The following is a 288,358-nucleotide window of genomic DNA, read 5'->3' as shown; positions in this document are numbered from 1 at the left end:
ATGCAAATTCAGCTGTACAAATTAAAATAAAATTCGATTTGAGTCCGTTTGGGAAGGATCGTATGACCATTTTATTTAAATTCCAAATTTAGACTCAAGACTACTTACCATATTTCTTACAAAGTAACCTATCTTGTAAACATTATCCTATCTTTATCTTTATCATGTGTCGCGCACATGTCCATATTGTATTTTACAATGCGCATACGAAATAGGGTACAAGCAATATAAATAACATTATGCTTGTACCATTTTTATTATCAGGCCCGTTCACACATGTTACAAAACAAGATGCGTTCTTCGAACAAGGTCCTGTTATTATCTTAAGATAAGAATATGTCAGTGGAGAACTACAACTATGGTACAGGCAATATAAAATACATTATGCCTGCACCCAATAATATTTATTCTATATGTATGTCCTAAATATTCATATTGTGCTATTACTTACACTACCGTTATTTTTTGCCGCATTAATGTGTGCGATGCCCTGGCCTCTCGTTGTTGTCGATGACGTGTTCGCCATGTTCAATGTCGCCGCATATTCCTGGATGTCGGTCAGCATCTCCTCGTTGGAACACATGTGTGTGGTGCATCCACTATCCAAACACCATCTCGTCGTGGATGTCAAGTTCCTGGTTTCCTCTGATCGTGCTACCTCAATGTAGTGGCTTTCGTTCGTCTCTACCGCTGAATTGACCTTCTTCGCTGTGTTTCGATTACGATTTTGAGATTTTGACATTGCGTTGCCCAATGATTTGTCCCATCGCAAATGTGATGTGATGGGAACTACCTGATTTCTTGATCAGGTAGTTGTTGGGGAGGGCACGGGATATATTGTCTTTGATATTTTTAAAGGTAACCGAGTTTTCGACTACTACAAGTGGAGTAATTTTTGGACTTACCTCCTTTTTTCCTGGGGCAGCAGCGGCTGGCCTCGGTTGTTGTTGATGTTGTAGCTTAGGTGACGGCTGTTTCATTGCGACGGCGGGCTGCCGCTTTTTCGCCTCGCCGAGGGTCGGGAAAGCTTCCGGGTGTGATCCGGATGGTAGGGCGAGTGGTGTTGGTGATGTTTCCTCGGTGTGGACGGTGGTGCCCATCACCTCGGTAGGCGCTGTTGGTGCAGTAGGCGCCGGAGGGGGGCTGGGTGTCCCGAAGGTTCGGACGATGGTCGTTTCGAGCGACTTGATGACGGTCGCAAGATGCCGGTTTTCTTCAAAAGCTTTCCGGAGTTGCCTCAGCAACAGCTCGTTCTGCTTGCGCAGAGCTACAGGGTCGCGGATCGCGCCGACGGATACGGAGCTCTTGACGGTCCCGTCCGAACTCGTCTGCGAGTCGGACTCGCAGTCGCTGGAGAGCGTTACCTCTGACGCGGTCTCCATTCCGTCGTCAGAGTTTGCGTTTTTAGGTTCGCCAGTCGGGCTGTCCGTCGCCTTCCTGCGCTTCTTCCGGGTCACCTTCGTGAACTCGGTTGCGTCCGTCTCACTCATGTCTTTCACTTATCTTACTTTTCACTGTTTTAAATGTTCTTCACTGCTTTAGTTGTTTTTAACACTCAATTTTTAGTTTTGCTGTGGACCGATGCCACACACTCGCACAAACACTACTGTCGCGGCGCACAGTGCTTCGAATGTATGATGACAGTGGACAAAAATCCGAAACTTTGTAATCTTATAGGAAATTTTGAGCTGAACAAAAAAGTTCTTATAAACATGGGGTCGCAAATGCTTTCTTAGAGAGTTATAGTGTAATTTGTCTGAAAAACGCTTGTTTTTCCTGTAGGAAACGTCAATTGTTCATTTAACCTTTCTATCGTATCAATCTCCTCCAAGAAAAAAAGGTATTTATTGGCCACAAATGAATTTTTAATTGATTCAGTACTGGTATTGCTGAAAATTAAAAAAAAAATGTTCAAGCATGAAGTTTTGGTAAATAAAAGTACCTAATTATTGACAACAATATATTTTAAATTTTCAACTACATAATATAATTAAAAAAACAAAACAAAGAATAAAAATTATCGAAAAAATCATTATTAAAAAAACAATATACCAAAGAAACAAAATCGGATAAATATATATATATATACATATCGGAATTCGATATAGAATCGGACGGAGAGTCAGGTTTTTCAGACACAGATTAGTAACTAATATGAGTCTGAAAAATTTTTGTCCGAGAAATCTGATTCTCCGTCCGATTCTAAATCAAATTCTGCAAGAGATCGATTTACTTCTGATTCTGTCAAATTCGGATTAACGGAAATAGGTACTAAATATTCCTCGATACATGAGTCAATTTCAGTGACTTTTTTTTTCTGTTTATGTCTTTCAGACGCGATATAAGGATCGGACATCAGCAATAAATTATTGATTAAATCAGTGCACATATTGATCCTTGAGGATTTTCGGGTGTGATGTAATCGATTGTGACGGACTATTTTGTGTAACGCTTCTAAAGCATCTTCCGACAAATGCCCTATTGGCATAACAAATGACTCTATTATGTCGGATCCATGTATAAGAAGTTTGTGAAGGCTGCTGGGCATGTAGTACCATCCATATAGCGATAAATATAATTCATGGGTAGACCTCAGCAATAGTCGGAACTTATCAATATTAATGAATCTACCTAGAGCAAGTACTCTTAATATTATGGATAAGTTCCTTACGAGTTCGACGTCAATTCCGGTGATTTGAGAAGTTAAGACTGGATTTGAAAAAAATCTCCTCGCAGTATTCCCATCATTTGATGAGCCATAACCTTGTTTAGGTGTATCCACTGTAAGTCCCATTTTATCTTTGAACTCTTTCCTAATTCTTACCTTCTCAGCTTCTAAAAGCTTTTTTTTCTCCTCCCCTTTGGCTTGCCACGATTTAAATGACAACCTGTACGCTATGTGAAGAAGGCATTCCATCGATCTTATATATGCATGGAGGGATGACAACCCGAAACGAAAATACTCTCTGTTAGGGGGTTTCTCATCTATGTTATATATCTTTTGGTTTGGCCCCACAAATAAAACATCTCGCTGATGCATTAGTATCCGTTAAAACATTACAAACACTTCCGTCAACCATCGTCATTTGAAGAACAAAACTCACGTCCAGGGTATGGGTTTTAACAAACAATTTATGGTTGACGAGATTTTCTATTTGTGTCCTTATATGATTTTCTTCACTTATTATTACAGATGAACATTCTTTCGTGAAAATAAATTTAATTGGCCTGCAATAAAATGTTGATCCCGGATGATCGTTTTGCCACAAAACTTCACTAGATTCAAAGTCAACTAGCTTCAAAGGGACGAGTGCTATTAAAAAGAGGTATTCATCGGTGCTCTCATTGTCGAGAAACCTTTGTTTGTACAAACTGTGCCCGCCACTGCCATCGAACCCCCATTTACATATTAAATTAGCACGTATATTTCTACCAAGGTCAAGTAATCTCGAAATAGAATCTACGGTGTTATTTAACAATTCTTGTAATGGTACACTTGCTGATACGTCTGTAATATTAATGATCTTAGGCAAAAAATTGTTTTTCTCTTTTCGGAGTGAGTAGAGACTAGGGAAAAAGTTTTCGTTGACATTATTCACAACACTTCTAAGGACATTATACTTCTTGTCAGAAAGGTCAAGGTCTAACTTTAATATTAGCGCTGCAGTCCCCGATAAAACTTCAGGGTTGCTCTACTGTTCCCTTGTGTTCTGTGCAGTTGAAGCGAACTGAAGTTCCTCCGCCGAATAATTTTCTACCAAATGTTGCACTCGTCTCCTCTTCGTTCTGGCACAACACTTTTCAAATGACTTTTTCGGCCGACCACGCACTAAAGTGCTTGAACTTGCTTGCACACCGTATGTCGGCATACATTTGGTGACATACTCAGGAAAAGTGAGGGGAGTATCCAAAAACCCCTGATTCTTGGCTAAAAACAAGGTCTTCTTTTGAAGCTCAAGGGAAGTTAATCGGGCCCATTTTGAGAAGTCATCGCAAGGTTCCAAATTCCACTTATCTCGAACCAAAGGCAAAATTGCCATAGCTTTATCCTGTTTGGGAACGGAGATCCATTTTTCAAAAATGTCCCTCATCAGGATTCTTGAGTTTTTTTCTGAAAATGGGGAAAAAAAATTTTAAGGAAAGTCTTGGAAAAATTTGATGTTACACAACGTTTCAGCATGAATCAAAGAAACTTTTTATGCTAAAATCCCAGAACCGTTTTTACCGTTTTTGAGAAAATGCGTTCTGAAGTTTAAAAAACTTTGTTGTTTTAATGCTATTTTATTATTACTTTGATTCGATCAAAAATGTATATACATACCTTCTGCTAGCTCGCACATAGTTTCCTGGCGCTTTTGTACCGAAAGAGAAGGAATAAAACTCACCACTGTTGTTAAACTGCTTTTCATTAATCCGTTTCACCTTTGTTTACAAATATTAACATATATAGGCGAATATTTTCGGTTCAACCAATGTTGTTTTTCTCGCCTTTGAACCTCACAGTAATACCCCAAACAAAGAATCCGCAAAATAAAAAGTCGATTTTTTGATTTTTGTCCATTACTCGAAGCACTGTGCGGCGGTAGATACAACTCTGACTGACATAATCGACCGTCTCGGCCGAGAGCTAGTTGCAGACGCAATTTTCAACGCTCCGTTTGAATTCATTTTTATAGCTTAGCTTTGCTACGCGCTCACAAAGTAACTTATCTCGCGACTCTTTCTTTTATAATAATTAATATTCCATTCCATTCACTCCATATTCCATTCAGTAAAGCTGAGACAAAATATGAACTCTATATCTCTTACTTATTTCATATTCGAAATGTGCAATGAGAGTTAAAGTGTCTCCGACTCAAAAGCTAAAAGCTTTTCAAATATTCGATTTCATCACTTCACAACAAACCTTGACTGTCAAAACGCGCTGTGACACTTGAGGATAACTTCACGCGTTTGTTTAAAATGACGCTTCACCCTATTAAAACTTGTTATGAACATTGTAGTTTTTTAGGAACCTTGAACTCTAAAAGTTTTTGGTTTTTTATATTCTCCACCACCAATTAATAAATATTTAAGTAAATATTAATTAAATATTCAGCAACATTACTTACCAATAATAATCGTTGGCGCAACAATCCAGGGATTGTTTGTTGGATCAGGGCCTTGAAGTGGTTAGAGCACTTTATTCAAGACCGCAACGGTACACACCAGTACACTGTAAGAGGCAATGTGGTCAGCATTGCGCTGCTTACCAATGCCACAGTATTTGCTGGGTCCTTATCGTGTTGGAAAGTGAAGTCATTTTCCACAACAATGGAAGGGAACATATTTTCTTCCAGAATCGCTTTATAACTATTCTGAATTATTTTACAGTCTACAAAAGCAAGGCTTCCCGCAGTCCACCTGCTGAAACAATCTCTAAACAAGAATCCCCCACCATTCCTCCAGTTTGTTTGGGGACTGTTGGCATGAAATTGCCATACATTCTCCGACTCTGTATCTTACATAAGGTCGTCCGTCTGATCTTTTTTTATTTTTGTACATTGTGAAGGGAACAGTGGCCGCATTTGGGTTTTATTGAACTGTGTAGAAGGTGTCGGAGCATCTTGTTTTCAGTTTAATGAGTTCCTTCGTTGCAAGCAAAAGGTTTCTCGCCTGGGGAGGGGGTTTACCACGGGGGGAGGGGGTTTACCACGGGGGTAGGGGACCGCGCGGAAAGGGGTTGTTCTTGTGAGGGCTAGACATGTTTTAGGCTGAGTAGCCGCTAAGAATTTCAGCTTGGATTCGATGTATTTAGGGGGGAGCAGGGTGGATGTAGTTACATAATCAATAATGAGTCTAATGACGCTTTTATAGTCCCTTAAGCTTTGCCTAGGTCAGAGACATCCTGATCCCCAAGGTTACCTTAAATGTTCCAGTACTTTTTTTTAATTTTACAAGAAACCTCATTCGTGGGCAAGTGAACTGCAATACTTAGTTCTACCCAGGAGTTTGGTTGATCTCACATGTTCATTTAGAAACGTGTTTGTCATTGGATATTCTAGAGCGAAGAGAGTTTACGTATTTAACAGGTTACAACTGACGGCGCAACCTTGAGGAGTGCCATTATACACTTCAGTGGCTTCTTTTCTTAGACCGATCGTCGGTGGGTAATTGGATCGATTCAAAGTTCCTCTCCAAGGTGATCAGATCTATTCTTTTATAAGCGTTTTTCACGTTAAAGGAAACGACGTGCACATATCGATCCTTGGCAATCATTGATGTAAGAAGTCATGGGTAGGCTCCTATAAGCATAGCTATCAGCCTGTCCTTCACTGTCCTTAACTATTTTTACAATGCAATTTTTGCTAAAACACAGATCAAGGAAATTGTTCTGAAATTACCAAAGTTATTGAGGTCTTTACCCTTTTTCGAAGTAGTGATGATGTAAGCTCGCTCATTTGGCGACCTGAGGTGTAGCCAGAAGCAGTTTAAGAGATTCGAGCAATGCCGGTTTGGCTTCGATACGGGGCCAGATGACATATGTGGTGCGATCCACTCCCAGAGCCGAACAGCCCTTATGTTTGTTGAGTGCTGCATGAAGTTCATTTAAAGTAAGAGTTTGTTGGATCAATAGGGGTTGGGGGGTATTAGTACTGGTTGAATAATATGCTTAAGTATCGAAAGTTGTCTTGATTGTCCCAGACAGCAACTCCTCTATTTTCGTCTTCCTCCGGCTTCAAGGTGTTAATTTTGGTCTAGCCCTTGTTCTTGATGTTGAAATTCGAGGTAAGATGTTAAAAGGTAACCTTCCAGGGCTTCTTTTCCTTGATGTTTGTTAGTTTCAATTTATTTAGATTGGACATCCTTAAGTCAACCATTGGTGATCCATTCGAAGCAGGCTCTGAACGCTTCCATAGCAGCTCTTCTCGTAAAAAAGGTTGTTGAAATGTGGCTGCCACCGAGCTTTTGGGATCGTTGTTCTCTTTGACCGAAAATGATGTCTTGGGTATGCAGCTGACCAATCTTGGATCTCGGATTACGTGAATGATGCCATATAAATTGGTGTTTGCCAAAAATTAAAGGGTGGCTTTGTTTTTCGATGCACTTTGGATGTTATGTAGTAGAACTTTAATAACTTAGTTAACGGGCGTTTAAGGGGTAGACACATGTGGGAGGGTGTTATCATTTTGAAATATTTCATCGAGGGCTTTTGCATGATCAGTAAGCACTTGGTTTAGGGTAATGAATTGAATGAGAAGTCGGTTGAAATGGCTCACTTTAGCAAAGGACGGGTGTTCAAAAACGGGGCACATTGGGTCTCGAGGCTGCTCATGTTCCACTTGGGAATACCAGGAGAAGACGCAGACATATTATTTTTCTTTATGGTTGAGCTATATGACCTTTTGGCGGTTATCAAGCCGTTGAACTCCTCCTGGGGGTTTTGGATCCCTGGGGTTTGCCGGTAGATAGTGTCGGAAAGTTCTCGTCGAAGGATTCTTCAGAATTTCGGGTTATAAAAAGAATCGAAGACTTTTTAGCAGCTTCATCAGCACCTCAACTCGGAGAAGTTTCTAATGCTCCTACAATTCAACGCCCGAGCGATCTGTTGCATTATTCACTAGAGTACTTTGACATAAAACGCAGGTTTGAGTGTATTTGTCATCATAATTTGCTTTAGATCCACATTTTATACATCGGAAACGAGAAAACCTATAGCCTGGCACATTTAGTGCATTGATGAGGCCGAGCAACTTAGTAATCAACCTTTACGAAGGGGGGATTTGGGATTTCGTCTACACAAGCAAGTGGCATGGGCGATTTTGATTGTGAAGGAAATTTTTATTTGTATGATGTCCTGTTCAGAAGTAGAGCGGGATATTGAAACGGTATAGTATGGTTTGCGGAATGTAAGGTTTTAGGCCTTGTGACGAAATTTCGGATGTTCTTCTTTAGATTGTTGGCGTCCTGGGCTGGCTTGAAGATGACTTTGATACGTCCGTAACCGTTACGCTCACTTTACTGAAATTGGTAAACTTAAGATCTTCAATTGTGACCATAAACAATACCGATGGTAGGGAAACGATCTTGCCATCTTCTTTCCCATTCGACTAAGATAGGGTAAGATGCCCTTGAAAAAGACGGATCACACAGAGTCAAACCCTTTTGGGGTGGCAGTTTGTTGATGACGTGATGGAGACGGGGTGCAGTTGAATTCACTTCCATGGTTTCAGAGCAAGGGGCTTGAATTTGACCCGGCTGGGGTAGAGCACGGATTTGAAGCGAAGAGGACATATCCACCTGCTCGTAGGACTAATGAGTTTACGCATCGCTAGGGTGATCAGTTGAGGCCATAGAAAGATTTATCGACCTAACTTTTTTTCTTTAGTTTCATTGAGATCCTAGAGGATCTGGAATTTGAGCTTTTAGCTTTCAGTGCATCTGAAGCTAGCTGGCACGGGGTTTCCTTGGAATCCTTGTCCGGGGTACTTACTCCTATTGGGATTATGGCACGTGTCGTAGCATGCCATAAAAAAAAGAAAGAAATCGGCGAACAACCACCTTAGGTAGGGTGCCCACATATTAACAACAACTCAAGCGAATAAATTAGAAAGAAAAAAAATATGAAATGATGTGAGTAGGAAAACTTTACTGACCATGGACCGGGGAGATTTCATATAGGAAGGAGATAAGAGCTAGTCTATTTTCCATGGGAGATGAGAGTGAATGGTAATTTGGGAAGAACGCATTTATTTTATTTGCGAGGCTGGCGGTGGAGGTATTGAAATGAGTGAACAATCTATTGTAGTTGAGGTGTGATATAGTACGATCTTAATCTCTAGGTATTTTTAACCATTTGATATTATATTTTATTTGTTATCATATTGATAACTATCAAGAGTTGGGGAAATTTTCTTCTAATTTGTTAAATGTAAAATAACTTTCATGATTGTCAGCCTCATCACGCAGGTCATCTTGTCATATGTCTGCATTCAGTACATCCAGATGTTCTTTGATATCCTGTTTCCTAATCCTATTGTAGATCAGATTTACGTTTGCTTCTTCAGTTTTCTCTTGGTTACATTTCGCAATCAATTGCCCTATTTTTTTCAATTTCTTTCGCAGATGTATTATCGATATTAACTTACTATTTCTTGCTAATCATGTACAATACTTATTCTTATTTTCTGTGATATATCTTTTGGAGATCATTTCGGGGAGATTGTCCAAGTATTTTACCTCTGTAACCATATTCAATTCATCCGTGTATAGCTTGTTCTTCTCTGCCATTGCCTTTATTAAGTTTAGGTGTTTGCTTGGGATTTCGTTTCGTATATATCATTTTTAAGCATTGGTTGTCCTTTCCCTCTTGTATTATCGCCTTTATGGTTTCTATGTTCTTCTTGTCGCGTTGTCTTCTTCTCTTGTTTATTAGTTCAGCCTTTTTCTTATTTGGTCTCTTCCTTTTTCTCCTGTCTCCTTACATTTCCATGGTGTTTTTACTGTACTTTGGACGTCTTATGAGAATATAGTTGATTTGCGTTTTACTGTTCCCATTATAAAACGTAGGAAGATGAGACAATCGTTTGTTAAACCATGTATTCAGAAGTACAAGGTCATGGCAGTCCACAAAATCGACTATACGCTCGCCACCCTCATTGCGCCCTCCGAATCCCTTTCCCCCATGGCACCTGTTACCGTCTGTCTTTTCTGCCACACGACCATTAACGTCGCCGGCAATGATAATATTGTCATCAGTAGGCACGTGACAAGTCTTTTCATCGAGAACTTGCCAGAAGGCATCTTTATCGGCATCGGGTCGACCTGTCTGTGGTGCGTACGCGGTGAAGACGGGAACTATTTATAATTCATTTATTGCACTAATTCATCTTGTCCATTATGAATTTACACTATATCACAATTCTGCTTTTTGCTATTTACTTTATTGGATAGGTCGGCTTTTTCTTTAAGGTCCTTAGTCGGCCGGCGGACGAGATTAGAGTGTCTATAAATTCGTCGACAATTCTGTCTTCCTTCAGTTGATGCTAGGCCACCTGTTGGATTTACTGTGGCCACTAATACTGCAGCGGAGGCGAATCCACAATGGCGCTTAGGTTTACGCCCCCGATGCACCACCACACTATTATCCATGTGAGTCTGCACGGTGGGCATCTGATCGTAGCTATTCAGTTTCATACCTGCACTTTGGGTATCGTACCTTTAGGGCAGACGAAGAATTTGGTTCTTTTTACATCAGGGACATAGGAACTTACTCTCATGCTATTGTTTCTCTTCTTAATTATCTTCTTTATCGTGTTGCTTTTTAGTTAAAATATTTTATTATTATTCATAGTTTGAATTTACGAACACATGAAACAAAGGGAAGTGGCTGATTTTTCATATTCCCTGCATGAAGTCGAAATTAGATTATTTCTTGTTAAATTGAAAATTAACAATCGAGATATTTCGGCGATCAAAGGCAACTTAATAATCACATTCAATTATTTTTGTACAATCTAAATTAGTTGTCAAGGCCTACTACGCCACGGAGAATACCGGTGGTGGCATCTGTCAGTCGAATTAACGACATTCGAAATAAATTTCAAATGTTGTTAATCCTGCTGCACCACATCACTCCGCCCCTATTTCCGCCATACATGCCACAAGAGTGGCGATTTCGCGCTTCAGCTCACCTATTTCTTCTGAAGGCTGCTGAACGGCCGCTATCGTGGGATGCGCGCGCACGTCATGCACCTTATCAGCCGCAGCGGCCAGCGTCTTCAAAAATCGGAGACGCACGCGAGGACTGCCTGGGTGCTCTCCGGAAGTCGTCGAAGCCAAAGCGACTTCAACAAGTCGTCGATCTTGCTCCCACCCAATTGCTTCATGTCGCGAAGCAATTGACTCACTTACCGGCAGGCGCTTAATTAGCTCTGTTTTGAGTACATTGTAGGAGGCCGTTTTGACAATATCTGCCACAAGGAGGATGGTTCCTCATCCAGGCCTACAATGGCGTGGTTAAACTTGGTCGTATCCGCTGTGATTCCGGACATCTGGAATCGCGCCTCCAGATGAACGAACCACAGCTCCGAGTTCCTTCGCCAAAAAGGAGGGACGCACACATCGAGGGCGGTCACTTGAGGGCCCGATGGGTCTACCGCGTCTTTGTTGTCCAGAGACATGACAATAGCTAAGTTAAACGATGCGAGATGAGTCGAGGACGCGGCTGTACCGAATTCGAACAGACCCTAATTTGACGACGGCAGACCGCATCCCCAAATGCCCGTACGGTTTTATGGTCCTTACCCAGTTCCTGGCCAATCGAGCGAATGCTCACATGCCGGTCTACTTGGATGATTTCGACGATTTTATCGGTTTCTACGACGATTGGCGTACCAGTACGGGGTGTATCTTCGACATCCACTACCCTAGAAGGAAATCGATCGAACCAACGCTGTGCTGTGCGAATCGTTACAGTATCGGATCCATAAACTTCACAATTTTTTTTTGGCCGTCTTCGTTTTTCTTTTAGAATATTCTGTCTTTTTATCTCCTCTGGGTTATTTTCATTAATGGTGCTCCATATCCGTCTTTTTTCTTTCGTCGGTATTCTGTCTTCTATCTTACTAACGACTTCTCTTACCATATTGTTATATTCTTCTTGTTTATCTTCTCTCACGATGTCTTGGATCGCCTTCTCCATTAGTCTTTGAATGTGCTTCTTCGGGTAGTTGTTGTTTCTCAAGATTCTATTGAGTTTCATTAATGTACTTCTATGGCAGATGGGGCTAGTCGGTTTCATTTTTCCTTTAATATATTCTTTTATCACTTCATTCTTCATTTTCTCTGGGTGATCCGAATTATAATGGAGCCTGTCCGATGCGATATCTTTTTTATACCAATTTCTGATGATTGTTTGCTCCGGCGTTCTTGTGAGCGTGACCTCTAGGTAGTCAATGGATCTGTATTCATCCTCAAACTCTATGGTGAATTTTATCTGCCCCAGGTCATTGTACTAATCTGTCTGGGCTTGCTTTTCTAGAATCTCTTTTGCCTGTGTAATAGCTTCTCTTTTCCCAACGATGAGGATGTCATTTACATATTTGTATACCGCAATGACTCTTCTCTTCTTGATCTCTTCCAGGCTTTTCTTGGTGAGTTGGTCCATGTAGATGTCTGCAATAATGGGTGCCAATGGGCCTCCCATAGCTAAACCTCGTATCTGTCTGTATTTGACTCCTAGCATTTTAAACTGATAGATGTGAATTTACCTTACAGCCGCGTAGCAGCGTATCACACAATAAAACTGAAATAGTAAATAAATGAACACAGAGTTGTAATGAACTTATCGGAATAGGAGGATCAGACGACCATCCTGAGTGGCCGAAAACGACCTAGAGGGAAGAGCAATCCCAGAAACCTAAAGAGTTGGCGAAATTGAAAATAATAATATATAAAAAATTCATTCAAACCAAATCAAAAAATAAAAAAAAATAGAAGAAAAAGAAACGAACTTCAAACAAAGGTAAAATTAAAATTTACACATGGGATCACTCGGAGCTCGGCGCAGTGTGGTGCTGATTCTGTTCTGCTTCTATGCTGCACACTGGGATTCCGCGAGATGTTCCCGGGAAATATCTTCCGCACGTTACTTGTCGTCCTCACCGCCGTCTTCCTCGCGAAAAAATCCAAAATTTTTGTCTCTAGATGTTCCCGTGTGAATTTTTTTCTAATCCCACCGCCAGAAGAAAAACGATCTTTAAACCTCCTCCCTTACTAAAAATCAGCACCGATCTTTTCGCAAAGGCCAGAACGAACCACTTGTCACCCGCCAGTCCAGCTGTTCTCCCCGAGTACCGCTCCCCATGCCGCTACGTTCGCCTTGAACTCTGTTGATGTCAAGATTAATTCGCCCGAGTGCATTCAATTATGTGCAATCTGCGGCGAACATTAGGGTGATTGCACATTATAAAATGCATTATTTGAGCAAATTAATTCAGAAAGAGACGAATGAGATTCCGCTCCCGTCGCGAAGCCGCGGTCACTACAGAGTGTTATGCTGAATTTATGAATTTATTGATGTTGTCCGAATGAAGTTCAATCAAGACTAACTGAATTGTAATGAAAAATTGAGGGAATGAAATGCAAAGTAAATAAAAGATTGAATGTGCTGAAGTGAAGTGTCATTCGAATTTCGAAAGGAATTTAACCGTCACATTATGTTGCGCTTTGATTATTGAACTTATGAGTCGTTTACACGATTGTATTTCAACATAAACAGGTTCAATTCTGTCATAATGAATGTCAACATATTCTCCAGTTCATCTACCTCTAGGTATCAATTATTCTTTATGTCTTGTCCGAATTCTATGGCTATGTACTGTACGTAACATCTAGTGAGATCGGGATGTTTTCATTCCTTTTTCACTTTGATTAGTTCCCTTAATTCTTCTATATTGGATTGTCGGCTTCTTTGTGTCTTTGTATTTTCTTTTATTCATTTTATTTTTGCATTTAGCCTTTTTTCAATGAATTTTTCTTCTATAACTTCAAAAATCTTTTTTTCTACTCATTTATTGTCGAATTTCTTGATCTTTTCCTCATATTCTCCTTTATGGATCGCTACTGTGACCTTACCTTTATTCGCTTCCATTATGTGTATATCCGAATTGTTTGTGACAAATTCTGGCGTGGTTCTCATCGCCTTATACTATCTCTCAGTTGTTTTGTTTTTCTTTATTGTCCTGATCCTACTGGGATCTGTCTGCTTCAAGTACTCTTGAAGTTCTCTGATGTTGTCCTTGATTTTCATTATTTCTACTACTGTTATTAAGGAGATATGTACTTGGGATTCTGCATGCCATATTGTTTTTACCCACGCTTTTGTAAAGTAAGCAAAGGTCATCTTTATTGCTGAGCGCTATTTCAATGGTATGCGCTCTGCTAAAAGTATTTTGTATTTCAGTGATTGAGTAATTATCATAGTTGTGTGTTGTGCTGTCTGGGGCACAATATTGTTGAGATTTATATTTCCCAATAATCACACATCCGTCCTCTCTTAGTTAATATTTATTATTTCTATTCAGTATTACTCGTCACATTGTCTTTATCACGATTTATCATTTATTAAGAAGCTCTTCCCGGGTCGATGGACGTGGACAGAGAGCTATTAGTTTTCGACCAAATTTTATCTTACTGACAAATGTCAGTCATGAACTTAAAAGATCGGTTTTCGATTTTCGTTTCGAAGGAAAAGACTTGGTTCTTTCTCGAGTACAATTTTACTACTAGGCCAGATACAAATTTCTTCTTAGGTTTACACTTAGTTTCTAATACATATTCTTGTCTTGTGTGGGATTTTCCACATCCTATCTTTATCTTTACCTTATCCTTCTAAAATAACATCCCTCGTATTTGTTATTTCAACGACCTTCGTACATTTCATTATTTTATACCGTAATTATGCTTGGACGTTTTGGTACAGTTGTTGCACTTCGTCTGGTATATCCGCTATTTCTTTGGTGTTATTTTTGGTCCTTCTCTGTAGTTAATCGGCACTTGAGTGTATATTCCTTGCTGGAACCAATTACCTTCTCGCTTTTCTCACTAAAAAAGCGGCTTGAGATGTTTTGATATTTTAAGTTGCGAAAGTGGATACTTTTCCAGAATATTACGCCCCCGTACCCTTAATCCCTGTCCTTTGCAATCAGTGTGAAACCAGGTACAACTACAAATCTTGGAATATGTTTTATTTTATAGCTCTTGCAAGGCTACGATGTCATATAAATTGACGTTTGCCAAAAATTGAAGGGAGGCTTTGTTTATCGATAAACTTTGGATGTTATGTTGTAAAATTTTCATCATTTAACTAACGGGTGTTTGAGGGGTAGACTCATATGGGAGGTTGTTTTCATTTTGAATTATTTCATCGAGGGCTTTTTATAGTTTTGTGTTGTTAGATTGGGCAGTAAGCATTTCAAGTAGGGTAATGAGTTGTTTGGGAAGTTATTGGAAAAGGCTCACCTTAGCAAAGTTTGTTCATGTTCCACTTGGGGATACCGGGGAGAAGGGACAAACATACTATGTTTCTTTAGGGCTGCACTCCTCGTGGGAGTTTTTGGTCTTTTGGTGTTCGCGGGTAGATAGCGGGGGAAAGTTTTCGTCGAAGCATTCCTCAAAATTTAGATTTATAAAAAAATTAGAAGACTTTTTTAGCAGCTTCATCAAGTTGTAAGTGGCCACAACTTGCAGAAGTTTTTATTGTTCTTGCCATTTAAAGCACGGGCGATCGGTCGCATCATAAAGAGAACTTTCGCATAAAACGCAAAAGGTTTGAGTTGGTTTGAGTCGTCTGTCGTCTGTCGTCTGTCGTCTGTCATCTGTCCCCTATCCCCCCACATCACAATTTGCTGCAGATCCACATTTTAGACATCTGGAGCGAGACGATCTACAGAATTTTTCCCTTTTTGCCCGGCGGATCATATAGAGTGGATCCTAGTTGGGAAGATGGGTTGTTGATGACATGAGAGAAGGGGTGTAGTTAGTTTACTGCATTTCCATAGTTTCAGAGCAAGGGGCTTGAACTTGACGCGGCTGCGGAAGAGCACAAATTTGAACTGAGTGTAATTATGCGGTGTTTCCAACGATTAATTTTCTGAAATAATAAAAAAAACTTGTTTTTTTCGTTGGTGTGGATATTTATTCTTGCAAATGCCGATATTTCGGGAACCACTTGTTCCCTTCATCAGTGCTAACAAGATTTCAAGTACGTCTGAGTGTATTTATGCGGTGTTTTCAACGATTAATTATTTGAAATAATAAAAATTCGTTTGTTTTTTTCGTTGGTGTAGATATTTATTCTTGCAAATACCGATATTTCAGGAACCACTTGTTTTCTTCAACAAGAAGAGTTGTTAGCACTGATGAAGGGAATAAGTGGTTCCCGAAATATCGGTATTTGCAAGAATAAATATCCACATCAACGAAAAAGAAACAAGTTTCTTTTTTTTTTTATTATTTCAGACAAATTTGAAGCGAAGAGGGCAGCGTACGCATCGCAAGCGTGATCAGCTGAAATTTGGACAGAATCGGCTGAAATGTGGCCTTAGAAAAGTTTTAAGCGGACTTTTTTTTCTTTAATTCCGGCTTTATTGAGACCCTAGAGTATCTCGAATTGAAGCTTTCAGCCTACAGTGCATCTGAATCTGGCTGGTGCGAAGGGTTTTGTTCCTTGGAAACCCCTGTCCGGGAATTATTTGCTGACTCCAACCATGCTATGACACCGGCACTTGCTCCTATTGGGGGTAGTCCACTATGGCTTTACGCGTGTCTTCGCCTAAATGTTAAGAAAAGGCGCGAGTGCGTTTTTTGGAAATCACAATTTTTATTATATGCGGGCTTGACGGTGGCTGACACTGGAGAGAAGAAGAGAAAGATGATCGAGTCAGAAATCGGCACGCGGCAATAACATTTGTTTGTGCGTGGTTCTTGGGGCTTGTATGGCCGTTGTCGAATGAGTCCGACTGGGCAGAGGTGCCACACAACTTATGAAACTGCGCAGTGGTAAAACTCAACGGTCGACGGGTTGGCAAACACGCGTCGAGGTAAAAAGGAAGTCGTCCGAACTTCTTAAGCACTGCTACTTCGGGTCTGCCGGATAACTTAAATTTACACTTATTGGACAAAATGACTCAAGCTCAATGCTCCTCACTCTACTCGATATGCTCTTGGGCCCATTGTCGGAGAGCTTGCTTAACCAGACTCGAAAATTGTAATTTGTTAACAGACCTACTACTATGAAGTCCATACTCGTAATCGACACCGTGCAGAATCCACAGATTTCGTATATTTTCAAACGAAGCAAACTCTTTTTCAACTCGATTGTTGTTTTAAAATAATCGCGTTCCGACCCGTTTTCCGTTCTTTATTTCCCATTCGCCGGCACTTGCAACAATCTTACAATTGGCGAGTGAGAACAAGGTGTCCCATGTACAATATCCGGGTGACTTACATTTTTGCGTGCCGACAGCGCTTTAGGCCGCCCAGGAGCTTTGGTCTTTTTGTAGTTTTCTTTATTGTTTGCATAGTTGCGTGTTACGCATAAAGATCTATTGATTCCCTCAGAAATTTGCCGAATCCTAAGAGGGTTTAGCCTTTTGTTCTTGATTTTACAAATGATCACTTTATTTGACTTAATGTACAATAGTTACGTCAACTATATAAACGCACTTTTTTAAAGGCTAACTTAAGTTAAATGTTAATCTTATATATAAAAATCAATTGCTGTTCGTTAGTCTCGCTAAAACTCGAGAACGGCTGAACGGATTTATCTTATCGACAAATGTCCGTGGAGGTCTAGGGAAGGTTTAAAAGGTGAGAAAAATTCAAATAATTGCCGGTAAAACCCTAAAAATAGCACTTTTCTTCTTCCCATATAAACGTTTTTTTCTAAATAAAATTTAGAGTCAACTTGAACTTTATTGATATTCAATAAAGTTCAATCACTCACTGTGTTCATCGGACCTCATATTACAGCTGTGAATTTCTGTTTTTAGTATTTCTCACTGTTTAATCCTTCTCTGAATTTCCATAAATATTTCAAGACCACACTAGACTACCTAGACCTAGACTAGATATTAAGTTTTGTTACAAATTAAATTTCTGAACGCAACGATAGTATTTGACATTAGATTTGACAACCAACTAATATGTCAATCCATCCTGAAGTATTACAATATTGCGTTACGATATCTATGAGTGCGCGAGAACTTTCTTTACTTTGGCGTTTCTCGTTTTCTCACCTCAGCCTCCTGTCAGGCCTCAGCTGTGCCCGCGGCCGCTCAATGCGTCGGCAGCGGCGAATTCACCAGGCGATGCGCTCGTGTTTCATGCCTCTGATGTGGCGGCATCAATCTTTGCTCTCTCAACTTCATTTAGCATTTAGCGTGTAATGAAGTCATGCTTTCTTCAACGTAATAAGAGGATCGTCACATATATTTAACCTTTACTTCAAATAGAACACTTAATTGATCAATGCTAGTTGCATTTTTTATTAGTTTGCTCGAAGAAGACAGAACTTAAGGATTAGAGCCATAGTTGACTGCGTTTTTCCAATATAAAACAATAATGGGATTAACGTCTCTGCTGAGAAGTTGTCGCTCTTTTCAGATTTAGTGTTGGATTTAGTTTTCGGCCACAGCTTGCATATTTATGGTTTGAGTTAGGAGGTGGTTAGTTAGCTAAGGTTTAAATAATGTCAAACGGAAGAAGATCACTTCTTTTATTGGCAGATAGTATGTATTGTATTTGCTTCCTATTCCAGTCCTGAACTTTGTAATATCCAGCAAACTATGTTGTGCACTTGTAAAATCTTCTTTAACTCTTCACATTTCATGAAGTGGAGACTGGAAAGCTCTATCTTTACAAGGCGTTGATCTGGATAAGTCTTCTTATTAGTAAGGCTAGATACCTTTTCGTAATCAACTTAATTTTTCAAAAGTAGTCTCCTCTATCAACTTTATGTTGAAATCATTAATTCTTAACTCGTTCATTATGGCCAGGATAGCCTCTCGCGGCTTAGGATTTAGGATCTTCCCTCACGACAGATGCGAGGATTTGTCCAGGTATTGCTTCTCGATTCTTGCCGCTAAGGGCTGGAAGTTGTTTGATCTCAATACCGTACACTTTTGATATTATCACAAATTAATTTCACATTCGCTGGACATACATCCACGCAGGATCTCTTCCTACTATCAGTAGTATATAGTTATATCCTCTTTATATTGTTGCCATTCACCTCTTGGTGGAGTATAGCGTGTCAACCACATTTATGCGTCATTGTTCACGGTTCACTGAAATGCGCTTCAGCTCCCCCAGGACTTTTTAAGTCCAACTCAACTTGCCTCTCTTTTCAAATCCAGAGCCATTTGGCTAAGGTGCATGGTCCGGTAGGAGAACAAACATATGTCATGGGCCATTGAAGTCCTGACGTCCTCCGGACAAGGCAGCACGAAGAACGCTACCGATAACAAGAAGAAATAATATTGGTGACAATTTGGACAATTTTCTTTAAATAATGAATAACCTTCAACAATGTCTTTATTCCATTCACGATGTGACGCAGAGGCGAATTCTCGATGTGCCGCCACAACAAGATGCAATTGCGGACTCCGTTTTGAACTTCAGATTCCTCTGAGATTTTACTTTGGTACAGCACGTGGGGATGACCGTCGACCCTGGCGTTTTGGTGCATTGATGGTTGAGATGACAAGTTTCAAAGGAATCCTCCGTAACTGAGTTTGGGTTTATAGACAAACACAAACATCCGAACACTTTAAAGTTTGGGTTCACACTTAGATGCAGCTATTATTAGATGCATGTCGGACGGGCGACATCAGTAATTTGGAAAATCCATTTGTATGGCCGACGGAGGCCGAGATTTAAACATATCAGTTTTTCTCCGAAAGTCGAAGTGGTGGAACCGTTGGCAGCGAAGAGATGTAGGCTTTTCGGTTGTAAAGTTTCGCGAATCAGCCTTCGGGGAAAAACAGAAATTTCGGCACCTGAATCTATGAGATACCGTATGTTGATTGTTTTGTCGGCAATAAATAGGCGATTTTTTAGGCAGTCGTTGCTGGTCGCCTCATTCAACAACGACTTTGCTAGTTTTCCGGGTTTGTATATGTGCATGGCTTGACGCACTTTATCGCTGCTGCGCCGAAGTTTCGATGATAGCGACATATTTGTGGAAAATTGCGTGTTGCTGACCTCGATTTTTGTCTGTTTTACGACGAACTGCGATTACGATTTCGAGATTCGTGAACGTTTGAGGTTTTGTATTTCTGCACGCAGCGATCGGATTTCCTCTTTCAATGAGTTTAGATCATTAAAAGTATTCGTGGAAAGCTGCTGAACGGATTCGATTTGGGGTTCACGAGCATCTAAAATCTTGTCAGCGATCTCAGCGAGTTTGTCGTTATCGGTGCTGTCCATCGAGGCAAGAATAGCGCGGATATTTTCGGGAAGCCGTTGCATCCATATCGATTGTAACAGTTCGGATCCAACTTTATCTCCTGCGAGCAGTTTCATTTTGCGCAGCAAACCGGATGGTCTTTGATCACCCAGTTCGACATCGTTTAGCAATTTTCGGAGTCGTTTGCCTTCGGATTCAGTAAACTGTTTGATGAGACGTGTTTAAATCATATTGTAGCGATCTTTTTCGGGTGAGGACTCGATGATATCGGCGACTTGTTCGAGAATGGAATAGTCTAGTTCACAAACGAGTTTATTGAATTTGGTCTGATCGGATCGAATGTTGTGAACGAGGAATTGGGCCTCGATTTGGGCGAACCAGAGCGCCGGTCGAGATTTCCAAAATTCGGGAAATTTGACTTTACGAATTTCGGCGATTTCCTCGTTGATTGGCAACGCATCCGACGCCTCGCTGAGTTTGTCGGCATCCGACTCAGGCATAGCGATTTTGGGAAATTTTTTTTAGAAAATAGTTTCCGGGGTCACCACTGTAGCTATTGGGTGTAAACGTTTGTAAATTAAACGCGATTTGTAGCTAACAATTAAACTTTTTATTTTACTCAAATTACAAACACGCGGAATTGACATTTCTATAGACGTTTTTTGAAAAATTCCGCAACTACCCAAGCACCACTCAACGAATTTTTGAAGGGCAGCAAGAAGAACGACACACGAACAATTGACTGGTCAACGGAAACCATCAACGCGTGGGAATCATGCAAAACTGACCTCGCGAACGCCACTCTTTTAGTGCATTTTAAACCAAACGCCCCGCTTTCAATTACCATTGATGCCTCTGATGTAGCCATCGGCGCGTCTTTAGAGCAGTATCAAGACGGAGAGTGGAAACCATTGGTGTTTTTCAAACGAAAACTCAGCCCAGGAGAAAAGAAATATAGCACCTACGATCGAGAGCTGCTAGCTATCTTCGCCACTATCAAACACTTCCAATATATACTGGAAGGATCAAATTTTTGCATAAAACCGATCACAAGCCTCTCGTTTATGCTTTTTCTCAAAAACCGAATCATGCTTCGCCTCGTCAAGTACGCCAGCTAAATTACATATCGCAATTTTCAACGCATATCAGCCACGTACCAGGAACAGCAGGACAACTTCCAGTTTATTGTGATGTAACCGACAGTAAAGTCCGACCATACATCCCTACTCAACTTCGACGAAAAGTATTCGACACTATTCACCAGCTCGCTCATCCAAGCGGACGTTCCACATCGCGACACATTTGCAACAAATTCGTCTGGCCGAATATGCGTAAAGACATCCTGTTATGGTGCCGAACATGCATACCGTGTCAACGTTCGAAGGTAAGCAGACACACGAAGAACGTTCCTCAGCATATCACCATTCCCGATGGTCGATTCGATCAGGTACACATCGACATAGTTGGCCCGTTGCCACTCTCGAAAGGTTTCAAATATTGTTTGACGATGATAGATCGATTCTCTCGTTGGCCGGAGGCAATACCGATAAGCGATCAGACAGCGAATACAGTCGCCGAAACTTTTTACAACAATTGGATAGCCAGATTCGGAGTGCCACGAATAATTATAACGGATCAAGGATCCCAGTTTGAATCGGCACTATTCCAATCACTCGCGAAACTAATCGGTTGCGAACGAACAAGAACCTCGGCATACCATCCAGCTTCCAACGGCATTCTTGAGAGATGGCATCGTTACCTGAAAGCAGCAATAATGTGTTACGGAAACAAAAGCTGGGTCGATTCTTTACCAACCATTCTACTTGGACTACGATCGTGTTACAAGGATGATTTAAACGCATCATGTGCCGAGCTCATGTATGGATCCACTGTACGACTGCCAGGTGAATTTTTCGATGATCAAACTGTTGACGATAATCCAGCTCAATTCGTGAATCAACTACGAGAACAAATGCGTAATATTCGTCCAACACAATCAGCACATCACAACAAACCTGTCGAATTCGTACACCGAAACTTAAGTTCTGCCACACACGTATTTCTACGAGATGATCGAGTTCGTACATCATTATCGCCACCTTACTCAGGTCCGCATCCTGTTATCGAACGAATCACCAATCGTCTATTTCGAATCGAAGTTAATGGAAAGAACTTCAACGTCTCAACAGAACGACTAAAGCCAGCCTTCTTCCTAAATGACGAAAATAAAACTCACCAGGATCTTAAACGAACATATTTGTATTCCAGACCGCCACCGAAACACACTTATCCTCCAGCGAAAAGTCATCGTGACGGCAATGTCACTCGGGGGAGAGTGATATAGGGGTGTGACAATGCTGTCATAAGTTGTCATACACATATCCGTCAACTGTCAGATCCTGGCTGTCAATCTACAGTCATAATTTCAATTCCGCGTGTTTGTAATTTGAGTTAAATAAAAAGTTTAATTGTTAGCTACAAATCGCGTTTAATTTACAAACGTTTGCACCCAATAGCTACATTTTAACGTATTAACGCAGGGAGTTGCTTCACTTATGGCTACAGATGAGTGAATATTCGTAGAGGCAAATTTTGTATGTTTGACTTGTTTGATTGGAGTGGGACAGGGCTCCTTTGGGGCTCCCAGAAAATAACATGCAATTACTTTTATCCCCATTGATAGTAAGTTTTCAATAAGTGATCGCTTGTCAAGACTGCTAAAGTTTAATTTGGGCAAGTGAGATAACTGACTTTGGACTGTTTCCATCTGAGATGATAATGAAATCGTTTGCAAATTGGAGACGTCTCGGAATTGGGATCAATTTGTTTCTTCTCCATCTATAAATAATTATATTTTGTAAGAAACAGCATATCATATTGGATTCGATCCAGATCTGATGCGAAGAGACCTGAGTTAATATAAAAGGAAAGACCGTGTCAACTTGATTCTGAAGGGCAGTGCAAATCTGTAGCTAGAAATTGCAGATATTATGTGTTTTTAGTGGAGTCCTAATTGTCGTAGTCGCAGGTCTTGTCCTTCCGTATAGTCACCCGCGAGGAGTTTGTTGCTAACCCTCCTGACCTGCTGCACGGGGGGAACCTACGACTCCTCGGGCTTAGAGAAACCGGATTGTTGCGCCTTTGCTTCGCTGGTGGATCCGTTTCACCATTGTAATTACCACGTCTCGTGCTGTATTTGATTGCACTATGCATCTTACCAGATTTTTCACTATTAAACGGGTATTTAGTTTTGTTCCAAGGTTTCCCCTTTTTTTTTTAAATCTTGGGCAGGTAAAGAAAACGTTTCTGCACATTCACACGTAGGACAATCGGGCGATCTATTCAAACCGAACCTATAGAGGTACTTCCATGTATCCACCATGTCCGGTTAAGAATTGAGTTAAATTGTAACTGGTCTTATTGTGTTTTCGTGTAGAACACATACTTATGTTAGGGAAAACCGATACTTGCGCGTCCAGTGGTCATAATTTGCTTGCTCCCATGCTGCTAATGAGCCCATTCGCTCACTTTGCTTGCTAGGTTCGCTTCCTGCCTCTCGTACAAGCGGTTTGCCTCATCGGCTAAAATATCCACTGGGATCATCCCCCCAATTACGCATGCTGCCTGACAAGATATTGTCCGGTAGGCGCAACATGTTCGGAAACCACTTGGTCGATATGCACCGGAAGTTGTTTCCGGTTTTCTACTGTTTTTTTTTTAGAATAAAGCCGCGATAAAAGTAATCGTTGGCTTTCAGCGATGGCTGAGAGAGAGAGAGAGAGGGAAGTGGTGACTGGAGGGATGTCTTCGGTATTCATTGGCATCTTTTGGAAGAGAGTTTCCGAGTTTTGTGTGAAACAATATCGAAATTATCTCACACAGTAATCTAGGGCACGTGATAATAATTTACCTTTTATTGCCGACATAATCGACTTATACGCACCTCCCCATGGGTCGGAATCTGTCTCATCACTGAGTTGCTTGAAATAATACTTTTTTGTGAAGGCCTACTGCAACTTTTCGCACGTGTCTTTATACTTAAGATATCGTTATTCAGTTGTTTGGTGCTGTAATGTTCTTGTTCTCTGTATAATAAAGTATACACATTCCTGCTTACCAACATATATAGACAATGCGCATGATTTGAGTATTTACACGATTCCATATAAATGACGTATGGCGTCTTAATACTCCGGCGTGTGTTTTCTTTGCGTTGACTTCGCCTTCTGGCTTTTAGGCATTTCGCATTTCATGGTTCCACCAATAGTTAAGATTGCGTTTCTGAGAGTGTGGGCGTCTTGGCATGGAAGCGTCACATGCTCGATATATCTGGTGTAGTATAATATTCCACAGCAGTAGCTCTAGAAATGTACCCCCATTTAGTGATCTGACCAATCTGTTTCTGATGACGTCTGATGAGGTTTAATTGTTCTGGATCGCCTGCCAAGGGTGATATATGCCATATGGCTGACATGCAGGTTTAGATGCTAAACTTACCGGAAATTAAATGCACGACAGCCTAGTTCTCCACGCCTCCACAGCATTTCAATTCAATATGGATGCGAATTTTTTATTTTGTTTTTAAGTTTTTTTCTATACTGAATAAAGCGCTTTACGGACCGACGGTCGATGCAGAAGAGAACGGTTCGTCTCCATGCGGTTCCTTCTGCTCTCCGCCAACGGCACATTCTTCTCCACTCCCGTGGCGAGCTCTAAAGGCGTGGAGAGTTCCGAGCGCTATCTATCCGCTCGTATCCGCAACATTCGAAATAAATTTCGAATGCCGCGAATCCTGCTGCGCCACAATGTTTAGGTAGGAGAACACCTCGAGTAGAATTCTTCCCCTTTCATTTGTTTCTCGACTTCCCCATTCCACTGCCCAATCGTTGAAGTCGCCAGCAATAATTTGGTGTTATCCTCTTTGTCGTCTCTTGCTAGTCTGTCTAGCATATTGCATATGCTTATATCTGAAGCGGCGTCACAGCTGTAAATGTAGACGTCATCGATTTTAAGAAAATCGTGCTTCGTTGTTTGCTCCAAAACTCGATTACTGCAAGCCCACATCGTAGCTTTTCCACTTACGTCCATTTCCCAAATGTCTTGATGGAGACTCTTGTATTGTTCAGAGACAATAGCAACATCGATTTCCTTTTCATACACTTTCTGTGCTTGCAAGTCCTGAGCAGCTTGGCAGTTTAAATTTGTGAAAGGTAAAAAATGAAAATTTTGTTTGGGATGAGCTTGTCCCGAGCCCACCATCTACTTGATGGCGGGCTGCACATATTTGAGAAGCAACTTACTTCTGCTATTCAGTCCGCGGACTACTCTTTCGTGGGCAAGCGCCCTGTCCTTTTCTGGTCGCGCAATCGGCACACGACCCACCCGATGCAGACTTTATCCGCAGATAGGTTAGGGTCGCTGTCTACTATTCGCAGTAAGCTCTTCTTGATATCTTTTTTCTACAGGTTCTCCAGGTTCAAATAGTCTTTGAGCACTGTTCAAATCTTCTCCTTAGTAGTGACCCCGTCGAGGTCTTTGCACTATATCATAACCATTGGCCAACTTACGCGGATAGTCATTTGCTTCCTAAGTGAAGCCTTGATATTCTTTTGTAGGTCGCCGTGATGTTTTTTTTTTCTTTGATAGTTCAAGGCATCCCCTCAGCTTTGTCTCACTTCTTTCTTGTTTTAACCAGAGTCCAACTTGGGCTTGTACCGTTTGGCTCTTTTTAGCCCAATGTTGATCAATGTTTTGGTGGAGGGATCCTTCCTTTTGTGTTGCTTGTCTTGATTGTGAAGCGACCCTCTAGCAGTTGCCAATCTTAGGCAACTCTTGCCAAGTTCCTCGCGGGCTTTTTTAAAAGAGGATTTGATGGCCCGCATCAGGTTTTTGATGGCTGGTGCACATTGTCTCTTGGGGTGACATACGAGTATTCCATCAGCTGTATAAATAGCGAGCTCAGTCTTATAAACTCGATTTTGTTCAAATTTGTTCTAGTATTGGCAGGTGCGCCGTCGCGTGTAGTCCGGTTTTGTGTCTGTCTGTATGTCACAGCCGATTTACTCGGAAACTGCTGAACCTATTGTTACGAAATTTGGAGAAAATGTATGGTCTGTGAAACCCTTTACATATTGAAAGTTAGTTCTGTTGAGTTAGGGGGGGGGCGGCTCTCTCTTCCTTTTCAATAATCATGATGAGTGTTTCAAATTTTCACTACAGACAGCTTAAAAGGACGTTTAAACCTGTATGTTTCAACACTAAGCCAGTGATTCACGCTGATGTCTGAAATGGTCTTTTAACGAACGTCGCGTGTAGTCCGGTTTTGCTTGTCTGTAGGTCACACCCGATTTACTTGGAAATCGCTGAACCTATTGTCACGATATTTGAAGAAAACTTATGGTCTGTGAAACCTTTTACATATTGCAAGTTACGCCATTTTCTATTGAGTTCCCATTCATGGGAAAGAAGGATGTATAGTTTATTCATAGAATATTATCATGTGGGGTATCAAAATAAGGGGCTCAATCAACACTTTTCGAAATTGGTCCTAGCTTCCGGCGTTTCGGCTCTGTTTGTTTTAATTTCAATTTCCAGCTTTAGCTCGTGTGCTATACCGCCATTAGGTGATTTTCGTGATCCGGTGCGGATCTACGCATCGGTACAGAGACGAGACGTGAAGTTTTGGCTGAAGTGTTTAAAGGACACCTTCTTCAATAATCATGATGAGTGTTTCAAATTTTCAATATAAAGAGCTTGAAGGGACGTTTAAACCTTTACGTTTCAACACGAGCACCGAAAACCAAGTGATTCATGCTAAAGAGAAATCCTGGATGCTCTCTCGAGCAACAAAAAGGCGGAACCTATCTGAAATGGTCTTTTAACGATGCAGATAACAGTAACCTTTAAGGACCCAGAATTTATTGTGGAAATGCTTTGAATCGACTTTTGATCGAATTTTTCCTACAAATACCTTTTCTGACTTGATTTTCGTTGTGACCTTTTCCATTGAATCGTTTTCGTTTTTTACCATGTATTCCGGACCAACGGCCTTTGTATCTGGCTCTGACGTTTCGCGTACCTATCTTCACTATGTCGAACACTATAAATTTCTCACGAATCCAGACTCTTGCACATGACAAATTGCGCGCGTTCTTCCATATTACTATTCGGTGAAGATCCTAGTAAAGTTCGTCCAGATCAGCGAATGGCTCTCTTTTCGTCTCTGATGAAGTCTAAAAACAACGCGTTGACGAAAGTTTTTATCGGGCTATTAAGGGCGATTCATTGGTTTCTGTTTGAATTCACTCGCAGTTAAACTTATTTTTCAATAATCAAAGATTGGAAAAATTTGCGGAGAGAGGGAGATTCCTGAAAGTCTCCAGCTGCTCGAAACTGCTATCCGAGGTAGGTAAACAAAGACTGAAAAATTACCGCGAAAATAATATTCAATATTCAACAATCGATATAAATGTGAATCTTAAAAGTAAGGCCACATTTACGATGCATTAAATGAAAATAATTCGAAAAAAATTCGAGATAGATCTTAAGCTGTTTGAATGAAGATTTGCCTGTTTCGAAGAGTTGAGTGTACTTTCGAATAGTGTCTTCAGTGCTTTATCTAAATTTTGCGGGATTAATCCCGTCGCTGAAATTACAACTGGGACTACTTAGATCCTTGGTACTCTTCAAGTTTGCTTCATATCGTCCGTCAAAGGGCCGTAGTTCTGGATTTTTTCTTGCTGTTTTTCAACGGTATTCCAGTCCAACAGTGCGGCTACATCGATAATGAAACACGCTCGTTCTTCCTTGAGAAGCAGAACTAGATCCGGCTGTACTGTGATTAATAACACCGTGGTCGGTTGGGAAGTATGCTTATAATGAGGATGGTAATTTGCCACAAAGTTATATTTAAACGCAAGGTTTTGTTGAAGAATCTTGCAGATAAAGTTATGACGGGTGGCGTACTCAGTACTGCTCAACATCCTGCACGCGGATGTTATGTGCTGGATGGACTTCTCTTAACAATTACATAAACTACAAATCAAATGAGTGAGTGAGTAATAAAACTATTTGTTGTAAGCTTCGACGTCAGTGCCTGGCAAATTTTTTATATGGCCTCCATGAAGAGCTTTCATTTTGTTCATGTCGATTTTATGTTGGACTGAAGTTATATTCTACATCGGGTTCCATTCTCTCCTTTTCCAAGTTCAAAGGAGACAATTTCTTATTTTTAATGATAGTAGCCATAATCAATTGAACTATTCCACGTCGCCCAGACAGCAGGATGTAGAACGTCACCGATAACAACAAGAAATAACATCGGTGATAAGATTCAACCCTGACTTAATGCCCCTCCTGCGTAGAGCGTGCCGGATACACTCCCTGTTCACGATTTAAACCACGCACACTATTCCAAAATGATCTGTAATGTGTTCATGAGGCCAATGTAGGAGGGTCCGTAGCTTGCTTTCAGTCGAGCTCTTCGAGGTCTTCCGTGATGCGCTCCAGGATTGCTTTTTACGCTTCGTAAAGAAAAACTCACAAAGAAAATGCTCTTGATTGTTGTGAAACGTTTTTAAATCAAACATCCCCTTCCTCCTTGATGATGTGGGATGCTGGTCCTCGATTTTTCGGTACTTCTATTTAGTATTGCCTGTTCCGCCCAGCGTGTTTGCATTGACAGAATTCATATCCGAACAAATAAACAGATTCTAATTTCCTTTTTGGCAATGATTTTTTTTTTATTTTCCGAATACGTATTTCGGCAGGCATTTGCTGCCTTCTTCAGCGGAATTCACGCACATTTCCGCAGTATGCCATGTTTAACTTGAAACCCGTGCTTGCAAAAGATAGGATCGCGGATGCAAAGCCAAATAAAACCGGGAATATTCCCGATTTTTGTAAAATCTGTTTTGGTTTGGAAAGATAAAAGTGATGTCTATCCTTCGCAGTACCTCGAGGATTTCAGTGATTGGCATATCATTGGAGAGGTAGTAGCTTCCAACGATATGCTGATTTCGTCTCTCTTCGCAGATAAAGCTGTGAACCTATGTTTCAGTGATCTCGCTAGTCAACCGATTAGCCAGCATTTTAACAATGGCAGCAATGAGGTTGAGTTGTCGAAGTAAACTTTAGTTTTGGGATGTTTGGCCTAGCGTCTGGGAGAATCTGAGGAACCTGGAACGCGGTCGAAGCTTCATTAAAAATTGGCTTGGCATTCCCAGTTACTAAGCTTCTCTGACTACTGTGTTCATATCATGTCTTTCGGTTACGATATTCGAGTTCAGTGCAGTTTGTTAAAGACTCCACACCTAGTTGAAATGACAATTCGATTGTTTTCACTATCAACCGGTATTGATTGACGACGTTCTGTTCTGGAGCATGACTTAGTTCCGGAAATCGGGTTATGAACACGTCATGGAGTCGATATCTGTACCCTGCTAGATTCGTTGAATTGTGGTAGGGGTCGTACCGGGTTTTGCGCCAAGATTCCAAATAGAAATAGTATTTAGATATTTTCCCTACCTTAGTCCTTGGAGTATGTCCTTTTTTACATATTTCGAAATTATGTTGAAAATGTAATATCAAAATCTCAGATTGAAATTCAAAATATTTCTAAGAAGAAAGAATCAAGCGCGCCGCAGTCGGTATATAAACGACAAATTAGCACGCTGCAGCTACTCCAATGGTCCCTTCTATATAATACCCTCGATCTTCTATTGTTATAGTCAGGTGAGGCAGGTCTCTGCCTGCCTCGCCCCTGCCTTGGGAGCAACGCGACCGACGCAAGTTGTCTGTTTTTAAAAATCGGGTGTAAGCTCAAAGCAATTGGAATGTCCGTGGATCAAAAATAATGGGGAAAAGTTTCTCCCCAAATGGCCCGGTTCGGGGCTCAAGATTCCTCCTTGAATTCGAAAACAAAAATGTAGTTCTGTTTTGGCTTAGGCTTGAACTTCCAAGTCCGTTTTTTGGGTGAATATTATTCGCGCGTTATGTTTGCGAATCTACATCAGGCGAGCGAATAACACCTAGTAGCCACTTCGGTCACGTTGCGGAGATGAAACTGCGTTTGATGCGTTGTCTCTTCTCGTCGGCCACATTTTTTAAATTACGGGGAAACACATGAAACTATTCATCCGATTTAGTTGAAATTTATATTCAAACTCATACCAAGATTTGTAACCTTAGGCTACATCATTCCCCATTGAATGATTTAGTCCTTCGGATATTGCAAACTAATCCTGGCTGGCGGGTATGTCTTTCGAATGTCTGCAGGAGGTGTTATAATGGGCTTCCATGAAACCCGCCGCACTGGTATAGGTGAGCCGCTGCAGCTGCTGCCTTTCAGAAATTTGCTGGAACTCGTTGGTGGTGACGAGACCCGTATTTGCTTTTTCACCACTTTCGTCGAAGGTGTTGATGGAAACAATGACTCGCTTTTCGAAAAGACATGCTTCGTTGATGACAATGGTTGGTTTCGCTCGTTTAAGGACGTAGTTGCTTCGTTGGTTTTTTCCTCGTAATAATCGGTTCATAGAAACGCCGGGTTTAATCTTTCCGTCGATACGTTTATTCGCTTTCCGTTTACCTCGATAGTGAATATAACTGGAGAGATTCTGCCGCTTACGCGATGAGGACCTGAATATGGTTGACAAAGTGCTTTTTTCACAGTGTCTATGCGCAGAAATACATGCGAGCACGATTTGAGCACACTGAAAATGAACGGAGCCCGTTTGTTTCGACGCAGAATCCGATTCGACTGTAGCTCGCGCATTTATTCGCGTATCACATTAGCAAATGATTGTGGATCGCCATGCGCTTTGTAGTCGACAAAAATTTCAAAGTTAACGTCAATTCTGCACAGCTTGTTCCCATGTCTTCTTTGTATTCGCAACGTAATCCTAATAAAACGGTCGGCAACAGATGAGCGCAATACGGGTTATTCTCGTGGCACATGATCGAAGCCTTCAACGCCCGGTGCCAATGCTCGACCAACCCGTTTGCTGCTGCCGGATAACAGGGAGTAGTCCTTTATCGTTTATAACCGAGGAGTTCGCTGAAAAGTATCGATTCAAATTGAGTACCTTGATCGGTCGTTATTACCTTCGGGGTACCGAGACCCAGTGCGTGTAAAAGGCTTGAGCTACGGTAGCCGCTGTCTGATCAGGAATAGGAACTTTTGGTCATCGCGAGAAACGGTCGATCATGGTTAAAATATAAGGGCAACCATGGGTTGTCATCAGAGGACCGACTAAATCCAGGTGAAGTTTTGAAAACCCTGGTCAGGCACCGCAAATTGCTGAAACGAGTTTTTAGTGTGCCTGTTGATCTTGCATCTCTGGCATTGTAATCAGTATCGAGTTCACTGTGCGACGTCTTTCCCCATTCCTGGCCAAACGAATTTGCGTAACATGGCTTGTACGGAGTTAAGCCACCACTTCAGAATCTTTCAGTCGTTTGAACAAGGTACGGAGATGTATTTCGCGCTTTGATTCATTTTGGTTTGGGGGCGACTTTTCCCAATCTATACTGGGCTTCGTCTCATGGCCGCACTCGCTGGTCAATGAAAAGGCTGAAGTTTCAATTTGTATTTTGATGAGAGGTTGCTGTGTCAGCAAAGGGTAGTAGATATGGGAGGCTAGGAGCTTTTATGAGCAAAGTGCCATCTTAGGGCTATGTATTTGGGTATTGTCTATCCTATATCTATATTGTTGGGCGTATGGACAAGTTTGAGATTAGGTGAAAATAATATGTGTTTTCAAGTCATGAGCGTCGACGGCTGGAGTAGGATAGGGTGATCATGACTTATGTATGGTTGCTCTGGTGTTTGTGGTAATTGAGAGGCAAATGATAATTTGCAATTTGGCCGTGTAGGCTGTTGTTGGGGTAGGCTGGATAAGGCTTTAGACCTTAATTTCCCAGTACAGCGTTCCTTTCCTAACGGAATTCTGTATACGCTTTAACTAGTCCTTCAAGGACCTCATCAAGCGTTCCTAAAGGGGTGTGTATCGCAATTTGCTGAAAAATATAGATCGAGCAATGATGGGAGAAAAGGCGAGGCATCGGGTATGTGCCTGATTTTGTTTATTAGGGTAGTTTGCTATATTATCAGTATTTATGTAAAAGAAGAGATTTATTCAAAAATGAATAAGGAATAATCAGATGACTCGAGCAAAAATCTAGGCCTTGAATTACATTTGAATGATGCGCCGCGTTTCGTAGGCCAAAGATCATCACCGTAAATTCATGTAAACCGAAGGGTGTTATTACGGCTGTTTTCGGAATGTCTCTTCTTCAGACCGGAATATGATGATAGACGTGGAGTAAGTCTATCTTCGAGAACACTCGCTTCCCGTTCAAGCTCCCTACAATACCCTCAATTTGTTTTGTGACCGCGTTGAGCTTGGAATAATCACCACGCCAAGACTTGTCGCGGTTAGGCACCAGAGGAAACGGGCTGGTCCATGGGCTGTTTGACGGTCGACAGTAGCCCTTGTCCATCAAATATTAGAACTCCGCCTTGGTCACGGAGAGAGTTTCCTTGGCCGCTCTGGTACCGGTTGGCCAGTGGTGACAATGTGGTGACGATCCACATTTCTTGCGTTTGAATGACCTAGTTAGGGGTTTCTTAAGGACGGAAACTCTTTAAAGATGCTTTGACACATAGAACTTCTGTAAACGGTGGGAACGGATCCGTATTCGCTAATAATGATACATCCTGCAGTCGACAATCTCGTAGTTATGTCGATTATACGGCGATTCTTGATATCCGCTAAAAGAGAATAGAATTTTAACAAATCGGCACCAATGATGGGGCATAAGACGTCCACGTTACAGAAACGCTAAGTAAAATCTCGCCTTAACACGAGTGTTAAGTTCAACACCTTGTCACCGTATGCCCTTATTGCAGATCTATTTGCCGCATGAAGTTGAAATGAGGTCGGTGTGGATATTCTGTATCAATTAGGAAATTGAAGTCTGTGATTTGGTCTTTAATGTATAAACGGCTCCCGGCAGTCGCACGGTTGCCCGTCTGAATCAATAGCGCGACGACTCGTTTTTCTGCTGGGATTCGTATGAATACGGTGGACAGTTTTCCTGCTTCGTTGCCAAAACGATCACATTCTAGGAACAGATCTACTTTTTGTCCGGTGCTGAGTCAATCAGCGCCACGTGAGCATTTCGAACTAAACCTGTCGAAACTTGAGTGGCCGCAATCTCGTGCGTATTTGCCACTGTCATGCTTGCTATGTCGGCTTCGTGCACTTCAACAATGTTGTCAGCCATCTCAGCTAGACGTTTCAGCGCCGACGTATCGGAGATTGATAAAATGGTCTGAACTCGCGCAGGCAATCTCTGTATTCATAATATTTTTATGATATTATCGTTGACGTTCTTGCCAATCTAGGATCTTTGAAGAAATACAGCGGGGGGAATAGCAACGCCTTTTGCAATTAAAGCATTAAAAAATTAGCCTATCTAGACTTCTGTAGACAGGTCAATATTATAAACTAATAGAACAGAAATAGTTATAGACGGTTTGTTTCAAGGGGCTTATTAGAGCTGACCATGTTGGACCTTAGACGCCTTGAGGTTATGTTGTTTTGAGATACTATATTGTGTTGTCATCCAGTGTTCTTTGTTGAGAAAAATTGTAAGAGCTAGAGATCAGATAGAGTTATGTCAAAAACCCAAGGAAATGGCGAAGTTGATCGTGAGGGTCCGCTCGCAAATACTGCAGTTCTATTGAAGTATACCGTCGACAAGAGCTTGTACACCTCTGTGCTAACTAGGCTCAGGAATATGGGAGTAGAGCGTCCCTTTGGAAACTTCAGTCCCTCTTATCCCATTGACAAAATTGCACGTGTTCTTCAGTCGTAAAAAAAGTTGGGAAACCGGGAGTTGGACGCTTCAGGTATGAAAGGTTTTGTGTATTTCTTATGTAAGAATATTTGAGTGCACATTTGTCCCATTTGTTTGTAGCTTGTAATAAGTATGCATTTAGTATTCCAGACTATTCCCTTTAGGGGTTTAGAGTGCAGTAAATTTTCACAAAGCGACAATATTATTTTCTTATAACTTTGTTAGGAATTGTGTGATTTCCACCAAATTTCGTAGTATCGCGCTCAATATTACTGCAATCTTGATGATTCTGAGATAAACTTAAGAGGGGTTTCCAGTCAATTTCTGAAAAATATAACATACAGTGGCCTAAGTTATCATAATTTTTCTCAGAGTTTTTGGTTGAGTAGTATCTGCTTCCAGTAATTGACCCTATTGGAACCTCACACTCCTTCCCTTTGCAAGCACTGTCAAAACTAATATGACTATATTCGGTGAAAAAAATGAGGTTTCTAATACAATCTAAATATTATAAAATAAAATACAATTGATTTTTTTCCTGAAACGGGATAGATTATTTGTACCTTCCTTCAGTACCTGATCAACTAAGATATAAATTCCTATTAAATATTAAATTTAACATTCGCATCTTATAATTACGAAGGCTTGAAGCTTTTGAGTAACAGTGGAATTCATTTTCCATATGCTACTTCCATATAGCAACACGGAAAGGACACTAGCACAGAGCAGTTTCATCTTGCTCTTGTTGAGATTGTTGCATTTCCAAATTTTAGGCAAGCCAGCGAAAGCGGATTTAGCGCGGTTAATGCGTCGGGGAACATCCACTTGGGTGACACCGTCGGCAGGAATCACGCTTTCTAGATATACAAATTGTTTGACGCCTTCGATGCTCTGTCCATTAATGCAGATAGGGGGAGTGCGATGACCCGTCAGACAGAACCTTGGTTTTGTTGGTGATCTTGAGTCCAACTCTACTTGCCTCTCTTTTCAAATCCACATCCATTTGGCCAAGGTCCATGACCCGGTGAGGAAGAAAACCGGTACCATCGGTGCAGTAGTGGTTTTTTTAGGAAAGATGTTATGGTCCATTGAATTCCTCCACGTCCTCTGAATCAGGCAGCATGAAGGACGTCATTGATAAATAGAAGAAATAATATTGGTGACAGGGTGCAACCCTGGCGAACTCAGCTTTGGAACTCAAAATCCTCCGAGATTTTATCTCGATACAGCACATGGCATTTAGCGCTATCATATGTCGCTTTGATAATAGCTATTAGTTTCTTTGCCCCTCCTGCCTAGAGAACTCCTAATTCACTCCTTATTCGAGCTATCGAAATCTTTCTCGAAATGGATGAAGAGCAGGTGGAGCGAAGATCTAAACTCCACGCACTGTTTCAATGATCCGTAAGGTGTTGACGTGGTGAATGCAGGAGGATCCGAAGCGGAAACCAGCCTGCTCTCCTTTGATTAAGCTTTTGAGATGTTCTTTGATACGTTCCAGGATTATTTTAGTTATTATCTTTGCGACGGCAGGGAATGTGCAGACACTTCTCATTTGTCGTACTCAAGACAAGTGTCCTAATTTGAAATTTTAACGATCATCCCTCTTTTGCAATCTCTGAGAAAGGTTTCGTAAACCCAGAATTTCCGTACGAGCCGGAATAGCAGATCTGCAGAAACTGCAGTTGCAGTGACGAATAACTCTGCTGGGAGATCGCCAAGCTTTACTCTGTTTGAGTGCATTGATGGTCGGAATTATTTCTCTTCTGCATGCCAAGGTGACTAGCCATTTCATTCACAGGAGGAAGAACCTAACCGGATGTGATATGGTGAAGAATCGTGGTGAATTGTTGTTTTCACCTTTTCATTTGGTCATCTTGGATAAGGAGTTGACCGTTGTCATCCTTCACCGGACCATCGAAAGATTTGTTTCGTGATGCGGTATACACATCTGACTCCATTGTATTTTGTTGTGTTTTATGGCATCTTCTGCTTCCCTGACTAGTGAGATAGCAGATTCTTTCTTCTCTGCTATAACATATCTTCGGCTCATTATGGTTATTTCCTTTTCTTGTTTTCTTTGCAATTCTTCCTGTCTAAGCTTTTGATAAATAAAAAATTATAATATTGGCTTTGCGGTTTTGATCGCAGGGGCAGAGGTGGGCTCATGCAACTCATCCCAAACAAAAATTTTTATTTTTGATAAATAATTCTCAGCACTTTTATAGCTTGGTTCCAAGCCTCCGTTGGCTCTAGCATTAACTTTACAATATTTTCCGGTGCTAAGTGCGCCTGTCTGCGACTGCCTGCAATCTTGTTCGGTGCGTGGTAAACCTGGGGCAATCGAATACAAAATCTCCCACATTCTCGGTCACTTTGTCGATCCAGATAAGCATAATAACCTTCACATGTGCACCTAAGAACTACGTTAGCTCATAATTTAATTCCTCGTGGGTTCGTTCAATTCATCTTCGAAATTCTGAAATGATGCGGTATGTCCAACGATCAGTTTGTGGCTCGTTTCGTCTATTTTGCTATTCTGCCATTGATTCCTACTGTGCTAGCTACCATCGAAATTCAATAGACTTCGATTGCACACGTTTTGTCTTAGATATACCGGCCTTCATTCGCCAAGGTGTCTACGGGCAGCATCCCTGCTAGTATATATGCTCCTCCCCCCGATATTGTCTCATAAGCACTACCCTTGGAGTGCACTTAGCCGATTCGCCATTCCTAATTCTCTCCAGTTTAATTTGTTTTCGAGACAAGCTGAGTAGATTACTACAAAACTAACTACCCTTGAAATAAGATGTCGACTTTGTCTTGGCCCATCAACGTTCGGTGGTATCCTCGAGATCATTATAGCGATGGAAAACACTTTAGTTGCTACACATTCAATGTATTACTTTCTCTGCCTCTCTTACTTAGAGAACTCCAGATTCACTACTTGCTCACGATATCGAAATCTTTCTCGAAATGGATGAGGAGCAGATGCAGCGAGGGGTCTCAACTCCACGCTCTGTTCCAAAGTGATCCGTAAGGTGTTGATGTGGTGAATGCAGGGGGATCCTAAGCGGAAACCAGCCTGCTCTCCGTGGATTGCGCTTTTGAGATGTTCTTTGATACGTTCCAGGATTATTTAAGCTGCTATCTTTGCGACAGCAGTGAATATGCAGAAACTTCTCAATTGTCGTACTCAAGACACTCCTTATTCATCCTACTTTGAAATTTTAACGATCATCCCCCTCTTGCAATCTCTGAGAAAGATTTCGTAATCCTAGGATTTCCGTACGAGCGGGAATAGCAGATCTGCAGAATTTGCAGTTGCAGTAACCCCCACCAACCCTTACTCTGTTTGAGTGCATTGATGGTCTAAATTATTTCTCTTCTGTTTGAGGAACAGTGCGTATCCGCATGCTAAGGTGACTAGCCATTTCATCTGCAGGAGAAGGAATCTAAGCGGATGTGATATGGTGAAGAATCGTGGTGAATTGTTGTTTTCCCTTTTTCAGTTGCTCATCTTGGATAAAAAGTTGACCGTTGACGTCCTTCACCGGATCATCGAAAGATTTGTTACCACATGCAAGCTGTTTCGTGATGCGGTATACACATCTGACTCCATTGTATTTTGTTGTGTTTTATGGCATCTTCTGCTTCCCTGACTAGTGCAATAGCAGATTCCTTCTTCTCTGCTATAACATTATCTTCGGCTCATTTTGGTTATTTCCTTTTCTTGTTTTCTTTGCAATTCTTCCTGTCTAAGCTTTTGATAAATAAAAAATTATAATATTGGCTTTGCGGTTTTGATCGCAGGGGCAGAGGCGGGCTCAGGACAACTTATCCCAAAGAAAAATTTTTATTTTTGATAAATAATCTTCAGCCCGTTTATAGCTTGGTTCCAACCCTCCTTTGGCTCTAGCATTAACTTCACAATATTTTCTGGTGCTAAGCGCCTGTCGGTGACCGCCTGCAATCTTGTTCGGTGCGTGGTAAACCTGGGGCAATCGAATACAATATCTTCCACATTCTCGGCCACATTGTCGATCCAGATAAGCATAATAACCTTCACATGTGCACCTAAGAACTGCGTTGGCTCATAATTTAATTCCTCGTGGGTTCGTTCAATTCATCTTCGAAATTCTGAAATGATGCGATATGTCCAACGATCAGTTTGTGGGTCGTTTCGTCTATTTTGCTATTCTGACATTGATTCCTACTGTGCTAGCTACCATCGAAATTCACTAGACTTCGATTGCACACGTTTTGTCGTAGATATACCGGCCTTCATTCGCCAAGGTGTCTACGGGCAGCATCCCTGCTAGTTTATATGCTCCTCCTCCCGATACTGTTTAATATGCCTCGATGATTGGCGCAACAATACATATTGAATCAGGGTCTTGAAGTGTCTTAGAGTACTTTTGTAGATTATTCGTTCCAATAGTTTGCCAATGGTATTGACTAGAGGTATCGGGCTATATGAGGAGGGTTCACGTAATGGTTTACATGACTTCGGAATGAGTATCAGCTTTCATAGTTTCCATTGCTCGGGAAAATCTCCTTTTCTAAGGCATGCCGTGAAAACTTGGACAAACATTCCTGACGCTCTTTTGTTTGTCACTTTCAGGGCAATATTAGGGATTCCATCCGACCTTGGGGTATTATTTTCAACGAACCTTTTTGGTGCATTTAGAACTTTCTCATCTACCATTAAAGCAACTTCGTTGGGGTTTACATGTATTGCAGGAAGACTCGTATAGTTTCTGAAAACAGAGTGTTCACTACATTTTGCAACAACTTAGGACAAGCAATCGGTGAAGAGCGTCTGCCATTTTGTATTGCATGTGTGGTTCCTCGAATTCAGGTCAGTTTCTCCTGATCTGGGAGCCTCTCCTAGCTTTGAGGTGAGTTTTTTTGACATTGGAATAAGGATTTCTGAATTCGAACAGAAATTGGGATTTTGTCTTTGGACACTGCTACGCCGAGGCACAGAGGTATACTGTACTTTAGCTAGCACTTGAACAATTCGCAGGAACAATAAATGCCACACTTAAATAATGAACGATACACAATGTATGTCGGTATATTCTGGTTTGTATATTTTTACAATTTGTCAAAAGTACAGTACTTACTGTCCGCGGTCAAGGTTGGAGGCAGAAGAGACCGGTTGTTTTCCATGCGGTCCCTCTGCCTCTAACCAACGGCACTTTTTCATCGCTGGCTCTTCACTCCTGTGGCGAGTTCTAAAACGCGTGGAGAGCGCCGGTGGCGTCCTCTAACCGCTCGCATTCGCGGGGCTGGATCAATATGGTGATCCTCTCTCTCGTCGTTATCATGCTTTCAATTTAATCTACGAGTAGCACTCGACATTCGGTATCAACCGATGTGTCCACTGACCTCTCCTCCTCTCGACGCATAATTTCTGCCAATTTACAAGTGATAAATTCCTTGCCGACAGTCGTTGGGCGGCGTTAGGTTTAACAGGTTCCTAGCTCTGTTCATAAACCTATAGGGTTTGTGCCGTCAAGATATCAAAGATTATACATGATGCGTTGTCGAATGTCGTTCGGTAAACATAACATGTTCAAAGGACCGAGTTCGATTGCCTACACAAGTGCTGCTTACATAAAAAATGGAGTAACCACTCTTGAAATTAGTTCTCGCTGGCTTTGTTTTGGGGCTCCAATATTGGGTAGCACTCTAGCAATCAAGGAGCTGATGTTAGATGCGTTTGTAGCTGAATATTCCAGATGTTGCTTGAAGCTCAACTTCAGATCGAAAATCACCCCGAGATATTTTATAGCACGCTGGGACTTCGACGTCGTCAAATCCTTGTGAGAGGCATGTATGAGCCCCTCACTGGATCCGGTTAAATAAAAAGACTTAGTTTTGGAATAAGCATAAAAAGGAATGTCATTTAATATTCGTAACTCCGTTACAACTCCAAATACAATAAAGTATGCAATAACGACGCCAGCCGGATGGTTGCTCCAATTCGACTGTTATACTGCTAACCGAATAAGCGCCTCTGGTGGTGAGAGTTTTTGGCACCTGAAGTGAGGTGCGCTTCACTAACTCACTATCGTCTTCACTTTTGGAAATAAAAAACGACGGTCACTTATCAAACAAATTTATTAGAACAGAATTATATTTACAAAAAAAGATACAAGTGTTTTGTTTATCGCTATGTATAATCGACTCGCTCCACGATTGTGAAGTAGCTTAAATGTGTGAATTCATGTCGAGGGCAGCGCTACAAGGATGCGTTGTTGTCCCACACAGCTATGTAGCGTACGGGGCCGCCAATCTGTAGCGGCTTGAGCAATGCCGTTTGTATATTACTGCTACGTTACTTTGCTAGAGGAGTTCTGCTGCGAAATATGCCCAAAGCCAAATACAGAATAATACCCTAACAACTGTATTTATTATATTTGGAAGAGTTGCTCCGACTACTACGACGTGTTACACTGGAATGAATTACATTTCATCATAATAGAGAGAATGTGTTTACATGCTTGTTACATGCTGATGGCAAAGCTCATGGTGGTCAATCGCTGAAGGGCGGATCGTTACAGTACTCCCCCTGAGTATTTTGATTCGGTTTAACTTTCCTCGAATACACCCTTGTGATGTGGGCCGGTCGTGGGTTGATTGGCTTCCAAGTGCCACTAATGGATGCTGGAACGATTCGTCGGGAACTATTTTTCGGCTTTGATTGATGATGCCACCGGTTGCCGAATTCGATAGGGGCTGCACTAGTTTTCCAATGTTTTGGCGACGGATGCCCACGAACACGGCTTCTGACACTTGCGTGCCTTCTCCCGGAACTTCCAATGGAAGTAACACAAAACTCCTGTCTTTGCATCATGATGCTTCCGTGGTGATAAACGTCGATTGCAGCTGCCTCAATCAGAGTCGTTTCGATACTTCGAATTTCGACTATTTCATTAGATAACTGCTCCGGCACTGCAGACGATGACGAAGAATTCACGGTGAAGACGTGAAATGGTTTTCGCTCTTTTAATATTCTATCTGTTATTTCGGAGAAGCGCGATAGATCGGTTGTCTCCGAAATACTCAGTATGGCCTGGAAACTGGCCGGCAGACGCTGTAGCCAAAGTGACTTGATCTCATTGCGCGGATAAGTTGCGGAGGCTTCTAGTCTCTTAGCTCCAATTTCGTTAGCAGCTCTCTAATTTCTACCTCTTCCGAGACTGGGTAGACGTTAATGATTCGTCGTTTGATGGTAAGATATTTGTCGGATTCCGGTGGTGATTCGATAATATCCGCGACCTGACTCAAGATATCCGAATCGACTTCACCAATCACTTTGTCGAACATAATGTCGTCTTTGACGACGCGGTACGAACGAAATGGCGTTTCGCCGCGCACAAACCACAAAGCGGGGCGTGCTTTCCAAAAAGGTGGTAAAGGGAATGCTGAAAGGCTGTCAACCTCACTGAATTAAGAGTCGGTAGGTGAACTTTGTGCATCGGAAAACTTGTCGTTTTCCGTCATGGTCATTAGGCTTTGCAAAATATGCAGCTGTGAAGTTGCGGGGCACAAAAGAAGGTGGTGCATCCGTCTGTGTCCTTCACGATAAATGGAATTTTGGTGGGACCTACGTCCGGGAACCTGCGTCCGGGGTCACCAATTTGTAGCGTACGGGGCCGCTAATCTGTAGCGGCTTGAGCAATGACGTTTTTATACAGGGTGCGGCAGCATAACTTCCTGTTTTAAAATGCGCGCCACTCAGTTGATGTCATAGCGGAGCGCTAGTGGCCTCGTTCAAGAGGGGATACTGTAAAGTTTTGTCCCGACACGGTTCAGTCGCCATCATGCGTTGGAATAGTGAGGAGCGTGCCTTTGCCGTTGAGGTTTACTTTTCAAGCGGATGTTCGGTTATTGCAACACAGCGTGCATTTCGGAATCGCTTTAATTTAGCCCCGTTGGCTCCCGTCCCAGACCGCAACTCAATTGTTACATGGGTCACTACATTCAGACAAACTGCAAGTGCGACAAAAGGAAGAACTGGAGTCCCTCGGCCCGTTAGATCACCTGAGAACATTGAAGCAGTGAGAGCGTCAATGTTGCGATCGCCACGGCGTTCTGCGCGCAAACACGCATCTGCCCTTGGACTATCCGATCGTTCTGTGAGAAGAATTCTTCGTGATGATCTTCATTTTCATCCCTATAAAATGGCGATAGTGCAGGAACTCAGAACGTGACTTCAATTCTCGGATGAACGCGTGTGAGCTTCTTCTTGATGTCGTTCCCGAGGGTGCTATTGTTTTTTTAGCGATGAAGCCCATTTTCATTTGTGTGGGTCGGTTAACAAACAAAACATGCGCTACTGGGCTGACACCAACCCTCGAGAATTGCATCAAAAGCCTTTGCATTCACCCAAAGTCACAGTGTGGTGTGCCATTTCCTCAGCTGGAATTATTGGTCCCTGGTTTTTTGAGGCAAATGAGGTTACAGTGACAGTGAATTCGGACCGGTATGTAAACATGCTACAGAATTTTTTTTCCCACGATTAGAAAATTTGGATTTGGGGGACACTTGGTTCCAACAAGACGGTGCAACAGCACACACTTCAAGAGCATCGATGTATTATCGCTACGTTACTTTTCTGCTGCGGATCGTTACAGCTATGTTCGGTATGCCATCTAACAGTTGGGTTGAAAAGTTCTTAGATTAACACAGAGATTGCGCTAGTAGTATCAAATCCACATGAGTTTTAGTTAACCCTAACCTTCAAAAGACATGTGTATAAATTTGACATGCGCATGATACCATCTTGAGAAGGGAAAAGCCATCAACTGCGACTATTATATACCGTTATTGCAGCGTTTGAAAGATGAGTTTCGATTTTCCTGTTCTCAGATTTCAAAAAGATTCTCGCTTGAAAGAAATTTAGCGTCGATGAAGAGGTAATCGCCGAAACTGAGGCACATTTTGAGGCTAAAAATAAATCGTTCTATAAAAATGGTATCGAAAAATTGTATGACTGCTACAATCGTTTTAACGCCCTCGAAACCAATTATATTTAATAATAAAATCAAAGTTGATCAAAGAATTCTGCTTTAGCCTACGAACTTTTCAGCCCAACTGGTAACCCGTTAGAGTTGCTGACATTGATGTTCTTGGTTGCTTTCAATTCTTCTTACTGAAGTCGTTCAGCGTGGGTGGTGGGATCGGTGGGGAACCTTTTCCCTTGATCAATGCTATAACTTTTTGTATGCGCTTCCATAAGGATCAGAGTCAGCTTCCTTACAGAGCTGTTTGAAGTGCATGATTTTGCTGAACCTGTTGAGAACCTAAAGCAGGACTGAGATCCGATTCACTTGATGGCAGATAGAAACAATTGAGATACTGTCCTCCAGCCGCTATCAACCAAATTATTTCTGTACGCCTGAACCGGGATGTTTTCACTCGTTACAATTGGTACTCAATCCCTGTTTACGAACGAATAACAGGGAACAACCTGGGTGAATCTGATGAAACACGACACATATCAGAGAAACAGGATCATAGGAATGAAAATTATGTAATGAAAGTTTCAGTTACTAGAGCTCTTAACTGTATTAGATGTCTGATAAATATGTTGCATTCTATTCTAAACAAACTCACGACTTTTTTTAGAAAGAATTGAGAGATACACGCTCCTGCAGTGCATTTTGCACTCTGTACTGAAAAAGGGTGCAACTCCCTCGCGAAATATCGCCGTATGAACATTCTTAATTAGAATTTGAGTTTTCAGATCGTGGAAGTTGACATGATGGAATAATAATGGAATTGGGTGTTATTTTTTCATTGACCAAATTGGGGAGTTTTCCTGGAATCGTTACAATATTCACCAAACACTGCATGCTCCTCATTCGTTTTCATTTTAATTTTAAGGTGAATAAGTGGTGAGTACTTCAACTCATGCAATTTCCTTTAAATACCAATTTTCAGAATTGTTCAAATCTTATGCATATTTTTGTCATTTAAGCAGATGACTCTGATTACTTTTAATTCATAAGGAATCTCAACAATGCGCCCACAATCACAGGAAGTATAAAATAATTTAAGGTTTTTTTTTCAACTCCATAAATTGCTGTAATATTTATTTTACTTAATATTCTGACAGCCTTTTTTTAATCAATGATAATCAAATAAGTTAAGTAATTAGTATAGGCCCCTCAAAAGAGTGTATGTACAGTTTAAGAAGTTAGCTCTAGTGGAGTACAGCATTTTGTTTTATTTAGAAGATATATTTAATCTATATTATTCGTAGCTTATGTAAGACTAAAAAACATTGTATTTGTTAGAATAGATTTTTTGAAAAGAAAAATAAAGCATTTAAAAGATATTTCAGAAATTTGTTTCATGTAGTTTACAATTCCAGTAAAAATCCCAAAGAGAAGAATATCTCCATTTCAGCCATTGATTTAAAATTAGTTTGACTAGGCAAAAACACAGTTTATATGTTTGTATTCTTATAATTTACGGTTTTGATTTTTCTTCCACAGGATTGTTTCTGAAAACGATAATCGGTAAGCTCCCCCCAAAGTTACTTTTTCGGAAAGATAATATTTGATCGATTATTCTTCTGAATAATTGCATTTAAATCGCGAATGCCTCGGCAGTATAACACACTACTGACAGCCCAGTTTTGTACTACACTATGTTTAGTGGTAACGTCACCTCTTCGTAGACATTACATGAACAACAGGCTCTACTCCTGGAGAATATCTCTGCCATCCTATACAGTAACAACGACAATGCAATACAAGGGGTGGCTCTGCAGATCCATCGAGTGAAATCTGGTTCAAACTACCAGATAATTGATCCCAGAATTGGATTTATAATTGTATGTGACCGCCAGAAACGACTGCATTTAAAATTTGTTTAAATTCAAAAAAAAATTTGTTTCCGACCAAAGTCGGAATAGTATGTCGTCGATGATAGATGATGATAATAACTAACACCCAATTTTGATTCTGATGGTAGAAATCATCAGTCTATGTTCGGTTGTGATTGCAAGCGAAACCACAGCTGGTAGTCCTGAGCACATTGCGACCTTGAGAAACAGAAAAAGTAATTGAGAGATATAGATCTGGTGTAATCCGTATGTGAGGCATAGCGAGCCAACCACACCCCATCGTTGACACTTCCCGGTAATGTGATCCCTCCATGATTTTCCAAGAAACTTTCACTACTTCTCCAATTGGTTCATCCGTCGGCCATCACCCGCAATGAAGCCTGACCTATGCACTGGCATTTCCGCTTTTTCGCATCTTTACTTTCTTTTTCGCTTTTGTGTCGAATGTGTGTGTTTTGTGTCGAACAAAATCTTAGTAGAATCGATTTGATGTCTGTCTGTTTGTTACACCCTATTTACTCGGAAACGGCTGAACCAATTGTCACGAAATTTGGTGAGAACGTGTGGTCTGTGAATCCCTTTACATGCAAGTGGCATCATTTTGCACTGAATTTAAGGGGGCTCCTTATATATGCTAAAAGGGGGGTGTATTTTTTTCACAGAATCATATGGGATATCCGATGAAAGGGCTCGATTAGTACTTTTCGGATCTGATATTTTTGATAGCGGGTGAAACATAGGGCTCAACTCGACATAAACCCAACCAAAACGCCACCAAGGCAAGGGTACCTGAATTCCACCTGCCACGACTGAATGAACAAAGATTGGTTCTTTCCTCCAATCTAAAGAAGCTGGGTGTAATTCTGGATCCAAAACTAATTGGAGATTGAACATAGAACTGAGGGTTAAGGCCTGTATAGCCTTCTATGTTTGCAAGAGAACCTTTGCAAAGATATGGTGCCTTCTGCCGAGGATAGTTCTCTAAATGTTTATCTCTGTGGTGCGCCCAATTCTAACGTACGGCTCTATTGTATGGTGTTAGGTTTTGAGCAAAAAATACAATGGAATGAAGCTTAATAGGGTTCAAGGAATCGCGTGTGCAGGTGTTACAGGGCTGTGCAGTCCAGCCCGGCAGATGCTCTCAGTGTACTCCTGCATTTTCTCCCCCTATACCTCCACATTAAATAAGTTGTAGTGTGCAGTGCCGTCAGGTTACGTGAGTCTGGATGCTGGACAGCGAAGTCTTACGGTCACACTAATATCCTAGACGAAGTACCGCGGGAAATCTGGGCATTCCCTACGGACTATGCCACAGAGTGGAAGACCGGCGGCGTGTTACAAGGTTATGACCAAGTATTCTTCACTGATGGATCAAAGATGGTTTGTGGAGTCGGCACGTGGGTTTTCTCGAATACACAGGGTATTCCGAGCGGAAGCACTGGCGATATTGGAAGTCTGTCCATTGTTGGAGCATGATCCGACCCCCAAGGTTAACATAGCCATTCTGACGGATAGCTAAGCGGCTACTAAGGCCTTGTACTCAGCGACGACATCCTCCTGGTTGGCTGGCCAATGCAGAAATGCACTGAACAGCCTGGGCGGCATGCTCAAGGTCACCCTCCTCTGGGAACATTAGGGGAATGAGTGGGCTGACGGACTGGCCTTCTTTCGGCGGGTAAAGCTGGTGTCTCGCTGGCGGCTGTTAAGGGCCGAAGCCTTAGACAGCGAACGCTTATCACCTGTGCCAAGTCATGGACGATTTGGGCCGCTTATAACATAGCCCGATCATGAGCACTTCTGTACCAGACTCGTGCAAATGCATTCAAGATTACGGCGTTCTGCACGCGACACTGGCCCATACGGGGCCATACCATCAGACTTGGCATATCCTACAATTGGTATTGCCGAAGCTGCGGAGAAGAGCGAGGACCCTCAGTCACTTCCTCTGCGATTGCCCAGCTCTAGCTAGAGTCAAGCCACGGACACTGGGTAAACTATTCTTTTGGGGACCTCAGAGAGATCTAGCTGCAGGGTGGGAGAGCTGCTTTCCTTCGTGAATGCTACGGGCTGGCTCTAAGGACTCTGCTTCCCTGCTCGCATAACAGCAGTCACGGTTTTAGGAGTTTGTGGAATCAAAGTGGCGCACCGCAGCGCTAATTAGGCTGATACCCTCCGGAGTGAAGGCTCAAAATGTGGCGTTCTCAAAACCTATCCAGCCATTTCATAAAATTCAATAATTACTAACAAAGTTATAGAAGGTCAAAATTGTGTATTTAACGTGAATTTATCGCACTATGACGGGTATGATGTCATCATGTTTGGAAGAACTTATGCGTTTGTCAAATGGTTGGAGTTTGTAAATGTCATATATCAAACAATATTTTGAACTGGGGGTATATGAGAATGGGAAAACGTGAATAGAAAATTTCTCACAAAATATATACCCGAACCGTCCAGCTTCCGGTATTCCAATTTGTTTGTTAACGACGTCAGTTCATCCACCATTTTCGGTACCCTTAGATTTCGTCGATTCGACTGCTGGGGCACAGGCTCTCTTCCTTGCGTTCTTTTAGATCCGTCAGGCTGATGAAACTATGGTTAGGGATCACTGGATGAAACTATGGTTAGGAGATTAAACGATTGTGGCACCTGGCTGTCGTGGATGCGAAAAGGCGTGAGATTTGGACCAACCCGACTGTGATGTAAGGTCTTTCTGGAAATCTGGAAATTGTTTCGAATGTTTTAGCAAATTTTTGGAGGCTTGGGTTAGGGACCAGGCTTCGCACCCATAACATAGCACTGGTCGTATGATGGTCTTGTATACGCGGAGCTTCGTGTTTCTGTGCAGATACTTCGATTTCATTATGGGAAGGACCGAGAAGAAAGTCTTATTCGCTAGCTGTATCTGTCGCTTGACCTCGTCAGTCTCATTGGCGTCCTTTGACAGGCTATCCAGATAGATAAAACTGTCTACAAATTTGATGTTAAGGTGTCTTCTACGTTAATGCTCGAATGAGCTGGCGTCCTTCTTCTTGATTGCATCATTATTTTCGTTTTGACCTTATTGATGCGTTGTCCAATTTCTTTCGCAGCAGTGTCAAGAGTATGCACAAGTTCCTCTGCGTCGGTCAGCTTTCGAGACATGATGTTGATGTCATCTGCGTACGTTAACAATTATGTCGACTTAATAAGATTCGTCCCGCTGGTTATTGTATCCATTGCTCGGAAAGCGTGTTCGAGTGCTAGGTTGAAGAGCGTTAGCGCCAGCTCATCGCCCTGTTTCAAACCAGTGCGTGTTTCAAAAGGATCAATCAACCTGGAGTTGGTTATAGTCATCTTCGTCAGACATACTAGCTTAGCTGGTATTCCCAATTGCTGCATTTTGTTGTACAGTATTCCACGATCTATCCTGTCGTATGCCTGCTTGAAGTCGACGAAGATTTGGTACACGTCAACATTATATTCCCAGAACTTTTGCAGGATTCTTTTAACGGTAAAACGCTGGTCGGTTATGGAGCAACCCGGCCTAAAACCGTCTTGGTACTTACCAATGAGTCGTTCGGCGTATGGTCTCATTTTATTCTACAAAATTTTCGTCGTAGTTCGTCATACTTGGCCTGTGTCCACCAGTGGTTCCCCGATGCCAGCTTTCATTTCCAATTTTTGCATTAAAATCCTTCAACACTATTTTGACATCGTTTGTTGGGAGTGAATCAAACAGTATCTCCAGTTGTGCATAAAATTCGTTTTTCACTGGATCTTTCTTGACTTTAGTCGGGGTGCGCACGTTGATGGGCCAGAGGTTGAAAAAACGAGTCTTTATGCGAATCGCACACAACCTTTCGTTGATAGGTTTGTCGTCGATGACGTGTGGTTTGAACTGTTTGCTCACTATAAATGCAACTCCAAACTCCTTGTGACCCGATAGTTTGCCACTTTTGAAAGTTATATGCAAATTCATATCGGTTATTTCCCTATCAATCCAATTCGTTTCCTGGACTGCAATCTTGTTCAATTTGTAAATCTTGACCTGTTGAAGGAGGGCCTTGATGGCCTCTGGTTTGTTCCGGAAACGAACAGTCCAGGATCCGAAAGAATAATTCGTTAGACGTTTGTTTGGACGTCGTCGTCGTCAATCGGAGGCAAATGTTCTTGACATGTAGTAGTTTTTACTTGGATGGGTTGTCGACTCATCCCAAAACCCTATTCAGAGGTTGCGTTGGTGATAGTTGCTTCAGGTGGTTTCAAACGTGACAGAGTTTACACGACTATATTACAGGTCTGGCTACGTAATTCGTGACGCCCTACTCACCTGCGATGCTTAGATTCCTCCCTCCTCTTTTCTAAACTATAGCTTGGGATTGGCTACGACAGAGTTAGTAAATTGCGGATCGCGTTCATTAATTTTTCCATCGCCTTACAAGCTGTTCTGGAGGCTAGCATATGGTCCATGATATTTTCCGATGCCAGCAGCGTCCCGACAAGAACTTTTATCTTCGCCCTGTCTGTGGGGAATCTCAGGCAGTTAAAAACAACATGCTCCACATCTAGCATGTCGGGCGATATTGGGAGTAGTCATGCCGTAAGCGATGTTGGGTCATAGAGTCCTCGATTCTTGGCCGCCAAGGTGTCGATGGGAACTATGTTTGTTACCTCACCTTGTAAAGTAATTACACAACGTTTGCAATGCACCCAATCGGTATGGGGCTGCGATTTTTTTCTTATCTGCTTCTTGCTTCAATGCCCATGCCTAGACAGGAGTTGCATAAAGCAAGATGGGGCTGACAACGAGATAAGGAACCGATGTCTTTGCCTTAGTGGGTCACCTATATTCGGTAACATTTTCGCCAACAATGTAGCAAGCCCGAAAATCTTTGTTGTTAAGCTCTCAAGATGCGGCTTAAAGTTTACTTTTCGTAAATCTTGTTTATGGTATGGTGTGTCCGTTGATTCTAATCTTTATCGATGTTTGCTTAAGCCCTGCGAGCGCTGGACCAGGATCTTCTAGTCAAGATCTGATTTCGAATATTGCCTTCTTTCTGAGGATTTCAATTTCCATAATATCTTCTTTCGTGGTGAACGCCATTTCGCTGTCATCTGCGAAGCCAATTACCTCAAAATTCCGTAGTTTATTATTATCCACAGGAAAGAAACGACGACCAATCCTTGTGAAACCCCACAGGTTGTTCGATACGTCTTGGTCCATCGTAGGAATCGTAGCACAATTGTCTCTCCCGGAGGAATCTTATGACTGCGCACTGGTTATTTGTAGCACTTAATTTGGCTTCCGTGTGAGTTGGAGCTTCAGAATATGCTCAAAGTCTTCCCTGCTTATCGTAGAAGAGTAGAAGTATGGGCTACCAACTTGCCACTTGAAAGATTCTGGTCCAAGTGAAAAAGTATCACAATTTTACAGTGCTGTGCACTAGTGAAGGCTTCCGATACAGTGAAGAAGGATGTTGTCTACGAGCAATAGCGTGCAGCTCAGGAGAGGCTTCCTAAAAATGACATTCTGATCGTGATGTGTGATCTAAATGTCAAAGTGGACATCGATAACAACTTTCCTCAGGCAGGATGGGGAAACATGGTCTTAGCGACCGTAACGAAAATGGTGAGAGGTTTGCTTCTGATTTCTGAAGCTTCCATCGTCTCATCATTGGTGGCACACTGTTTGAGTATAGAGCCTGCCATAGGATCAATTAGGTTTCAACTGACCGATATTGTACAAACAATCAGATTTACCCTGCCCGATCAGCAGTAAATTTAGGAGTTACCTCCTGGTTGTGCGTAATAGGAGAGGCTCTGTTATCGATCTCGAAAGGGACCATCATCTGATGGTTGTTTACATTCGCTTCCGTGTTGCGTCCTTCACTTCCCACAGGGATGGAGTGTGCGACACTCAACCTTAACATCGACTACTTGTATAATCCAGCTGTCGTTCGACAGTGCTGTCTTGCTGATCGGACGGGAAATAAACTGAGTAACCCGCCTGAGAAAATCGATGAGCATCGAGCCCAGGTCGTTGACCACGAATCGAAAGACTGTATACCACATCACTAAAGAGGTTGCATGTGGTCGCAAACCTTTCGATGATCCTGTCAAGGACGCTAACGGTCGACATCTCATCCACGATGATGAGCAAGTAGAGGAATGAATAGTTCACCACGCTTCTTAAACGTATCATATTTAGTGAAGTTCCGCCTCTTGTGGATGAAATGGCTACTCACCGTAATATGCAGATACGTGAATAAGGAGTATATCTGGAGTGCCCTACGCAGAAGCGGCATTCCGCATCATGTCGCAAAATGTCATATGCTGCACCGAGGTAAAATTTCGGAGGAGCTCGAGGTCGAAAGCAGAGTCCGCCAGGGTTTGCATTTTGTCACCGATATTATCCTTCATGCTGCCTTGTCCGGAGGACGCGGAGAAATTTACCATGACGTCTTTCCTCAAACACCTCGACTAGGCTGATGACATCTGTTTGCTCTCTCACTGGGTCAGGGACAATGGCTAAATGGCTTTGAATTTAGAAGAAGAGGCATGCACTCGTAGAAGATAAACACCGACTAAAGGTTCTCAGTCTGAGGGGTTATTACACTCTCTCTATCTGCTTTAATGGGCGGAGCATCTATATCTAGGAAGGTTTTTGGCCGACGGTGGCACCAAACTGAACCTACTTTCGCTGCTTAGTTCAAAACATGCTTGAGTACGCTAGTCTGATACGAACGTGGTCGGCACACAGGTCTCTCACCCATAGGCGATGCGATCGGAAGTTGCAGTGGATAGGTCACACATTAAGAAGGAGCGATAATTGCATTGTCGACTACGACATGCAATGGAATCCACTCTCCCAAGATGGCCGACGAGTGGTTCGCTCCAAGGTCACAATGCCACTTAGCGCAGGATGGTAAAGGGCGTTTCTGGAAATTCTGTGGAGAGCTGAAGCGCATTTTAGCGAACTGCGAACGATGGTAGAATTCACCAACCATGAAGCAACCACATAAGTTCTAACGTAGGTAGGAAAGTTACTTGGAGGGTGGAGGAGTTCTGGGTGTACCAGTTGAAGCGAGAAGTTGCATTTGAATTGTTGTACCAAAGCTGATATTTGGTATTGAATTCCACCAAGGATAAGCAGTGGTTGCTTGTTTAGCATGATGGGATGCTTTTTAAAGTATTTTATTGTTCGGGAAAGATCGAGTGGCTCTAAAGATTGGTCGGGGCAGTATAAAGAGTAGATAAATAGAACCAAAGCGTTGGTTGTAAAAGTTATTATCGTTCAGAAAGGGTGGAGTTATATTTGGTAGAGGGAATATCTCTTCAGAGGATTGTAGTTCCAGTTTTTCGTGTGTCCGGGCGATCAGTTCTGAAAATTTTATAGTTCAGGATTATATTCTTTTCCCATATGGAATAGAGTTTTAACCTATGAGGCTGAAACTGGTATTGAGCTGATTGCTTCTTGAGGTAGGTTGTTGGCTGGCTCTGGCCCTAATGAAGACAGGGCCATTTATTTTTTTTGGTTGTGTGGGGATCTGTTTTCAGTATTATGAGAGGAAGTTTCTCACGACTTACTTTATTGAGATCTTAGGTCCAGCTGTAGCTTTTGGTGTTGCTGTTATTGTAGCCTTTGGTATCAATGTACCTTATGATGTTGATGTTATTGCAGATTTTGATGCTGGAGTAGTGGACTTATCTTTAGACAAAGGTACGCTAGCAGTTAGTGAATCCAATGGATTCCTCCTCGCAGTATATATATAAAGGACCTTGCCCGTAATTCGTACCATGTCCACCTTATCTGAGAGCAGGATTATTTCCACCTGTGCTTCTCCCTTGTCTGTGTCCGTTGAGCCTTCTTTCCCTGGTAAGCACTGCATTTCGATCCATCATTTTTGTTTCTTTTGGTACTCGACCAGACCAGGCTGATATTTCTGGCTATATCTTATATGCTTGGCAACTGTTTTGAGGCTTTCTGGCTCTCTGGTCCCTTAACAGAAGATATGGAATAGTTCACCTATTATAACATCTTTACTGCAACTGGTAGAACTAATATCGTTTAGTAGATTGAAAGCTATTTGATAATCTTTCCTATTTTCCAGAACATTTGTACATAAGTAGACATATTCTCTTTAATGAACCCTTTTGCATGAGCGAAGCGAAACCAGTCGATAAGTACTTAATCGCCATTTGGGACTCATCTGATGGGAACTTGGAGCTAGTTACTTCGGGCAAGATTGTAATGTTCATTTCATTATATTTTATAGACTGTGATGTGGTATGTGGGTGAAAGCACTTAATGCAGAAGAACTTAATCTTTGACTGCCTAGTATTCCACATTTGGTGCTTAAACGCTGTGTTTTATGGGAACGCCCTCGATTAATGTGCGATTCGAATGTAGTTCTGCAACAAAATGAGGAAACATAAAGTCAGGTAATTAGTGATACCTTTCCTACTCCTCACAAAGGTGAGTTGCAGATTTACAAACACAACGTCTAACGTCTTTGTTACTGCAAAATGTAATAATTATTCGAATCAATGCCTCATTCTGCTCGTAAATAATTGTCTTTAACATGCACGCGTCATAACAGAGCGTATCCGTGAATGCAGTGGATTCATTTGGAGGTAATAAAGATGTGCACCAGTTAATGGCGTATTAAAAATAATATGGAGCATGAGCGCATGGTTTAATGTGACTTGCAAGAGGTTACTTATAGGCTGCATCTGTTCCTTGTTCATACAATGGTTTATTACGGTTCGTGTTGAGGGTAACTCTCCCGTGCAGAGACGAGCTAGAAGTCTTAAATGAGTACGTATCGCGTTCAGTGATTCTCGACGGCAAAGAGGTCAAGCTTGACCGTTTTGGGTTGGAGAATTTGCAACATGGAAATGGGCTGCTGCCTATGCTGCAGTGCAACATGCAATTGCAATTAATGTAGACAACAATGTATACATTTTTGAAAGGGATACGCTCATTTGCGGAAAATATGCATTTGCAATGTTATCTGTTAAGTTGCATAATATTTGAATAATTTCGTATGAATGATACCTCTTCCACCTGGGTTGAGTGGTTACCTTATCTTTGGCAGAAGTAAAATATTTTCCACCTATGGGGTAAATGGCTGATAATAATAATAAATACTGTCGGGGGCAATCGTACTGCGTCATAAATATTGTGCCCCTTTACTAGTTAAAGTATTCCTATTAACTATAGTATGTCGTTCGAGCCTATCATCGGCAGGAACTTCATTATGCCTCCTATTTTTAAGTGTTTCAACTTCGCATCTTGTATTAAGTGTCGTCACCGTCCTCACAGACTTTGCATATCTGTGTACGTAGATATCCCTAACATTTTCCGGTGGTACTTTAGCTTGCAGTGACCGGTGAGTATACCTACTACCATCCGGAGACTTTTCATGACGAAGTTTAAACAATCTTTTGAGCGCTTGGGTTCGTATCCCCCGTGAGCACTCCGGACTGTTCCATTCCTTAAAGATTCGTCCAGTACAGTTCTCTATGCAGTTTCTCTTAATTATTAAGCGTCGTACCCATGAACCCATTTCCGATTCTACAAAAAGTGCAGCGGCATCCCAGCTGCTTTGCATGCCGGAACGTCCGGTGCTTCAGTAGGATACATATATATATATGTGGAGTATCCAGACCTTATTGAACTAGCCGAGCATGGTTAACCCCATATCAGTTTGAAACTCGTTTGGTAGCCCCTTGGCTGTCGCTTAGAATAGTAGTATTTTGCCTCCTAACCTCGAAGGGAACTTCGAGGTTGAAGAAAGCATATTTATTTATGGTGTTTATTTCCGTCTGGGATATATTAGTGTGCTTACCAATTGGTCCGAAGTACATTCTTCTAGGACCGATGACCCCGACGCCCATTTCCTCTGCTAGAACGGATACGTTGGCGTACTAGCTAATAAGGCTGTTTTAAACTGTAGTTCACTGCCACGCTTTCCCAAATATTTCATCTCTGTTATTGGTTTCACCCTCGTACCTTGCGATCTAACGGCTCCCAGGTGATCAAATTTGCGTTTCCTAGTGAATAATACTATAGTGGTTTTGGCTAGATTGATGCGCATCCCCCTTCTTGTATCGGATACTAGTGATTCCTTCCTACTTCGGATTCTATCACATAGGTTATTCTCATATTTGCCCCATACAGATTAAAACAATGTCATTAGCGTAACCCTAGAATTCCTAGGAGCTCGTCATCTACTATAATCCACACTGACGGTGATAGTACCTCACACTGTGGAAAACCTTGAATAGTGCTCACAACAATAAAATCTGTACCTCACGGCACTCCTATTTGCTTACCCTCTAACATCCTGCCCATTCCGAAGGCCCGGGTGTTTTTCACTTTCTTTCGGATCAGGGCGGTTGCCAGTCTTGATTCTTGTCTTGGTGAAGAGCAGCACCTACTGCGACGTCAGAGGCATCAACGAATATGGCTAGGGGTACATCTTATTGAGGGAATGACATGAGTGTAGCATCAAGTAGCTGTTGTTGGGATTTTTCAAACGTTTCGACAGCCTCTTCAAACCAGACAATCACTCGTGTGTCCTTGGTTTTGGGGCGAGACAAGTACGCGTCGAAAACAGACTGGTGGTGGGCGGCCTTGGGCGTCGTTTCCTGCCTGTCCTGTCGATAGAAGTTTAGCATGCCCAAGAACCTCCGCAGCTCTTTCACTGCCTTAGGACACGGGAAGCTTGAAATTGCTTGCCCCTTGCCTGGTTGGATTCCGTCAGGGGTAATAGAATGGCCGAGGAATCGCACCTGATTTTGGAGAAACTTACATTTGCTCATGTTTAGGACTAGTCCGGCCTCAAGGACACGTTGGAAAATGCACTCTAGATGCACTAAATGCTCAGACTCTGAGGAAGAAGCGACCAGAACATCATCCAGGTATACGAAACAGAAATCAAGGTTTCGCAGGACCGAGTGAATAAACCGCTGAAAGGCTTACGCCGCGGGTATCGGTCTGGAATGGTCTGGACGTTTAGCCTTCGGTAGTCCCCGCAGGGACGTCATTCGCCCTTTGGCTTAGAGATTAAATAGAGTGGTCATGACCAACAGCTGTCTGAAGGTCGGTAGATATCCTGTTGAATTAGTTGCTCGAATTTCTTCCGTGCTATAGCCAACTTCTGGGGTGGTAGGGCCCCTTCGAGTAGATAGGGGAACCAGTAGTGTTGATGTGCAGATCATCGTGCTTCACTGGTTTCGAGAGACAACATTCCGTAGTAATCTGGCTGAACTTTTGAACGCGTGCTCGAACACTAGCGTCGGTAATGTCTTCCAGGAGTACGGAAAGGCTGTTACTTGGGTTTGTCGAGATTCTTCCTGACGAAATGAGGTTGGTTGTAGGATCTATAAGTGACCTGTTCTGCAGGTCCACTAGCAATCCATAGTGACACAAGAAGTCTGCGCCTAAAATAGGAAGCCGATATCAGCTAGGATGAACCGCCACGAAAACGTTCTACGCAGGCCAAGACTCACGTCCACTTGCCTGTACTCGTAGGTATTTATTTGTGAAGAGGTCGCTGCTGCGAGTTTCAAATTTTGTGTGTGGTATTAATCGGTGGTGCTGGGCTACGGGAAGAACCGAAACCTCCGCGCCGGTATCCACAAGGTAGCTGCGCCTGCTGAGAGGGTGGTCGTCGCCAGGACCTCCCACGTACCTAGTTTTTGTAGAGGTCGCGAAGTTACACCATAGTGGACATCTTATAGTTTTATCTCCGAATCTACGATGGTACCAACATATGCCTGGGTCCGTAAATTGTCCAGACGACTGGCTACTCGATCGCCCTTTTCGGGTGGTGGACCCACCACTGCGTAGTTAAATCGGGTCGCTTCTGCCGTAATTCCCGACATTTGAAATTGTGCCTCCAATCCACGTTCCGTCGCGAGAATGGGGAACACGCATGGTCAATGCTGTTATCTGTGGGTCTGATGGGCCTGCCTTGCCTTTCGGGTTTGTAGGCATTTTTCGAAAACTACTACTTCAACACGCAATCAGTCGCGGACGCGGGTTGCAAAGATTTCAAGCAAGAATGCTTCATATGCCCTCCAAAAACAATAGCGGCAGTACCAAATTCGCACGAGCTGAATCTCAAACACTAAAAACGCGAAAAGTGGAGAAAATCGAAAACGAACACTTCCACCAGAACCCCACAGAGCCGACGCCCACTTGCGCAGACCTTTTATGTAATTTTTTTTAACACTTGCCAAAGCGGACGTGACCATGTCACGGGAACCGAGTGGAGGATTATTTTTCTTTTTGTAAAAATTTTAGCGTCGACTCTTGTGGCGGATATTAATTATGTTATTTTACTTTACAAAAATTACACCGAAATCTACATAGAATATGTTATCTCACACAAAAAAATTCGAATAAGAAATCGTCATTTTCGCGACAGAAAATTAACTGCTGTCTATCGTGGACGTTTTACAGGCTGCAGCACTCGTGATGGTCTTCCGGCTTGTCCAGAATCTCCTGGACGTACTCGTTGATTTCTTTGTTGTAGCGTTCCTTGTCAGCTTCAGCCGCCTGCAGGGAGGGTTTCTGGTGTGCGCCCGTGTCTTGTCAGGAAACTCCAACTTGCTCTGCGTGCGTCCATTCGGGGTTACCAGGTCTTTAAGTCCGCTCACGTTTTTTGTTATTCTTTCCGAGCTATCACAATCTCGGCAGATGCCGGATTTTACCTAATACTAGCACTAAGTGCCAAACATTTAGGGTGAGACGATCCTACCTATTTAAAAAGTAAGGGGCGCTGATGATAGTGGTCGGTGGTAGGTAGATGGGAGAATCCGTCGAGAACTCCCCGCAACATCGAGCACGTATGCAGAATGGTGTACTTCTGCATGGTTTGAACCAGACTGTGCGAAAGTCCCAGGACATCAAAGGAAGCCGTGAGGGATTTAGGTACAATACCTGTAGCTGACAATATTATGGGAACTACAATTATGGGAACTACAAACACGTCAGGGTTGTTATGTGGAGTATGGCGGTAAACCAGACATGTTCCCGTGATCAGGCCATGGTTGTATGCAAGGCTTTGATGGATAACCTTACATAATGCATTATGCCACTCCGACTCGGCAAAGAGTTCCCCAGCACACAGGTATCTGTTCCACAAATGCAAATGGCTGCCAAAGGCAATTTACGTGTTTACCGTGCGGATTGAAAGATCGATCCTTCAAGTTAAGTGGAGTCAGTCCACAGTCGGCCTTACAGACAGCCGCATGCAAGGACTCGCCTGCTCTTTGCGGTAAAAATAAGCGCGCAGTCAGTCGACTTGGCGATGATGTTGTGCCGCCACGTCAATCATGCCCCTACCTCGGATGTCACGAGGCAGGTTCATCCTCTCCACTGCAGAGTTTGGATGATATATTCGGAATTTGGACATAGTTGTCCGTATCTGCCGCTGATCGGTCTTCGTCCATGGCAATATTCCGCATGCATAAGCCAGTGAAGGGATAGCGAATACATTGCGCTTATGTTAATCTTTCCCCGAGAGGGATTCAGACAGCAGAGCATCCTTCAGATCACCAACTCGAGCATGGGTTCCTTGCATAATTCTTAGGTACTTGTAGAAGTCGGTCATAGCTTGGACGCTATGTCCGGCATGTGGCTCGTGATGACCTTTGCGGATGGCTTGGATTCGATACTTGTCTAATCCAAACTCCATCTGAATATCACGGTTGAACATGTCTATTATTCGCAACAGCTTCTAAGATGGTCGTCAGTACCAGCATACAGCTTGATGTCATCAAGTGTGTCAGTTCGCACTTAGCACGTAGGCCGTACTTTATTGCAAAACCATGCTATCTAGCATCATTCATGAAAGGGGTTTATAAAAGTAAAGGGGTCTTAACAAATCGCCCTGGAAGATGCTCCTCCGTATACAGAGAGGCTCTGAGGTATTAGCACCCTGAGAAGTACGCACTGATAAGGTGGTTTGAGGTCAAAAACTTTATTAGTTTCGGATCAATGGAATACAGATGTAGGATATCGATTAGCCGCTATCAAAAGCCTTGGCATCATCGATATAGCAACTAAAGAGGTTTCTTTGGCCTCTTTGGAGCGTGATTCGAGGCCCAAGCGTAACATAGCGATTCTGACCGACAGCCAAGCGGCCATCAAGGCCTTGTACTCAACAGCGACATCTTCCCGGCTGGTGGGGCAGTGCAAAGACGCGCTTAACCGTCTGGGCGGCACGCTCAAGGTCACTCTCCTCTGGGTTCCCGGGCATAGGAACATAGAGAGGAATGAGCAGGCTGACGGATTGGCCAGGCAAGGCTCTGCTCTTGGCATTCCCTCGGTGAATACAGTGGCCGAATCTACTCGCACTATCTAGCAACCGCATTGCCGAAGTTGCGGAGAAGGAAGGGAAACCCTCATGCACTTTCTCTGCGATTGCCCAGCTCTGGCTAGAGTCAGGCTGCGGACACTGGGTAAACCATTCTTTGGGGACCTCAGAGAGATTTCTAGCTGCAGGGTGGGAGAGCTGCTTTCCTTCGTGAATGCTACGGGCTGGCTCTGAAGATCCGACCCGGCTGGACTCTGCCTCCCTGCTCCCAAACAACATTCACGGGCTTAGGAGTTTGTGGCATCAAAGAGAGAGTGAGATGGACCGATAACATAACCCAGGATGTCAGAGAGGTGTAAGGTATATCGAATTGGTGCATCTCAGTCCGAAGATGGGACCGGATACCGGTTATTGAGCCTTTGGTGGCGGCGATTTTTTAAGCACGGTGTAAAAATAAAAATACAATAAAGTATTCAATATCTTTAGAGTTTGACCTGTTGGGGCATTAGCTTTCACAACAGATACAATCCGGTAGTTAAACTTGATTGTGCTAAATTAGATAAATAAGCTGACAAGATTCCAAAATAAAATTTATCGTGTTTTCTGTATTTCTTGGCAAAGTGGCTTCCGCTTTCGGACTTGGAAGGTCGAATCAAATAAAAACAAAAAGAAAAATAGAAAATTAAATAAAAAACCTTTGATTAATTTCAATTTCTTTGTATTTAAATTATAACAAAAGTATAATTTATTCATTTCATTAATAACTTTGCATTCAAACTTAATCAATATATTTTATAAACAAGAAAAGATCTGATAAAGGCTTTTTTTATTATAATTATTAAGTAGTCGAAATAAACTATTCATATTCATATTAACTCATGTTTTCTCCGATGCTTCTCGCGTCATCCTTAAGTTTTTATTGTAACAAATTATTTAAATTGATAGTTCTATTGTTATAAATTTACTTTAATATCTACATATGTATAAACTTTTTCAAATAAAAAAAAAACTAGAACACGTCTCAAAGTGAACCTCAATCAGTTCAGTATAATTAAATGTTACATTTTTAATGTATGTCATTTAGACCAAGTCTTTTTCTCTGAGGACATCATCATTTATGATTGCTTTTTACATAAAGAAAATTATTAATTCACATAATATTGTGTTATATATGCACAAAGTTTACTTAAATCTAAAGCAGGGCTTAGAGCTTTGCTAGCGAAATTGTTTAAGTGTTAGCGGACGCACTACATTGAACAGTAAATGCCTTTGTATTTTGGATCATTTAAAATTGAAGATACAAAGATAAATTGTCTGCTGCTTTTTAAACGCTTGGAACTGGTGTATCTTATAAACCAAAAGCTTTTTTTTTTAATAATTCAATCTATCATTGCATTGCGTTCGTAGTCGTATAAGTTTACATGTTTTTGTTGGATTACTTTGTAAATGAAAATGTTATTAAAGCGAAAAACAAAAGGAAAAAGATAAAAAAATAAATTGAAATTTTCAGCAATTTGAGCAGATGACTAGGTTTTTATATTACAGAATAATAAATCTAAATTAAATCTAAGATAGTCTAATATTCTTTGCAAAATATGTCGGGACTCATGAATGCGTTTCAAAAATCGACCTCGTGAAGCTTTACCCTTCCAAGGGTGGAGCTACTGCTACTTACTTCTATGTCTGTGTAGAAATATCTTAGAAACTATGTTGAAGTTAGAAAACAAGTGACTTAAGTACTTATGTTTATGTGTGCGTATTTATTACACCTTTGGTGTATAATGCACAGATTGAAGTTGATTTGATTAACAAAAAGATATTTTATTGAAATATATGCACAAAAGTTCTTAGGAATTAAGGAGGGGAAGGTAATTTATTTATAATTTGAACTAGTTTCGAATGTGAGGACTGGGAAAACTTCAATGGGGGATTTCACTGCTGTTGGTTTGGAACATTGCTTTTTAATGGAGAGCTAAAGTATTTTTTTTTTGCAATAGCAAACTTAGCCGTTCTCTATCTAAGAAAAGATATCTGGCTTTTATTTCACTTAAATAAAAAAGCTTGACTTTAACAAATAATATTATGTTTCATGTTTCGGGAACCAATTGTGCCCTTCTCTAAATTGTCTGCCTTCTACCTTCAGTGCTGCGTATTTCGGTAACCAATTTTCCGTACTTCTGGAATTAGATAAGTCGAAATAGGAAGCAGTTGGTTTCCGAAATACGGAAAATGATAAACAACAAAAAATTTGAACCAAAAACAAAAGGCTTTCTCCCGTAGAGTGGCTAGCTCCCTCCTTTAGGGTGTATATCCGGAACCACCTTTTCCGTGCTTCTGGAGCTAGACAGATTGCAATTGGATTTCGAAATATGGCCTAATAGGGCCTTGAGGGGGGCGGTCGTAAAAATTGCTCGGCTCTGAGGTGAAAATCATGTCGACCCCCCCGATTATCCTCTTTTTTAATTAAACTTTATTTTACCTCAAAATAGGGATGCAAAATCTTTAAAGTTTTAGTAACTCCACCAAATTTCGTGCACATTACAGTTGATAGACAAGCAGATAGGAGGTGTGACTAGACTTACCATCGGCCTCGTCCTATTTGGCCTATAGATGTGTTCGTTCAGTTTCTTCCATACTTTGTATGAACGGGTTTTTTATACATTTTAGGGAAAGAAAGAATACAGAAAATCAAAATGTACCACAGAATTGGTGGCTTTTGGGAGTGGGTTCCCAGTAAGAAGGTTACATACGGGATACGAATCTCCTGGCGCACTGCTTGAATTTTTATGGTGAAAGAAAGACATTACGCATGTTCGACGTTCTTCAATCGCTTGCGCGTGAAAAATTCTATGCATTTTCTTTATGGTGTTGGTATCGTGTATTTGATGCATGGGATGAGGAAACCATTTAGGAGTCATCAATATCGCACCAGTTACCTAGCTCGTACCGAACCCGCGTGTATGCAATGACATTCCATGCCTACTAGAAACTCGGTTTACACCGCCTGTATGTAGTCTCCTCGGTTAGCAAGCTGTCAATATCGCGCGAATGCAGTGCTTTATGGGTGGATTACTTGGCTGCTGTTGCAACTAATTGACAAAATACTTGACAAAAGCACATCACTCTCAATAAAACTTCACAGCAAGACTATTTAAAAATACTTTGCAGGCTCACTTTGAGGATATAGTAACTCCAGGAGGATATAGTAACTCCAGGAGTTAGGGCTAAAGGTAGAAAGTGAAAATTCCCTAATTTGTGGAAGGGAGAATAGAAACTGAGGCAGTTGGGCAGCCGGCACCAAGAGACCCTCACAGTTTACGAGAGCCTTGAATACCAGAGACGAGATTGATACAAATCAACTAAAGCCATTGCAAGCCAGTGCAAGATATACTTTTATAAATCATGAATTGGAAGGACGTTGGGACGAGCGTCTTATCGCAACTATCCAACTACCAAAGGAGCAATATGGGCTTGTGAAAATGAAGTTTATGAAAATCTCAAAAATAATTGAATTTACGGTTGAACTGGATCAGTGCTGGTGTTTCGATTTCGTTACTCGGGATTCGAAATCCTGTTACGTGTATTATCGATTTCTGTGTTCCTTTGTCTTGCTGCGGCAGGATTATCACTTGCGTTGAAAAGTAATGAGAATATAGAGGTTATGCCCTATACTAACCAAAGGAATGAATTAATGCGACAGAAGCAGAATATGAGGAAAATATAGGCCGTGCAATGGGGACTCGCTCTACATACAAGAGACACTATGTCCTCCTCAAGGCTTTTCTGCAGTTAGGCATAGTGTTCGCAAATACGCAAATTCGGTATCCCGACGAAACTGATAAGACTGAGTAGGCTGACCCTGACCAATGTGCGAGGCCAGATAAAAGTAGCAGGATCACTCTCAAGACCATTCGACATCAACAACGGTCTACGACAAGGGGATGCCCTATCATGCTTCCTCTTTAACCTGGCCCTCGAGAAAGTGATGCGTGATGCTGAGGTAAATGCAAGAGGTACGATCCTCTTTAAGTCCACCCAACTACCGGCCTATGCTGACGATATCGACATCATGGGAAGAACCACCCGAGACATCCAAGCTGCCTTCATCCAGATCGAACGCGGCGCGACATCTTGAGCTACACATGAATGAAGGTAAGACAAAGTATATGGTCAACGTCAGCACCGAAAACCAACCAATCAACAACATCGAACTGCACTGTCAAACGGGAAGAATAAGGATAGGAGAATACAGCTTTGAGACTGTTGATAATTTCTCCTATCTTGGGTCGAAAATCACAACCGATAACAGCTACGATGATGAAAACCGCGCACGGTTGTTATCAGCCAACAGAGCCTATTTTAGCCTACAAAAACTGTTCTGCTCGAAACGTCTCACCATAGGGTCAAAGCTCTTACTGTACAAGACAATGATCTTGCCAGTCCTCATGTATTCCCCGGAGACTTGGGTTCTTACAAAGAAGAATTGCGAACTCTTGACCGCGTTCGAGAGAAGAATACCCCGAAGAATTTTTGGCCCCCTACATGAGGAAGGACGATTCCGTAGCCTACACAACGACGAAATCTATGAGCGATACCATGACCGTCAGGTCGTGGATAAAATCCGGCTCAATAGGTTACGGTGGGCGGGTCACTTAATGCGTATGGATGAGGATGATCCAGTCCGGAAAGTCTATAAGGGCAACATCTATGGTAGAAAAAGAAAACAAACAGAGGTAAACCCTGGCTAAGATGGAGCGATGGCGTAGGTCAGGACGCCAGACAGCTTTTAGGGATATCGAATTGGTGGACCTCAGCGCAAAACCGGGATGTCTAGAGTTCCTTCTTAAGGCAAACCTAGACCGGATACCGGTTGTTGCGCCGTTGATGATGTCCTCTTCAAGGCTTTTGTGCAGTGAGGCATAGTCTTTGCAAACACAGGGAAATATTCACTTTTCAAGCGAGTGTCATTCAAAGGGGGGGGGAGGTCTGACATGGGGGCTTTTTCTTTAGGAAGTCAAACGTAAAATTATAAAGTATAGCTTTTAGCTGAACTATCACGTCGAGAAAATCAGGGGTAATAGGCTCTGCTGTCTGTAGCCAAAATTAGGAAGAGAATGAAGCGAGCTGGGTTCTCACATGCAAATGTTTGAACTCCTCGAACTGAAATCAAAGGCAAAGTCACATTTTTAGGGTACTTTTAAGTGCAGAATCTACACGCTCCCTGCATTGTAGAGCTGTCTTTACATTTGTAAATGCCGGCAAGCGGCACAGGGATGGAACTATCTGAACAGGCGCAAGAAGAAATGGTACAATGGACTGAGGACTTGGCACTAGGGTCTTCTTTCCCATTTTTCTAATCTAACTTAACTTCAGTTACCCTCGTTAATGAACAATTTCTCTTAGCTATGAAGTTCTGGGTATACTGGCCTATCCTTGCTTACATATTTCAGGATATACTCGGCTATCCTTGCTTACATATTTCAGGGTATACTGGGCTATCCTTGCTTACATATTTCTATTTACTTGAAGTCAAACAGTTTTACTGGCCTTAAGCGGTTGGGGCTAAACCATCTGGTAGAGCGGTACGCTGTTACACTGACCGCTGGTTGTCAAATATCGTGAATATCCTAACCGTAAAAGTTCGGGTTCTTTTGGAAGTTTCTACCAGTGATGAGAAAGGCTGCGTGTTTTGGTTTGGAATTCGCTGAACCCGCACATTAATTGGATGACTGTCAAAATTGTCAACTTTCTTTTGATATGTTGTGGATTGTTGTGAGGGAAAGAGGCCGCATACCCTTGGGCCTGATTAGGATCCCAGTGAGTGGTCAATTTTTCTAGGGAAGCCACTCGCTTTTTCCACCTGACGGTATTTGTAGGGTAGTACTGTGGACTTTATATTTTGACTATGAGTGACTCCATTTTATTTTTGCTGAGGATCTATAGGGAGTGTGAGACGGATTGCTTTGCGACAATTATGTGGGGCCTGCCTAGTCGTTCTTTTTGGTAAATCTATTGGTCCTATGCTGGGGGTTATTGGAAGAAATATCTCTAGCTTTACCAGACGAAGTGATTGGGAAGCTTTTGCAAATGCGAAACTATCATTGAGTCGTTTGCAATAGAGTGCAGATCGTCCATGTATACATGGTCAAGGACAGGATTGGGAGAGCTGGTATAAGTCACTTTGACACACTTCCTCTTGGAAACAGCTCTGTGCTTCCATAATGACCCCAAAAATTCTAGCAGTTGCAAGCGGCTAACTAAGTTAAGCAGGTAGGTTTTTCTATGTGATGCCATCAACGGCGGGGAGAGCACCTCCGTGAGAGGGATTGAAGTACTTTTACATAGACCGTTTCTACCACAAAAAAGTTAAGGGAATGGAGGTGGTAATATTAACGTTTTAGTATTTCGAGGTATTTGGTATTACCTTCATTGCTGCAGGAGAATACGGGGATTTTCATAGCCTGAAAATATGGGTGGACGATTCCGTAGCCTACATAACGACGAAATCTATGAGCGATGCCATGACCGTCCGGTTGTGGATAAAATCCGGGTCAATAGGTTACGGTGGGCGGGTCACTTAGTCCGTATGGATGAGAATGACCCAGCCCGGAAAATCTATAAAGCCAATATCTATGGTAGGAAAAGAAGACGAGGTAGACCCTGCCTGAGATGGAGCGATGGCGTAGGCCAGGACGCTAGACAGCTTTTAGGGATATCGAATTGGTGGACCTCGGCGCAAAACCGGGATGTCTGGAGTTCCTTATTAAGGCAGGCCTAGACTGGATACCGGTTGTTGCGCCGTTGATGATGATGAGATTGCATAACGTTGCAACCCACAATGAGACGACAGTTAAAAAAAAACTAGGCTGTTATATTCGTAACTAAATTTGGTCCTCTGGCAAATTTATTTCGTGCAACTCCTGCAGATTTTGTAGGTATGGTTCAATGAAAATGGAGCAAACAGCACTTGTAGCCGGTGTGGACTATTCTACTCTTTGGACAAAGGTGAGGTAGCGTCTCAAGAGTTTCTTTTGCACATTCGTTAGCAAGTGTATGTCATGTTGAGAAAAGAAAAGATGATGACAACTAAGTACATCAAACTCACATTTTTTTGTGCTATTACTTTCGGTTCAGGAAAGGTTGAACATTAACCCGAATTGAAATCGATAAGGTGTATTCCAACACCTTAAAATTTGGGAATAACTACGGAAGGTTCCCTTTCTAAATTCCTCCAATAATTTACTATCAACTGTAAATATTTACTTTGTCTAACGAAAGAAAGCAGAAAACTTGATTAAAGCCAGTATCTTTCTTGGACAGAGAGTGTGACTACTTCTCATCAACTTAGCGTGCTAAAAATGCTATTTAGCTACGGAAGAAACTAGAATAAAGACCAATTAGATTGTGCATACAGAGCGTCTTAAAACAACTGCGCATACGAGCGCTAACAGTCGAACTAACTTCCAGAATCAGCACTTGCTGGCCTAGCCGGATGCCCGCTAATACTAGTGTTCGTGGTTATTGTTGCTGCAGAAGTTGGAGTTGCTGTTAAAGTGCTGGCAGTGCTATTGCTATTGTTGTTGATTGCATTCGTGTTTGTTGGTATCGTCGTTGCCGTTGTCGATGATGATGATGATGATCCTGATAGTGGTGCTACCAATGATGACGATGACGATATTGCCGACGATGAGGCCGCTCTTGGTGGTGTTAGGTGAATTGCCGGCGGTGGGGGCTGTTGTTGCTGCTGCTGTTGCTGGAGGAGTGTTGTACATGAGACACATGGACATGGTCCTCCCAATTTTTTGGCTAGGATTGAACGAAGTTTGAGTGCTGGACCTAGTTTCATGCCCAGTGAGTTGGTTAAGTGATCCTCGGTTAGAAGAGGGAGTCCAGAGCCATCGATGCATTGATCGCGAAATTTCTGTAATAGATAAAGGGATAAAGATTAGAAAAGATGATCCTGAAGTTAATTAAAAAATTCATGGAAAAAATACAGTCGAAAATAAGGACGAAGTAGGGAGAAGGTCTGAATTTCAATTGAAATGCTGCGTTTAGCTATTGCGCCTGATATATTCAGTTGGTAATATGCATTTTCTTATGATAGAGTAACTGCGACATATATTTTTAACATTCCAATTTGAAAGGAAGAACATCTTGTGTGGTTGTTGGAGACATCTGTTTGTTAAAAGATTAGCAGAGCATCGGTCATAGGAAAAGTGATTAAATATAAATAGTTTGCACTTAATAGTATAAAATTTCTCTAAACTCCTAGGGAGGTCCACATGCAGACTGGAGTATTAAGTCAAAAACCTATTCCTATACCCGTAGTAGAAATATTACTGCGATGGGTAAGTCTCGGTTTAACTCAGCATTTTGGTTTCTGGTCGTGATTCCGTCATTGCAGTTTCTCAAGTTCCGCAAACACCGCGACATTCATTAATTAGCAGCTAGCAAATTTTTGCTATGACCTACAAGCCTCTCGAATGAAACTTTAAGAATTTGTCCCTTTTTTAAGGGGTGCCTTTCAAACTTCTCATTTCGATTTATTGAACCTACGTCGTCATCTCCACTGCTATGCTTCACAATGTTTTGTCTGATCTTGGTTACGTGCAGGGCCGTATAGAGAAAATTCGGGTGCGTGGTGAAAGTTATGCGAAAAAACGGGGCTGGGGGTGAAGATTATATGGTTCTGAGTTGAAAACTATGGGGGTTCCTTATTGTCCCTTGAAATTTCTATTCCGACCCATCGAGAAAAGTTCGGGCCCGGAAGGAGTCACCCCTTTGTCCACTACCCTCTCGTTAGGTCTGTTTATGCATAGTAATACGCTTCCCACTGTGCTCATGACTAAGTTTTGGTTAAATCCTGCTTTTCTGATGTTAGCTGTCACTTCCATTGAGAATTTATGCTGATTTTTTCGTCTTTATAATGTGGGTGGAGTGGAACTCCGCCGAAACCCAAGCAAGAAGAAAGGAGAAAACATTGTAATAACTTCAAATAAGTAGCGATTGGAACAATGAGAAAAAAGGGACGAGAATATTATACTTGACAAGAAAATGGGAGAAGACGTAGCCTGACGTTCAACAAGACTGGATTTCCTAAAATTGGCTACTAGTGAGCATAATGGGGATTTGGAATAATCTATTGCAGACACACATCGTAGATCGATCTATGTGACCTTCATTTTGCATTGTCCTTCCTGAGTCTTGCAGAGTAGGGCAGGGTCCTTAAATCGTACCTCAATATCCGCAATAGGTAGCCTGGAGTATGGACATGGTTTTCCTGCGCCTCAAACAGTTGGTACCGCCTTGCAGAATTGAAGGCATTTCTTACGTCTAGGGTTACAAGGAGCACCACTTGCCGAGACTGGCGACTGTCTGCCTCAGCCAGTTTCACTGCTTGGACCACATCCTCAATCGAATTAATTGTGGGTTGTCTCGCTTTAAAACCTTATTGTGTTGGTGAGTAGTCTTCCACAACATGTATTGCGTCAGCCAATCTTGACTTGATGAGCTTCCCCGTTGTTTCTAACATACTCAGAGGACGGTACGCTGCATGCTTATCAGCGCAAGCCTAGCAACCTTGAAGTGCGGGGGGGGGGCGAGTCGTCGGGGTGCTGATGTTTTTTTTGTCCTTCATGGACAAGACGTTTAGTTCCTTAACAGTGAACAGTGGACATTCCTCTGTTCTCACCCTCTGGGCAGCACGATTCCTCCATCTTCATTGCTTCCATGGAACAAGGTGATCGATGGGCACCGAGCTTCCTGGTAACTAGCTTATACCCGAAGCTCCATGGCTCCCTGTTAACGTTGCTGATTAGCCTCTACCAGCAGCGTCCTGTCTACCTGTTGTTTTCGTAGCAGAGGTCCTTTTTGAATATAAACAGTGGATCTAAGGGTTACTTCATCTTGGTCTCTTGCATGCTGAGCGGTTCAACGAAGTCTGAGGCAGTTCTTTCGTAGATTTACAATTTTAGACATCCACCGGTACACAGGTAAATTGCCGGGACAGAGTTTTCTTTTGGGCGTCGATGCATTGCAAGTTTAGATTTATTGTTGAATATATTAGCGGCTGAATCAGTCGCAGTTCTTCTGTCCGCGCCTGGGTCTTGTCCCTCATATACCCCTCTTGAGAGAGTTTCGATAAATTCTCCCACATCAATTTTCCCGATGTTCCACCTGGTAGGTATTTGACGGATGTCAGAACATTTAGAGGAGTCATTTGTCACTTCGAAGGAAATGTACTGATGGTCACTAGCTGTGAAGTCGTTCAGTACTTTTCATCGTTGGACTGCTGACACTAGCACCGTAGCAACGGTTACGTTAGGGATAGTGCTCCTCGCAACGAGAGCGTGGATATTCAGGAAAATAAGTTCTGCCCTAGTGGCCAACTCAAAAATCTCTGTGCCTTGAGAATCTAGTTAGGACACGCCCCATTCGAGGGTTCCGGCGTTAAAGTTTCCTCTAGCTAGAACTCTTCCTTCCCCGTTTCTAATCCCCCCTTTAAACGCGGCGAGCCTATTTTGAAAAGCGGACATAGATTCGTTCGTTGTGAGGTAAAGGCTGAAAAAAGTTACTTTCGCACAACGAGAAGCGATCTACTAGCCTATGGGCCCGCACTCGCAAGTTTATCGTATGTCTAAACCAGATGGCAGCAGCGCCAGACATAGCATACCACGAAGGTGAATTCCTATCTCGGTACTGCTCGCTGAGAAGCAACCAGTCAGCTCTTCTTTCTTGCACCACCTGTCCCATCAGGTCATGAGCAGTTTCACTCCTATGCATGTTTGCTTTCAGAATCTTTGAAGAACCGGAGCAGTTACTACATCTTCTTTCTTTAGGCCGCGGTCCTTGCAAAGGAGAGAGCATTTTGCCGACTCCCAAGTCTTTGGTGTGTATCCGGGTTCGCCACGCTTGGAACAAATACTTCTATCCTGCTCTTTGAAGGTGGAAGATGTTCGGATGCCCAGTACTTAAAACAGTAGGTTGAAATTGTCTTTCGCGTTATCCTGCAAACGATCCACAGATTTTTATTTTCCCGAAACGAAAAAGTTGGCTTGCTGTTTTCTCAGCGATAGTGACAATGACCAATTTTGGTTCTCTGGAGTTCTCAGATGTAACTCTCACCTTGAGATTGTTCACGACTCGGTAATCCCTTTTTATCGCTTCCTCCTCCTCTTTTGTGTTAGCGAGTCAATCGAGATCAACTACACCAAGGGTGCACATGGGTTCTAGGCTGGAAACCACTGCTTTCATGAAAAGTACTCTTGACGTCTCGCAGAACGTACTCTCCTTATCAGTCTTCGACCCAAGCGTGATAAGTATATCGCCGGTTCGAGTCCGTCAGATAGATTCAATGTCTACCCCTGTGTTTTCTTTTTGAGCGTTGTTGCGAGCTTCTCTGGTGTGAAATAACGTCCAGCAGCTTTTCTATCTCCATCATGCCTTCATTTTTCGTAGGACCACAAGCACTTCTTGAGTAGCATTTCTTCTTGTTTTTCGGATAAGGTCCATCCTTTCCGGTGAGATGACTTACATTTCTGCCTAGCTGGGCAGTTTGTCACCCTTCACGAGGCTCTTTTTCCGACCTCATATTCGATGACATATTTCCTTTTTGTACGTCAAGACTCTTAGCGTCCATGGTGTCATTCCCATTTTCACTACTAATCGCCTTCACCATTGAGACAGAACCTGTCTACTTTTCCAGTCGGTGACTGTCGTAACTTCTAAAAATTTCGGCTTTTGTCTCGTGGTTGTCTCTGCAAGCAGGAAGATCACGTATGGGTTGAGACAAATCCTTGGGAGTTTGTGTTGAGAGTCGGGATCATGCACTAGTCAGAGTCCATCGCAACTGAGTCTGCATTGCCAACTTAATGGTGACTAGTTTCGAACGTACTTGCAGCTCTGCCAAGATTATTATCGGGACGGGGGCAGTTGTAAGATTAACCTGAAAGCCGTTTCCACGAGATGTCCCTCTGGTGCGTTAGGGTAACAGAATACCACAGCTGTCAGCTCATATGCAACCTCGTCGTCGTCGCTGTTATTGCAGCTTACGTAAGGTGGAGACTGGTGGTTATCCGGGACTACCAACTGGGAGGTGTGAGTCGACTTCATTCGGAAATAACAAGGATCGTTTCCATCCAGCAACTTTGCTCTGTCTGTTTGAGCCCGTTTGGGTGTTATGGAGGTAAAATATAGGTATAGGTAATAACTGCTCTGAGTTGTTGATGGCCTCAAATTGTTACCGATGATCTGGTATCCGCAAAACGATTCTACTATTGCTCAAATTCGATCAATGGGAAGTAAGTTAGGGGAGATGATTGATATTCTAAGTTATCCAGTCGGACGCCAGACAGCTTTTAGGCATATCGAATTGGTGGACCTCGGCGCAAAACTGGGATATCTGGAGTTCTTTATTAAGGCATGCCTAGATCGGATGCCGGTTGTTGCGCCATTGATGATGATGATGATGGTCCAGTCGGACTATGCAGCCCATTATTGTGGTGTGTGATGTAGTTATCCTCCAAGAAGCCACGGTGGAGGAGGTCAAGCTGTGCTCAGACAGAAATTCGGAGAACAGAAAACATAACTGATATTCACCATTATAAACCGCTTTAAGGGAGATTAGGTTTTTATTTTTAACCCAGGCGATTTTTGGGGGTAATGATGAACACCACTTTAGATTTAAGCAGTTCGTGCTGTATATTCTTTACAAAACATCCAGACAGTGTGGAACAGGGAAGAATGTTTAGGCCTAAGGAGAGTGGAGGGGGTCGAGATCCTTCCGTTGGAAGACGGTACTTCTGGACACCCGCAGTTTTCTCTGGGATCCGCAATGGGGACACAAGTAAACAGCTAAAGCTAAATAGAATCAGAAGGACCTCTATTAGCTCGGGTTCGAATTTTCTATTTACGGCTCTGATCATGCTTACTTCACATCAATGTATAACTTCTTATCTTTTGCCTCCTATATCCATCTGGGCATAAATTCTGGTATATCGCCCGTCCGCCAGCGTCGTTAATCCTCTCGGACCTGATCCTGATCACCCCCTAACTTCTTCCTGTGGACAATCTAACATCATATCTCCCGTCTTCAATTTTTCAGAAGAACCCGCAGAGTTATACTTTTTATTTTTTTGGAAAAATGGTATTATTTTGTCATTCACAAAGGTGGCAAGCCAACGCGTGTTGAAATCTGCTGACTTCCCCCAATCATCTTTGTGCTCCTTAGGTAAAGAGTATTAAACTGCACAAGTAGATATTGGTGTTTCAAATTAGTTTTGATTTTAGTTTGTTTTCGAAAAAATCTGAGTTTCCCTCCCATAATATGTTTCCGCGGAATGTGGTGCAAATGCTTCCATTTTTAATCAAGTTATAGTAGATGAAATCCATCTTAAAACGTGTTCATACAGAGGATGCCACACTCGTCTTTGAAAGTATTTGAATTTATCTAAATTACTTCGTCTTCCCCCTTGTCATCTTGCGTCTGAATTATAATTATTTATTTTAAGGTCAATTAGATTCTTTCCCTGAGTTCCTTGAGGAGCAGCGCCTAGCTGTCGGGTATTGTTATATACCTTCCTCCAGTGGATGTTATCCACCGTCCCCGCTTTTCTCCCAAAGAAGGAGAATAAAATGTTGCAATCTTCAATCCCGCGCGATCAACCATCACTTCTCACGATATGGATGCTAACAAACAAGTTCACTGGTCGTCCCACATAAACTACACCATCTAATGACCCGCAAGCACCTATAAAGTCATTAATGAGAAAATATACAACAATCTTTACTAGCCTTATCTGTCCGTCTGTCCACGACACAATCCCCAGAATGATAACATTATTTCCTACTGTTAATATCGCCGCTGGTAGCTTTCTAAAATAGCTGCTATGTTACAGCAGGACTTTTAACGGTTACAAATCAACATGAAATGATCATGTCATATCTGCTGGTATCCCATCAGTGATTAGCCGCCGAAGATACTTTGAGCGCGATACGTGCGCATCCATAAAAGATGCAACCAAGGTCTTGTCTTTATGAAAAGCAATAACGCTTAAACAGATTCTTACATTCGCGTCATGAACGGAGGAATTACAGTTTTACGAGGTCCAAACCATTTAATCGGCCTGCGCGGCCGTTATCTCTTATGCATTTCAGATACAAGTACACAGGAAGATTGTTGGTAAGTGCGTGGTTTTGGACTTCTGCACTTGCTGACATTATGACGTTCGTCGTCGTCATGATCATTATTACAGACCAAACGATCACGACTTGAAATCCAGGTTCAAGTTGGTCAAAGTCAGGTGAATAAAATTTAAAAAAATTGCATCAAGAACTTGATGCCCGGCAAAGTTGTCACATTAATGCCAGACTAGATATTTGACGACAATACCGAGAGACCAAGGAGGAAGCATTGTGTTTGGATTTATGGAGGTCTCAGTGGGATCGTCGTTGCTGTAAAGGGGCTACATTTATTTTGTCAGTACGGAAATCAGTTGTAGTGTGCTTTAGATAAATCCGTCTTGATTACATACCAAGCCATCAAATGGCCTATATTACAGCCATTCATTCTGCTTCTTAGGGTAGGATCAAAGCATGCATCGAATTGATCCCTTGATGCAATTCAACAGGCACATCTATGTTATCACTGCCACCCTTAAAATACGCCTTCACATTCGTAGCTTATCGAGAGACTTGCGCAGAAACCATCCAACAGTTGCTAGAGAATCATTGCTAGCTTCACCGGGGACCAATGACTCTATACGGTAGGGTCAAACACCAGGACTAGGAAGCACTAGATAAGAAACCATCCCTCATACTAAAGCGCATAATATACGAAGTTGAGGCCATCGATAAAATACTTCTGACCTTATTCCTCCTGTAAATGATCGAGGATCCTGGCCGTTGTTGGGAAGTTGGCCTGTCAACGAGGAAATTGTTAGAAGAAAAGATGCAATGTGCAGAAAAGGAAGCAGATGCTGTCAGTCTCTTTTTGATCAAGCTCAACATCAGTAGTAACGGAAACCATCGTCTACACATACAAAATATAAAGATATGCTGGAGAATTCCTTGAGGGTCTGCTCTCGGTCCGGTTATTTGCGGTTGACCCCTTTGAGGGAGTTTCATGGTGGCTGTAGTTTTGACAACAATGTGGGTCGTGCCGAGGAGTTATGCTGTACCCTTTAGTTGTGGTAGAGGCTTTAGGTAGGCCTCGCATCCACCGATATAAATGTTGACCCTGCACGCAGTATAAATCAGTACCGATGTACAAGTCATAGTGGGCTTTGATTATGGTATCCAAATCAATTCACGTCTGATGAGGACTGCTATGAGAGACTTCTGGGTTTCAGTTGCAAGGTCTCAACACCGAAGGGTGTGTAGTTGATCAATGCACTTCATGAATTTTTAAAAGCCCAAGGACCACGTTCTACTTCTCATTTGGCTAGAAATCCTTCGGGTATGCACCACTTGTCAAAGAGCCATTGTAGGTAGAGTCATGCACCTAAAACGTAGCGGAATCAAGGAACTGGTAAGGTTCGTTAAAGCTAGAAAAATCTAGGCTTACAATCAAATGGGAAAAAATGCGATAGCACTGGTCGGTGAAGTTCGTTGCGTTCGTGTGTAAACTCAATAATTCAAGGAGTAAACTCTTACCCTCTATTATGCTTTGACTCAGTACGCTTAATACGATATTTTTCGGTATGCCGTGCGCATATCGGGCAAGGTTCTCGAGACCAGTCAAGGTTTAGCAATAGAATAGGGCTGAAGGCTCGGCCTTTCGACTCCATCTACCCCAAGGCCTTTTTTGAAGCAATCACAAGTAATCTTAACCCTGTATAGATTTGGATTTAGAGGACTGAGGGCACGCAACCGTGTTTTTCCGGTGACTGGGAGGATGATTTTATAAATGAAGCAAGTTCCGTAGTCCTCGATTTATCGCAATTTTTCGCAAAGAACAAAAGTTTTAAATCTTCTTCCATTTTACCATTTCAAAAGCCCTATCCAGTCCAGGGATTTCACTAACTTGAAGCTGTTTTTACTATTAGAAGAGTGACAAGTCCTCAACTCAAATTTCGATTAGTTGCTTTTAGGCTAGGATTTGACGTACTACAACTAACGTCTGCACAATTTAAAGGAAAATCAAGGCAAGGAAAAATTGGCTAGATTGGTTAAACCCTATGTAGATCCAGAGGTGAGACGTATTTTTTGGCTTCGCGGCTGACTGACGGACTGGGGACAAACAATTTTTCCACTTCTTTCATCAGATTCGACAACTGACAGGAACGACAGATGGCCGTCTATGCCCGTTTTGGCTACGATCAGCTCCGTAGAGGACTTAGGAGATGTTAATAACAACCGGCAAACGAACCTTAATTGCCACAGGAGGCACCATTTCAATTTTAGCTTTATCTAAATGCAAATCCCCAAAACCGGACATTGTTTGCTAGCAATGGTACTCAATCGAGACTGTGCAAGAGCAACGAAGGGCTTGGATTCCAATCTGGGAAGAGCACTGAGATTAATTTTCATAATCGCAGAAGTAGAACGACCTCTGGTGACGGTGCCGACACCGAACACGAAGAATTAACTCATTAAAATACCTCGCTGTCAAGCAGGAGTGGAATATTAGAACTGGGCAGCTGTCGGTATTCCGCGACTCTTTAAGCCAGAATTTAATGCCTGCACAGTTCCTGAAGGCAACATTTTTAGCTTGGCGGATTCTAATGAAGTATTATAGTGCGAGAGGTTCAGAGAACCCACGGCATCTGTATAAACTCAATAATCGTTCCATTTTTTGCGCTATTCTATTTTTTCTAGTCACGTGCTGAAGGTCCTGCTATATGGTTAAAAAGAGCGACAAGTATGGACGCCTGCTTGCTGTATAAGACCTCCTTAGATACAACAGATATAGAAACATGGCTACGTTCCTTCGGACAGAAGCACAGGATTCAGTCCTTTGGTTGACATGGGGACTAACGGTCCAGTATTCCTTCAAACCCCAATTTGTTTTAAATTGATCTTGGAGGAAAAGGGAAGATCCTTGTAGGCAGAAGAGGGTCAGTAACTGTAGAGAGTTAATAACTGAGAGCTGAACTGAATCTCGAATAACCATAATCGTCTCGAAGTTCTTCATGGGAAGCTTTTCAGAGTATGCCGAAGTCCGCTCATGGATTTCGATAAAGACACCAATTTCGACAAGCTGAGGAGGTAGCAGACTGCACCGTCTTAGACCCTCCAAATATTGCTTGTGGGATCAGGACGAATTATCATAGACTGAACCCTTCCTTAGGTAGTAAAAGCTGTGCGAAATGAGGAACGAGGAAAGCCCCCATTTCGCATTCAAACGGCCGAACAGGCCTTTTCTGGAAAAAGCCATTTGGTTTCATCGGACAGATAAATCAAACTCAGCTCCTTGGTTGATATAGGTGTTGATATTTCTGTATGCCTTCGACTCTCGCAGGAAAGCCTACTGAAAAGGTTGACTTCAAATCTCTCAGTACGACGCTTTTTGACATGTAGGGGAAAAGCTACGCAGGCTTAACCTGCCTTTTATGATTTAGAACGTTTATTATCAAAGGCGTAAAGTAACATGTTGGCTTACTTATTGCTCTGCGAGGACGGAGATTATTGACAGGGTATCGAACTTCTGCACATATGAAAATGTGATCGACTATGACAGTTTCAATTTTTCCTCCACGGAAAAGTAACCTGATCTTGGTACATTGGCATAACGGTCTTATCCAGTGTATCACCAGTGGTGGATGGGGGAGAGCTCACCGCTAACGCTGCGGGAATGCACACTACCAACGGAGAAGCCTCAGCGGGGAAGATTGAATTTGAGTCTAAGATTTCCTAAGGAATTTGCTAGCCCTTCAGGAGATACCGAGCCACTCAACTTCATCTTACTCTTAAGAAACACAGGATTTGGTAATTCCGCAGAGATTATTCACACGTCAGTGGTGTAACCACTTCATACAAGTATAGAATTGCGGTCCCGTATGGCTTCGCAAAGTTTTTTTCGATTTCAGATCCTATGAAAATCTACAAGCAAATTCCATTTGCGCCAGAGGATGGTCCCAAGACATTGGTATTCTTTGTTTTATCTTACACTTATATGCTGTGAGATTTCAACCATATTTACATCGACACCGCTATCCCAGAGCATCAGTTTTGTTGGGTAGATTTCCTAGAAGCTTTAGCGAAGCCATAAGGATTCTCTTTCCGAGTGACTTCCAAATTTTGTCTTTGACATCGAAGCCGCCAAAAATGTCGTTGGGACATCAATTGCGACTCTGTGATCAAATTAAGCAATAAATCTCAAGACAAGGAGCAAATCGAATCTGCAAATTATAAGTGCGAGATATAAGCTTCCTTGGATCAATTTAGAATATTTTTAGGGATGTTCAATTTCTATTGTCGTAACTTCCCAAGTGAAGTAGGAATTCAGACACTTTGACACTGACTGTTGGAAGGGGACAAGAAGAGGCATACGGCGAAGGACCAAGTTTTCTCCAATTGTCAATGACAACTAGCTGATGCTGCACTGATCAATCATCCGATCAAAGGTGTAGTTCTCACAATTTATAGTGATGTCTCTGATATAGATCTATGATATATGACAAAATACCTGGACTTCACCATTGTGCCAACAATGGTTGGTAGGTTCACCTATTACCCACAGATGATACCGATCAAAGATCTCACAATGGGGGCGATCGCAGGGGCGTTCCATACGACGTCTAGTACGAAATTTGGTTTCTTGGCAATTATCACCAGGAATCAAGGGTTGCAATTAGAATGTTTCCCTTTTAAAGCTGTACCTGGTCTCTTGAGATAGCAGAAGAACAACGCAATAGCGTGTAGCCTTTGAAGAGTTCGGAAGTTCTCGGGACATCAGCTACAGATTCGTCTATGGAATTCTTTTTCATCTTCAGCCTTTTCGCCGTGCAGAGAGGAGTTCGGTTCACCTTGATCGGTTGTGCCATTTAGCTTTGTTAAAGAGGTTTTCAAATCACCATTCGGCGTATCAAGCCGCCGTTGTTTCGGTTGGCCTTTTGGTCGTTTCCTATCGACTACGATTTTTAGACCAACCTTGGAAGGTGAATTTTCGTTAGCGTGAATCAGGTAACCATAGAAGATTGCCTTGGAAGATATTTCTCTGTTTGATTGGCTGAAAATGTCTAATTTAAACAAATACGTATTTCGGGGACCAACCGTCCCCTTCTTCAGTGTTTTTATCTTCTGAAAAAAGTTTCCCCCATTTGGGTTTTTTATATCTGTTCTTGTGATTATAATGTCCTAATTAGGCTTCCATTCTTCTTCTAAAAGTTCCACCAAGGTGGAAAAATTGTTGCCCATGTCTGTGTTTAACCTTTTTTCGGGGGGAATTTTCGAAATGTGGAGACTCTCGTAGGAATCTAGTTTCCTAACGTCCTTCACCTCCTTCAAGATATTGGCGTTGTCCAATGAAATGTGGTGTCCCTGCTCTATTATATGTCTGGCAACCGCGGACCTTATGTGGGGGTTATTCTTATTTTTAGTGGATTCGGCCTCTTTTATGTGTTCTAACACCCTGGTGTGGACTGGCCTTTTTGTCTGTCCTACGTATATCTTGTCGCAGTCTGGGCAGGAGACCTTATAAATGCCGCTTTTTTCCGTACACTATTTTTTCTCCTTGACTGATTGTAACCGGATCCTAAGTAGGTATCGTCTGCTGGTCGAGGTGACCCGGAATCCACGTTTATGTAGCCGCCCTTTGATGTTCTGCGTCCGACCCGAGTAGGTTAGTGTTATCCATTGCCTAGGTTCTGTGTTCACCTCCTGGAAGAGCGTTGAAAGTTGCTGTTTTGAGGCCTGGCGTAGTTTCTTTTTGATTCGATTTCGATGAGGTTCCTGTTGTATCCGTTTTTCTAGGCTGTTTCCTTTATTTCTTCTCTCCTCATTGAGCGGTGTTGTGACCATCCTGTGAATCATGAAGTTGTGAAGTGCCGGATTATTTTTAAGTCTAAGTATCTCCCCTTCCTTTTCGATCTCCATGGTGAAATCGATGTTCCTGTGTGCCCGGTTGAGTTTCTCGAGGATTGTTTCTGCTTTTTCCCTTTTGATGATTGCTAACACATTATTTACGTATCTGATCCAGAATTTCGGGAGTGTCTCAGCTTCCTCGAGTTCATCCTCCAGGTTTTCCATAAATACCTCGCATAACAGCGGTGAGGAGGGTTACCCATTGCTGCCCCGGAGGTTGTTTTATAAAATTTATTCCTGAAAGTGAGATAGGATTCACTCATGTACGTGAAGGCCAGTTTCTTATACAATTTAGCCTTCTTCCTTCATTCGGATGAGTGTTCGTGTGATCCAGTCCTCGAACAAGTATAGAGCTTCCTTCATCGGTACGCTTGGGAACACCGTTTTTACGTCGAAGGATACTAATATTTCATTACTTTGTATCCCCCCGGCCTCGTTGAGTCTGGTCTGCTGTTTCCCATTGTTCACTTTCCTATTTGAAGGCCTAACCTTTTGACTTCTTCCAAGAGCCACTTCGCAATATTTTCGGCCGGTGAATTTGTTGCTGCGATAATCTCTTAGACCTCGTTGCCTTCTTTATGTATTCTGGGGAGACATTTGATTCTGGGCAGAGATGGGTTAGGCATTCTCAATTTTTCAGCTTTCTTAATAATGGGCTTGCATTCAGCCAGCGCCTTTTCCACTTTTTTAACGGAGTCTGGCAGAGGGTCCTTCTTAATAACGTGAAATTTACCTACTTCTAATTTTTGGCGTACTAAGCCGTCGTATGCTCCTTGGACCATGATGACCACGGCATTGCCTTTGTCTGCTGGTAAGTACGGGGTTCTATTTTAATTCTTTAATGGTTTTGTAATGGTTGGACAATGCTCTTTTCTTTGGGGCCATTCGCTTGGTGGGGGTCAGTAGTCGTCTAATTTCTTCTCGGGTGCCGCCCTTTTCTTCTTGTGATGCATATTTGATTCCTGCCTCGATGTCAATTACGATGTTCTCTTTGAGGAAAGTGGGGTCCCTTATGGCGAAGTTCAAGTCTTTATTGAGAAGTGAAAGCAATTCCTGAGTAAAGTGTTCATTGGATCTGTTGATCACATAGTTGGGTATTAATTGTTCCTTGGGTCTCCCTATTGCACCCTGACCCGCTTGTGTTGTGGTGAGCGCATTTAATTTCTTTTCCAGTATGCTCCTTTTTCCGGCCTTTTCGCAGGTGTAGGCCTTATTGATTTTCTCCCATATGTCAGTCATGTCGCTCTTTCTTCCATGGATGTTCCTGCTGATTTTGAAGTGTGCGGAGTAAGCATGGAGTCTGTTATGTTCTAGCCTCGTGTAAAGTCACTTAATACTTTGCGTTATGGTCATCCTTTCCATCTTCTTTCTTTGGAGTTTGGCGCTAGGTAGGGCTGCTGAAATATTGATTGCATGGCTTTTAGGCGTAACGTTCTGTTTTATACACCGATTGAGGAACCTAATGTCCTCGCTGATGCTTGCTATTGCTTTTTTGGGATTTCAGAAGGTTATTGAACTCCTTATATAACTTGGTTGTCCTGTTCATGGTTTGAATTAGGAGATAAGAACACTGAAGAAGGGGACAGTTGGTCTCCGAAATGCATATTTAAATTAGACACTTTTAGCCAATAAAACGGAAAAATATCTTCCAAGGCAATCTTTTATTTTAAGACTTCGGCTAACAAATAACCTCCTAATTCAAACCAGGTAATCATAGCATTGAATACTCCTCTCTCGTAATTTTTTTTACGATTGATGCAAACCCATAGTAATCGCGGTCCTACACAACATTTTCGTCTCTATTACCGCGAGGCGTCGTTTATTGCCTTTTATAGTCGTTGAGGGGTGAATTCCGCTCCGAATTTTGTGTTATATGGTGTACTACCAGTACCTCTCGGTCTTTGCCAGAAGGAGCAAACGGCCTTAGTCAGCTTTCTACAATGAAAAATAAAAATTGGTCGGCCCTGGAGCCCAGACTGCCATTTCACCCCAAGGTTGCGCACGTTATGAGCTAGCAATGTCATCGATTCCCCCCGGCGGTTTTATATGCACCGCGCGTAGATTTAAATCCCCATTCCTGAAAGGTTAAGACAACTAACTGCATAATTTAGAATTCAGTAATTGATGGCATGGCAGGTTCCACTGTTGAATCTACATTCCCCCATCTGAGCATGCTCGCAAAAGAGCCCTAATAGGCCCTGCCTATGATTTAATGCATTCTAATCCTAGCAAGTGCATGAATGACTTGCACACCTTATTACCATTCCGCACACCACGCCGAGTGCATCGTTTTGCAGAAGTGCATGCTCTAAATTCTTCAATAATTGACAGAATAATAACAAAGCGTGGAATTGTTCATGAAAGCCGATCGAAAACAGTAGCAATAATATCAGCTACAAGTTGAGCCCTCTATGAGCTCTCGAAACAACAATAACACAAAACACCAGCCAGGAAACCATGCACTTCAGCTTTTATTGCATTTCGCAGTTGCATCGGGTGCAGCAATGCATGCTGGTGAGACATTGGACGGTAGAGGAAGAAAATGCAAATCGCCCAAGCAAATGGAATCTTGAAGGCGATTGTATTTCAATTCAAGAGTTCCGATGGTTGCGCATTCAATTTTATGATGGCGAGTTTTGATGCTTTTTCCTTTCTTATTTTAGATACAATGGAGAATGTAATATTCGCGGGTGGAAAGATGATTGGGTATGAAAACTAGAACAGAATGTTTTCTGGCACGGCTTTTTCGGCGAAGATTAAAGGAAACGGACACGGTGAATGTATCTTTTTAAGTGGGTCCTTTGGGTAATTTGATATCCGGAATTTATATTTAATAGATTGGGCTCGAATTTATATAGATTAGGCGCCAGAAATCCATCAGATATAAATGTTGCATGTTAACAATTGAATACCCTCTCCAAAAAGGAAGTTCCAAATCTGACTACTTGACGTGATCCTAGGGATGTTATGTCTTAGGTTTCCAACAGAGAGAAAAAAAGATACCCACATATAAGGAGATCTTACGGACACGGTGCAATAATTTCGCATCAAAGACATAGCTTTGCTAATAAGGGTATGATTTGCACCAAACTTCTTAATATGGCGTCATCAGAGACTCCAATTTTTCGAATTTCTCACATTTAGGGTCACTATCATGGAATATTTTTTGGTACTTGTCATTTAGTGAATTGAATTTTCAAGTTGGTCAAATTAGTTGCCAATTTCATGGTTTCAGTGCTTGATCCGGCTTTTTGGATACCAAATTTCAGATTTCATGGGCCTCCTGGATCTACAACAGTTTCGTCTATATCAGTCTAAAAAATGTATTGGCCTGCCGAAGAACGACTCCTCTGGAGGCTGATCAGCCTTAGACATCAGAACCAGCTTTTGCCACTTCCATGGTACAGGAAATATATTTTTTGATATGTACACCTGGAATACCTAGCGAACATATTTGGTCTACACTTTACTGCCCATTTAAAGGCCTTATTCGGCACATCCGAGCTCTGTTGTCTCTTATTTAACTGCAAATTTCCAAGCGTTCGTTTCTGGTTATTGTAGGAATTACCATCGGATCCAAAGGTTTTTATAAGTAGTCAGCATCCCTTCCTTGCTGAGGGACAATTTTCACCAGAAAATTAGGGCATAGGGCGTGCGGGGGAAAAGGCAAGTTGGTCGTAGCAGATTAACTTTTTAGGCACTCCTCCAAGTGTTTGCGCCCACCTCAAGGTAGAGTTATTTAAAGTATCTTCTTCCGCTTCTTCTTGGATATCTAACTTAAGGGCTACCTGTTCCGTGCTATTATTATTAAACCGGCTTTTCGTTGCAGACACTACGCATCGCCCAAGAGCTTTGTTCGTGCATTATTGTCGGCCAGAAGTACGCTTGTATATGTATGTGGTTGAATTAAACCTTCTACGTAGGACACTTACGCGCTGTCGATTCCTGGCAATATGCTTTAGCTTTCCATAGGACTTTCCAAGAAACCTTCCCTCTTCCTCCTCCGTTTTGCATAACATAATTCTAGAGCGACCCACTCATCGGCCATCCTGGGGTAGCAGGTTTTAATAACCAATGAGATTCCGGGGCAATTAGATCGAAAGACTGGGGTTCCTCGAATTCGGTTAACCATGGTTAGCTGTAGTTACGAGTAAGCAACGAGTTCGATTTGAACATTTAGTTACCAGACCCACTTCATTAGATATTAAATTCTTGCTAGGACGTTCAAAGCTCCAAAATAATTGGCACGTGATGGAGAAATATGGTCTTAGTGACCCTTAATGCCAACGCCGTCTTGTCACGGGGCCATAAACCATTATGTCTCGATCGGTAGACATATGGTCGTTTCTGAGCAGGTTATCAAATATTGATTGATTGATGACAAACTGAGCTTAAGGGAGAGTGTGCTATCAAAATGCAGATAGTGCAATCCCGGCAATTCCCAAAAAGATTCCGAAGGGTGACAAGAGATTATTTTTTGCCAGAGGTGGTGCAGGGGCTTTCGCAAATTCTCAGAAACGGGAAGAGGTGAATTCGGTTTACCAGCTGATTGCTCTGAAGATATGCAGCGCTTTTAGAACTAAATCAGATGAAGTACTTGTGGTGGCGGCTATGATGCCGAGGTTTAGGTACGAGAAATGAGCTTTCTGTACCGTGCAAGACACATGGAAAGGCACGTAGAAAGTAGGGATGTGGGAGGTGGGAGACATATGATCTCTAACGACGTAGATGGGAAGCTTGTGAAGGCAGTAAGAAGGGGGAAAATTGAAAGAACCAGAAACACGATTGCCTCAAGTTAAATTCAAACCGAGAAATAATACCTACTACCGGGGCAGAAGAGACCGGGAGTGGTTTTAGTGGATACGAATCCGCCATGCACTCTCTCGCGTGCCTGGGCTCAAGTGAGCGAAAAACAGTCTATGCTATATATATAACTTTTTAGCAGTAGTGATGGAGAAGAATGTCAGGCTTATAACGATAATCCTTTTCCTAAATTAGCGGCATTACTTAAATATTTTTTTAGGCATGATTTTAGCGGCAGAGAGGAAAACGGAGTTCACTCAACGCGATATTGGCAGGCGATTATTGGCAGGCCTAAAGGGTCAACCTTCGCAATTTTTTTGTATTGTATGAGAGCTTCGCACCTACTTTTGGTAAACGTTATCTAGAAAATTCGACATTAGGGAAATGATCTAGGACTAGGATTTAAGAATACATTCAAAGTATTCCCTGCCTGTCGTAAAAGGCGACTGAAAGGGATATAAATTTGTGGTTTATCAGCGTTCAAATTTCGAAACTTTACGGCTAATAATTGGTTTCTGAGTGCAGGCTGACTGATAGTACATGCTTTTTCCAGTTTTATCGATATAAGCTAGATATTCTGGCCGTAATCCTGTCAGTCCTTATGTATTTCTCGGAGACTTGAGTTCTTATGAAGAAAAATTGCGAACTCTTGACTGTATTCGAGAGAAGAATTCTCCGAAGACCCCTACATGAGAGTGGACGATTCCATAACCTTTGTAACGAAGACATGGCAGACCCTGCCTCAGATGGAGCAATGGCATAGACCAGAACGCCAGACAGCTTTTAGGGATATCGAATTGGTGAATCTCGAAGCAAAACCGGGATGTCTGGATTTCCTTACTAAGAGAGGCCTAGACCGGATTTTGGTTGTTGCTGATGAAAGTCTGGAGAGTACCCCTTTTTCCTTTCTTGAAAGATTGTTGCTGACAGCTACCGCAAGGGGCGCTCTCTTCAACTTGGGAGCCGGTTTGCAACAGTATCTTGACTGCAAGTTTCCGACCCAGATTAAGGAGCATCACAATTGTACAGTGCTATGCACAAACGGAGACTTCCGATATATTGGAAAAGTCGTTCAATTATTCAGTTAACCCATTCAACACGGCAGCCATTTTCGTTCAGTGTCTCGAAATGGACTCCATGACGCGTCAGTGCGCTCGCCGTGTGGAATGGGTTAAGGAGAGACTTCATAAAAGTTGACATTGCGGACGTGATGGGTGAGTCGAATGCCAAGGTGGGTTTTGCCAACACTTTGCTCGCACATGTGATGAAAAAATACAATTTTGGCGACCGTAATGACAATGGTGGGGAGTGCGAATTTTTACAACTTCTATCGATTCGTCCTTGTGGTAAATTTTTCGAGCACAGAGTTTGCCATGAGGTCAGTTGGGTTTCAACTGGCCAATACCGTCCGAGTAATCTTATTATCTGTGATCAGTAGTAGGGTTAGAAGTTGTCTTCTGGATGTTCATAATAAAAGGTGCTGACATCGGCCTCGAAAGGGATCATCATATAATGGTCGTTTTCTTTCGCTTGCGTGTTGCGTCCGTCGCTTCTGCCAGGGTGGGAGAGCTGTGACCACCCAAGTTCAACATCGACCGCTTATTTGATCCAGTTGTTGCTCGACAGTCTATGTTCCTAATAGGACGCCAGATACTTTGAATAACCTGCCTGACAATATTGATGAGTATTAGGCCGTTGTTAGCAATGCTCTTTTCTTGGATGCTACGCAGGTTGTCGGCCACAAGATCTGATTGCGGAATCATGGCAGTGGATCGACGAATGGGAGGGATTGAACGCTCTGCTGCTGCTGGGTGACAAAAGGGATTTTTTTATTGCGCTGGTCATGGAAGCGGAAGTTGCCGCAGATCTCAATGATTTCAGAACCGTATACCGCGTCATGGAAGAACTTGCAAGTGGTCGCAAACCTTTCGATGATCCTATGAAAAGGTGGAAGGAACACTTCTCCATAGTTTGAAATGGCTACTCAGCGTAACATACGGATATGAACTGCTCTCTCGGAGAGAAATTTCGACCTTCAACGTATATGGAAATCCTTCGAATCCCGAAACTTTTCTTATCCCTGAAAGGGATGATCATGAATATTCCGAAAAGGAGTACCCGTGTTGAGTGCGACAATTGGAGTGGTATTTGCGTTTTCCCTGTCGTCACAAAATAAATAGCTAAAATAATCCTGGAATGCAGCAAGGAATATCTCGAAGAATTCATCGACTAAAGGTAGACTAGTTTCCACACTGGGTCTTCTTGCATTGCATTGCGAAACACTGCACGGATCATTTTGGATCAGTGCGCGGAATTTAAATCTCCACTTCATCTGCTCTTCATCGATTTTGAGAAAGCTATCGCCAGAGTGAGCAGAGAGTGTATCTAGAGTGTTCTGTGCAGGAGGGGCAACTAACTAGTCATTATCAGAGCGGCATCAAGGTGAGATCTCAGAGGAATTTTAGGTCGAAAGTGGAGTCCGCCAGGGTTGCATCTTGTCACCTTATAACATGTGTCCATCTCTGTTATTCTAAAGCTTCAAGCCTTCCTCAACATTCATACAATTTCGGAAGCTTTATTGAAGTCGGCGGAACTACATATACGCCAAGCAGTGGTGCCGTCAGACTACTTTCGGACCCCAACGGAACAAGTCAATAGGCTGGTGAAATACTGTAAAGGGAAAAAACTAGCAGCTTCGGTAAAAAATAACTCCAATCGAAACTAGAAGTGTATAATGGAGAAAGCACCCAACATTCATTACTATTTAGTGCTAAACCGGAGATTCTAGATGTAATCCTAAAGAATGCTCGCTGGATCGAAAATGTACAAAGTGATTATACAAGCAAGGTGGGAAAATTTCGGGAAGTACTGTAAAGGTATTAAGTACTACAGAAGTATCCAGATTGGACAAGGTATTTGCCAGGAATGGAACAATGTCCTTTCTACCTGGAAAGCGGAGATAGAACATGCATAGAAAATGAGGAGGCTAGGGTATGCCTAGTTTTGAGTGCCTACTTCCCTGAATCGTATCATTTACTGGAAAATGGCGTTATGCTTTCAGATATCTCGGTAGATTCTATGGGAGATACAGATAATACTGGGAATTGAAGAAAGAGATATTTTCGCAAGCTAGAATAAGGTGGGAAGACCTTTTAGACCATTGAAGAAGTCGCATTGCATATTTTGTATTTGAACAAACGGTATAGGTGTCAAGAAAGCCCGTGTTTTCAGGATGGGCAAGATAGTGGAGCATATATTAATGGAGATACCAATAGAGATCAATCTCAGGAATATAGTATAAAGTTGCCCAAACACTAATGTCGAGCTTCCTATTGGATGAGCTTCTGAATAAGGTAATGAATATTGGCTTAGCATTATCCTGACGACAGATTATTAGCAAATGAAGCAGAAGAGTGGGGCTCAACATCAATCCAGAGAGAGCATTATACTACCAAGTACTGGAAAGCTAAGGTACTTGGCGGTTCTTAGCCTACGAAGTATCCTTATAAAATAAGGAACAGAGGTTAAATGCTTGACTAAGGGTGACTTTGAAAGGCCAATGTCGGAAACATTTATAAGAAATTTGAAAGAGCGTTAATGATTTGTAGATCCATTGCAGTCATGAATATGTGCAGCAGGATCAAGGCAACCTATAGGGGGATAGAATGAATCATATCACAACCGTCAAGCAGTTCTATAAAATCCAAAGGTTAATGGTCCCGTTGCGATTGGCATCCTTCATGTCCTGGTAATATATCGAAATATTGATATCGGTAGACAGCATAATTCCGCAAAAGATTGAGAGTCGAATGAGCAATAGGGAAAGTAGGAGGGTATTGCCAAGACCTACAACCTAAACCAACAAATCATAACCTAGTATACAGATTGGTTTCCCCCAGAAGAATGGCACAAACATCTTTAGGGCAAGTAAAGAATTCTTTGAGCCAAATGGTAAATCCACCAGTGCAGGTTATGATGAAGAAGTGCACATCCCATTGGTGTTAGATATTTTGACGCACTGGATTGCGGCCAATAAGTTAAATTTTGTGTTTCAAGTAGGATTGGGTTGGTGCAAGGAGAAGTCACCTTTGAAACCCGTGGGAACAGATCCTTGAATTCTGACAGTTACAACTTATATTTGCATTGTCCACATGTGTATACCCATTTGATTATACTGGAGTCGATCTTCGCTAAATTGGTTGTTTAGTCAGGTTGAGTTTATTGGTGCTTCCTACTACCGCGTTTTTTGGTCCCCAAGCGTTTTCCTAAGTTTTTCGGCCTCTTCTTTCCCGCTTTTTAACAACCTGGGCCATGTTAAATATCTTTGTCAAAGGTCTGTGCTTTACTAAAAAATAACAAAGCTCCACTTATGCCAAATTCGGAAATAGGATGTAGTTCCTCTGGTTCCCCCTACATAAATATGTTTAACGTTTCTATTCCAAAGTAGATATCCTAAAAGCAGGATTCCAACAACACAAAAAACTACTAAAAAAGCCGAAGGTAAATTATCGATAATAATACACCATGTGGGCTGCAGTTCACTGCAAAGTGCATCCATTGATGAGGAACAAGAGCAAAAAGAGTCCAACCAACTACCTTTCCTCCAAATCAAAAGCATTCTAGAAGATGGGAGCGATGATGACGACGACGAAGAAGAAGGAGAATCTTGAAAAGTGTAGGGTTTGTGACGGCGGCACGCGCCTCCGGGTAGCAATATAATCGGCCCACCGCGCAAATATTAAATACAATCTGCACACGGGGTCTATAATCATTCCTGGCTCTTGGTCATACCTTCATGAATCTTAACTTTTTTTTGTGCAGTCATCTCTTGGATAGGAAGGCGCGATGGACATGCAGCACGAAACCGACCCCAAATGGATCGGGATAGGCTAGGTTGGCTTCCTAAGGTGGTCATGATGATATTGGTGCTTCCTATGGTCGCTTTCAGAGGCTTCAGTTTCATTGTTCAGGCACTTTTTGTGTTTTGATAGAATTCTTGGTTGCATGTTGATGGTGGGTTCATATGTTGCTTTCGGGGAAAATTGCATTGCATTTGCATATGTGCATGTTGAAGGGAAAATGATATCACGATAGGCGGTGGAAGAGACGAGGAAGTTGTAGAGGAGATGGTGATTATGATGATGGATTTGCCAGGAGATGGGTGCTATTCGGATGAAGGTTGATGTCAGCCTTTATTGGTTGGGGCAATTTTCTAAATGCAAATTTCGGAGTTTGATTTTGATCCTTTTTCTTTTCGCAATTTTGTGGCAAGTTATCGCTTGGAGGTTGGAAACTAGATGGTTATAGAACCTCTCTGGGGGTAACTTTTCGCTTATTCGTTTCTTGATCTAAATAATTTTCATTATTAATGGAAAGTTTGAAAGTATTTGTATAGCTGCTACTTGTAGAGTATATTGTGACAGCTGCATCTCAGGGTCATTGTTATTCTTCAGATTTCAAGATCTGTTTAGAAAAGGATGGTACACAGCAGGACAACTCTTTACGCATTTTGATCTTGGTCTTTTTGCTTTAAATGAAAATGGCCAAAGCTCTATGGCCTTAACAATATAAGCTATCGACATTTTTGGGTATTATACGTTTAAAGGCGGTGCTATTTTAGAGTGTTACGGAAATGATTTAGAAAGCAGGACATTAAATGGACAGATCCATCCAATTTAGGTACCGGATTCATGTCAACACTGGAGTTAAAATTGATTTTTAATCCAGTTGATCTCCGATTAAGGAAGGTAAAAGCGGCCGCTGCATGATGCCACTAACTATTAAGATCAGGACTGCTGTGAGAAAGACAAGCGTCGAGCGATCTACGAAGGAATTAGTAATACGGGTTTTCCGCGTATAGCCCAAAAGCACCCGTGATCGGTTTTTTTTTTGCAGCGGTGCCAAATCTTCCTTGACTTAGCATAGGCAGCGAGCCTTCGCCACTTAAAGTCTGTGTCTTTCAAGTAGGGCGAGTATATTCCACCTTTCACAGTCGCCAGCGGGACGCAGCCTGTACCCATCAAAGGGTTGTCAATAGTGTAACCCCGCCTGGCCAGTCCGTTGGCACGCTTTTTTGCCTCTATGTTTCTACGACCAGAAATCCATAGTAGGTCGACTTTGAGCGTGTCGTAAAGACTGTTCAGCGAATCTCTACGCTGGCCCACCAGGCCTCCTTCCTGCTATGAACAATAACGTTTACATTAAATTACTGAAACTCGGCCTACTTTTGAGAATTTAAGTATCCCGAAATCAGTCCCTTTGAGATTTTATCTGCGGAATGACCTAAAAATCCAGGAGAGGGGGGCTGGAAGGCGTTCTTAGGAGTAAGGCGGTCCATGACAAAGGGAAAATTATTCAGAGTTCTACATTCAGAACAGGTGGAATGAATTTTGTATTTATCTAAGGAAGGGTCAATTGGGCAATTGGGCGAAGGAAGCCTGTTTGGGAGGAGGATAAATTCCCATCAATACTATTGGAAGACCGTCTTACTAAAGATTAGGTACCAAATTTTGGATATAGACTGGGAATAGTTCAAATCATTCAAAGTTAGGTTCGTGGTTTCGACTACGTTACTGCAGTATAAGCCGTTTGCCAAGTCACAATAAGGAGTGGGTGTTGAGAGTCCTCCAGTAGACTGAGAAGGATATTTCTCCATATTTATGAATAGGGAGCTGGTTTCGACAGAAACAAAAGCATAGACGACTAACCGTTTCGTTTAGGGCAGAGGCAATTCATCAGACACTGCTTTACTTCTGTCCTGGGAGAGAAAGAGGGTGGGTGAAAAGCGGGGATTCTTTCCAGTGCCTGGAATAAAAATTTCCAATAAAAAAGGGATAGTAGCAGAGCTCGTATATTATTCACCCGAGCCCGATCTTTCCACGCAATTTTCATCCCTTAGCTGGATTTTCTCTCTACGACTCTGGCTACCGAATTTGTACGGGTTGAAATACTTATTTTTTATCTAAGTGCAAATATTTTGAGAAACTCTCGAGAGTTAGAGTGACCAGGAGTTGAAAGGGGAGTGGAAATAGATTTTAGTGGAGCTGAACTGTGATGGAGATGAACAGTATGACTGACGTAGCTGGAAAAGTGTGTGTGGTTTTTGTGCTGACAAACGTACTGTCGATGCGTGCTGATTTGTCAAGAAGACCGTGAAAAGCAATCCAACCATTTATTTGCTGACACTAGTCAGATTCATCTAAAGTCTCCAAATATACGCGCCGAATTATTTATTGGGAGAAAATACATACATTGAAGGCTACCGTTAGTCAATTAAACTCGATGTTGTCTTACCCAGTTGATAGTGAACCGGACCCATTTCGATAGTGAGTGGTGCGACTAGTGAAGTGGGTCTGATCGCCTTGATTAGGCCTTTGGAGCATTCGCCTACTGAATCACGGCCGGCAAACCAAAGTGATTACAGCATCTCCCGGTGCCACCACTATGGAGGTTCTCCTCGGCCACTTGGTTTTGGTTTGGCCGATAGGGTTGCCGCCCCATCTTCCTCGCCGCCACCTCTGAGCACCTGGTGCGACTAGTTCGGGAAGACACTCTTCCCATCTGTGGGGACTGCACCATCTTAAGGTATCAAGCTTTGCATTGAATCGGTAGCAAAATGTTACGGCCAAACTTCGCCGGCGAATGTTCCAATAATTTGATCAGGCAGAATTGCTCCTCCTTCAACGGTATGTGGGAGAGTTGGCGACTAGCCTTAAAGTGGATCCCTGAGCGCTATCGTTAAACAAATACTTCCTCCAGATGAAGTGAATAGTCGCGCTGAGGCTCTGGAACAATTCGGTGTCCAGAATAAACCTGAATGCTACTAAGCATCAGAGCGGGGGAACTTTTTTCCTTTTCTTTCTATTGGCGTTTCTGAACCAGATGTTAAGAATCTACTACAGACTTGAGATTGCTACGTTATAACTGCCGGGTCCTTGGGCCAGTGAAAAGGAGGCTGAACCCACAGCGCGGGGGGGGGGGGGGGTAATAAATTTGCGGAATTGAAAAGTGGCTACCCCACCACGTTTACATGTTTCCATGTCGACAGGAAAATCAGGGATTTAAACACCCGATGAGCTGCTTGTTGTATGCTAGCGGAGGTGGTATGCTATATCTTACGTTATAACTTTTAACATCAACAGGAAGGAATCCCACCTTTGAGGATACCTAATAGAAACTGAACTGCAGATCCCCAACTTTTTCAATGCGGCTAGATGCGAAGTCACCGACATCACGGTGACTCTTATTGGAGAGTGGCGTGTATTCAACGGTTTCAAGCTGTCAGATCATAGGAGCATTGGTTTCGTAATGCACGTGGGTTCACTTTCATCCGCTCCATTTGCTTTTCGGAATCTTGGGAAAAACCTGGTTGGGCGAAGTACACACTAACATTGGGCGCCCGAGTTATAATCCCTAGGAGGCAATCAAATTCGATTCTGGAATTGAGAAAGTGAGTATGAGAAAGGCTATCAATTCAAAACACCAAAGAAGAGTAAAAGACCATGGTTTGGCCCAGATTTGCGAACACAGAGCCAGAGGTCGAGGGGACTCAACTGGATGAGGTTTGATGCAGGAGTTGGGTGGAGTAGGTACAAAAAGGTCAAGAAAACTCTGAAGAAGAGCATGAGGTCAGCTAAATGATAATCATTAAGACGCTTTTGCGAAAAAAACTAACTCACGCGAGGCAACCTCAAAACTGGGTTAACATCATTTCTGTTCCATTAATAGAGGTAATGTTCTGTCTCTACATATTCGGAAACCGCGCATGCGTGTGCCAACGTTTATATTCCCATTACCTGGCGTGATGTGGAGCCGATACTTATTATATAAAGAACTGCAAAGACTAGTGGATCAGTCCTAAAAGGATATGTCCGTACATTTTTACGTAACATGCCTTCCATTAACGCGAGGCCGGGAAGACCGCACTGCACGAGCTTGCGGCAAAAATTGAGGAGACGATATCCGAAACTTAGGCGTATTCTTGGGACATCGGAAGTGCCTTCAAATAAGCCTCGTTCGCAGCGATTTGGGACGTGATAAGACAGCATGTAATCGACTTGCTAGTAACTTGTCCGATTTTTCGCATGTTGGGTTGGAGAAGGATGAACATAGTGGGCGCACGGAAATTTATTGTGACAGGATGTCCTAGGGACTGTCCACAGGGAAGGGTTTCCTTTCCCTTGTTATGGTAATGGACACGTTCCTATGGCTCGTGGGGCATGCAAAGATGTTTGGGCAAGCTTTTGCCGACGAACTAGCCATAATAAATATCGGTAAGTTTGTGAGCACAGTATCTGGCTCCTTGAACACAACTTTGCAGATAAACGACAGTTGTGCCTCCTTAATGGGCACACGTCTTCAAACTAATGTAGAATCATCATATTCAAGAAGAATATCAGGCTCATAAATGGCCATGATGAGTTAACCATGAAGAAAGACCGCGCTCGGGAATCGGTTGTTTTGGAAAACATGGATTATGGAACTGACTCGACCAGCACAAGAATATTTGCTACACTGAGGTCGTACCATACGAATCTGTTCCGAAAGTTGGGCAAAGTTATCAGCACTAGCTAGCAGCGCCCTGTCAAGCTAGTTGGTGTAGAACTGCTACCAGTTACTGCTGAAACTTGGCCGACTGAAAGAAAGACCCCTAATGTGTACCAGCGCATTCGAGTTTTGTTGGCAATGAGGAGGCTACCAAAGTAGCCCGCCAAAAGATTTTGCTCCACAATAATTGGGCCAGAACCAGCATTTCGCGTCAGGTCCACTGTCAAGCCTGTTCTGAAACGTGAAAGTACAAGGGTTCAGGCAGCCGAATGCAGGAATTTGAATTTATTTATTTATTTTTTTAAAGGACAGTAAATAGCGAGAACTGGATGTCGAAAATGACTACGTTGCGTTTATTATAAGAGAAGGCGGAGTAATGGATGTCGTTAGAGACGGAGCAGTCCATCAGATGAGTAGAAAGTGTCAATTGTTTTAGTAAAATCAGTGCGAATATTATGTACGTCCTGCCCAAAATTTAGAGATTTGATGCTAAAATTGGTGAAGTCCAGTAGAGTAGCAGTTTCACTACGAGGTGGCTAAAGTGGGCGTATCTTTTGGAAAATAGGAGAGCGGCGTAGTAGGACGATAATTCTAACCAAGAGTGTGATTGCCGCTTTTCTGAATTGGGATGGTGAGAGGCTCTTTCCAAAAGCTAGCAAAATGGTTCTTAGGGGGGGAATAGTAGGATATACGGGGCAACAGCGTCCCGTCGTGGGAGAGAAGAAGAGGGAGGAGAGGGAATAGAATGGGTAAGAGTGCAGGGACTTAGGGGTTCATGTCCCACAAGGAAGAAGATCTAACTGAATGGTAGAAAAAGTGCTGACTGCATGGTCGCACGTTGGAGAAAGGAGAGAGGCCCGGCTGATTGTCGCCAGGGCTGAGTTCAGGCCTTCGAAATTAGCTTTACGAAAGTTAAACTTGCCAAGGGGTGTGGAGTCATGTGATCTGAGAGTCAAACTCGAGAGCACGATGATGATGCAGTTGACTTGCTAAGTGTAGCATAGTGTCTGCCACAACGAAAGACAGAGCAACCTTCGAGGAGCTTGGAATTTAAAATCCTACGTTTATTAATGCAGATGACGTGATGCTGGAATGCAAATAAGCTCCTACGTTTTGTAAAAAAGTCTAAAATTTGTTATATGACTCAAGATCGGCGGGGCAGGTTGACGGGCCTGAATTTATTCCGAAGTTTGGCCCTTTGATAAGCCTTGATGTGTCCAAAAAGGATGATTGGGCGACGACGCCAAAGTCATAGGGATATGTTACTTTGAGGGAGGCTGTCCTTCGGTCGGGAGAGTCAATCTTCGTCAACTTCGCACACGAAAGAGATCACGGCGTTGAGTTGATCTTGCTTCTGACGTAGGGAAGAATATCATCTGAAGCGATGGAGTAAGCTAGCCTCGACACGAATAGTTGTTTCAACAGTCGATAGTGAGGCAACGTTAGGCAGGTGGCCATTGGGACGACATTAGCGGGGAATGACGGCAAGTGTGGCATGTCGTTCGCGGTGGCAGCTGAAAATCTTTGGAACATAATCTGAGGCCCCTAGAGCGGCATTTTCACTGAGAAGGGTATGAAGACCTTGGTAGGGCTTTCAACAAGATACTGCTGCTAAACAAAATTTAGGTTGCAGTCTTGCCTATATGTAGCTAATATGAGCAAGAGGAGGAGACGGCCTGGCAGAAGGTAAGGTTTTCTCAAGTGAAGAATCTGGGCACTCACTACCTCTAGAAGACGTTTTTAGTTCCGCAGAATCCTGTGAACGTCGCAGGCGGGAGGCAGTATTATAGGCGATTTTAGAAGACACTACAATGGACCTGATAAGGGGCCTACGTGCTTGCCAGAAATCGGCTGCGCTAATGGTTGGATCCCGCTTTTGCATAGTGTATACACCCCTCTTCTCCACCAATTTAATTCCGGAAAACATACCCTACATGAAAGCTAATTCGTTTAATTTGACTCAGTTCTTTGACTGAGTTCTTTTAGAATCGGCACAAGGCCAGATAACGAAATGATCAAGGATGCTCGAAGGCAATAACGTTATCGCTCCAAATTTGCAAACTCCATTCCTGAAGCGACAGAATAATTACCCCATATTGTCGCTTCTTTTGTTCACAATTTCCCTTGAAGTGCTGACCTTCCATTTTGATAATTCCATATATTGAGTGCAGATTTTTCTAACCAGAGCAAGGAATCCGAAAGTAATATCTCGTGGGCATACTAGACCTGCACCAACTGCTCACAAAACAGTATAATTTCCCTGATCTTGTACTAACTCTTTTGTTACACTTTTTGCCACACATACTTTACCTTAAGCTCCTCTAACAGCCAATGCATCATTATTGCAAATATTCCCGTGATGGTGGCTCCCCGGTGGATAGTCGTTAGTGACCACTTTTTGCGAGGCAACCTTAGTCAAACCGATGCCCGATCACAAGCCATTGGTGCCCTTTAGGGCATTGTTATGAACCCTCGGACGCATCTACAAGAACAGATCGCTCCTTTTAATCTCTTGTGGCGACCGTGCCAGAACAACGTATCTATCTAAGACAGGCGTTTGGCGATATTTCAACCTTTCAAATTATGGGTGCACTTATGTGTGGATGTTGTAGATGCCATGGTTGTTGCTTTGCAGGCCCCAGGTTCCACCATCAACCGACGACCAACTAACCATTTGGCCGGGTTGAAGGTGATCTTCACTGCACCTAAAAAATGCAGGCGCAGCCCGGCCTACACGCAAATTTTTAAACGACCTGCAGCAGACGATTTTCCTCCTAATTTCAAATCTAAATCTCAAGAATAGATTGAGATTGGTCTGTGGTTAGTGCGGGAAGACAGAGGTTGGTTTGCGTGCATAAGTGAGTCAATTGTTCTGTGCGGGCGGCAGTTGGTTGGTTTGCACAAGATTTCAATGATAATGTCATTTGCACTATGCGGCGAGGTTCAGGGAGGTTATTGGATACCCACTGGGAACTTTATTAATCATATGGAAAGGTCATCAGAGTTTGGGTTACATCTGAGGCTTCAAAAATAATTGGGGGTTTGTTCGTAATTAAGTACCAAAATGAAGGAATTACTCTTCCAACTTACAGCTGGTCTAGTGCGTACTGAATTTTAGCAGTGTTAATCCCAATTGAAACCTGTCTTTTATGAAAGACAATATTTTAAGCTGGATTCGTTCGGGAACGTAAAAAAATCCTTGGTCTTATCTATAATCTCGACTTTCAGTAGTTGACATATTTACAATTCTATATCAGGAACTGCATGCAGCTATCCTAGGATGTCTGCCGTAAAAACCATTTGGATCGAATAATGTAAAAAAACTATTAACGTCCTAGTGCTCCTCGCTTAAAGAAATGAAGAATTGAAGGATCAGGGCCCTTAACTGATTTCCTAGACATATTAGAATCCTGTCAGGATTGACCAGATCTTCTATCAGGAGTGTCCGGCAGTACGATGGTGATGCTGGATTCGAGAAGTAGTGTAGTATCCCATAGGGCTCTGTACTAGATATGATATAATGTTCATTTTCTGGCTCCAGAGAAGGCCACCAAAGTACGTTACTGTATCGGTATAGTATTCGTTGTGGTTACTAAATATTTAGATGGTGCTGACTACGTGTTCTCATAGCGAGTACAATGGGCCAACACGGCCTGAGTGCTCAGAAGCTGTAGCTTCTCCCCCACCATACACACACACGTGTTCTCATGCAAAGCAATCAGTATTGTTCCGACTAGGTAGTGCTGAACAAAGGAGTAGCTGTAGCTTGCTTATAGCTAGAATGGCGAGCAACACCTTGCTCTACGCAGTGTCAGACTAGACAATGGTATTACACAACATGTGCAAAGCAGATGGATGCGTTCTCTCTTGGTAAATGAAATTAAGAGTATATTTGATGGACAGTCTGCCTCCTCAGCGTTGCGGGATAATATGGCCGAAAGAAAGAAACCTATAAATAGGTGGTAATAACGTAGGGATTCTACAACATGAAGGACGTTTCACGTGCCTTTAAATGTTTAATTTGGTATTTCAAGGACTTGAAGCATGCATCTCTCCTCTCTCTCTCTCTCTCTCTGAGGCTTAAGGAGAAATCTAGAGGAAACTCTAGGTAAATTGGTATTACCGGAGAAGCTAATGCGTACAATGCTGGCACGCTAGCAGGGTTGGGGTGTAATCAATTTCATGTTGTATACCATGTAAGATAAGAAAAGCGGAAGCAACCATGCAGTAACCGCTACGAGTGCTGCCAATGGAGAATAGAAGATCTAGCTAGAAGGAGTTACTTCGATCGAAGGGTGATCATTATCATCATCATTCCTGATGCGGCAACCTGTGGCTGTTCCAGTTCCGGCGAAGTAGAGTTTTTGGTCTCCCTGTCAGCTGGTCTAAGTATTTCAGGCTGAGGTGTCGGTATTTACTGACGGGCAGCGGAGACTCTGAGCAATAACGCTTGAGTAGCTGTCGGCGGATATTTCGCTGCTCTCAATTGTGTCAAAGGAAGTGACCTACATCGACTGGCCACATTTTCTTTTCTTCCTTCTTTACCCTCTGTAGAAAGTTTCAATCTGGTTTAAGGTGCTCGACACTGACATTGCTGCCTTTGACGTTAATCGAGATGTAGCAACATACACTGCGAAACTTCAGCGGTCTGTTTTACGCTTTCTGACAGAGGCATCTTCACCTTAAGCTTTTATCCCATTCGATAGCGTGGTTGGCTCATCTAGATGAAATTCCCCATTTTTCTCAATCATGGGATTGTTCGAGATGGAGTTGAAAGTTTCTCAAATCAGCGAATCAGCCAATCGCTACTTCGATCGCATTTTGGTCGCTCATCGACTTCGAAGTTTATGGCTGGTCATACCTAGTGAGTACTCGCCAGTGGGAACTTCATGACCACACTGTCAAATATGCCTCTCTTGGAACTTTTTCGCAGGTGTGCAACCCTGATGAGAGAGAGAACTCTGCGAAAACACGGCAGCCTAGCTTGCTTGATGGCTGCTTTCAAAAATTATTTGGTTGTGGGGTCGTAAGCTGTTGTTTTGGATTTTTTAGAACGCAACAAGTAACAGAGTACTTTAAATAATAATGCTGGGAACTATAATAAGATTCTTGATTCAATGACCGAATTGTCCAGGACTGCAATGTTGAGTTCCATCGAAGGCTGCAAAGACTTCTACTACCATAAAGGCGATCATGTTCTTGATTGGAGGGGTCTCTGGCGACCTAATGCAGATCGTGTTATTCAGAGCAAGAATACAAGAATATGCACTAGATTTGATTTACCTATCTGAATTGTATCAGAAGTATCGGAAACTACGAAGTACCCCCGAACTAGTAAGTTGCTAACTAGTAGCTGTACCTGACAATTATGTTCCTTGGTTAGGGTATGCAACAGCGAGCCCACTCGGTGATCTCTTGGCCATTGAAGGCGAGATGAATTTCTTCTCGATTGTCCGTAGTTCAACAGGTTGATTTCTGGTGACACAACAGAGAATCAATTCCAAAGGATGGTTATTCTATGTCCGTGGCTATGACACTCTGGTTCGAAATTTATCGGAGTTCAATCGCTCAAGAAGTGTTGACAATGGCATGATTGACTGTGTAAAGTAGGAGACTAGCGAGTGCCTCTTTAGTCATTGAAAGCGCAAGGACTATGGCTTCGCCGTCCGATTTCTGATCCAGTGATCTCAGACAATATACCATTGTCAAGTCTTCTTGGGTCGGTTGGACTCCGGATGACGGAGTTAATTTTCCGGCAGTTTCTGGACAACTCATTTGCATTGCTGCACTTACCATATTTGATGGTCTTTGGTCGGCAGCAATAAGGTGATAAAAAAAGGCTTTATTTCCAGGGAAATCTTTCAATGTGGTTCGACTCGTCGGCTTTCTTTGCGATTGCGACTTCGAACGATCTTGCAATTTAGTTTCAGATCTGTAGAGTAGTCGTTGTAATTGTAGGTCTATAGCATTTTAATAGGCAGTAACAGACGAACTGGTTGGCTTTACCGTTGAGATGCTCGTTGGGTGCGAAACGTCGATGATTTTAGTTAGGACCGCGGCTGGATCAGATCCAGTGCGTTTTCTAATATTGGTTTCACAAACAGCGTCGCGAGAGCTATGCGATGCGGTTGACGCTGGTTGAGCAAATCTCGCAGGGTATGAAAGAACACTTTGCTCTGCAACTTTTGTCGATGGAGAAGATGTCTTTCAATTTTATCTCTTCGGAAGCCTTGAACATCGTTGTAATTCTACTTTTAACGGCTTCATAATTCTCAGTTTCTGGAGGATTTTTTTATAATGGAGTTAGTTAAGGGCAAAAATGCCTTCGCCACATTCTCATCTCGACATACAAGAATCGGAAAGCCATGCCTTCCTCAACGAACAGTGGGAATTTGAGAATTCGAACAAACACAGCCTATAGACCACTGTTCATTGGCACCCTGTTCTATACAAAATTTGAATCGTTGATCCTCGATGAACAACTGAGGCTTCGATCTATGCTTTGATGGCTCAGATTTCAGTCTCCTCCGACTCAAGCTCTCCTTGAAGTTATTAGTTAGCCACCGGGTCAGGAACTATGAGAGTCATTTTTTGCATTGACTCTGTAATATACATGGGTTTGCAGCCACAGCAATTACCAAATAAACGACTCGCGTTCTAGAACTCTCTATGTCGTTTGGCGGAAAGAGTCAGACAGTTTTCTGTCATCGGGCTGCCAGTCGTTCTGAGTAAAACCAGAGGGTGCCATAGGAGGAGAGTTCCCATAAATCTTCACGGTTAATTGTTGAAATGCTCTGCGACATGGTGGATGGCTCTGTTTTCGAAGTTGAAAGCAGTTTATATCTAAAGTGACATCTCCCAAGCAACTTAATCAGGTGCAATGTGTTATAAAGAGATATTGCGAAGGACTACAGGCGCTTCGTTGGTAAACATAGCGGCGGTCCATTTGGCAGAGTCTGCCAGAGCTGCAAGGGGAGATGAAGTCATGCCATTGCTGTCATAATGACTGTTATCTGCGGTCTTGTGTCGAATGTTGGGTGCCCTTTAGGGTGTTCTGAGATTGAAGAGAGCATGAAGAGAGGCCTTCTAGCGAGTCATCCCATTTCACGACCAGCGTTTATATGAACCTTGTAGGGCTATTTTTTCATGGCCCTATAAGACGATAAGCCCTGCTCATTAAACCGACGAAAGGCATGATTTTGACGGAAGTCCTCAACGAGCTCTGCTATAAGATGAAGCTCGAAGACAGTGAAGCAGAATGGTGGTGGAGTTCTTGATGAATTAGGTCCGAACACTACCGACAAGAGTATATGCTGTAATCTGGTCGTAGGGCTACTGGGTGAAAAGCTTCTGGTTTTTAGAGCAAAGATGTTGAGAATCCAAAATCCTGACTATTTTACCGGATAGGTCCCTAGTCCCTAGCAAGTGTTACAGGTATTTGGATTATGGGTATATATCTACAACTTGCCGGGAATTTACTAGGAGGGCAGCATGTCATAGATGCGAGCGTTTAAATCACAAAGAGAAATCCTACAACAAAAAAGGATCGGTGCGATTGATAAGAGTCTTTCACGAACTGCAAGCTTGGACGGTGTTCGGTGTTCAGGGCGGAATTGGAAAGAGTTAGGATACGGTTGGTACAATCTGAATATATCGATCTAGTGCTAACCGCACATAAGGAGATTGTCCGACATTCAAACTGAACGCGTGAATGCGTACTTCGCTCCCTCGTCTAAGCATCTTATAGGGGCTTTCGTATGGTGGGTGCAGCGGCTCCCAGGTAGCATCAGTTTTCACCAAAACGTGGGTCCAGACTTTGAGTTTCTTAGGGGTGTGGACCGCTGGTTTGATGTGATGAGATGGCGGAGGCGGTTTCAATTTGGGAGCGATCTCCCATAACAGGTGCAATAATCCGGTATCTCCAGTCGTCTCTCTTGTGGAGGACTAGGTCGTAAGGGAGAGTTAGATTCTCCTCGCACATCAGATCAGTTGGTAGCAAACTCTTCGCAGACGACTGTATGGAGGCCAAGCACAACGAAAGACAAGACCCGTGACAAGGACGGATCGACGAGCTTTCGGAGCTCCGACAAGAGGATAGATTTTAATTGCATTCCTTGGTCTCTGATAATTACCGCGGTAACACCAAAGCGCGGAATCCGCTTCCGACAGACGGTCTTGGCACATGACATTAGATCTACTGAATGCACCCTTGATGCAAGCCAGTAACTTGCCAGCAGCGAATCACTAAAGCTTTTAATACATAGAAGTGTGTTGCTTTCTGGCATTGGAGGGGGGTATTTTTGATGTGAGTCTGTGCTGCTAACAGTAAACCTCTATAAGGTTTGAATTCATACACGGCTGCTTCATTCTGGTGCTAGATAGAGTCCTTATTGTTGTATTGTACCCATAGGAGTCGGAAGGGAAGGAAGATTTATCGACTTTAGCTAAACTTATGAAGGTTGCCGCCCTACTTACTATAGTTGAAGGCCTATGCTCCGAGAGAAATCCCAGAGGATATGCTTTCGGCCGATTATCTGTGGTCGGTCCCTCTGAGAAAGTTTACAATTCGTGGGCCATATTCGTCAATTGCAACAAAGGTATTGGACCGACTTTATATCCACTGGTATGAATCTCTGGACTTATAGGAGGTCTTTGATTTGGTTTTGAATTTAATGCACTTTCGAGAAGTAAATTCGATGTATACTTAGTATATGATCCCAAAACCCCATGGATCTTCATATCAACAGGATAAGGTACGTGAAGATCTAGAGAATTATTCGAAGCGTAAACCGATCGTTAGGCGGGTGTACAGTGTACATTTGTCGCTAAGTTTTCAGCTTCTGGGACCATCGTCCTTTCACCCCTAATACCGAACTCCTGGTCGCCTCTTGGGGTTTTCTCATAATTTTCTTCAATGCAGAATTGTCGGCTAGAGATCTTTTGATTGTGCCTTGTTTGCAAGTCTGATTGTTATATCTTTTGATATCTTAAAATAAAGGAGTTTTTCACTTCCTAGGCTACAGGAGAGGGATAAAATTAAAAGGTGTAAAATTGTTCGTTGTCATGCTCATGATAGTGCTGGCTGGCTACCAAAAACAATGAACGTCGCCTAGCGGTAATAAAGGTGAAGATATTGCACTGGTTCAGGGACTATCCTGTAATTGCGACACCGTAATGAGGTTCGCGATTAATATAGCGTTTTCGATAGTATGGTTATGTAGGTTAGATAAGATTAGTCTGGAATTCAAGGGCGATAGGAAGTCATCCAGCCAATTGAAACAGCGATGGTTTGTTATGCTAGATGGTGAGTTGAGAACTTCTCGACTCCATCAGGATCGAACCGTACTGCGTGCTGCGTACTGTCTCCTGGTTCTATATGATGCCACTAGCAAATGGACGAAATAAGCATTCGGGAGTCCGAACAATGGATAAATGTGAACAGACGGAGCAAGTATCTATGATAGAAAAAGAAGACTCGACGGGCTCTGCCAGATCGGGACGTCGGGATGTTGCTAGGGACAACGGATTCGTGGACTTAGAGGCCATACTGGAATGTTTTGAGTTTTTCATTAAGGCAGACCTACAGAGAGGACACAGACTGTTGCGTAGTTTACAGTAGTGATCAAAGAGAAGGAAAAAGGACGTAAGCAACATCTGTTCGGGAATAATAATTCTTTCCAAGAAAGAAGGTGGGAAATACATCAACATCCTTCGACGGGCTTGATTAATAGTTTGAGACGTAGATTTGGCGAGAAGTGAAAAGGTATTGGGGTAACAAGCGTAGGCTGCAGAAGCAAAAGATAATAGTCGAATTCAAGGAGATGAGGTTCTTTCGAGAAAGGACATCTCTGTTGAGCCAAAAAAGACAATTCGAATAGAAGTGCGAGTGAGAAGGGTATATGGAGTAAGCACCACTCAACACAAGTGCAGAAGGTGTGGCAAAGAAGACCCTCTCATGAAAGGCAGCACCAGAGATATACGATTTATCGTATGCTATGCAAAGGAAAAGATGGCGGGGACAACCACTACGCATATGGGGGCAGGTGTTCGGTATATAGAAAGAGAGCTGAATTGCACAAGGAAATTAGATTGATACAACGTTGCAGGGATGCTTAGGAACCGCTCTCACAAATCGTCTGGGAGTGGAATGTTGAGTTAGCGTATTTGGGCAACTGTACCGAAGAAATGCAAGAGCCATTTGGACAAGGGATGCCTTTGAAAACGATACGACATGGCTATGTTGAAAGTATGCCATTCAGGAGTCTGCTTCGAAAGGGCAAAAATCAACGGCGTTCACATCTTTTGCTACTTCGTCTTTTTTAAGGCGACAACAACATAATATAAGCAAATAATAAACAGTTTGGTGTAGGACCTTAGGGGACCATGCCCCTAAAACTGGCGATTTCAATACTTAAAGTAAGGATGTCCAGTGATGACCACCAGCGACATCGACACCTTTGTGGAATTGGTGATCCACTAGCCAATGTTGGATGCGTACCTACTTTCCGCGGCCGAAAATTTGGTTGAGTCAACCTGACACATTTCAATATTTGGGTGTTGAGAAGGATGGTCTGGAGGGTGTGCACTAGGCCCAAAACGACCATAAAGTTTCTCGACATTGGAAAAGTACAGAGCGACAATTGAAGGCGTTCCGGAAGTAAAAACTGGGATGGTTGGCTGGTTCACCTGGATCTTTGAGGAGAAGACATTTTTGCGTGCAGAGTCCGAGGATAACGGAATCTAATGGTGCAATATCGCGATGGCGTTTGTATTATAGCAGAAAAAAACCTCCCTGTTTGTGAAAGCAGGAAATTCTCACAGTTTTATATTTTGAGGAGGCTGTACCAAAGGGATCTCTATAGTGTCCCTGTGATTTTCTGTGTCTGTGGGACTGAATGAAACTCCACATAAAGTTCTTAACTTGGATGTTAAGACTGTGTCGGAGTGTTTCATGAGAACATTTGTTTTCTGCAGAGTGGCGGCGGGATTTTATGTTGTTAAGTCAATACAAGAGGCAGTAGTTCCTATTGAAGCCCCTAAAAAACTACCCCGAGGAAAGGAAGTACATAACAGGCTGTTTCCATTGATGGAGCTGGTCTACCAGAGCGATAGTAAGAGTTTCGCTAGGTTTGTTCTACGGTCGATGTGTGGTGGAGCTGGTTAGAGATCGTTGTTAAGTGTTGCGGGGTGGCAGCCAAGACTCAGAACTGAAAAAATGTCTTTGGAATGGGAAAAGTACTGCAATCTTAATTATCGCCAAAGCATACTTATGTAGCATAAACAGAAAAGTTCACAAATCTCTCCCGGGTACACTCGATATCTCTTCAGGCGAATCACTAAAATATCATGGCATTATCTAACTCAATCATCAGCTTTTTATCTCGCATGACATAAGCCGTGCTATTTAACTGCTTCGCTCGTGTGATATTAATTAACTTCTATTGCAATGAACACCATCCATAAAGTGTTGCCTCGATATTCACGATCCTTCCATTTCCACGATTACTTCACAAAACTTTTAACTTTTAACTTTTGACTGGGAATCGGTAAATTAAATCTTTTTTTGGCGGAAACATAACAATAAAATAGACGACACAATAAAACGACCAAGCGGAGGGTTCTCCATCGCGACCTGACTTGCATTGGTCGCATCTAAATTAACATCAATGTTTTCCCCCGAATAACTTCATTCAAGCGTTCCCGAAGATACTCAATTAAATGGCATTCCACGCTACCTATAAACTAGATTCCGCAATATTTTCACTAGACAAGATCTAGCAGCCCAGGCCGAGGTGGATCAGGGCCCATCATCATGTGAAGACGAAGGAGTCGAGCCGATCGCGACCGCGGAAGAGCAACAATGGCAGCAGCAGAAAACACCGGAGCCAAGAGACATGAACCTTGTGGTACGCCGTCAAATTCGACGACTTGCTGGGTTTCCACGGGGTTCGCGCATCGTAACGACCTTCTGGTCTTCTAACAAGATCAATTTAGTGACAGGCATCTTCGCTTAGATTATTTTGTTTTGCCAACTTGAAATGGATTTTTCGTTTCGATTTAATTAATTCAGAAAAAATGTTGTCTAATGGACGACGAGGGAAATTGATATGGAGCTAATGGAAGTTGCAGGTTGCTAGCTAGGCTGCTGTGACTTCCTGTCTGACGTTGTTCGGAGCCAGCAAGCAACCAGTCAAGGGAACGGACCGAGATAAAATTATTGACCCGATGTTGGTTGATTTATGCAACCCCCCGATTTGTTTCTATGCTGGAGCGAGGAACACGCCGGCCGGGAGAAATAAATTAAATGATGGATAAATGCCTTAAAAACTTGCTCTCGATCTTCCTATTCGCGTATGTGAAAAACTGAAGAATTTATAACAAGCCTTGTTACAACGGATACATGTTATACGCGTTCTACGAAGATATGTTCGAGGGATTTTCTTGCTGTGGAAAAAGAACTGGGAAACCGGAATGGTCCCAGAGCTATCCTCGCGGAAAAAAGAGAAGAGTCCGTTCCAGGAAGATCGGTAAATCTTGTTGTGAACATTAAAACAGCCTTTTAGGGGCCTACAATTCATAGAGTGTGTTAGGTCATTAATTATATGATCGTAAACCTTGCAAAGGTGATCGATATTGCTTTAGATCGTAGTGATGATCGCGAAGATGATCATAGTGCGATCGCTGGGCTAGCGACCGGGACGTGTTGTAGTTACACATGATCTACAAAATTTACATGCAAATAACTCTTACGAGATACAGAGTAACTCGAACAAGATACAAGATCGATCGATCGTATCGCGCTAAACGTAAGGAGATCAATGCGATGCAGGCTGAGTTGTATGTATTTATTGCATTCTAAACGTGGTTGGTGTAGGGTATTTAGATACATGCATTCATTGGTTATTTTGGTCTAGTGGATCTACCCAAGCATGTCCTTGGATATGAAGAAAATCTTCTTAAGAAGAAAACAAACTTGCACACCTTCTTCGAATATTCCTCGTTCTGTTATTCGCTTTTTGTCTTAAAAACTTTATTGATCTCATTGATCGTGTCATGATCCGGCCTTTTTACGATATTAGATTCTTAATGGTAACATAGAGTGTCCAGATTATGTAGGTATGGATGTGATTAATATTATTGACGAAGGTTAGTCGCACCAGATTGCCAGCTTAATGTAGAGATGCGGAGAGACCATGTCGTGCTTATGATCTGTAAAGAAATGGTGATCGTACTATGCGAAAGGTGATCGTGTCAATCTCGAGAATAAAAATATTTAAATAGTCATGTGCATGGGCTTTAGGGACGCCCACATGCCTTCAGATCGAAATACCTTTTAGTATGCGGTTTCGCATGTGTCACACTTTTAAAAATGCACACCACCTTTGCTCCGATCGTCGACACTACGAGTATACCGGGGCCTCATAAATATGTGGGGTGCTGAGATCAGTGGTTCATTATTTGGTTTATTTGAGGAACTGAATGGCACTTTCGGAGTTTGCTTTTGGGATCATAAATGGGAACAGATTTGGTCTTGGTTATAAGGCATTGGTTTGCTTGAGGATTTGGAATAAGTCATGAAATGATCTCGAGTGAAACTAGTCAGATGCATAGACCTATTTCGGGCTATAAGTAAGATCGGTCGTTTCTGGGCGATTTAGAAAATTCAAATCAAACGTCCGTTTAACTAACGAAACTTAATGCATAACTTCCTCAAAGATTGGTATCTTTTACCATGTATATTGCACCTGAGGAATTAGTCTAAACCTGAGTATACTCCCCCAAAAATGATCCCGTTCCAATCCGATCCAACACCCCTGCATCATATACAGTCAACATGATCGAGCGACATTTGGATTAAGCTGAAAACTTGCCCGACTAGAAATTCTATATTTGAGGTATTTAGTGTGGTGTAGTGTGGTCATGGCATGGCATGGCCTGGCCTATCTTGGCCTCTACTCCGTATAAATGTACTAAAAATAAATGAATTTTGGGGATTATAGAGCAGAGGGTAAAGAAAACCGCACATTGTCAGAAAGAGCAAATAGTGATCATATTTAAAACAGAAGACTGAACTGAACCGTGGTGGGCACTTAAGGGGCACATTACGCCCAAGTTTATTGAAAAATCTTTTCAGATATATCTCGTTTTCGAGCTGAAGATTAGGGATAAATTTCCTTCTCGAATTTGGTTAAAATCTCAAGATGCATTGGGATAGTAGGACGAAGTAGCCTCGGAAAATGGGTAGGGCTATGGGCTCCCATTCATATATTACACTCAGTGATTCTACCCTGCTTAATTGACACTATCATTTTACCGTGATAAAGGACTATGGATTAAGCTTTGGCAAACTTTCGTAAACCACTTTTTAGTCCCGTTTTTTTTTCTAGTGCTTGAGTCTGAAATTATTGTCTTGGTTTTCCTTTATCATTGTTTTATTGAGTTTCTCCGATAATTTTGGTTAACCTTCTTTAAATTTATCTGTATAGAACGACGTGATCCAAGGCAAACCGCGCGGACCATCTATCATGAGGTGATATGACGAGAAACCAAACGTTTCAGAATTTAAACTGATTACATACATCGTTCTTGCGTGATATCCTTTTGATCCATTGATTTCTTTATCCCGGCTAAGCAGGACTCGTGTCATAATGGTCTCAAAATCCGCTTGGAAAAGGAGTCACGCCAGAACTAACCGGGCAAATCCCTCCAAAAAGGGCATAGAAGGACAATTCCTGGGAGCTCGGACAGGAAAGCATTTGAGGGTAGTTCGAGAATTTCTTGGAAGGCATTTATTCATGTGACCTGAAACTCTAAGGAAAGTGATAAGGCTGTTGGGGTAAAAAAAGCAAAGAGCAAGAATATTTTAAAGGATGAGTCAATATAAACGATAGACTCTCTTGTCCAAATCAGAAACCGAAAGATCATGGGGTTATATACCATACTAAGGTCTCAGGCTAGGCCAAGAAACTAGCAAGCTCATATTTTAGACATGATTGGAATATTGAGCCTTTCTAAATACTAACATTTTGTCACAGGCGATTTGTCGACTTTTTTTCCCAGAAATGTTTGCTCGTTTCCTTCTTTTTTTTCGTCCCATTCGTTACCAGGGTCTATTCGTTTGGTCGGTGCGCAGCTTCTCCTTGGCATAAAGGCGGTCTGGGAGGAGGCGAGTGTTAATCAGTTAGAACAACGGCATGTCAGGTTACCATTGTCTTACACAAGCGGGAGGTATTTGAAGTGTTTTGTTTTGGACAGTTTGCTTGATAACTTGATAAAATAAAGAACAAGAATATCCTAGAGGATCGATCATTATAAATGCCGCCTAACGTTTGGTCTATTTTCGGGGACATGTACCTTAGAAAATGTAATAAATAAGCCATGTCATTAAGACCTCGATTTTTTTGGATTAAACTTCAATGCCGAGCACTCGAGCCTCGAATAGGAGCGGATCTAAATACGAAAGTGTTTAAGCATGGTATGGCGGGGCATGATCTTGGTGGCGGCAACGACCACGATAGGAGTTTTGCGGAATTTCATAGTCTCCATCCTCCTCTGGGAGCCTGCGACAACGTCAGTTGGTATCGATTGACTGAACAACAACGTTTGAATGAGTGGTAAAAATTGTTCTCTTCTGTAAGAGCTAGCAGATGCTGTAAAGCTCTCATTTTTACTTATTCGAAAATTTTGAAAGTCAGGGAAATTTCCCAGGGGAGTGGAAAAAGGGGATAGCTGTCAAGATTTCTCGAAAACTTCGACAATTCTGATGACATCCGCCTTCTCAGTTTGAGGCATTGTCCTTAATCAAATCTCACTATGTTTACAAAAGGAAGCAAGCGGAGTTAGATTGAAGATAAATACCAACAAAATAAAGATCCTTAGTCTGACGGTTCGCCATACTCTTTTTGTTTGTATTGGTGTATCGAGCACTTTGGACAATTTGTATATTTCGATAGCGTTGTTTCTGGTGACTGTGCTGTAAGAAATGCTAAAAATCCAGGGATCCAGATTCACAAAAATGTTGCAGTATTTTGTCACCGGGAGAGTATATAGGTTAACGGTAGGAATTTCATATTTTTATTTATGTAATATAAAGTTCAAAGCTTTCTTTATTCATTGCATGGCTCGCTCATGTACATGCCATATTGTGTATTAGCAAACGCATCTTTGGCGTTTGTCTAGCGCTAATGCATAACGAGTTTATGTGTGTAAGTATTGCTACAAATAGCTGATTCTACGAGGATATTATGTTGTGAGTGTACGAGGAGATCGGCTGAATGCAATTGCCGCTGAGGCTTTTTGCTTTGTTTTGATGGAGGAATGAGTTTTGGAGCATTCTTTGTACGAGGACAGGGAGTCGAGTTTGGGATCTGGGTTAATGTGGTTTTTGGATGCCTGTGTAATTAAGCGGATTGGATGGAGTGATTTTTTTAAAGTTTATTTTAATGAATTTCTGTTTCTTCTGCGAATTCGAAATGTGCAAGTCTATTTGAGGAATCGGTAGGTAGCAACTTCAGTGAGATTAACCTGTTGCACTTCTATCCTTTAGACTTTGCAATTGTTTGTACGGTGGAGATTGTGGCGTTCTCGGAGCGAACGCAGGGGTTCCGTGGGATCACCTGTGAGGCGTGTCCGGCTCTAGCAATATCGGCTTAATAATTTTGGAATGAACAATGCTTTACAGAAACAGAGCAGATTAGGCAGATCAGATATCCCACCGCTTGATGTGTCTATCAATCTCTCGCGCATATGGCGTTGTAGACGAAGAAACTAGCGTGTCATTTTCAGGTCTGTTCTTCTCCTTCTTTACCCTAGCTACTGCAAATTGATACTAACAAAAGGCGTCCTTGATTTGCATGGTCTCAGGACGTCAAAGAATGGAGGGAACTCCAAAGGTTGCGTCTCCTGAAGATCTGAAGGAAAGAAGTAGTGACTGAGGATGAGATCCTTTGTGAATTTCGGTCTCGTTGCTTTATTCCATTTCCAGCTTTAGTTTCACGTTTGTGCTCCGCTAGGTTACTGCGATATTCCCTTTTTTTTTGTTTTTGGGGTTCCGGTACGATCCCAAGCATTGTTTAAATGACACGTATAATTCCATTGCATAGCATTATCAGCAGTGTGCGACCATGTCACCATCATTTCTCTCTTTTCAAATGGAGACAATCCGCTTCTTTAGGAGATTTCCAGATAAAATAATAAGACCTTCTTCTCCCAGAGAAAGTTGTAAGTCAGCTGCTGCCAGTAGTCATACCATTCATCAAGAAGCAGAAATAGTACGAGAGCTTTATATGAAGGTCTGGGGGTCTAACATGAGTACCTGCCGGGTAGCCATAATCCCATGGTCCTCTTCGGACGCCTATTGATTTGGAGACCGTAACCAGAGCCTTTTGTGACTATCAAAGCGGTATTGATTTATACAGATTGCAGGTTTAGGATTCATATTAGTGGATGCGAAACCTACATCACATGTCGGCTGCAATTAAGGAGTATGGTGCCCGATTTTTACAGTACAGTTCCACACTTGATCCTACAAGGAGCTCTGCCCGTGAACTTCCACAAAGGAGCCAACCGCAAATAGCCGGGTCAAGAACATATCCCTTCTCCTGGAACATATATTCTTAGAATATGCGGAAAAGAAACGGGAAGAGTTGAGTGTAGGGCTAACTCGGGAAAGGTTACATGAAATTCTTATTTGCTAATTTTTTAGAGTTGCAATTTGTTGTAACCGTGGGTATCAGTATAAATGGCTGGGATGATGGTTCAAAATTCACAAAAAGCGTTATGTTTTTTCTACTTCTTTAGCCTTTGTTTCATTCACAAGCGGGGTCGGTTCGTCTTGATCCGTTGCGCCATTTTACTCAGCCAAAGGCCTGATCTGGATGCAGTTGCGAAGTTTCCAGCATATAAAGCCACTATTGTTTCAGTCAGCCTTTCTGTCTTTTTCCATCGACTTTAGTGTTCACCCCAATGTTGGAAAGGCAGTTCTCGTTAGTGGAAATTACGTGACCACGCCTTTTTTGAAATTCTTCCATCATTGGCGCAGTCTTATATTGATCGTGGATATCCTCATTTCGAATGTGATCATAGCGCTACAGGTTCAACGGAACATCTTCGTCGCCATTACAGCGAGGCGCCGTTCGTTGCCAATCTTGTAAAGCGGAGCAAGATTTGAGTGTAGCACTTTATAGAATTAAAGATTGTAGAGCCTAGGTTTTCAGAGAGTTATCTAGGCTCCCATGGTACCAAATCACCTTCTGTGAATTGAAGTCAAGACCACTGCAGATAATGGTCCTGCAAAGCAGGGTTTATTCATGTTTCTCAGGAGGATTGCATTTTCTAAAGACTACACAGGAATAACCTTGGCTGACATAGTTCAGTGTCATTTTAATAGTCTTCATACCCGGGCTTGATTGTTGGTATCAGTCATGGAAGGGTTTGTTTGTATTTAGACTTGCCAACTTCTGTAGGGGGGGGGGGGGGGGAGTTGATCATTAACACCAAAAATCTGATCTCTGTTGCGTTTATAGGCGAAGCAGCGCATAGAGAGCTGCACTTTCCTGAAAAGAAGCTCATTGACCTTTGTTCAATCCATTTTCCTGGGATTTTATCTTTGTATTGCAGTCTGTTTGTAGGATTCTATTCGCTACTTCCAAAAGAAATATGTTGATTCTGCATACGCTACTAGATTCCTAAGTTCTTGCGTGGGCGGAGTACACAAAGAATCATAGGGTAAGCAAGTAGCGGCGACTACGCTTAACGCTACCCGGACTATATAAATTAGTTTCTACATATCAATATTACACCAGTTGCGTCTACATCACCAGCATCTTTTTCCTCCGTTTTTCATGATAGAGGTCGATGTAGTCTTCTCTTTTACGGCTGAAATTTTCTTCTACTAAGCCTTCCTCTCCCGTTTTCTAGAATACCACATAGGCAACATTAGCACTGACAGACCGGCCACAGCAAGGGTTCCAGCTACTCTCTTTCCAGCTGACTGTTTCGTAGATATTGAGTACAGACTTTTCACCGAAGTGGAGAGCATGTCTTCTACACATTTCTTCGTAGGAGAATATGAATGCGGTGAGGTCTCCAAAATCCGTACCTCGGCTGCAACTTCTTGCTCAAAGTCGCAGGTTGGTTCAAAGTCTGCGACTCACTTGGAGAGTTAAATTACGTTGCAACCATCTTGATGTGTTTTCGACATCCTTGGTGTAGTAACTGGTGCCTGAGTGAAGTGGATTAATGCTCACTGCATCTACTAGGCGTGCCCTCATGTCCTGGTGATTCTTTTCTCGGGGGGACCATAGTAAGAATGATGAGAGGCTTTCTGCGGTTTTCATCAGTTTGCTATTGATAGCAGGAAACCTGCCATAAGGTCAGTTGGGGGCCAGGCGACCGACAATATACATATTAGATCTGACCAGCCTCTACTCGTAAACATCCGTGACTCAGCTATTGTTTGGCAGAGAGAAAACTGTCTTTTTCATCAGTTTGTAGAGGTAAATTCCTTTCGCTGGAGAACATTGAGCGTCGGGCTGCCATTGAAGCGGTTTCTTCTCTGGCTCAAGTGAAGCTGTTGGCTACGTCCCGAAAGGACCCCACAACATATGACTATCTGCTGAGCCTTGGAAGCGGATCGGTAAGAATAAAGAGCTCAATGGTTTTATTGTCAGTCCAATCGGGGGGAACGTGATGCGTTTGAGCTCCGGTACAGCGGCAAATGTAGCGAAGCGTAGGCTGTGGTGGAAGAGGATTCAATATAACGTAGCTCTTGTTGTCTCTGCAGAGTTGCTGCTTCTATCCATGGGTAAATGCTGGGAATCTGAGATTTTTTCCAATCAGTCGAAATGATTAACTATTATCAGAGCGGCATATTACGGAATTAAAGGAAGAAATTAAAAGGGTCAGAATGGGGTCCTATTACCGATGCTATTTCCTCTTGTTATCGGTGAAGTTCTTCATACTGCCTTAAGCGCAAGATGCGAAAGGCTTCAGTGGACCATGTCATTTTTCCTAGAATATCTTTACTACGTTGATAACATCTGTTTGCTCTATCATCAGGACATGGACGTTGGCCAAATGGCTTTGAATTTTGAAAAGGACGCAAGCACTTTTCTTATCAGTCTGTTTCGCTAACGTCATTTCAATTGAAGATGGGTTAGGAGCTCTGACTTCGCTGTTTTGTCTAAAGTCTGAAAATGGGGATACCTCGATACCTATGTCAACTTGACCACTTCGAGGCTGTATTATCAGTGTGCTTGCCACTATCTTGAACAAAGAGCTGAGTCGGTATAATCGCAAGATGCCGGTAGATGTGTTGATTAGAAAGCGGATGTGGCAGTAAGTAGGTCATGGAAAGACGACAATTGTATTGCTGGACAGTTCTATGCAATCGAATCCACTATCTGAGACGGTCGCCCTAAAAAAACATGGCACGAAACATTGGACCGGAAAGATATTTGGGTTCATTTAAGGGACGCTGACAAGCATATATCTTACACAGAGGCCCCACACCACTTTTAATTCTATTTTTTGTTTTCCAAAATTTTCGTGAGACTTTCGAAAGGTTTTTAGTATTGGCTTCATCATAGCTAACGACAATCCTACTGATAGGAAGTTACAGTCCCAGGAAGATCGTTCGGTGCTCTAAGCGGACAAAAATCATCACATTAAATCAAGATAACTCTGCGACTGCTGGGTTCATGGGTTATTAACGAAATTTTACAGGAGGAAATATGAAGTCTGAAGTCCCTTTGTTTTTAATAGCAAAGGAATATAGGAATCCCATGAAAATATAGAACTAGCGCCAGACAGCTTTTAGGGATAACGAATTGGGGGACCTTGGCGAAAAATCGGGGTGTCTGGAGTTCCTTTTAAGGGAGACCTAGACTGGATACCGGTTGTTGCGCCGTTGATGATGATGATGATAGATGGAATTGTCGCTAGTATTGTGACCAAGCTCCTCAGCTTGTTTTTAAGTATATTTTTGGTGGATCTAATTTATCTGAAGTAAAAAAATTTAAATTGCAATTCCCATACAAAATAAATGATCACCCCCTTAAACTTGTCTCTTTGGCCTTTAATCCAATTGCGGTCGTGGCTTTGTGCCCCAACAAATAAGAAAAAAATATAAATAATAAATAAGTTTGCATCGCGAGCCCGTAGCTGTCCCTGTCGCCATAACACCAACAGTCGCCACCACATTATTTACGTGAGTGGGTGGTGGCACTTTTCGTTCGCGGAAATAGAATTCATCCATTTGGTAGGTATGCGACCAACCGAGCCATGCTAAATACCAAAGGAAAGATATATAATTCCATTTTTTCAGATACTTTTTAATGTGTTTTGATCGGCCAAACTCCAAACGGACTAGTTTAAGGCCTGGGCTACCGAAAGATTCGCAATAGGCGTATAAGCCGCCGGCCGTGATCATGGCATGATCAAACCATCAATAGGAAAGTTCAAAGAAGTAGCCAACAGTGCAGAGAGTATCTTATAAAAATAATATCATGTGGACATGAGGCGCGATCGTACAAGGTCACGCTGACCCCACGAAATGTTAAGGCCACATTTTTCACCAAATATCAACTCAATCGTTATCCGTTGTGCTGGTTTTTTCCTCATTTTGATTAGATCGATTTTTAGCCTGATTTGTAGCGTGTTTGATTGGGATCGCGAAAAAAAAGATTTTTCCATAAATTGTATTGATGGAAGCTTCGATTGGATTTGGGTGACAAAAATTCGCTAATGAGTGACAAGGTCACGGAACGTAGGAGCCTTGATAATGGTGTCTTTAACCAGGTTAGCTTGGTGACTATTGTGCGGATTTAATGATTCAATGCGTTGTGATGAATTTTTATTGATGAGGAAAATCAGATCTGAGATTTTTACGAAGTTCCGAAATCCGCTTTTGATCGTTGAGTGAATAAGGAATGCATTTTTTAACGGGGTTGTATCAAGGTGAAGTCAGTAATGTTGCAGAATAATTTGTGGAGCAAATGAAATTTCATTTTAGATACGTAAATAAAGGGGATGATGATTTCTATATAGAAGAGTTGATGTAAGGTGAAAATTCAAATCTTTTCTCTAACCTGAAATAAGATCTCCGCTGATGAACAAAAATAAAGTTTTAAAAACTTCGAAGGTCGAACGACGGGTGTACGAGTTCCCTGCTGCTGGTCAACTTTTTCAATTTTTTTCTTAGGTTTTTCGGTTAAAACTGAATTTGATTACTTCCTTTCCTCATGCTTACTTTTGCTTCTTCTTTAGCCAGAAATAATCTCATTCTTTGTTTAGAAAGGTGCAAGACGTTATTTCTTTTTTGAATTGAGGGGAACATCTGTTTTCGGCCTCCATCATCTCGGTCAACTGCTCTGTTCATTGTTAGCCTAAGGGATCCCAAAGATATCTATGCCAGCAGTGAGGTTATCCAAGGCCTTGCGCTTAGTGCTAATCAGACCATACCTAGGTCTACAGGTCAACTCAATGGCGACGAGACATTAAGCGTTCTTAGAGGCTTTTTAGCCCTTAGCTTTCTATGCCATAGAACTTCGTTTTCAGAGTTGCCTGCAATTGTATTGGAAGTGAGAGATTCAGGAACTCGGAATCTTAGTACCAGCGGCTTTTGTGCATGAGCAAGCGGGTTTATGGTCGTTGATATCGCTAGACTGGAAAGTTTAGGTGGTCGATAATCTGGTCACCGGGGTATCCATGTAAGTTAGGTCATGCAAGAATCGGATGCCTTCAAGCTTAATTTTACGGGCCTGAGACCTACACTAGCAGGTAAAAAGTTACTGGAACAAGATCAGTAACTCTAGGATTAGGGCCTTGCTGGAAGCTGCTCATAAATACACAGTGAATTACTGCGAGGTTGCACAAGATCTATTGATCCAGTGGATGCATGAAATGTAAATAGACATTGCAGACATTAGTGAGCATGACAAAGCAATGGATAACTCTGTCTAAGGTGCAGACACAATCGGCTTCAGCGGGAGGTTCTCTTTCCAATAGCTAATAACAACATCAAAGGAATGATTTGTGGGTGCGGAAGTAGTCCGTGTAGATATTTTCAGTTCCTATGCTTCTTCGGATAGCATATAAGAAGTATGAAGTAATGCGATGAGCTGATAACAGTGTTCGTTTCATTGTCGAATTGTCGACGAGTTCAACGCTTGGTCCACAGAGTTAAGGGGACTTGCTTGCAAATACAGGTAATTGGTGCAGCTTTCTCACCTTTGTCTTTATTAGTAATACGAAGGGTATGTACACGGAATATCCTGACGTTCAAAATGGAACTCTCTTCAAGGTTGAGTGCGAACTTATAACAGGATACATATAAAGTAACAAGAAGAAAGCTGAGGTTGAGATTGAGGGTAGCCTCAAAGTATAGAAAATGCGGTTGTTACAAGCAATTTCGCATTTTGGTTAAACTTTGAGGAAGAAGTCTCCATGAATTGACTTTGCAATATTATACTCTGCTTTCTCAGTGCTGTTTTGAGTCAGGGTGTGACCTTGGTGGTCGAAGCACCGCCGGTAGCTAAAGAGTTACTTGATGGCGGACGTGTCCAATTGGAGAAAAATTGTCTCTTTCTTTTCTGGTCCATGAATCCCTCATTTTGGCCTAATACACAAAGTTGAAGAAAAAACAGGCGACTACGGTTTCGTTCTGGACTGAGGCAACTCATCAAACGCTGCTTCACCACTGCAGTGGGAACAAGGTGCCCGAAGGGGTTTCACTGATATAAATTCGCAAATACGTTATGGGTGCGAATTATATTGAACCTGCTGGCGAATTAATATATGTAAATGACCACCCTTGAATCCTTTCAGGGCAGAGGTCAGGCAACCTCTGATGAATTGCCTCTGCCCTGGACGAAACCGTAGTCGTTTGTAAGACGTAGTTGGATGTTGGATAAGTTGAAAACATTGATGAGTGAAGGAATAAGGGAGGGTATGAGGAGTATATGAAAGAAAGAGGAAGCTCGCACCTTTCTAATCTCGTTAAAAAATTGCGGTGGTAACCCCCCTTAAAAACCCATTGCGCCCAAAACTGGGGCTATTTTCGTATCAAAACGGATGAGTTTAATTCTCAATCCTATCTCCAGAGGGAATGGAGGGGACATGGGAGGTATTTTCTCTCAAACCCCATTGAGAATTTAAAAAGGTATGGTGCTGCAAATGGGGAGTATTTTAGTATCATCACGGTAAAGTTTAATTTGTCAACCGCACCCGGAAGGTGAAGGGGTGTAGAGTGTATGTAGGAAAAAGCATAAGGTTCCGCCTTGTCAGCCCTATTAAAAACTTATAACGGCCCCTATTTCTTAAGAACTTGTGGTGCTCGGAATTTGGGCAATTTTCGTGTCGTTAACAAGCTTGCCAGCAAGGCAACCATCGTCTTGATGTTTACAGACCGGACCGCTCCTTTGCCAGTCCCCTCCTTCCCCACTCGCGCTGGGGCGGGCGCAGTAACATTTTAATGGGGATGACCGCCACAATTCTTCATCGATGTTGGAAAGGGTGACCTTCTTCTTTCTTCAGCATACCTTCTTTATTATTTTCCTCTCAAATTTTACCATGATGATATTAAGATCCTCCCCATTTGAAGGGCCATAATTATTCAAGGGCTGTAACCGCCGCGATTTTTTTGCGGCGTCTAGAGAGAAAATCTGTCGCCTCTTCTTTCATACCACCCTTCCGCCTGTGGGGACAAGGATCGAAGTCGAAGAACACTACCGTTTTGTCATTAAAATAGTCCCACTTTAGGGCGCCATAACTCTTGGCGGCCGTATTTTTTTTTTACAGAGTTAAAGTAGAGGGACTTTTACATCCATCTTCCATACCCTCTACATTCTTTCTCCATAAATGGAAGAGAGTTGAAAATTCAAACCATGACGATATCAAAAAGCCTGCACTTTGAGGAGGCATAACTTTTTAAGGAGGAGGTGCGTGATCCCCACGAGCTTTCATCGAGATTGAAGAGGAGATACTTCTCCTTCTCTTCTTCCATAAATTCCTCATCCCTCCCCGGATGGGGTGAAAAACCTTTATCGGGCGAAGAATCAAGTCTCCGTTGCTAGGCACCTGCCCGTTGTGATGCGTTGGAAGGGTTCGCGGCTTGGTTATATGAGGGATACTTCCGATAAAGACCTATTGTTAGGATTTTTTGTACCATAAAGGAAGATGATGAGTGACATTTGGTCCTAGAAAACTATGCAGACAGAGCCCGCGGCTTCAACAAAAGCAAAGCTTAAGCAGTTGAAAACTAATGTCTGCATATTTGTATCGCCCTCCTGGAGAATCGAAGTCATGAGTCCGCAAAGGATGTTCAGCCAATTAGCCTCACCTCGTTCGTGTTGACGACCTTCGAGCGCATCCTGGATACCCATTTAAGGACCAGGAGAGACAGTTCCATTTGGAATCTCCGCACGCTAACTCAAAGTCAAATCCACAGAAACCTCATTTCACGAGGTAGTAACATATTGGAGCATTTAACAAGGCCATCAAGGGGGATCTTATTAGAATAGGATAGGAGGCGTGTCTTATGCAGTGGAGATTTTCTATGCTAAGAAACAGGAAATCCAATCTGATTTGGAGGTAGCAATTTGATTAGAGCTGTGAATATAAGGACGCCCCAGGGTGGATCCGTCTTTCCGTTATTTTAGTTGATAGTGATAAAGGAAATTTTATGGATACTGGACAGGAGCGTGGTGAAGATGGTGGTGTATTCCTATGATTTGGTGATATTGCTGTCAGGGATTTTTCACTCCGTTATCAGTGAGATCATGGAGCACTTGTAGGCAAAAGTGTGCCTGTGGGCTACAAGAAGTGCTCTCGGCTTAAGCCCAAATAAACGGAACTGATACTATTTACCGTCAAGGCGCGCATAAATGGATAAAAGATATTTTTCTCCAATTTAGAACATCTGCAATCCTTGATTCTAAGCTAATTTTTAGACTAAACATAAAACTATGCTTGCTTGGTGAGGAAATGCAGTGTCCAGCCAAGGACAATTTTTATATGTACAAAGCCGTACTCAGTTCCATGCTAACATAATGTTTACTTTGTTTGGTGGCTAGCACTTAGCCGCTATTAAAGGATCCAAACAGTTGCATGAGCTTCCCTTGGCCCTTTATATTTTAACTCGCTATATTGTGTAGTGTTGTTAGACTCCGTGAGTCAGCATCCTGGGCAGCAAAGTCCCACAGCCATTGTAACATCGTAGATAAGGTACCGCGGGAACTCTGGGCATTTTCTACAGACTACGCCAGTTTGGCAATGTTTGTCGGGAATAACAGAAGATATTCCTCACCCACAGATCTAATATGGTCTGCTGAGCCGAAGTGTGTGTATTCTCGGTCATTGAAGCCTTATATTCAGTGGCGACATTCTTCAGGCTGGTTGGATATAGCAGAGACGTACTGAAAAATCTAGGCGACATTTTCGAAGTCATCCCGCTTTGTGTCTAAGGTCAATACGAACATACGGGGGGATGATCAGGCCGACGGAGTTTGCATCCTGTTGGCCACTGCAAAGGATGGAATCTACCAATATATCATAATTTGACAACTGCTGATTCTAGATGACGGAGGCTCACCATCTGCGCTAAGTCAACGAAAAAATGGTTTTTTGGTACTGCGGTTTGCACGGAGTCTAAAGAGGATCATACTGTCAGACTCGCATTACTCTACTATTCGCACTGAACAAGTTGCGAGGAAGAGGCATGCATAGCTCTAGTTAGAGCCAAACTCTGGACACTAGATAAAAAATCCTTTGGAGTTCTTAAAGAGATCTCCAGTTGTAGAGTGGGAAAGCTGAAAATCTAGGTCGGCTAGATTCTGCTCCTTTTTCGTTCGTCATGAAGCAATTGGTCAGTGACTTGGGAGTCAACTGATTTGCCATTTCGGTGGAAAAACCTTATGGTAATGACCATTTTCTAGAACCCTTTTATAACTGGACTACTTTCGGTTTTTCTTGCTGTGCTTTTAGTGCTCCATTGAGGTAGTGACTCCTCTTTGAGTTAGGGATCAGGAATTCACCCAAAGGATTCTCTACCTTGCCTTTAAAAGGGATCTAAAAAAGGTAGAAATTTTTCGTCCAATAAACACAGAGAAATTGTACGTAGAGAAATGGAACCTTTGGCGGAAGCTCGAGACAAGCGACATTAAAAGCGTAAGACCCACTTACTAATGGTGGTTGACGTTCTGAAATGCTCTGTGTCAGGGCCTACTTTTATGGTTTCTGCGAGGCTTAATACCAGTGTGTCAGGAGGTAATCAAAACAGCAAGATAAATTTCGCTGAAGTTTGCCTCCTAACATTAATAAGAAAGCGGGAATGCACAAGCTCCACTTTCATTGCTGACCATTGGCGTAGGAGTTTTCTCCTGGTCCTCCAGGAGTGCCTGTAAAACAAGTGCCGGAGCCTACACTAGAGGTAAGATTTAACAATCGACAGACGACGGACCTCTGCATTTGAAGTGCACTAATGAAGGTGTTTTAAGGAGAGTAGGGTCAGCAGCCAGCATAAAGTTGGACAGGATAGAGCAAATTGCATCTAAAATCTTCTATCTTACAATGGATTTTGTCTGTATACTTGGTGAACAGAATTCGAGCATAGACCTCGAATGTTGGTGGGTAAAATTCATTAAGAAAAGAAGCGAATATCCACAGACGTGGAAGGTTCAGCTTGGTGCTTGGTGTAAGAGTGAGGTTATTAAAAAGATGAGTTGAGTAAGAGCGAGGATTGGTGATCTCGCTTACTCAGCTTTTTTTATTCCGGGGAAACAAGCTGAGCTGGAAGAAAAAAAATTCATGGATTTCCGCGTCTAAATTGCAGTTCATAGAACATGGCCTCGCATTGTAATATGCATATTGGATTTGAATTAAGAATATTCAAAAAGTAACACTCACCTGAGCATATTCGGCACAAATATCAATGCTGCTCACAAAATTTCCAACATCATCCACCGTCCAGGAGCTGATTTCATCACTCTGCGATCGACAGTGACGCGGGAATTCCATACCTGACGAACTCGCCGCGGCAGGACTTTCTGCTTTTATTGTTGTTCTCGTGCTCGCCGAATAGTCTTTAGTTTGTGCAGAACTCGGGATAACTGTCATTGGTGGACTAGCTGCAGGACTGGATGTACTCAATTCTATCTTTTGACGCTTGATTTGCTGTGATGAGCTGAGGTCTAAGGGCGGGGAACTTGAACGTTTCACACTGCTGGTATTGTTGCTGCTGCTTGCTGCCGGAGCAACTGATGAGGAGGTTGGTTCACCACGATAGTGGTGAGGGCTTTGGGAATTGCGCGAAGGAGGTCCTGTAGGACTTCGTTGTGGCGCTTGGAATTGTGACGGAATCATGAAGGATTGTGGATTGAATTGAGCCAGTTGCTGGACTGCTCGTAGGGAGGGAGAAAGACTTTGGGATGTGGTTGCTCCAGGACGCTTTTGAGCGTTGCGAAGGATATTTTGTAGTTCTGCTTCTTTGGCTGCACGGGCCTGTAAATGACGGGTGGTTGATATAAAGGCTTAATTAGTAGTAGCAGTAGGGTTCTTTCTTTTTATAAAAATAGATGAGGCAGATCTAAATTGACGAAGTATTATAAAATTCTCTCATGTCCTTGTAAAACATGAAATAAAGGATAACAGGTAATATCAACTCACCAGCGTTACTAATGCCTGCGTACTACTCATATCAATCAGAGGCGGGAAAACTGTTGGCGAAAATGGAAGCCCTGGAAATAAGGGCGGTACAAAAGGCACTTGAGGTGGTGTCGCCAGCGAGGACCTTTTGATTTCCGGTGGGGAAGGTGATTCTTTACTTGCGGATTTTGTTGGTCCGCTTGTGTATTTTTGATGATCGAAAAATAAGTTTCGAGCCGATGAAGCGCTGCAATGGATCCAAAGAGTTATATTCAGTAAATTGCAGATAATATCCTCTGAGAGAAGGACGTACTCATTTGGGTTTGTGTTATTGTATTTGGCCGCAAGACTTCTCATGAAATCCGAATAGTTTCTTGCCTGGAATTCGTTGTTTCGCGACTGATTGAGGATACTTTGTGATGTGAGATCACTAGGATGCGTCGATTGTGGTGGGGTACCAGGGAATGATGACGGTGTTGCGCTCCGTGATCTGGAAATGATAGAAAAAGGATAATTAATACAAGCGATCAGTTGAATCTTTATAATAAACCAAATTAATCTAGAGTGTTATGAGGATGATCTTTAAGTAGTTCCTGAAAGTGATCACAGGATCTTATTGCAGACAACCAATTTGTCAGAACTTATTGCTTGGATTATGTGGATCTTAGGATTAGAATATAATTACAAATGGGGATCGAAGAGTAAGAAGATGTAGGGCTTCAATAATGGTCCCTAACTAAGTGATCTTCTTGATGTACTTTGTGTTGCCTTTTTGCCTATATTCTTGGTAACTTGAGAGAAGTATTTTTGATACATACATATATTGAGCCGCTTGTTTGTGAGCTTCATGAGATTATCCAAAAAGAGTTAATTACTGACACTCGTGAGGAGGCCACAATCACTTAGAAGGTCGTTCTTGGTTATGCGTCTGTGACAGTCACGTTCCACCACAAAGTGATAGTTACTTGCGGCAGCTCCTTATTTTTAGAGTTGCTACCATTTGTTGATTAAGCCCATTATTTTCAATAGCTCGGATTTCAAGTCGGTTGGAGGATGAGATCTTAGATGGCCAATTTGAATTACTCGTTTCTTCAGTTTAGTGCATCTTACAGTGAAAGGATCCCGTTGATGCCGATTAGTTTGGGCGGCTTGGTGGAAAGGTGAAGGGCGATCAATGGCGTCGAATTTTGCTAGTGAGGCAGTGGGATGGCATCATTCGCCAACTGGAAACCTATTATCATCATCATCCGGGCTAGGCCTGCCTTAATAAGGAACTCCAGACACCCCGCTTTTGCGCCGAGGTCCACCAATTCGATATCCCCCCTGTGTGGCATTTTGACCTATGCCATCGCGCCATTTCAGGCAGGATCTGCCTCGGGTTCTTTTTCTACCATCGATGTTGTCCTTATAGATTTTCCGGACTGGATCATCCCCATCCATATGGATTAAGTGACCCCCCCACCGCAGTATTCTTAAGAATTAATGAATCTCAGCGAATGTCTTTGGTATCGGAAGGTACACAATGGTCTGAACTTTGTTTCTTGGAAGATCGATACCTGATCTTCTGACTAACATATTCTACATCGTCCCTGCCGAAGGTGTATTTCTTTGGGTTGGAGACGGAACAGTAAAAAGCTACCTAGAGAGATCGTGCATGTGGCGCTCGGAAGGTGGGTTGGCATTGCGTAAACTCATCGACAAGCGAGTAAACTCGAAAAGCCCGAATGGTATTATTTACTCGATAACTTTTTTGCTTTGGATATTTGGTAGAAAACCTTGCGGAAGTCGGTTTTTCTTGCCTGTGGTAAGCCTTTGATAATGAGCAGCAAGTTTGAGACAAGGTGGAGCGGTCTAGTCCATTTACTGAGCGATGATTGTATGATGCCGTGCTTCTGTAGATCTCTAAATTGCTGCGGCCTGTTAAGTAATTCTCGTGAAGTACTGTAATACTCTGGTAGCGAAGAGGTCCTCGATTCTAGTAGCAGAGCCGAGTGACGATGTCTGAGTTTTTCCTAAGGTGTAACCACTTGTAACCGAGACGAAGAAGGTACTGCGAATACGATACTGTACGAAGTCAGAGCAGCTACTGACTCAACTTCCATGACAAGGACACCGACGATCGTGGATTGTACATATGTGACGATGATCTCTCAGAAGTGTGGACTTTATAGGCCCAAGTCGAAACTCATACAAGTGTGCGCCGTACGTAGCAATTCGCAAGGTGGTAGCTGCATCGAGAGATAGAGGTTGACGCTGGGTTTGCTTTCTCTTGAGGGCTGCCTTTAGAAGCAATGAGATAACAGATACTGAGCTATTTAGGAACTTAATGGAGTCATTGCGGTCGCAGACATGTGGGCAGTTCTGTGCGTTCATTGAGATCAGCTGGGCCGTGAGGATTCGACAACCAGTTCGCGCTTACTTTCCTCTAAAGGAGTGCGGTATATGATGAAGGATGATTCCACCTCTAAGAACCGATAGCCTGAGGTTATCTTTCCAAAAGAGTGGAAGGTGACAGCAAGACGTAATTTTTACATTTGTCTCCCTTGTTATCAACCAGATGCTGGTCGCCGATATCAGGCTCTTCATTATTGCTATTTCTCTCTCGTTTTGCTGCTGTTGTTGAGTTGAAAAAAAGAGTTTGGCTCAATTCGTAATCAAGAAATGGTGCATTTCTCCGGATTGGTACGAAGTTTTGCCTTAATCAGAACGTTGACAAGTTACCGTAGATATTGGAGGCTTTAGTCATGCTCGTCTCAAGCCACGAAAACATTGTATAACTAACAACAGGCAAAAGGCATGCTTTTACGAAGGAAATGGTTCATGTGCGTTTACCGAGCAAGTGAACACAAGGAAACCGAATGGTGATGTAATGGTCGTCTTCAGCATGTGATTTTGCACCATTGATATCGGGTACAAAGCCGTGGTTGGTCAATTACGGAAAATATCCTGCCTTTCAGCTTGGGGGTAAATCTTCGATGATCTCCATTGGATATTCTCCGCAGTAGTTACGCTATGTGCCATCTGTCTTTGAGGTTGAGTCACTAACTGCGCGATGGTGGTGTGGTCCCAGGTTCTCAAATTGATCCTTGCACCAACGAGCTTGTATGGTCGCTCAAAGACAGGAGGACCTATCGTGTACTACTTGCTTATCATGCTACTAGCAGGCTCGGGAGCGAGAGGGCCATGTTGTCTAAAGAGCCTTCTTATACTCTTTTAACAAAGCCGAGTAGTGATGCCTAAGTTTTCCCGAAGGTGCGACAATTTGTGATATGATAGCTGTGTTGTGTGTGAACAGAGTTTGCGTGTTGCCATTCGAGGCTAAATAAGTTAGTTAGTCGACTTGCTTCTTACTTCAAATGCCGTTGTTAACAGCGTACCCTAGGTGGCCTGGATCATGCTGAGTCATAGTGCAGCTAACTCTTTAGGTGAAATATGGACAACTAACTGTGGTTGTAGATTAGAGAAGGATCCATGACAACGGGCTTTTCTGCGCAAATTGTTTGCTTACCGAAATTCGAGACCTTAGGTTCTGTCAATCATCTGTTAATGTTTCAGGGTGGTAAATTCAACCGCCTTTGGTAGTGATAGTTCCTGTGAGCGTCCACATTTGCCTGAGGAACTGAAAAGGCTTCGGCCGCTGAGTTGCTAAGAAGCCTGCTGAATGTGTCTGTGAAGCAATTGAAAATTATTGCCTTCAGAGGCACATATCTACCAGTAGCTAGTGGATTCAGCATAACGTCGGATACTTTCTAGCTTGTGTTGGCGTCGAGAATAGAGAGGACCAGGGCGTACTTAGTTTTGTTCAGAAGAATGTGGTTTATATTGAACGACCTTAAAGAATCATAATCTGAGCTTTAAGGAAGTGTGGAAGGTGATAGTATAGAGTTGTTTGTTGTCTGGCCTCTCGCATTTTTGCACACTGAATGCTGCTTTAAGCTTCCTATTCCTATATTCCTTGTTCCCTTATCCCGAAGAAGCGGCGATCGAGAATAAAATGTTAACGGAAAGGCGTGCTCTTACCTTCTCAAACTGGATGTGCCACTGACGAGACTAAAAAAATTATTTTCCCTCTGTACCCAAGACGGAAGATCAAAATGGTGAATTTTGTTGTTGTGGAGAGGCGTGACACTTTGGGGCATTGAGTGAGTTTTGGCTTAAGCCGCAACTTATTGTCTTGTTTTGTCTTTATAATTGTACGGTGCTCACTCAGCTGGAGCCTTTCTGGCCACCAATTTGGGGTTGCTATGATTAAGCTCTCCCGAACTTAAGAAATCAGGAGATGAGGCTGATGTCCAAAATGATGAGGCGATACTTGATCGTGCAAAAAAAAAACCATTGGGTTCAATGTTCTGTGAGAAACACACTGTCCACGTTGCTGATTGAGACTTCTTCGCTGTCGGGCCTGTTTCTATTGCATGCGGGCCTTTAGAAACCTTGGCACTGAATTAGGTTTGCCTACTGCACACAAAATTGAGGAGGTTCGAATAAAATAGATTGACTTTACTTAAATAACCTAATAAGAGGACAGTCAAGACTAAATACGCCATCTAGACCTACCTCGGATGTAGTGCTAACGATCTGTGGTTAGGCTTAAAACTACTGAAAGAGGCGAAGGCGAAGTTTAAGGGATTAATCTGTCATGCGTTATAACTTCGGCAAGCTCTTGGAATCGAGGAATGGAAATGGGTTTCGAGCTCCCCGAAGGGCGCGTTGAAAACAACTACGGAGCAGTACTCGAGGGTACTTCTCACGAGGGAATTAAAGGGAGTTATGAAGGGTTGAATGGAATTAAAGTGAGAGGAGGAACGAAGTATATATATATAGCCGGACAATTTTGCAGCTCGATTGGTGACCTCGTGGCAGTTGGTGTCGAAGTGGCACTTATTGGCGAGAGTGCCACTTTCTGACGCTTAGTGCTAAACTATTAGCAGAGCACCAACGGATCAGGGTGCAGCTTTGTGCCTAGGATATTGGATTTCTCTTTTGTTCCCAAATGTTGAAGAAGCTGCCTCAACTCTTGCTAATAACTGCTTCACTGAAAAGTGCCAAATTTTTAGGTTCGGATAACAACCGTGTAAAAAGTGTTAGGCGATAAGCAAACAAATGAAGAAATTCTGCATGTTTGCACGACCAGCTGAACCGTTTTCTTAGGTCTTCATCATGTGAGTTGTTAGTCCCTAAATTTTAAATGGGATTTCATATGTGTTGGGAGGGGGGGGGGGGGCTTGGTTTACAAGGTAGCTTTTGGGCTAGCAGTTTCATGTCATGTGAAAGACCAAATCAGGTCGAAATTGCACAGCTACGGCTTCAGATTCTCTTTCTGCTAGAACAAACCAAAGATCCACAGATTCTTCAAGGCGCATTGGTATGTTTGCAAAAAACTACTCTGACCAGCAGAACTGTGGCAAGGGCCATTCAGGCCATTAGATTCTTCTCATTTAACAAGGCTGGTGTCATTCCATATGCGCTTCTTAACTACTGTGGGTTGGTACATACGCTGGAGCATAAAACCGCTTGCTGAACCAATACTAACAGCTCTACTAATAAACCCTAGTTCCCCTTCCACGTGGTGATTGCTGGGAGTTCTTTCTTAATCAAAAACTGCAGACGGAGAAGGCTGAAAGCGAGTTTTCCGCGTAAATGGGACAAATCGTACCAATTGGTCTTCCGAGTCGGGGGCTAGGTAGGACCACCTGCCTGAAAAGAAGCTGCCAAGCAGTAAGCCTGATGTAATAGCGTTGTTGGAGACACGTTAGACAGGGACCGGTTTCAATAGGTCGTAGTGGTCGGGCCACTTAATCTGTATGGATGAGGATGATCCAACCCGGAAAGCTTATAAAGGCAATATCTATGGAAGAAAAAGACGACGTCGCAGATCCTGCTAGAGATATCGAATTGGTGGGCCTCGGTGCATTATCAGGATGTCTGGAGTTTTTTTTAAGGTAGGCGTAGTGTGGACATCGGTTGTTCCGCCGATTATGATGTTGATGAAGGAAACTGCATGGCCGAGTGACATCCATGCAAGTGCGGCTCATGCTTTCACATTGTTTTGTTGAGGAGGATGTTGGTACCTTAACTATTCCCGATATTGGGAGGGTATGGACAGAATTGTGGACAGGGTGACAGAATTTCTACTATGTTGAAGGGCATCTTCCCGGCGACGCTTACTTTTTTTGAAGACTCAATTGGGTCTGTAGAATAGTTCTTGATAATTCCTTTTTAGGGTCTGGGCAAGCCCTTCTTTTTCAGCTCTCTTGTTCCGAGGAGCTGAAATTACTGATATCCGGAGAAATACCCGGAATTCACCTCCTTCCTACTTATAGATGTTATTATTAGGCATACAGAGGAAAAACTTAAATAAGTTTTGTCTGCGATTCATTCTTGATGTGCAGATACGTCAAATATGAGGAAAACAGTGCAAGAGTCAACAGTCTGACGAAACTCTAAGCCATTAACCATCATTAATTGATAGCTTTTGGCTTGATTATTGAATTTTATCAACGATTCTCCCGAAAAACAAAATCTGACCGTCCTCCATGACCCGGCGCTGATAGAATTGAACTGTTTCCACCCAGAAGTCTTTTTCGTGCGTCACTGAATGCTTAACCTCTCATCGATGAAAACAATTTATGGAAATTATTCAAATTGAAATAGTTCAGGAAATGTCATACTATGTTAATCAAGCGACATTTTCCCCGATCTAGAGTTGCTACAAATTATTCAAAGCTAATCAGACTAGTCTGGATGGCCAAGAACATGAGGTATCCGCGAGCAGAGGTATCGGATTCGGAGTCCGAGGTGATTCCATTACCACTTTTACATCTCCCAAATATTTTGGCGAATTTCTGATGATCAGTTTAGTATAATTTTGGACAGAACTGGTCCCCCTCCGGACATGAGAAGATAATCTGGTCGCGAATAAGATTTCAGTTTGGAGAAAAAAGCACACAATCATGTTGAATTTCAAAAGATCTTTTTTTTGGCCTTTACGGTCACATTTCTACCGCGATCGAGGTCCATGCTCTTGACCTTTACTCGAGATCGGTTCAGGAAAAAAAGTTGCTCATTTTTGCATGAAATAAAAATAAATTATGGTGTCGTGTTGTGTTTCACATGTATGGCATGCATGAGGTTGGTGTTGTTGATTTCAGACGTTGTTTTACTTTCAGATGTCTTTCCCGAAAAAGTGACTTCAACGCAGACCAGATTTGCTGAATCAGAGTTGGCTCCATGTCACTTAGACCCCGACCTGATTTAAGGGATCCATAGACGGTATGGTTTGCATTATTCAGCTTTTTTCTATTTGGTATGAACTTGAACTTTGGCCGTTAGCTCTGATTATGGGGTTGAATTTGTATTCGAGGTTAAGCGGATTTCATATGCAGAAAGATATACGAAATCTCGCAAAGCATTAGCAAGCTTCATGCTTTACTTATCACAACTTCTACAGGAAAAGTGGAATATTTAGCATTATCTGGCAGTTGACCTTGACTGCAGTTGACAATTCTGATAATCCAACAATGACAAATATTCAAAGCATTATAGTTCTGCGCAGATTATAGTCAATTTAACAAAAAGTAAAAGCTACAAGAACTACGTTTTATATGGTAGTCATATATTTATCTAAAAATAAGTCAAAAGTCGAAAACTCGGCGATTCAATCATGAAAGTTTTTGTAGTTTTTTTATGTAAGAATATTTGGCCGCACGAAGTAGCATGTTCACTGAATAGCATTCACTTTAATGCGATATTGACACTTTATTTATTACGGTGCAGTGAAAGGCTATTCTAATCTATTACAACTTTGTTAATAATAATAGCATTTCTACAAACTTTCCAATATAGTGTCCTATTATATGGTTCCTTTGCATGTATGGGCACCCTTCTTGAACTCTACGTAGCACAATCTCGTTCACTACATACGTGGAGGTTAACAGTTCTAACATTTCCACCAAACCGGTAGACAGGCGGACAGATACACATATGTAAACGGAAAGACTAAGGCGTGGACCTGATTAAATTGCGCGTTGCAACAAGTGATGAAGCATGGCGAACACGAGGGTTAAAACCGGTGGTGTTAATTTTTGCAGCTGTTAAGTGGTGTTTTCTAAAAGCTGCAAAAACAATGCTACAACAACATATTTTATCGCTGCAACACTTGCCATGGCTCCACGCTGTCAGATGCATACAGCTGCTTAATAAACAGTCCTCGACCTTGGCAGCCATTCAGCGCGCCGTTGAGGTTTCTGCTTTGGTATCGAAGTCGAATGAAGTTCCTCTACCGGCGGCTTCTACTGTATCTACTGTATCTTCAGCTGTGTCTACTTCTCCTTCAGCCAAGGATGACCATACCAAGCCACCGATTCAGCACAATCACTGAATTCCGCCGAAAACGTAAACCGCAACAGTGCCAAAATGCAGCGATCTACTAAGTCGTCGTTACCAATGTGTTCCCAGCTGCTTAGGAATTCGTTAGACGAGACTTCGACTTCCGACAGGGCGTTTCCTACTGTGCTTAACAGTGTAGCTTCAACATCATTTCAGGAATCTTTGCACCAGGCCTCTCAATCTGAGTTGATTTCGTCTGCAATGCCTTGCTACATCAGGGTTACTTCCACTGGCTCTATACCCGCCAACGAAGCTCCACTTCCCGCCGCTGCCATATATCCTAGCACTTCATCCACCCATACCAGTGGCCCCAAGCTAAAGGTGGCATCCCCACCTACATCGCTCTTTATCTCCAGGCTAGCGTTCGCAACTTCTACGGACGATGTTCTGGAGTATATAAAGAGCAAAGTTGGTTTACTTTCTCCTCTGTCCTGCGTCAAACTGACAACAGACAACAATATCGACCGGGTGATTGCATCTTTCAAAGTGACTTATCCACACGAAGTTGACGTCCTCGGCAACCCTTCTTGCTGGCCTGAAGGTGTATTCATCAAGCTATACAAGCGCCCCAATTCGTGGGTAAATGTCAGAGCAACCCGCCTGCCTCGCCGAGCTATATAACTGGATCCATGTTTACTGTCCGTCTGTTTTATCAGAATGTTAGGTGTTTAAGAACCAAGCTGGGGGGCCTTTAATTTATCCGCGCTGTATCTGTATCTCCGAAACCTGGCTAGATGATGCCATATTAAACTCCGAGCTCCCCGAAGGGTACTCCACTTTCCGCTGTGGCAGGGACCGGGATGCATCTGGTAAGTCCACCGGCAGTGGGGTCCCAATTGCGGTAAAAGATACACTCCCCGTCGAACTCGTCTCCTCCTCTTCTGACTTTCCTTTTGATTGTGTTGCTCTTCGCGTCTCACTGCCCAACTTCCTCCCGTTCATTGTATCTTGTGTACAAGCCCCCTGTGCTTCCCCTTCTCACCTGTATGTAGAAGTGTTTGGCAGTTTGTCTGAACTCCTTACTGTCAGATCCCCTTCCACTTTCTTCCTTTGCGGAGATTTTAACCTTCCCATGCTCTACTGGCCTAATCATCCTAGCCTTCCAATTCCTGCGGACAACCTCTCCCGTTCTTCCCTTCTATTTTCTTCCTTTATGAACACTTGCTCTGCCCTGAATTTCAATACCACCAAAAACACCTTGGTCCCCACTCTTGATCTCTTCCTTTCTAACCTTTCCGAGCGCACATCCCCGCATGCCAAAACTGACGCGCACAACCCCGCGGTTGAACTTAAACCGGAGCTCCCTCGTTCAAAACCCAAAACCAAGCGTGAATCTATCTATCTATCTAAGTTCAACTTCCGCAAAGCCAATTTTGACGGTTTGAACTCAGCTTTAGCGTCTTTCAACTGGATACATATATTAAGCAACTCATCGTGTGATCAAGCTCTTAGCACCTGTTACAATATCCTGTCCGATCTCCTCACCTGTTATGTCCCTTCTTCTCTTCCCTGCCTACGTTCGTACCCAACTTGGTTCACAACGGAAATTCATATTAACATTCGCTTGAAACCTACACTGCGGAAGAAGTTTCGAACTTCTAGGAATGATGCCGATCTTGCTCACTTTAAGGCTATACGCTCTACTGTAAAGTCAATGGTCAGAAAAGCGCGAAAAAGGTATTTATTGAGCGTGGAAGCCGCCCTTGCCCGCGGTAACTTAAAACCCTTCTGGTATCATGCTCGCAATTCTTGTAATCCCACTCGATCTCTCCCTTCTTCTATCAGTTTCGCTGACTCCACTGCCAACTCCCCAAAAAAATTCTGCGACCTTCTCCGCACCTACTTCTCTTCAGTGTTTTCTCCCTCGAGCTCTCCACCCTCTACACCTCTCATAACTGCAACTGGCCATTCCTCTCCTTACGAATTCCTTGGTTCAGTTCCTCATTGGTAATCTTGACCCCAATATCGGGCCTGGCCCCGATGCGCTTCCTAACGTCTTCTTCCTTAACTGTAGAAAACACATTTCTCTCCCCCTGAGTTTAATCTATAACAAAAGTCTAGATGAATGCTACTTTCCCCGTCTCTGGAAAGAGGCCCTTATCATCCCTATCCTCAAGAGTGGAGACCCTTCTCTTGTTGTGAACTACCGCCCCATTTCTCTCCTCTCCTCTTGCTCCAAAATCCTGGAAAGATACGTCAAAGATTGGTTGACCGCGCACTTCGGTCACCTCATTGTCAAAGAGCAGCATGGTTTCATGAAACATTGATCTACGGCTTCAAATCTTCTGGTCTTTATCAACTTTGTTGCTAAATGCTTTAATTCAGGACAGGAGGTACTCATCTCGTTCCTTCTATCCTTCCTCTGGTGCCCCCAAGCGGGGATGTACTGAGATGTGCTTTAGTGTCCTTGAGGTCTTCTTAAGAAGCTTACGCTCTTCTTCTTCTCCTTCTAGGGCGATCCACTTGGCGGCCACACTGGGGCAGCGGCATAATCGGCATTTGATATATCACATTTTCTATAATATGCAACCTTTCTAATGCCACTTCCATCTTCTCATCAACACATTTACAAGTGTCTGGCCAACGAGAGATTTTGTCGGATCAGAGTACCCTGATGACTTGGCGGAAACAAGTGTTTGGGAATGATTGCAGATGATTTGCAGCGTATCTATTCATGTGTGGTCAGTGCAATAGGGCTCAACGCCAAAACCCGGCCTGCACTTTATCAATCAAGTTTTCGAGGCGTTCTTTGATACGCCCTAGGACTTTTTTAGCTATTATCTTTACAATAGCAGAGCATTTAAATACCTCTCCAATTATTGCACTCAAGATGGTTGCTCTTTTTCGCAAACTTGGCAAACCCCAAAGGTCATCTATATTCTCTGGCAAGCTGCTCAAGATGTCTTTCGTAAGACCAGAAGGACAGATTTCACAGTGCTGAACGACAGGTGGATTATGAAAGCCGACCGTATCTAACTTTGGAGGTCAAGGATCTGGATCCCTGTGAGTAGATGCGGGCGTTAATCGCAAGTGAAGGCAAAGGACCGTCAAATGATGATCTTACTCCAGGTCAGCTTCAGCGCCTAGTTTGTTGCGCACAAAATATACGAGTTCCTCACTTAGACCGTTGGTTACCCTATGCATCAATTCAACATCCACAAGCATCAATCCTAAATTGGATTCACGCTTGCATCCGTCAAGCTTTCCATAATTTAGTAGGCCAGTGCCGAAACAGAGAGAGGAATACTCTCCGGAACCCAACCATTTAACCTGACTTAAAACCAGAATGTCCAGGTTGTAATAGTGGAACTCTGGTTTGTGCCTATCCGAGGTAAAATTGTACTCTGGAGGGTGAAGTCGGATTCTTGTAAACTCCTTTCGGTAGGCGAGAAATATTTGCGAAGGAGCCCGTTAATAAGCGGTGCATAAGTGGAGGGAACGGGGTTTTGCTTTATATGTAGCTGCTCGATTGCCTCGGGCTTCAGACGAAGATACCTGTACATTCTATGCCTTTGGAGCATCACAGTGAAGCAGCCATAAAAAGAGGCATTCAATCTAATTTTGTTCAAGTCTTTTAATTCTGGGTCAAGAGAAAATTGAGGGCCTTTGGGAATTACCTGGGTTGAGCAAACCTAATATATCAGCCCCGATTGCTTGACCGAACGCAGCTTCCCACTCACAATACCTAATTTCCATTTTCTTTCTGATTATTCGTTTGTTTAGTCCGTTTCATGTTTTCTTTTACATTCGAGTAAAGTTCGTTGACAGTTTGTTTGTATATATCTCCAACTGACTGTCTTTTTTTGAGGAGGTATAAATCTGCAAAAGACACAGACCTCAACGTGCCAATATGTTAAATTTCGACTTTTTCGTCCGCAGTGAAGAATATGTAGACCTCTCAATCTATATGCTTGCCATCTCATCTGCCAAGACATCATCACATCGGGATCATTTCCAAGACGACAAACGTTGCATCATCTGAGATATCCTGACGGCAGAATTCAACCTTATGGTTATCCTTCTCATGAGTTTATGTGGCCTGTAGTGGGCCACATAGAGCTAGATCGAACTCACAACCCTGATTATAAGCAGTCTGCTAGTATACCGTGACCGTATTCCGGGGTTCCGTCATCGGTACCATAGCAGAGCCTTCGTTCCAGTTATCGATAATAATAGTGAGACAGGTGAGATATCAATTGTCACCAGGGACAGTTGAACAGCCGACTTGTGGTTTGTGCAGACCTTCTTATATGCGTGCCCTCTTTACCTCTGATCGATCCTATCTTTTTTATCACCTTCTGAGCAGTTCATCTGGCTCCATGGCAAGCTGGGCACTTTGCTTTTCGACGCAACACATGCTGGGGATTGCGTTGAAGAGCTCTTTCCGTGGAAGCATCTCTCCTATTAGGTTGGCCTAGCTGCACCTCCGTGGAGATTTTCTTTTATAGACCAGCCTCACGACTTTTTCAATTTGGGGCATGCTGGTTTCCTGCCCTGTCGATTCCTCCATAGTTTAAAAAAATTTGTTTTGCGATTGATATGGGTGCAGTCCTTGCTGACGCGCTAGAATATACGAGACCTCAATGCAGGGCTCCTAAAAGTCAAGAATGCAATCGAGCCAGATCCTCCTTTCGGAAAGGTTTTTATATTACCTTCGTTGGCCAGAAATGTATTCGACTGCGCAGTAGCTTCTAAGGGATTGTGCCCTCTTGCGTTCACTTCTCTGTTACCCCATTCGAGGACAAGGGCGTTAAAGTCTCCGGCAAATACATTCCGACTTTTTCCCCTTGGGTTGAAAATAAAATTGTCAAGTATTTCCTCAAATTCAGACAGTGTCGGGCTTGGCGGGACGAAACAGTTGTACACATCTGGAATCTGCGGCCCGTCAGTTTTGCCCAGCTTGAACATGAGATCCTCTTTCTAAGTTTTCCGGACTCTATTCTCATTTTCCCTAAAAATATTTTAAGCCGGGATCAGCTTTGAAATTTTTGGGTATCTCCGCATACGACAGACTCCCCCGGAAGAAGCAACAATTTTCCCCTGGGCGAATTCGTACTTTTGCTTTCTTTTTTGCTTTTTTTGTAATCCTAGTTCACCCGTTGTTTTCAAAGCCCTTGGGTTTCGCTACGCTAACCAACTTTAGCACTTGAGATACATGTTTTCCTCCTCAGAACTTTTTGTTCCGCTTTTCCCGTCAGTACACCTTTTTTTTGGTTCTCTAGAGGAACTCTCTATTTACTATTGTTTAGGCAGTAATACCATGGCCGTATGGTTAGGTGTCATTTGGGTCGCAGGTGACATTGCTAGGGAAGTGACTTTCGCTGGAATTTCTTTTTTCCTCTTGAGATCTGTTTTAGAGGAGTCCAAGAGCTCCAATATTTTCTATATCGCTCGGAGCGCTTCGTGTTGTCTTTGATAATCTCGAGCAGCTCAACTATTTTTGACCCAAGCTGGGTAGGAATTAGGAGTCTGTTCTCTATGGGTCCCGGCCGGATTACTAGTTTTGTACAGTCCTTCGCTTTTGGCATTTTTTGATCGTCCGTTACTTTATCTTTTAGAGCCGTTGACATTGGCGGAGACCTCAAAGGTGACGGGCTTCTCCCACAGGGGTCTTTCTTTTGATCCTGGAGTTCTCCAGCTTTCATCCCACTTCAATAAATGGGGTGAGTTCTGTTTTTAGTTTTGTTTGCATCTTTCTTTGATTTTGTAACTGGTGTTCTCGGTAAGGTGGTGCCTTGTTTAAACGCTTCCTTCTATAAATCTAAACCACTTGTAGTATTAGATGCTACGATGACAACGTTATTCATCACCGAGCCACTGCGGTCGAAAGACATCGACGGTCAGGAGCCTACTTAGAAAAGTCGCCCCAACTTTTGTGCCGAGTTCCAGAACCGTAAGTTTACTTCTTTTCTTGTCTTTTATAGTGGTTTTGTGCTATGGATATCCGTTCGTAGCCACCACCAGAGATAAGCATACGCTTGCATATGCACAGTCTGCAAGAAGGTACATGCACAGGTAGTTACACATCAATAGGGATGTCCCTACACATAAGTGGAGTCGTGCCTGAAGTATCTCCTCCTCACAGGGTCTGTCTTTGTGTCCATCTGTCTGTGAGGCGTATTTCTTTCAGAGAAGGTTTCACCTCCGAATTTGATGAAAATATTGAAATTATAATCCTGGGCTTCTTGAATGTGTCGTAACTTGCTGAAGGAACTAGAAAGTTGCTTGAAGCCCGTTGCATACTCCGCCATCGAAAGCTCTTTTTGCGAAAAAGATACATCTCCCAATTTAGATATGGCTTTCGATAAAGCCTTTTCCTCCTACTATATTTTACTTAGAAAAACGCCAAATACCCCGGAAGAACTAGTTTGTTAAAGAAGTCCTCTATGATAGGTAGTGAACCTCTAACGTCTAAGTTTTTTCCCAGATACTTTAACCCACTTTGTACGAGTACCACAGATTGTTCTAGAATATTTAGGAAGCTTTCATCATTCTGCCCATAGAATCTGCCGACAATGTCAGCAGACATACCTAGCTTTTTCAGGAGGTAAAATGGGGGGAGGGGGGGGGGGGGTAGTTTAAACAATCCTGCGGGCGCTTGGGTGCTAATTTTCTCATGAGTTCCATGGAGGCTGGACTGTTGCATTCCTGGTTAATTCGCCCAGCGCAGTTCCTTAAATCGGCCAACTCGTCTGCTGCTTCATTGTCTTCAAACCGAATATGTATGGTCTGGAACGCAGAATACAAGAAGACTGTATACAGGAGGAGCAAACCTAGTGGCAAAAGGGCACGAAATGTCTATCGTTTGATTAAGGACGAGGTAGCTAACTGGCCTGTGACCCATGTGGTTAGTGTTGTTTTCTTGTGTGCGGCATGTGGCAAGCTATAAACAGCTGTGCAATGCCATATGTTCGAAACCGCGTGGCTGCACACCAATGTTCTATATCACATACACGGCAATAACACTATGTAGAACTTATGCGCGGAATTTTTCACGTGCATTAACTGTTGACGGTCGAATATGCGCAATGATTTTTCTCCATCATAAAATGTTAAACAATGCATGTGGAGTTGAATCTTCTTCTTCGGGAAGGGGGAAGGGGGCAAAATTTGAAGGTTAAAGTAGATACAGTTGCCTATAGTGCATATTTCCCTCTACAATATACTCGTATGCCTACCCTCTGTTTTCAAGTAGGCTTTCCAATGACATCCGCGCTTGCTCCCTCTGCTGTGAGGGGCGTGTCAGTGACCCATTACTCCTTTGAATTTAAAATTTATTCTCAAAATGAAACTTCATTGTCATGCTAGGGGTATGCGCAGGAATCCTTGAAGGGTGTTTGGATTTTGCGTAAAGATAATTAGTCCGAGTTTGAAGCCTTGTTATTCTTATATTAATTGGTGACACATGGAAGAGGTAAAGTTGGCGAATATGAAAGTGGAACATCTCGGAAGGGAGTTGGTATTACAGGAGGTTTGAATAGCGGAGACGAAAACGAATTGCAGAGATGATTCATAAAATTCTGAAGTGGCGCGGTATGATAACTTTACTGTTAACGAAGGTGGACAGCATACAACGGAAAAACGGAACAGAAGCCATAGTGCAATAAAAAGAATAGAACGAATTTGGAAAATGACTGGAAGAGAAATAATAGCGTCTCTTGACATCCGCCTGATCTTCGCAAAAAACTACCAAAAATGGTTCTTCCCTCGCAGCATATAGTGGCACATGGCGGAGTGGCTTGGGGGATTCATAAATCTAGAAGTGACAGGTTTACTTGCGATGAATACTTGTGGAAGTAAGCTTGTTCAAAAGAAGTAGTTCCTTCAGGGATTGAACTTTATAAGGCTTTAGGACCAAATTCGTCGAAAAAATTCCTCGAGAAATCGATGAATTCAGCTTAAGGATTGAGGGAGTCCTGAGCCTTGTACTGATCGATCATTTCCATAAAGAATTCGAATTATCTTAATACGATTTTGGAGAGGAATCGAAGACATTATACAATAACAAATACGCACCAGAAGGTTTATGATGCGCAACTTTCAAAGAACTTAATGACAGGGCTTTCAGCATAATCTATTTCAATTTTGTTGACGAACTACGTCCTTGCTTTAAAAATTGCGCTAGTTCCTAACCTTGACAAACGTGGCTCATTTTGCTTTTTTCTTGTCCATTCATATTTTTCGCACAAAACACACCTACGTCCACAAATCCCGCATTGAAAAAAAAAAATTAATTAAATCAATTACTCCATGTATGACCCCCGAATCCAAATAACCATGAAATCTTCTCCGCCAGTCAATTATCGTACTCCCATACCAAAGCAGGTGGGGGACCCACTTGATCGGTCTGATGACTGTTGTATGACTTGTTGTTGCTCCATTTCAATTGAGTTGGTGAACTACTTTAAAAAAAATCGGAATTCCGGCTTGAGCGCAAAGTACACACGTTAACGCGGTGTCATACCTGTTTTTGCTAAGAAATCCCAATTGGCGTGGCGGTCAGTGGGCAGTAGGTGAAGCACGTTTTGTGTAGGCCCGTGTAAGTACCCTGCAAAGAACAATGAGTGGGAAAGGGTGTACGAAGAGGTTCTTCGAATGACCGGTCATACTCGTACATGCCATTATTGATATTTTTGATGGTGTCATACCCAGCGTATGCAAATATGGCACAACGGAAATTTCAAGTAATGGAGGTGGGTCGAGAGTTGAACCTTGTGGTATTCCATCGGTTCGATTTTGCGCCCAATAATGGGGTTTGTTTCGCGGGTCCGCAAGTGCTATTGCATCATGGTGGAGAAGAGGTAATGGATTTGAGATTCTCAGGTTGATTGTACTTTCAACCGTGGATCGTTTGGATTCTTTTTTTTTCAGAGATAAAATTCACAAGACATTTTCAAATTGCTGTAAGAACAAAACCTCCAGCATTTCCATAAGTGTTCGATTGACAATTTTTATAAGTGCTTCTTAGGAGAATTTTATGAGGTACGTTTCAAAAATGCGTTTCAAGAGATTGTAATTATCGTGTGCATAGATACAAGGTATATCCTGAAAGTTCATCTTACCAAACTGTTTATTAGTATTTGCTTTGTTATTTATATATAGCTCCAAGAAAATATTTACAGTGATGGTAAGCGGAACATTACAAAGCCTTCCTGGGGTCTTACTGCATTCACTCAGACTAATGCCACCCTAATGCTTGATGCAGCATATTTTATTTGGATAAAACTGACGTCCTTTGGATTGAGAATTTAGGTATGCAACCATATGTGTTGAATACAAAATAACATCCGCTAGTGATACAGCTATACCTGTTGCCATCATCATCAACGGCGTAACAATCAGTATCCGGTCTAGGCCTGCCTTACTAAGGAACTCCAGACATTGCGATTTTGCGCCGAGGTCCACCAATTCGATATCCCTAAAACCTGTCTGGCTTCCTGACCTATGCCATCGCTTCATCTCAGGCAGGGTCTGCGTCGTCTTCTTTTTCTACCATAGATATTACCCTTATAGACTCTCCGTACTGGATCGTCCTCATCCATATGGATTAAGTAACCCGCCCACCATAACCTATTGAGCCGGGGGGCCAACAATTCTTCGGAGGATTCTTCTCTCAGCGTAGGCCAGTAGTTGAGTGGACTTAAAGAGAATGTACCCCTCGCATTTACCTCAGCAACACGTATCACTATCCCCAGGGCCAGGTTAAAGAAGACGCATGATAGGGCATCCCTTTGTCGTAGGCCGTTGTTGATGCCGAATGGTCTTGAGAGTGATCCTGCTGCTTTTATCTGGCATCGCACATTGGTCAGGTTAGCCTAGTCAGTCTTATCAATTTCGTCGGGATATCGAATTCTCCCATGGCCGTGTACAGTTTTACCGTAGCTATGCTCTCATAGGCGGCTTTAAAGTTGATGAATAGATGGTGCAACTGATGTCCATATTCCAACAGTTTTTTTATCGCTTGCCGCAGAGAGAAAATTTAATCTGTTGCTGATTTGCCTGGAGTGAAGCTTGTTTGGTATGGGCCAATGATGTTCTGGGCATATGGGGCTATCCGGCCTGTGTGATATGAGACAGATAATGTCTCGTTGCCAATCGTCAGGCATTGATTCGCTGTCCCATACCTTGAGCACAAGTTGATGAACCACTTGGTGTAACTGGTCGCCTCCATATTTAACCAATTCGGCTGTAATTGCATCGGCTCCTGGCGACTTATGATTTTTTCGCCGATGAATTGGACGGACTGTTTCTCCTAAACTTGGTGGTGGCAGTATTTGTCCGCCGTCTTCAGTTGGCGGGACCTTCAACTCGCCGATGTTCTGGTTGTTCAGTAGCTCATCAAAGTATTCAACCCATCGCTCTAATATGCCCATTCTGTCGGAAATCAGATTTCCCTCTTTGTCTCGGCAGGATGAGCATCGAGGTGTATAAGGCTTCATCCTACTGACTTGTTGGTAAAATTTGCGCGCCTGGTGCGGTTGCTCCCTGTACTTTTCTAGTTTCTAATTGGTTCTCCCAGGCCTCCTTTTTCCGTCTGTGAATTCGCTTCTCCACTCGCCGGGGTTCGTGATAAGTCTCCGCGCGTGCCCGCGTCCTTTGAGAATGCAGCATTACTCGGTATGCAGCATTCTTCCGTTCCGTTGCTAGGTTACATTCATCGTCAAACCAGCCGTTCCGACTCTTTTGCAACTGAGGCCAAGTATGTTTGTGGCCGTATCAATGATAACATTCTTCAGGTGATTGTGAAGATCATTTGTTGATGCTTCATCTTCAGGACATCTGTTGACTGTGGTTATTGCGGCATCCATTTCATCCTTATAGGTGGCTTCAGTATTCACTCTCACCTGATTGTCAGAGGGAATTGTAGGTGGTGTCATAATTCGAGTCCGGAGCACTATGCCAACGAGATAGTGGTCCGAGTCTATCAGCACGTGGTCAATTTGGTTGAAAGTGGTCCCGTCTGGAGAGGCCCACGTATGTTTGTGGACTCGGGGGGATGGCCATGATCGCCAACCGTGGTGATTGTCAAGGAAGGTGAAACTATCTCCAAAACCAGAAAAAATGGCAATCCTTCACGAATGACCATTTGAGTTGACGTCTTCCTGACGACAGTCTGGATACTCATTGCTTTGTGTATTGTTTGTTCCCGTATTTTGTATAAATTTTTGGGGTCGAGGTTGCACTTTGCGAAGTCGAAAATTTAGGAGAAAGCACTCCTCAAAATTTTCGTTTGTGTTATTTTGATTTTTTCTCTAGATAAACTAGGAAATTTAAAAAAAACTTGGAAGCGTCAGCTGACGAGAGGCGTTAGTAGAGCTACATTTGGAAGCTGACGGACTTGCCCGCTTAGTTTTCATTACATTTTTAGATTTGTAAAGCAGTTATCATATATCTCCAACTTTCATAGCCATTATAGACTGCACGCTTTCTTGTAAGGTGACTCCACTAACAATTAAGAAAATGATTCGACAGTTTCGAACAGCAGGATATGTACAAACCTATGTAAAGCATCTTGAAACAGGTCATATGCAAAACTGAATTATTTACCTCCAACGGGCTGATCTTAGATAAATCGTTTTGATATAATATGCAGAGTGGTAATGAAAAGCTTGGTGGCGCAATCCAAGGAGTGTACTACATCTCCAACCTTCTTCTTCTTCTTCTTTTTCTTCAACCTTTGTCCCGTTCAAAAGCGGGGTCGGCTCATTGTGATCGGCTTCGCCATTTGGCTCTACGGAATGCCTGATCTGGGTGCAATTTCGAGGTTTTTTAATCCCCATCCAGCGTATCAAGCCACCGTTGCTTCGGTCTGCCTTTTGGTCGTTTACCATCGACTTCGATGTTCAGACCAATCTTGGCAAGTGAATTCTCGTTAGCACGAAATGCGTGACTATACCATCGACGACGCCTCTCTCGCAACTTTTCCACGATCGGTGCAACCCCATAACGATCGCGGATATCCTCATTTCGAATGTGATCTAAACGTGTGGCGCCACTAGTCCAACGTAGCATCTTCGTCTCCATTACCGCAAGACGCCGTACATTGTCTTTTATAGTCGGCCAACACTCAGAACCATAGAGAGCGACTGGACGGACGACATTGCGGTAAATTTTAGATTTGAGACGTTCGTTGATACGTCGATCACAAAGAACACCAGTTGTAGAACGCCACTTCATCCAGCTTGCGGAATATATTTTTCTTTTTCTCAAGGCTCACTATTCGTTTCAAACTTGTCAGTTCCCTATAGGAGTAGTTCGCTTCCAGGTTATTGCAAAACGAAATTTGTTGGCTAAAGATAGTTCTGGCAATGACGAATGGGAACTAGGTCATGAGAGCGGCCGACGTTGAATTTGGTTGGTCGGAAGCTGGTCGGTTGAGCCGCTGCGAGTGGGTGTGAACATAATATGCAAATGGAGGCAAGGGCCCGTCAAGTGATTATCTGCTTCGAGGTTGATGTCAGTGCCCCTGCCCCGAGAACATTTAGAAGACATGCGGATTGGGTGACGATCTCGTGGATATCACATCAAAATTGAGCCCCACTAAATGCCGAGATATAAAAAAGACCACAGAAACTGCCTAGAATCGCAAGCGATGCATAAATTGTGTGTGTTGAGGTAGACTAGAGCTTTCCTATCGATGCAATACATGGGTGAGGATTCGGGCAGGAGATTGGGGTAGTTTTGTTGGGTGTGAATTCTATACATTGCTGCAGCTGTTGGGGTAGCAGCTTTTTATTGAGATTTCTTGTTTCAAGCTATTGTTATGAAAGTGGAACGTTCAGACTAAATAGATATCAGAGAAAAGGAAGTTAGCCCAAGACCTTTTATCGGAGTACAATTCCTCTTCCTCATTAATTCTTATATTGAATTTGCTAAACCACATACTGTTTCCAAAAACAGCATGTGGAAAACACTGCTCATTTGCTTCCACTGCAGTTTGTGGACATTTGGTATGTGGCTCATTTCATTGAAAAAATGCTTCAGTTCTAGTGCCAGCACAATGTTGTTCAAATAATAAGCATTCAGCAGGGGAATCAACATAGATATCTATGACGCAAACGAGATTCTAACCCGGGGAACGGGATCGAGATCAACTTAACAATTGCATCGCTAAAAGACCTTTGTTGGTAACATTTTTTCTCAATTGACAGAAAGAGCTGCAAGAGTAGTTGAATTGTTTCCCCCGTTATGATGCAGCATTCCATTTATTTATTTTAATATTTTTTTTCAGATTTTTCGGTTGAGTAGTTTCAGAGGATGGGCCCTTGGTTTATAACTGCTTTTTTCTCAACCCACCCTCTGGGTTGGGTAGTTTCTGACAAAGGGCTTTTGAAGTAATTGGTGCCTGTTGGACCCCCACACTCCTCCCATTTACTCCTAAGACCTGATTCGAAAAGTGTTAGTGAAGACCTCTCATTTCGTGGGATATCACGTGGCTTTATTTGGTGGAACATTTGGTACATCCATCTGTATGTGATCAAAGGAATACTGACAGTTCCCAAAAAAATGGAACTGAAAGTTCTGAACGGGGAAATCGGAAGTGCGAACGAAATGAGAATAGTAGTTGGACCGAGATCGCGACTAAAAAATGCGAAGAAGCAGTCAAAGGTGCCGATTGATTGAATTGCTATTTCCAACATATGTCATACGCAGAAATAGTAAAAGAGATCAAAACTGACCCCAGCTTAAGAGACCTAGACGAAAATTTCAGCAAGATCCGTTGGACCCAGAAAGGGAATGTTTGAGTTTAAAAAATCCAGAGTGGGCAAGTTAAAAACTTCTGGTATATTGTGCGAAGTATAAAAGAGACGGCATGACCGGTATATTGGCGAAATGATGAATTCCCGGAATTCGGAAAGGCCGCGATGACAAAATGAAGTTTATTCAAATAAACCTCAAACATTGCTGGCTCGCCCAGGATTTGGAGAAGGAAATTGGCGACATGGGCCCGTAGTCGCTAAGCCGTACAATATACGATGAGTTGGTCGGCTAGTGACTATGTTTGGACGAAAATAAGTGGTGTAAATATGTAGAGCTGGTATGTCTCATCAAGTCTTAAATTGCCTGAATTTGAAAACATCCTAGATAACCTTGTCCTCAACGCATGGGGCGGAAGTTCAAAAGTGATTGCTTTAGCGTTTCAGACCTTCAGCGGGGAAGTAGGGAGCTAACTCCAGGGAGCGTCTTTTATTGGAAGTTTTTCTCCAGTTAGAAACTGTCCAAAGAAGGGGATGTACAATTTTTCCAGAAAGGGGCGTCTCATTCAATTGTACATCTGACTTTAGTGAGCCCTGCATTGGCATGTAAAGTGTGCGGGTAAGTTAGCGAGGACTGCACCTACAGTGACCACCAGATATTTTTGAAATATTTTTGATGGCAGAAAATGCGTAGATCTTAAGTCAAAACAGAAAAGAACGCTAGTTTAACTGGAAATGCAATGGATGATTAAACTTTCGTAAAGGGGTGGCCACACCAGCCTAATAAGCTCTCCATCTAGCGCAATACATCATGAAAGCATGTAATGCTTCCATGCCAAGAAGATCCATGTTTCTTACTCTAAGACTCAATTACTGGTGGAATAGTGAATTGCTTTAACTTTGAGCTGGCCGTCCAGCGAAGCAAAAGAGAAAGTTTGAAAAAATTCCGCTCAGAGGCGAACGTAAATATTATATTTGGAAGAGCGCCTGTAGAATGGTTATAGGATGAGACAGAGGTCGTTTATTTCTGCAGATTACGTGCCTTAGTCTCCTGCTGAATATTGTTATTGCTCGAACAAGAAAGTAGACTGATACGTTTCAGACACCTCTAAATGCGATGACATTTGGGCAGTAGACTAGGCGACAGCAAAGGCATACCAGATAGGGCTCTTAAGTTCGCGGTAAAGTCTAGACTGAACATTTTCGCTACACTGTTCGGGGCATACATGTCTGCGAGGATACACTCGCAAGCGCCAGAGCCTCGTGCTGCTATCTAGAGCTGGTAAACCTCCAGGCGAACCATCCTCCTATAGACCAATAGGCTTTCTAGGTACTTTCAGGAACATTTTGAGAGGGTAGTCCTCAATAGACTACTCCCAGTCATTGAGGACCGAAGATACATTTCAGACCGACAGTATGGATTGAGTGAATTCAGATCAACCAATGATACCATAAAATTGACTACTGATTCCGTTAAACCAGATCAACCGTCGATGCCATCAAATTCGTTACTGGCATACCCGAAGATCAAATTGATGGAAAGGGTAATACAAGCAAATATTGGTGGTGACCCTGGGCATGAAGAATGTATTCAATTCGACTAATTGGAGTCCAATACGGAAATCTCTGGGGAAGATTGGGATTCCCGCCTATCTCGCAGCTATTGCCGATAGTTATTTAGCAGAAAGGAGACTCTGGTATGATACCAATGGCGGACTCCAGGAGTACGTTGTCTTGGCGGGTGTTCCGCAGGCTCCACATTGGGACTACAGCTACGGATCAGAATGTACAACGACGTGCTTAATTTTCCCCTTCAAGAGGAAACCACAGTGGTCGTTTACGCTGACAACATAGTGTTGGTTGTGGTCACAAAGCATCCCGAAGATGCTAAGTTATGCTCAGGCGAGGGAATCAGTGATGTTAATGGTTGGCTAGAATTGTGCAATACTTGCAGAGGAAGGAACGGGAGCCAAGCGCCGTAAATGAAATTATGCTCATGTTCAAATTGGAAATCATATCATCACTTCCAAGCCGACCATCAAATACTTGGGAGTGATGATAGATGGGAAGCTCAGCCATAAGCAACACGTGCATTATGTTTGCGACAAAAAATCCGCTTCAAGTGTGGCCCTGGCAAGGGTGATCCCGGACGTGGGAGAGCCCCGGTATACTTCTAGGTTGCTTATAGCTGCTCTCTATTGCAGATTTAACCTACCGTTAACAAACTGACTGCCGTTTATAGGAAGGCAGCCCTAAGGGTGTGCTCTCTCTTCAGGAATGACTCAGATGATTTGGCGTTCGTTACTTCGGGAATGATGTCGACTGATATCTTGGCAGATAAAATGACGTATATATAACAAGCGAATTTCCTCTTTATCGTACACGAAAAGCGTCGGAAGGGGGACATCTGTAAATAGATGGTAAACGAGTTGGAACGCTCGGGAAAGAGTCGTTGGACTCACAAGCTGATCCCATGCATGGTGAGTTCATCTATAATCTTACCCAGATTTTCACGTAGCACGGAGGACCGGAGACCACTTCCTGTACAGGTTTAAACTGAACACCTCACCCGATTGTCTAAACTGCGATCGAGTCCCAGAGAACCCAGAGCATGTATTATTCCACTGTCCAACACTTTTCAAAGAAAGGAGGAACCTAGAGGAGACTCTAGGAGAGGTACCAGAACCTGGTGCCAAAATTGGTAGCATGTGAGGAAGTTTGCTGTGTGATCAACGCCATGATCGTATCGAAAGCGCCTCTGCGTACCTCGCTTATAGAAGAAAAGGCAGCAACTAGAGTAAACTAACTTTGCCTCGTGATGTAATTCACGGAGCAGGGGGAGTTGAGGGTGGTTTTGGTGGGTAAAAATCCCACACACTGCCGTGTTCAGACCAGTGTCTTTTGAAGATTCCCACTTCTTCAAAAAAAGACATACAGACAGAAAACGGGCGAACCAAAAGGGATCAGCCAAAGGCCCTTACGAAAAAAAACTTCCAAGAGCTACTTCCAATCATGGTATTAGGGTTGAGATAAGTGTATTTTCGCCTTCGAGGGAATGCTTTCAAGGAGCTCTATTTGAATTTGATGCAATTTTCTTTGTTTGTTAAATTTCTTGGTCACTTCTTGTAACTTTTTGACGGTCATGATCAACATAAATTATATTGAAAACTAAAGGATCCGAATTTTGGCAGGTTCCCTCTTAAATAACAAAGAGCTGACGGACCCGGGCCTAGTTTTTACTATCACATGTAATCAAAACTATATATCTGAAGCTGTGGCTTAAGGTTTAGACCACTGAAAAATTAACAGTTTCAAACTTTAACGTCCAAATTCAAGCTAACGAAATTTGGTCTGAAAATACTGAAAGACGCTCAACGGGCCGTTTGCCTTCCAAGGACGAGATCAGCATTAACCGATCAATCAACACTTGGCATCATCATTATATTGTCAGCGAAAGGTCTGCCTAGAGAAACCTAATCTTGGATGATACTTGAGTGCTTCCGCTTTCAAACACTTTGGTGTTGTTAATCAATTGATTACCCCAATTATGATAAATCAGCCAATTTATATCATTGCGTTCATTAATATTCAAAGTTTTCCGCGGGTACCGAATTAGATTTTTTGTCTGATGAAGTACAAAGCCAACAGTGCTTGATTATACAAAGTAACATCTTCAAACCCGGCTCACTACCACAACTCAAGCCGCTGCGGAATTTCAAATTAATAATGCCCATCTCCAAGTACGCCCTAGACAGTCATCATATCTCAATGAACTTTTCGGCCCCGAAAACTATCTCGAATCCGTAACAATCTGATGGTTTGAATGGAAGGTCCAAAACATCTTTCTACCTTTCTCACAGATACTGACCACTACTACTCTCATTTGAATTCACCTGAGCCGTTTGGGCCGCTTAATTGATCCACAGGCCCCTCTAAAGGTGAACCTCTTCTGAGCGGAAAAGGTTGCTTGAGATTTTGGCTGGTGATTCTGAGGTTCTGCTGAGTTCCAGTGCAGGCTAGCCGTTGGATTTGGCGGCTGGCTACGAAAATGGACCCCATCATCGCCACGAGTGTGAAGCGGCGAAGACAGCAACGAAATTAAATCATAGCCAATCCGGTTTCTCTGAATGAATGTCCACACGTTGATTCATAAAAATAGCAACACGGCCGGGAGTTATGGTCACGGCAAACGGTCAAATGATGATGATAATGGCGATGGGGTTTTATGTATTTATGCGTATCCATAATTTAATTGCTTGTTATTAACGATGAAGATGTGTTGCGGCAAATAGAGTCTTGATGGCTCCGTTCTGTTATCAGTGAGTTATGGGAATGACTAAATTATGACCACAAGTGAGACAGGCATTCCGATGTGGATTTATTGCGGGTGACTACCGGCGAAGTGTGGGGCCTGGTAATTGAATTCACTTGGGGTTAGGTAACCGTGCTCAATTCTTTGAGTCGGTATTATTGGAAACTATCTCAACGTTAGAGTTGCGCAATTTGTCAGCACCGCTTGAAACCTCCAAGCCCTTGGAAGCTACTAATTTGATTTATTGCCGCTGCAGATGAACTATAATAGGTGACGCAACTGCCAGCGGTATCCAGGCTCATGTCTGCAACGCCACCATCCACCTCTAGTCCTCCCGCTATCGAGCAGATGTTCAAAGAATTTAGCAACAATTCGTATTGCACTCGAAACAGAATCGCAACATTGTTTGGAACAACCTCACAGTCGAGAGGTGCCCACACAACACGTGAGCCATGGCATCCTCCGTGATCATGTTCTGCATGTTCTTGGCAATATCACGAACACCAGAAATGGCACATATGAACAAGTCCGTATGAGCCCCTCAAAAACCTAATACCAGGCCATTGCACAATGCATTTTTTCCCCGAGACAATCGTGTTCAAGTTTTTGGGATAATAAGTCCGGAGGCTCAGTGGAGCAGCTCGCATCCGTACAATTGTGATATCTCCGAGGAATTTTGACATAACCAGAAGGCACTCTGTAAAGAAATCAAAAATCACTGACTGTGTCACGTCCTACACTCATTTTAGAAATTTATAGCGAGACATGATAGTGTAATTGGTAAAGAGGTTGCTCCGGTGGAAAGACATCGCTCTGGCTGGCTGGGGTGCATTGGGAAAGGTGATATATATACTGGTCGTGACGCATGCAATTTGTTGCAATCTTTCCAAGTAACAAACAATCACAGTTACGAGTCATAGATACGATTTGATTTACTGACTATTCGAGATAAATATGGAGTGATCAAGTAGGTCGAATGCTGGCTTGTTAGACTTATGGCTGTTAGGTCGCGATTTGAGCTAGCACTGGCGTAATCTCACACGGCAGACAACCTCTTAGTACCTAAGCTCTCTGTACCTATTATTTGGGAGATTCAATTTCTAACTTATTCGTAGGCGTATATTCACAACGTAAAATCTAGTAAGGTTTCCTCTAGAGTAAGATCAGGTTGGTTGACCACTACATTTTTTGACTTTCGAGCCGCTCACAGCAAATACAGGCATCCCTTTACTGAAAATGAACACATATTGAAAAGAAAACTGAAGAGATAAAAGACGTCTGGGACGATTTTCAAATCAAATTCAGTTAACATATTACAAGTCATAGTACTGCAGTCTTACGTATTTAAAGTTGGTTTGGTCTCCCTAGGACACTACGGGAAATTGGCACTCCTCATAAACGACATAGGTCTATGGGGATCAACTCACCGCCCTTGCTTAGAAAAATTTCGAATGCTGTTAATCCCGCTGCGCCACATCACTCTCCCCCCAGATGAAACTTAGGGGTTTCAGCGATTGAACCCGGGACTGCGTTCTCCATCATTCGGCGAAGCAAACGCGACGTTGATTTGGGGCGTAAACGGGCTTCAGCCTGGATAATGAGAGAGCCTTCTTATGTCCCCCGATTTCGAGCTGGAAGAAATGCTCTTCTCGCTCTAGTACACGGTACAGGCCTTCGTATGGAGGCTACAGCGGCTTCCGGACAGCATCCGTCCTGACCAGGACGTGCGTGCACGTGTCCAGCTCCTTGGGGGCGCAGGCAGGTGCGGTCGAGTGTCGGGTTGGAGGTGTGGCTTTAATGCGACGAAGGCGCAGCAATCCCGAATCTGTGAGACCAGATCTCTTGTCGAAGACCGGATCACTTGGGAGCCTTGGGTTCTCACTGGTATACGCAGTTTCGCGGGGTTGGCAGCAAATTTCTTTCGGCGGGTTGTTCGTAGGCCGAGTAGGACGTCGCGGGCCATAATGGCGGCTTCCAGCGTCCGGTGCCAACACTCTAGCATCCCATTGGATGGCGGGTGGTAAGCCGTAGTTCGCTGGCGTTTGAATCCCAGGAGTTTGCCTAACTCCGAGAAAAGGGTGGACTCAAATTGCATTCGCTTGTCAGTGATGATCACTGCAGGGATGCTAAAGCGTGGGATCCACTCTCGACAGAGGGCTTCGGCACAAGATTGCGCCGTAATGTCTTTCAGAGGTATTGCCTCAGACCACCGCGTAAACCTATCGATGATTGTAAGGCAATACTTGTAACCGTGCGAGTAATGCAAAGGGCCTGCGATGTCGATGTGTATGGTGTGGAACCGCTTGGTGGTGCCGGGAAATGAGTCCACTTCTTTTCTTACATGCCTGGTGACCTTACATTTTTGGCATGCGGTGCACTCTCTGGGTCAGGAGTTGATGTCCTTATTCATGCAGGGACAGAAGTATTTCTCGGTGACTAACCGATTTGACGTCCTGATGCCTGGATGCGCTACGTCGTGAATCGTGGAACACTTCCTGGCGAAAGGTGGCCGGAATGCATGGCCTGGGTCCCTTTTCCGAGTTTTCGCAGCAGAGAGAGAGGTTCGAGCCGAAGATGGGCAACTCCCGAAATTTTTATTTGGGGTTGGATTTGAGGCTCTGTTGTACTGCGTCATCTACCTGCGCCTTGACGATAGCCGCGAAGTCGAGTGAGGCGGGGATCTTAACCTCGGAGACACGTGACAAAGCGTCAGCAACTATGTTGTCCTTGCTGGACATGTGCTGTATGTCGAACGTGAACTGGCTTATAAAGCTCTGGTGTAGAAGCTGACGAAGGGTCGCTTTGTCGGGCTTTTGTTTCAAAGCATATGTGAGAGGCTTATGGTCCGTGAATATTGTGAACGGCCTGCCTTCTAGGGAGAAGCGGAAGTACTTAATGCTCAAGTACGGGGGGAGCAGTTCCCGATCGTAGGTGCTGTAGTTCCGTTGAGCGGGGTTTAACTGTTTGAAGCTCAACGGCTGCCAGACTTGTTTCACCTTTTGGTGAAGAGCAGCACCTACTGCGTGAGGCATCAACAAAAACGGCTAGGGGTGCATCTTGTCGAGGAAATACCAAGAGTGTACCATCAGCCAATTGCTGTCGGGATTTATCAAACTCGTGGCCAGCCTCTTCAGACCACACAATCTCTCGTGTGTCCTTTGTTTTGGGGCCAGACAAGTACGCGTTCAAAACGGACTGGTGTTGGGCAGCCTTGGGCAGGAAACGACAATAGAAGTTTAGCATGCCCAAGAACATCCGCAAATCCTTCACGGTTTTCGGACGCGGGAGGCTTGAAATCGCTTGCACCTTGTCTGCGCCGGGCTGTATTCCGTCAGGGGAAATGAAGTGGCCGAGGAATCTCACCTGTGTCTGGAGGAACTTCCATTTTTCAACGTTTAGGACTAAATCGGCCTCAAGCAGACGTTGAAAAATGCACTCGAGATGGGCTAAGTGCTCAGAGTCAGTGAAAGAAGTGACTAAAACATCATCCAAATATACGAAACAGGAGTCGAGGTTTCGCAGGAACGAGTGGATGAACCTTTGAAAGGTTTGTGTCGCATTGCACAACCCGAAAGTCATCCGTGTGAACTCGAAGAATCCAAAGGGTGTGCATATTGCCGTCTTTGGAATGTTGACTAGAGCTACAGGGATTTGGTGATAGGCCTTGGTTAAATCCAAGGTCGAAAAGATGCGGCAGTTTGTGCGATAATGCGCGAAGTCATGGATGAGCGGAATAGGATATCGGTCTGGAACAGTCTGCGCGTTAAGCCTTCTGCAATCCCCACAGGGGCGCCATTCACCGTTTGGCTTATGGACTATATGGAGTGGGGAAGACCAACAGCTGTCCGAAGGTCTGCAGATACCCTGTTGTATAAGTTTTTCAAACTCTTTCCATGCAATAGCCAGCTTCTGGTAGGGGACGTACCTTCGAGAACATAGGGGAACCAGTAGTGTTAATATGGTGCCTGACGAATTAAGGTTGGTTGTGGAGTCTATAAGGGACCTGTTCTGCAAGTCACCCAGCAGCCCATAGTGACACAAGAAGTCTGCGCCTAAAATGGGGAACCTGACATCCGCCAGGATGAATCGCCACGAAAACGTCCTACGTAAGCCAGACTCACGTCCACTTGCCTATACTCGTAGGTGTTAATTCGGGAGGAATTTGCTGCCGCGAGTTTCAACCGTTGAGGAGTCGATGGTGCCGGGGTACGGGAAGAACATAAACCTCCGCACCAGTATCTACGAGATAACTGCGCCTTCTGAGAGGGTCATAAATTGTTAGGCGACATGGCGCTGCGCTCTGTGTGGCCGTTGTCACGACCCCCCGCGGACACAGTTTTTGAGGTAGGCACGAAATTACACGAGATCGTACATCTGGTGGCTTTTTCACCGGATCTCCGATGATACCAACAAATGCTTCGGTAGGTTCGGTTGTCCTGACGACCTGTTACCCGATCGCCCTTTTCGAGTAGAAGACCGCGAGTGAGATTGCGACCTGCTTCATTTCGCGAAACAATTGGCTGGGAGTTCGGTCATCCAACGTCAAACCTGCCAACAAGTGATGCAGCTTAGCTGACTCACTTACCGATAGGTGCTTGATCAACTCAGTCTTCAACAGTGTGTAGGAGGACGATTTCACAATGTCGGCTACCAGGAGGACGGAGTCCTCATCCAAACCTACAATTGCGTCGTTAAATTTGGTCGCGTCCGTCATTATTCCGGACATCTGGTACTGCGCTTCCAAATGGACGAACCACAGTTCCGGATTCCGTCGCCAAAAAGTCGAATTAACAACATTCGAAATAAACCTCAAGCTGGGCATCTAAGGGAGCATAAGGAAAGGCTTTATGTCACCTTGCAGATGTAAAATGGTGGGTGGCTCCTATAAAATCGTTTTGGGACGATTCAGAGGCGGTTCATCTCTGCTAGATACGTGTCCTACCCGCTTGTTGAAAATTGGGGGCTATTCCCTCAGCAAGAGAGGGGCGCTTGTATTTTCCAGAGATCTCTGAATGTGACCGCATTTCCAGCAACCACTAAGGAAGAGCTGCTGGACATTAGCATAGGCGACAGTAAAGATCCGCGTCTGAATGGCATATCCTTTAAGCTCGCCGGACCAGACCGGACATTTTCGCTGATTTGTTCAGAGCGTGCATGTCCGATGAAATATTTTCTGTAGCACAGAAGCGGCAGAAGCTGTTGCTGCTCCCTAAGACTGGTAAAGCGATGGTGACCCTGAATATGGATAAGGCATTAAATTTGGCCAATTGGATCCTAATACGGTATTCGCAGCTATCTCGCTGTTATCATCGATACCCATTTACAGGAATCGATGCTTTGGTATGACACCGACGATGGACCTCAGGAGTACGTTATCTCCAGTTCTATGCGGTCCCACTTGGGGAAAAAGCATTGCAGATCTCATCTAGAAGTCTGTAGCGAAAAAATCGTTAATATTTTGCAAATGATGCCGATTGACATTTTGGCAGTTGAAATGAGGAACACCTTTATCACAGACGAAGAACGACGAAAGCGAAAGAGATCTGTAAATAGATGGGAAGAGCATTGGGAATGCTCGGGTAAGGGTCGGTGAACACACAGTCTGATTCCTGCCATTAAGCAGTGGTTGCAGAGACGGCATGATGACATCAATTATAAATTGACCAATAGTTGCTTACGGGGCATGGAGAATATCGCCAGTACCTCTACAGATTGAAACTGGACATCTTACCCCAGTGCCCAAACTGTGATAGAGTCCCAGAAGACCCACAGCCCAACATTTGTGGAAGAAAGGAGGATCTTAGAGGGAACTCCAGTAGAGATGCTGGTACCAATAAATCTGATGCGAAAAATGATAGTGTAGAATTGAGTTGCGTCAAGCTATGACGAGCGGATCTAATGAGAATTGAGAAAGGCAGTGGAGAACAGAAAGCGCGGTTACGGACGCTTAGTATAGAAGAAAAGAGACCAAGGTAGAGTGAGCTAACTCCACGCCCTGATGTAATATATCATGGTGGTTCCACTCGGCAGGATGGATAGTTTTATTGGGTAAAAATCGCACACGCTGGCGTATCCAAGACAGCGTCTTTTGACAATTAACAGTGGTGGGAAAATTAGGTTGATGAATGAATGAACCTCTATCGCTGTTTAATTGCTCAGGACTTGCTCTGATATATCAACGTTAATTCGGAGATGGAAGTGACTATAATAAGTAATAGAAACTTTGGCAGGGGGGTAGCCATTTGGACAGGTGGGGAGCGTTGTGGGATGGATGAGTCAAGCTATGGTTCTCTAAGCTTCACATTGGGTTAGTTCGTTAACATGCTGACTCGGTTGATGCCAGATGCAACAAAACTGACACTAGGAGCTACTGCCGGTGACTATAATGTTCATTTAGGCATGAAAGAGGGCGTTGCCTTTTCAAAAAAAAAAAAAAAATGGTTCAATTAGGCATTACATTGACTACCTTCCTGAATGGAAACATAATTTTCGTTAGTTTTTCAGAGTTTCGCTTGGTTACAATACGTTCTGTGACGTCAGTGAATATTACACTCCTAGTGATCCACGACACCGTTCCAGAGATAACTTCGGAGTTCATTGCAACGGCATGCTAATACGTTACATTCTCCCGAGTAGAAGACCCAATTTCTGTTGCCAGTCAATTGTAAGACTTCGGTTAACGCGTCATTGTGATAGACAAGCGGCCTAGTGAACACTGACTCGGGGGTGAAATAGCGTATTTACAAGAAAGTTCGTGAAAGCCTTAAGGTAGCTACAGGAACAAGAGGGATCTAAAGTATAATTCTGCCCAAGGGAAGGAATATGAATACAAGTGCAAGCGTAAACAGAGTTGTAATGGCAGCACTCATATGCCAGCATATGCCAGGTATCTCGACGTGGTTGTAATACCCACGGTAATGAGCGAAGAAGTCACAGTAACTCGAGGGTGAGAGAGCGCTAGGTTTCGATGGTATACCAAATGAAGCCCTTAAACTGGCTATCAAGTCAAGGCCGGACATTTTTGAGAATTATTCGCCCGTATACTTCGTACATGAATCCCGGAAATACCAGAAACAAACTTTCTGGTAAATCATCAGTGTATATGTCTATATGGCTCTTGAACACTATGAGAGAGATCAAGGAGCAAGTAATCTACAGCAGAACACTATTGTGGAACACTGTGTATAAAGGACGATCGATATTTTGGTCGATGAGATAAAGTGGATGGCACGAAGAAGGAGGAACCTTAAAAGGAAGGAACCGCTGAGCAGTTGCAAGCAGCAGGAATGAGTGGGAAAGGACCCTCAGATTGACCTTAAACATTAAGTGTGGATGCAGAGAAGGTACGGAAAGATAAGTTGCCACTGCACGCATTTTCTCATGAAGTAATTATCTCAACCGTTACCACGAGGTACCTCGTCCATTGTGCTAGCTTCATAGAGTAAACGAAGAGTCTGGAGGAGAGATGTTATCACAAGTCTAATTGGGGAAATCTTTGCAGGCCAGAAAAGATCGAATGCGTAGAACTGAAAGCGTGAAAGGCGCATTAGCAAATGCAATCGATGAAAAACCTATCCATCCGGCGGGGAAAAGGACAGTAGTTTGGGGCACTGTTTTAATGGTTAAAAATTTCACACATTGATGACGTATGTGCCAGTGTTCATAAAGGTTTTCACAACGAAATAGAGCCAGAGGGAAGAAAACATTTTTCAAGACGCTTCATCTCCGTAAGAGCAGAGCAGCAGTACCCATCATAGTCACCTTCAGCCACTTCGGGAGTGTTCCGTTTAGGCTGAATGTCGGGTGGTTAGACTATACTAGGATACCTTGGTAATTACCAATAAGGGGGCCTTTGCTTTTTTGCATGAACATTGACATGTTAACGCTGCAAGAGAGCAACTGAAAAGAAGCTACAAGGATATTAGTTGGAGAAACTACGTAAGTTCTGGTAGATGCAGACACCCCGGTTTTACACCGTGGTCCACCCCGAAATTTAATCATGTCTATGCAGATGGGAGTTGACAAGGTTTTTTGTCTGACAAAGTCTAAAAATGGAGCTAATTATGATACTACAAAAAGGTCCTTACCTCGATAACGACGAATGAACATCTCCATTTGCCGTCGGGCTAAGTCGCTCCTTCTTCACAGAACTATTCACAATATTTGACGCGCTATTATTAACTCCACTACTATTACTGCTACTACCATTATTCGCTGTATTTAAGTCACCATTTTTCAAATGCGATGAAGCCGAACTAGCCGTTACAGGATCCATGACCTGAGCTTCATTCTTAATCTTATCGTATACTGAAATCGTTGGGTTATCACAGTTCTTCTTATTGTTGCTACTATTTAAATTGTTGTTATTGTTGTTGCTATTATCCAATGCTGACGAACCAAATCCCATCAAGATCCGCTCACTTAGCATCTTTTTGTTGATGAGAAAGGATGAAAGTTGCAAGTGTTGTTGCAATTTTTCATTCGGTTTGGGAGGATCGATGGCAGGTGAAACTGAACGGGTTGAGGAAGAGGAAGCTGCAGAGCTGTTATAGGAAACGTTTCCTGCGGTTGCTCCTGCTGCGGGGGTGGTGGCTGCGGTTAGGGATATTGTGTAGGGATTTTTCCTCCTGGTACGGGATTTCTGTCCACTGCCTGATGTAGGTAGAATGGTGGTATCACTTGGTTGGACGTACGACGAAGGTGATGTCGCCGGTAGTAAGTCGGATGCCAAATCGCCTGGAAAAAATGAAGAGAAAAAAATAGGTTAGATTTTAGTCAATTCTGGTCAGAAGTTGAAGTTTCGTAGTACAGAGGGGATAAAACTCTGGAAAATTTGCGCCGCATTGTGCACGTCAAGTTATTTGTGTTAACTCGAAGCGTTCAAAAGGGGTGCAAGTTGCTCTCTTCCGAATACAGGGATTTAGTGGTAAGTCTTGGCGAGATCCAAGGTCAACAGTTTCCTGAGGGCACCGGTCCGAAATCGTCTGAAGCTTGGGGACCAGATGGAGTGGAAATGATTGACTACTGTTGGAAGGTCTGCATATATCCTGCTCAAGTAGTTTTTCAAACTTTTTTTTGGATTCATAAGAAACGTGCATGGGTCAGTACATTTAGTGGTCCAACTTGCAACCCTATGACGGTATCAGTACACGCCGGAGTTCGATGCGGATCGCGGCGTGCGGCTATCCGCATGCTTGGTTCCAAAACTGCAATAAACGTTGACAGGCATATGAGCAGCGTATTTGAAATTTAGAGGGGTTCTTTTCCAGGCTCTGTCTTCTTGCAAGTTGTTTGGAGATTATGCATTACCCTCGTGGTGAATTAACCAACTCAGGGTCGAGCTCCTAAGGCCGGAAAACTCAGTTTGCCATGGAGCATGCTAAAGTCTACATATTTCACTATCATACAATTTAGTATCCACTGGCGCTTCCAACCAATGGCCAGAAGATCCCAACGGAAACTTAACTAAAAATTAATCTGAACTGGTAATGGTTCGTTTATTTGTATTACTTAGCGAGAAACATTTCGATGTTATCTTGATTTAGAAATACGTTTTAACCGTAACAAACGGATGGGGCCTAGGATCTCTTGACCTGTTTGATAAGGGACCGTGATGCAATATGAACTCCCACGTAATGAATTCTGCCAATGTTGATAGTCGTAATAATTCAAGGACGAGGTTCGGAAAAAAATACGAAGTAAGCAAGGTAGTAACAGAGGAGGAGCAAATCAAGTATCTAAGGGCACGGAGTGTCATTGAGTATTCGCGGGGAAGGCACGAGGTAGCCCGTGGCGCTTGTGGTTCATGCATTGGTGTGTCGCCTGCTTGAATTGTTACGATACCTGCTGCTATGTGTTCGCAATCATATGACCGCATACCAATGCACTCCATTTAATACACGGCACTAACACCAGAGTAAATGCGCGGAATTTTTCTCGCGGAAGTGACCGAAGAATACCAAATGTGTGCAATGATTTTCTTTCACCATACAAAATCAAGCAATGCGCTAGGAGACGAACCTCCGTTCTGTAGTCTTCTTGGATGGCAGTATCTTTAAATGAGATGGTTATACTCAATTAATGTCTGTTTTCCTTTATTATCACTGAAAGACATAATGCTTAAGTTATCAGGCGGAAGAACACAACAAACTTCGTTTGGAATGGCAAGGAGAAATAATGACATAAGTTCTTAAAAGTTTCGATAAGATGAACTTACGGCAAAAATTGAAAAGGCGATGTCCGATAAAGAATACGCCTTAGGAGCATTCATGGACATCGAAGGTGCCTTCAATTATGCCTCATTTGCGGGAATTTGTGATGCGGCGGGATAGCATGGAATCGAACCGCTGCTAATCAGTTGGATCCTTCACATGCTGGAGTGGAGAAAAATCCACATATCGGTCGGCCAGAAGTCTATTGAAGCAGGATGTCTCAGGGGCTGCCCACAGGGAGGGGTTCTCTCTCCACTGTTATGGCTCTTGGTGATGGATACCCTGCTGTGGCTCCTGAAGGACAAAAAGTCTTCGCACAAGCATTTGCGGACGACCTAGCCGTAATAATTACCGGCAAGTTTGCGAACACAGTAGGTGTTCACTAGGAACGTCAGGTGGGGCAGCTATACGCTACCCACCTTAGCAGGGGCGGTAATCCAGCTGGCACAAGCAGTCAAGTACTTAGGAGTACATTTCGACTCCAAGTTAATGTGGAAGCATCATATCCAGGAACAATATCAGAAATCCTGCAGATTGCTCTGGTGCTGTAGGAATGCGATAGGTAAGACCTGGGGACTTTCACCTAAACGGATATATTGGATGTATACATCCATAATAAAACCCATTTTGATGTATGCATGCATCGTCTGGTGGCCAAGACTGAACTTTGCTAACAGCAGGAAGCTGCTAACGCAGATTCAAATACTTGGTTGCCTAAGTATATCTGGAGCAATGAGTACTACGCCGACTGCGGCACTTGAAGCTATCCTAAATTTACCCCCCATTCACTTGGAGGTGAAACGGAAAGCAGCCAACGACGCATATATGCTCGATACCATTGGGGCGTGGAAAGGCGGCCAATCCAACGGGCATGCGTCTATCTGGAAATTCCTTGAAAAACATCCGGTAGCCCTGATGTCGACCGATCATATGGTTTCCAGATTCGTCTTTGAAAAGACATACACTGTCGTAATCACCGAAAGCGAAGAATGATCGACAAGTGGTCATGAATCTTTTCAGATTACAGACCTAATAATCTTCACCGACGGGTCAGTCACGGAGGATGGATCGGGTGCAGGTGTGTTCTCGGAGAATCCGATTATAGAACTGACCCGACCCCTAGGAAAAATGACGACCATATTCCAGGCGGAGATATATGCCATTTCATTGGCAGCAGAAGAATGTCTGCGACAAAAATGGAGGGGTCGCACCATTCGAATCTGTTCCGACCGTCGGGCGGCATTATCAGCGCTAAATGGCAACAACATATCAAGCCAGTTGGTGTGGAGTTGTCATCAGGTGCCGCTGAAACTTGGCCGACTGAACGAAACATTCCTGATGTGGGTGCCGGGGCACTCTAACATCGCCGGTAATGAGGGGGCTGATAGACTGGCTCGCCAAGGGTCTGGATCCACAATGGTGGGGCCAGAACCAGCTCTTGGAATCCGACCATCTACTGTCAAGTCTACTTTGAAGGGTGAAATTGCAAGGATTCACGCAACCAAGTGGAGAAATTTTGACTCTTGCCGGCAAGCGAAAATCCTTGTGAAGGAGCCTAGGGCCACTAGAGCGACATTTTTGTTGTCCCTTAAGAAGAGGGACATGAAAACCCTAGTAGGGCTTTTGACGGGACACTGCCCCTTAAACTACCATATGGAAAAGATTGGGGTAGTGGTTTCGGCTGTGTGCAGCCAATGTGAGGAGGAGGAGGAGACAGCCCTGCACTTTTTATGCAGCTGCCCGACATCCTCAGATCTCAGACGAAGACACCTTGGCAAGGTTTTCTTCAATGAAGAATCTGCACACCTCTGCGTCTTGAGAATGTTCTCAGATTCGCTAAAGCCTGCGAACACCGTGCCATTGAATAGGCAACTTACGGGGATAGTACAATGGGCCTAATAATAGCCTGAGTGCTCGGAGCTGCGGCTCCCCCCAGTTAACTAAACTAACTAACTTCGATAAGATGCTACAACCGGCAAGACGGTATGGCCTCTTGTTTTCGGAACAGTCTTACGAATACCAGCCTCCCATTCACACACGTGGGAACCATCCGTCCCCATTGTACCAGAGAATTTTCGCAAAGCCCCATTCAGTTTAGTCCCTTGCCAATTTGGGCCTGATCACCCTCCCCAAGTATTCAGGAAATCAATATAATGCAAGAATGAAAAAAGTGCCTTAAAGTGGTGGAGGTGGATGTTTTTGAGTGACTAAAACCCTCCATTCCTTCATGCAGTCAAGAGAAATATTTGGCATTGGATTGCATTCTTGAAAATTTGGTATTACCTTTATAAACACTTATTCCAGTTGCTGGTTTAATACTTGAAGATGAAGTCAAAACGGAAAGTAAATGGGGAGCAAATGATTCCTTTGGAATGCAGGACGCCAAAAGGCAAAAAAGGCATCTCATCAGAGAAATGGAAGCCAGACGAAACAGTAAAACACGCGGAAGCAGCAACTTTAGCTTCCATCAATACAAGGAAGATAGTTTAGTATACTGCTTGCACTGTAGTAACCCCTCACTTCAAAGTACCCCAAATATTCTTTCGTTTCCAGCACTATATGTCACCCGTTCTGTGCAAAACAAAACCTTATCAAAATCGGTTTACTGTCTGTCTGTCTTTTTTTTTGTAGGAGGAGGTGGAAATCTTCAGAAGACTCTGGTCTGGGCACGCCAGAATGTAGGATTTTTACCCACTAAAACCACCGTCGACTGCTCCCCTACCCTGTGGAACCACCTTTAGGTATTACATCACGGGGCGGAGTTAGCTTACTTTAGCTAGGTCTCCTTCCGTCTATCCGCGGGGTTCGTAACCGCGCCTGTATCCTCTGGGACCCCGTCGCAGTTTGAACAATTAGGCGAGGTGTCCAATTTAAACCTGTACAGGTATAGACGGTATCCTCCATGGCCGGTGAGAGATTGGGTAAGATTATAATTAATCTCTCCAGCCACTCCCGGATGGAAGGGATCAACCTGTAAGTGCAACTACCCTTTTCTGACTGGTCCCATCGCTGTTGCCATCTGCTCATGGATTTCTCCCTTTCCGCTTTTTTCACCTGAGATAAGGGAGAGATGGACCTGGTGTTATAAATGTTCATCATTTTGGTTGCCAGGATATTAATCGGCATCATTCCCGAGATGACGAACGCTGCATCGTCTGAGACTGTCCTGAAGGCAGAACACACCCTGAAGAATGTTCTTCTGTAAACCGTACTCAGTTTATGTGTATTGCCTAAAACCTGCAGTACTTTTCCCCAAATTGGGACTGCATACAGCATGATAGACCTCACCACCCTGGCTATGAGTAGCTTGCAAGTATGCCGCGGGCCTGTCTGTCTGTCTGTCCGTCACACACATTTTTCTCGGAGGCGGTTATAGCGATTGACACCAAATTCGGTAGAAAGGTGGGAACTGTGAACGCTCACGCATACAGTGAGTTACATCATTTTACGTCGAATTTAAGGGATGTCCCCATACATGCAAAAGGGGGGTGTAAATTTTTTTTCATCAAATATAGTCATGTGGGGTATCAAATTAAAGGTCTCGGTTAGTAGTGCGGGGGGTTGAAATTGATTATTTTTTAAGGGGGCCATTCTCAGAAACTACTAAACCGAGAAATCTCAAAAAAAAATCAGAAGGCTGTCACTATATGGTGCCTGGACCCCGAAATAGCTTCCATACCGATATCTGTTCAAATAAAGTTAATAATAGTTTATTACTATATTTTTTAGTAATTGGCTGTCAAACCCCCCTTAAGTTCATCCAAACACCACCAATTTTGCAGTGATGTAGGCTATAATATAGAGCATAATCTTACCAAGTTTGGTGGAAATTGCACTATTGCTAACAAAGTTATAATACGTCAAAGTTGTTGCTATTTTGTAAATTCTAGACTATGTCAATATCTTCCGAAAGTGGATACTCTCACATAATATATGCATATATTACGTGCTACGTACTAAGAAATACACAAAACCTTTCGAACTTGAAGCGTCCAGCTTCCTGTTTCCCGACTTGTTTCTTAGATGCAAGGACGGAGAGGTCACAAATACCAGTATACTTATAACTTTGATAGAAGAGTGGGAAATCCTTCTCCCGCGGTCTTACGTTTATTTCCAGGGCAAAGGGATGGAGGACGAACGTTATTTGAATCTCGTCCTTTCAATTTAATGTTCTTTGCTAGTTATCTTTCAGCAATCGTGTAGCCTTGTTATTTTTTGAAAAAGGACCGCTGGTGATTGTATTTGAGGGTTGTGGTTGGTGTCCATACTCATACTCGATGTGAGAAGATGCAAGGGCGGCGCTGCATCCATAGGGTACTCTACCGTTCTAAATGGACTGGTTCGAAAAAGATATGGTGAAGGTTTCATTCCTATTTCTCCATTACTCCTGGAAGTTATCCGGAAGAACACATGACGCTGGCCCAAGCGGTCTGCAGGTTAGATCCAGAGTCCACTTAGATATTTTAATTTATTCTGCATAATACTATTTTCTATTTACAATAATTTCATGCTTTGACGTAGTTTTTGATCCCATATGTAAATTATCCCTGAGCTGACATAATTCCTCCATTCTATGCAAAAAGTTTCCGATTCTTCCAAACATCAATTTCCATTCAAATCATGTAAATTACGTGAACAATTTGTACAAATATATTGAATACTCTCCAACTATAATAACTGATAAAAATCACAACAATTCCAACAATCAATAACAACCAACCTTGCCTACATGCTCACAGTGTGGCTTTCTTGGATCCTCACAAGAACCCACGAAACTAGTAACCATTATGGACGCAAAGTGCCGCCAATCTCTCTATAATGGTAAAAATCGCATTGAATATATCTTTCGTACAGTAAAATTACATATTATTGGTCAATTCATTAACATTAAAAGGCCAATAAATCTGAAAATACTCAAATGCAATGAAATGGCACATAGATTTCAGCTCCAGTACGAAATGGATAGATACGAGTAAGCAGATAGACGGACAGATGATTGCGGCGCGGCCCATGCTAAGTGGTATCCCTGGATCAGGGTTTCGAAGCTGGCATGCTACGGACAGGCCCACAGAGGAAAGCACTCAGCTGTCCAGAGTCGAGCTGTTCAGGATGGTTGACCGTCACTAATTAATGACTAGTTTCAGGGAAGCTGAAAAGATTTACAGCCACTCAAGAAGCTGTAACCCCGAGAGGTCAGCCAGCCCACTAACGACACCGCTCTTGAGCTACCATCAACCCCACATCCACTGCGGGGACAAGAACCATTAAAATTGCAAGGCAGCCATCCAACCAAAGGTTAAATACAACTGCCCAGATTATCCTGAACCCGTCGCGAAAAAGATACTATGCAAAAAGGTTTATGCGATGCCATCAATTCATTTCGCTGTAAGATCGACATGACATATAAATTTGTATAATTCACCGCAGACGACCGGTCGGCCAGAGTGATCTCTAGCCGGGAAAGGGAATGGACCACCATTCACTGCTAAATCACGTCATTTGCCTATTGATCTTCAGTCACGTCCCTCGCCTGGAGGACCGCTCGCCTTGCTGTGGACCGGGGAGGGACTGACTAGAAAACTCCATGGCATTCCGTAAAAGAATCATTTGTCACTGAAATTGCGGTATAATATGCAAAATTGGTATTTCCCATGTCATAATAAATAAGACATTTCACGTCGTCACGATGATCTTGAGAAGCGTGCCCAAGACCATGCCCGAGCGGAATGCATCCATTGATGCACTTGATTCTGTTCTAGAACCGAAGCAATGGGGATCGTTTGTGCATTTTATCGCAAAGTACATGGTTCGAAGGATCAGTTAAATTTATGGAAATGTGGGGAAGTTTAGATATGTGGAAGGACATAGGGAAGGTATCCAATTGGTTAATCTGGCTTTATTGTAAATAAGGAAATATGATCGACAGAAACTGTGTTGCTCGATTTCTATGAGGATAGATGGCCGACTTCCCAATCCACATGATTGACCGTCCATTAGGTTCGATCTAAAGATAAGGCCAAGTTTGTTTGCTTTTGATTGGGTTTTGATAGCACAAGGCGCGAACCAATAGAAAACTACTTAAAAACAGGAAGTTAGATGCCTCAGGAAAGGGCAGTCTTCCAATTTTCTTATGCCAGCAAACTTGGAAGCACGCATTTTTTATTTAGACGTGTCTATTCCAATATGATGGTGAATTTCTCGGACGCCAGTATTAAATTAATATGAACGAGTTCCACTATAATTTTGTTAATAACTGTAGGATTTCCACTAAACTTTTCAATATCGTGCACCATGTGAAGACGTATAATTTTTTTTACCAAATTCTATTCTTCAAAGATGGAAAATAACAACACGGTTTCCAAAATGTAGTAATATACTATTGTTAAAATAATTTGAGCGGATATAAGGTGAAGGGTATTTCGAGGCCTAGGCTCAGGTCACATAAGAGCATTGTCAGCATTTTTTTCCAGATTTTGTGCTTGCGTAGCTTCTAAGAATGCGTAATGTCTTTAAGTCTGCATTTTTTCTCCTTGCCTTCCTCCCAATATAGTCATTGGATAAATAGTGGAAATCTACAATTTCGATTTCAACTCTGGCATAATTCCGATTTGATTTCTTTAAGATACATTCATTCGGTGATGGTCAGCCGATTCTCCCAATCTGCAATTGGAGGGGTGGAGCACAGACTGACAGATGATTAATGAACAAGACCCCTATTATTTGTGAGTATGGGCTCAAAAAGCACTCAATTATGACGGTTAAACTCAGGGTAAGGATGCTTATTCAAATGTCGGAGGGTACCGGGACTTTTGCTAGGTTTATCACTGTCAAAAGTGGTGATGCGGAGTGGTCAGTTTGATACTTCATCGTAAATGATCTCTTTGACAAGCAAAGCCCGACGACGGTGGTCAGGAAATCTACCAGTGTTCCTCGGTGAGTGCAGAGAAATTGATTCTGGAGCACAAAATTTTGAACAATGATTGAAAACCTTATGGGCAATGTTAATGACCGATATAATGTGCACTATAAAATTAGGGATCATGTTTATCAAAGTTGCATACCAACAAGTATGAGAAAGGATAAAATGCATAAGGAGGGTCGAAAACTGGCGGTACCAGCAGGAATGCAATAAGAAGAATTGCCTAGCTGTGAGCTGGCCTGACTTGAAAAGTATTCCGAAGCAAACTCTTCAAGCAGTAGTCAAGATTTCACCAAGCGTACGGTGTCTAGTAAGGGTTTGTCCTAAGCTCTACTCTGGGCAATTCTTTCCAGCGGAGTACTGCACTGCATTTCCTTTCTGGCCTTGGAAAGATCTCTTCAAAGTCAAGAAGTATCTGTTGGCGAATGCGAGCTTGTTGTCTCGACCTGTCCATTGGCCCTCATTATTGGGATGGTTAGATTAATGCCTGATGATAATCAGAACCAAGTGGCCCAAGTAGATGTGGATAGCCTGGTGAGAATGAGCTCGTTAGTTCGCTATTATGCAATTGGGCCTAGTATCAGCAATCACCGCTGAAGACGCTGTGTTGATTACCGGAATTAATTTTAGGCTTTCGGAAGATGCTCTTAGTGTCTTGTATCTTGACTGAATAGAGATTGTGCAAATGGCGCGTTGTTTGCTGAAAACTTAAAGTTAGAATTTGCTGAATGTGGTGTTCTGTAATGTATGGAATGTCCCTTAAAGTTTCGTCCGCATGAACTATTTTAGAAATTGTTGTGAAAACATATGGTTCTTCGACAAACCGACAATGAGTTTGACAGACAACATGGTGAGGATAATTATTGTTTGCTCCTAGAGCGTATCCACTAAAAGCTACCCCAGTTTGACCAGTCCTGACCCCAAGCGATCACCGTTTAGGTATTGCTTCATGCTATGGATTTCTCTTCATCTCTGAAACTTATTACATTGTTTTCCTTCCCCTCACCGCTAGATATTCAATAATCAACTGTGGGACGAATTTACATCCAGTGACTTCCATCTTAGCAGCGTGTTTCTTTCTGAGATTTACGATTAAGGTTGTTACTGCTTTTCCCGCCTGTATTGTGTAGACTTCATCTTTTCTCGATGCTTTGTTGTGTCGTTCTTGCGATGGGTCGTACAAGCTCTCCATTATATATTACATTCTGTAACAGAAAACTCAGCACCGAGTCTTGTGGTATACCCACTTTGAGGTCCTATGCACTCTGCGCCAAAGAATCATCTCTCACACTTACACTTATGCTTCCAAATCTTTCAGCTTTTCTTCTTCTCTTCTTTGTTTCGTTGAATAGGTCAGTATTAATCTTCGAAATTGTGGCGACAACCGCAACTTTCATTCGATTTTAGCATTTCCCTAATTATGCTCTTTTGGCTAACGCTTGTATTCAGCGCCTCTTCTAAGATTTTTCTTTTGTCTGTGAATCTCAGGTAGTGAAAAATGACACGCTTCTTGTATGCTACCGCAACCGGCCAACTCATAGAAGAATCAAGTGACGTACAGTGCCTCTTGGCAAGCCCCCTAAGAGACTTTGGTTGACGCAATCATTATGGTCAGTTATTTGATACTAGCTTCTAGATGACCTTCCGTCCGCCCAGATTCACCTTTAAAGAGGTATTGTTTTTGCAAAACGTGATCAAGGCTGTTTCCGTGTTTTCATGGGCAAGGGTCAGCCCCTTTCTAGGTAGCACTTTACTGCTCCCATTACCTCTGTGGCGCAAACGACGACATCTTATCGATAATTTGATGTAACAAGAACGTCAAATCATCCGCAAAGGCGACAATCGTTGGTTCTTTTAGAAAGAGAAGCACGAGTTCTATATATAACGTTGCGGTTCCCTCCTACTATCCACTTTCATCTTTGTGAAAGGCGAACCCTGTTTATTCCGACAAAAGCATGTCTCATCTGTCAATACTACAGATGCGTTCGCTCGCCAGAACCGCCATGACGGATGAAATAGCCAAGGCTTCCAACATCGACCTGGTGTGCGACAGATGTTGGCTCTGTGGCTAATGAGTAAGCAGCTGATATCACCGAATAGGTGGTTAATAGAAAACCAGGCCACTACTCTGGCTAATGAGAAGAGGGCGCGATAGATCTCTGTACGCTGCCAATTGAGCATCCGTTCCCGCTCCCTGATGATCAATCCGAACTTTGACGATATTCAAAGGAACTGGTAAAGACATTGTTTATTGAGGGGCCGCAGCAAATCGCCTACATATCTACGACTATAACGTCCGAATTAAGCTCGTGGTCCACCTTAGGTCACTACTAAAGTGTAGAGACGGCGTTGTAGTCATGGCAGCTTATTGTCACAAATGTTCAGTCAGCCATCATCGGTGCAGACTTTTGTCTTGGCGTAGCTTCCTCGCCGACATCCGTGAAAAAATTTGTTGAGTACACACTAACTCGTCTCGCCCCGTACGACAATATAGAAGCCTGTTTAGTCGGTACACCTTGAGGGAAACCCGGATGCTACTTGGCTGCACTTCAAGAACTGAAAACAGCTGTTTTCCACAGAGCAGAGCTATTTCGCTGCCCGACCTGCCAATCCACTATGGGATTCGCACAACAGATCGCAAATTTAGGTAACCATGCGGGCTCTTCGGTCTTTACCTCGAGTCTGCTAAACATAAATTGTGAGACCTATAGGAGCAAGGCATTTTCCGACCATCACCCAGTCAGTGAGCCAGCCATCCCCACCTCGACTCGAAGGCAGATGGCAAACCGCCAACAGCGAAAGATGTCTGGATGAACTAAACATTTGCTCCAGGAAGTAAAAGGGTAGTCTGTTTTTGTAATTGAATGAACGTCTTAAATTCAAATTTTACTGTCGGCCGCCCTGTCGTCCTTTGTGGTTCTGAGTCTTGGTCGACAATGAACGGCGCTTCGCGGTAATGGAAGCGAAGATTTTGCGCGAGAGAGGCGTCTTCGATGGTATGGTCATGTAATTCGCACTGACAGGAACTAATTTGTCAAGATTGGTCTAAACATCGAAGATGGAAAGCGACCAAAAGGTATGCCGAAACATCAAGGCTCGATGTGCTAGCTGATGATTTGAGAGCTTCCCGACTGCATACAGATCAGGCCTATGACCGAACAAAATGGCACAAGACGCACTGACCTTGCATTCTGAACGGAACAAACGCGAAGGAAGAGGTAGAAGACGGTGGGAATGTCAAGCCGTACCAACAAAACAAGACCGTTGACTCAACGGGATCACTATTTTTGGATTGGGTTTTCTCTTAAACTTTCAAATTTCGAACTTTTTAAGCTTCTCTGCTTTTTCTTCCTTCAGTAGGTCATTCTGAATATTCAGAATTGCCAAGTCAATTGCAAGCTATTTCTCTTTAGGCTTGTGTATCTCCCCAATATCATTTGCGTTGCTAGTGACCGTAAGACACCAACCGCATGTATAAATGTGCACATGGCTTGGTACACAAAGTTTATTTCTCGCGTGAGTATGACAAGTGAGATCGTGCCCGCCGCATTGGTCCATCTCAGGTGGTTCCAAAAGCGCTACAGACCCCTGGAGCCATCAGAGAGCAAACGGAACTCAGGCGTTTCTACTTCTACAAGTGACTCTCCCCACGCAGGTGATATGTACGATAGATTTGACGAAAGCCCTTCAGTTTTGAGCACCTTGTATTCAAATGACAAATTCCAACGTTTCTACTTCGCTTCAAGCTAACGGTAAGCACGTGGACTATCATTTTTGAAAGCAGAGACCATTTGCCTGGCGGAAAAGTACTCGGCCATTTTTTTAGTGTCGTTAGCCTTCTGTCGAAAGGGCCCCGGTGCAGTACCTCGTTCACCTTTTATTCTCTCTCGCGTTCCTGTAGCGTGACAATCATTTTCGGCTCAACAACATCAACCGGACGAGTAAGAACTGGTCAATAGTGAAGAGTTTAATATTGGCCACTATTTTGGGAATGGCGACCAGCGTCGGGTTGGTAGTAACGAGGTTACGTCGCTTTATTAGTTTCCAGTCTTCTGAAAGAGAAACCCTGCCTGTTGTAGGTGGAAACGACGGTCAAGATGCCTCCAATTCGCTCGGATGAAAGTAAATACGAACTGGTCGATTCTACTCTTGATGTTGGCATAATATAGGAGTTTACTGGCTCTCTGATGGGAGAGCGAGAGGGCAACATTCTCGAACACCCCACAGCATCTGCACAGGTTGCTCACAAAGTTAGGAACTGGTGACAAGATACCCTCGCAGCTCGGATGCTCGCTATCACTAACGACGCTTGACGCATAAAGTGGTTGGATTTATTGCCCTCAAACGTGACTTTGAGATTTCTCAAAACCCTCAAGGCCTACCACAACGACGGGCAGGCAACGACAGTTGCATTCTATACCATGGCCGTAGCTTACGTCGTACCTGTAGCTAAAGAGTTAGCAACTAATTTGATTGAGGAGGTGGTCAATCAAGAGCCAGACAACTACTCTGGTTAACGGAAGTACTTAGCAGAATTGTCTAAGTCTAGGTCAACAAAACATTTTCTAGTTCACTCACTCGTCCATGGATCCCTGCCCAGTCGATCCAAACCAGCACGGATAACCTTTGGCGTCACTAATCGTTCACCTGAAAGTATTTGGATGATGTTTTCTTGGCTTCAGGTGGGTATCACCCCTACCGTCGACATTTATGGCAAATTTTCATGGTTTTGCTTGGAGCAAAACTTCGTATAAACCCAGAAAAACGCACTTAGCCTGGAGCGAAGTATCATATCTAGGCTACAGAAGGTATCGCATCACCTAGGTGTAGAGCCCATACCATCGAGGACGTTCCGAAGGGAGAGGTCAGTCTAATGAAAATGTAAGAGGCGGAAATTTTCTTCCGAAACAGGAAAGCAGTGCTCGCCATTGCAATTTCTGGGTGTGGGGCGCTTGTCCAGAGAAAACAATACCACTATCAAAAAAGTGAAGCGATGGTGGTTTTACGGTTTCTTACCAGGGCAGAGGCAAATCGTCAGACGCTGCATCACGATTTGCCTCTGCCCTGGTAAGAAACCGAAAAGCCGCCCATTTGGTCCGGTCCAGCATTAAGTTGATGCGGACTTAGGACCCCATCATTCTCAAAACAAAATACCACTATCGCTGCTGTCCTTCAACTAAAATTACCCTGGAGTACTTGGCGTTCACTGGATTTTTTTTCCAAAAAAAAGGGGGACAGGAACAAACGTTGTATTCATTACGCAATTCTAGGACTTTCAGTCGTTATTTCACGGTTCTTACCTATCGTCAACACCTCGTCCTCATAATCTTGAGTAACCTTGTAGTACCAGATAAACTGCAGGTATGTGGAGGATTCGTTTTCCTAATCGCCGATGATGTATAGGCAAGCAACTAAGAGTTATCTTATCTATCTGAGGAAGCTGATAAAGGTTCAGGAACTGTAACGCTGCTGAGTGGCCACCCAAGCTGATTGGCGCCAACTGGATCAAAATCATTCTATATCATTTTCAGCCAAACCAGATAGTCGAGCGTTTCTATTGGCCACCATCCAAGGCCAGACTCATTTGTAAGTAATTCATCCTAATACGGCTTACGAGTTCTCTCAGGTCGTCCAAAGAGGATTTCCATCCGTTTTTAGTTGGGATCCACTTTGTCACGATGTTTTCGATTCCAGGTAAATTTTTCTCTTAATCGATCCCGATTCTTTGTCGTTTGTAGAAGACCCACGCGGTCTCGCCCAGACTATCAAAGTTTATCTTCTAGGGCATGTCGCTGCGGAAGGGCCCTTCTTTTTCAAGGATTTGCAGACATATTCACATATATCAAAGCATGTCGACTCAATCCAGAGTTCCTCGACCGGCCCACACATCATCACTGTGTAACGACGCCCATCTTGTATCGACGTTCAGAAACCAGGCTACCTTGAGTTAGCAGATTTTCAATGTCAACTTCCCTCATCTCTATCAAGTGTTGTGATTTTCAAACAGCCAATAGTCAAAGAAGAAACCATCCCTTCATCTAGACATGACGAATATGCGAGGACAGAACAAGCTATCACTATCTACAGTATTCAACATCTTCAATGAACTGTGATCAGGAAATATAGTCTGGTCTTTCTTCTGACTTCCTGTGTCACTATGGGCTCTGGATCAGCACTCCATCTGGTCTCCAGGCATAATGGGAAATCACGACCTTGTGGAGAATATATTATAGAAGCCTGAATGCTCAGAAGATTCCGGACGGGGATCTCATTCCTCTCGGTCAAGACTTTCTCAATTATTTAGCAAACTGTCGTATTTTCTCGACCCTTGACCTCGCCAAACATACAATCCGCAACAGCAACAGCTGAAATGTTTGGGTCGTTCCATGACCCCTGATAGCGTACAACACGACCAAGACAAGGTGCAAACGATCGCGAGCTTTTCACTGCCTAAAACGCTAAAAGTCCTTAGAGGGGTTTTGGGGGTCACTACCAGGCCATCCTTAACACTTTTCTGCCTGGTTCTAAAATCAAAAAATCACGGGAGAGAGGTTTGAAATTACCAAGCAGCAATTGGTAGACGCAACGATTTTGACATTGTTTCAACAAAATGCACTCCTAGCCATGTTTACTGATGGCTCAGATATCGCAGTTGGCGCTGCTCTTCTGGTAGCCGTTGGATTACTTCTCGAAGCAGTTGAATCTCGCTTAATGGAACTGCAGCGCCTAAAATCTTGTATTATTAGCCGTGTATCAGAGCATCAAATACTTCCGTCTTTCTTTTAAGGGCAAGCCGTTCACCGTGTTCACGGATCATTAGCCCCATCGACTAGTTTACTTCGGATATTCAACATGTGCCCTGTAAAGACAGCTTAGATGCCGATGGTTTGTCCTGGATCTCAGGGATCAACATCCCAGCCGCAGTTGTTTTTCCGGCAATCGTTGCGGTCCAGAAGAATGACGCAATTCGTTAGAGAATGTTGTCCGATTTCAAATACAAGTTCAAGGAGTTTCCAATTTTCGACTGTCCCACGTCTATCTGCTGCGAGATTTCCGAGATCATATATTCTGACCACTTTTCGTAATGGAGTCTTTCTCTCAGTGCACGATCTTGCATACAACAAACCAGCTAATCTCTAGCAAATATTTCTGGCTCTCCATGAGCAAGGACGTTAATTCTTAGTCCAGAGTGTGCTTCGCATGCTAGGAGTGTAAGGTCAATAGGCACATAAGGAAGGAAGTTGAAGTATTCACTAGGTCGACAAAGCGGTTCCTGAATCCTGGGCATCTGGATATTGTAAGGCCTTTGCCAAATTCACACTGCTACAAGTATTGCCTCGCGATCATTGCCTGAGGCAGAACATCTGAAGCACATTATAGCGTTGTCATGTGCTGAGACTCTCTGCCGATAGTAGATTCCGCGCTTTAGTGTCTCAGCCGTTACAAACCAGAAAATGTAGTTCAAATCTGCTTTCTCCTCGGAACCAGGAATGCTCCTAGGGTTCAAATATTAGCAGACAACTGCATACCAATCGTAGCCAAATGAGATGCTGGAACTTTGGCATCGGACGTTGAGGCATGCTGTTATGGTGTGCGACAATCTATCCTGGTCGTAGATACCGGGGGTACGACAAAAAAAAAAACACAGCCTTGGAGAGACAGGATTGTTGCGTCTGATTTCATTACACACGCTCAATTGTCACCACCCCCAGGACCTCGAAATGTGTACCCACGTCCTGGTGAATACACATGCCACCCGGAGGTCGTTGCAGCCACCATACTAGGGTCCCTATAGGATTTCTGAGTGTGAGGAGCACTCGTTCAGATTAGATGCTCAGTACAAGTTAACAGGCTGAAGCCTTTTTTCCAGGGGCGTCGTCTCTCGAATTTGCTATTGCGAAAGACACAGATCAGACACCGGTTGTCATCCCCCTGATAAGGGTGATGATTCAAGATTATAACAAGGAAGTCTCTATGCTGGTAAGACCTAGGATTTCTTCCCCTTTTGTATAGATAACATACATTTTGCAATCAAAGCACGGGATCTATGCTTTCTGGTGCCATAAGCAGCCTTTTTGTGCATCTCTCAATTGGAAAGGCGCTTCCTCTATAAAGAAACCTAATCATTTGGAAGTCTTCAGTTGTGAGCTCCCATTATCTGGTCATATGAGCTTATGGGCGATGTATTCGACCCACCATTTAGCAAATCTCATTAGAACTAACCTACAAACATTTCGCTATCAAAAACGAACAAAAACAAACTTCCACAAAGAGCATTTTCCTCCTCATTTTGTCCACTGAACACTAATGAACCCTACTTACCCTTTCGAAGACATTTTAGCTAAATCCGCGCCGCCAAGACGGTCAACGAAACAAAATTGCAAAAGAAAATTATAGGCTACCGAAAAACGACAGGTAAAACAAAATTAAAGACGCCTTAATCTCCGAATGTTATGGCCTTTTGGTTGCAGCCCTCGACTCACAGTAGGAATTGACGATCTAAGACATTAACTTCCATTATCTCGGATAGTATCTGGTATTTGGTTTCTGCATGCAGTCCGGAATGGAACATATTCAATTTCACGTGTAACAAGCTTAAAATGTCGCCTTGGGTCAACCGAATAACGATAGGAAGAGACGTTTTTGTCTCTGGAAATAGTCCAAAACATTTAATGCACATTTAAGAAATGAACGGCGAGCTCCAGTGGTCTAATGGAATAAGTTCGGGGCACACAAGTTTGAACATCGGATATTGTTGAGGGTTCGGATTGCTGAGTCGGATGCTATGTATAATCTAGTCATGTCACCTAATTAGGGGGAAATTGAGAGTACAATTTCGGAAGATACATATCGAAAAACGGGGGCTGTTTTTAGGGAAGGAGTGAAAGAGTGATGTTCAGACCAAGGATAGACCTAATGAACTTAGATGAAAATTTGCTTGTCTTCTTCATGGAAGAGTCCTCAATATCCCCTTTACTAGGGGCAAAACAAAGCCGTGGCTCACAGGAGAGATCTACCCAATTGAACCATCCGGTCGCATCCAACCCAATCTCGGTCAAGACTTCTTACTTGACTCCGATTTCTTGATTGGTCGTTCATTACCACGTCAATTTTCAACTTTCTTGAAAATATGCTTCTGGTCCCCTCATAACTTCCTTATTATCATAATGGTATCGCCTGCCAAGCGCATGGGGTACTGGAAGGTTTGTGGTATGCTGACAAGGAGCCGAGATTAAAAACCACTTCGCCATGACTCCACACATTGCTCACATGTAATTTTCGCATAGCTATCACCTCTAATTAATCGTTACCTGGTGCAGATAATTCTCTCGCGTATGGACGCGCCATGCGGCATGAGTGCCTGTACTAGGAACTGTGCTGTCATGCGAAACAGATGCTTGGATTCGTCTTGGATTTGAGTCAAAGTGAGTTGACTCGACGTGGTCGGATGTTGACTCTTGGCTGATATCAATTGGGGCAATAGAGAAGGGGACCCTCATGGGAGCTGATGATTTAATGCTATGGGTCTGAGTGATTAAGGGTTGTAAATCAGCCTTACGAGTTTTATGGGAAAGGTATAGCCTTAATACCTGTCAGAGTTGACCTACTGCAGCCATTGTTTCCAAATGTGAATCTGGAAGATTTCCGGCCCCAGCAAGAATTACCTCTCCTTCAGTGATATTTACCCCTACAAGATCATCTTCTAAGTGGCTTATAACCTAGGTCTTTCCTTCTACCAATCTAGTTTGAAACAAATTCTTAATTCTCTGCCATATTCAATTTTCCATTCCTCAGCTACCCTGAAAGCTTCAAACTTTCCACATCGACAACTCTAACCATCATTGCCTACTCTCCACGTCCATTTGTCTATCTATCAAAATGCATTCTGCCGCATTGTACTCTTCGTGCAGCAAGTCCATGCAGCGCAGAATGCATTCACTCGACCGCAATGATATGAGACATGCACATTTTTTACTGAATCAGTAAATAACCGTCGCTAATTACGCTAATGAATATCTTACACAAAATGTTAGCCACGGAAGATAATGACCTAACTAATTGCACTGTTACAACGCAGTACATCTACCATTCTACTTGGGTTTTGGTGGACGATGTTAGGGGCCGGCAAACGGATGGCAATTTTAGCTGATACATTGTGGGTAAGGTGCCCCTTGGATAGGCACATTCTCTTTTTTTGCTTTCTAGAGGAGAAGGGGGTTGAAGAGGGTACGGTTGAGGAATTGGAGATGTGGAGATCTTGGTTTCGATTTCTATCCTTATTCAAATAAATATTTCGTTTGATAGGTTCTGTCTAATTAGCCCCCACGCTAGTTCATCCTCGATTATACCGGTGGGCTTACTGGTTTTCACGCTGGAAACAATTTAACAATTTTTTACTGGGGAAAGTAGGCACAACTGCTCGTTTTCTACAAAGTTACTATTCCTTGGCTGAGGTGTAATAATTAAAAGAGACGGAAGTACGTTTCAACCCTTACAAGGCTACGGCAGTCAACTGGCTGAGGACCTTCATTTAAAACTGGGAACTTCGACGTGACTGAATGAAGCTTGTTGGGTGGAGTATATAATGTCCTCAGGTATTAGTTAACGTTTCCAATTCCAGTAGCTTAATACCCTGTCGTCTATTTCCGTGTTAGAGAGACACCGAAAAAAGTTACCCCTAAACAGCCCTAAGCTGGTTACCGTCCCGAACCCAGGTGGCAACAGTACCGGGGTGCCAGGAAGCTGAGTCCTTGTTCTACTATCCACTGATGAGCTCTAGAGCCGCTTTGATCGATGCAGCGAACTGCGCCAGCAACTCGCGAGCGGCTGCGCTCTGGTGCATATTGATCTGTAGGATGCGGATAATATTAACCACGTCCTAGTTCTCTCCAGTTCCGCTCTGAAGACTGGACACCGTCCCGAACCGTAGTTTCCGCAACGCTCTCATTAGGCACGCCAAAATCCCTGCATAGAACGCAACTTTTCGTTGCAGGTATTCGCTTTATGGCTCATCTGACCGCATCTGCGGCGCGCTTCAAACGGTGCCCATAATCTAGACATTTGGTTGGGTGACCTGGATTCGCACATTGCCTGGGTACTTCCGCCACAGCGAATTTCTGGCTTGGGAAGTTCGCAGAGGTAAAATTAACCTCTGGATATTCGCGCTTGATGACCCCTTCTACTTCATTCTTTTCTGTGAGGCAGTCATGATCTGGGGTTTACAGAAAGCACGTGGGTTCTAGGCTAGAAATCATAGTTTTCTCGCCCAGTAGTTCCTTGACTGCTTCACAGAATGTACCCTCGCTTTACGAGTGGAAGACAATTCCGCTCCGCAATTTTCGTGGTTGATCCTATAACGGATTCCGAAAAGGTGTTGCCTTCCGTCTGTTTAATAAGCAGAACTGGTAGTCTAGTCCTCCTTCGTCTCCTCATCTTTTCTTTTGTTGCTGCACCCCTCGTGTCCCCATTAATTTTAGGCAGAAGGTTTTCTGACAATAGGACGTGTTGTTGACTGTTGTCCCTCTTCACCATTTTCTTTTGATCCTTGTAAAGTACCTGAGTGTGGTCTCCTTCAAATGCTCCTTCCTCGTTTTTTTTTTCTTAGTTCACTCTTCAAAGGGGTTATCTGCGATTCGTTTGGCGCTTGCGGTGTTCTCAACGTAGAGCGCGGTTGTTTCTGCTTTTCGTATACCTTCTGCAGCTCTCCATATCCACCTGTGGTACGAAATTCGATACAGGAGCTCCTCCAGCTCTATCAGCCCGTTTTTCGCGCCTTTGCTGACGCTTTTCTGTAGGGAACTTCAGACCGCATGCGCTTCACGACTGCCACGAATTTCTTGATAACCCTTTCTTCTTCGGCTTTCGCAAGAACAGTCGACTGCGTTCCTTCTCGGCTTATATTCGATGCCAACTGGTTAGTTTCGGCAGTTTCCATTGTGCTTCTTTCCGCAACAACAGCGCTGCGTGGTACTGTCCGATTTGCATCTTCGCCCCAGGTGCCGCATCACTTTGTGGGTCTTCTTTTTTGTTTGCGCATCCCGATGTCTTGTCGGGTATTTCAGTCTTTGCTGCGTCCTTCACTGACCACTGCGACGCGTGACGCATTTTCGTACTGCGTACAAATGCAGCCAACTCTTTCTCCATTCTCACTGTCTTCTCATCTATGTCGGTTTTATTCTTCATTTAACTTTTTACCAGCGTATCGTGTACAAGGGAGCGGGCTGCAATAATCAGGAACGGGTATACTCTCGAGGACAAAGCCCCTACCCCAGTTCGCTGTGATCTGACCTATGTTTAGCTGATCCCGGAACTCACAGACAGATCAGCGCTCGCTCGGGGCAACGCGGTCTACTAATACCGGTCTAATGCACACTACCGAATCAGGGTCCCGAAGGCCGAGGATACTCGTTACGATTACCATTTTGGCAGAGCCCGGGTCATATCACCCCATTGATGTCGGCAAGGAGTTGTCCGGGTAGTTCCAGTCTATTCCGACGTACATATATCGGTCATTAGCAGTTCGCTCTTCACCAAGAAACCTTTTCGACGTTATTACCTAAGATGCAGGTATAATGCCAGCTTGGGGGTCAGAAGTACTTGCTCCGGCACCTTGGAACGCCACTCCTTGTATCCTAAGCGACCCGCTAAGAATCGCTGAGAGCGCCGAGGACAGCCCATTTTTCCCTATAAGAAAGAGTTTCCTCTTTCACAGTTCCACTGAAAATCAGTAGGGAAAGTAAACGAAACGAGGCTATGTGCATACACCATACTCCATTAAGGAGTGAACAGGAGATCTGTATCCATCGAGAGGTCCTTCAAAGTAATGATGGCAAAATGGGTCTCCGAAAGGCTCAATCTGCCTAAACGCGGACGATTCGTTAACAAAATTAGCTTCCACCGAAATGTCGAAGACTACATCTGTGGCACTTTCACATAACAATTCAGCGGTACCATTTTGGAAGTTCCCTTGATATCCAGATTAAAGCTCCTGTGTTAGCCTCACACACTTCGTTTTCCCACATTGTATCTCACTTTTGCTCCTGGCCAGAAGTTTATCTGATCGTATGGTCCAAATTTTAGATTTATTAAACTTAGAAATTATATCGGCTGAAGGTTCTCTGGATATTGGCCGATTTAGCGGGTAGAGACCATGAGGCCCTGCATCTTGTATTTCTGTCCTCTATGCTAGTGTGCTTCCGCACTGTTTAGAGTAGACGCAGCGAGTGATAATGAGAGCATTATTAAAAGGTAGAAGAGGAGAACTGAGTGCAACTAAAGGAAGCTCTTAAGGAGCAATTTTTAGTTCCCGGATTTGAACATTGATTACGAATCTAGAGCCAAACACAGGGTATAATGATGACTGTCATAAAGATGCCTTAACCGTCTGCTGCGAGAAGCTCACCTTCTGATCTTAGTGCAGAAGTTCAATCTATAATAATATGCGTGTGGTTCCTCTAATGAATTCCCACAGCTACAGGAGCAGGGGATTCGCACCACCAAGGGTAAGAAGGAGACCAGGTTGGCTTGCGAATACAATGGGTTTTCAAAACCTTTATGACAATTTTGTTAGCCCGGCTTAATGTAAGCTTGCAATGCGTCAGTGCTAAGAAGCTGTATGTTCGCCAATAAAATGCGACTAGTAAAATCATGAATTGGATAAGCTGAATTAACCGAGTGGCCTTGAAGACTGCAGATAGAGCCAATTCGTAGAGAAATAATAGGAAGCCCGTAGAAATAAACTAGTCATCCAGTATCAAGGAATGCTTCTCAGCTGCTGTGGGGGGAGGGTCAGATGCTGTCCATCGGCGCAAATCAAGCATCAGAAAATTATGCAAGACTGAATTCCTGAGGCAGAGGGAAAGGAGGGGCGGGTGATGATTGTCTCCAGAGATCTCCGAATGCGAAGCGACTCTTGCAGTAACTATGGACGAGTTACTGAAAATCTGCAGTAGATTAGAGGACAATGAAGCTCCTGGTCTGGACGAAATATCGCGCAAGGCCCTTAATTTTATCGTGAAGCTTAAACTGGACATGTTTTCTGAGTTGTTCGAAGCACGCATACCAAAATAAAACTTTCCTACATTATGAAAGTGGCGGAAGCTATTGGAGATATCTAAAATTGACAAACTTCCAAGGGAGCTATCCTTTTATAAATTCATATACCTTTTATACACTGTAAGAACGATGTTGGAGAGGGATATGTGTCAAACTATTTCCTATAGTTTAGGATCTAGGACAACCCCGATATATCGGTTCGCGGTAGGCCAACTAACATATTGGGCAACGTTATGTATAATGACGTACTCAAACATTCGGTGAGTGTGGTTGCAGAACATTTCGATTGTGTAGAGTTATACTCTCGCAGGGCAACCAGTGCTGTTAACGCACGGTTAGCGTTGGACAGGTTGCTCATGGCCAGGATGATGGGATTTTTAATAGGGTAGGGAAAGAGCTATAAGTTTACGGCGACAGTGATGGGAATGGTTATAAAAGGGTCGATGGACCTACAGGTTGATCCCTGTCATCTAGATGTGGTTGCAGAGATATCAGTTGTCCTCGGGATATGAAAGATGCCTTGAGTACTTCTACAGGATCAAATTAGAAACTTAATCTGATTCCCCAAAGTGCGAACTGAGAGAAGCAGAGGAGATTAGGAAGGTGTGGTTACGAGTGTAGGATGGAAGAGGAACGAAGCGGGTGGTGGCGGTTTTAGTGGGTAAGAAGACCACGCATTTCCGTGTTTATACCAATGTCTTTTATAAATTTCTGTCTCCTTCGAAAAAAAGCTGAAATCGTCCGAAAATTCTTTCCTGATACCGCTTCATGGCTTTTCTAGACACCAAGGAAAGAACTGTCCGCTGTTATGGAAGAAGCAGGTAGTCTATCAATAAGAGTTTCGGCTAACTCGTCCTATTTTAAATGCAATAGCATTGGGAGTGTACTATGTACCTCTGGTTACGATAACGTTTCACAGTTGCTGCACTGTAGGGACGCTTGATGCCATAAGTCCACTACTTCAGGTAAATCCAGTGTCCCTATTAGTAAAATACATTGTCTATATTAGGAAAAGGCTAGTGAACTATTATACTTTTTCGGTGCGTGATAGACGATAGGCCGAAAACGTATGTTTTCCACTGTAGGAATAACGCAGATTTGCACTCTTCCAGAAGAAAGAGCGTACTTGGTAATGAGAGGTATATTTTTTCAGAACGCGTAGTGATGAACACCGAACGAGGTAAAAGAGGGGTTGGCATCAGAAATGCGTTTGCCAGTGAATGCATATGCTAATTTCTGCCATGAAGATATATATATATAACTATGGATTGTATTCAGCCCTTGGTGGGGTATTGTTTGCCAAACACACTCACGTGCCATCGCTCGCTATTCGCTGTAATGTATTTCAACTCCCCCAGGATCTTCCGAGATTCCCGTATTCCTCTTCTACTATTCTGCACCAAGTGCTCTTGGGACGACCCATTTGTTTGTGTGTTCCATTGCATGGGGTAGCCAGCAATGCATTTGTCGCCCCTCCTTAATGTTTGACTTATACAGTGCCACTTTTGTCTTCCGATCACATGGCGTGTCACCCGTGTGCCCGTCTGCGCGCCGACCAAGTTCTTTGCTTGAAATAGTATCATACCAGCGAACTCCGATGATAAGACGCAGACAGGTGTTGACGAAGGTTTGGAGCTTTGGAATGGCAGTGGTGGTCACTTTCTAGGTGCTATTCTTATATAGTAACAAAACAAGAACACTAGGACGACCAGCCTCAACTTAATATTGATGTTTTTTTTCCAAATTTTGTATAAGACATCGAAGGCGGATCTAATACTGTTAATGCGTCGGGCAACATCCAGTTCAGTATTATGGTCGGTAGAATTCACACTTCCCAGATATAAAACTTTCTCGACGTCTTCGATGTCAAGTAGAGAAAATTCGTCAGACTGAGAACCAGTGAGATAGAGAGAGCGTAGTCGAAGCATTTGAAGAGAGATGTCATCGTCCATTGAGGTCTTGCAAGTCCTCTGGAAAAGGTAGCATGAAGAACGTCACTAATAGCAAGAAAAAATTGTATCAGTGACAAGATGCAACCCTGGTGAAATTAGCTTCCGACCTCAAATTTCTCTGAGATTTTACCTCGATATAGCACGTGACATTTTGCACCATCATATGTCGCTCTGATATATAACCATCGATTCCCATGAAACAGGCACAATCACTGTCAGCGGCAGTGATCTGCTCAGCACTGAGCGATTTAAATACCGCGGATGAACGCTATCAGCCAATGGAGAACTGCACTATGAACTTGCTTCACGCATTAAAGCAACCTGGATGAAGTGGCGTTCCACGATTGGTGTTCATTCTGATCGACGTATCAACGAACGTCTCAAATCTAAAATTTACCGCAATGTCGCCCGTCCTTTCACCTTCTATGGTTCTGAGTGTTGGCCGACTATAAAAGACAATGAACGGCATCTTGCGATAATGGAGACGAAGATGTTGCATTGGACTAGTGGCGTGACACATTTTGATCACATCCGAAATGAGGATATCCGTGATCGTTATGGGGTTGCACTGATCGTGGAAAAATTGCGAGAGAGACGTCATCGAATTCGTGTTAATGAGAATTCACTTGCCAAGATTGGTCTGAACATCGAAGTCGATGGTAAACGACCAATAGGCAGGCCGAAACAACGGTGGTTTGATACACTGGATGGGGATTTAAAAGCCTCGAGATTGCACCCAGATCAGGCATTTGATAGAATAAAGTGGCAAAACCGATCACGCCGAGCCGACCCCGCTTGTGAACGAGACAAATGCTGAAGAAAAAGAAAAGATATATGCTCTGATATTAGATACTAGTTTCTCCGGAATGCCCCTCCTGCGTAGAGTACTCCAGATACACTCCCTATTAACGCCTCTGCGAAATCGATGAATAGTAAAGTGAAGATTTGAACTGTGCCCATTGTTTCAAAATGGCTATTGATGTGGTCAGTGTAGAAGGATCCGGAGCGGAAACCAGCTTGCTTTCTGTCGATCAAATTTCAAAGATGTTCTTTGATGTGTTCTAGGACTATTGTAGCTATTAGTTTTGCGACGGAAGGGACGGCAGATACTCCTCCAATTGTCACATCCAAAACGCGTTCCCTTCTTAAGCATCATCCCTTTCTTCCACCCTCTGGAAAAGCTTTCGGATTGCTCGGGGGTCCATACGAGTGGAACCAGCAGATCTGCAGTAAATAACTGTGCGGAGAGACTGTCAAGCCCAGCGGCTTCACTTCGTTGTAGTGCATTGATAGCCAAGATGATTTGACTTCAACTTGAAGGAACAGTTCGTATTGGTAAGTAACGGTGTTTAACCATTTCATCCACAAGAGGCGGAATTTCCCCGGATATAATACAGTTAAGAACCGTATTGAAGTGTTCTTTCCCCTTCTTCGACTGCTCGTGATCGTGGATGGATTCGACTGTTAACGTCCTTCACAGGACTATCGGAAGATTCGTGACCACATGCATGTTCCTTCGTGATGTGGTGTACGGATCTGAAATCATTGCGTTCTGCGGCATCTTCCGCTTCCCTGACCAGCGTAATAGAAAATTTTGAATTTCCAGGGATTTCGCACGGTGTCGGAGTTCGAGCATGTCACGCCCACCGCCACTAGCAGCGGTCAATAGAGTCTTCAAGTAATTCCTTCCATCGTTTGCGCGATTCGGTACTCATCCAGGTCTTATGACGTCCCTTTTGAAAGTGGCCCACGACTTGTGTAACACCCAAGAAATGAGTATTTTTGGTGACGGCCCAATGTTCATCGATATTCTCAGGCGGGTTACTCAGTTTGTCTTCTGTCTGATCAGCAAGATAGTTCTTCCAGTGTCGAGTGACAGCTGAATCATTCAATCATCGATGCTGCACTGCGGGGGTTGCAGTTTTCAACTCCGCGAGAAGTGGCGGACGCAACAACCAAGCGAACATAAGCCACCATCAGGTGATCCCATTCGAAGTCATTGTCAGCAGCTCTCTTGTTACACACATTTAGGAGAAAACTCCTAAATCTACTGCTGATCGTAAAGTTATCAATCTGGTTGGTCGTACGGTGTCGGTCAGTTGAAACCCAACTGACTTTATGGTAAGCGAGGTTCGGAAAATGTGTCACTGATGAAGAGTCGGTGGAGCTGCAGAAATCCACGGACCTCCCACCATTATCATTACGTCTGTCAAAACCGTGTTTTCCCATCACATATTCGAGCAAGGTGTTATCAGAGCTCACCTTGGTATTCAGGTTACCTATCACGATCACAAGGTCACCTTGAGGAAGCGGCAAGAAGGAGAAGAGTACTCTGCAGAGTTCCTCCATGTTACTTCGCTTAGTCTTAGCTTATATCGCCGAAATTCTCGCTGAAGTTGGAGAAAGGGAGCATTCTGGGGACCTTCGCTATCTTTGCCGAGGATCCAGAAAACAATCATAATCGGTTTTCGATAGCTCTCTTTTACTTGCTTTTTACGACAAGCATGGAACACCTTGAGTGTATTCTTAACCCTTAAGCAAGTCATAATGTCACCTGGTTTCTCAGATGCTCCGGTTTGAAATAGGCAGTTAATTTGATTCTCTAGGCCATAGGGTCTTAAGAAGAAAGGACTTGCCTCAGGTTGAGAAAAAAGGAGACAATTTTTTTACTTTGACGTTTCATGACACTTGGGTTTTTTCCTAAATATAATGAGGAGATATAATCATTCCGTAAGATGAGCCAAATCTGGACGAACTATCTGAGCTCCCGAAAGGAGAGATAGATGGGGGTTTGTCGCTGAACCAAACCGAGCAATATATGTAAGTCCTTATCCCGGCTCTTATGCAGACACGATGGTACATTAGAGCATTCATCTACCATAGAAACTCTGAGGATGGTGCTCATCTCCGTTTAATATCTTTGGATTTATTTCCCGTTGATTTTCTTCAAGAAATCCTTCTTTGCAAAAAGATTCTAACCCGTCACTCTCCTACGATTCACAGCTCAACAATCATAGTCTCAATTGCTAAGATTAAAATGCATTTATGCGGCATTTTCCACCTGGAATACAATTCCCTTCATTCGATTGAGTGAGCCTATACCAACGGATAGATATTTCTGTTCTTCACTCACCTTTCTACCTCAGCTAATCGGCCCAAGCATATTTACAATACTTATCTGCTCAGGGCGTACTATAAAACGTATCTAAAATCCATATTCACTTCCTCACCTCACCTGTGGCCAGAACGTGGCATTAGACGTGTGCAAACTCTAGGCACAGCATGACTTGGTCAAAAGATGCGACCAGACTCTTGCAAATTGATTAGGAATAAGAAAACGCATACGCCACAACTCGGGCTAATAAGTATCTTTAAATGTTGGTAGGAAGGTGCTTACTGTTATTACTGACGGTCATGTAGTGCAGTGCAACGCGAGTGCGGAAGATACTTCTGGTGGAAGGGGTCACAGAAAGTTGAAGACCTCGCGAAGAAATGCACGGAATCGAGTATATCTGCGAGGAGGAAGCACCAGGTTCTACGGATGTAGTGGTGCTGCGGGGCAGATAATTTCAACTGGTGTTCATGATTATGATTGATCGGAACAATTTTGAGTTCAGCTACCTTTGACTTGGAGAGTTCGAGCCGATATTGTTATGAATTTGGAATGCTCGAGAGTTTTTTTTGTGATTGAAATTGGACCAAATCATGGTCTTTGGGTGGTCTGTGAACCTAAAGGCTCGCAGTATGACCAATATTGGTTTTCTCACAATGATTTGCAAGTTAGGGGTCGAATTCGCAAGATAGACCTTAATTGTGGTCCAATCATTGCAGGCTTGGCGCCAAAAAGCGAAGTTATGATTCGATTGGATCACCTTGAACACTGAGTGAGGTGGTTACGAAAGCCTCTAGACCTGTTTTATAATTCCCGAGGTTAAGTATGAACTCCGGCCTAAATCATTGCTTTCAGGTGCATAGCTTTCAAGATTTCTAGAACTTCCCTCCTACGGCCATTATTGAAGAAGTTCCCGCACTCGGCCGAACTCAGTTCCCAAAAGTAACCTCCGTAGCACCGGAGTTAAATGCCGCGGATCCCGATATGTATTCGTTACATTCAATGAATACCGGGGGGAATAATTAAAGAGCAAAGAAAAGCCGATAATGGTAAATGAGTCGCCGTCATCAATATTTTCTCATCGTGTAACCTTCCCTGGTGCGAAGCTTCTCAAAGGTATGCAAGGTGACGGCAAAACAATCACTACGTTCGCACTTCGGGTACTAATATAGGAGCTGGAAGCGAACAGCAATGGCTGACGTACTTTGTTGCTGAATTTATACGGCTACAGTCCCAAGTCGAAGATGACGATTGTGCCGAGAGCTATGTGAATGCTGTGACGAATACTAAATAATTGTAAAGGTAAATGATACTTGCGGCTAAAGGTTACGACTCTCCGGGATCAATTGTCATGGCGGACGGTCTGTTGGTAGTGAATTAAAGTCAATTTAACCGGAGAGTGTTAATGGATGTATCTTATCCATTGATTTGGATACGTTGGATGGGAAAATAACTGGGAGACGAAAATAGCAAAGTTGGAATAATACTATTTTGCATGACCGCGCGCTATTCAGGTAATTATGGTTGCTTAAGTAGTGGTCGTTCATGTGGAAGAAAGGGGAGGTTGGATCGCTTTTAAGTTAGGCTAAAACACCAGTTCGAAAGCCCTTCTAAAAATACGAAAAGATGGTGTATTTTTAAATAAGTGAAGGTTATGCTCTTCCCTATTCAGCTTCGTGGAAACCCCCCTTCTCCTTGTAATCCCAAGTGCTTCGGAGACAGTTTCTTATAAAATTATACAAAAAAACCTAAAGTGAAACCACTCAAGATGAAGTAACCTCTATTCTAGCACTGCTGAGAAAATATAGTGTGTGAAAGTCCAGGATATGCCTGTAGTGATGTCTTGGCCTTCTAACCCTATCTAGCATCTTTGTAATGCAGATGAGACACTTCTGTTTAGTCAAATCTTTACTGTGAGGAGAAGGAAGAGGAAGAAATCTGGTCCGACGTTGTCCTTCCGAATATTTCCCTGTTTTTTAGAAGAAAATCCTTTCGTATTTCCTGCCCGCTTTCTTTATTGTATCGTTTGTTGTTTTGAAAACCAACTTTGGTTAATCAAGAAACGAGTCAACGGAACTGTGATTAAGGTGCACTGCAATATTCTCCACATTCGCAAAATGGCACTAATCAGTCTTCCTTGGTGCTCTCTAAAGTCTAAGTAATATCGTGCATGCTTATTTATTTGATTCCAGTAGTTTAGTTTACGGCGTTCGCAGGCTTTACCGAATCTGAGAACATTCTCCAGAGGCAGAGAGTGTGCAGATTTTTCATTGAAGAAAACCTTACCAAAGTGTCTTTGTCTGACTTCTGAGAAGCCTGGCCAGCTGCATAAAACGTGCAGGGCCCTCTCCTCCTCCTCCTCACATTGGCTGCACATAGTCGAAACCTCCACCCCAATTTTATTCATATAGTAGTTTAAGGAACAGTGTCCCGTTGAAAGCCCTACTAGGGTTTTCATGTCCCACTTCTTAAGGGACAACAAAAATGCTGCTCTGGTGACCTCAGGTTCTTTCACAAGGATTTTTGCCTGTCGGCAAGAGTTCAAATTTCTTCACTCGGCTACGTGAATCCTTGCAATTTCACCCTTCAGGGTAGACCTGACAGTAGATGGTCGAATTTCCAAAGCTGGTTCTGGCTCCACCATTGTCGATCCAGTCTATCCTTCCTTCCTTATTACCAGCGATGTTAGAGTACCCCGGCACCAACATCAGGAATATTTCGTTCAGTCGGCCAAGTTTCAGCACCACCTAATGACAACTCCACACCAACTGGCTTGATATGTCGTTGCTGCTTAGTGCTGATAATACCGTCCGATTGTAGGAACGGATTCGACTGGTGCGACTCCTCTGTTTTTGTTGAAGACAGTCTTCTGCTGCTAATGAAATGGCATATATCTCCGCCCGGAATATGGTCGCCATTTGTGTTGAGGGGTCGGGCCAGTTCTATAATCGGATTCTCCGAGAACACCCCTGCTCGATCCGCCCTCCATGACTGACCCGTTGGTGAAGACTATTAAGTCTGTAATCTGAGAAGACTCATGGCCATTTGTCGACCATTCTTCTCTTTTGGTGATTACAACAGTGTATGTCTTTTCAAAGACGAATCTGGAAACCATATGATCGGTCGGCATCAGAGCTACTAGATGTTTGTCAAGCTGTTGATCCGACGACTGGTAAGTGCAGTCGCCGCCTTACAATGCTGCAAATTTATTTGGAAAATGTGGCACCTCATCTATGCTTCAGACGAAGATGTCGGGGGCTGCACGTCCCCTTCAATGGTTTTAGGAGCCGACACTTGTAACGTGACGGTCCCTAGTCCGTAGTAGAGTCGGCAGCCCGATTTTTCTGGAACCTTCTTAACATCGGGTTCGGGGACGCCAGTGTGTGTTCCCATAGATCTAATCGAATTAGTCTATGAGCTGCTCTCATTGTAGCGTTTTGAATAAATATATCCAGGGGCTGCAAATTGAGTAGTGCATTCAGAGCTGCGCCGGATGTCGTGCTCATGGCACCAGTCATACCCAGACACACAGTTCTTTGCAGTGCGGCTAGTTTACGGTGAAAACCTTTTTGTCTCACCTTAACCCACTACATTACGGATGCATATACGAACATCGGCCTAATGATGGCAACGTATATCCACATTACCACATGAGGCCTGAGCCCCCATGTCGAGGCAAAGGTCCATCTGCACAGCCCATAAGCTGTGAGAGCTCGTTTCATCTTTTTCTTCATGTTTGTTCCAAAGAAATTTTTTATCTAGAGTGACTCCCAGATATTTCACTTCTTCGGAGAGTCGAAGGGTAGTACCCCTAATCTCAGGGAGCAAAGTCCATCCAGTTTTCTCCTTTTTGTGAATAAAACCATTGTGGTTTTATTTGGATTAATTGAAAGACCATGCGTGAGGCACCAACTGTCTATCAAATCAACGGCACGTTTTATATTCCTACACACCGTTCCAAGATCCCAAACAACAGCAAGCACAGCCACGTCATCAGCATAAGCTTGAGCGTGTATTGGGAAATTTTGCAGTTCGCATAGTAGTGAGTCGATCAGCATACTCCACAGAAGTGGCGAAAGCACACCTCCTTGGGAGGAACCCTTCGTTGCTTTTGCAGTCAAATAGCGATCGACACCCACCTCAGCGCACAGCAATCTCTGCGTTAGCATAGCATGGATCCACTTAATTAAAGCATCATCAACACTATGCTCTCTGGCGGCATCACACACGGTGCCCACAGTCAAAAGCCTCTTCAATGTCCACGAACGCCCCCCATCGCGTACTCACCATTCAAAGTTGCATCCTCTGTCTTTGTGGCCAAAGAATGGAGAGCACACTCACAGGACTTTCCACGCTGGTAAGCATGTTGGTTTTCATTAAGTGAGTGCGACCGAAGTGCATTTCCACGGATGTGGTGCTCCACCAGTCTCCCCAACCCAAACCCAAGTCTAACTGATCTGTCTGAAGTTCTTTGGATTAGAATAGTCACTTTTCCCAGGTTTCGATATGAAGACTACCTTAACGTTTTGCCAAGAGGAAGGCACGTAGCCCAGCGCAAGACATCCTCGAAAAATATTTCTTAGAGATCGCTCTAAGTGCTCCATGCCCTCCTTTAGCATTGCCGGATAGATGCCATCCATGCCAGGTGCTTTGAAATGTTTAAAGGACAGTATGGCAGCTCTCACCTTTTCATGGGTAACAACCGCTTTCGCAGTCTTCCAGTTCCCTTGCAGTACTTCCGTGTTGAAGGGGTTGCAAGAATCGTCAACTCTTCCACTCCCACTTCTCTTACCCGTTCTCCCGGGTGGTGTACTTCCAGGAGGATCTGTATTGAATCCAGTCTGGAGTTCGTGAAAGTATACTCGGGTTTTCTAAGAAAATCCAACTTGGCCGGCCCATCCCTTTTGAGGACTCTGCACAGCCATGAAGTCTTTCTTTCGCCTTTCAGTTCCTCACAGTATGCTCTAAAGAAGTCTCGTTTTGAACACCTAACGAGCCTCTTATATTCACGCTGTCAGTTCCTGAAATTTAACCAGTCTCCGTTTTTTATTACTTTTACAAGCCCGGTTCAGAAGTCGTCTGATCAATTTGCTGAGTTTTTGCAGTTCCCGGTTCCACCAAGGAGCCGTTTTCACGCTTTGGCTTCGGGAAATAGGAAAAGCCTCTTCATAGCACCCTAAAAATGAGCAATTCAGAGTTTTCAATTTAAGAAGTTCATTGAACTTTGTCCAATCCGTCTACCTAGGGTTCCGTCTTTCTACCGCAGACTGTTCGCCCGCAAAAGTGAGATTCAATTCTAGATATCTGATCTGACAGTGAGACCTCGTCTAGCACTCGCCAGTGTGTAATCAACTCTAACAACTTTGAAGTGCAGATTGTTAGGTCAATTACTTCACTTCTTCTTGGCCCCAAGAACGTAGGGGCGGACCCTACGTTCGCGGTCATCAGACCAGCTGAAGTGATAAAATCAAACAGCTTCTCTTCTCTAGGATTGCATACTGCCCCAATAAATATGCTGATCGTTCGCATCACAACCTATTAAAAGTTCAAGGCCACTTAATTTTGCATACACTACCAGATCCCTTAGTTCTTGCGTCGGTGGAGGGTACAAAGAATCATAGGGTAAGTAGGCAGAGGCAACTAGAACGTTTCTCTTCTTACCATTCACCTGGTATTGTAAGTTGACCGCAATAAGGTCCTGGGAACAGAATTGTCTCAGCATGGTTGTCTCTAACAATTTCGACATCAGAATGCAGGCCCCCGGTCTTGAGGATCTTTCATCGAAGAAGATCCTAGTCTCCTTGACTGATCCAATACCACAGATTTTGTTAAAACGAACCCATGGATCAGAAATATATTAGGATAGTCCTGCAAATTTGCTGCCAGTAGATAGGAAGAAGCTTTGGCAAGCTGCAGATTGATTTGACTGACTCTAATGTTTGCAACCATAAGTTTAGTCTAATATGAAAACCGTCGCTAACTGAAAAGTCTGCTGCGTTCAGTGTGGATCTCACCGGGATTACCAGCTTGTCCTCACCTTCCACCGAAACTTCCGCATTCTAGCGTAAGATTTCTCTGGATATCGCCACACTTGGTGGTGTAGCAACATCCATGTCCTCATTCCCAAGAGACTTCGCCTTCTTTCGCAGTGCCTTCCGTTGTCGTCGGCTAGAAGCCCTTCCATGTTCACGGAGTCTGGGCTGCATGGGTCTATTTTCACATACCGGCGTTAGACCAGGAGCGTCCACATTACCAGTCGTTTTTCCCGGTACAGGCGGAGGAGAAGGTTCTGACAGGCAAGCCTGTAGTTCCTTCTCCTTTGCGGCTGAAGTTACCTTCTGCCGAGCCTTCCTCCTCCATATTTAAGAAGAGTTAGATAACAGTGTCACCGATTGACCGGCCGTAGTCAGATTTTCAGTTCCTCTCATCAAGGGGGTTGCTGTACTATCCTTTTTGGCTGAGCGCGCCCTAGACACTGAGTGTAGGTTTTCCATTGAAGTGGAGAACATGTCTTCCACAGATTTCTCCGTGGGGAACATGAATAAGTGAGGCCTCCAAAATTCGTGCCTCGGCCACGACCTGATTTTTCAGAGTCACGGGTAGATTCGAAGTCTGTGACTTCTTACCACTTGGAAGGTTACAATCCTTTGTTTCCATCTTCACGTGTTTTTGGACACTCTTAGTGTAGTAGTAAACTACCACAAGCTCCCCCTCCACGACAAGGTGGTGTCCGAGGGGAGCCAGTAGTGAGCGAATTCCCGGTCTCTCTCTTGTTTCGCTGCCTAGCAGCATCCAGGTGGAAGTGTTGAGGTTGTTCTGCACACCAAGTTGTTCCAGAACCCCAGTACGATTCCGCTCTTCTTTTGGAAGCCAGAGGAAGCACTATTTTAACGATGGCAGCTCAGAGATCCTTTTCAGGGTTAGTCGTGTACTCTCCCACACATCGTTGAGGGAGGAGCAGTACTACCTGAGCCACTCGTTCGTATCTTCGTCGGCAAAGTTTATCCGTAACATTTTACGGTTTACACCTACCGACTCAAAGCAAAGCTTAATGCCTTGCGCGGGTGCAGTTCTTACAGCTAGGAGGAGTTTCCTCCTAAGCTGTTCGCACTGCTCAGTATCGTAGTCGGATGGATTAGAGCCGTCATACAGGACCCATCCATCGGCTTCGATAGCGTTGGCTGCAAATGAAGGACTAGTCGTTGCCGGCCGAGCCCTCTTTGCTGCCTTTTTTATCGAAGAGTTGGATCATCTGAGGGCTACTGTCGCGTTAGTTTTCCCTTAGCCGCAGATGCCCCGAACGCTCCTTCCCCCCTCAACCTTGGCACAGCTCTTGGGTTGTGCGTTGCCCGGAGGCGGTTTGCGCGAAGGCGGTTTGCTCGGAAGCGGTTTGTCCGAAGGCGGTTTGCCCGGAGGTGGTTTGCCCGAAGGCTGTTTGCTGTCCGTGGACAGGTGCTTACCCATGGGCAAGACTTTAGCCTCAGCAGGAGGCGCCGATTGGAGCCTGCGCTCAGGAGTGCTGACAAAAGGGGCCTGCTTCGGTTCGTCTGTTAAGGACTGCGTCCCAATTGGATTGGTTCCCACCTGATTAGGTGGAGAATCTGAGTATAGACTCAGGTTCTCCATCGATGAGCTTAGGGTTGCCCCTTCACTCGGGGTTGGATCGTCACGATCGAGGTTTAATTGTGTTTGCTTAACAGGTTTATGTTTTTGTTTTTTCATAATTGGCTGCCATGGTCTCAGTTTCATCGGGGAAAGTAGGTCAATCTCGGCAGAGCCCCTTTTTGCTGAGACAAGGCTTGTTGAAACTGGGTCGCCTGGTACCCAGAGTTCACCGTTCACAGCCACATCTTAACCCCTGTGACCATTCAGCCCTCGGTACGGTAGTCACACCTTGGCTTGGGGTTTTGGTTACCGCTTGGCTTCAGGTGTCACCTCCCGCTTCCTGGAGGATCTTCCTTACTGAGCTCCCTAACCACGACAAGGTAGGTAATCGTCGAAAGGCGATCTTTATTACTATGCGTATGAGAGGAACGCGATTTCTATTCGGGTTATAGTCACGCTCGCATATCAGAGATTATCAAGTACCTGACGGTGATGATTGACGAGGAGATCAATTTAAAGGGGCACGTGGATTATGCCCGTGAGGAAGCAGCAAATACCAGCGTATCGCTAGCACGGATAGTTCCGGCATTATGGTTGGGAGTGATTCGTTCTACACTATTATATGCAGCGCTTACCGATTCTTCGTATTCGAAGTTGAAGTGACACAATCGCCATCAGGGTATGGTAGGTCCAGGACGTATCTGTACCAATTCAGGTTGGATCATTTTCAGTTGCCTTCTTTTGTCCTGACCCAAAGAGTCTTAGGTTTGGGGCATGCTGAAGGCAGAGGAAAACTGGTGCACAGTCTGTAATAAGAAGGATTCTGGTGGAACTAGGCAAGGCAACAAGACTTTTTGGCAGTTCCGCGTGGAAGGAGGAAGGAGAGAGTGGCGATTGGCTTCGCTGGTGGGAATCCCAAACACTCCTGCAACCTGTCACATGAAGTAATGTCTGAAGGAAAAAGGGGTTCCTGGAAGAAGGTGGATGAAACTGGATGACTTGAGTAGGAGTGGAGTTGGAAAAGTGATGCACAAGGAAAGATCTTTGGTAAAACCCCAATCTCTCCAAGGCTTTCTTTATAATATTGTTAAGATAAATACTGCAATTATGTATGCAATATTGAGCTCTTCTGGCGGCCCCCAGACATTGGTCTTGTTTCAATAAACCAAAGACCCCCTGTAACGTATCTAGACCATAAAACCATGAAACTTCAAGGAACTAAATTACAACTTATTATACTAGCGCAAAAATTATTTTCTTTTCTCCATAATAAAGTCACTTGCAAGCAACTTTCTGCAGCCGCGGAAAAAGCAATGCCGGTTTTCTTCTGGTGGCGCAGTCAGAGAAAAACAGTTCATTGCATTACATCAGTTCTGCGATTGTTGTTATTTCCAATGAAAATTCCATGACCGTGTAAAATCAATGTGCAGGCATTGGTATCAGCGCTCTCTATCACGTTATGGAGAGCAAACAGCCAACCGCATCCATATTACTTGTATACACAAAAACTTTTCTTCTAAATATCTCCTCAATGTTGTGCACAACGAAATCGTGCGTGCGCAACCAATAACAGAATTAGAAAATCTCAGGGAAAAACGATGCAAGGAAAAACAAGAATGGTAAGAACAACGCCAGCAACAACAATGCCCTGGAAAAACTCAGGTAAAATCATTAAAAGAAACAACCTGTACGTATGTACCTGTATGCCTGCATGCCGGTCCGCGGTGCATTCTCTACAGTGAGTGCACAAGTGCATCGGGGGACGGTGCATCGCGGTGCATTGGACCAACAACGCGCGGTAGCGGCTGCGCACCCATTTGACATCTTCGGTATGGTCTCGCGGCTAAGGCAGCCCAGCATGCCGCGATCGCGCTGTCAGTCAGTCAACCAGTACCTGGACAAGGAGTTTTTGTGGCATGCAAGACTCGTTGGCGTCTCAGCCTGTCCACGAATAAGCTTGAGCCAAATATGCCAATTTTCCGAGAGGCCTTCACTCTTGGCTGCTATTACACCTTACAGGTAACTGCAAGTGTTCGCGATTGGGCTAGGTCTTGTCGAGATGATGATAATCGAGATGAATTGCTTCGATCTTTCCGTGTCCGCTGAAGATGGGCTGATGGTGATTGGGTGAAGGTTGGAATTGTTGTGGACTTTATGCTCATTTGCGAGGAGAAACCAGATTTATGTAGAAGGAATCTTTTCGTTGCCGTTGAGTATGTGCAATTATGACTGCATGGGAAGGAGGGGGCGAGTGATCAGTTTTGTGAATTTCTCCAGTCAATTAAGGACCAGAATGCAACTGCAGTTCAAAGGTCCCTAATGGACGTTGTCACCACTTCTTATGGCAACGCATAACCATTCACCTTTCTGCATTCCTGAATTTCCTGTTCCTCATTAACAGGCCATACATAAGGAAACCTACCCCCATTCACTGCAACGCGACAATCTAACGCACTTTTGAATGAGACGCCATTCTCCAGCATATTTCCCATTTCCCGCTGAATTCATCACGGGCTGCCGCATTCTTTTGGTCAATTCTAGTTTGCCTCTGGCTACTCTTAAAGTCAAAGAATCGTGAAATGATGACATGTAAGACTCCCCGGAGTTTCCTTTAGACTATTCATTGGGAGGCTTCGCACTGAAATGCTTGACTGGACCACAATCTTGTGACGGCTGCGACCAAGTCATGCGAAGCTGATACATTCCCACGCATAAATCCCGGAGCAAACTGCTTCATTAGCATTAAGCTCGCTTGGCTAGTTGGGAGCATATGCACATGGAGATCCAGGTGGATGGGTAAGTTAGCATATGGGAGGAAGCAGGAAAGTCAAGTTGGGACTGCTGATTAATCGTCCCTTCTCTTTGGAGCCGATGATTTGCTAAGTGGAGAATTGATGAGTTTTTAATTAATCTTCGCCGGAACAAAATATTCCTTGCGTGCAATTTGCTTTGTAATTATTACGATTCCTAGGGGCTATCAACTGCAACAATGTTGGACGTATCCATTGCTGCATTACACTTTTAAGACAACCATACATCGGGTATTGCAGACCTAGAATTCCTCATCGTCTGAGATGACATCTCAGTGTGAAATTCAATTCAATCACGAAGCAAACGGAACGACCGCCAATCTTGCAGATAAAGGGAACCGGGGACTCTAGATAGAAACACATTTCGCGGCCGTCGACAGTAGCGAGCTACATATGGGCCCGCATTTCTCCCCAGAGCAGCTCCTTTCATCTTTTCACCTATTCAATCCCACAGCATCTCAGATTCAACGGCTCCGCAGTCACAGTGTTTTCACCAAGCCTGTATCCATCTTAAAAACATAAAAGTCCAATTTTACAGGCAACTTGCCGTGGCAGCCTCTTAATTAGATTGGCAAGTTTATTGGATTGAAAAGTTAAGATGGAAATGTGGTAACGAACGAGCTGATGCGATTCGTATCGTGATAATTGCACAGATTGGCCCGTAAGGAAGTGATTATCGAATTATTTACATATCAAAGGTAACGGGATTGAAATTGACATAGTCTTGATACTTGAATTGCGTGCGAATTGAGAAGTTTTGCATAGTGAGAGACATATGCAAATTATCTTTTTGCTTAGATGAATCTTGGGATTCTTTCAATCGTTTGGCAGGATTAGTTGCATTATCGCGTAAGACATTGGATGGTTAAGTGGATCGTTATATGTGACAATGCAATGACATATCTTACTTGCAGAGAATATGGTGTGGGGAGTGGGGCCTCATCGGCACAAAAGGAATCAATTCCAATTTAAATCCATATCTGCTGAATCATTTCCGGAAGAGGGTTGTTTGCATTAATGGGTCCCGTCTTTTGGTCGAGCCTTAGAACTAGACGTTCCCAGTCCTATCATCAACCGGTGTCCAATAAGGAGCCTCTAGGTAGTTCACTATAGAGGATCATTTAATCGTAGATAAGATGGTATCAGTAGCGCCTCCGAGGAGATCAATTTGTATTGTGGTATGCCATTTTGACGCCAGAAAATCCTAAGATCATGACCGCTGTGAAAAGATCAAGGAGAGCCCATGTCAACTGTTTCAGATCCCTGGAACTAGCCCATAGCCTTTACGAAGGGCAGGAATTTCCCCAAAATTAGAGATCTTTTTGAGGTCTCCAAAGAATTGTCTACCTAGCGTCCACAGCCTGAGCCTAGCTGGAGATTTGCAAAGGAAATGTTTGAAGATTTCTCCTCGCAGGGTATGTCAAGTCTGGAGCCAGTGACTTTACAGCTCAGTACCCTGTTCAAACCGATGTACCCTAGTGTGCATCTGTCTCCAGACCTCTCCTGGTCAGGTCTTGTCATATGAGGACCAAATCTCCTTTGACTTGACCCAGGTGAACCTTCCATATCTGAAATTAGCGGCTGTTAAGTAGTTCGAGTAGATTTCACTCTTAACAGTTGCCAGCGGGACGCCGTTCATCGCTGAGGTCCTCCTGATTAGTCCATCGACCCGCTCATTCCCCTTATGTTTACTTATTTGTTTAATTTAGCGGAAAACAAACAGAGTAAACCCCAATTACTTATTGTCCTGACGAGGAGGAGAAAGCAATAATCTATCTAATCCTACGCTTAAAATTACTTAAAGTAGAGAAGTTAAAAGGACCAAGCTGTTGTGCGTTGTAATTTCGGTAAAACCTAGGAATCGGAGAATGAAAGTAGACTTCGAGTTCTGCGAAGGGCACATTGAAAATGTCTGCGTTACGTGTGTCATAAGACGCAGGACGGCAGGTGATCTCGTTAGCGGCGAAACAGTCCATCAGACCCGAGGAAAGTTTAAAAAATGCGCATGGATTCAGATAGGATCTACGCTGTTATAAGAGAGGAAGGTTCAGAAAGCGGAGGCGGCAGAGGTAGTCTACACGAGGGAAGCTTTTCTTAAACAAGAGGGAACGGGTGCATTTATGTTGCACATTTTCAAGGGCAAGACAATCACAGTTACGGGAGGGTGACCAGATCATGGAGCAATATTCGAGCGTATTCCTTACAAGGGTATTGAGGGGAGCTATGGAGGGTTGGATGGAGTCAAAATCAGAGGAGGAGCGAAGTATAAAGCCTGACAATTTTGTCGCTCGATTGGTAACTTCAAGGCAATGGGTGTCAAAACGGAGCTTATTGTCGAAAGTGACTCCGAGGTCTTGAGTGGAATTTAAGAAGGATAAGAAATGTCCATTAAGAGAGTAGGAGACACTTTCTGACGTTCCTCTTCGAGGCTGTTTTTGAAAATAAGAGATAGGGGAAGAGAGATGGACCTACCAGTTTTGAACAAAAAGAGGTTTGGAAGACCATCGTAGCCAGGCGCGACATTGGCATCAAGTTTACCAATAAGGTACTTGACAAGGATAGGGGTAATAAGGGGAATGGCACGCGATGCGTGGGAGGCTACATCCACTATCGGGAGGGATTCGGAGGAAGGAGGGGGAACATAGTCTGAGGAAAAGTAGCGACCGAGTAAATCACAAGATAGTTGGTGGGATTTAGCTGAAGAGCCAGAGAATTGAATGGACGGAGGGGATAACTGGGCAGGGCAGTAGGAGTTGCGAATGTGGCATCAGAAAGGTTTGAGGCTTCCGCGCCTTAGTGAGTCTTCGACAGTGGTCAAATATTCGTTTCCGGACTTACATATCAAGGATCTGACCGAGGAACGTAGAGTTTTGAAAAAAAATTAAGTCGGCATAGGTTCTAGAAGACAGGAACTTCTTCCTCACAGTCTGTTTTTGACGTAATTTTTTGTGGGCTTCAGTGGTCAACCAGACGGGGTAGGAGCATAAGCACTTAGGAGAGGAGGGGACATTACAAGGAAGAAGATCAGATAAAATGCTATAGAATGTATTGAGTGCTTGATCACATGTAAATGGAGAGCAAGGGGACCAAGTTGATTGACGCCAGGGTTGAGTTCAGACCTTCGAAGTTCGCCTTACGAAAGTTGAACTTGGTAGGATTGCGAGCGACAGGAGAGTGGAGTCGGGATATCTGAACATCGAACTCGAGAGCAGGATGATGGGCGTCAAGGGAAACGTATGACGGGGCATGAGCGGATTGGGAAAGGCAACGTACAGGAAGGCTAGAGAGCACAAGATCAAGAGTGCGATCTAAGTGGTTCCTGGGTAGGTTAAACTTGAGAGCGCCACAGATGTACATGAAAGTGGATAGAGGAAGGGGAGGGTGGGTGGAGTTATTGGGGAGAGAGGGAAGGCCAGGAATAATGGGCCATGAGAGCATGTTAAGATTAAAGTCGCCACAGAGGATGAAAGGAAGTGAGGGAAACAAAACGATTAGGACCTCTGATAATCTATCGAAGAAATTCTCGTATAGAGAAGGCGGTCTGAGGCAGGGAAAATGTACACACGATATGGTAAAGGGGTATACGTTTGGCGGAACGGCTCGTACGGTGACAGAATTGTAGGTGGAGGAGGAGGAGGAAAATATGTTTTCGGCACAGAGAGGGGACTTAACAGCTATTAGGGCACCTCCACCAGTTGTCTTGCCAAGCACAGTGCAGCCTCACAACGAAAGATAGAGTATCCTTCGAGGAGCTAGAAGGAATCTAAAATCCTGTTATCCAGCCATTTTTCAGAAATGCAGATAACATGATGTTGGAATCCTAAGGCAGACAGACAGTTTGAATTCCGACAACTTGAATTCTATATAATCAGACTTGATGCAGCGCAAGACACACCGGGACCGGATGGGATGCTTAGCGAAGTGCAAAAGTTTTAATGCATGTTAGGCACCGGATGTTTTTCCTTCCCACTGAAAAAATGGAAACCTCATGTTAAAAAGCAAAGGCAGAGGATACGCCGATTTGCCTCCTGCACTCTCTATATGTTGAATACAGCGTGAAGTTGCTTGAGGAGTTCATCAAACCAGGGCTGGCTGATGTAATTGGGTTATGGCAGACCAGTCGGCAAAGAGCAAGGTTTTATAGCAGAGTAATCTACGGTTGATGCGATTGGGGAACAAAGTCACCAGTGTCGACGAGTGGTGCGCCTCATAACGCTAGACGCAAAGAACGCCTTCGACTAGATGGACCGGCATGCTTGACACACTGGAAATTCATTTTCGCATTTACGGCTACCTTTTTCAAATATTGAGGGAACTTGTTTTTTGCTGTAGGACCGGGAAGGATGTTGAATGAAGGGGGTGACTTAAAGACCAATTCTTGACCACGATATCTAGAACGCCTAACATGATACTCCTCCGTGACTCGATGCACAGCTTATACTACGGTATTAGTCGCTAAACTACTGGCCGTACGGTCGACTGAGCACGGATACTTCTTAGCTTTGAAGGAAACTGTAGTGGTTGTACTGACCCAAGGGTTGGTAAGATTACGGTCGACTCTAAGCCAGCGCTGAAATACTTTGGCATAATTATAGACTCGAAGATGAGCTTCTTCGAGAAGGGTCGAAATACTGCAATTAGATCGTTAATGGCCCCATATCGAGGAGGCGGCACTTGCTGATAAGCGTGGCTCAATCCATCCTATGATTCTAAAATGTGAGTGGTACCTATAGGAGGTAGATGTACTGGAAATGCATGAGTTCTGTACTGTACTGTTTTGGAGCCAAGAGCTTTGGTAATAGCAGGAGCATTTCCGATCGATCTGCAAACTGCGTATATCGATCGGAATTACTTCTGTTATTATACGTCAGAGAGGAAGACACTTCTCGCCGAACCATGCGCTGTGTTCCCATAGATTAAGTAGGCCTGGCTCGGTATAATGTGACATCCATTACCAACTCGGAGCAGCGGATCCTGTAAAGATATGGACGGGTCCGTCAGTGGTCGTTAGCGACCTTTAATGGGTCGCTTACGATACGGGTTGTGACGTACCCGAGGTGATCGAGCAAGTAGTTCTGATCCCCTAGCTGGTAGTATACCTGCTTCCTAGGTCGTAGCCTCGAAAAAGCTTCTCGGTGAAGAGCGAACGGCGAGTGACTGGTACACGTCACACTGGGAGTCTTCGGAGCAGTCAACAGCTCTCTATCGACGTCCATAGGGTAATGCGAGCGTAACTCTGCCAAGGTGGCAGTTCTGACGTGTATCAGGAGCCAGCCCCTTTTGAACCCTGGTCGGGTAGTGTGCATTGAACCAGTGTTAGTAGACCGCGTTGTCCTGAGCGAGCGCTGATTCGTCCATCGTCCGCTGCTGTTTCAAACTAACCGCAGATAGCCCACAGCAAAGTGAACTGGGGAAAAAGCGGAAAGAGGACGACGTACCTGAAGGAGACTTTATCGAAGTAGTTTTCAGGGCCCAAAAAAAGAAGGCGAAGAAAGAAAAAAGGAAACAACTGATTACGCCGCCAGAGACACGTCTGTCCAAAGACGCTGCAAACCAAAAACTAGGAGCAGGGAAGACGAGGAAACGAAGAAGGACTAGACTAGCTCTGCTCATTAAGCCGATGGAAGGCAAAACATTTGCGGAAATCCTTAGTGAAATCCACGAGAGGATGAAACTCGAAGACAACGAAGCGGGGGTGTCTTTCATACAGAAAACGAGGAGTGGCGGAGTCCTCGTCGAACTGGGCCCAAAGACGACCAGCAAGAGTATATTCTGCGAAGCGGTCAAGGGGTTATTGGGGGAGAAGACTCCTGTTTCCACCGTAGAACCCATGTGCTCTCTAGAAATCGCGGCCTCGGGACGGTGTCCAATCTTCAGGGCGGAATTGGAAAGGGCTAGGGTGCGAATGGCATGATCCGCATTTTACGAATTAACATACACCGGAGTGCAACCGCTCACCAATTGCTAGCATGTTTCGCTTCGGAAGTAAATGCTGATCTAGTGCTAATTAGCGAGCAATATCGAAGCAAAGACCCGGCCTCATGGCATCTCGACTTATCGGGCATCGCTGCCATGTTCGGGCTCTTCTTATTGCAAAGGTGGTAAGGGGTTCCCTAAACTTACAACTCCCTTCCTCCCCTCCCCTTGCGTTGGTGAAAGGACTTCCCTCACTTGAAGCCTCCCAAAGCCGAGAGAGCGGAAAGGCTAGCCCGAAGTAATGTATCAAACGATTCCAGGCTAGTTCTCTGATGACAGGGAGGGGTTTAGTTAGTAGTCCGACAGCGTACTCACTCTATGCGTAAACGCATTCATCTACTCCCTACTCCCACAAAAAAAGAGAGATATGGACGGATGTTGCTTGGAGGTGGTTTTATGGAGTAGGACTTTTAACTATTATCACATTTTTTTCTTTAGGAATTTGGGAGTCCTGAGTCCGCATCCACTTGATGCCGGGCCGAATTAAATGGAGAGCAACTTGCCCCCACTCTTTATGATTCACGGACTCCTCTTTTTGAGTTTAGCATCTAAGGTAAAAAAGGTATAATAAAAGAGTGGCGAAGACGGCTACGGTTTCGCACCAAGACATCAGACGTTGCCTCACCTCTGCCCTGAGAGCAGCGTGACCGAAACGGCTCGCAGATGTTAAGCCGCTTCGGTCACGCTGCCTCTGCCCTAGTACGAAACCGTAGCTGTCTTCGTCCCTCTTTTTACCTATTATCACAGCTTGCCTCAACAAAAGACCTTAGGAAAATAAAGAAATAGTAGGAGCAGTAGAAACCTTTAGCTCCTGTAGCACGAATTTTTCAACCCCAGCTTCTCTGCTCTTCTATCATTTCCAACAACTAGGAGTCGATATTGGCTTCAAGATATTTCGCAAGGTAATATAGTTGGTAATTTCTGTTTACCGGTGAACCTAAGTGGTAAATTTAAGAAAATTTGAAAGGAATTGTCCACTTAAATCTTTTTCTAATCCTGAAATAAATAAAGTCGTTGTAATCGTTATTACCTCTCGAAGTAACCGGCGCAAGATATACCTTTCTTTGGTTACGACACCGCTATTAACTTTTCTGGCCAAGAAAAAAAAACAATTTACCAAAGAAAAGAACTTATTTTACGTAAAATCTGCCGTAAGACCTCTTGAACCAAGATTCCATGATTATCCGCTATTTTGCATAATACACTTTCAATTAGTTGCTTTATCCACGCAATAAATCTTAACTCATGGAAAAAATTAGAAAAGAAAAATTCGCCCAATTGGTCAAGTTGACCAATTTCGTCTAGCCCCAAAATAGCAGACACGGAGAGATAAAAAAAGATTGTTCGATAATTTTAGATGTAAACTACTAGACTCTGGAGAAAATCATGTCTACGGGCGTCATTATCGGGGTTAACAGTCGCACCGAGAAGAGGAAAAAATTGTAAAGTAGAGCTTACTGGGTTATGGTACATAGTACAGTGAGTGGCATGGAAGTTGGTATGCGAGCAAGTAAGAGAATGGGTTAGAATCGAGCTTGCGAATTAGCATAGTTCAGGAACATGCTCCAGGGAAATTTGGTTTCACTAATTACATCTGAGTTTCGCGTTTTTACGGGAAAGTAGAAGCCTATCATTACCTTTCACTAGAATATTTTGAGAAGTTTATAATTCTCTTTAGCTGTTCCAGTTGAAGCCGTTTTGGAACGACCCATTTGCTTTGGTGGGAAATTGAGCCCCATTGCATAGCGAGGCAACAAAAAAGCGCTGGTGGTTGTGGATTCGTCACTTATTTACTAAATTTAGTGATAGCAGCAGCTTACGATCAATTCGATTAATAAGATAATTTCCAATCTTTATCTCGACATGGCGCCATCTTTAATGATAAAGGAAGTCTCGTACATACAAACGAATTGATGAAGACTTGCTGCTTTTGAGTGGTATCGAATGTCACTTTTCGTGTCCTGCCTACACATAACAATAGAAAGAGAACGCTGACATAGAAATGCGTTACCTTTATGCTAATGCTTGAGGTATTGTACTACAAGGTTTCACAGTTTTACATTTTCTTAATTACATGACAATGGATGTCTCTTACAATTGTTTGGCCTACCCAACCTTCTCTGTTTTATTTTATTCGGTGTACTTACGTTACATATCGATCTTGACATTTTTTTCCAACAAATGGATTACCTCAAGCTATGCTTGCAGCTAAAGCGCATCGCAATGTGAAATTTTTGACAGTTAATTTAGAACGTCGATATTGGGGTGGCCATATGAACGTCATTTTCTGGCTATGACTAATAGTGCTTTGAATTAACAGGGGAATTTCCCCCAGATTGGTTATGGGTTCGTTCTATGTATCTTATACTTTTAATATAAAAATATTCTACTCATTCAATGTTAAAGATATCTAATCCGCGTACTTGATATGAGCAAAGGTGAAATAAAGCAGCAAAAACAAATATCAACAATATATTTACCTTTCCTAGAAATAACGTCGATCGCTGAGTCTTGTGTATTTGCTGAAACGATAAAAAAATATGTAATAAATTAATAACAATTAGAGTCATGAAATCAGACATTCAAAGCAGGTCTTGACTCAGACATTGAGTGAAAAGATGAAAGGGAACCTTTAATTTGGGAGCACTCCAATCAATCTCGCAGGCTTTACACGCCATTATGAGGGTCAAGTAATGTTCTCTCACTCAACACGACTTTCGGGGTACCTTTACTACTCACAACCTGTTTCAAAGATCAAATTAATTAAGAAGAAAAAAAAGTTTGTCATAAAACTCGACTATTTTCAGTCCGCTCAGATAAAGATTGCAATAATTGAACAAGTATTTCTGTACGTATGAGCGAGGAGAAATATTTTTATGGTGATAATGCCTTAAGACAGATAACACCTCAACACTTTCCTTGTTTGCTATTGTTGTACATATTTATAAAATAAAGATATTTTTCCGGCATGGGAATTGTGTTGACGGCAAGACAAGTCTGAATGGAGATTGTGACGAAATTTGGGAGATAAGAGAGTGATTTGATTCTGTGTATTTTGAGTTATGATTTTGGCGAGGTTATTTTTGAGATAGAGTATCACCTGACTGTCGTACTTCCTGAAAAGGTTAAATAACTTTCAGTGTAATTAGGTGTTCTTGCTTTTCATGCAATTGGGTTTTTTTTTTGACGGAAGATTTTAATATTTATGATCGCCATTATACTATAGTGGTGAAATCATTATTGGAACCGCTTTCATCAACTGTTCTCGAATGGAGAAGGCTCCCAGTTCATAAAGATTAGTACGAACGTGTTGCAATCAAATATTTCGGTAAACGTTGGACTTTGGATATGTTTTCCAACTCGATGAAAACTAATAGCCGTCCCCCCCCTTTAAAAATGTATAGCACTTCAAAGTGGAGTGTTTTTATTTCATCATTTTCATGGTTCATGGTCACCGGAGGCAAGGAGGGTAGGGAGGGTATATAGGAAAAAGTCATTGCGCCGCAAAATTAGACTATCTTAAGGTCGAAATGGTAGGGCCCAATGTTAAGCCTCATCCTCAGAGAAAAAAGGAGATATAAAGGGAGAAGCAGAAGGTTCTCTCTCTTCAACCCTTTTGAAAAGTCCCGGCGGTGGCGTTCCAAGAATAGATTATTTTGATACCATTAATAAGTTAATTGGGGATTTTCTCGGTAACAAAGAAGAGGTGGAAGAAGCGATAAAAGGAAGGAAGGGACTTACATTTGCCAACTACAGAGGACAAAAATTGTTACCCTCTCTGAGAAGGCAGTAAGCCAACTTTTTCATTGCGGGAAATAAATCTCAAGTGGGTCATTTGCAGAATAAGGCGAAGGGCCTCTCTAACCCGTTGCTTTAACTGCTGGGCACATAGCAGGGGTTTGTAGAGGGCAGGACAAAACAAATGTGTCGAACCCAAGAGCAATGCAGTTACCCCGGTTTACAGAAAGAAGACATGACCCATGCTACCGGTTCCAGGCGGTCTCAGGTCTCCAAAGACGATTTGCAAAAAAAAAGAGTCTCACTACTCACGACCTGATTGGGCAGATGATGCAAGAAAGAAAGAGAGAAAGGAGTTAATTTGCTGCTCCCCAACGAACAGTACCGAGATTGGGATAGTATGTCAAATATCTGGCACTGCTGCGATCTGGGTGAGAGAATACGGTCAACTTGCGAGTGAGTTGTCATGGCCGAGGAGATGGCTTCGTTTAAGTTGTACGAAAGTGACTTTTTTAGCGTTTATCTTGCACTCAACGAATCTTTGTCCACTTTTGGGAATAGGCTCGATCCTTGGAGGACATGATTTGAAAGACGGAAGAGAGAATTCTATTATAGTTGGCCGAGGCTTTAAGGCTAGATCCTTCGAATGTGGCATGGTTCAACCAGATACTCGGGGTTCAAAAGTTCTGGAGATAGCCGACAGGATAGGCCTAATTGTCCTAAATATCGGTACCACCCCGACATTTCGACACTCTGTTTGCGAGAGCACTATCCTTGCCGTGACTTTTGCTACGGAGGCCTTTGAGTGAACGATGCAACGATTGCAACGATAGAAGGTATTAGAAAATTTTACGGCTGTCATCATCAGTACATTTCCTTCGAAATGGCAAGCCGCTCCTATCAATGTTTTGATTTCCGGCAAATATCTACCAGGTGGAACATCGAGCAAATCGACATTGGTAAACTTGTTGAAGCTCTCTCAGGAGGTGTAAACGAGCCAGAAGACCTAGATGTGGATGGATGCGACAGGATCGTTATTGAAGCTGACAGTGAGCCTTAGCACCGCAGTTCCCGATGGGATGATAGTCTGAGTGTGCTGCTCTGAACTGCTGAAACTTTTATTTAAGTATAAGCTGGACGTACTACTTAGTGTGTTCAGCATGAGTTTGACAATGGGTGCTTTGGCCTCCACTGAAAAGTTGCGAGGGTTGTGCTAACAAGCGGTGACAACGGCAACTTTGAGGCGCTGTGAACTTACTGTGCTTTCAGTATGTTGGACACAACGGGGGAAATGAAAGAAAAGAAAACTGAAAAGAACGCAAATATCAACTGACACAATACGTGTTGCGAGAGACTTTTCACAAAAAACAATATGGCTTTAGAGTGGGGTGGGGTAAATTAAGTGCGATCGAGGAAGCTGTTCAAGTCATGGAACTGCCTGAGGCACACAGTCACCACTGTTGAATGGTTCTCCCATGATCCTTGACGTAAGCAACTTTTTTGAAGGACTGCACCCTGCTCTACGATGCGCTGGAAAAGCAGCTTAGAATCGCGACGGCTCGAGGGTCTACCATTGACCGAAGCTTTGCAAAACCTCATATGATAGTTTGCTACGACTTGAAATTCATCTAGTAGGATACGTGGGTGATGTTGCGACACTGGCCGCCGTACGCGCAATCGAACAAGCTCAGCGCATACTGGTAATGGTGATGCGGTGAGTCAGCAGATGACTGACTGCAATTGGATTCTCCTTAGCCCTGGTGGCATCATGGTTTTGTCGAAATAAATGGTGAAATACCTCGGAAAGGAGATGAGCTCCTTCGAGCATATTGCAACTAGAATAGTTGCAGTTTCCCGGCTTATGGTCAATTTAGGTTTCTTGTCTAGTAGGCATTGCTTACTGACGAGTGCGATTCACTCCGCCCTTCCCGGATCCGAAGTATGGACAGGCACCATCAGTAAGGAGGTGTACAGCAAACGCCTAGCGCAAGTACAATGGTGAGCGGCTTAGCTAGTTACGTTCGCCTATTTTGTTGTTTTAGAGGCAGCAGTAATGGTGATAACGGGCCCTATGTCTTGTGGTAATTGAGACGAAGATGCTACGTTGAGAGGCAGACCGCAGCGATTCTGTTGGATAACTTGGCCACGGTGGCATCAAATACTACAAGTGATTCAAGCAACAACACAAATATGGAAGGTGGAAATTGATGGGCTGAAAGGAAATCGCTGGCTTATTAAGGCAGTTTCGACATCCACCGCATTTTCTCAAAAAGGACAACTGCAAGAGACACTACAAGGAATTGACCCATTCAGGAGAAGCTACACCATTCTCCGATCGCCACTAATGCCAAAGCAGGAAAAAATGAAAACCAGAAATGTACATTAAATGCTTAGGGTAAAGGTGTGCCTGAAAGTAGTAATCCGCCCAAGGTACATAGAGAAAAGAACCATACCCGGAGGAACTATCTATCATGCAGCTTGGTGCTAAAAAAAAGTTGAGCTGCACCAAGTTGAGTGCACCAAGTTATCAAAAATATGATGATGGATTAGCCGCAGGAGGAGGAAAGAGGTTTTATCGACCTGCCACCAAGGCGGTGGGGAACTAGCAGGCGCCTAAGAGGAAAGAATCCACCGTAGCAGTTCTGAAGTACGGAAGGCGAAAGCCTGTGCCCGCAAGTGGGAGCATGGGCAATCGAATCGAAACCTAACTGAAACGAAAATGGTGGATGGACCAAGGTTGTTAACAAAAAGGCGAAGGAAAAAAGAAAAGTGTCAATTCGCCCAGAGGCAATCGTTGTCTGCAGTGATAGCTATTTGGCGTACGCATAGATTCAAAGTCAAAGCTGACCTTGACCAAAAAGATCGGTATGGAAATGTCAGCACTATTCGAAGGATTCAGAAAGGCGATATCTCGTTTAAACTGAAAAAGACCCAGTTTGGGCAGAACAGACGGTTTTCGCACTCAAGTGAAGACACAGTACGGGCCTAGAATCATGAGATTTATATACAGTGCAAGGATCTCGATGAAGTGACATCCAGCAAAGAAATATACACTGTGTTGGTAGAACATTTTTTTGCTGGAGGAATGTGGGGAGGAATCCATTGTTAGTTTGAGGAAAGCCTATGGCAACATCCAAACAGCCACAGCGCGACTACGAATGGAAGCAGCGCAGAAGCTATTGGCGGCTGGGAAAATTCGAAACGGATGGTTTGTATGCCGTCTGAGAGAATAGAGTTCACTTAAGAGATGCTTCATGTGCCTCATTTTTGGACACTTGGCGGAGGCATATATCAGCAATATTGACCGATCGGTGCAGAGGATGTGCGCAGAATGGCAATATTGCCAAGGAGTGCAATAGGGACACCAAATGCCTATTGAGTGGGGGAAAGGTAGGAAAAAATAATCAGCAAATTGCCGAAGATAGTAGATACCCGGAATTCAGGAAGGCGTTGACTGTAAAGAAAAAATGAGGTTTATTCAAATGGGCCTCAATCATTGCAGGTTTGCTGGGAATTTAATTAAGTAGACTACCCACGAATCTGAGGTGAATATCGCCACCATATGTGAACCATACAGAAACCGCGACAAGACGTATGAGTCACAGATTTGCTTGGTGGAGTGGCAATATGGCCTTGCGGTCGCTAAGCTGTACAATGCACCGTGAGCCGGTCGGCCAGTGGCTTTGTGAGGTCCAAAATAAGCGATATGTATGTATACAGCTGCTTCGCTCTACCCTGTCTCACATTGTCTGAGTTTGAAGAAGTATTGGACAGCCCTGTTCATAAAGTCCAAGGTTATTGCCAGTGATTTTAATGCGTGGGTCCTCGAATAGGAAAACAGAGAGAATAAAGCAGAGTGCCGAAGTCTGTAAGATGTTTTTGCACAATTAGATATAGTTCTGGCCAATGAATAAACACTTTTCGGAAAGGGAGGTCGGAGTCAATCGTAGATCTGACCTTTGCCAGCCTGAATTGGTGTATAGTATTTCCTGGGAGGTTAGTGAGGACTACAGCCAAAGTGACCATCAGGAAGTCACATGGTGTATAGTATTTCCTGGGACGTTAGTGAAGACTACAGCCATAGTGACCACCAGCAGTCACATGGCAGAAAAACCGCCGGGAAGAACATCACGAGAGCAATGGTCTCAGGGAAAGAGCTCCCAATATGAGAAAATGCATCGCCATAGCATGTAATGGATCCATGCCTAGGAGATGCGTATTCTCCAATAAAAGGCCAAACTATTGGTGGAATTATGAACTGGTCAGCCTTCGATCAGCCTATCACCGACCCGTACGAATAACCCAGAGGGCGACAGGTAAAATCGATCAAAAAGAGTATGCACATAAGGAATCCGGCAAAAACGTCAAGCCTGCTGTCCAGCGGTGCAAAATGGAATGTTTAAAGAAGTTCTGCTCGGAGGCGGATGTAAACCTATGGGGAAACGTCTATAGAATTCTAACGGGATAGCTTAGAAGGCGGTCGTCCAAACAAACAACGCATCCTATCCTCCTGCAAAAAATCATCTGGGGATTATTCCCCCAACAAAAAGATGCTGCTAACACTTTTCAACGTTCTCTGGGTGTGTCGGAAATGCGTGCAGTACCCACAGACGAGTTGTTGGAGAACTGCACCAAAATAGGCAACTACAAATCTTCGGGTCTGGATGGAATACCAGATGGGGCCCTTAGGCTCGCCGTGAAATCCAGGCCGGCATACTCATTGAGTAGCGTCCATGTCCTGGGGGATATTTTCTGCAACATGAAACCGGCAGAAGTTAGCGTTGCTATCTAATACTGGCAAACCCCCAGGTGATCCATCCTCCTATAGACCCATATGTTTTCTAGATACTTTAAGGAAAATGTTGTTGGGACGGAAAGGGTGCTACTAGCAAATATTGCGCGGTAGTGACCCTGGACGTGAAGAATACAATTAATTCGGCCGGTTGGAGCATTGTACGAAAGTCTTTGGCGATGATTGGTGTTCCCACCTATCTCGCTCTCATTGTTGGAAATTACTTGCGTAATCGGAGGCTTTGGTATGATATCGATGATGGGTCCAAGGAATACGTTGTTTCCGCGGGAGTACCACAGGGCTTCATACCGGACCCACTGTTACTGGACTTCCTTACTTACTTAAACTTCTGGTTCGAAAGGAGGCCACGGCGGTGGGTTACACCGACGAAATAATACTGGTTGTGGTCGCAACGTATCTCGAAGATGCTGAGATGTACCCACGCGAAGCCAACAGTGGTCCGAGAGAAAGCATGGGTAGGTCAATTATAATTTCATCCAGTTTCTCACGGGACATGGAGGATACCGCCAATATCTACCTATATAAGTTTAAATTTGACATCTCATCAGATTGTCCAAACTGTGATGGGGTCCTCGAGGACCCAACGTCGTATTCTTCCAATCCCCGAGGTTTGTGGAGGGAAGGAGAAACTTAAAGAGATCTGTAGGTGAAATTGTACTACCGGAAAATTTTGCTAGGAGAATAATAGCATGGATTGAGATGCGATCAATTATCGCAACGATCCAAGGTAAAGGTCAGGAAGGAGCGGTTGAAAATGTCTCGTATTAAAGAAAGGAGACCTTGCTGAGGCTGAGCTGCGTGATGTAGTGCCTAATGGTAGTTGCATGGGGAGGGAGGGATCCAAGAGTAGTGGTTTTCGTGGGTCAAAATCCTTGGCGTGTTCAGTCCAGTGCCTTTTCAAGCATCGTTTTATAAAAAAGGCAGACGGACAAGCGGACGGAAAAACAGTAAACCGATTTTAATAGGATTTTGTTTTACACAAAGGCTTAAAACGGGGTGATAAGGGAGCCTACATAATTTTCGCCTCGGGCCTCGTTTCTGTGCATAATTCGGGGTCGGATTTTCCCTCCAAGGCCGTGCAGTTAGGGACTGGATTCACCCTGGAAATTAGAGATAGTAAGAGCCCTTGCACTTGCTTCACTTTGTAACCTTAAAGATATTCAGACGGTTGTTGTGTTCGCCTAATGCTGGACGTACTGTGAATAATGAAAGAGTAACTTCCGAGCAACGTAAATGAAGGTAATATTCCATTGCAAGTGCATATGATGCATATGACTTGGCACTTAAACTAGTTCTCCCGTCATATATGTCAACTTCCAACTAAACCCACTTTGAGTAGGCTTTCAGTGACACCACAATCAACAGCCATATCGAAACATGTTGACCTATTATTAAAGCCCCCTAGTTGCAATCACTTGACCTTCCCAACGCCAATCGCTCTATGATGTATTACATGGAGTCGATCGAATTATAATGACTGAGTAGATAAATATCTGCGGGCTCATAAGTTCTACCTCCACCGGCGACCCCGCGCCATTCTGTTATTGTTGTTTATAAGGTGATCGTGCCAGTTGCGATAACGTGACATCGCCAAGCCGCCATCATCACTATCGGGCCCAGCGAATCAGCCAGGCATTCCATGCAATGTGACACATAACGACTTAACTTTAAAAACAATTGTGTCGTTACACACCTCTATCCATTAACCCAGCTGCAGGGAAGAGCGAAAAGACCAGCTAACGCCGAACAACAATAACCTTTCGATAGTGATCAGACTCCAAAAGGGTCTGCTCGGAATACTTACAGGTGGAAAAGATACAACGACGCGATACCTGGGCAAGGTGTTGCTGCAGTTTTTGCAACAACTTAATTCCCAAGTGTTAATGAGAAGAGAAACTGTTCACTAGGGTCAAATTCGACGTCGTTATGCAATGGCAGTCGACATTGACGACGGGGACTGGGTGCTATTGGCAAAGGTTATTGGAGGTATCAGTGCAGTTCGCAAGTGGAACCTGCATCGGGTTCTTTTGCATAAAAGGCCAAACTTCTTTGCAAATGAGTGACTGGAGTCGCTCCACAGTGTTTCGCTACTCTGAAAGCAATTATCACACCTGAAACCTGAGAATCGATCAAATGATATGCGGTGGGCGCAGTAATTAAAATGGTCTTGCTTAGAACGTTCTCTCTGATTTCCATTATGTTTGGTGGATGGCAGGTGACCTATTTCACGCTAATGAAGAAATTAAGTGCGGATATGCATACGTACGTAATTAGTGTTATCAGGAGCTTGTTTAGGTAGAGTCTTAAGACGTTACTTCATTCCAACTCATCAAGTATCTTTTGACCATTTCGAGATCATCTCAAACCTCTGCGATGCATAACTGCTCGTCTCTGCGCCCACTTTCAGATATTAATTGTACCCGGGTCACCGAGAGCCCACAATCGACCGAACTGGCTTTAGAAATTTATGCTCCACGAGTGTAGTGACTGCGGTGTAGCATCAAACTGGCGTTGGAAATCCATTCGAATGTAGATCGAGACCGTGACAAAATCCGCAATAAAATGTGTGACATTCAGGTCAAGATCGAAGCCACATGGCAGTGGCAACTCCAGTGTACACTATCACCGGCTTTTGCCGCACCATGCACCGACCTACCACGTTCGTTGAAAAAGTCGCCACGAAAACCATTGAAAGCTGAAGAGTAATTCAAAACTGAAAAATAATCGTCTGGAAGTGAACCAGCATCATTGTCACGTCGTGATCATTTCAATAAGGGCATTGTGAACACGAGACGACAGCTGGGGACTGTGGTGGAGGCTGTTTTGATCGATGGTGTTGAATCAACTACAGCAGAGCAGGCGAGTTGATCCATGGTATCGGGCTTCAAGGCATACCTAGTAGCTTTGATCGATTGAGCCCTCTGTTACTTTCCTTGGAGATCAGGACAGACCTTCGGACTTATCTTCAACACTCCCCCTACTCAGAGGACGAATACCCATAGCGAGTCAGCTACTGGACTTCCAGGCTTACCCTATCACTAATCGCCATTTTCCCGCTCACACCAGAATAAATAACTTTATCTCAATTTTGAGGCCAACCATGCCCCCAATAACATCGCAACTGCTACAACCCATGACTCTCCCCGTCCCGCATGGAATTCCACCCATAGACCTGATATGATTCCAAATGGGTAACCATATCGTAACCCCAGTGAAAACCTCTAGATCGTAAAGCACACCAAACTCACCAAGTAATAGTACATAATAATTCACTTAGCCTTCCGTACGCTCGAGTGCCATTCGGAGACGAAAACCAACTTTTTATCTCTCGACCCAGAGCTTAAACACCGAAACAAAAAAAACTATCTTTTATTTGTTCTGTCAAAATGTCGCGACTGCAAAGATAAAAAAAATCAAAAGTTGTTAAATTTCCTGTATACGAAAAGATTAAAGTGCACCACTTCATAAAAGGCTAAATTCGTAGGCTATGGGGCCTACACTCGACAGTTTTTTCGACCATGCTTTTTGGGCCTTAGTTTTGAATTTTATGTTGATTTGATTGGTAGCTTTTTGGAGACTGATAACGTGAAAAAAATAAATTCATGAAGTTTAAGTTTAGATAACAACGTCTTGTAGTATTTGGCTTAATGAGTTTGACGATTGGGATTACCAGAAATTGGCTTGCGGGTTCCAAGTTCACTGAAGTACGCTTGGTTGGGTTGAAGGTGAGAGCGCTTGAGACATTCTCAATTTTGTCGATTGCAATTGTGTGTAGTCTGGGTTGTTTGCACATAACCTTTGTTCGTTCTTTCGTGTAGATAACCCTCGAGAATGTCTTCTGTTTTCAGCGGTATCGGAGCGATTTTCGTTATTTTGGGACAGGGAACTTTGTCACATTAGAGACAATCCAAAGTAGTTAGACAGGGAATCTTTCTTTCGTTGAAATGGTACATTTTTGGACTAACTTCGAACTAGCTCCAGCAGGAAAAAGCAAGGAAAATATAGTCCATGACAGGATGGTAGGGGAGGGGGGACAATGGGGGTAAGAGACAACTTTTAGGGAACTAGTGATTTACGATTACACTCCAAGTCAGATTCCCTAAATTGGATCCCAGTCTCAATGTACGAGCCCCTTCTGCCAGGGTTGTTGACAAGGCTCTACTTGGCTCCACCTGTTGATACCTAAACTTTACACACGGGTAAGCAGCTACTTCTTGGTAGAGCAATATTTGGGGCCGAACCGCCTTCAGGTAAACTACTTCTTGAGTAATTAGAACGCAAGGCTAAGGAATAGCGACCTCTAAGGCTTGTGCGTCCAAAAGTTGATTTAAACAGGAGCGTTAGTGCAATTAGTTGCAAAAAAGGTTCGGCTGGCAACGATTAAGATCTCGTTCGTAGTCAATGGTATTTTAGCGATGGATGGAATGGATCCTGTATGACAACATCGATCCATCAGGCTACAATAGTAAGCAGTGCGAACAGTTTGAGAGGAAATCTCTCTTACCTTATTGTACGCCATAAAATTTATGGATAGCACGAGCGAACGTCTCAGCCTCCTACTGACGTACCGCCGGTCAATAAGGGCTTGGTTGGGGGTTGGTTTTGAGATGAGTGCTTTATTGTAAGGTTGAGGTTCAGTTTCAGTTTGGAGTTCTGAACAATCTCAGCATCGCTACCTGCCTGCTATTTCATATGTAGTTGACCAGGAGTAAGAGCCCGCGAGCTGAGTGCTTACATGACAATAGCAGTTTTTGAAGCAGATGCTAAGTAGACTTTATAACAAACCAGCCGTCAGCTCTCCTACGACCTGACGTATTATTCTAAAGTGTAGACGAGGTGTAATAAGAGGTTTTCTAATGACTTTATGAAATGAGGCAGTGGTCAAAATATCTTCCTGAGTAGTCGGAGACGACCAAGAGGGGAGAGTTAACCCAAATCCTAAAAAAAAGTTGGTGAAATTGACGGTGAAGGTCCATCCGCAATTACTAAAGCCCCACCGAAGTGTTCCATTGACACGCGCTTGTTTGCCTCTATGCTATCTAGGCTCGGAAATGTGCAACCGCTCACGAGTTGCTAGCGCAGTTCGCTGCGGAGACCAAAGCTGATTTAGTACTCATCAGTGAGCAGTACCGAAACAAGGGCCCAGTTTCATGGCATCCAGACATATCAGGTACCGCTGCACCCTCCTGGGGGTTCTTGTCCAAGGCCGAGGGGACGGCTTTGTCTAGATTCGGTGTTCAGGGATAACGTTTTTTAGTGTCTATCTTACCCCGAATGAGACAATGCCGGACTTTCGTCGGAGGCTTGAGGCTTTGGAGGACGCTATCTTAAGCACGGATGGGCGGATCCTGGTCGGGGGTGACTTCAATGCTAGGGCATGCCTCACACAGATTCCAGAGGGAAACGAATTCTGGAAATGGCGGCGAGAACAGGACTGGTAGTTCTAAACACCGGATCCACCCCAACATACATTGCTTTCGAAGTGGTGGACACAAACTCTCGGTGTGCGCCACCCCAGCGATCTTTCTGTGTATGGAACGTCGCGAATGTGAACACCGGGAAGTTTGGCGAAACTCTGGGAACAGGTGGGGCCACGCTGAAGGGTACTCCTGGGGGCGGTGGCGCCGCTACGGAGACTGTCGTAAATTCAGTTATGAACCTGATAACGACGGTCTGCGGAGCCTCCATGCCCAGGAAGACATCGAGGCGCGGCAAACCTTCCATGTATTGGTGGACAGTGGAAATCGCAGAGCTCCGGAAGGAGTGTCACAGGCTCCGCCGCTTAACACAACGTCTAGGCGACCGGGAGGAGGCATGTACCATAATGATGGAGTACAAATCAGCCAAAAGGAGACTCCGCAGCGCAATAAACAAGAGCAAAGCTCGCTGCTGGCAAGATCTGATCGACGGGGTGAATGGGGATCCGTGGGGACTCGGTTACAAACTTGTAACCCGAAAAATCGGGGCTCTGCGGAAACCCTGTTCACTTAAGGCCGAGCAGATGGACCGCATTGTGAGGGAACTCTTCCCTGCACACCTCGTATGGGATGGTGAGGTCGGCGCGGAGAGCGCAGAGGACTGTCCACTTTTCTCTGTAAAAGAGTTGGAACAGGGAGTCCTCTCTATGAAAAACAAAAAGGCGCCAGGACCCGATGGTATTCCAGCAGAGATATACAAACTGGTATTCCAACACCGGCCAGACCTACTGCTCGGCGCATTCAACGCTTGCCTGAAAGAGGGCATTTTCCCTGCTCGTTGGAAAGTTGCGAGGCTTGCGCTGATCCCTAAAGGGAAAGGCGATCCCGAACTGCCGTCTTCATACCGCCCACTACGTATGCTTGATACTGCTAGGAAAGTGCTCGAAAAGCTCATCAGAGGTAGACTCGCTGAAGCGATACGCGCTGCCGGAGATTTATCTCCCCGGCAGTTTGGTTTTAGAGCAGGGAGATCGACAATTGATGCTGTCATGCAGGTCGTGGGCGCCGTTCGACGAACAGATGCACATAGCCGCCGAACTCGACGGGTGGTGCTTCTCGAAACGCTTGACGTCAGAAACGCCTTCAATTCCGTAAGATGGAAAGACATTCTAGGCACACTAGACAATACCTTCAACGTGCCGAACTATCTCTTACGAATTTTGAGGGACTATCTGAGGAACCGCTCCCTGCTCTATGAAACACTAGAGGGTCAAAGGTGGATGGAGGTTACGTCGGGGGTAGCACAGGGATCCATCCTAGGGCCGGACCTCTGGAGCGCTACCTATGACAGTCTGCTTAAACTCGATATGCCAGAAGAGTCGCGCCTAATCGGCTACGCAGATGATGTCGCAGCGCTTGTTGCTGGACGCACTGTCGAACAGGCGCAAAGCAGACTTGGCATATTGATGCGACGGGTAAGCGGATGGATGACTACTCATGGTTTCAACCTTGCACTGGAAAAAACCGAAGTAGTCATCCTGACTAAGAAGAGAATTCCGACCCTGCATCCCATATCGTTCGGCGAGTCGATAATCGAGTCAAAATCAGCGGTAAAGCACCTCGGGTTGACTCTTGACTCAAAGATGAGCTTTTCTGAGCAAATCCAAGCAGCAGCGAACAAGGCTGCGGCTGGAGTTTCGGCGTTAAGTAGGCTAATGGCAAACATTGGGGTCCTACGTCTAGTAGGCGACGATGAGCTCAACGCAGTCTGCCCTGCTCTACGGCGCAGAGGTATGGGCTGGCGCTCTTAACAAGGAGGTATATCGTAGACGCCTCGCGCAAGTACAGAGACGAGGAGCTTTACGGGTGGCGTCTGCTTACCGCACTGTCTCTGAACCGGCCGTGATGGTGATCGCGGGAGTTATTCCCGTTGCCCTTCTTGCTAGGAAGCGTCAGACCATATACAAGCGCAAGGGAGATGAGCCAAGGGAGGTTGTTGCTCGCGAAGAACGGCAACACACTCTAGACGAGTGGCAGCTCTCTTGGCAAAATGAAACTAGAGGCAGATGGACTGCGCGGCTCATCGGCAACTTAGGTGCGTGGCTGAATCGGAAGCATGGTGAGACTGACTATTTCCTTACCCAATTTTTAAGTGGGCATGGAAATTTTCAGTCTTACCTGCACAAGATTGGAAAGGCGCGTTCTCCGGATTGTGTGTTTTGCTGTTGTGGACGATGCCCACCACACTTTTTTTTCTTGTGGAAGGTGGGATGGGGTTCGTCAGCAGCTCTATTTAAACACAGAGGAGCTCTCTCCAGACAACATTGTGGAAGAGATGCTGAGGACTGCTGACAGGTGGAACCGTGTTGCCCATTACGTTCGGGCCCTTCTCGTTGCTAAGAAGATACAACTCGACCGGTGGAGGAGCCGGATGGCAGGGGGTTCCTTGAACTGACAGTTCCCTTCCTCCCCTCCCATTGGTGAGAGGAATTCCCTGATTTGAAGGCTCCGCAAGGCGCGAGAGTTCGGGGGCTGGCCAGAAGTAATGTGACAAACGGTTCCAGGCTAGCTCTCTGACGATGGGGAGGTGTTTAGTTGGTAGTCCGATGACGTACCAAATCGGGAGTCCAACACTGTGTGCGTAAATGCATTCACCTACCCTACCCCCCCCAAAAAAAAAGGCTCGGGAATGTGAGGGTGCTCCCTTCAACACTTCAGTTTCCCACATGTCATTGTACAAAGCTTGACGTGTCCTTAACCGATGCATAGGTCCACATCGAAACTTCAAAAACCAACAAACAAGGGACATTGCGGAAAACTAACAAAAAGATTAACATGCGAACTAAATCTGGAAATTAAAAACAAAAAAATAACAGCTTGAACGCACGTGGAGCCCCAAAAGTCACATTAATAAGGTAGCGTCCTTCAATTGTATAGTGTGAGGATTCCCAGTGATTCCCAGTGGCACCACGTGAAAGTTTTCCTCAGCTACTTGGTGTTGGTTCAGTCGACAGGGCTGCTGGTCCGCCTACCGTCTCGCCACTTCAGAGCACCTGTACATATGAAGCAGGCAGTGAGGACGCCATCGAGGTGGATCTTTCCTCCCGATCGCGGCATTCGGCTCCGGAGTTTGAGGGCACCACGCGCGATCGAGTCGTTTTTTTGTTCTGAATTTCCAGGCTAGCAGGATATCATATGTTTGTAGGGTTCTCGGGTTCCCGACTTGCGGACTTACGCATTGCAACGACATGTGAGGGACTGAAGTAATCAAAGCACCCCTCCATCCTCCGCATTCCAGAGCCTGGCTAGCATAGAGGCAAACAAGCGCGTGTTGATGGATCATCACGGTCAATTTTGCCAGCTTTCTTTTATTTTTTGTTAGGTTTTGGGATAGCCCTCCTCTCTTAGGCGTCTCCGATCACCCAGGACAGTCTTTTCATCATCGACCAATCATATTTGTGATTACAGTTTTTTTCAAAAAATTTGGTTCCAGGGGAATTCACTTAGTGTCGAAATATTTGTACAGATTAACTGATGATACCACATTTTTCTGATTATACATAACTTTCTTCGTCGCTTATATGCTTGTTATTATTTCCTAAACGAGGCGTAACGCTTTAACCGGATCTACATATGTGAAATCGCTGTAGGTACGCTGAAATGTTTTTCAGCTACTCGCAGGACTTTCTGAGAAGCCTGCATTTCACGTCAATTGCTCTGCACCACGTGCTTTTAAGACAATCCACTCGAAGGCCACTGTGGGATAATGGGTTGAATTCTATTATATAGGCAGTAATGGAGGATAGCTGAGTGGTTAGAGCACAAGGCTGTCATACGGAAGGTCGCGGTTCGAATCTCACTGATGACAGTGGAATTTATATCGCGATTTGACGTCGGTTACCAGTCGACTCAGCTGTGAGTGAGTACCTGAGTCAAATCAAGGTAATAATCTCAGGCGAGCGCAATGCTGACCACATTGCTTCCTACAGTGTACTGTAGTTTGCCGTTACGGTCTTGAATGAAGTGCTCTAACACACTTCAAGGCTCTGATCCAATATGGATTGTTGCGCTACCGATTATTACTAATAGAGTTTTCAGCAATTTTTCAAGTGTGACACGCCCTTCTCTCACCATCTGGCGGCACATCCTGTCTCATGTCCAACGTTTTTATGAGTGCTGTGAACGGTGCGTCTCTTTCTCAGCGTCCTGGAAGACTGCCAGAGTTGTTTTACTCCTGAAGTTATCAGAGAAATTTAGGAGTAATCCTCGGCCATGCCTTCAGGCTTTTGACAAGGTCCTGGAGAGGATTATAGCCTAGCGAGTGAGGGTGCAAAAATCGCATCTAGACCGGCGGACAGGCAATTCGGCTTTCGAACTGGTAGGTCCACTGATGACGCCTTAATGTGTGTAAAAAAATTGTTCTTGGACTCTCTATAGACTTCAAAGGCACATTTGATTACCTTAATTGGTCATCTGTGTGGGCAAAACTTCGTGAGTATGGTTGTCAGGAATTACTTTTGCGGAGGAGCACCTTCCATTATGGAAAAGTATTCGTCCGAGGCGTCAATCAGCGGCTGTGGGTTAATGTGGCACGTGGCTGCCCACAGGGATCTATCTTGGGTCCATTTATATGGACTCTGATGAACTAGATGAACTGTTGGGCGAGCTTGATTCGCTGGTTGAATACGCCGTTCGTGCAGCGGAGTGCTGAGTACATGCGCATCGCTAATGTGTGGTTTCTTAAAGACAGTGTCGCGATCTCAACGGAGAAAACCGTCGCGATGCCGCTGAAAGGCAACCTACACCGACCGCCACTCGGCTTGACAGAGCGCATTTAAAATATCGGAAGACAGTAATATACTTGAGAGTCGCATTCCCGGAATGTATGCGCTGTTGCACCTGATCGACTTCATCGATCGATTCGGGATGACGCTCCTGATTGGTCACTTCCTCTTACATTGCTCGAATGGGGTACCGTCAAAGTTTCTTCCTTTGCGTGTCATCCGGCCATATGCTCCCCACTGGGGGTAGGTAGCTATGTCCCATAAAGGAGGGGGGGGGGGTGGTACCTGGAAAAATCGAACATTTTCTGAACGGATCCGTCGATAGGAATAGTTCTAGTCCCTACCATGCGCTTGTCAAATAAGATGCCACATCAGCCAAGGTTCCCACTACTGAGGCACTGCCACAGGCCGAGCCAGTACCGCCGGTACTGGGTTTCCGATGCCCTGCATCTGCTCCTCCATATTTAGTTTTATTTCTGAATATCAACCCCATATTAGGTGAAGACGTTTTTACGGTTTCTTAGCAGGGCAGAGGCAAATCGTCAGACTCTGCCTCACCTTTGTTCTGGGAGCAGCGTGACCGAAGCGGCTTGCACGACATGATTGCGAATTATATTGAGGGTAAATCCGCCCATACTTTGGGCCAAAGCTTGGCCAGAGCTGAATATATTTTTTTAAAGATTGTGGTGTCCTAAGTCCGCATCCACTTGATATCGGGCCAGACCGAATGGGGAGTAACTTGTTCCCTCTTTTTTTGGTCCACGGACCTCTCGTTTAGGGCTTAGTACCTAAACTTTAAAAATTATTCTATAAAGGAGCACTGCGAGCCGCTTTGGTCACGTTGCTCTCAGGGCAGAAGTGAGGCAGCGCCTGACGATTTGCCTCTGTCCTGGTAAGAAACCGCAAAGCCGTCTTTGCCTAATATTTTTAAAGTTTGGGCGCTAAGCCCTAAAAGAGGGGTCCGTGGACCAATAAAAGAGGGAATAAGTTACTCCCCATTTGGTTTGTTCTGACATCAATTAAGCCAACGCAATGCGAAAGGTGCGTGAATTTTGTGGAAAATGGAGTGGAAAGAAGGAAGTTGTGAAACTGAAAACTGGTACTATCTTTAATGCTGTTTCTTATTTTTTCACCCCTGATGCAATCGCTATTTCGGACTATACGCAAAAAAGATGTAACGAAGGAAAATTATTCTTATTCCTTACGCCATCATTAATGAGAAACAAAAGCAACGTAAACACCAATAATCTTGTTATTAATTAATTAGTTACTATTTTACAGCCTTCACAGTCGGATTATGTTTCACTTAAGTGTGCGGAAGGTCTAGAGATAGTCAATTAATTTTTATTGCAACCACGCACTTCCTCCCTCTGCGTGCAAGTCGCCCCAATAATTTATAGTTGAATTTTCCGATTTAAGTACGTAAATGTAAATTTCTGGTGCAATTGTATCTTTCACTTTAGCTAAGCTCATTGAGAAAACTTAATTTAGGTTTGATTGAAAACAGAAGATTTGAATTAAAATTCAAAAAATTACCTTCCGTTACAAAAGAGTTAAATTAGGAGTTCAACTTGCTTCCATGATTTGTTACTTTATCTTTTTTTCTCATATTTCAATTAAAGTAAGACAAATAGTTTTTAAATGGTGAAGAGTTTCTTGTCTCTCATTGCGTTGGACATAACTTCTCCGTATGACCTCAAAAAAGATACGCGTTGTTCCTCTTCTAGCTGCATACAGACGACCCTCTCTCAACTCTACTATGTATCTTTTTCCAATGAATAGTTGACTGAAGTATCTATCGATAAGGTTTATCAGTGAGGACACGTTTTCTTATCGCACCGTTTGGCTTACAGATAACGGGCCCAGTGGAGTCAATGGTGTGGTTAAATGCTGGCACTGTACACTGAAGTATATCGATGAGAGGGTCAAACACGTACTCATACATTGCCTTTTGCTAGTTCGGGTCGATAATATCATTGTGCCATTTGTATTAAATCGAGGTAAACGTAGATATGGATGTCGATTTTGTCGTTGTGTTGGTTGAAAGAAGTGAGAATCCATGTTCCACTGTGAGTAAATACGTTAGAAACAATTGGAATGAAAACTTTGTGGATCGATAGACGATCTGATATGACATTTATTGAGCTTCATGCCTTCCTGCGTCATTTTCAAGCCCACTTTTATCTGGTCATCCAACGGTATTCCTTATCGATCCTGAAGGCTTATAATGTCTATGAGTATGAATGGCTGACTATTCGCTTCAAAAATAAAATCAAAAGATACTTTTATCTTTCGACAAATAATTGTTTCTAACACTTGCATTGACTTGAATATTCTCCGGCACCATATTTTAAGCTGAAACCACGTGATCCCGCCAACTGGATCACCGAGCGAATCTAACGCTTCGCGGGCGCTTTTCGGAAACGAATGCTTTCAGCCTCGACAAGGAGACCCACTTGACCCGGCCTCAGACGTCGAGCTTGAACTAGTGCTCGCCTCGCTTCAGAACTCTAAAGGGGCCCTTGAATGGTGGTTGCAGCGGTCTCCGAGGAGCGTCCACCCGAATGAGGATCTGTGAACACGTCTCGAGGTCCCTGGGGATGTTGACCTCCGTTGTCGCGTGTCGGAAAGGTGGAGTTGGCCGCAGCTTCGAAACGGCGTCTCTGAGCAGATGCAGCATACCAGAGTCGCTTAATCTTGTTCTGATGTTCAACATGGCGGTGGGGAGGCGCAGATTCTCCTCGTACGCCGTTCCTATGGGGCTGGCCGTGAACTCCACTCAGTATACTGTGCGGAGGCCAAGGCTGACGAAAGGCAAGAACCGCGACTACGACCGATCGTCGCGAGCAATTAAAGCGGCCTTTAGGGTCCGGTGCCAACGTTCCAGCATCGCATTGAACTGTGGATGGTATGCAGTAGCCCTATGCCCTTTGAAGCCAAGGAGTTTCCTAAACTCCGAGAAAAAGTAGACTCAAACTGCATTCTCTGGTCCGTGATGATTACGGCTGGCACACTAAAGTGCGGGATCCACTCTTGGCAATGAATGGCCTAGGTCCCTTATCTCAGGTCTCGCAGAGTAAGTAGGAGTTTGAGCCGAAGGTAGGAAAATCCTTGAACTTGTATTTGAGTTTGCCTTCAGGTTATGAAGCTCTGCGTCATCTTTCTGCGCCTCGGAGGTTGCCGTATAATCGATTGCGGCAGGGACTGTGACCTCCGATGTTCGAGACAAAGCGTCTGCAACGACGTTGTCTTTTGGATGACTGAAGTAAACTAGCTGATGAAGCTCATTTTCCGAAGTTGGCGAGGAGATGCTTCGTCGGTCTTTTAAACGCGAAAGTGAGTGGCTTGTGGTTCGTGAACACTGTGAACTGCCAGTCTTCAAGGGAGAAGCCGAAGTATTTAATGGAGAGGTACGCAACGAGTAGGTCACGACCGTAGGCGCTGTAGTTACGTTGAGCTGGGTTGAGTTGCTTCTAAAAAGAAGCTCAACGGTTGCCAGGTTTGATTCAACCGTTGGTGTGGAGCGGCGCTTATCGCTGTGTTTGAGGCGTCGACGAACACAGCTAGGAATGCATCTGGCCGAGTAAATGCCAGAAGTGCAACATCAACATGCTGTTGTTTGACAATTTGAAACACCTGGACGGCCTCAGTAGACAACGCAACCTCGCGAGAATCTCTGGTTTTGGGACCAGACAAGTAAGCGTTTAAGATCGCTTGGTGATGAGCGGACTTGGGCAATGACGATAGAGGTTTAATATGCCCAAGAACCTTCGCAGATCCTTCACCGTGGTTGGCAGGGGAAAGTATTTATTGCTTCAACCTTGTCTGGGCATGGTTGAATTCGATCAGGGATAAATTTCACCTGCTTCTGTAGGAATTTGCGCTTGTCAACGTTTAGAACAAGCCCGCCCTCAACGAGATGTTGAAGAATGCACTCGAGATGGTCGAAATGCTTAGATTCGGAAGAAGAGGCGCCCAAAACATCATCCATCTAAACGAAACAAAAGTTTAAGTTTCGTAGGACAGAGTGGATGAATCTCTCCGCGCAGCGTTGCACAAGTCAAAAGTCATCCTGGTGCACTCGAAGAGTCTGAAAGGTGTGCAGATAGCCGTTTTCGGTATGTCTTCAGGTGCAGCAGGGAGTTGGTGATACGCCTCGGCCAGATCCAAGGTCGCGAAAATATGGCAGTTTGTTGGTGGATGCGCGAAATCCATGAGTGGGATAGGATACCGTAGCATTCAGACGCCTATAACCTCCGCAAGGCCTCCATTCGCCGTTTGGCTTGCAGACCAAATGGAGTCGAGATGACCAAATGCTATTAGAAAGTCTCCAAATACCCTGTTCCATGAGATCCCCAAACTCTTTGCTTGCAACAGCAAGCTTCTAGGGTGACAGATGACGTACCTTCGAGAAGATCAGCAACCCGATAGGGTTGATGTGCTGCTGCACATCGTGCTTAACCTGCTGGGAGATACTACTTTCAGTAGTGATGTTGCGATATTTTGAAAAGAGTGCGCAAATGCAATAGACGGCAATGTCCCCGAAAATAATGAAAAGAGTGTCGTTTTTGCGCAAGTGGGGTCTATCATGACTTTGTTCTGCTGGGCAACCAACGGCCCTAGTGACACAGAAAGTCTGCGCCTAAAATGGGGGTGCTAATTTCTGCCAATGCCCTCTTTTACAAATTTCCAATTTCCCTTCTAACTCCTTCTGTCTGATATTGGGATGTGAACAGAATGTTGTCATTTTCCGCCGTGGAATAGGACCCCGAAAAATGAGTTTTAACAGGCAAATGAACCCCGCCCTCCCCAGTTTTGGTAAATATCCTTTTTCATACGGACATAGGATATTGCCGTATTTTTGGTTACGGTGACTTGAATAAGTAAAGAACTAATCAATACCCTAGTGCTCTTCGAAAGACTATTGAGGAGTTATTTCTTAAGTAAGGAAGGCTTGTTGACTGCACGTCCAGAAATTTGGCATCACGATGATAGTGAGGGTTGTGGGAAGGAGACAATAAAGCTTCGAAAATGAATATCATAACTAGTAAAGTTGACAAAGGACCCAAGCTGTAGGGCGTTGTAGGACGGGGAGTGATCGTAAATCTCGAGCTCCGCGAAGGGTACTTCAAAAATATCCGGCGTTGTAGGACGAGGAATGAAAGTAAATCGCAATACTTGTATTACGAGAGGCGGTGCAGAAAATAATATCATAAGGCAATTACAGAGTTTGAAAAGGGGGTACATATCAAAGAAGATGCGGCCTTGCTGCAGAGAAGAGAGATTGACGGTTTGGAGTCGTGACGGATAGTCAATCCGTGGTAGATTCTTTTTCTAGAAGAGGGTCCGGGTGAATTTGCGTTGTACAATTTCAAGAGTGCGACAGTCATGGATGCAGATGGGGGACCAGACTACGCAGCAATATTCAAGGATCTTTCTGACAAGGGAGCTGAAGAGTGTTAAGGAGGGCTGAATTGAGGTGAAGTCGGAGGAGGAACGTAGGATAAAACCAGATATTTTGGAAGCTCTATTGATGATGTCAACGAAGTGGGAATTGAAAAGAAGTTTATCATCAAATATTACACCCAGGTCTTGGAAGGAAGTCAATAGTGGAAGGGGTTGCCCACTAAGAGAATAGCACATCCAGTGGCATTTGCTGACATTCAGTGTTAACTGAACACCAACGGTCCAGAGCATCAAGGTTGCACTGCGGGAGAGCACAGTCCTTCAGGAGGATGTTATTAAGGATTCCCGTTGTGAACCAGGTTGGGTACGAACGCAGGCAAGCGGGGGGGAGGGAAGAGATATAACAGGAGAGGAGATCGGACAGGATATTGTAAAAGGTGCTAAGACTTTGATCACACGTTGAGTTGCTTTATAAGTGAACCCAGTCGATAGACGCTAAAGCTGAGTTGAGACCGTCAAAGTTGGCTTTGCGGGCAGTTTTGGAGTTTAAACCGACGAGCTCCGCTTCAAATTCAAGTGGAAGGTGGTGAGCGTCAGTTTTGACATACGAGGATAGGAAATAAAGAGAATTGGCGCTTGGGGAGGTTGGAAAGGAAGAGATTGAGAGTGCCGCCCAAGGAGTTTGTGGTGGTATTGAAATTCAGGGCATAGCAAGTGTTCATAAAGGAAGAAAGTAGAAGGAAAGAATGCAAGAGGTTGTTGGAAGGAATTAAAAGGCTAGGATGATTAAGCCGGTGGACCATGGGGAGGTTAAAATCTCCGCAAAGGAGGAGGGAGGGAGTGGAATCTGACAATAAGGAGTTCAGATAAACTGTCAAGTAAATCAAATAACAAGGGCAAGTACAGGGGACGCATATACAAGAAACAATGAATGGGAGGGAGTTGGGTGAGGGGACACGAAGAAAAACCACATCAAAAGGAAAACCAGAGGGGAAGACGAGTTTGTCGGAGAGTGTATTTTCTATTAGAATTAGAAACCCATCGCCGGTGGACTTACGAGATGGATCCCGGTCCCTATAACAACGGAAAGTGGAGTACCCTTCAGGGAGCTCCGAATTTAATATTTCATTGTCCAGCCGGAGATGTAGATGGCATGGTTCTGCTGAGCAAACGCGGATAAATTGAAGGCCTCCAGCTTGGTTCCTAATCCCTTAACATTCTATTCTCCACACGGATCTAGTTACATTGCTCGCGAGACAGGCGAGTTGTCTTGAAATTTACCCGCGAAATGGTGCGCTTGTATGTCTTGATGAATACACCTTTTGGCCAGAAAGAAGGGGGGGGGGGGGAAGGGAAGACGTCAAATTTGTGAAGATAAGTGACCTTGAAATTCGCAATCACTAGGTCGATGTTGTTGTCTTTTGTCACTTTGACATAGGACAGATGAGAAAGTAAACCAACTTTGCTGTTTATGTATTCCAGCACATCCTCCCTATAAGCTGCGAACCCTAGCCTGGAGATAAATAGCTGTTTAGGTGGGGACGCCGCCTTCAACCCGGGGCCGCTGGCATGGGTGGATGAAGTGCCAGGATATATAGCAGCGGCGGGAAGTGGAGCTTCATTGACAATGGGAACGATGTCAAAAAGTGGAGCGGCGGTGCTCTGATTCATGACCTGCTGCGGAGGCTGCGGATATTGTCCCGTTGAAGGCGTGATGGAGAGAGACAGGATTGACCGTAACTTGTCGCATAGGAGCCGCTGAATCAGGGATGCAGAGTGAGTTGAAGGAACCCTGATGGAGGAAGGCATTGCAGATGAAGTGAACTCAGATTTAGGGACCTATTGCACAACCTTCTGAGAAGATATTGAGGTTATACTGCTAGACACAGTAGGGAGCCCATTTTTAGAAGCCAAAGCAGCAGTAAGGCTTCTAGCAAAGTGCTCCTCCTTGAATTGCCATTGGAAGAATATCGTGAGGGAGCTGCATGTCCTCTGAAATCGAAAGACATTCCAAAGTTGGCAATCTGAGTCCGGTCTAGAGAGGGAACTGCTTCAATGGGAGTACCAGGACATGGCATGGCATGGGCATTTGGAACCACGGTGTCCTTACCTTCCTTAATTTGACTACTTTTTAGAAGTGGGTTATTTACGCCAGATTATTCTTGCCCATTCACAACTTCGTCAGAGGAGGTCTATCACATCAGGGGTGAGTAAAAATGACTGCTGATTTGGCCGGAATTACTATACAATGCACGAGAAACTTAATATTGGTAAATACTGCATGGTGGAAATTCTAGATTGGGAGAACGCTTCAATTAGCAATTGGAAGTAGGCTTAGTTGGCAAATATCCCATCCCTTATATACTTTGGCTAGCAATTCTACTGCGACATATCTTTTTTCTCCTAATAACAAATAAGGTGGTTTTGAAGGATAAAAAGATATTGCTTTCTTCGGCAATGAATCTAATTAAAATTGAAAAAACGCTTTTTCTTCTTGATTTTTGTTCATAAGTGTTTCTTGCTGTTGAAGTTTTGCTACAACCCCCTTCCCCTCTTCTCCTTTCCTCATAGCGTCAAATGTAGATGAACATGCCTAGTCCTGACGGAAAATATTATACAAGGATGGAGACGGAAAATAAAGGCTCCACGAAATGGTCAATGCTCACCAGAGAATCATTCGGTTGAAGAGAATTCGAAGATCTTTCGAATCCTCTTGAAAGGACGTTTTTGCATGCACATTACAAACCACTCGAACGCTTGAGCATTGATTATATGTTATAGCACACACAAATAAGGATAGGAGAATACAACTTTGAGACCGTTGACAATTTCTCCTATCTAGGGTCGAAAATCACAACCGATAACAGCTACGATGGTGAAATCCGCGCACGGTTGTTGTCAGCCAAAAGAGCCTATTTCAGTCTACACAAACTGTTCCGCTCGAAGCGTCTCACCATAGGGTCAAAGCTCTTACTGTATAAGACAATGAACTTGCCAGTCCTCATGTATTCCTCGAAGACTTGGGTTCTTAGCAAGAAGAATTGCGAACTCTTGGCCGCGTTGGAGAGCAGAATCCTCCGAAGAATTTTTGGCCCCCTACATGAGGATGGACGATTCCGTAGTCTACACAATGACGAAATCTATGAGCCATACCATGACCGTCCGGATGTGGATAAAATCCGGCTCAATAGGTTACGGTGGGTGGGTCATTTAATCCGTATGGATGAGGATGATCCCACCTGGAAAGTTTATAAGGGCAATATTTATGGTAGAAAAAGAAGACGAGGCAGACCCTGCCTGAGATGGAGCGATGGCGTAGGCCAGGACGCCAGACAGCTTTTAGGGATATCGAATTGGCAAAACCGGGATGTCTGGAGTTCCAGGGCCTAGACCAGATACCGGTTGATGCGCCGTTGATGATGATGATGTGTTACAGCGCCCAGTGTTGGAACTATACCATATAATTCACAAAAAGATTATTTAAGCCATATTAACCTTAAAGCATCAAATCTGAGGTGGTTAATTGATGGGCAAATACAAAATAGAGGACTTAACGTTCTATTCCGCCGGAGAGGGAAATGAATTTCAGATTATTCATACCCAAGGATTTGAACCTCCTTATTCATCAAATGGGAGAAACGGATGTGAATGCCAGGTGCATGATTGGAATTCATACCAATAAAGGCAATTGGTATATATACTCCCTCTTTAAAAAATAAGGTAACTTCATACCGGGTTCAGAGAACATTTCTTCGCGATTTGTGGTATCAACTATAGCCATCAGGGGACTCTTACTGGCGGCCAAGAGCGGAAGTAAGAAAAAGATGACCCGACAACTAACTTCCAGCTCCGATCCGGCCGAACACAATTCAAACTCAACGCGATCAGCTAGAACTCAGTATAATCTAGACTATATAAACAAAAGGACGAGTAACGAATTTCAGGACGAATAACCACATAAAAGTATATTATGGTGCAAAAGGGGCAGAAGCGTAGGTGAAGACATGAGGCATTCCCTTGAGATATTATCTCCAACTGTGAGCTGTGGTACGAAAAATCTCCCTGTTTGCTGAAAGGGCCGACCTGAGGGTACGGAAATTTTTAGGACCCTTTAGGAGCCTATCACTTTCGTCTAATGATGATGATGTCGAGGGCACTAATTGTTAATCTTGAATGAAGTCCCTTAATGACCGAGGCTTAACTATCTGAGGACTCAATATTCACTGTCTGAGTTGGTGGCCCTTTTACCTTGAACTTTTACAAAATTGACATCGACTGAATATTGCTCAAATATGGCCACCGAATTTTTGTTTGTATATAGAATTCGTAATGGAAAGATGTCGATTGAGATCTGAAAAAAGTCCAAAATACCCGAGCAGAACTCGCACAATACTTGCCTTATCCAGACCCAATCATGCCAAGCATCCCATAGCCCCAGCATTTCTCATCACTTCCCTTTTTAGACCTGACTCTAACCCACAAAACAACCTTCAAATCCCGAGCTGACATCCCAAGACCCCGTCGCTACCACGGAGCAAGTATGTCAACCTATTCCGAATTGAAATTCAATTTATAGGCATCCATCAGTGGATTGTGCGGTGCTGGGTTCAGAATTATAATGGAAATGGGCGGAATGTAATGTGCGACTACCGAACGTGGTGACCGGCCCAAGAGGCCTCTTCGTGCGAAGGAATGTCTGAAAACTCTACGAACTAAAACCTGAACCACCGCGACCGGGAATATGTGGCCAAAAGGAGCGAAGAGTCTGATAATGGGGTACTTGTGCGTACTACCTACCTTCTAGCACGGCTCGAGCGTCATTTTTGTTACTGTCGCCGCGGTCATCAAAAACTTAATATGCACGACATAACTTTGTTTGTGTCTGGAAATTCTAACCATTTTTAACCTTCATTTTTTCATCTTTTTTACGACCGTGCAAGTTTTGAGATATGGGGGCCAGTGTGGATTGTCTGCTTAATGGGTAACGCCATCGAACTATTGATCGGATCGAGCTGGTTGGAGGCTCACAGGGTGATGCAGGGATGAGTGGTTCAGTTTGGGTCTCAATCTAGTTTCAAGCCCATTATGATGGCGCGGTCATAGGCTGACGTGCTGCTTCTTCGAAATTCAGGGAGGTAATCTCTGGTTCCACCACCCTGTCCGGCTCCTCAGATGGTTCAAATGAATTAACTTCGACCGCTACCAACTGCTGCTTCTTCTTAATTTCAGCACCATTTCGGCAAGGTTCACGGTGCCATGATGCCAACATATTCTAGCGTCGGTGGCTACCGCACTTGATTGGCCAATCAGATCAACCTGCTGCACTGCTTCCAGTGGCTGAAAGGTAGGAAGATTAGCGCTACGCGAACGGGTATGTGGAGCTTCAGTGCTTTTGTTTCATTTCGATTTTTCGTTAATTTTACAGTCTGCGTTCATCCGGGGACAATAGCCTGTCATGAAAGTATTTCAAAAATTTTTGGCCAATTTGCGTGATCAGAATTGGGTATGGGCGTGTGGACTATGAGATTGTTAGTTTCAATGTGACTGAATGGCAGTTAGTGGTAATGAGACTTAATGTGATGCCTAAGTAACTAGTCTTATCGATAGGTCGAAGATGGATTGAAGGTTGGTCGATTAAGACTGTGTACTTTTCCGGGTATTGGCTTTTGCCATTTGCTAGTGATTCTAATTTGAACTTAGTCCGAAGAGAAAAAATCCAGATAGCTAAATTTGGTTCTTAGGATTATGCAAATCAAATTGTTGAGGATCTAGCCATTAGATAGAAGGCACATTTCAAAGAACTAGAAAGATCGCTTATGGCAGTGATAAATCAAACAAATGTTTCTCATCCTTCGCTGGGTTGTGTTCAGGGAAAAAGAGCCTTAAAAGAAGAATCTGCCGTTCCGACTCCTCATAAATGGGAAAAGCAAGTGGTTATCGGGAGAAGGTTTGTGGTTTGACTGTAAAACTCAAATATGTCATTCGGTGTAGATCCAAAGTCGAAGCAACATTGTTTTGTCAGAAAGAATGAAATCATCATCATCAACGGCGCTATCCGGTCTAGGCCTGCTTTAGTAAGGGACCTCAGAGATCCGCGTTTGGAGCAGAGGTTGTGCAATTTAATACTCCTAAAAGCTATCTGGTGCCCTAGACTACGTCATCTATGTCACTACGCCATATCTGAGGCAGGGTCTGCCGCACGTTCTTTCTTTACCAAGGATATTTCCCCCTTATAGCCTTTCCGGACTGGATCGCTCTCATCCATACAGATTAAAGATTCAGCTCACCACAACTTGTTGAACGGGATTTATCCACAACCGCGGGTATATCGTTCGCCATGCTTCTTAAACAGTATGTTGGTCCCAGGCCCAGGTAAAGAAGGAGGGTTTGAGTTAACGTACCTTGAACTATCCTGAGTAAAACAAAAATAAAGTGCTGAGATCAGGGAAAGAAATAAATATAGTTGGAGTTATTCCACTATGCTAAATCCTACCTGATCTCTCTTGGTGACAGGTCCCGCGATAGGCCGACCAAACATAAGCGGTTACAGTCGTCTGACATCTTTAGATGTGGCTGTAGTACCCCTAGTAAAGACAGTCAGTCAGTCCTAGGCGGTTTAACGTGAGTACCTGTCATGGAGACTTAATCCCACGGTCTTCTTAAGACACGGATTGATTTTGTGACCACAATCAGAGTCCCGCCGAAGCAAGCTGCGACGATAGCAGTCTATACCAAGTGCATGGCTCAGCATTCATACTGGTGGCTGCAAGACCTACCTAAATTTCTACCGAACTAAGGAGTACGGCACCCGTGTTGAAGGTCTCTGCTCGCTTGAACGTAACCACAACCCCCATGAAGCTCTCACTATGGGGCCAACCGCACCCCCTAGTAAAGTCAAAAGAAGTACCGAAAGATTTGTGGTAGGCTGGGAGACAACAAAGCGTCGGGTTTCGACGGTATACCAAACAAAGCCCTTAAGCTGGTTGTTTGAAGCATGCTTGGCGGATGGGATCTTCCTCGAGACATGAAAGATGGATGTTGTTGCGTAAATCTGGTAAGCCTCCTGGTGAACCATCTACCTATAGACCTATATATCTATTGGACATTATGGGAAAGTTTGACCGAATAATCTACAACAGATTGCTCCCGTCTGTAGAGTCTGCGAGGCTTATCACGCCGATAATTCAGCTTTCGTACGACCAGATCAACCGTCGATGCTATCAAACTGGTCTTTGGCTTAGCTAAAAATGCGATACATGGAAGGGTTGGTAGAAGCAAGTATTGTGCTGTGATGCACGTGATTACGTGCAAAATGCGTTCAACTCGGTCAGTTTCAACCTTATAGGGGGGTCATTGGCGCAATTGGTGTACCTATTTACTGAACTGCGTAAGTTGACAGCTATTTAACAGATAGGAGGCTCTGGTACGACATAGATAATGGAACCCAAAGAACACATTGTCTCCGCGGGCGTTCCACAGGGCTCTGTTCTAGGACCGCTATTGTGGAACACCATGTATAATGATGTTCTCTACGTCCCAGTTGTTAGCGAGGCCATAATAATGGGTTACACCGATGACATAGCGCTGATTGTTGTTGTGGATGTGGAATTAGATTCAACCGAAGAAATCACTGTTATAAAGAAGTGGCTAAAAAATGCAGGTGGGGGAGAAAACAAAGGTAGTGCTAATCATAAAGTGGCGTGAAGAAACGACTGCCCGTATTGGAATGGGGAAGCATATCATAACTTCGAAATCAACAATTAAAGACCTTGGGAGTGATAATAGATGCGAGGGTCAATTTCAAGTAGCACTTGCAATATGCTAGCACCAAGGCCCTGGTAAGGATGGTGACAAATGTTGGGGGCCCGCGATGCATTCGTAGACTGCTTATAGCTAGCGTGGTGAGCTCTATACTGCTCTATGGAGCGCCAATTTAGTCCACTGCATTGCACACCACATGTAATGCTCAAAAGATGAATGCGGTTTATAGAAAGACCTAAACACTTAGGTTTAAACTGGACAGCTCAGCCAACTGTCCCAGCTACGACGGTTGTCGTAGATACGCAGAGAAAAGGAAGCGTCTAAAGAAGACATATGGAGAATAGAAGCACCGGCAAAATATAATTGGGGAAATTCTTGCGTGCTAGGAGAACTGGAATGGATGGAAGTGGATTCAGTGCAGGTTGAGAGAGGCAGAGGAGGTTAGAAAGACGCAGTTGCAAATGAAATCAATGGGCGAAGGGAGAGGCTAGAGCCATGTCCACCCCGCGACGAAATACATTGTAGTGATTCCGCGGAGAAGAGGACAGGGGTTAGGGGGTGGTCTTAGTGAGTAAAAATCCCACACGCTGCAGAAAAAAAAGCTGACCAAACAAATGCATCCAATGTCATTAAAAACAACAGAATTTTTCATCCTCTACTTCTCTCAAACGGGACTAACAGTTGGTAATTTTCCTTGCTAGGAACCCAAGTCTCTAAGAAATATATGAAGACTGGCAAAATCGTTGTCTGAACTATGAACTTAACACGTTTCGATTGGAACTGCTGCTGTTGGCTGCTTTTTTCGTTTTAGACGATGGCATTGCCGTCATGTATTTCATCTTTCCTTCATTTATGTTCAAACCATTAATTCGCGGTGATTGCCATCTGCTCGATCTGGATGAAGGTCGACGGCACATTTCCGATTGTTCTTCCCATAATATCGATATCGTTAGTATAGGCCAGTAGTTCTGTTGACTTTAAGACGATAGTGCCTCTCACATTTACATCAGCATCGCAGACCACTTTTTCCCAGGTCAGGTTAAAATAGGGCATCTCTTTGCCTTAGAATAGTATTGAGAGTGACCCTGCTGCTCTTATCTGGCCTCACATATTGATCAGGGTCAGCCTAGTGAGTCTTTTCAATTTGATGGGAATGCTGAATTTTTTCATTGTCGTCTACACTTTTACCCTGGCTATGCTATAATAGGCGGCATTGAAATCGATGAAAGGAGGGTGCAACTGATGGGCATATCCCAACCGATGGTACTCGACAACATAATAGCTATATAATTGCAGCCCTGGGATAGATAATGCTTCGTTCTCAATCGTTAGGCATTGATTCGCTGCTCAATATTTTGAGCATAGGGAGGACAAAATCAGTTTGGCGATAATTAACTTCCTTACATATAAATGCTACAGAAGCTACGAAAAAAGGATACTATGGTTCTGACGAAACATCAGAGTCATCCCCAGCACTTCAGACCACGCTCAGCAATACAAAGTCGCCTGTTTAAACCGGATGGAACACTTCCCATATCCTCAAAAGGAGTGAAGGTCTTGGGAGTTTAACGAAAGGGTACGGCATCAGAGTTGTACAGCGCAACTCCACTCCGGCCACTGTGGCCATTCGCCCATCGTACTGCAGATGTTCACTATATGTGCGCCCATGTCGTCTAGCTTGCGGATGTCATAGTACGCTGGCCAGATACAGAGGGCATGAAAACAGTCCTCTGAATCTGACCCACAGAGAAAGCAACCCTGACTGACTGCGGGTTCCGCGAGAATAGAAATTCATTCAGTCTGCATGCTTCGTCAGCAGGAAGCCCATTTCGAGCTCGAAGGGGACGATAAAACTTCCTCCGGTGACCACACATTTCACGTATTCATATGTGACCCGACCTTTCCCACTTTCGTTCCATCTAAAATATCACTTAGATGTCACACTCTCATCTAACAACTTTTTGACCAGAAGCGGCCCTAACCTCGCCACTTGATCCCCACTAACTAAATCCGTTTGCAACAAAGCTACGCCCTTCCCGACCCTGTAAGTTATCGCACGCCGGGCTACCCCTAAGACAAGAGGAAGGATAGCCAGCAAGCGCTGACAAGCGTAGAAGAGTTTTCTGCCCTGCACCCTAATCTTAAAATTATACAACACAGGGAACCTGTACGCAGTGCCTGAAAGAAAGAATCCCACATACATGGATCTAGCAGCTCTCCTGTTTAGACCTCATTCACACCTCACCAAACGACTCAACCCCAATTTTGTCAAACGCGTGCTGAGCTCGATCAGGTGGGGGGCAAGCACATATGTCCCGCGATTGTGACTTCCAAGTATGCCACTGACTTTCGGTATTTTAAATTCGCTCTGTCCAACTCGATGAGTGGCAAACGACGTAAGTTTCCTTTGAGCAACAACGTGGTGGTTTTCTTTGTTGAGACCGCGACACCGACTTTAAGAGACGACGATGTACTGAATGATCCGCTGTTCGAGTTTAAGTCGGCTGTTCCCCTCAACACGACTGAGAAGATCATCTGTGTAAGTAACGACGAAACTAAGCTCGCCCAACACTTCATCGATAAGTGCCATGTAAATGGACCTGCGATAGATCCTTGTGGGCAGGCGGACTCCACATTAACCCATACATGCTGACTGACACCTTGAACAAATGCTTTCCTGTCATGGAAGTAGCTGAAAGTAGTTTCGTTTAGCTATGTACAACACACTTGGAATTGCGTACGTGAAGTTTTCAAAGCGATGACAGCTTGTCATGGTCATGAGACTCTAAAGAACGTCTGGTTAATCAATCTAACTTCCTATGTATTAAATCTCTGGAGGACTCCCCACAATATAACCAGTATTCCACGGGCTCCAGGAGACGCTTGGATGGGTGTCATACGGAGTGGGCAGTATCTATTCCAAGAACCACAATAAACTAATCAAATCAGCAATGAAATATTACCGAAGATTTGGGTATGTTAGTATCAATGATGTTTTCTGCTCCTATCAACGAGATTTTGAAGGGTGCTTTGGAGAAGGTGTTTTCGTGAACATCAGAACCCGGTTTAGCACGAATTCAGGGGAAGTTCATCTGAAGCTATTGTCCGCTAAGATACTTGGATTCCTCTTCCTTGAACGGATGCGAACCCTCACTATCTTCGAAGTATAAATGTAAGCTTCTAGCAACTGTTTTAGGTTCAGGATAAAGTGGTCCTGAGCCCGCCAGCTACTAAATGGTTGGCCATACTCATTTTGGGATGCAACTCACTCCTTCATCATAGTACACGGATCACTCTTTCTCTTGAGCCAATACCTGCCGATTTCGCCAGGCTAAAAGTAAACTCACCAGACGGTGCTTCATCTCTGCCCTGTGATGCTCCGCATATATCAATTCGACTTTCTACTGGATATGAATTATATTGACCGAAAAGTGTCAGTTGCAGCTTTGGCTGAGCCTAGGCAACAACTAAAGGACTAGCTGCTTTTACTCACGATACTCTGCAGGACAGAGGTGAGGTAGCGTCTTATGGGTTTGCCTTGCCTTGGCGAACAAAGTTATCGGCAAGCAACAACTTTTATAAAGTTGCAGGTTAAGAACGCTTGCATAGCGTTCTACGCCAGTCAACCCTTTCTTTTAAAAACTTTTTAATTCCAAGTGAAGGGTTCGTGGACCACAAGAGAAAAAGTGGGATGCTTCCCAAGAGGTCCGGTCCGTCTATTAAGATAGTTTAAGGACGAACATAGCATTCAGATGCCTGCACTTAGTCTTCACCCCGGTGGCATCTATCAACCAGTGGCGTAGGTTCCTTAAGGTAAGAAAGAGTATTACCTTCTACAACAGAACTTGTACATTTGAGAGAAACGAGGGCCAGAGGAATGCATACAAAAGTAGGTGATCTGCGCACGACCCAAGCGTGTTTAACATTTGAGATAATAGCGGATGATTTTCGGCAAAAAATTGCAGTTAGAGGAGGGGGAGTAGGCGGCGGATACAGGCGAAAGAGAGATTAACTTTCATTGTAGAAGGTGGTAGCAGAGGAAAATTGAGAGACGCGTGACAGACTTTTCGGCCCACAATTTTTTTATTCTGCGAACTTTTGGTTTGGTGGCGAGAGTTTGTAGTAAGTTGAAGCCGATCGGTAGGTGATGCCGGTGTTGGCCGCAAAGGCATCAGCATCATAAGATGGTTTGATGAGTCCAAAGTGCAAATTCAAAAATATATCTTTGAATCTCTCGCATTGACCAATAGCAGTGTATCCTCTGATTGCACTGCAAATGAATGCAGCTCTTCGTTTAACATTGTGTAGGATGGCCCGATGACTAGGTAGACACAGATGTCGAGGAAGGCTTAGAACTAATCTGTTGGTAGAAAGGACAATGGTGCGGATTTTGTTGTTGCTGTTGAGGTCAAAGCCAATGCAGTGCATTTAACATTTAATATCAAGTGATGCAGTGTATGCCAAGCCAAGGTGTCAAGTACTATATGAATCCGTTCAATTGGAATGCTATTTCTCAAACGTCATCAGGAAGGAATCATTCAGGTATGCCAATACGAAAGGATCAATCATTGACTAAAAGCAATACTTGCAGGACATAGTAATGATAGAAGTGATTTACGTTTCAGGGAAGATTTGTTTCGTGGCTGTCCCGAGTTCCTTTATCAAAGGAGCGGAATCATATTCAACAGTTTCTGTCCCTGAGCGTGGACTTAAGAGGGGACTACGTATTTTGTGATTTAAAAATCTATGTTTTTATAATGTAACTTTTTCGATCTTCACAGTTTAGAGAATCTTCATGTCAAGATACGCTCCTTCTTTTTTCTTTAGAAGATATGACGAAATAGCTGGCCAAAGGAGCTAGTTTAGACTTGTTTTTCAAAAAGTTTTCATATTTTTAATGTGACTAACAACTCAGTTTTTTGTTTATTCCAAGAATTTATATTTATTATAAATACTCTCACAACAATAAGGCTATTTTTAATGCCTGGAGGCACTAAGATGCCAAGGTAGGGCCGTGCATTCCAAGACTATGCTTTATTTTGCCTAAGATCCGGAAGACGCCTGACGAGAGAGTAAGAAAGAGAGAGATCGCTTTCTAGCGTGGATCCTTTCCGGAGGCCCCGAACATAACAAATTGAAATAATAAGGGGCGGCCTGGTTTTTTCCCCCGGACTTTGTGCGTAATTTTCACGGTAGTGTGCAATTTTTTTCGGATCAATTTCTTTTAATTTCCTCAGCATACGACGAAGACTACTTTTATGAGTATCCTTCAAATAGGCTCGTATTTAGAAAATCCGGGCCCCGCCCATCCCGAAGTTTAGGCCCTTTATTTCAAGAATGCAAGTAACCCAGAGGATCAATACGATAGTTTTGGCGTGCAAAGTGTGTTGCGGAAGTAGATCTGACGAGACGAGAAAAGGGGGGGTTATCTCCGATAGATAGATTTTATTGAAATGAAAGAAGGGGGTTGCATAATTTTCTTCCTGGACTCGAAGTAAGGTTCTGCCCTTATGTTTATCACGATTTCAGATGACATTTGATCTTCAAGGTATGCGCAGGGCGCGTTCAGATGCATCGGCCATAAAGCACGTTAGATTCTGTATAATAATGTCTGATAGATGGAATTGCCAAAGACACTGCGGATATTAACTAGCAAGCACAGTGGCGAACAACTACATATTGGTTGGCACTTATGTGGAGCTGTTCTCAGTTCTCGTTAGGCATGGACGGCCCTCAAGAGAACCCTATATATTGAGCAGGAACAATTTCGGTTGCAGAGCGCACAAAACACGCGGGAAACTGTGAACATAGACCCCCACTTTCTCAATAAATTGACCACTTGCCAGAAACCTTCAAGGCTTCCAGCCGGGACATAATTGCAATGACAACAACAACAACAACAACAACAATAATTACGACGACACAACCGGCAATAGCCGAAAGTTTAAGAAAGTCGAGATTAACTAAGACGACACTTCAGCGTCAAAGAAAAAGAGAATTAGAAAACCACGATCAGAGGCCCTTTTCATCAAGCCGAGATCTCTCGCAGAAATTGTACGAGAAATCCCCAACAAAGTTAAAACAGAAGACGCTGGGGTAGACGAACTTGGGTCGAAGGCTGACAAGAACAGTACCTTCTGCTATACAGTCCAGGCACGAAAGTAGTAGTTTCCAGCCTGGGCTCCATGTGTGAAGTATGGAATTCGGATGGTTTCGCGGACCTCTCAGAAGAGGTGGGGCAAGCGGAAAAAAGGAGTTTCATAAATGTTTCATAAAAAGGTGGGAGTTACATCTATCAACTTCACAGGACAAAAATTGACCATTGTCACTGTCGCTGAAAAGATAGCGAGTCAGCTTCTTCATTGCGGGAAAACAAAGATCCACCCGCTGCTTAAAGTGCTAAGCCTACGGACACATAGCGGAGATTCGGTAAGTGTAGGACAGAAGCAATTTGTGTTACAATTGTGGTGAACCCGGGCACCAAGCGATCACTTGCAAGTTGGGGGAAATCTATGTTCTTTGCAAGGACCGCAGTCTGCAGAGAGAAGATGTGCTTCATTTTACCCGTTCTAGGCGATTTTGAAGAATCGCGGAAAGGGAAAAGTGAGGTAAGCAGCAGGATGATATACGTAGAAGGGCTACTGCTTACGACTTGATAGGGCAAATGTTGTAAGAAAAGACAGCTGGCTTGTTGCTTCCCAGGGAGCAGTTTCGGGGTAGAAGCTCACCATCGCGATATGCAGATACATCGCGATATGCTTCCATTTGGGTGAGAGGTGCGTCCAAGCGTGGGTCCACGGTCGTGGAGGTGCTGTCGTTTGGGTTCATTGCGCGGAAGTGACGTTTCTCCACATGCGCTTTATGTTCGGTTTTCGCCTTGAAAAACGAGAGTCGAAATAAAATAGGGGGAGTTCTAGGTGAAAAATACTTTAACCTTTAACGCCAGAGTCTTCGAATCGGGTTTGCGTCAGATTCTCGAGGCACAGAAATTTTGGAGATGGCTGCTAGGAAAGGACTTATTGCAGGCAGGAGCTAAACAGCGACGTTAACAGGGACACATGGGGCTTTGGATATAAGTTGGTTACCAAAAAATTTGTTGCAGTTAAGATGCAACAAATTGTACAGGCCTTTTTCCTCTTCTCAACATCCGAGCTGACGCTGTCGATGAAAGGGAAGGCGGGTATTAAGGAAAGCCTACTGTTTGGAAGGGGCCGTATTGTCCATGAAGGCCGAAAAAGCATCAGGACCGGATGATATTCCCAGCGAAGTGCTGGAATTTGTATCCAAGTATAAGCCGGTCTCGTTACTCAGTACATTCAACGCATGTTTGACAGTGAGTGTTTGTTCCTCCTAGTGGAAGGTTGTGAAGCCTGTGCTGATTAGTAGCGTACCGTCTTTTCAGTATATTGGACACAGCAGGGAAGCTGCTTGACTGCTCGTGACGTTAGATATAACAACCATATGAGGCGGTACGACATTCTTGAGGCTCTGGCAATGGTTTTCATATTCTACGCTTTTTTTTGCGGGTGCTGAGGAACTATTTGAAAGACAGCATCCTATTTGATGAGACCCGGGAAGAATAGCGCAAAATGTAGGTTTCATTGGGAGTAGCTCAGGGATCTATCCTCGATCCGTGGATGGTATTGCAGTATTGTTTATTGTACGCATGTTTGCATAAACTCAGCGCACACTAAGCATTGGTTCTCCGGAAAAAACCGTAGCGGTCGCCCTGACCAAGGAGGACCTCCCTATTAGCTTATTAAAATCATGGTCTTATCAAAGTCGGCGATGAAATACCTCGCCATTATGAAAAACACGAAGATGAGCTTCTTCCAGCAGTTTTGCAACACCGGATGCAAGGATGCAGCTGGAATATTTGCGATTCGCCGACTGGTCTCCAACGCCGGAAGTTCTTCCTCAAGAAGGCATCGTTTATTGTACGGTTCCAAAGAAATGCCAGGCTCCCTCAATGAACAGATTTACTACAAGCGCCTAGCACAAGTACAACGGTGAGGGGCTTTGGGAGTTGCGTCTGCCTATCGTACCGCCTCGGAGCTTGCAGTAATGATGATAGTAGAAAAGAGTTATACGTTGTAGTCAAGGCATTTTCAAAGCGAAAAAGAGTGAGATGCAAAGGAGATATATCCGGGTAGCTGAGGCTGACTCGACTGAATGGACCTGGTCTAAAGTGATCTGTCAAACAGCTTCGGATTAGTGTGCTAGACGCAACAGAGCATTGATTTAGCTTACAGTCTGTCTGTGACAGGAGTTCGGGGCTTTGTGCTCATCAGAACGGAAGCATGCAATGTGCTGAAAAAGGCAAGTTATGCTGATTTTTTTTTACTCCCGTGGAATGTCACTTTGACAGATCTCCACTTGCCAGTTTCAGAATATCATCTGTAAGCCGCAGAGTTGCATAATCATTGGTATAGTTGAATAGTAATTAAATGGAAGTATTTTCAAGGATGCATGCCTAAAAGTGTACCTTAATCAATTTTAACTTTATGAATAAAAGTTCAATCACTTTGAATAGATTTCTTGCAATAGCAGGGTAAGCTCTAGCAATTGGATCACACTTGGAACTTCCGCGGGTACTAAAAAAATCTTCTTCTGAAATTTAATACATAAGAAATCAACAAAACCTTTCTTATCTAAAAATTATGTTATCGACTTGTTTTTTCCATAAGATAACCTAATTTTTATTCAGTGACCGGGGACGAATTTTAAACAACCGCGAGAATATGGGTTTTATTGTGTCTTTTTATATGCGTTTTATGGAAAATTGTGATCGAGTACTTACTTCTTAGGAACTATTAAATAAAACTCACCTGAATAACACCAAGCAGGCCATACAACTGGTGCTTCCGCGTCAATCTCCCTCATTGTATTTTCCTAAAGGCAATTCATTCAGATTGGAATGCCTTCCACACTGTTATCACTGGTTTTGGCCGCCGTGTTCTTCACACTTCAAGCCACTTTTCCTTCACGTTTTCTTCAGAAAATAAACATTCTGGTCACGAACTTCTGGAACTTAACCAATATCACCGAAAAACCAATCTCACACAAGTTAGGGGTCGGGAGAAATGCAATCGAGAAAACATACCGCGACCCGGCAATCGGTCGCGAGTCAAGCTACAAGTGACGAACAGCCGATCGACTGGCAAATGAATCAATGAACGGAAAAATAAACATTAGATAAAAGATACAATGAACTCGCACTGAAAGTATCAACCGAAATAAAGGGCTTATGGTGGTTTTCACTATTTTGGGACCATGTGCTAGTTTAATTTCTTGAATTAATAAAATACAAATTCTTACACTCCTTGCAGTGATTCTCTGGAACTATTTTTGAAATTTTTGAAAACCAGACGAAGCGTTTAACACGAGCACTGTCTGATGAATCTTGAATTCGTATACCGCGCGGTATTCCACAACGATAGCGATTGACCTGCAAGCCGCGTTGCCGTGAACTTCAAGTTTCAAAACGACAACCGAATGAACAAATCAACTCACGTATTCCCTGCGCACATTGGAAAAATCCGAAATGTAAGACGACCGCCGTAGCAAAACTGAGGAAACTCGAATGAAACCCAAGAAACAACACAGCGGACAGACGCGAACGCTGCGGCACTCTATCGCTACGAGCGCTTGGGGTCAAGCCGGGTCAGGCGTGTCGGAGTTCAAGATACGCCGCTGCCGTTGTCGACGGTCTTTTTAGGTTTCGCATAGCCACGACCACAACCAGCCTAGGCTCCGTCACACCATCACTGACCGTTCCGATCTTGCGGTTGCGTCAAGTGTTCTCATCTCCTTCCTTCCATCTGACCAAGTGGATGGAGTCGCACTCAGATCTGGAACATGGGGTAGAAAAGGAAAAAACGAATTAAAACTAAGTCATAGTATTGAAAATTTCGAGTAAAGTTCAAGAATGAGAATGCCCGGAGTCGTCATAAAAATGGGGCTGACTGGTCGCGATATCTGGGCCTGAGAGGAATGCGAAGGCACTGGCCCGCTAAACAATTGGAGCTTGGCTTGCTTCGTTCAGGGGGCGGTGAAAAAATTTGTTTTTATTTACACAAGATCACATTGACACGATCGTGTCGCATGTAGAGAATAGGAACCTGATAAACCGATCGGCATGTAAGGGGAGAACGGCTCTGATAAGTGAAGTGGATCGCGCGGGAGTGGAGGCAATGTCGCGATCGCAAGTTCGATCGGTCGTTGGGGCTCGCTAATGGATATGCACGGCTACGTAGCCGGTCAAATTGGAGCGGCGACAAAAGCTGCGGGCGCACGGCACATCCACACGATCCCCACAATCCCCACAAGTTCCAACCAGGCAGCTATGGGTACCTCTGTGGTCGTCGTCGCGTCACCCAACGAAGCCCCCATAGCCCCCATGTAAACTAACAGCGACACATTATAGCGCAGATAGACCAGATTGCCACTGCTCGTTGGCTCCCTTGGGTATTTTTAGAAGCGAACGCTAGGCTGCCCACTTTGGTTGCGAGCACTGCGATCGTCGACCAGCCGAAGCAACAACATCAAGCGTGAAGGCAAGACACAGGGAGCACAGAGGTCATAAGGTCTGCCACTGTGCGTGACGCGCTCGAGATATTCGTGTAGTGGTAATGATGGTGGCCGTGTTACGATGGGGTGCAAGCTCCCAGTCCCAATTGGGAAGGTGATAGTGCTAGCAAAGAGATGCATCTTTAATTTCTTAATAGCGAGTATCTTATCGGTTGCTGATCACTTTATACAGATGATCTCCGAATGGCTAGTCACCCAGTCATTTAACAAAACTAGACGTGGGCATATGAGCCTTTCAATTTAGTAAAAACTTCGAGTGCATCTATTTCTTTAGAGCGAAGCATTCAACAAGGAACCGAGCAACAATGAACTTGCAACTGCAACATTTGAGACGGTGATGGATAAGATTTTGGGGATTAACTTCTGAAATTTCTCAGAACAATTAATTTTTTGAGAATGAAGACTATTATTTAAGCCCTTGATTCTAATTCGTTACGCTAAATCTCTAATACTTCGGGACCAAAAAGGAACTTTGTGCTGGAGAGAAAGTACAGAGTAAGTTTATACACCCCACATTGGGCGCCAGTTCGAAAATCTCAAAGAACCTCCAGAAGTTTACTAACTATAATATTATATAATTGAGGGGATCGAGGTCTGTTGCTAGAATATAAAATGTTGAACTGCCCATCAAATAGGGTATATGAAAACCTTTCCCAGAAAGACATATTCTTCCATGAGAAATAGTTATAACCTCCGCATTTTGATAGAATCAGACCCCTTGATATTTTGTATATTTTCATCCTTATAAAATGTGTCGCAACATTGCTCAATATTGGCTAAATATCTCTTTCATACTCAGGAATTATAATGCGAGTACGTGGAGATCGTTTTTCTAAGAAATCCGTTGAGGACTAGGCAAAAAAGAGATGTGTCCTCGGTGAGAAATCGATCAGCGAATCTCAGTTGGGTCCCAACTTAACATCGGCTCTTCTTCTCAGTTCTGACGATTGTCCTTCTGTCACTGTATTAGCGCAACAGTATGCTTAATCCTGTACAGCAAGGACGTCCGCCATCGCTTTCCGATTTCATGTCACCCGAGCGGCCCCTAGCTGAACGTCGCCTCACCGCTGAAGCAACTGTGTGAAGCTGACGAAGGGTGGCTATCCTGACCGAGCGACAGCTTCCTTCAAAGTGACAGATCTCCACGACTCCAATGCTATCGTTCAATCTTCCTTTTGGCCAAAGGGAGTCTTCGTCAAGCCTTATCAGAGGACTAGGCTTCGTGAAAATTTCCGGCCCGCCCACCTGCGTCGCCGAACTTAAATGATTCTGACAACTTTGCACTGTTTTATCAAATATTTCATTTCTGAAACCTAGTTGCGTGACAGGATTTTAGGTTCCGAGCTCCTCGAAGGTTACTCTGTCTTCGGTTGTGAAAGAGATTATCTCCTTCCTGTGTGTTACCTTTCCCAATCCCCTCATGCCTCCTCTTTCGTTGCTCCTGACGCCCATGATCCTGCTCTCGAGTTCGATGCCCAGATATCCCGACTCCACTCTTCTGTCCCGCGCAAGTCTACCTAGTTCAACTTTTGTAAGGCGAACTTGGAAGGTCTGAACTCAGCCCTGACGACAATCAACTGGGTTCTCTTTCTCTCTACATTAACATGTGACCCAGCACTCAACACCTTATATACAATTTAACCTGATCTTCTTCCCTATTACGTCTCCCCCTCTTCTAAGTGCTTACGCTCTTACACTGTCTGATTCACCACTGAAGTCCACAAAAAATTTCGTCAAAAACACACTGCGTGGAAGAAGTTTCTATCTTCTAGCACCTATGCTCACTTAGTTTTTCTCAAAACTCTGCGTTCCTCGGTCAAATTCTTAATATACAAGTCCAGATACAAATATTTGATCAATGTTGAAAACTCACTAAAACTCGAAAATCTCAAACCTTTCTGGTCCCACATTCGCAACTCCCGCTGCCCTGCCCCAGCTATTCCCTCCATCCAATACATTCTCTGGCTTCTCAGCTAACACGCCCGAACTATCTTGTGATTTACTTTGCAGCTACTTCCTTATTCCTCTTTCCTACCCCTATTGGATGTAATGTGCTCCGCATTCCCCCTTTTTACCCCTCTCCCCCTTCCCCCTGGAGTACCTCATTGGCAATTTTGATGACAATGTCGAGCCTGGCTACGATGGTCTTCCAAACCACCATCCTTTATTTTCAGCAAAAGCCGCGAAAATAATTTTCTCGGCTTGTGGAAAGAGGCTCTCATCATCCCCCCAAAAGTGGCTATTGTATGCTTGCCGAGAATTACCGTCCTATTTCCCTCCTCTCCTCCTGTTTCAAAATCTTGGAAAGATTTGTCAGCCGTCTTGGCCGCCACTTTGGCCAGCACATAGTGAAAGAGTAAAACGGTTTTGTTAACCGTAGGTCCACTAGCTCCAACTTGCTCGACGTTACCAGCGCCAAATGTCTAAATTCACGGCAAGAATTACATAGCATTTACACTGGCTTCGCTAAAGCCTTCGACACTGTGAATCACGAGTTACTTCTATTCAAACTCTGGTTTCTCAGCGTGCACATACCACTTGTGTTATGCCTCTTGCCTCTAACCTTAGAGGTGCATCTTACATTTCAAACCGATCCTGCCGCGTCCCTTTTGACGGCTGCACTTCCCGTTCCTTCTCCCCCTCCTCTGGCGTTCCTCAGGGATCTATTCTGAGTCCTTTGTTATTTTTATTTTTTATCAACGACCTTCCCCCCTCCTTACTTTTCCCTGTTTGCTTTATGCCGATGACCTTAAGTTATTTTCCGCTATATCGTCGCCTATGGACTGCCTTCCCTTCAATCTAACCTAGACACACTAACCTAGGCGTTCTGCTAATGGTTAAGCCCTAAATGTCAGAAAATGTCACTCTATGTGCTACTCGTTTCAATTCTCACCTCCTACTCTCTTAACGGACATTTCTTATCATACCTAAATTCCACTCAAGCCCTCGGAGTCAATTTCGACAACAACCTCCACTTCGACACCAATTGCTTCGAAGTCACCAATCGAGCAGCAAAGTTGTCAGGCGTTATACTTCGCTCCTCCTCTGATTTTGATTCCAGCTAACCCTCCTTAGCTCTCTTCAATTCCCTCAAGAGAAATACCCTCGACTACTGCTCCGTGATCTGGTCCCCTTCCCGTAATTGTGACTGTCTTGCCCTTGAAAATGTGCAACGTGAATTCACCCGTTCCCTTTTCTGTAACAAAAGCTTTCCAGGTGTGGACTATTCCTCCCGCCTCCGCTTTCTTAATCTCCCCTTCCTACAACAGCGTAGATTCTATCTGGATGTAGGCACATTTTGCAAGCCTTCTTTGGGTCTGATAGATTGCTCCGCCGCGAACGACATCACCAGACGTCCTGCAACTTATGACATACGTAACGCAGACATTTTCAATGTGTCTTTCGCAGAGCTCCAACCCTACTTCCATTCCTTGATTCCTAGTAGTTTTAAGCATAGGATAAGATTGTTGCTTGCTCCACCTCCTGAGGATAATAAGTAATTGGAGTTTACTCTCTTTATTGTCCGTTAAGTAAATAAATAAAAAGTGTCTGCGAAATCACCCCCATAGAATACACTAAATTATACAAGATCAGATGACTGCATAGCATATTTTGTGTGTATTATCCAAAGAATCCACACACTAATCCTGTTTGTCACTCTTTTGAAGACTGCGTTCGATCTAATATTTCCACTATTCGTTCTTTGATATGATGGTAGGGAAGTCATATCGAATATTAATACATAGCCAGACATCGGTCAATGGCAAGTCTGTCAAGGATGCCAGCTGGGCTGTAACCTACTGAAGCAGTAGAGTCATTGTTTTCTCTACCGGGCAATACCCTCTTTACTGAACCCCAGCATTTGTTCAAGTCGCAATCTCACTTCTACATTAGATACCGCCAAAAATGCAGGCCCGCTTGAAAAAGAAGAAGCGTCACGACATTATCGTGAGAACAAGATTTAATTTAATATAGTCTCAATGGCCAAGGTATACCTAAGCCTCCCTGGGACTACGTTTTTTTGGTAGGGAGGTGAAATGCATTTACACCCTAGGCGCCGGACTCCTGTCTCAGATAGACTACCGGCTAAAACACCCCCTGGAGCGCCTAGCACTGACCCGGAACCGTATGATACACTAGCTAAGGCCAGACCTATTCAGTATAGGAGCAAAATCTCATGGGTTCAGGGAGCCTCATCTACCCTGACATTCCTGCTATCCATCTCTCTGTTTTTCGCCTTAAAAAGGCTTTGAGTGTAACATGCCACTTGGCTCCATGTGTCTTTGCTGTACAGCATGGCCTCATTTATGGTGTCCGAGGACCCAAGAAACCCTTTCCATTGAAAGGCGCTCCCACCTTTTGCAGAAGATAGAGCTGTGGTAGGCATCATCCATCACATCCTTCCTATAAATGCAGTTGGGTGACCGTGATTTTCCGATTTTGTGCGGGTAAGATTGAAAATATCCTCGACCGTTGAGTATCTGGGTTAGGTAATAGTCAACCTCATTTGTGTTTTCGATTGAACCGCGTCGGTATGTCTTTCTGAGGTTCGTGGTGCGTCCACCTTTCGATTTTCTTCCCCAAGATTGTTGCTATGCGCAGAGAGTGCGCGCTCTCTCTTCACAAGTGACAGCTTCCTTATTTCCGTTGCCTTTTCTGAAGTATAGAAAAATCCGCTCGGCAGCATGGAAAGCAATCGGACATAACTCGCAGAGCTCCTGGTATTTGTACTTGATCTAGGCGCTTGGAGTTCATTTTCTTACCGAAGGAGTCAGCCCATAAAGGAGGACGCACTGAACTGCGCTCATCAGTGAGCGACGCTTGCTAGACGAGGGCCTCCAACATTGGACATCAGCCGACATATCGCAAATATTCTAGCAAAAGCAAAGGTGAACGGAATACTGATGGTGATCTCTTTTGTGGTCGATGTGGGCCCCTTTTCTATTACGCATATTCAAAGGCAACTCCTAAAACTACTGCTGATCGTAATATGGAATACAAAAGGAAATATCTCCAAAGGTGGTTAACAGCAATGGCTAACTTCGTAATTACCTTTCTGTATTGTAAACTGGAAATATACGCAGAAGATCACAACCCATCTCTTGACAGGAAGGTGTACTATCATTAATTTCGGTATGGAACACCAGATCGAATGAGTAGGAAAGAATTCCCAACATTGGAACAGGGAGTAGGAGGTCTATAATTGGGATGGGGGAACTCATCAGACGCTGCATTACCTTTGTCGTTTAGGTGGCAGAGCCTAAATGCTGCTCGACACACCAAACTTTTCCTGCCCCTGAACCCAACACACGTACCGTAAAGTTTATCCTGTCGAAAAGCAGGAGGACTTGCAGGTGTATTGTGGGCATTCTGACAGGCCATAATTCACTAACTGGGCATATGTTCAGAATAGGAATTACCGAAGATGATACGTGTCCCTCCTGTAATGAGGAAGCGGAATCCACGGAGCATTTCCTATGTGAATGCCCCGCCTATGGACGCATCAGATCTTTGGTGCCGATGTTCTCCAATTGCGACGGGTAGCATCACATCCACTAACGGAAATCCTGCGGGGTGGCGAGTACAATGGGCCAACACGGCCTGAGTGCCCAGAAGCTGTAGCTTCTCCCACACCATACACACACACACACACACGTTTGTCATGGGAAAGGATGACCGAAGTGACTACAACTTGCTTCCTTATATAAATCCAGAAACTTGATAGTGGTATGAATTATATTCAGGTAAAAAATGCCTGATAAAATTCAGGCCTAAGCCGTCCGAAGCCAATCTCAATTTTTCTTTAGGAAATAGAGAGAGCCGTGAGTCTGCCAACTACTTGATCTAGACTAACCTCGGCCGGGTTAGACCTAAACTTTTGAGGCGGTTTCATCGTGAATATAATTCATATTCATGTCGTGTTTATGGGTTTATATAAAAGAGGGGTAGCCAATTCGGTCACGCTACGCCCAGGAGAGAAGTAAGACAGCATTTGCCGAGTTGCCTCTTTCCTGGACGAAACCGCAAGTCATATAATTTTACAAATTGAATAATAGCCCGAGAATGAAAGGTCCGTGAACCACAAACAGTGGAGGAAAGTTGCTTCCCAATTTATCTGGTCCATCGTCAAGGATTGCGGACTTAAGACCCATCCAATCTAACAAACGAAATTTAAAATTGAAGTCTACATTCCTCCATGCAAAGTAAACATAACTCTCGCAGCCTTTGATACAGATATCTCTTGTTATTTGCCAACTAGATGGACCCACTTTTGTAATCCCTACGACCTTTACCCACAGGATTAGTATCTAATAACCAATCACACGGCATAAATGACCGATTCCTGGCAACCAATACCCTACTAGTCATCAATAAATCAAGCGTAGACTGGCAACTCTGATTGTAAAAACATTAGCTTCTTCTTCTCTAGTTCTTTGAACCCAGTAACAATGTATGTCCAGATACTTAACACGAGTCACAAAGTGTACATCTCACATATTGAATCAAATGGCGTCATGACATTTCGATTTAGACGTGCGCTGATAGGCTGCTTGCCCTTATGGTACCTGTAAAATTCTAGGTTTGGGCTTCAGCAGAAGGAAATGTGTATGACCATGCCAACAATTCCTCAACAAAGCTAAAAGAAGGTCACCAACAAATCTGCATATTTTGCAGGGCCGAAAAAAGTTTCTGATCGCCTCAACTTAAGGTATCTAGTAGAAATCCGGAAATAGATACCGAAGACAGGTTTCAAAAGGATAGTATAAGAAATAATAACGTGCCAAATACATAATCAGTAATCCTATCCAACATGAGTGTCTTCCTAACTAGACGATCCAATATCTCAATCCTCTAAAGAACGAGATCTCCATTAGAAAATTAAAAAGAGACAGTATGGTTCTTTGTGTTAAGTGATGTCAAATCTGAAGCTACTATTAGCACCGAACTGAACTTATCCATTAGATTGGTAAAAAAGCGCCACCGTTGTAAAAAAAGGTAGTCAAACAGACTGTTCAAATTAACGTCTGATTCGGTTATTGTCCCATACCATGAAGATTTTGGAAAGGATTCTTGACAACCGTATTCGCGAAATCATTCGAATAGCCGAGAATCGAGTCGGGTTTGTCAGGAACTGCGGAACTACTGACGCATGATATGCTGCGCAGTTACTCATGGACAAACACCGTGAGAAGGATCGCCCGCTTTCTATTGTATTTTTGGACCTAGAGAAAGCGCTTAACCGTGTGCCAGACGAACTAATCTGGTATGCTCTACGACAACACCTAGTACCAGAAGAACTCGTGCGCTTGATTAAATTGCTCTACAACGATTCGAAAAGCGAAGTTCGAAATGTGGGGGGCATATCAAAACCCAGGAATCGCCTTCTCAACGCTCCACTATGTTCTTGTTATGGACACTGTCCCTGGAGGTCCTAGCGTCCCACAGCAAAGCAGGTCTTGAGCAACCTGTTCGAAAACGGAGTGATCGCCTCATGCAACACGGTCTCAGATTGAAGTTGAATAAAACATAATTTTTTATGATAATGGTGAACTGCTTTATGAAATTACTTCACGCGTTCGCGCAACCTGGAGAAATGGCGTTCCACAGTTGGTCTTCTTTGCAATCGACGTATTAACGAAAGTTTAAAATTTAAAATTTACCGCAGTGTTGTTCGCCCTGTCCCCTTTTATGGTTCTAGTGTTGGCCGACTATAAAAAACAATGAACGGCGACTCGTGGTAACGGAGGCGAGAATGCTGCGTTGGAGAAGTGACGTGACACGCCATGATCATGTCCAAAAAGATGATATCCGCTGGCGATATGAGGTTGAACCGATCATGAAATCAACCGATCAAGATAAGCCCAGCGGGATAAAGGCTAAAGAGTAAGAGAAGAAGAAGGGATCTTCTTTCTAGGTTAACATCCAGAGTATATATACACACGACTACGGCTTTGTCCACCATCAACTGGGTGGCCCGACTCAGGGCTCCCTCAATTCCAAAGCAGAATTATATCAATATTGGCCCGTTTAGGCTAGATATACTCGGCGGTTTTTCCTGTGCATTTAGTTCGTACCCATGACATGTTTGCGGATTATATAAGGGAGTGAACAACATCAACTAACTAGTTCGGTCAGGCTGCTGCCACGCAGAGGCGAAGCAGCGTCTGATGAATTACCTCTGTCCTGGACGGAACATAGTTGTCAAAGTGATATGCAGATCTGGTGGGACCAACGTAGCAATCAACACAACTTCTGAGAAGCCTCTTTGCGTACCATAATGTGCAGGAACTACATGTTTATGTACAAGCAAATGACCATTACCGAAAAGATACTCTCTCCGTAGCTAGAAACTGGATTACTGTGCAAGGCGAAATGCCCGATATTCGTTGGTATACCAAATTGAGCTGTCAATTCAGATGAGTTTTCAGATGTTTTGGTGACTTTAAGAAGATACCCATTTTTTTAAAGAGCCCTGAATAATTGGGGCATTTCTCTAAATACTGTATTCCTGGTCTGCATCTGGATTTGGATACTTGCTATTTAATTTGCCTGGTAAAACCTATAAGATTGTACGAAATGTCGGTAAAAACAAAGGAAAAGCGATGAAAAAACCGCATAGATAAAATTGCATTTAATGTGCATTACGTGCGCATAAAACATATTGACTGCCCACGCCCTACATTTAGGAAGGTGCTATTTCGATCGATGATACCAATGTGGTCCAGAAAATGACAGGTAGGGCTGATGAGAATGAGAAGATTAAGCGAATTAAGAAAGAAATGCTTGACAGATACAAAAAAAAAAATAATGTGAATAGATGTGGGATGAGGTCGACGGGCGTCTAAACTGTGCACAGATTTATTATGATGAGGATACTGTATAGTAGATGCGAATTTGAACGGTACGCAAACGGAGGTTCCTAAGAGTGTATTGTGGCATTGCTAAAGTTATAGTGCCAAACGAAATGCCTATAGGACGTATGTAGTATAGTGAAGATGGAATACTTTTGCTGGGTTGGTCTGTCGGTAGATCTACTATCACGGCTATCTACATAGATTCAAATTGGATACTTCATCTACTTTCTCTAGTTGCCATGTTGACCCAGGAAAGTTCGGAAACTCATTCCTTCATTGCCCAAGATTTATGGACGGAAAACAAGGTCCAAAAAAGACCTGATAAACCTAAGAATCTGTTATACTTAAAGAAATACTAGGACCCTTAGAAGAAGGAACGACGGATTTAGATAGATGTAGATTCGGCGTGATTTTATATTTAGCGATAGGTTTGAACAAAACTAGGAAAGGAGAGGACTAAAGAGTACTTTTTGAAGTCAGTCCAATGAACCAAAAATGGTGAGAAATCGGAGCAGTAAGGAATAGATCTATAACCATCTCCAAGTGACACTTTTTTCGAGTAGATGGGTGAAAAATCTGACATTAATTTAATGCAAAACAGATGTGCAGGTTCAGTTAATGATCTAGGACAATGATAGGTACTCACTCCTAGATGTATCTGAATTTTGGCTCGGTAGCATCGTCCCTCTGCTCTTCTCTCCATAGTTACAGTCTTGCTAGATAGGTGCATTCATTCATTTAGAAAAGATATTACAAATATTTATTTTAAAATTGACGCATCTGCGGTGAGGGACTTTTAGAAGTGATCCAATCTTCTGAGAAGAATTGTAAATCCAAACGAATATATGACAGCCTAGGAAGAATACTAAGCCCCGACAGATATTCTAGCTGCACATTTCAGAACAATTTTCCTACTGGTCGCATTATTCTGAACCAGTCAAGCTGACTAATCGTCACCACAATCGCAACTATGACTTGACTAGACCGGGAAGTATCTGAAACATATTCATCCGTTCGGTTGCCCTGCGACCGGGTGCCACAGTCATGGGGCTCTTTTTATTTATAACTTTTTCGAGTGAGCTCTTTTGCTTCCAAACAAAACGGGTGTATGTTGTAGATACTAATCAATTGTGACTAGCCCCAAAGTGGTGACCTCGTGCAATCGCTTCAGTTTCTCGTCTCCTGCTCTTTCCATATGTGACGCACACATCCATACACTTAGCATCTTGAAATTCTCGAAAAAAAAACCGCTTCAACGATCGCTCGTCCATGAGGTTTATCAAGACTGACCTTTTTGCGGACCTTTCAACTGGACCTCTCACTGAAGCATGGAAATAAGTTGAAGTCATTGGGCATCGCTATAATGTGTAAATATTTTTTCAAGAATCTGGTCAAGATTCGGAGTGAAGCGAAGATGCAAAGATCATCTTAAAAGGTTCTAAGTCCGTCGGGAGAGAGAACTTGGGAGTTATTAATAGTCAGAAATTATAATGGACGTGTGAAAATAATCAATCTCATGCGGTTCAGTGCTAGAAGGCAGCGAGCTTGTCTAGATCTAGCGAGGTTTTTTGGAATGGAACACTTCTATTGTGGGAACTATTCCGGAAAAAAGCTTTCGATGAAAGTGTTCGAAACAATGCTGCCATGAACTCGGCCAACTCTAATGGTGGCTGGCTCCATTTTCCGGAAGCTATTTTCAGAAATCGTAAGCTATAGGGTATGTAATAAAGTAGCACTACGTTCTGGTTACGATTACGCTATGAAATCTTTCAATGGACCAGCCATACTGGAAATGATAGTATTTAGCGCGAATTGCTTTGGAGCGATTATATTTGGGAACAAGTGCATTTGGTATTTGAAGTGTAATCAATTTTCCTTGTTTCCAAATTATAACATTTATCTTTTTGAAGTAGCGAACACAGGTGTGCATCTTTCGGCTGCCAGGGGAAACATAGACGGGTATTATAGAGCAGCTGCATTTTCGAGACGTGCTGGGAAAACATTGTTGAAGACTGAACCTGACGCTTCTAGTTCGTTGCCATGTGGAATGCCTATGTTTCCATACCCCCTTTCTGTTTGGTAGTTTTGCGCAGCTTTTTGCTCGAAAAACTAGTTATACATGACATCCCTAACTTGAAATGCAAACGATTCGCGATCACAAATTGTAGTTCTTTTCCGTTCTCTGTCGTACCTGCAGTGCTGTCCTCTGGACCTGAGCCCTGAGTAGACTGAATAGTTGCAGAAGTTGAGACGGCACAACGCTGGATAAAGGCGTAATGTTCAGCCCCATCTCTGAGGATGGGGAGTTTATGGAGGGGGAAGGAAGAGAAGAGGTGTTCCGTTTTCACACCCGATGAAAAATCCTGGCGGTCAATCTTCCCAAAAAAGTGGCCCCTGGAAAAGATTTTTTTTTCAATTTTTAACCTCGCCCCTTGAGGGGAAGAGTACCGGGAGAATATGTAGAAGAAAATGGAATCTCATCCCCCTTCCCCTGTAAGAAGTCATGGCGCGTCAAAGTGGAGCTATTTTCATAAGATAGGGCTTATTTTTGAACCCTATCCCCTTAAGGGTAAAGGAGGGTATGATGCGACAAGCAGGAGTTCCTCTCTATTAAAGCCCGTTGAAAAACTGTGGCCATTACCCCACTTAAAACGTTATGCAGCTGCAAATGGGGAGAATTTTGATATCATCGCCATCATCACCAACGGCGCAACAACCGATATCAGCTCTAGGCCTGCCTCAATAAAGAACCCCAGACATCTCGGATTTGCGTCGAGGTCCACCAATCCGATATCCCTAAAAGTTGTCTGGCGTCCTGACCTACAGTATCGCTCCATCTCAGGCAGGGTCTGCCTCGTCTTCTTTTTCTACCAAAGATATTGCCCTTATATACTTTTCGGGCTGAATCATCCTCATCCATACCAATTAAGTGATCCGTCCACCGTAACCTATTGAGCCGGATTTTATCCACAACCTGACGGTCATGGTATCGCTCATAGATTTCGTCGTTATGTAGACTACGGAATCGTCCATCATCATGTAGGGGCCAAAAATTTTTCGGAAGATTCTTCTCTCGAACGCGGCCAAGAGTTCGTAGTTTTTCTTGCTAAGAACCCAAGTCTCCGAGGAATACATGCCGATGGAATTACAGCCGGGGACGATGAATTGCACGGATTGTTTCTTCTATACTTGGCGGTGGCAGTATTTGTCCGTCGTCTTCAGTTGGCGGAAGCTCCAACTCGTCGATGTTCTGGTTGTTCAGTAGTTCATCAAAATACTCATCCCATCGCTCCAATATGCCCATTCTGTCGGAAATCAGATTTCCCTCTTTGTCTCGGCAGGATGAGCATCGAGGTGTGTAAGGCTTCATCCTGCGGACTTGTTGGTAAAACTTGCGGACCTGGTGGGGTTGTTCCCTATTCTTAATATTTAATTTACTAACTCCACTCCCAGAGGGAGAAGTGGTAGTGAATGTATGCAGGAGGCAGGAAAAGGACCCGCATTTTTAACCCTCATAGCGATCTCTACTCCTTGAAAATTTTCGGCACCCCGAAAAAGGACAAAGGACAACTCAGAGGTATGCCTATCATGAGCCGCTCGGACGCGGGTTGGGGTGGAGGGGCAAGGAGGTAGCTCCTTCTGTAACCTACTTGAGAATAGTTACTACTAAATTTTCTTAGAATTTATTTATTTTGCATACAACATATAACGATATCGAGAACATCAACAACTTTATTATCAATAGATCACCAGAGAATGAAATAGTCCCCCTCAACAAAGGGGTGAACTACGCTCTAAAGAAAGGCAGACTCTCAATACAGGACATAATAGTGGACATCGAAGAGGCTATTTAATGCCGCCCACCAGACAAAAAGGAAACCGTAAGGAAAGATCTATCCAAAATTATACAAGGACAATAGGAGCAAAAAAAGGTTTTTTTTACATAAACGCGGATAAAGGATCTGCGATTGTGATCATGGAGACGGAGGGGTACGATCAAGCAGTCATGGAAAAATTAATCGGTGGTAGCTTCCCTCTATCAGAATAAGTCACACGGGTGGAAACAACGATAAAGGAAGGCGAAGATGCCATTGGAAATCTCTCAACGGTGCGACTGACCAATCCAACTCTTCCAAGGATCGGGTGCCTGCCTAAAATCGATAAACCTGCAAATGAAATGAGGGAGATAATTGCCGCAGCAAACTCGCCAACTTAGTATCTACTGAAAAGGCTGGTTTCCAAACTAAGCAGTTTGGGGCTCAAAAACAAATACGCGATAAAAGACAGGGAAGAGATTTTCGAATCAACTCACAAATACCTAAAGGAAATAGTAAACGACAAAATGCTAGTATCCTTCAATGTAAAAGTTATATTCCCTAACATCCGTGTAAAGGAGGCGTTGTTACCTGAGAAAGGACTTCCTGAAGAAAGAAGGTTCAGCTGAGTAGAGGAAGAAAGTTCGTTAATATGTAAAACTGGCCTTCCTATGTATGAGCGAAACCAATTTCAGCTTCACGGGTAGATTCTACAAGATAACCTCAGAAGTTGTAATACCCTTTCTGCACGAAATCTTCATAAAAACAATGGAAGAAAGAATGGAAAAATTGGGAGTAATTCCCCCAATCCTGGGTAAGATATGTGGATGATGTCCTTGCCTCGATCAAGAGACTAGACGCAACCTTGTCAAGTCTCAACAATATCCACAAAAAGATTACCTTTACGAGAGACGGAAGTGGATCACAACCTGCCTTTTTGAATGTCTCAATAATAAACAGGGATGGAAATGTGGAATTTGACATCCACACAAAAACCACCCATATCCGAAGAACCATCCCAAACGCCTTTAACGATTCCTGGAGGCGCCACGATTTTTTAACGGGGTTTGAGAAAGAGGATGTATTGCTTCACTTCATACCCTCATTTCTGGTCTGCATGGATGACATTTACAATTTTGACTGAAAATAGCCTTACTTTGGGGCATGATAAGTTTCTAAAGGGGGATAAGTGGCGGATTTTTTTAACCCCTGCAGGAAATGTGTGTCCGGATAGCTGAGTGGTTAGAGCACAAGGCTGTCGTACGGAAGGTCGCGGTCTCTATGGGTTTAATGTGAGCACCTGTCCACTGGACTTAATTCCACGGTCTTCTTAAGTCACGAATTGATTTGTGACCACATTCATGCCTCCGCTGAGACAAGCACAACGACACTAGTTATACTGAGTGCGGGGCTCAGTTTATTCATACTGGTGGATGCAAGACCTACCTAAATCTCTACGGAATTTTAGGGTACGGCACCCGTGCTGAACCGCCACACCACGTTTGAGGTCCGAAGGTCTATTGTTCGCTTGAACGTAGTCAACAATCCCCATGAAGCTCCCACAAGGGGCCAATCGTAAACAACTGAGCTGAATTCACATGCTGCAGGATTTTTCCCGAAACATGAGAAATCAGGGGCTACCCCGGTCCCCATAGTACCAGTATACCCCTGATAAGGTTTCGTGACCGAAGCCATTTCAGATGAGTCCCCGTGCAGATTCGGGTCTGATCGCCGTAATAAGGTTATGAAACATCACGGCAAGCAAACCAAAGTGAATACAGCGTTTCCGGTGACATCACGTGAAGGTTCTCTACAGCGCCACCACGTGGAGGTTCTCCACAGCTACTTGGTTTTTGTTTGGCCGACAGGGTTTTTGTCTCTTCTTCCTCGCCGCCTCCTGGTATTCGGTCTCGGAAAAAATATAGTCCTCCCAATCTGTTTTTTCATGGTCTATATATAAATAAATATAAAATTGTGTACTTATGGTGGCAATTCCGCCGTTTCCTGTAGAATCTTATTTATGCCCACCGACAACTGAGAGGGCTTCCCAAGTATTAAGAACTTTAAATTGTGGCGTTGCTATGAATTTCAAACACATACCAGTCCTAGAGGATGCCAATGGACCATTATATTCTCAGACCAGTTCATTAAAATAATGAATGATAGAAAATTGATGGGCGGTCGAGATTTTTTTTCGAACATTTTAGGTACAGCATTTTCCAGTGGTAAAAAGTTGGTATAAAACTTTAACGTAAAATATTGAAAAAATTCTGAATTGTGAATGGAAAAATCTGAATTTGAAATGGAAAATTCTGAAATTGATTTGGAAATTTCTGAAATTAGTTTTGGAAATTCTGAATTGGTTTGGAAAATTCTGAATTTGAGTCGCAAAAACTATATAATTCTGCGGCGACACCGTCAAGTCCAACGGTTTTACTCCGTTTGAGTGCATTGATGGCGGACCAACACTACGTTGAACTTTGCGGGATTTAGTACGATACCGAAGTTCCAGTGTGTCACGCTCGATATCGGTCTCAGCGGTCAGTGGAGTCTCCAATCCGTTCCGTTCATCGATCCGCTTCCACGATTTCACAGTCAGCCAAATCTTAAAACGCCCCTTTGAGATGTGGCTATCGACCTGTGTAACACCCGAGAAAAGAGCATTTTTTGGTGGCGGCTGAATGGTCATCAATTTTCTCAGGGATCGCATCCTACTGTGTAGGTCAAACAAGCGAACGCTGCGAGAATTAGAGGACTTAACACACAAGTGAACGTAAGCGACAATCGGATGATAATCCCTTTTGAGGCCAGTGTCAGCGCCTCTCTTGTTATGCACATCCAGGAGACAATTGCTAAATCTACTGGTAAACGCAAAGTGGTCAATCTCATTGCTTGTTCGTCAATTGAAACTCAACTGACCTTTTGGGAGGCGAGGGCGAGGCGGTAGTTTTCAGAAGCAACCCTGTACCGTGTCTGGCATCACTTGGCTTTCCAGGAAGAGGAGTACTCTCCAGAGTCCCTCCATCTTACTTTGCTTAGATCGAGAATGTCGAATTTATTACATTGGAATTCCCGCTCCAGTTGTGGGAGGTCAGCTTCCAGAGGACCCTCCACTGTTGTCGAAGAGCGTGCGGTACATTCCAGAAACCAATCATAATCCGTTTTCGATAGGCAAAAGTCTTCGACGTGAGGTCAGTCCCTATCCGAGGCATTATTGAAGCAATGCAGCAATGAAGTTTCAAATTAGTAGGTTGCTAGCCCACAAATTTCTATCCCTTTTAGGCGCCTCTTACGACAAGCAGGGAAGACTTTGAGTGTATACTTAAGCCCCAACTCATAAGACTTCCAAGGTGAGACATGGATAAGGCAAAGGAGCATTTGCTTCATGGGGAAGGATATGTAATCCAAACTTCAAATAGGGAGCAAAACAGATGCAAAGCCTGGCGAGAAACAGTTTGGAAGACAGATATCATACCTAAACAGCAAGCAAAAGCAAAGTTTAGAACTGTCGTACGCTCTCTTTAATAAGCTCACTATTGTGAAGCCTAAAAACAAGCGTACTGTACCACGTTGGGCGCCATTTGTAATAACAATTTTTTTAGTTGAGGGAAAGGTAAAAATCGCAATCCGGGTTGACTACAACTATGAAAGTAGCGCTATATTAAAATTTAGAAAAGGGCTAAAAGTTTGCATGGGTCAGGTCCGAGAAACATTTCAATACTCCCACCGATGGTAAGGGATCAGAGCTGAGTATTTCAGAAAATAAGTTCAGGACGTATCAAGGAGAAACTTTAGATACAAGTTATCTACATCTATCGACCAGGAATTGGAAAGTCGGGTCCAAGTGGAATGGAGGATAGATCATTTTAGAAAACTTTGTGAAAATCAAACCATCTGTCGAGCAATATCTACTTTTCTACTGCCAAAAAGATAGCTGTTAACTTCGAAACTAAGCTAATTATTTGCTAGACCCTGATAAGACTAATCGCAGTTGTGAGAGGACTTGATATCGGTGATCAATACAATTCAATCAAATCTAGAAATTATCAAAAGTTTCATAACCTGAGTATGCCCAAAAGTCTACATTATCGCTTATTGGCACCAACGAAAAACAGATCAAAGATACAAATATTGGGCCTGCAATTTTGGTGTCACTTGCTATGACTGTTCGCTTTAGAATGCCATTATACACGAAATTTAATTAATTTTTGAGGCATCATTGGCGTTCCCTTCCAATTTTCCACTTGGAGCCACTAATTTCGCCATTATTTGCTCAGAAGGTCTACAGTCTGACACTATCAGTGGATCAAAAACTCATAGCCATTTGTATATCGAACGCTATCTTCTCTGCATTCATCGGAGTCGTAAATATTATAAAAACTCTTATCGCGACTCATTCTTCCTATAAAATACGAGGTTAAAAACGCAAACGAAACACGGACGATATTAATGACACCTTCCGCGTCTCCATGAACTCCTCTCCGGTGGCGGTGCACGGGGAAATGGGGTAAATGGCGGTCGAACCGTACCCACCTTTAATAAACAAATCGCGGAACGCGCATGTCATTTGAGTTCAGCTTACTTTAGCGCGACTCATTCCAATCCGTTCGGCTTGACATTAATACACAGGTCGCCACCGAACGCGAACTATTTATGAATGATAAATAAACAGTCGCGGGGGAGTGACACGGGGGATATCTGGGCAAATAGCCTCGTGAACCAACCAACCGATCCGAGGACGGGGTGAAAGGGCTGGAGGAGCGGTGGAGATAGGCCAGAATATGGCTGTGTTGCGTACATGCTCTGCATACGCAAGGTTCTTGCCATTGGACGTGTGTGGGTCAAGAGATTAAGGGGAGGCAGACAAAGCTGGCTCCGTAAAATTTTGTGATAATCCAGATTGTTCAGGTAGTCGTTGTTGCTCCTAAAAAAGATAGTCTTGTTTGGGAAACTAGAGCCCCAGAACTGCTGGATTATTTCAAAAGGGAGCTCATTTCTGGCAGTTTATGCTTGAGTTCTATTTGATCTACATTCGATGTCCACAGGTGAGAAAACATTGACTTCAACCCGATCAAGAGACCCCTTAGCTGTCGGCAGTCAGTTTATTTACTCAAGTATTAGCGAGTCTTATCAGCGCCAGTCAGCCAGCTAGCGATCAGCCCCGGATATGTCGTCGTAAACGGACTCAAATAAATTTATTTGAAGAAGTTCATTTTCCTAAAATATTTCACATTTGGTCATACCTTCTCCAAATAGCAGCTACGAGCCGATGTCCTTATAAAAAAGTCTGACCTTTGTCTTCACTATCCAATCAACCACGATTACTCCACTGAATTCACTTAGAAGCACCTCAAGACACTGCACATCCCCATACACACCGGAAGCGCCTCAATTGAACGGTCAAAGGGTTGTATTTTCGCACTATGCGCTCACAGGTGAAACGGCGACGAACTTATTGCATGCACAATTGATGCGTGGGATCAGGGCGAACGCATGTTCGGTATGTTGGGTGAGAGAATTAAGTACACGCACGATTTGGCGCAGGGATGCACTACACCCCCGCACGCTCGCTGATAAGTACACGCACGATGAGAAACGGACACTATTGGCTGATAGTCAAGCACATGTGGGCCGCATCTAATCCGCAGGGCAGATAGTCCGCACTACGGGCATACGAACGCGTTCCGATTGTTTATTAATCCAATAACACAACTAAACCGCGACTAACTACAAACTGACTGATTCAAGCAACACAAGCCCCTGGTCCTCTGCGGTACGTCGGGCCCCGTGAGTGGGCCCAAGATCCAAAGATACAAGATACGGTGCTTCACCTTCGCCTTCTCACGAGGTGCTCGGGCTCAGCGTTATTCGCTCGCTCACCTTTCACAGACACACATGTAAGCTAAGCACCTCGCCGGGCCGAGATATCGCCGGGTCGGAGCTAATACTATATGCGAGCGCGCATATGAGTGGCGCGCGGAATCCATTGGGGCATTGGAGCATCAAAGCCAACAGCGACGGGGGCCCCTGTCGTCATCGAGACGAAAAGTCAACAGAGAGGAGGACCAGCGGTGCAACGGAACCAAAATAAACGCGTAAACGCGCGTACGGCTGCCGATGAGATGTGAGGATAGCCAAGGTACTCACTCCATCTACACATCAAGCGTTTTGTTTGAAATCACATGGGAATTGTGAGGGGTGAAAATGCTGATCGCTCATTCATGAAAATATGTCAGATACTCTTCTTTTGTATCACCCAGAAGCGATTAGTCAGAAGACCAATTATTATCGCTCATAGTTTTAGAAATAGCAGAAAACCTGTGAGGTGTCTTCCATATACATAAGTTACCGAAAAGGGTTCGATTCCTGGTATCAGTCAAGTCGATTACTGTAGTCTTATGTATCTTTTTTTTTTGAGGAGGTGGAAATCTTCAAAAGACACTGGTCTGGACACACCAACGTGTGGGATTTTTACCCACTAAAACCACCTCCGACTCCCTCCCTGCCCCGCGGAACCACCATACGGTATTACATCACGGGGCGGAGTCAACTCACTTTAGCTTAATCCCATTTCTTCTATACGCGGCGCACGTGACCGCGCTTTTCTCCTTTCGCAATTTATCTTGAATAGATGCGATCATGAAGCTCAGCGCATCCCAATTCTCTTGATGTGCCAGCATTTTCGGCACCAGATGTTCTGGTACCAGCACCTCTCCTAGAGTCTCCTCTAGATTCCTCCTTTCTTCCACAAATCTCGGACAGTGAAAGAATACATGCTCTCGATCCTCTGAGACTCCATCACAATTTGGACAGTCGGATGAGGTCTCCAATTTAAACCTGTGCAGGGATTGGCGATATCCTCCATGTCCCGTGAGAAACTGGGTGAGATTATAATGAATCTCACCGTGTCGTCTCTCCAACCACTACTTGATGGCAGGAATGAGCCTGTCAGTCCACCGACCCTTTCCCGAGCGTTCTCATCGCTCTTGGCATCTATTTATGGATCTCTCCCTCTCAGCCTTCTTCATCTGCGATGCGGGAGAGATTGGCTTCGTATTGCATATGTTCGCCATCTTATCTGCCAAGATGTCAATCGGCATCATTCCAGAGATGACGAATAATGCATCATCTGAGACAGTCCTGAAGGCAGAGCATACCCTCAGAGCTGTCCTTTAAGTATAACTTTTTAGGATAATTTTCCTCGAAATTGGAAAGTTCTTCACTTTATTCGTGTTTCAAGCAAATGACTCACAAACTCTCGTCAATTTTAAATGAGATAGAATTTTCTAGTGCGAAATTTAACGAGTTGTAATTGATTACAATATTTTGAATTTAAGAGGAAAACGCGAGTGTTCACCGCCGCGGTTGGATACAGAAGAGACCGACTTATTTCCATGCGGTCCTTACTGTCCCAACCAACGGCATATTTTTCGCCGCTAATTCTCCACTCCCCCGGTGCGTTCGGAAAATTAGTGAGTGGAGAGTTCGCCATCTACCCGTCCGCATCCGCAACATTCGAAATAAATTTCGAATGCCGCAGATCCTGCCGCGCCACATCCTCCTGTAGACTGCATTCAGTTTGCTAGTATTAACTGACATCCGCAACGCCTCGCTCCAAACTGGGGTCGCGTAGAGCATGATTGAGGTCACCACCCTGGCTATAAGCAACCTAGAGGTATGCCGTGGCCCTCCCACGTTCGGCATCATCCTCGCCAGGGCCATACTAGCGGTGGATGATTTATCACAAACATACTGTACGTGTTGCTTATAGCTGAGTTTCCTGTCTATCACCACCCCCAAGTATTTGATGGTCGGCTTGGAAGTGATGATATTATTCCCGATTCTAACACAGGCGTAATTTCTCTTCCGGCGCTTAGTGATGACGATCACTTCTGTATTAGATTCCAATTGGCTACGTACACGTATTAGATTCCAATTGGCTGAATTGAATGCATTTTTCACGTCCAGGGTTACTACCACGCAATATTTGCTGGTACTACCCTTTCCGTGAATTGCATCTTCGGCCAAGCCAGTAACCAATTTGATGGCATCAATGGTTGATCTGGCTTTTCGGAACCCATACTGCCGATCCAAAAGACCGCCTTGGCTCTCAACAACCGGGAGTAATCTATTATAGATTACCCGCTCTAACATTTTCCCCACCGTGTCCAAAAGACATATGGGTTGGTATGAGGATGGTTCACCTGGAGGTCTACCAGGCTTAGGCAGAAGCACCAACTTCTGCCGTTTCCATACCGCTGGAAATATTCCCTCGGACATGCATGCTTCGAACAACTCAGCGAACATGTTCGGCCTGGATTTCACGGCAAGCTTAAGGGCCTCATTCGGTACTCCGTCCAGACCCGGCGCTTTATTGTCTCCTATTCTACCGCAGATCTCCAGCAGCTCGTCTCTGGTGAGTGGCGGGATTGCCGTCACATTCAGAGGTGGTTGCAATGTGTCGGTGCTCTCCTTTTGCTGGGGGAACAACCCTTGGATGATTTTCAGCAAGAGTGTGGGACACGTGATCTGCGGAGATCAACGGCCTCTGAATCGTCCCATCACGATTCCATAAGCTCTCCCCCACGGGTTTACGTCCGCTTCTAAGCAGAGCTCCTTAAAGCATTTCCTCTTGCTTCGTTGGATGGCGAGCTTGAGTGTTTTGCGGGCTGCCTTGTAGGCGCACTCTTTTTGCCCTTGATCGACTTTACCTACCGCCCTCTGCGCCGCTCTTCCGGCTCGGTGGCAGGCTGATCGAAGACCGGTCAGTTCATCATTCCACCAGTAGTTTGATCTTCTACGGGGGAATGAGCACCTCCTAGGCATGGACGCGACACATGCTTTGGCGATGCATTGAGCCAGATGGACGGCTCTTTCCGTAGAGGCGCCTGCTTTATCAGGTTGATCTAACCACACCTCTATGAAGGTCTGCTCATCAAAAGATTTTGCAGACCAGCCTGAAATCTTTTTCGGTTTCGGGCATGATAGCGCATTGCCCTGAGGCTCGACACATGTCTCAAAGAAGATTGCCTGGTGACCACTGTGGGTGTAGCGTTCGCTGACGCACCAGGATATACCACGCGCCAGCAAAGGGCTGACAAAGGTCAGGTCTACAACTGAGCCTGACATCCCTTTCTGGAAGGTGTTTACAGCACCTTCTTTAGCCTAAACCATGTCCATCTGCGCGAAAGCTTCTATTAAACTGCGCCCCCTAGCATTAGATTCTCTGCTACCCGACTCTAGGGCCCAAGCATTGAAATCACCAGCAATCACCTTTGGACTTCGTTCCCTTGCGTCGAGAACAAGATTATCAAGCATTTGCTCGAATTCAGACAGTGTCAAACTTGGTGGGGCATAGCAGCTTTATACATATACACCACTTATTTTTGCCCATACAAAGCCACTGGTTGTCTGACTTGCAGTACATTGTATAGCCTGTCGACCACAAGCCCATATCGCCGCTCCACCAGTCGAATCTGTGACCCATACGCCACTGTGACGGTTTCTGTATGGCTCACTTATGATGGCGATTTCCATCTCAGATTCGAAAGTGCTCTGCTCAAGTAAATACTGAGCGACCCTGTAATGATTGAGGTTTATTTGAACAAACCTCATTTTCTTATTGCAGTGAGCGCCTTCCTAAATTCGGGACATTTCCTACTTCCGGCAATATGCCGGTTATCTTGTCCCTCTTTTACCTCGCACAATAGGCATTTGGGGCCCCTATTGCACTCCCTGGCAATATGGCCCTTCTCCCCACACCTTCTGCATCGATCGAATCGATCAATGCTGCTGGTGCATACCTGGGCGAAGTGCCAAACATGAGGCATTTAAAGCACCTCTTTAGTGAAGTCTGTTCTCTTAAACGGCAGACAACCCATCTAATCGAACTTTTCCGGCCGCCAACAACTTCTGCGCTGTCTCCGCTGGTACTCATATTGTGGCCGTTTGTGTACCCCCATAGGCTTGTCGTAAATTCACAACAGACTCCTCGGCAAGTTCTTCCAATTTGAATTGCTCCTTCAGAGCAGTACAAATTTCTGCTTTCGATGTTATTCCATCGAGATCCCTACATTGTATGTAGATATCATGTTTTTGGGCACGCACTGCGGCATTCTCCCCAAGTGAGTCCTTCACCCGAGTGCGAAAGTCATCAGTCTTGCCCACGCTGGATCTTTTCAGCTCGAACATGAGATCCCCTTTCTGGGTTCTTCGGGTTCGATTCACATTTCCGCTCAGATCTTTTAGGTCGGGATTCGCTTTTTGATCTTTCTGAGTATCTCCGCGTAGGACAGATTGCCCTTACTGGAGATAACAATCGCATCTGGACGGGTTCGCACTTTTGCTTTTCCTTTCGCTTTTTTGCTCGTAATCTTAGTCCATCCATCGTTTCCGTTCGTCTTGGGCTTCGCAACGCTCGACTTTTCTACATTCGCTGTACGCTTTCCTCCTTCAGAGCTATTAGTGCTGGTTTTCAGAATGTCCTGTCCGCCTTTTTTTCTCTTAGGCACCTGCTGATTATTTAAAGGATCCCCCTCCTTTTCTCGTACTCGTTTATTTCGCCGTGTTTCGATGGTAGCATGGTTAAGTGTCACTTGGGTCGCTTGTGACACTGTTGGTGCAGCGGGGTTCGGCGTATCCTTCGTATTTTTTTCCTCCATCTGCGATCTATTATAGAGGACTCTAAAAGCCCTCACCATATTCTTTATGGCTTCGTGCACGTTGTGCTTGTCCTTGATGAACTCGGACAGCTCAACTATTTTTGCCCCAAGCTGGATAAAGGGTAATTCCTCCGGATCGGGACTCCGCTCCCTATAAGCCCCGACAGGGTTACTCCTTTGTTTCCGCTGTTTCACTTTTGGCAGTTATTGATCTTGCCTGTACTTTATCCTTCATCATCTTTAGCATTGGTGGAGCTCTCAAAGTTGATGAGCTTCTTTTGAATGGATCCTTTTCTTGTTCCTGGAGCACTTCTTGCTATCGCGCATCTTGAACATATGCGGTGGGTGTTGTCACAGTTTTTATCGTCCAACGATCCGTCTTCAGTTCATCGTTGGTTATTTTTGCTACTAGTGTTCTCGGTAAGGTCGTACTTCGCTTGAACACTTCCTTCTCCAGATCCAAATCACTTGTAACATTATATGCCAAGGTGGCCAAGTTGTCCACCAGCGAGGTACTGCGGTCGAGGGATATCGACGACCGGGAGCCCGCTTGCTCACTCTCAAAAGCCGCCGGTACTGGGGTTCCGAGCTCCTGCACCGTAAGTTTACTCCTTCTCTCGTCTTCCATGGTGGTTTTATGTACTGGGTTACCTTCCCATAGCCATTTTGGTCCACGCACCAGAGGTGAGCAAACACTAGCCCATGCACAGTCTGAAAAGAAAAGTGCATGAACACATAGTTACACATCAATAGGTATGGCCCAATCCGCCAGTTGGGGTCGCGCCTGATGGGAGAACTGGCCACTCCTCACAGGACAGTCTTATGTATCTGATGAAGTAGCCACAACCCAGTCATTGAATCAGGGGGATCTGACTCAGTCTGAGAATCAGTCATTTTCCTGCAGTTTGCGCTCATAGGATCATCCTTAAAGTGGTAGTCAACTTCCAGAATGTGTAATGACTCTGGAATTTACAGGATGCCCAGAGAGACTATCCGGGTTGGCCAGGGTCGATCGAGTCGATCTTATCCTAAAACCTAAAAATAATTGGCCAAGTTAGCTCCAGCAGCTAAGTGCAGCTCTACTGAAGTAACCATTGACACGTGTTTGCTCCCCTTTCTGCTAGCTAAGTTCAGGAATGTGGAGAGACGCTGGTTCTTTTGACACTCCAGCTACTCGTGCCGTTAGCAAACATATGCCCTTGATCCGATTCATGGGACCGCACTAGAAACTGAAACATCTTGTTGGGAAAATTTTCAGAATTTTTGAGAAAAATGCACAGTTTGGAAACCAAAAAAAGAAAAGTACTGAGTCGACTGCGCCCAGGAATAGGAAAACACGTGACCAGAGCGCCGTCAGCGAAGAGGGAAAATGGATCAAATCCTCATACAATGTCTCTCTTATTTCAGATGTTAGCGAGGCGTGGCATTTGGGGTTTATTTTGGAAGAATGTTCTGTTCATTATAGTGTTTCCTGAACTCTCGACGGTCTGTGGGAAAATCCCTCCGGTTAAGCGACAAGACTTAGTCTCAAGACAGGTTTTATCTCTATCCAGCGATTTCATTTCCAGGTGGAGGCTCCCGTTCAACCCACTTTAGAAGGGAATTTCAAACTGTTATGCTGTTGCGCATAAAGCTCTGGATTGGTACTGAATATATTACCAATCTGTTGGTAGCTTTCATTGGGAGGACTGGGAGACAGCATTTTTCCTGATTTGAATCTGGGGTGCTAATCCAGTGAGGAAAAACAGCACTTTCTGAATACTTCGATGACTTGTACGAGGAGGTGCAAAGAATTTTGGAAGCGTCTGAAGAGAGAAATGGAACTCGTTGAAACGTTGCGATGGGGTTTGCTACGTACAAGGCAGCGGGCTACTTTTTACTTCTAAGCGACGGCTATGCACCAGTTAAGACAACTGGTTCAATGTCAGGAAACACTAGCAGGACGGTTTTTTTGAGGAGGTGGAAATCTTCAAAAGACACTTGCCTGGACATGAGAGCGTGTGGAATTCTTACCCACTAACGCCACCCCCGACTCTTGCCAAGCCCCGTGGAACCACCATACGATATTACATCACGGGGCGGAGTCAGCTCATTTTAGCTTGGTCCCCTTTCGTCTCTACGCGGCGTACGTAACCGTGCTTTTATAGTCTCCTCTGCCTTTCTCAGTTTGCTCTGGATAGATGCGACTATGGAGTTGATCGCATCCCAGCTTTCCTGACATGCTAACATTTTTCGCATCAGATTTGCCGGTACGAGTACCTCTCCTAGAGTCTCCTCTAGGTTCTTCCTTTCCTCCACAAACCTTGGACAGTGGGAGAATATATACTCTGGGTCCTCTGGGACTCCATTGCAATCTGGACAATCGGGTGAGGTATCTAGTTTAAACCTGAACAGGTACTGCCGATATTCTCCATGCCCCGTGAGAAACTGGGTAAGATTATAATTAATCTCTTCGTGCCGTCTCTCCAACCACTCCTTTTTTTGCCGATGGAAGGTGGAAACCTTCAAAAGCTGCTGCAGGATCCTGCTACACCGTTATGTGGGACTCTTACCCACTAAAACCACCTCCTTTTCCTTCCACTCTTCCTACGTGACTCCCATTTCGTATTACATCGCGGGGCTGGATCAGAATTTATTCTGCGCTCGTCTTAATATTAGTGTTTCTCTCACGTTCGTTCTTTCGGCTGACTTCTTCCTGCCTAAACTTCTTACCAATGGCTGCACTCACATTTTCATCTTGGGTCCATATCCCCTTTGCGTTCACCATATGTTTCATTATATTTCCGGGTGTAAAGTGCCCCCCGGTTGTAGCTTCCAATGTAACCCTTTGGACTTTGAATCTGGGGCAATGAAAATGCTTCTTTTGCAATATTTGGGCACTTTGGGCAATGTGGCGAATTATCACGCCCAAATCGATACAGGTATGCTCGATAGCCTCCGTGTCCGCTCAAGAATTGAGTTAGGTCGTAACTGACCTCGCCGTGGGGTCGCTTGATCCATTTCCGGATATCTCATATGATTCTATAAGTCCAGCGGCCTTTTTCCGACTCGTCCCACTTCTCCTGCCATTCCGTGACTGTTTGAGTTCGTGCGAACTATTGCCGATGGGCAGGAGATTCTCCGGTGAGATACGCTCGATTGTAAAGTCGTTGTTTTTCTTTTGCCAAAATCTCAATCGGGGCCATTCCTGCTACCACGCAAGCTGCTTCGTTGCATATTTTTCTATAAGCGCAACATGTTCGGAGTCCACTTTTGCGATACGCAGCTTCAATGTTCCTCATATTTGTTGTATTGCAGTGCATCTGCTGACTCTAGGCCTGCATACATTAGGATCGAACTGACCCGCTTCGAAATAAGGAGTCGACGGCTCGGCCTTGGGCCACCTGTATTTGGTAGCATTCTCACAACGAGCGCTCCGATATTATATGCCTTGATTGCTGCACCCTCCGCATGCAATCTGAAGTTTGACCTCTGGTCAATCATTACGCCTAAGTACTTAAGCGTAGGCTTAGAATGAATTGTTGGCGTTCCAACTTTGACTTCATGGAAGTGCACTTTCTCTGCTTGGTAATAAGTACTATTTCCGTCTTATGTTCTGCGAGCTGTAGACCAACATTGTCTAACCAGGATTTATTCTCATAAACTGCTTCATTTGCATGGGACGGACCCTTGTGGAACTCCGCATATCGTTTGGTATAATTTCATTCCTTCATCTGATTCGCAGCACAGAACCCTATCGATTAGGAAGTCCGCAACGATAGGCACCAGGTACTTCGTCACGCCTAAGTTGATTAGCGACTCAAGTATCTTGCTCTATCTAGCGGAATTGAAGGCGTTTTTTCACATCGAGTGTGATAACTGCGCAACATTTGTCCTTATCAGGTGCGGTCTTAGCTGTGTAAGCTACTAGGGTAACTGCATCCGTTGTCGACCTCCCCTTTCGAAAACCGAACTGATTCTCGGAGAGACCGCCATCCTTTTCGGCAATTTGAAGTAATCTGTTATAGATTCGAATAGTTTGCCAGTATTATTTGGAAAGCATATCAGCCTCTAAGTCGAAGCTTTCCCCAAAGGTTTGTTTGGCTTGAGACTAGTATTAATTTCTGTTTCTTCCATTGTGTAGCAAATGCTCCTTCTTTAAGGCATGTGGTGAACGCGTCGGCAAACATATTTGAAGCTATTTTCACTGCTGCCTGGAAAGTTTTATTGGGGATGCTATCCAAACCAGGTGCTTTATTTCCAACTATTTTTTCCGCAGCTTCGAGGACCTCCTTTTCACTTACCATGGGAACTTTGGCGGCGTCTATCTGACAGTGGGAAGGCTAGCGGTACTCACATTCTGTGGGAAAAGATCCGTTACTATTCCATTAAGTAGAGTAGGGCAAGAAATTGGTGAAAAGCGTTTGCATTTGACTTTCGATATTATTGTCTTATAGGCGCCACCGCAGGGGTCTTTGTTAGCTTCCTTAGACAGTCGTTTAAAATGTTCGATTTTACTTTTTATTATGACCACATGTAATTTATTCCGAGCGTTTTTGTATTTTTCATGTAGCTGCTCGCATACAGGTCGGTTTCTATTTCGCTGACTGCGCCTTCTGGCCTTAAAGTAGGCCTTGTGGCATTCTCCAATTTCAGAGTTCCACCAAAAGTTCGAAACTCGCTTCTGCGATACAACACACCTTGGCATGGCCTCACATGCTCGCTGTAACTTTTCGCCGATCTGTAAAGCTTTATTTTCTGTGCTTCCTTCAAGCGTTGTATTTCGCTGCAGAGCTTCTGCGAAAATCTCGTGAAACTTATTAGCTGCCCACCTTTCAGCTCTCGCCCAGGACCATTTCACTCGTGTACCATGCATGGTTTCAAAAATGATATTTTTCACTGACATACCACTGGAGATCCTTAGCTAAAACATCGCTAACAAAAGTGATATCCATCACGGACTCCATTTCTCTCTTTCGGAAAGTGTTCACGTATCCAGTGTTAGCAACTACAAGATTCAGACGAGAAAGAGCTTCGAGTAATATACGTCCTCTTGCGTTCGTTTCTTGGCTGTCCAATTCTTCAGCCCATGCGTTGAAATCGCAGTCATTCTCTTAGGGCTATGCATCGATTGCCAGCCTCTCCACCAAAGATGACTCAACCAATCTGAATTTTACTGGCTTACAACGACTCCTACGGTTTCGGTTCGGCCTATGCACCTAAAACTGCAAAAATACCAAGCGGCCTGGGAATGAATCTTTGGTGGGGTGGAGATGATGACGTCCAATCAAAAGCGCTCCGTGAACATTGGTAGCGAATAATATGCAGCCATCGTCTCTATTACCTTAAAATGTTCATTAGCCGTTTTACCAATAATATCCGATCTTCTGCAAATGTCACAGTCTTCAGAGTTGATCGATACCGGGGTCCCTGTAAGTTGTGTCGCATCGGAATTTGCATGGAGAATCATTAACGATGTTCGATGCAAATGGGAGATATAAATTATGGAGGGTGATATTACGTTCTGTGATCAGTTGACGATAAACCAACGAAAAAGGCTCGATGCTGTCGTTGGCAGTTTTCCGTTTTTCGAGTCGGAGGCCCTTGAGGTTACAAGTTTTACTGCATATGTACACTTTTCGACGAATTTTCATTTCACCATGGAGGGAATATCTTCCTGCTGTATTTAGCAGGGCATCACACTTTTGAAGGCGTTTTCGAGTGCCTTTTCCAGGCTCTTGACCTTTGACTCCAGTTCGTCTGACAATTTACCAATTTACACACCGGAGAGTTTGTTTTGAGATTTTCGAGCTCGGCTTATTTGTTGCTATAATAATAATAATAATAATCATTGGCGCAACGATCCATGTTGGATCAGGGCCTTGAAGTGTGTTAGAGCACTTCATTCAAGACCGTAACAGTACACTAGGAGGCAATGTGGTCAGCATTGCGCTCAAGTTGTTGCTATAGTGGACGTTAAAGGTTGTAGTTCTTCTTGTGGAGCTGGTCGGTCATGAGCCATGTAAGTCGAGGAGATATGCATGTTCTCTCCTTCTGTCTCTTCCAGTATGACGACAGTTAGGTTGCTGGAATTTAGAATCGGACACACCATGGAAGCTCTCGCTGGCGAAGATACTGTCTGTTCCGGTCAGTGTCCTTCGTGCTGTGGAGTACACTTCGAGTGCTGAAGATCTAAATATGCTATTCTCATCTCCACCAGTTCGTTGGCGACGTCGGCTGGATCTAGGTCGCATCCTTTGCGGAATGGAACACTTTCCACCTTTGCGTTCCTAACTCCGAACAGCACCTTATAGTCCGCCTTTTCTAGTACCACCCGACATTTATTCGGAGTAGAAAAGGTCGGATTTTCGGCTGGTGTTCTCCCTGTTATCCATGCGGTTTTGAAGGCAAAAAAAAGTTTGTCCTCAGTCCTTATTCATACTAATTTTTGCCAACCAGATGTAACTCTTCGGTTTCCTGAGTATCTCGTATCGTAGACCACCTCGAGTTTTACGTCCTGCCAGAATTGTTTCTTGTATGCTATGACTTGGAATTCACGGACCACTTGGGAATCAAAGCAGAGGATACATGTTCCTCCTTGCTGTCTAAGAGATACGCGATGACCATTTTCGACAGCCTGACTTCAAAGTTACCGGAATTATCATCCGCCAGCGCCACGCATAAGCAACCTTGCTGTGCAGACCTCCTCAGCCGGCCGCTGTTGTTTCACTGTTTGCCGTTCGAGTCCAGTCATCCTGCTCCTTTCGTTTTATTGTTCGATCGCATTTTTGAGATGTATTGTTCTTAAAGGCGGTATGTTTCACCTTCTGCTGATTTTCAAGGTATTTGTTGTTGTTGTACTGTTCTATTATCACCTGGTAGTTAATGAGTTTCTTTTCATCCCGCTCATCGACACTGCAGTCCTCCTTATTTTTCGCAATCCTGCTCAGAATATGTATGACTTTTTGGTAATAGCTCTCGAACAGAATTCCAAGGACTTTCGCTTCGCTGGTTTTGGGTGAATGGCTTCTTATTTACCTTTATTCCTTGAGGACCTCCGAAGTCGAAGGTTTTAAGGTAGCAGTGCTGGCTGATATCCCCTAAGTCCAGTTCGACAAGAGTCGCAAATCCATCTGTCACCTCGCTCGGAGGTCGCTGCTGCTGGTTTCAGCTCAGTCGTGTTACGACTGGCAACGACATCACTACCCTCGATGGCTACTACTTCCTGGCTTGACTTCCGGCAGCTCTTCCTCCGATGATATGCCTGCCATCAACACTTTTTCTTTCTCTATCATTGTCTGTTTTTTGTTTGTGTTTGTTGAACCCCTGTCTAACTTGTCCACCACGGTAAGGGTCTTACCTGAAACAGAAAGTGTTCAAGGTATTCAGATTTCGCATTCTAGAGACCAAGCTTTCCATTCGCATGCAGCCCCCAGCCACCTTGGCTTTTTCTATTAATGCCTGTTGTTCCAATTAGCACCTTTTCTATGGAAGGGGGATGGTTCCTGAACTATAGTTTCGGTTCATCCTCCGCCAGATCCATAAGCCACTTAATTGTAATCAGCAGGTAAAGGGATCCCCATTGATAAACTTACTTTCAACTCGGCCACATAAACGCTAGCGCTTCCGAAAATGGTTTCCTACTGCCACCGCCGAGGATGTCGTGTAATGGTTTCTGAATTATGTAGTGAGCTGTTCTATGCTGCTTCCTTTTTTTAAGATTCCACTGTTGGTGGATTAGGTCGATCCTGAGCCTTTTTAAGAATCTCTTCCAGCTGCAGGTCTTCCATTAGATGTCGCAGATGCTTTTAGTGCCAATGCCACTGAGTCTTCCTGACATCTGATGTACCTCTGTTGGTCCCTTCGTTTTCATCAAGGACCTTAGTTGGTTGTAGTCTTTACAATAGGTAATTGTAGCTCGGCCCCATTACTTGAATTCCCACCCTCTCCTTTCCTAGGTTATCAGTACTGCGGAAATATGCCTCCGTCTGATGGACCAGTTTGCGTGCGGTCTGGAGTCTCGCCTGTTTGTTGTTTTGCTTTTTTCTCGTTAACTGCCCGTTTATTTGATTACCAATAGTATGGGGTACTGAGATAGCCAAGTACTAATGATGTTCCAATCGAATACAGCCAGTGTAGCCCCAACTGGCAACTATCTAATGGGGACGGTTTGCATAACTCCTTGGGTTGAAGGAAGGTGCTTTTCAGCTCCCCAGTATGAATTCGGAGCGTTTTTTAATAGCAGGTTCACCTGTGTATCTGTCACTAGGTTGGTTCCTGAACAGCAACATGTCAACCCAAGAGAGAGATCATCATCAGTCTATACTGTGTCTACTATTTGAGGCTGGGCACACTCCAACCCAATTTTTATCCAGGTCAGCTAGATCGAGAAGGTGTTCCCATTCAAAATTTTGGTAAAACGCCCTCTACAATAACCTGAAGCATTTCATTTTCTACCTTTAGATAGGATAAGGTAGCCGCCAAATTAGTTATAGTTTTAATGTTACTTCGAATGAGTGAATGAACATTTTCTTTCTTGTTGCAGTGGCAGATGCAGCCAGTAATGTTCAACAAGCCAAACTACAATAGCAGTAACGATTTGCTTACCCGAAATCACAGGTAAGTTCAAACTACGTAGGCCATCTTATGTATTAAAGATAGTTTCATCTACCCCTTTCTGAAACTCAAGTACCCAAAATAGTAATTCGAAATCCACAAGTGCGCTAAACAGTTCACCCCAGAGTGTATTATTTTACCTTCGCCACTTATCGCGACACTTACCTTTTGAGCTGTTTCCTTTCAAAGGTGAAAACAGCCATATTAGACGGCCATGCGGTTAAGATGCGGTCAACCTACTCGCGAGATCGCTACACTCACGGAAGAGAGTGGAAATGTAGTGGTGGATGTGCCAAGCAAAAATATCTGAATGAATTCCCTCGTTCTCTGGTAAAGTATCTTTTCTGTATGGAGTGTATCTTTCAATGGTGATTTCAGTACGTATTGCCGGTGTAGATATGGCCGGAGTTTAAACATGTGCTGAATGCAATGTAATTGAAAAATAAAGGGAGAACAGAGGTGTAAAACATACATTTCGGGGGCGGTTTCTGGTGAATTCATTATCAAGATACAAGATACATTTATTATATTTGTTTTTCAATTTCTATCTTCTTAAGTGTCGCACCATGCCATGTTTTAACCTCTACTAATGTCAGATAGGGTACAACTGTGCGAGAACTCTTTGTCCCAATCCATGAAGCCAATGAGTTGCTTCTACAACCCCTCGCCCTGAGAGGGATGTTTTCGTCAAGCAGGGGGTGAACGCATCTTTTCAATTAACATAGTGGTGTAAGGTATCAAACGAAAGGGGTCGATTAGTACTTTCCAATTTTTTGCGGAACTATACACCCTCCCTCCCTCAGAGAGGCTCCAGTTTCGCTTCACGCTTTGCACAGTCAATTCTGCATCACTAAAATTGGCAACAATCCACCAAGTGAAAGTCAATCTATCACTGCTCGTTATATCAAATTCGTTAGCACCCCTGGGCCTACTATTGACTGCAATTGTACTGGTAGCTCGGGGTCAAACACCAATTGGAGCAGGTCAATCAGCCGCGAACAGGCGAATCCCATGTGAGGATGGTGGGCCAGTAAATTCACATGAGGATTATAATGATACCTGAGCTGATCGAAAACTCAGGTGACTCGTCGAAGAGCTTCACCACTTTGCAGTGCGGAGAAAGGTGAAGGGTAAAATGAGAAAAAAAAAATTTTATATTTCAATTTGTGGAGAGTGCTCTTGAAAACTTTTTTTTTTCGTTTTTTTTTCATCTTGTTTTCTCACTGATCGGGTTTTTTTTTTCATATTTTTTGGAAAAAGGTTCATTCGGTCACCTATGCTTATACAGCCATAGATACATTTGTATCTACAGATATGACGTATGAATGACCGTGTGTACATACATTAAAGGTGTTAGTGACTTTTTTCTCATTATTTTTTCCTTGGTTTCAATTTATTATCTTTTTTGTCTTTTTGTCGGTTGAATTCAAGGTTTCGATCTTGGACCTGTGAGGGTCAACGGTTAGATTGTTTTTTGCTGCTTTCGAGTTGGTTTTTTGTTGAAAATATGATAATTTCTGGTCCAGTTGTTTTATATTGATGGAGGAATTTATTCAATATCGTGTTTTGGGAAGTATGTGGGATTGAATCGGTGTTTATGGGTAAATGGCAAATTTTGGAAATTGTTGCCGTTTAAAAGTTATAAACTTTCACCCCTGTACAGTGAAGCCCATGGTGTTTTACGTAGGCACCTGTCGTGAGACTTAATCCTACGGTCCTTTTAAGATCCGGATTGCTTTTGTGACCACAATCAGAGCCCCGCTGAGACAAGCGGGTCTCTTCTCGCTTGAGCATAACCACAACCACCGTGAAACTCCCACTAGAGGGGCCAACCGCAAATAACCGAGCTGTCCTCACATACAACAGGAGTTCACCTGAAGTATGTGAGTCCAGGGGCTTTCCCGGTTCCCATGGTACCAGTATATCCCTGGTAAGGTTTCGTGACCAATTTGCCACTTCAGATGAGTCCCCGTGCAGACTCGGGTGATTACAGCGTCTCCCGGTGCCACCACTATGGAGGTTCTCCTCGGCCACTTGGTCACCCCTGTACAGGCAGAACCTTGTTAACGAGGTGAATGAGGACCCGTGGGGACTTGGCTATAAGCTTGTTACCCGGAAAACCGGGGCTCTCCGGAGGCCCTGCATATTAAGTACTGACTGGATGGACCGCATTGTGCGGGCATTATTCCCCAAACACCCTGTACGGGTTGATGCAAATAGCTCGGAAAACGTCGATGATTGCCCCCTTTTTACATTGAGAGAGGTCGAAGAAGCAGTTCTCCCTATGAAAAACAAGAAGGCGCTTGGCCCTAATGGCATCCTGGCGGAAGTTTACAAATTAGTGTTCCACCAACCGCCAGAATCGCTGCTTGAAGTGTTCAACGCTTGTTTGAAGGAGGGCATTTTTCCTTGTCGCTGGAAAGTGCCCAGACTCGCATTGATCAGTAAGGGCAAAGGAGACCTGGAGCTCCCGTTTGCATACCGACCACTGTGTATGCTTGACACGGCCGGAAAAGTGCTCGAGAAGCTCATCAGGAGTAGACGCGCTGAAGCGATCCGCGCTGCCTAGGACTTATCCGTAAGGTAGTTCGGGTTCAGAACAGGGAGATCTACAGCGGATGCTGTTATGGAGGTCGTAGATTCCGTTCATCGAGCCGTGGCACACAGTGGCCGATCTCGACGGATAGTGCTCCTCATAATGCTTGATGTCACAAATGCCTTCAATTCTGTAAGATGGGCAGATATGCTAGGCACACTAGAAAACTCATTTCACGTGCCAAGCTATCTCTTGCGGATATTGAGGGATTATCTGAAAGACCGCTTCCTTCTTTATGAGACGCTAGAGGGCCAAAGGGGGATGAGAATCATGTCGGGAACAGGACAGGGATCCATCCTAGGGCCGGACCTCTGAAACGCTTCTTATGATAGTCTGCTGACGGTTATGCAGACGGCGTTGCGACACTTGGTGCGACGGGTAAGCAGATGGGTGACTGCTCACTGTTTCAGCCTTGCGCTGGAAAACACCGAAGTAATAATCTTGACCAGAAGGAGAATCCCGACCCTGCGTCCCATATCGATCGGCGGGTTGACTATAGAGTCAAAACCAGCGGTTAAATACCTTGGTTTAATGCTCGACTCGAAGATGAGCTTCTTCGAGCAAATCAAAGCAGCAGCGGACTCTTGACTCGGCTAACGGTGAATGTCGGGGGCGCTATATCAACTAGGAGACGTCTCCTTATGAAAGCAACGCAGTGGGTTCTGCTCTATTGTGCGGAGGTGTGAGCTGATGCTCTTGACAAGGAGGTGCATCGTAAACGCCTTGCTCGAGTGTAGAGGCCGGGAGCTTTGCGAGTAGGATCTGCTTATCGCACCGTCTCCGAACCAGCTGTGATGGTGATCGCGGGAGTGGTCTCCGTTGCCCTCCTTGCCAAAGAGCTCAAAGCTATCTACCGCCGTAAGGGCGAGAACTTAAGAGGGGTGGTTGCCCGTGAAGAACGTCAACGCACCCTTACCAAGTTGCTGCTTTCTTGGCAAAATGTGCCAAGGGGCAGATGGACTGCGCGGCTCATCGACAAATTAGACCCATGGTCGAACTGAACGCACGATGAGATTGATTACTTCCTTACCCAACTTCTAAGTGGGCATGGGGGTTTTCAGTTTTACCTGCACAGAATTGGGAAGCCGTGATCTCCTGTTTATGTGTTTTGCAATGGAGTGGCGGACGACGCTGAACATACCTTTTTCTTTTGCGACAGGTGGGACGGCTTTCGTCAGCAGCTTTATGCAGACACAGGGGAGCTCTCTCCAGGCAACATTGTCAGAGAGATGCTAAAAAGCGCTGGTAGCTGGAATCCTTTTTTTGAGTAGTTGAAATCTGACACGTGTGGGATTTTCACCCACATTCACCGCGGAACCACCATAAGGTATTGCATCACGGGGTGGACTCAGCTCACTCTAGCTTTGTCACCTTTCTTTTCGACGCGCTTTTCTCGGCTTCTCTGCCTTTCGCAGTTTGCTATGGATAGATGCGATTGTGAAGTTGACCGCATCCCAATCCTTCTGACGTGCACCAGATTTTCTGATACCAGAACATCTCTAGGTTCTTCCTTTCTTTCACAAATCTCAGGCAGGCAGAATACACTCTTATGACTGTCCTCCAGTAGACTGCACTCAGTATGTGAAGGTTAGCTGCGTTCTGCAATACCTCGCCCTGACTATAAGCAACCTAAAGTATGCCTTGACTCTCCCGTTGTATATGCAGTGGGCCTAGTACGGAGGTCTGTGGGACATCCGTGAAAACAACGTACTCTTGAGATCCAACATGGGTATCGTACGAGAGACAAGTGGAAATATCAATCCCTGCCAGACATCTCTGTATTAGGTTAGAAATTAAACGCATTTTTCACGCCAAGGTCACCATCACGCAATATTTGCTGGTAGTGCCCTTTCCATGAATTGCACCTTGCCCAAGTCAGTAACCAATTTGATAGTATCAATGGTTGATCTGGCTCTATGGAACCCTTACTGTTAATCTGAAATGTCTGCTTGGCTATCAACATCCCCTAGCAATCTATTGTATATAACCCGCTCTAACCTTTTTCTCACAGTGCCCAGAAGACATATGCCTCTGTAGGAAGATGGCTCACTGGGAGGCTTACTAGCCTTAGGCAGCAATACTTACTTCTACCGCTTCTTTGTTACAGGAAGTATTCCCTCGAACACGGATTTCACGGCAAGCTTAAGCGCCTTATTCGGTACTCTTTCCAGGACCGATGCTTTACTGTTGCCTATTCTGCCGTAAATTGCCAGTAGCTAATTCTGTTTTGTATGTTGCCCAATCTGTCTTGTGTAGTTGGAGTGGTTGGAAGTGGAACCATGCCCATTGCGAAAGCAATGTACCTGTGATCCAAGTGCATGATATCACACTAGACGAGTGGCAGCTCTCTTGGCAAAATGAAACTAGAGGCAGATGGACTGCGCGGCTCATCGGCAACTTAGGTGCTTGGCTGAATCGGAAGCATGGTGAGACTGACTATTTCCTTACCCAATTTTTAAGTGGGTATGGAAATTTTCAGTCTTACCTGCACAAGTTTGGAAAAGCGCGTTCTCCGGATTGTGTGTTTTGCAATGGAGTTGTGGACGATGCCCACCACACTTTTTTTTCTTGTGGAAGGTGGGATGGGGTTCGTCAGCAGCTCTATTTAAACACAGGGGATCTCTCTCCAGACAACATTGTGGAAGAGATGCTGAGGACTGCTGATAGCTGGAACCGTGTTGCCCATTACGTTCGGGCCCTTCTCGTTGCTAAGAAGATAGAACTCGACCGGTGGAGGAGCCGAATGGCAGGGGATTCCTTGAACTGACAGTTCCCTTCCTCCTCTCCCCTCCCGTTGGTGAAAGGAATTCCCTGATTTGAAGGCTCCGCAAGGCGGGAGAGTTCGGGGGCTGGCCCGAAGTAATGTGACAAACGGTTCCAGGCTAGCTCTCCGACGATGGGGAGGTGTTTAGTTGGTAGTCCGACGACGTACCGAATCGGGAGTCCAACACTGTGTGCGTAAATGCATTCACCTACCCTATCCCAAAAAAAAAAAAAAAAAAATGATATCACTTGATACTCTCTACTCTCCGACAAGAGCCGCAATAACGGGGGGTGACCACTCGCTTGACCACGTTGAAGAAAGTGGGTTCATTACCCAAATTGAGTATTCGTAGTTCGGTTCCTATTAGTAGTTCCTCTAGTAGTTTCGATCCAGCCGCGTTTTGTCCTGTAAGTTGGGGCTTAAGTACATTCAAAGTATTCCCTGCTTGTCGTAAGAGGCGGCTAAAAGGGATAGAAGTTGAAGAAGAAGAAACTGCAAATTTTGAAATTGTATTGCTACCTAAACATCAACAACGATTCAGATAGGAAATCTCCTCACGATAACGACCTTCGGCTTTCAAACATGGACTTTGATTGGTTTCTGGAATGTGCGCACACTCCCCGACAACGGTATTGAAGGTCCTCAGAATGCTCGCTTTCTCAAACTTGAGTGGGAATTCCAACGGTATAAGGTGGACATTCTGGCCCTCAGCGAAGTAAGATGGTGGGAGAGTTCTTCTCTCCCTCTTGCCACACTAATGGCAATATGCTTTTTTACTCTGGAAAACCAAATGGAAGCAGACGCGAATCCGGGTCTAGTTGCTTCTGACGGCTACCGCAAGGCACGCTCTTTTGACCTAGGAAACGGTTTCTGACAGGTCCAGGCTAAGGAGTATTACAATTGTACAATGTAATGGTTTGAGGATTTCTGCAGCTCTGGGTCGTCATCGGTGGTACATTGTTCGAGCACAGGGACTGCCATAAGGTCAACTGACTGACGTCGTACGAGCAATCACATCGACCACTTCACGACCAGTAGTCGATTAACGAGTTGGATGCTGATGTTTGAGATATGGGATGCGCGGTATTGCGTCAACCACTTCCCACAGGGTTGAGGAGTTGCGAACCCCTAAGCTCAATATCGACCGCTTGTATGACCCAGCTGTCGCTCGACAGTGGGAGAACTATCTTGCTGATCGGACGGTAGATATACCGAGTAACTCGCTTGAGAATATAGATGAGCATTGGGCCACCACCAAAAATGTTCTTTTCGCGAATGCCACACATGTCGTCCATTGACCGGTGCCAGTGATGGCGGGTGAGCAGTTTAGCGTAGTGGACGCCGTGACAAAAGAGAATTTGCTATTGTGCTGGTTAGGTCGCAGATCGCAGGAATTTGTCGATGGTCTTGTGAAGGACATCAACGGTCGACTTCTCATCCATGCTAATGCAGAATTAAGGAGGTGAAAAGAACACTTCACCTTGGTTCTTAACCGTATCGCATTCGGTGAAGCAGAGAAGAGAAGAGAAATCATTCGGCATCAATGCACTCATACGGAATAAAGCCGCTGGGCTTGACGGTCTGCCCGCAGTTCTGCAGATCTGTTGCTTCCACTCGTACGGGAATCTTGGAAATCTGAGACCTTTCCCAGAGAGTGGAAGAAGGAGATAATCATCAAGACCCCAAAGAAGGGGACCTGTTTTGAGTGTGACAGTTGGAGAGGTGTCTGCGTGCTTCCTACTGTTGCAAAGATAATAGCTAAGATAATCTCGGAACGTATCAGAGAACATTTCGAAAACTTGATCGGCGGAGAGCAGGTTGGTTTTCACTCGAGATCTCCCTACTGTTAATACCTTACCGATCATTTTGGAACAGTGTGCGAAGTGCAGATCTTGACTGCACCTGCTCTTCATCGATTTCGATATAGCTTTCCATAGCGTGAACAGGGACACTCCCTGGAGTGCGCTACGTGGGAAGAGTATTCCAGAGAAACTAATGGCAATTATCAGAGCGAGCTATGATAGCGTAGAATTTCATATGCTGCATTGAGGTAAAATCTCAGAAGATTTTGAGGTTGAAAGCGGAATCCACCAGGGTTGCATCCTGCCACCGATATCGTTTCTTTTTGTTATCGGTCGCATTATCCATGCTGCTTTGTCCGGAGGACGTGGAGGAATTCAATGGACGATTACATCTTTCCTCAAATACCTTGACTACGTTGATGGCATCTGCTTGCTCTCTCGCCACGTTGTGGATCTTGGCCAAATGGCTCTGGATTTGGAAAGATTGGCAAGTAGAGATGGACTGAAAATAAATACCAATAAAACCATGGTTCTTAGTCTGACGGGCCATTACACTTTTCCTTACAGCAAAGCTGTTCGGATTGCTCAGTATTGTAACCGGATGGATTGGTGTCGTTATACAAAACCCATCCACCGGAAAATTAGTCGATCTCAGCTGAGCCCCTGTTTGCCAGGACAACGCTTGTTGAAATTGGTGGTCGCCTGCTGCCCAGAGTTCACCGTTCATGGCCACATTTTCATCCTTGCGACAATTCAGCCTCCAGGGCCACTTGGCTTGGGGTTTTGATTATCGCTTATCCTCAGGTGTCACCTATGGTTCCCTAGGATCCTTCTTACTGAGATCACAATGGCAAGGAAGGTAGGATGGAATCTCAGAGCTATTACTTTTTACTATTCTGTCCTAACTACCTATCTTTTAATGGAGGATCTCGTTACATTTGCGTGGGAGGCGTAGGAAAGTGACCGCTATAACTTCGCGTTTTTCGCAAAGTGATTTATGATAGAATTCCAAGGCTAATTAGGTAGGTGAAGGGCTACTTCAGAGTATAGCTCCGAAGAAGCACCCTCATAATCAGTTGGGGATGGCAAGCAAGATTTTTAGCTCCCTTGATTCTCCATATCGTTTCGTTGGATCATAAAAGGCTGCACAATTAATTCCTTGGTAGGACTACAAAAACGAACAACGGCATGAAGACACGCAGTGTTGATGGGACCAGATCGATCCCAGGGAGTACAAATAACGCATTCTATTCAAGCGTGTCGACTTCAAATATTATGAAGTATGTTGGTGAAGCTGCCCACCTTTGGGACGAGGTTATTGAACTCCAAGTACTAGAGGCAAGACATCCTGGAGGCAAAGGATTTATTTGTTGTGTGAAACTGCTGAAGAGCATGTGACTGGAACACCGACAAAGTTAAGAGCTATGTAGGTCATTTCGATATTGTTTTCCAAAGGATATAAACTGCTCAGAAGTCAGCCCTACATAATAAGTTAAAGTTCTCAAATTATCAATGCTTGATGAAAGTGATTTGAAAGGATTCAAAACCTCATTATCTACCTCTTAAAGTACATATTTTAAGCCTTAGCAGAGGTTGGATATTAATCCACGCGAGGAGTAAATTAAGCAAGTGATTGAACTGCCTCCCACTTCAATGCAAATACCACGATCAAGAAATTCTTACTTCCTCTCAAAGGCTAACCTCTTGTAACTGCAACCATATATCGATCAGTTCGATCACGTTCCTCCATGAGCAAAAAAAAAACCCAATGCATGTAATTATCTTCCATTTAAATTTTTAGTATCCTCCTTGGCCATGGAGTCAACCGTGCCCAGTGCAATCTTGACTTTCTCGTTGATGCAGTCGCTGCATCGCTTAGTATGTCGAGATACAATATCTTAGAATGCCTAGAACCGCTCTCGGGTAGTATATCTCTCCGAATGTGTAATTTGAATTGTACGTAGGCCGACTATCTGTACTTTGTTGTACGCATGGACTCCTCAGAGCTACAGGATGTTTTATGAATGCATTAGAGTTGATATTTTGATACGGTCCCGTGTGATGTATCCACTGTATCTCTGAAGCAATAAAGTAGGGGCCCGAAAGGTCTTGGCCGATACTCCCCGAGAGCATAGGATCTAAGAGGCCGATTAGTTGCAAGAGGGTTGTCGATTGGTTTGAGAGTTGGAATTCTTGGGAATTGGTAGCAAATTCAAACTAGAGTTTAGGTTTTTAAAATACATTTTAGCAGTTATATGAGATTCCTCTATGAGACCCTGGTTTTGGATTTGTTTTTAAATAAGATTTTGACCACCTTCGAAACCTTTTATAATCGAATTCAACGTCTTTGATACCTGCTAGCGTCTAGTCCTTTTTCACCATAGGAAATAAAGAGGAGCCCATGGAAGATAAATCTTTTTTGTCCAACCCATAAATGTGGAATTTTCGAAAGACTTTCAGCGGAAACCGTTGTTGTGGACGAATCGGGAATGGAAAGTCCTCGCTTACGTACTAAACCACAATCATGCACCCAGCAACGCTTACCCCCTGGAACTCACGTTAGATGTTAAGCTGAAACTGAAGTATTATCGTTTTTGACTTTCCGTAATAAGTGGCTTTTTTGGATGTTTGTCAAAAATGCCATTACATTTTGCCTTCCGTCTTCCGACTATAACAACTGGACTATAACTCCAGGCTTTGGTTGTTGATCCTCCATGCATCAAAGCGACTGCGAAGGAATATTGCATGCTTTTCATCTTCTTCCCGGCCGGGTAAAGTTGGGCAGTTACTTAGTTAAATCGTAACTATGGCCTCAGTGGGATCGATTTGCATTTGAACATTGACACTTTTCTCGTTCATGCTAGTTTTGACACCATATTGCATCTTTGATCTCCTGGTGTAGATTCCTAACATTTCGCCCCCGAAGATGCCACCTGGCAGCAGACCGCCAGTTACCCTCAAGGCATATCTCCTGTACAACTGCGATAGGGTTTTTTTGATTTTCTTGGTGGCCCATAAAGGAGGGACATAGAAGGCCAAGACGATATTTGGTAGCATTCGCGAGTGCGCTGTCTACAACCATAATCTTTTTTCCCCTCTTTGCTTCTTGTGGTCTGATTTCGAGCACGTATCTTGATATATTCCGATATGTTATTAGAACTGCTTTCAGATTGCTTTATTCATTACTATCTTGACCTCGTGGATGTCCTTGGCCACAACACCAGGCACTTGTATACTTTGACAATTTAGTAGCAGCCAGAGCCAATTTAGTGCTGCCGCTATGATATCAACATTGCCGGAGGGATAACTTGCACTGTGCCTCAGGAATGCAGACCAGCTTCGTTGCAGAGGTTTTTGAAACTTCCATTTTTGCTTTCATTGATTATGCTTTTTTCTGGCCGTTGGATGATTCTCTGTACTTGAAAGCATTTTGCCTGAATTTTATTTACTGGATGCTCTTCTGGTCAGGTCGGCTAGGTCCCAGAAAGGGAACCAAAATCGTCAGGACAGGAAACCAAAGCCGTTAAGACATAAGGACAAACAGGCCGGAGATCACTATAGTCTGCAAAGAGATAGATGAGATCACCACGAAGAAGGAGGTTCACGAGGCCTTGGAAAAGCAATTCGTGTGGTGAAAGTGCGTGAAGGCAGGCACAAGGTTACTGCGTAAGGAAAAGGAGGCAGTAGAACATTGCACTGTAGGTTACAATAAGTGTCCGAAATACAGGAGAGTCCTGAAAGTAAATCGAGATGAGGTTGTTACAAATCAACCTCAACCTCAACCACAACCACGTTATTCTCTGGATGGCCCATCTGCGAGAAAAACATCAATGTGGCTACAATTAGTGAGCCATATTGAAACCGCACTGATGGCATTCGGGTTAACTACCAAACGGGCTACAACACACTGGTACCCATCGTGGAAAGCGGCAATAGCTTGCCGGAGTGCCGGTATGGTTTCCAGCACGTCTATTCTACGGATGCAACGAATGGAGTAAGCATGGTGGTGATTCTGACAAAAAGCGCGCTGGTTTCTGGCAGCTGCTGAGCCGTATTAGTATTGGATGTCAAAAGCTTTCCCAGTATTAAGAGAATCTGGTCGAAAATTATGCTTAAGAGGACAATTTCTGGTATGGGATGGATGAGTGCTCCAAAAATTATACCTTTACAGAGGGGGTACTACAGGGTTCGGCACTGGGTTCCCTGCGGTGGAACATAATGAATATTGGGGTAAGAGCAAGCAGTTCCGGTCCCAGAAGAGTGAACAATTGTTGGCTTTGCAGATGACTTGACTGTAGTTGTTAAAGCAAAACACCCAGAGGATATCTATTCAACGGAAACATTGGGAATGGTAAACTCAAGAAAGAATTGGGCTGACCTTGGTTGATGCGAAAACGGAAGCAACCTTAATAACAAATCCTAAAAAGAAGAAGACTGTGAAAGTGGAAGTCGGTTGACTTTCGGTTGCATTTAAGTCGCCTATCAGATACCTGAGGATGATAATTAATGCCAAACTGAGCACCTATTCTGTCATGTCAAAAGGCTGCTTATCGCCATTCACAAAAATGTTGCCGAATATTGGCGGCACGAAACAATGTTGACGATTGCTTTTTGCCGGAGTGGTGCGATCCATTCTACTTTACACGTGACCTGCGGGACCAAAGGGCCTTTCAAACTCTTACAGACTGTTTCTGTCTGAATTTCAATTTGGTTTATCGGCTGATGGCTTTCAAGGTTTGCAGCGCTTTTAAAATCACATCAGATGAGGCAGTACTGGCGGTAGCTGGCATGGTCCCAGTAGACATTTTAAATGCGCAAATTCAGATTAGAATGATCTTTGGCAATGCAGAGGGGATGAGTCTACAAAGGGTCGGCGGACGCACGTTCCCAATATTAGGGTATGGCTTGAGGGGAAATATGTTAAGGCTAACTACCACATTACTCAGGGCTTGCTACAGGCAGTATCGAATTGGGTTGGATGATTCACCGAATTGTCCAAGATGCGGTGGCAAACCGAAGGATCCAGAGCATTTGATATTTGGCGTCCCGAGGCGAGGAGGAATCTGAACCAAGCGCTGAGTAACAGCATGAGTCCGGAGAACATAATTGCGGAGATGCTTAGGTCGAAGGAGTACTGGCTTAATGTTTCCTTTCTAATGGTAAAAATATAGCAAGAGCTGCTTAACGAACAAAAAAAGAAGGAAAACAGAAAGGAGTAGAAACTGCTTAGAGGGAAACCCACTCTGCGAAGTAGTACCTAAATGGTGTTTCGGCAGAGCTGGAAAGATCGGATATGGTTTTTAGCGGATGCGGATGCTTTCATTCCGATGTTCGCGTAGTGGAGCTGAAGCGAACTTGTCTGAGATTTTCGACCTCTATGTACGAACAAAAAAAAACATTATCTAGTACTGATTGATATTCCTGTATTTCCAAAGTGGGCCTTGCTCAGCAACTATAAAAGTTGAAAACGTTTATTTCACCCTGGACGAAACTCTCTACGCAACTCTCTGACTGCTCTTCCATTTTTTGAAACATTTGCTTCCTATGCGGCCAAATTGAAGCTTGTTTCCTTTTTTAAGGTTTTGTGTAAACACAAAACCTTATTAAAATCGGTTTACTGTCTGTCTGTCTTTTTTTTTTTTTTTTTTTCGGCGTTGGAAGGTGGAAAGGTTCAAAACCTACTGCTGGCTCCTGCCACGCAGTTATGTGAGACTTCTAC

The 288,358-nt window shown here is 43.8% G+C and overlaps 1 protein-coding gene across 1 annotated transcript; it reads right to left on the bottom strand.

The window, feature by feature from the left end:
• Window positions 1-65,703: 65,703 nt before the first annotated feature.
• LOC119652749 (bromodomain-containing protein DDB_G0270170) lies at window positions 65,704-262,065 on the bottom strand. The gene is made up of 8 exons (XM_038057048.1): window positions 261,465-262,065; window positions 241,790-242,812; window positions 203,523-203,564; window positions 156,490-157,138; window positions 122,319-122,495; window positions 122,027-122,252; window positions 121,268-121,861; window positions 65,704-66,914 (listed from the first exon to the last, which is right to left on the bottom strand). Exons 2-8 carry the CDS (start codon window positions 241,842-241,844, stop codon window positions 66,450-66,452), a joined length of 2,208 nt encoding a protein of 735 aa, XP_037912976.1. The 5' UTR covers window positions 241,845-242,812; window positions 261,465-262,065; the 3' UTR covers window positions 65,704-66,449.
• Between the last annotated feature and the right edge of the window lie 26,293 nt (window positions 262,066-288,358).

This window comes from Hermetia illucens, chromosome 3 (genome assembly GCF_905115235.1).
Source record: "Hermetia illucens chromosome 3, iHerIll2.2.curated.20191125, whole genome shotgun sequence".
Classification (NCBI taxonomy): domain Eukaryota; kingdom Metazoa; phylum Arthropoda; class Insecta; order Diptera; family Stratiomyidae; genus Hermetia; species Hermetia illucens.
The sequence above is the reverse complement of the archived record's forward strand: the minus strand, read 5'-3'. Positions and strand labels throughout refer to the sequence as shown.

Coding starts and splice junctions, on each gene's coding strand:
- LOC119652749 (XM_038057048.1), bottom strand. CDS start 241,844: ATGAGGGAGATTGACGCGGAAGCACCAGTTGTATGGCCTGCTTGGTGT. Junction 203,565..241,789: donor GCCTGCTTGGTGTTATTCAG/GTGAGTTTTATT, acceptor TTATCGTTTCAG/CAAATACACAAGACTCAGCG. Junction 157,139..203,522: donor CGACGTTATTTCTAGGAAAG/GTAAATATATTG, acceptor CATTTTTTCCAG/GCGATTTGGCATCCGACTTA.